The sequence below is a fragment of the Plutella xylostella genome, chromosome 18, assembly GCF_932276165.1.
Source record: "Plutella xylostella chromosome 18, ilPluXylo3.1, whole genome shotgun sequence".
Classification (NCBI taxonomy): domain Eukaryota; kingdom Metazoa; phylum Arthropoda; class Insecta; order Lepidoptera; family Plutellidae; genus Plutella; species Plutella xylostella.
The window spans coordinates 5365553-5583285 of NC_063998.1; the positions used below are offsets into that span (position 1 = coordinate 5365553).

The following is a 217733-nucleotide window of genomic DNA, read 5'->3' on the forward strand; positions in this document are numbered from 1 at the left end:
GATTTACGTTTTTTATGCGTATCGAATATCTATCGATTATTTTGACACATTCTTTAAGGGCCCGTACAGGGTGACGTGCCGCGCCAATTTTGGGTTTTCTATGCTCTTCACACAGCACACGCAGTGATACGCACACATGTAAGTTTGCACAGTGGGTCGATAAACTTTTACTCGCCAACTTTATTGACAATTATGTTCAAGTACATTTTGGGTGATTTTAGGGTAAGTAAGTATAATTCTTACTTACACTGGTAGGCACCAGGAAAGAGTAGAAATTAATAGGGGTGCCACTTTACTCTATACTCGGAACCCGATTAGCTTTCTCAAACAAATGTGGTATTTACTTGTAGAAAGGTAACTACAAGTATTAAAGTGTAGATAATAAGTTTCGGGCATCCTCCAGCCAACTGAACCCCGACGACAAAGCAAAGTAAATACATAGTGTCGCAAAAGGGCTATACTAAGCCAAAAGGGGATGACTCAAGGAGTCATTCTGGACAACTTTTGTTCTACGAGATTTGCAAATTCGCGAAAAAAAATATTCGTTTTCCATGGTAAAAAGACACAGTCATGTCCAACAAAGTTTCTATTTTGATGTATGAGGTATTGTTAGAAGCGTATTGATGGCGCGATGGTTATAGGCTATGTGACGTTCCATTAAAATGTACATAGCGCCCTCTAGAGGACATAACGTGATGATCGAAAAAATAATAATTCAACTTTGCCGTGTAAGGTATCAAATGAAAGGGCTTGATTTTCACATTACAAAAATATGCATATTGAAGGTATTTAAATAACAACACCAAAATTATTGAAATAAAAAATGATCATGAACTACTGACGTAAAATTTCATAAAATAAAAACAACAAAAAAGTTACAAATAAAAAAATACAATTATAAACAAACGAAAAACCCGACTGTACGCTAAAAACATGAAAACAAGTCCCAATGTTAATGGAAAGTATCGCAGGCGGGGAACAACTTGACCGCCACTCGAGGCCGTTTTCTAAGTTACATTCAGCTAAATGGTGAACCCTCTGCTGGTCCCCGCCTACGATACTTTCCATTAACATTGGGACTTGTCAAGAAAACTCAACAGGGGTTTCCATACTAAAGTGAACAGGACTGAAAACCATCACACTTTTTACCTTTAAATTGCGCTAATTTTGTTAGTTTTTCTGTTGAATTTTGCCCACCTTTTCTGATTGTTTTGGCCATATCTTGGTGATACCTAAATCGATTTGATATTGAAATATCTCATTTGAAAGCTTATAAGTTGACAATGTTTTTAAGCTGAAGTGCACAAAAAATTGTTGTATGAAATTCTTTTTTAATTTAACTTATTTCTTTTTAGGTTTTGAATATTTTAAAAAAATGTTTATCTATTTTGAGGTATTGTGTCTAATTTAAGTCAAATAATGCACATTTGATTATTTTAATAAGTTTATTAAGATGTTACTAATTCAAAACAAACAAAAAAAGTATTGAAATATGGCTAGTTTTTTTTTTTTCGGTTTTAAACATGAAATTTTGGCAAAAATTCAAAAAATCTTTAAATATTAAATATCTTAGAAATGGTTAAGTTTCGGATAATGCATTATAGGATATAATCGACTGGAAATGCCTTCCTCTATCACCTCCTGAAAGGATCAGGTCTACTTACCAATAACCCTGTATACCGCTTTTTCAATACCTTTAAGTACATTTTTTGGTAGCAGCATAATATTTTTACTTAATTTTAGGGTTTCGAACGTCAAAAGAAAAAAAGCAACCGTTATAGCATCTCTTTGTTGTCCGTCTGTCTGACTGACTGTCTGTCACCGCCCTTTTTCTCAGAAACGGGTAAAGATATCAAGCTGATATTTCGCATAGATGGGGGGTACCCCAAAAAAATTATTATGGTACTCCCTGTCCCACACAAGTAAATTGGGGCTTATATTTTTTCCAGTTATTTTGATGTGTATCCTTTTTTTTCTTTGTTGTTTTGTATAAGTATGTGTTTCTTTTCTTTAATTCTTATTTTTTTTGTTGTTGCTGTCTATGTGTCGAATAAATGTATCTTTATCTTCAAATCACGCCATCTATCGTTTGTTTTTTTTGTGGCTACTGTCTATAGAAGAAATTCCGTCATTGACAATTTTACGTTACGAATTTATTTTTATTTATTTTATTTTTATTTTTACATTTTCGTGGAGAACCAACAGCATTTTGTTAATAAATAATTATTACTTATGAACACATAACAACTTGATGAAATTAACAGAATGAACTTAGTAAACCCAGTAAACCTAACACATCCAGAGGAAAAAGAAAATCTCTTTCTCTCTCTCTGAAAAACATACTAAATAGCCTAAACTCGATGCTTTTAGCTATTAACATCTTTGAAATAAAATTGAGCCACCACCGTGTTACTGCCCTCATCAGATCCTCACGAGACCATACCTCAACCAGCACCAAGAGACTGTATTTTTGATCCCTAACCTAATGTTCGTGCGTATTGTCATCACTTAGATCCATTCGCTATATTCCTGCTCCTCATCGGACCTTTACGAGACTGTAATGTCACGAGAATATTGCACACTATCTAATTTATTTAATGTATTGAATATACTGGAAGAATTATGCTTCCTCAATTTCAAATCAAATTATGTTGGTGTCATAAAAGTTGAAAAAGTGCAATGAAAACCAATGTGCAGTGATTTTGTATCTGTACACGATAAGATCGCGAGCTGTCAGTGCTGCCTAAACCGACGTGACCCTTCTTTGGAGGCCAGCGGCCAACTGAGTCAAACGTCACTTGTGTTTATGATTTTATAACACAGAAAGCCGCCATAGATATTTGTATGAAGATTTGAGGGAAAAAAATTGCTCAAGTTTGGGATTAATTTACACAAAATAAGTGTGTGTTTATTAAAAAACAAGGTATTTAGCGCCTAGTCCAAGCCTTTCACTTTATAATATGATAAAAATCATATGAAAATTCTTAATAATTACGACAAAGTTGTTACAATACGGGAGTGTGATTTTCTGGTTTTTCGTCATATTCTGAATTTTATTTACAGTTATCCATAATCATTTACTTGAATTCGAATCATTCAGCACCTAGCTAGACTCTTCGGCTACCTGTGTGATTTTTTTCAAGGTTGTAGAGCATCGTTTACTACATAATTCTATGACAATGCCAACCCTCGATTCCCCCTTGCAGACCCTTAAGATAAAACATAGCGGAGAAATGATAAACGAACTTACGAACGAGATAAGCCGTAGTAAAGTGTGTGTTATGCTAAATTGCACTGTTTGAGGTTGGGGTAAACGAGTTATCTAATAAAGAGCATACTGAGCCAAATGCCTATATAATTTTGGAATAAAGAGTTAAATAAGTAAATTAATAATTAGCCGTGGTAGTATCGAAGGTCACAGATAGTGGTATTGTGGCGTTTCTTGGGAAAGAGCTATAACTATCCCTATTGTGTATAATTATTGGACAGCCACAGGGATGATGGAAATCATGTTACAGGGGTATAATTTAATGAAGTTTTAAGAGCATTTCACTTGCAGATTCACCTGTTCAGCTACATATAAATACTTACATATTTAATCTTTCGGCGGCGCAGCCGCAAGCAGAGTTTCGAATCACCTGCCGTAAGTCCGCCGGCCAAACAGGTTGTTGCATAAGTAATTAGTACAATTTTATGTTGCGATTGAAATTTATTTAAATTCATATTCCATACTGTATTCATGTATTGCACTTAAAAGTGACATTGACACCCAATAACGTGGGTTTATTCACAATGAAATTAATGATTTGCTATGATAGAGCTACCTTGTTATTTTTGCAAATGAGTTGCGATTGTGCGAATGGCTTTTTACTCCTTATAATTTAGGTCCGGGCAACCTGGGCAGTCAGTATCTCCGTTCATAACTTAATTTAAACAATCAATAGTGAACATAATACTATACTGTATTGGTGGCTAAGCCAATCATCAATGACAAATTGAATTCGGTATCTTGTTCATTACAAACTGCTAGATGCATTTCCCCATTGAGTAGACCCGAGTCCTCGTTGTTCAGTGCATTTCCCTATTCGGCTAATTCGACAGATTGGCAGATGTGGAAGACAAAAACACTTCAATATGACTTGTGTATGCTACTATGTACTGCTAGTAGATTGTGTATGATCGGCCACGCACGGGCGACAACGCGCGTCAAATCAGGAGGGTCACTCTATAATGACGAAAAACTAACCCTCAAATTCATAGAACGTATTGAAAATTTACAACAAGGTTAAAATGGACTTTGAAACACATGAGTATCGACTCTTTACGTCAATAAAAAAGTTGAAATTCGTATGTCACAACGTCAATTTTAAAACTATTGTAAAGTGTCAAAAAGCTCTATAAATTTAGGGGTTGGTTTCGGAGCGCTACTACGACTCTATCTCGTTGTATCAAACGTTGCTCTCGTTCGTTCGTTTTTCGTCAGTATAGAGTAGAGTAACCCCACTGCGGCGGTCGCAGTATTTGCAATAATTTGCATGAGATTGGCTCGCCATGCGCCGTGCGCATCACAGACATAACGGCGGTTTCATTCTGTCTTCGCTTATTTACATTATTGTGCCCGTCATTATTTGATTAAATCTTTTATGTAAGAACATACATAAGTAATATCTTCCCAAATATTACATTAAAAAGACTTGAAGACTCGAGGCAAAGGTAGAATGAAAAAGAATTGGTGAACCTAGTTGTATGATGTCATTGATACTTAACTCATACAACTATAACTATCGACTAGATCTAAACTTAACACACACACACACATCAAAGTCACAGTGCTAATAGACTTGAACTTTTGTTTTGTGTCAGGCTAGGGGACAGATCCGCGAAAAAAAAACTTAATGTTTGACTGAATTCATGAGAAGAAGACTCATTACGATAGTCTACCTGTAATACCCAACCTTCTATCAAACCTTACACGGATCTCCCTAACAAGGTTAGATCGTCAAAGCCCTGTCAACAGTTAGCTGACCCACGCAGCCTCCTAATGGCGAACATTCTGTGTCATCTTGTTAACTTAAACAGAAAACTGGGTGCTATCGCCCATAAAAATACAATTATGGAGCTGCGGCGAAGTGAAAGTACTTGGGCACAGATTTATTTGTGTGACCAATAGTTTTATTTTGTTTTGTGGTAATTATCGCTTAGAAACGGTCGCTTGTGGTCGGCAATGTTTTCTACAAAACAATATACTTAGTCTTCAAGGAAACTTGTAGGGCTTGTAAGCACAGAGAAAGTAAATCATCACATTGCTGTCATGTAAGCGTACCTATGTACCTATATGAATGATATTAAAAATTATTATTTCTATCAAAGACGCATAGGTTCCTACTTGCTACTTACTAGGCATTATTAGGAAATGTAGAAGAAAACGTAGTTATAATGAAAACTTGGGCGATATCTTACTTTGTTGTTTTTCAATTGGCAATAGAAGCTAAACATAGTGTTTTACTGCGTGTAGGTACAGTAGGTAGATACAAATTACATGTTATGGAGATCTGTAATCATAACATTCTTAATTCGTTAGACGTAAGAGTAACATTTTGTTGCAACTGTTACACATAGGCTGTCTTCCACTGTACTCTACTGCGTATTATGTCCGTATGAGTGCACAAGTGGGTCGAACCGCATTAGCTATTAGCTAAATACTACTAAAGAATTAGGTAACTTCGGTTGTGCGATCGATCTGTAGTACAATACAATACTCTTTATTTGCACGAAAAGGAAATAATACATAAAACACTTAAAAACTAAATACTTACAAAGCAGTACAAAAAGGCGGCCTTATTGCTTAAAGCAATCCCTACATGAGAACCTTTGGATGGAAGAGATAATGGGAACGTATCTGTAGTAATCATTTGGACAGGTATCTCGGTACTAAAATACAGGGATTTGCAGAAAGGGTAGGCATATTAAGCCGAAAGGTTCAAACTCAAAGGGTTATGCTAAACAATAATTTTGAAAATTCACGAAAATATATTATTTATCCTTAAATAGATACTTTGTTGGTCACATGGTCTCGTGACTTTTTACTATGGAGAACTCAATATTTTTTTCGCGAATTCTTATAAGAGTGCCCCCTTCCGGCTTAGTACCTAGGTACTTACCTCTTTTGCAACACTCTGTAAGTATAACAGTTTTCTGGAAAGTTATATTACTTATAGCGAAAACGTACCTAGTTCATAATCAGCGAACATTCCTAAAAGCTTGTTTACGTAGAAATAGTGCGGATGGATTTCGGAAATCTGCTGTACACTCTCATCGGACTACGTCAAAATTTTGTTTCAAAAAAAAATATATAAAAAAAAAAGATCCCGACGAATTGAGAACCTCCTCCTTTTTTTGAAGTCGGTTAAAAAGAGCAAAAAGATCTTTTGCTGCAGTCATTATATATGTCAATGGAGTCATTTTATTTATTTGCCTTATCACAGTATCATCAGGTAGGTAACTAGGTACAAAAACAAAACTAAATTCTATACGTATGTACCGTAATTTACTTATTCAAGGTTATAATATAAATTAACATTTAACTAATGAAGCCTAACCTAATTGTAAATAAAATGATGAAAGCTGAAATAACCGAATCTCTTGGAAAGTGAAATGTTATTTTGTCAAAACGTTTCTTGTGCACCAACACCATTTTGTTCGTTTATTGTTTATGAAAAAGTTCCACGTGTCATTACCGTATCATAATACACTGGAACTTTTTCATGGCTCGAGAGTGTATAATGGGGGTCAAAAAGTGTAAATAGGTACCTAGCTGGCAGATAGGCCACAACACAACCAACATAGGTTGCACTAATCCACCTATTTAAATAAATAAAAAAATAGCATGAAATCCCAAGTAATATGTTTATTTTAAGCAAATTTAAGAGATTTTTTTTTTTCAAAAAAACTGCGGTCTCTAATTTCTAGCTATTATTCTGTCGTTGTAAGTGTTAGGTTAGGTACCATTAGGTCCATCATCATCACTCCAAGCTAAGAAGCTAAGTCAGTACCTACCTATAACGTACTTACGTATTATTATTATAAATTTCGCAGCTAGCGCTATCTGACGGCAAACGCTTACAATAGAGCAAACTGAAGTTACCTCGCCGTCTAATATAATTTTTGATTGCAAACCATTCGTGAAAATCCAATATGTAACATAAATAAAATTATAATTTGAATTCACTTCGTAAATTACGGGAAATTTAAGAAATTAGCTTGGTACAGCACTGGAACAGTCAGCTAGCGATCGATTTAGTTCCGAGTTTGGCCGCTAGATGCGCTGCGGTGCCGCTCGACACAAAACTCAACATGGCGGCCCCATTCGTGTCCGGAATAGGGCGGGGAGAGCAGTCGCCCCATCGAGTTTACAATAACTACGCGTATTTTTGTCGAAACCGACGTGTTTCGTCACACAAACCGGAGTGAAATCGCAAAAATAAACAGTGTTTCAGTTTCCATTTTAATATCTTATGCGATGTTCAGTGATTTATGGTGATTTTGTGGTGAAAAACGTGAACAACTTAGGGTAACAATGTCTAGTGGTTGACATGTTTATCTGTGCCGTGTGTGAAGATTTTCCCTTCGCGTGAGGTGTTGTGTGTGTGCGTGCTGTGAGAGTGTGTGGACTCAAGGATTGTATGATGGATTGCATTTCCATGGATGTATAGGTAAAAATCACTTGATCATTTTGTAATTGAACATTCTTCGATGTGTAAATTGTTTACAGGGATTCGTCGGCGGAGTTTCCAGTTGGATTCCGTCGCAGTGCTTTGTTTCATGAAGGTGTCTTGTGGGAGCGCATGTATTTTGGTGGAAGAATCCTTGAATCGATAGGCCAGCGCGGTTCAGACGTGAATAAGCGAGGAGCTTTACTGTTTTCTAGTTTCCTTATCGCGGGAGATTGAGGTCGTCTGAACCTTGAGCTGTTGTTATGGTGTTTCGAAATGTTTCCTCCTCGTTTCTTCATTGTGTCTGTACGACATTACGATTACTTACAGGTTATTTTTTTACGTATTAGTTTCTTAAAATGTTTGGATATAAGTAGCTACTTACCAATAAAAAACTGAACTTACTACTCACCTTAACTACGGACTCGGTAAAAATTTAACTAATAAATGGAAAATAAGTAAGTAAGTAGGTACCTATTTACAAATCCAATAAGAATTATTATCATTTTCATTTCACATCCTGGCCAACAATTCCTATACTTAACATCATTAAATCTAAAAAAATATTATTATGGTAATGACTAGTAAGATAAAGTAAGATGTCGACACTCGATAGCATTAATAGCATATTCATGATCATCATAGAATTGGTACTTGGGCAATCCGATGTCAATGCCAATTCCCATAATTTTCAATTTGTCGCTTCAATGCACGGGCAATAATATTACTAACGTACTTTATAGATATTTACTAAGAAGTTATATTACTGTTCTACTAATAACACGCCCCTCGAGGTCAAGAACCTAGGGTGCTTTTTTAGTTTCACAATTTTAATGTTAAAATTGGTTAATTTAAAGCACGATTTAGTTAGTCATAATCATTATCGTCAGGACACTCAGGACCACTACTAAGGAGCGCCACCTGTCTTCAGTCTTTCTCAGGTAACCATTAAGTACCGACTACTTGTGTAAGGTCGTCGGTCTGGGTTTAGCGGGCCGGAGGGTTCCCCATGCTAGGTTTGCCTGGTCGTGGTCTTCACTGGAGAACTCGTCTACCCCCACTGTCCTCAACGGTCATCGGTTCTTCGGCAGATATGACCGGATACCTATCTATTGCTACTTCTGATAGCAGATTTCAGGAGCTACTATGACCGTAGGCCCTCAATTTTATGCAAAACCTACTTCATTTCTGATGGAGAAACTCCGAGCATAGCTATTTCGATAGCTCTGTAATGTCCAAATATTGGTAAAAGGATTAGAAATGTAAAGCTGACAGTAACTAGTATAGGAAATACGTAGGTATGCTCAAAAGGTCTAACTGTAGTACCTACTTCAATATCTTGGTAAAGAGTTCAACAAAGAGAGAGCTTTTTCCAGCGAGATTCGCATGCGAAATAAAAAAAGAATGCAACTTGAGCCATTTGAATCCTAATTCATTTCATTAAATTCATACAGACCCGCGAGAATATGGCTCCCCTTGCGTTACTTATCAGCTTACAAAACGTTTCATGCCGTCACTTTCTAACTCGGCCCTAATCATTACACCATCTCGCTCTGGCGCGAATTGCGCGTTTTTCCTTCGCCGAGAGTTGGTGATACCACATGAGATGTTCGGTGGTCCCGGATGCCACAGGGTTGTTATTTTCATAGCTGATTGGTTGTTCCTAATTGATTAAGATGCCTTTGTCCGAGGAGGTGATGCGTGGTGGAGGGCCAGTCTGCGCAGCCCTCGGCGCAGTCGCCCCCCGGACGCCGGCAGGGACGCACGTGCCTCCGACCCACCTCGCGGCTCCTCTCAGAGACAACCCGTTACTTAACAAACAAGTGAAAACTTGTGGCTAGAGCTGGACTCTGAACATCAGTTGCCAGCCACAGCAATGTAAGTTCGATGTGTAGTTTGCAGATCCCTCGGCCAAGGTTTTGGCGACTGTCCTTTATTTTGCGATTCTGTGTAAGGTAGCCGTTAGTTACTCGAGAGGGTATTTTTTTCAAGCTTGGTTTTCTACTCTATTTTTATGAAACTTCCATAAGAAACATAATTTTCCTATGATGTTCTTAAGCTCGCCGCTGTTATTTGGTTTCACTGTTTCAAAAATTTGCGACTGAATAACGCCTACTATCTAAACACACATTTATGTATTGAACCTCTTAAATGACACAGAAACTTAAAAACCTGATCTTTACACTGTTTATTTATCTTACTTTGTATTAGCGAATGTCCCCATAATGTTGTTATTCGCGTCCTTTGCGCATTATGCTGAGCAATATGCTAATGTTATGCGGATGATAACAAATAATGAGTACTCAGAATTACTCTGAATCCTGTTTAAAAGGACAGTATAGAAATGAAACTCACTGAGGAGAAAAAGATAATGGTAAGCTTCTCTGCAGTACTGAATCAACAAAATGTATTCAAGGTAGCGAAAGCAGACTGTCTAAGGACGAAACATTGGTATCACACAAAAATCATAGTAATGATGTTGTATAAAAATGAAATGGTCTGCTTTGTTCATTTGATTTGTAAAGTTGGCAAAACCCTCACGTTACCAACTTAAAAAATCTAATATTATTAATATTCGTAAAAACGAGACATTCTATTGAAAAATTGTACAATAGAATAGTTACAAAAAGTGTCAACACGGCGAATGATTGTAAAAATGAAATAAACATTATGTAAAACTCACTCGGTATGAATAATATCTTAAAAGATCCAAGCGCAGTTGTGGACATTTAAAATAATTTCGTATTCATGCATTCCCGAAATTAAAATGTTAAAAGAGAGTCGACCGTGCGAACGCTCTTAAACATCACAGAAAATTCAGCAAAATTCAACATCCCCAGTGTTGGTAAACCATCTCATTGCTACCGGAATATGCTACTGCTTTATTACAGAATACCAAATTGAAATTCTAAAGCAGTCCCGCTCAGATTCATTTTCAAATTAAACTATGAAATTATTTCCGTAATAATCAAATTGATGATGACACGCGCTGGCTCTGAAACTAAATACCGCAAATTATTACAAAAGCATAGATCTGTTAATAGATTAAACTGCACCCCATCAAGCTAAGTAGCTTAATTATGCTAGTGTTAAAGGGAGAAAACTAATTAAATTTACAATAGGTATCCCCAAACCCCAAATACAGTATAAATTGGTGTCCTATCAAATTAAAATATCAGTATAATATGGAAATAATTACAGAGATGACCCATTTGTAACTTTAGAACGATTTAAGATTTTAATGAAACAGCACTAGAAAATCGTTCTGGATGTCTGATTCTGGGATTCGTGGACTGACTACTACACATCAGAGCCTTGTACCTGGTAAAAATACTATCAAGTAATAAAACATAGAATATACAGGGTGAGTCTTTCGTAGGTGCATATCCGGAACGGAAGTATGTTACAGAGCTCTTCATTCTGAACAACTTTTGCTATAATGACCTTGGGATATAACGAAAAAAAAAGATACTGCCCCATACAAAAATCGGTTGTTTACGTGACACTGTGTATGGGGAGTAGATATTTTTTTTAATGTGTGTGGGGGGAACACCCAAATATTCCGAAAAACTTTTTTCCGAATTTGATAACCCCGAATATGTAATTTACGAAATATTGCAATACCGATTTATTAAAATACCGAATTATAATAATCACGAAAATTATAATTTCGAATATTATAATCACGAATATTGTTATTACGATTGTTAAATATACGAATGTTAAAAAATACGATTACTTTAATATACGAAAAATAAAATACCGATTTATTATAATCACGAAAAAGTTAAATCCCGATCGGAAATATGATAATTCGTGATTTTGACAAAAAAACATAAACGTCTTTAAAACTTTAGAACCAAAACCAAAAGATAGGTGCGACGACGAGCAAAGCGAGGAGGAGCGTGTTAGGTGCACATAGATATCGAAAAACAAAGCGGAGCGCAGCGAAGCGGAGCGCAGCGAAGCGGAGCGGAGCGTTTCAAATATAGAGCAAAACAATTGTTAGGATTTTTATGATGTTTAAACTTAAAAACCTTAGGACCTAAACCTAAAGATAGTTGCGACGACGAGCAAAGCGAGGAGGAGCGTGTTAGGTGCACATAGATATCGAAAAACAAAGCGGAGCGCAGCGAAGCGGAGCGGAGCGTTTCACATAATATAGCTTAAAAAATATTGTTTTTATACGCATTATGCTGCTTATTCATAATAGATAACCATTTCTTGTTAACTAAGAATCATTCGGGAATTTTCGGAATATTAAAACTTCGGGATTCGTAATTTAAATAATTCGATATAATAAAAATCGTACTTTTGAAACATCGAAATAATAATATTCGTAAAATTGACTTTCGTCATTTTAATAAATGTGTTGTTTGAAATTTCGTTTATAAACTATTCGTGATTTTCGTTATTCGGAAACTTAAAATTCGGGATTGTGAATTATTCGGAACTATGAAATTCGAAATTTAAAAAATCGTTATTTTCATATTCGTAAAAAAGTAATTCGGAATTATGTAGTGTACCCGTGTGTGGGTGTATTAATAAAGTTTTATCTTCTTTGGCCACAAAAGATTCTACATGTAAAGAGAACTTACATACAAGTCCATTGTTCAGTAAGCTCGAAGCTACGGGTATCATTCGTCAAAAGCCCTCAATCCGTGAAGGTGTTCAAAGGCTTCCTAGTAACAAAAGATTTTCCTCTGAATAAAATTCCTTCTTTATTCACCATCTGGATTATCCCAGTAAACGTTACAAAGAAAACCCGCGTATGATGTCTTAAATATCCTGGATGTATTTATCACTACACACCTATGAGTAGGTTTAAAAGCGAAGTCGCTTTTCGCGTTTGTCATTCCGCTTAACGGATTTTGATTCGTTTTTATTTTAATAAATAGTGTGATTTAACAAGAAGGCTTAATTTATGTATTTTTAATTATCCCAGAATACCCACAGGAAAACCTAGGTGAAGCGCGAAAAGCTGAGAGGTTATATAAAAACACCTTATTTTCGTTAATAGAAAGTTGTTATGATGTAAATCTACCCATAAATAACTGCTTTGGTAAATAATGGAATTTTTACGTCATTATGATGAAAACAACATTAAAATATAAATTGCAGGTCCACCTGAAATTATTCATAAGTATCTAAATAAGGTTTCATCAGTAAGTTTCCCAACTGTGGCACAATAGTTTCACGTAATATTCAACTGAAACAGTATTCACAAATAAAACTCCTAAGCTCTCTCTTAACAAAGTTGTGTAACATTTTGAGTGTAAATAATATTTGGACGTTCAGTTTGTTTTCTTTGAAGCGTATCCGTAAATATACACTGCCGATAGTACAGTTTACATAAGTTATTTCTGTATGGGCGCTGCCGGCGGCGTGGCTGCACAAAAATGTGAAAGGTAAAAATATGTTTTATGGTGCGCTTTCCCTTTGAGGGTCTTGGAAATTGAATCTGTATGGTTAATGTGTAACCAAAATGGAATTCTAAGTGGACTGTAAGGTCTAGTTATGTAGATTCAAACTGTCATATTGATTGGCTGAAGAATGGATGTACCCCTGGTTTTGTAAATGATCATAACAATAAGATATGGTTTAGCAAAGTTAATTTTTCCGTAGTAAAACATTGAATGATAGGAAAGAGTTATTTTGTAGCCTACTATCGATTTTTCCTGGAAGTTCCCGGTTGAATCACACACACCCCAGAGTATACATTTCATGATCAAACTAAACATATCTTATGAGACACCTGGCCCTGGTAGCACAGGTCGCTGTTAAGACGTGACAAGAGTTCTCCGTCGCGGTCGCTCTTGAGGCTGAGCGATGTGAGTGAGCGCGATGCAAAACTCTTGTCACGTCTTAAATGCGCCCCCTACTAGCCTTTCTGGAAGAAGGAAAGTAGAGTCATTTTAAAAGGCCAGATTTGACCATTCGAAGCAAATAAATAAGTCTCCTTGTACAAAGATCTCTGTGAAAGGCTAGATAAAATAAATTCGTTTTATTTTTGTTAAAATAGACTATTTTATCGGGCAATAAGTCCGATACCTATGAATTGAAAGCAGACTCATACTTCAATACTAGCTTGTGTTTCATATTAATGTGCTCCATTAACTGAAGCCAGTGTGAATTTAATAATTTACGGTCGCTTTAATTATATTACTTGAGTATTCGGCTCTTATTAGCTTAATTCTGATACGTTATTAGGGCCCGGCTTAATAAATTAATCGTTAACGGCCGGGCTTCGCATTTCAAACATTTTATTTGTTTAGGCACGATTCTTAGAAATGTCTTTTGTACCGACGCGACGACGGCACTTTATGAATGACATGATGATTAACGTAATTAGATATGTATACTAATATTTTGAAACAAACTACATACTTTGTTTAAGCGCTTTGTTAGATCAAATGTAATTTTAAAAGAGGTTCTGAAAGTATCGTATGATATTATGTAAAAGTAAATATCATCTTCATCCTTGGTAAAAAGCGATGCTAGAAAACCAAAATATGTTATCAACTTCTGTGCTTTACGGTTATTGTTGAAAAACTGTTCTGTAAAGGTGGAAGCGCAATTTATTCGCTCGTAAAGTCAAAGTGTCGCAAAATTCCAACGAAACTGTGATAGCAAAAAGCTCATAACATTCTCATTTCAATGAAATAAAATGCTCTGTAGGGTCCATGTTTATAAACTTCGTACAATTTAGTCCTTTCAATTCAACTTTGAATATAAATTCTAGAATTCCAACTAGACCTGTAGCTGACGACATTGTTTGTGTAGTTTTGAACTTTTGCTGTGCTCTGTTTGAAATTGAAAAACTATTACGTACGTAATATTACATTAGACATTTAGCTATAAGTACATTTACTTACGTTTAAATCATATGCATTTCTAATGTGTATAAATACAAACATACCTAAATCTAGACAATGTGGAGAGCCCGAAGCACTTAAATCAACTTAGATATTGTACATATTCCGAGGCCTTCAACACTACAACATGTTTTAGCACTGACCTCTGAACTGAAGCAACTACCTACCGCTTTTTCACACAAATATGCGAATTATGCGCCGATGCTGTATTTATTTAAATAATAGAGCCATATTACTACTATACATATTACATACCATGTTTGAGTATAAATGCAAATATTGAAGTTTCCTACTTAATCAACTGTTTCCACGCTTAATTTAGCGGAATTTTATGCAAGTTACATAATATTATGTAAATGTACATGTTTTATGTCATATTTAGTACAGCTAAGAAACTAATGATGACGCGACTGTAAATAAATAATTCAAGAGAACCAAACGCAATTTAATTCTAAAAGAGTGTGACTACTCTAGAACTCCTAGAGTCTAGCTAGACTCTAGAGTTCTAGAGTAAGTGCACGACCATTACAACTACTGTCAATCGTAAACAGACGTCATCGTTTTCCCTATAGGCGTGGCGTTTATGCAGTTGTGACTATACGGCCCACGGCACAAAACTATACAACCACACGGGGTTCTTGAGACCATGTTAATTTCTAATGCATTTCTTATTTATTTACTATTTATTCCTCGGCATTCTTCTCACCGAGTTGACCGTTACGTATGTAGTAGTTAATATGCCTTTAGTATATAAAGAGTACCTATGCCATCATGGGGGCCACAAGGGTACGCCGGACGAACACTATATGATACAGTTGGTACATCACTCAGGGAGGACCTTTTGCGCACCCCTAATAAGCAAGTCATTTATTATCTCTATCTAGCTTTACTGAACTCGTCTATCCACAAAACATGGTTAGGTAGGAAAAGCTCACATTGATCATTCGGTCCGGACTAAATTCGGCGAGTACAGTGTAGATAATTGGGGTTGCTTTAGCCAATGATTAAAGTGAGTGTAGCTCTACTAAGTACCTACGAGCGGTTAGTAGTAACTAGCATATTACCCAACCCCGGCACTCGCTCTGATCAAAAATCAGAGGCTGGCGGCGGCCGTATGACCTGAGTAACTTTTATTTGTTTTGTCGATAAACCGGTTAGTATTTATTTGTAACCCCTGAATGAGAAATAGAGCTGATGTAAGTTTGACATGCTCAGTCTGTGTCTTTCCGTTAACGACCTTTCCTCCTAGTACTAAATGTAAGGGGCTGATTATTTGATCGTTATTATTTTGTAAAACTACGGTTAGTTTTTCTTAACTTGTTCATAAGATCGTGCATTAGCGAAGAATGTAAAAGAATCCGCGTCTGCCAGTGACAAACAGTCTAATACGTTGTAGTTGAGCTGCAGCTAGTTTCTGTTGCTAGAGATAACAACTGTATTCGGTTCTCTAACTCGGAGTCTGTAAACTTTGACGTCGTGCTACCAGCAAGGAGGCTCCTATTCGGATGGTGTAGTGGTTAGTGACCCTGACTGCTATGCCGAAGGTCCCGGGTTCGATTCCCGGCTGGGGCAGATATTTGTTATTAGATATTTGCACTCGGGTCTTGGGTGTTGATATTTATATTTTCTATCTATCTATGTATTGGTGTAGATATATCATCTGTCAGATACCCATATTACAGGCTCTGCCTAGCTTGGGGTAGGATGGCCGTGTGTGAGATGTCCCATATTATTATTTTATTATTATTATATTGAACATTGCTCCAATTTCTCTGCGATTGTAAGACAACACAGCCACTTGAAAGGACACAAAAAATACCAATCCTCTTTTCATTATTGGCAACGTAAAAGCATCAGCTGCATCACTAAATCAAAAAGGAAATTCAAAGTCGAAGCTGGCCATTCTTAAAAATAATTTCCTTTCGTAATTAAAAACTACAAAGTGCTTTCAGGGGCTACATTGAATGTTACAGAAACAAAAGCAACTCAACTCAGTCGCTCGACTCGTCGCGCGCGGGGTGTATTCTCGGCAAACCGCCCCAGTTTTCATTCGACATTCGCCAATGTAGTTTATAAATTCGCAGTGAGTTTTCCGTGGCGCTTCCAGAATTCGCCCCCAGTTAGTCAGCGATATCTTTGTTTTGCTCGCTGCGTCAACCGATCCGAAACAGATTTACACAGAGATTCATCGCGCCTGATGGATCTGCGCTCTGTCGGATTTATGGGATACAATGTGGCAATCTTGTCATTCCGAGTGTCATAATCACGAGCTCATACACAAATCAAATGTCTATGTGGGAATTACATTACAATTTCTGTTCAAAAATAAATAATGTCTTACTTGAACTGCCGGTACATTGTTTCGAGAACATTATTCAATTCATTTTATCCAAACACAAATTTGTATCCACCTTACCTTGACACTAAATAAGAATTTAACTGTAGTTAGAACACCCTCGACACGCTTTATTCATGGCCAAGTAAAGCCTTTTAACTTAAATTTGCAAGGTTCCGCTCAGCAATTTATGAGGTACACTTCGGAAAGTTTAATCGTTGATCAAACTCGAGTCGCCCTCGACTGTGCCCAGATTATCTTCGCTTATATTAATTACTTTGCGCATTATTTGCGTAAATACAGACGTTGGGTTGCTTCATTAGACGATTAATAAATCTCAGGTTATCTTTCTAGCGGTTAAACGAGTTGCTAACAAAATAATCCTTGATTTCCACTGGTTTCCGAGCGTGGAGTGGAATACTAACGACACCGCGAGTGTCATCAAACCGCAGTGAGAAACTGTTAAACTCCACGCGACACTAGGGTTGTGTAACATGTGAATCACCGCCGTTTGTCACTTGAAACCCGTCGTCCGCCATCGACTTGCAATTTATCGACACTTTTAAACGGTCGAGCCAATACTAGGCGATTCATGTAGACTGGCGAGATCGATTAGTTGGCGACGTGGTTTTATTGCGCCGCGCGAGCCGTGCCAACAGTGCAGCACCCCTACGGACCGGCTCACCTGTCAAGCGAGATGTAATAAACGTCTCAATACGTCATACTAGCGCCTCCCGACGTTGAACCATCTTGATACTTCCGACAACTGTTTAAAAGATATCGCGCTCGTACTAACTTGTTGAAGGCTGTTAACGAGTTAACGATAGTTCAATTAAGCTAAATTGCGCTTCAATATTAGTTAAACAGATGGCTTCTCAATGATCTAGTTAAGTGAATGAAATGCTTAAAATCTTCCCCGTTTTGCCTGGAGGTCTCTGAATTTGTTGAATTATGACTGCGAGCGTTCCCGAAATGGGCGACAAATAGTCCCGGCGGCGGCGAAGCTTTTCCTTATTTTCATTGTGAGAGTCGAAGTCGGCAGTCCCAATCAAAAGTTCTCAACTGTATTTAAGCACTTTATACCTTGTAGGAACGAGCGTGGAATGGAACGCTCGACCCGAACTTCGTATTAATTAGCTGACAATCTACAGACACGGGAGGTGTGCTTTTGCTTGCGAATCGTTACTATTTGTCTGCAAGAGTCCTTTTATGTTGTATAAGTGCGAATAAATAAATGTAGTCCAGAAATTTACTATCTGCCGTCATCATTTTGGTTTTTTAGATTTTTAGCGATAGTTAAGCAAGTCTTATTTTATTATTTTAGGATTAAGCAGAAGGATAAAATAAAAATATATATTTTAAGTATTGATGTCTGTTTATTGACTGTCAGTGTCATTTATTATTTCGTTTGTACAGGCCAGTGCTTTACTTGTAAAAAAAAGGAGGTTTTACCTTTTTAACACCCCCCCGCAATGTAAACACCCTGTACATACAAACCAAAAAAATATATAAAAAAAAACTCGTAACTCGTAAGTGAATAAAAAAAAACATCCTATATACACTTAACACAAACACCATAAAAATATCATCCTGTATATACATCTATCACTAACTTTTCACAACATAGAAAACGTACGAAAGAGAAATATACAAAACAGGTAGGTACCTAGGCCAACCCTAAAGCGTTTAAACATCTATTGTGCTTGAGTTTTGGCAAAGGTTTAGTCAAAATATCTGCTACCATGTTCTGTGTAGGTACGTATGATAGTGTTATGTTTTGGTGTGAAAGTGTATCTCGTACGAAATGATGTCGGATGTCAATGTGTTTTGTGCGTGAGTGGTATGCATTGTTGTGGGCGAGTTTTATCGAGCTTTGGTTATCTGTGTGAATGATTATGGAATGAGTGGTGACGAATATTTCGCTGATGAGTGACTGAAGGTAAATAGCCTCCTTGCACGCATCGGCGAGAGCCATGTACTCTGCCTCTGTGGTGGAGAGTGCGACGGTACGCTGCTTGCGCGCTTCCCATGATACAGGCGCACCACTCATTAGAAAGACATAACCAGTAAATGATCGTCGGTCCACAAGATTGTTACCATAGTCTGCATCGACGTATGCATTTGGCAGGAATTCAGCATTGACGGAGAAATTCAATCGGAGGTCTTTAGTACCTTTCAGGTACCGAAGGACTCGCTTGGCGGCCTTCCAGTGTACCTCCCCGTAATGTGCATTAAACTGGGATAGGTAGGAGACGGTATGAGCGATGTCAGGTCTCGTACAGATCGCGATGTACATTAGCGACCCTATGAGTTCCTGGTAAGGTACTTCCGCATTTTCTTCATTTTTGCCAATGACTGTTAACTTTAGGCCAGGTTCCAATGGGGTCAAGACTGGTATTGCCTCAGTCATCCCAAATTTTTCGACTAGTTTTTCAATATATTTGGTCTGGTCTAGTGAAATTTTGTCACCCCTGTGCTCTACTCTCATGCCTAGACAGTCCTTGCACGTACCAAGGTCTTTAACAATGAACGCTTTCTTCAGTTGATCTTTGAAATCGTTCTTCATATTCTCATTGTTACTAACCACAAAGAAGTCGTCAACAAAGACTGCCACTATAAGTAGGTCGGCGCCTTCTCGTTTATAGTAAAGGCAATGCTCATTGGCTGTTTGTTTCAGTGACAGCTTTTGCATCGCTTCACATACTTTTGCGTTCCATTGACGCGGGGCTTGTTTAAGGCCGTAAAGTGCCTTTTTAAGCAGACATACTTTCCCTTTCGGGTCCTTAGAGAAACCTTCAGGTTGCTCCATGTAGATCTCCTCATCCAAGTCTCCATTTAGGAAAGCAGTTTCGACATCACAATGATCAACCTGCAGTCCATGATGAGCAGCATACGCGAATAATAACCTCACCGAAGACAGTCTAGCAACTGGTGAAAAGGTCTCGCCGTAGTCTACTCCTGCTACTTGAGTGAAACCTTTAGCTACCAGTCTGGCTTTGTACTTGGTGATATTTCCACTTGTGTCCTTCTTGATCTTGTAGACCCATTTGCACTTTGTAGTTTTCCTATCCGTTGGTCTATCTACAAGAATCCAGGTTCCATGTTTCTGTAAGGAATCATACTCAGCTTTCATTGCCTCTAACCAATTTTCTTTCTGTGGATGGTCTGTAACTTCCTTGTAAGTTTCGGGCTCGAGATCTGTCGTCATATACAGATTTTCCTCGTATCTTTGAGGGGGGTGCCTGTTCCTACTAGGATATCTCCGTTCAGGTTGAGGAGTTGGTACCACAGACGGCTCAGGTTGCGGAGCTGGCACCATAGATGACGGTTCAGGTATAGAAGCATTCGATGAAACTTCAGGAGTTGCAGATACATCTAAATCTGACGTTTGTTCCGATACTGATGACGTATCAGTACACACAGGTGTACTTGGCTGAGATTGAAACTGTGGCCTAGAAACTGGTTCTTCATGATTAAGATCTATGTGGACTTTTTGTGGTGGAAATTCACTGCTCGGTGAAATGGGCTTGGATGGCACTAGTGGTTTTTCTTCTATGAAGGCAACATCCCTTGCTATAATAATAACTCTAGGGTTCTGGGGGTCTATTAGGCGGTAGCCTTTGCTTTCAGTAGCATAACCTACAAAGATGCAATTTTGCGTTTTAGAATCCAGTTTTAATCGCTTTTCTTTTGGAACTAGAACGTGGGCTTCGCAACCAAATACTCTTAAATGAGAAAGGTTTACCTTTTTCTTCGTCCACAGTTCCTCTGGAATTCGGTTTTGCAGTGCTTGAGTAGGTACACGGTTTTTTAAATAGATAGCCGTATTTACCGCTTCTCCCCAGTACGCCAGTGGTAAGTTGGAGTCTTTCAGCATGGATCTAGCTTTTTCAATTATAGTTCGGTTCGCGCGTTCGGAAACACCATTCTGTTGCGGGTTGTACGGTACTGTGGTTTGATGCACAATACCGTTGTCTTTCAGATATGTTAGCATATCAGTGTTGACATACTCGCGACCGTTATCTGAACGCAGGACTTTGATACGTTCGCCAGTTTGGTTTTCTACCAAGTGTTTAAACTCTAAAAACTTTACAAAAACTTCGGATTTCGCTTTTAAAAGGTATCCAAAAGTTTTGCGACTAAAGTCGTCAGTAAAGGTTAGCAAATAAAGGGCTCCGCCCCACGAGTGTGTACTCATTGGTCCACAAAGGTCTGAGTGTATCAGCTCTAGTACCTTACTCGATTTGCTTTGAGATTTCGGGAATGGTTTCTTAGCAAATTTGCCTTGGAGGCAAGGAATACATTGTTCCGTAAGAGACCCATTGTAATTTATGCCTTTGTTCCTATTTTTAAGGATTTGCATACTATTTGCATTGAGGTGGCCAAGGCGTCTATGCCATAATTTTGCTGATTCTTCGGAGGATGTGTACATGGCATTCGAACTATTGACATCCAATCTGTACATGCCTTTATGGTTTGAGCCTGTTGCAATGACATTTCCTGTCAATTGACATCCACCTGCAAGGGTAATTGACGCACCGTCCGATGTAAACAGAACATCATACCCCTTGTGCACTAAATTACTGACCGATAAAAGGTTTGTAGCTAGCCCAGGGATGTAAAGAACTTCACTTATTCTATTTACACTATCAGACACATGGATATTTACAGTACCTTTTCCATGACTAAGGAGTTGCTCCTTGTTGGCCACTGTTATTGGCACGGCATGCGGCGACACAGTCTCAAACCAGTCTTTCCTATTACTCATGTGCGAGCTTGCGCCAGAATCGAGGTACCAATCCTGTGAACCTGAGGATGAAGGAGTGAGAGAAGATGAAAGTGTAAATTCAGCTATATTTGAATACTCCTTTGCCAACTTATTTTTATATCTACACTGTTCTACAGAGTGCCCTGACTTTTTACAATATACACAGAATTTCTTCTTTTTCTCGTTTGTCAGTAGCGCCGCAGGTGTAGGTTCGGTTGGTATTCCTGTGCGAGCGGCGCCGGCTGCTCGAGAGTCCTCCTTCAGAAGCGCCGACACCACGTTGTCCGATGTTATTTGTGTGTTGGAATGTTCTAGAGTCATCACGAGCGGCTGGTACTGCTCAGGGAGTCCAGTTAGCATAATGATGGCCAGGAATTCATCGTCGACGGAGGCTCCTATGGCCTGGAGCTCTTGCTGAGTAGCTAGTGCGATATTAACATAGTTTTGCATGTTTCCTTCGAAGGTATTCGCTAGCAGCTTCTTCATGAGGTACAGACGTCGCGTGAGGCCGCTATCAGCATACGCCTTCTTTAGACAATTGAACGTTTCGTGAGCCGTTTTTGCTGACCGGATGACTGGGTATACCGACTCCTCGCAGGTAAGGCACAGCTTAGCTCGTGCCCGTTGGTCCTTCCGCTTGGCGTCGACATCATTGGGGTCGACTGCAGCCGTGACGACGTCCCAGAGGTCGAGGTCGATCAGCATGCACTCCACCGCAAATGCCCAGTTATTAAATTTTTTCTTCCCATCCAGCTTTGTTATACACATCGTGGACGAGGGGACAGTAGAAGACATCGTCGACGGTGCCGACTGCTTTAGAGCAGATGTATTTTGAGAATCCATAGCACAGTCGTCTTTTATATAAATTATTTATTCTACCTCTGGGCCCATAACCTATTATTTTAGGATTAAGCAGAAGGATAAAATAAAAATATATATTTTAAGTATTGATGTCTGTTTATTGACTGTCAGTGTCATTTATTATTTCGTTTGTACAGGCCAGTGCTTTACTTGTAAAAAAAAGGAGGTTTTACCTTTTTAACATATTTATATCGTTCCATAGAAATAAGTAGATATGTCAAATATGAAATAATATAAAATACCTATACAATACAATTTGAATTTAAGATACAGATCGAGTGATTGTCTTAATTTTCAAGTAGGTCAATCAAATATATTTATACGTGTACCGCCATTCATCGTGTTGGGTAAAAATAAATGACCCCAAACTTTTTTATCTATCAAGTTGGCAACTCCGACGACACGGCTGACAGAGTACGGCGCCGATCTCCTATAACTGCGATGAAAAGCGATTAAACTTAATTTGATGGATGATAGATGGTTATTTTTTGCAGAATCCACCCGTCAAATTGAAAGCATCAGACGACGAGGCGGCGAAACTTATAAATAAGTTCAAGACATCAATTTTCATTCACGGAATACCGACCGCCTCAGATACGGAATAGGTATAAAGGGTGCCGGGAATCCAAATTAGTGCGATAACAATCTTATTAATTAAACAAACTCGGGTTTAATAAATGCATGCTGTGCAGTTTGGAGTTGGAATACGCGAATGCCTCCTATACTCGTTTACTACATATTTAAAAGTAATGTTTTCCGCAACGAATTCGAATCGCCTTTAGGATTTCCCGTGGGAATTACGGGATGAAAAGAGTCATTTTATGTCTGTACGATGGTTACATATTTGATTGTTTTAAGAGCTACCGAATTAAAATCCAACTAATAATCTAATCTTTCCTCTTTAAGATTACCAGTTACACCTACAATTCATTGAATTTTGATACGCCCTTGATATCTAGCGGAGTCGCTTCGATACGAGTCACCGGCGACCTCACCCCGCTCTCATGTTTATTTATAGACTACAACAGTTTACTACACCACGTGCCGGCTCTATCAACAAACAAACCTACACTCGTATCCAATATATTGTATGTACAACTCTTGGCTAATTGACTTTTTCAACGCGACCACAAATGTTTGTTCCAGTCCTGTTTCTAGCTAAAGCACGCCTATTGAACACGTACAGTATCCCTTTATACTCGTATGTACTAGAGGTACTTATGTAGGTACTATTTAAGTCCACAATGATTGTTTGGTATCCCTCCAAATACCGCGATGGATCGGCGTGGGGTTTCGGATCGTGTTATATTCACACAATTTTGATCATAAACCGGTAAATTAATATTGAATTCATTCATTCCGCTCGTAATAACAATATTTGCTATCTGCATACAGAATCGATTGCTCAGGTCATTGTTCAATTTGGTTCTGTTCTCGGGAGTGGAAGCTACCAGTTTGTACTCGGACCGTAATTAATTTTATTATAATATTTTAATTAATAAAGTTATAGACTTATCTTTTTTAAGTCAACTAAAGCGAACCGTCGGATGTTATTATCATACATTGTATTTAATTGTAGTATCTGTGTGTTTACAGCATCGTAACTTGCAAAAAGGTTAATTCCTTTCCATAATCATACAAATAAATCACAATATGTATGTATACCTATTTCAAATTATTTTTTCCTAGTTACTTAATTGTTTTTATTTAAAAAAACAGTTGCTACGTAGAAATCATTGCTGGTAGAGATATGAATTTTATTAAATTAGGAAAACCAACTGCATATTACATAAATGATTAGATATTTTAAAACAAGTATCTTAAAGCTATGACAAACTATCCGTGGTATCTCAAATTAGAGGCCCATGTCTATAACCCAATTTTCCACCGGTAATAACAATTTGAACTTTATAGAACATCAAACAATTCAAACAAAGAACAAGCGCTCGCAAAACCATTACTGTATGCTCTCCCTCCACCTCGTGGCAGCAGGCGTAATGAAACGTAACGTTATGAGAACGTAATCTCGCGGGGAGCGCGTCCTTGCTCGCATATTAAAGAGGTCACGGCTCCAGATACACTCCTTCACTAGACTACTGCATCTCATCTCCAAACAATTATAGCCGCTAATGCGAAGACATACGATTCACGCGTCCAACCTAAGGGTCTCAGCACATATAAGCGTAACGTAATCACCTTTTATTCTTCTGTCAACCGCGTTCGCGAGCCCGCGTTCTACTGTTTGACAGAAGAAAAGAGGCTATCCCTTAACGTTACGCTTATACAGGCGACCTAAACCTACTCAACGCTCGGCAGATTGCTTGTCAAAGCACTGACATCTTGAGCTTTGCTCTTTGATTGACACACGTAAGCGAAAATCCTTCGCACGGGAAAGCGAAAGATTCTACTTGGAGTGAGGAGCCGATAGAGAAAGTGGCGCGAAGTTGAAAGTGAACGAAAAGGCAAAGTGTCGAAGCGACAAGTTGGGCGTTCAATGCAGTTTAAAACAACAGGGTAATTCCAGAGATGAAACCAGACGATGAAATAAGAGATGAGCTGCTATCTTTGATAGCTGAAATGCAATACAATGCTGCCAATCGCCGGGATAGCAGTCAAATAAATATCTGTTTAAAAACTTTAGTTAAATGTAAACCGAATGCGAATATTACAATCTTATTATCGCATGTAGGACTGTAGGTTCTTAATAATTGTTAAGTACCTATAATTTTCTATAGTTTCATTCACCCGTGAGTCACGTGATGAATGGAATATGACTCCAAGTCATTGTTTGTCAAATATGGAACATTCCACAACTTCGATCTCAGAATACCAGCATGTGCAATGCAATGACAAAACAAGCAATACCTGATATCCAGATCGTGATGGACCTGATCTAGGAGATTCAGTAAAGAAGTACTTTTTACTGATTTTAGATGTGTTTTTTTAAATAACCTTTTATTTTACTGACAATGACGATTGGTTGTGAAGCTGCCAATGATACCAATAAGTCATACTGGTATTTACGAGTCATTCATGCCTAAACACGAGATAGTTGCTATAATATTATGCCGTTCGAGAGTTACCTTTAACCCCTGAAAATGGGAAATAAAACATAGTGGGCTAATCACGAATGTAAACGTCAAAAGAAGGAGTTCTACAAATTTTGACAGTAACGTTTTCATATGAGATTCAACGATGAGCCTGCAATGAGTTTCTTACAGAATTGGGAAGGACCTCTTTAGCCTCACTCCTCTCACTCCATACTCCGTAGTTGACTGCCCTGATTCGATAACCCAACTTATAAAATTTTAAATTTAATGACCATATTATTTACAATTTTTTTTTAAAGATTCACAGTAAAAATCTAATGATCAGATAAATGCATTTAAAATTATGTACAAAATATTATGGTGGTTGAATCGAAAAAAAAACTTCAAAAATAAAAAAAAAAACACTTTTAAAGTTTTGACTGTGTGAAAACGAAACATAATTTTATTACGCTTGTGTCTGTTCAAGGTTAAGTGTTTACGGATACAAATTACATTTATTCGTAGCTTTACGGTCATAAAAACACAGGTTAAAAACACCGTCAGAAATATTTCCAACTTCCAACATCATGAAATCAGCCAAGATAATTTGAGGGCAAATCAATTCCACGTTATGTCCCTATATTCTGCATTCAGTCACAGGGAGCCACAAATTGGGCGAGCGTCCCCACATTCATGATCCAGTTTAAACTTCAGCCAACTATCGACACACAGAATAGCTTAAACACGGCTAGTTATGTTGCTGTATTGACATTTCGGGGAGCAACCACCACCGCGGACCGCTCCGGTGGTAACTTTTAAGCGAGTTTAGTTAATTCGGTTTTAGTCACCGAGACAGATGGTAGAATCTGCCTTCTCTAGTTTTTGTGTTCTGTTTCTTCGTTAACAGTTGCCTGCACCTTATTTTCTTACTAAAGATTGCTATTTTTATATAAGGTTTTGCTTGTTTTTAAGATCGAAGTTATTATTTCACGGTTGTTAACACGTTTGTTGTCACGCGAGTGTCGTAAACGGCTCTAATTAGCCACAAGCCCCCTGCTAACTGCTAAACCAGCATGGCCATAATGTGATTTGCATAAAACAACCATCGTAAAATTGTATAATGCAAGTCAAAGAGCTCTATAAGATACAAAATAAAAACTTGTCGTTTAATGCGCTTCTCGGCGGGAATTAATATTGTTAGTAAATGAGGCGCGCCGCCACTGCCGATGCCGGTCGTGTAAATTGAATATTTTCCATATTGAATATTAATGTTTATCTCTTTTGGGTTATTATTAAATTATGCTTGCTTACTCACTTAAATATAAGCGAGTTCCTATTTCGCTAAATTATGTTGATGTAAATTAAATTATTCATAATAATTGATAATAATCTATACATTTTCAGCGTACCCGTAGGACTAACGTCAGTGCGAATAACCCTATCAGGCGTGTATGCCGTTATTATGTGTCGTAACCGGCCATAACTAATGTCCTTTATCTAAATCTTACCAATGGTCAAACGTCGCTCACCCAGTACGACATCACAAATTTTATCACTGTTTTCTTTCGTGGTAGAGGTTTTAGGCCTTCCACTCCTAGAATCATCTTCAATGCTCTGCAATCAGCTACTGTTTACGTTAAGTAAACAATTATTAATAATGGAGTCGATGAAATAAAAGAAAAACTTACTTCCGCACCTTGAGAAATGTTCACTTGTGATTGTCACAACTACATCACATAAACTATGAGTAGTTCACTCGTCGCCCGTCGCTCGTAGTCTCGTGCACATTTCATCCTGATTATCTGCACACAAAGTCTGACAATCTTCGCAGAACTTCGTTAAAACTCAACGAGTTTCCAAGAGTCCCATACAGCGATGTAAAATGGAGGGAAACTCGGCAGCCGGCATGAAATGTGGCGTGTCGACTGCGAGACAAACACTTGTTTACCGCCGCGACACGCGAAAACAACACCTATTATACGATATTTAGGTTCTAATTACCTGCATTCTCGTACTGGTAAAGTAATCCTTATTGACCGAACTGAAGCTAATTGCTCCGCCATTTTGACAGTGCGGCTACGGAACCTGGCTGTTTAATTGCAATGAAAAATTGCTAAATTTTAGCCGCGCTCCGTGCAAACACAGCCGCAGTGGGCACCGACGATGTTCGCGGACGATCCTAAATAACTAAATCGTTGCTGCGGTTTCACACATCTGTTTGCTGTCGGTTAAGGGTTCCGCTCATCTCGCATAATCTTTATTGACCAAAACTCATTTCGCATAACTCGTATGGTCTAAACTTTTTTGGCCGAACCATCACTTTGCCAAGACTTATGTGGCATAAGGCTCGTTTCGTCTAAAACTCTTTAGGCACAATCTTTTAACACCTAAGTTTCGTTTGCTCAAATTTATGTTCGTCTATACCTATGTATAATCTTGTTTCTCGTAATGTTATCTTAATAAATAATATATTAAGTACGTGGTAAATGTACAAATTGTGGTATTTTTCTCCTACATCCCGAAAATCACGATATTGTATGATCAAAAAATCGAAAGTTAACGACCAATATAATTATTACAAACCCCATGAGATCGAAACCTAAAAATAGGTGCGACGACGAGCAAAGCGAGGAGGAGCGTGTTAGGTGCACATGTTCATCAAAACCAAAGCAGAGCGCAGCGAAGCGGAGCGGAGCGTTTTCCAAACAGCGGAAACAATACAAGGCACCAGTTTGCGCTATGTAGGGAGACGCTCCGTCAAAGTTAAAGCCAAACGAATATTATTACTTTGTATAAACCTAATAAACCTATGCCATAGCATTATTAGGCTATTCAAGATTTGGCCATACCATTATTAGGCTAAACAATGTTATGCGAAATAACTTTATACTAAACGAGATTTATGCCATACGATTTTCGGCGTAACGAGACTTTGACCAAACGTTACTATGCAATACGAGATTAGGCAAATAAATCTTATGCCAAAAAAGGTAGAACCGTCGGTTAAACGACAATTTACATGGAAACTAGCGTTTTTGTGATTGTGTAGCTACCTACCTAGATCTATCATAGATTAAGCTGAAATAAATGTAGGTTATCTTGCAAAAGCTATCGGCTCTTTTGCAGACATAAGACTGCTGAAAATTACGCTCCTTTTTACTATCCATAAAAATATATTAATTCCTGAACATAGGCCTCTCTCAAGGAGCGTTATAGAAGCATTTGAAACTAAATAACTTATTAACTTTAAGTGCTATTTCAAACAGGCATAAAACCATGAATGCAAACAAACTCAACTTCGATGTTTGTATGTGTGTGTGTGTGTACACAAACAAAAAAGAAGAATGCCATCAAAATAAACGTTCCGCTTTTGTCAACAAAGTTTGTTCATAAGTAATTCGAGGAGCCCGCTTGTTAGAAAAGAAACCAACTCGGAGCCTCCAATTGTACCTACAATAAAATAAACTTTATTTCTGCCTTTGTTTCGTAACTAAGTACCTACTCATTTGTTACAACTGAATTATTACAGATACAAACGAAGCAATATTGTTCAATTTAACTTTAACTGTTAGAGCTAAATACTAGATGATATTTTTCTTTAACTTTAACTTTCTCTGAGATTGCATAAATTCTCAGAAAATATTCACTTTTTAACTTCAGCGTTTTTATTTAATCAGCACTGGAATTATAATCTAGCGATGCCGGTCAGGTCTGATGAAGTGGCTAGCATTTTTATTTGCTTAGGCTAAGCTCTGGTAAAAGTAGAGAACAGTTAGACAAATTTAGCGAAGGATACAGGCAATTAGACAGACGAGTGAAACGCAGCATCAGAAGGGACCTAAGAGCATTTAACACCAAACTTGTTGAGATAGCCTTGCTGAAACACAGATCTCTTAGAGCAGCCAAACATGGTAATACTACAGGGAAGTCTTGGATTACAAGTTTGAAGGATAAAGATGGTCGAAAACATACTAACAGGCAGAAGATTGTGGAAATTTGTACAAGTTTCTATAAGGATTTATACGCCGATACAACCAGAGATGCAAACTCAAATGATGAATATACATTCCGTGATAATATTCCGCTCATCACAGGCTATGAAGTTCATGTAGCTCTCAAGAGTATGCAATATGAAAAAAGCCCTGGAGAAGACGGCGTCACAACGGAATCATTAAAAATAGGAGAGCCCACGTTATTACCTCATCTTGCCAACCTTTGCAATGACATATTAGTTTCAGGAAAATTTCCCCTTAAATTCTGTCATTCCAACATCATACTTCTTCATAAGAAAGGCGAAAAATCTGATATCGGAAACTACAGACCCGTTAGCCTGACATCACACATCTACAAATTATTCATAAAAATTATTCACAACCGCATTAGATCTCTGCTGGACCATCATCAACCACCAGAACAAGCCGGTTTCCGACCTGGTTATTCCACCACTGACCACTTACACACGCTCAATCAAATAATAGAGAAGACCAACGAGTTCAACACACCCCTTTACCTTGCGTTTATTGATTACACCAAAGCTTTTGATAGTCTCCACCACCAAGCAATATTTTCCGCTCTTGCAAATCAAAAAATAAACCCGACCTATATTGAACTCGTTGGTGCTATCTACAGGAACAGCACAGCTAACGTGAAACTGGAAAGGCCAGGTCCGGCGTTTCCAATTGAGAAGGGCGTCAAACAGGGCGACCCGCTGTCTCCTAACCTGTTCACAAGTTGCCTTGAGGAAGTCTTTAAGAAGTTGACGCAGTCATGGGAGAATAAGGGCATCGATATCGGAGGCCACAAATTGACAAACCTCCGGTTCGCTGACGATATTGTCCTATTCTCCCACTCAGCACCCGAGCTCCAACAAATGTTGCGAGAGCTATCCACGGCAAGCCTTGAAGTTGGACTGATGATGAACCGGTCGAAGACGAAAGTTATGACCAATAGCACGAAACGTAGGGTTGAGGTAGACGGGCAGGAAATACAATACGTCAATGAGTACATTTACTTGGGCCAGATAGCGTCCTTCGAAAACAGGCAGGACAAGGAAATTGATCGTAGGATTGAAAACGCCTGGAAGAGCTTCTGGTCCATGAAGTCGCTAATGAAGGGCAACCTACCTTTGTCCCTGAAGCGTAAACTCATTGACATGTGTATCCTGCCTGTCCTAACCTACGGTGCTCAAACATGGTCACTGACTGAGTCTCAAAAGTCCAAACTCAAGGTTTGTCAGAGAGCGATGGAGCGCAGTATTTTGGGAGTAAAGCGAACAGATCGCATTCGCAACACCGACCTGCGCTCCAAAACTCAAATAGCTGACGTGGGTGCCAAGACTGCTAAACTGAAGTGGGACTGGGCGGGGCACGTCTGCCGTATGCAGCCGGAGAGGTGGGCAAAAAATGCCACCAAATGGATACCCAACAACGGCCGCCGACGCAGAGGCAGACCAAGAAAGAGATGGCGGGATGACTTGGACAATTTTAACACGGAATGGTGTGAGCAGGCCCAAGAAAGGGATAAGTGGAATGTTCAGGGAGAGACCTTTGCCCAGCAGTGGGACAATAGAGGTTAAGAAAAAAAAAAAAAAAAAAAAAAAGCTCTGGTGTATCTCAGATCTACGCAGATACCTACCAGTGGTAGCGGGACTACACCGGGCTGGCTAGATTTCCACGAGATAAAACCGACTCGAATAAACATCTCGTCTTGTCAGTGTCCATGGACTTTATTTAACTAAATTAGCATATTGAATAATATTGCTTAGGTTAGAACTTGTACTCGTTTAGAGAGTCGTAATAAAAGGTTTGCCGGTTCCGAGGAGCGACGTCCGTGCCTCGTCCGTGCCCGCGCATCATTTATTCAGTGATTGATCCGTGTTTACGTTTACAGACCGACTCTACAATTTAGTAGTGTGTGCACACCAATTACACCACTACCGGGTGACTTTGTCTTTGTGTGCAGTTGGACACGGTGGTGTGGTAACATTAACATCGCGAACTTTTAAGCTTTGAATTCAAAAAATCACAAAAAATAATAACAGAAGTTTTGTTAGTTATCGAATAATATAAATATAAATAAATATAAACACTCACACCTTGTACTAATGTACTCCCTTGCGGGGTAGGCAGAGGTGCATTGCTGCACCCACTTTTCGCCAGTGTTTATGTTAGTAGTCTAATAGCGGGCGGGCCTATTGCCATTTTACAGGCACATCCAAGACCCGAGAACAAATATCTGTGTTTAAACAAATATCTGCCCCAGCCGGGAATCGACCCCGGGACCTTCGGCTCAGTACTTACATACAATCATACATCATATTAAACGGATATGTCCTTTTCATAAAAAATAAGTCGAACGGACGATGGCCGAGGGTCCAGCATTTATCAGCGACTATTTATGACGTGTTCATAACGCTTTCGCGTGGTCGTCGAGGGCAGGATATGACGTCATTACTGCCGGACCAGAGTGACACGTGTCACTGTTCCGACTTCACCGTAACAATCTCGGCGGGACCCCATGCTCACCCGAAACTGACATCTACTGCTATTAAATTAAGGTACACGATGACACTAACACATTATGTTACTATCGCCTCTTCATCTTGGGAGTTACAACATAACAAACTGTCCCCTTCCTTCTTCAAGCGAAAGTGACGCTTATGCAGCAGTAATTTACAGTGGCAAATAACTTTCGGATTTTTTCTCAGAGATTCTTCTCTTACTTACGAAGACATATTTACGTCACCACGATCGTAAATAAATCATGAAGCGCACACTGAAATAATTGTTTTTAAACGGGCTGGGATTAGTGCTGTAAACAAAGCCGAGTTTATTTATGGTTCTTGGATAACGCATCGTTTGTGAGTGCTTAAGTGCATTAATAAAAAGGTTGCAATCCTGAAAACACATAATAGTTACCTTAAATCAGTCGGGTAAGCGCCCGCTTCTCTCGCAAGAGATGCGGGTTCGAATCCCGGCGCTGACATGTACTCAATGAGTTCTTTTAACTTAAGTACAATGAATATCATCGCTATTACGGTGAAGAAAAACTGCGAGAGGAAACCTGCATATCTAGATTTAGAACATCTAGATATGTGAACCCAACCCCAATGGACAAGCGTGGTGGGAAATGGTCCAAGCTTAGGAAGGCAGTTTAGACCTTGGGAATATGCACAAAGGTTCCACTCGAGAGAGCCAGGTGCAGGAACTTATACCCCCACAGAGAATTTATAATAGAATAGAATATAGTAAATCAGTGATGTCGATTCTGAAGGCGGAAATTCTAATTTTATTGCCGCCAAAACCTTAAATTCTTTGTTTAAAATTTGACTCTATGACTGTTCCCTGAAATCTCATTTTATACTAGCATTTTTTTTTTGTTTGACAGCGTTAAAATTAGAATTTCTGCCTTCAGAATCGACATCAAAATCGATCTATTCAAAACGTAATCACATTTGGTATGCAATCAAAACAAAGAAATTATGGCTGCATGTAAATGTCTAAATTAAAAAAGCTATAAATAAAAATATGTTTTCACTGTGTTGTTAACGTGTAATTCCTCGCCACTTATTTCTTTATTCATGCATCGTAAATTGCATTAACGATGTCATTATGTTAATTCATTCAAGAAATATAAAATAATTATCGAATATCTTTGAAGCGATCACATGTGGGACGGACCTTGCATTTTTATTTGTCCTGTGAGGACTTGACCACACCCCACAATATTATAATAAGTACTGTGGTCTGAATTTGGTTGTTATAGATAGAGCAATAGTGATTGTTATGAAGCAAACAGCATTCACCTATTATTATTTAGCGATTATTATTTTCAAAATTTGATTCATTCCTTGATTCCATCCTTGAAACTTGTTTCGTTAAATATTACTACGAATTTATGGGACTGTAATAAAATTATTAGGATAACTGAGTGGTGATGTCCTTCGGTTGCCTACATAGAAAAATGCCGATGGATGATTTTCAGACGGCAATTTTTTCGCTCAAATTACTAAGAGCGTATTAGTTTCCAATAGTTTCCATATCCACCCAAAGTTAGTTAAGTACCCTCTCTCACATTTTTTTAAGTTATATTAATGACACATATTGTTAGGTATACAACATTAGTTATCTTAAGAGCTTGAGATTGCTGTTGCTTTTAATATAAAACATTATAGATGCTGCCAATTCAGAAAATAAGCCAATTTGTTCAGGGCATTTCAAATGAAAAGAAGTTTCTGTAATTTCAGTATTGCGATGTAGATAAAAACATGTTTCATAGTCGGTCGTCTGAATAGTTTCTTAATACATAAAGACTCTTATTACGGCCCTGCTGGTGATCTGTCACTACGGATAATTCCTTGATTTCTTATTCAGACAAGTAGTATAACAAGCTAGAGTAATGATGTTATTTCTTGCAGTTTCTAGAAGAAGATATATTAAATTGTTATTGGACTTATTAGGTATTTCTTATATTATTTTAAAATATGATTAGCCTCAATATAGTATAATTTCAGTGAGAAACTCATGGAAACATCTTTATTATCTATTGAAAATGGAATGCCAAGAAAATGTGTAAACAAAAAATGTATTTTATAAAATTTACTATTGGTTGTCTTTGCTTTAACCCGCTATAATACGTCATCTCGATGAACGGACTATAGTTTGTAGTACATAACATGCCTATGTACCTAAGTAATTATAAAATAATTTCAGTGGGTATAGATATTAGATACCAATATAGGTTACTCATGAAATTTATAGATAATCTCTACGTAACCCAATACAATACTTATCCTATTAGAGGTTAATAAATTACAGCAACCTGTAAACGGATTTATTAGTTAGTACTCGGGGGCGATTACATCTAAATTGAACAATTTCAACTGTTAGCAGAACGATATCCGAGATTTACTTTAGTGGCACACACTTGCTATATTTAAATGATAATAATAATATATGTAATAACTTTAGGCTGAAAAGGAAATTATGAATAAATCCGTGGGGATCATCGTCTAGTTTCCGGACTATGAAGTTTCTTCTGAGCCACCACGACACTATTTCTTACGTTTTTTCACAAACTAGAGTTAACCTTCTAAAACAGATGTTAACAAAAGTATTACAATAACATACTTACATCGGCTACATCCACAGACATACATATATTATTATGTCTTGTGCCTACATCGGTATAATGAACAGTATTTGAACGTTATTCCAATTCAAATCTTTCTACTCCGCTCTCCGCCGCTCTTCTATATTAGTGGATCCGCGACACGCTCACGCATTCAAGTACACCCTGTAACAAGCACCGCGCAAACATCTCACAAGTCAGACATTATTGCTCGGAGCTCATCGATTGCCGCTTTGCCTGCCACCTCCCCCAGGCGTCTTCATAGACACGCCGTAATCTCAATGAAAATGGTGGTAATTGTCGCTCAAGTAGCGTAAAAGTGAATCTCATCGGGCAGATGCCGCGATCGATAGCTCCCCCTGCGCCCGCCGCCCCCTCGCGAGACCAATACTAACTATCGGGGGCACAACTTTGAGGCTTGTTTGCAAGATCTTCAACGGAAAAAAGCGGGTTATTGTTGGGTCAATGTTGTCGATGATTGGTTAAAGGCGGTGGTTAAACTGATGTGTCGTGTTGTGTGGGTGTGAAAAAGTGGATCATACGTTAACTAGGTACAGAACATGGATTTGTAAGAATTAAAGTTTCTGAAAATTATAGGTAGGTTAATTATAAGCAGTTAGTTACACTGTTATTTGATATGAAAATTATAGGTACCTAGGTATAAATAGTTAGTTACACATAGCCCCAGCAGAATACTCAAGAGTTTTTTCCACGAATATTTATCTTCTCTAATTTCAGGCTTGTCCTAATTAGATAAAATTGTAATTGACGTCGGAAAAAAATGTATAAAGATTTTACTACATCTGTATAAAGGAAGAAAGGTAAACTTGTTGGATCTATAGGTTAAATTTAAAATTTACATACGTACCTATACATAGTCCAAATCCTACTACAGTGTCTACGAAATACATAAATTCGCATTTAATAATTTAACCCCTAACAACAAACTTAATTTCAATTATTCCAGAGTTTACTTCGCTCATTTAATTAAATAGTAAGTACTTATTCGATTTAAACCTATCCCTTTATATTCTAATAGAAATATTGAGATAAAGCCGGCGGGCCAGCTTATCGTCAATTAGCAATAATCTAATTGGAAATGGCAGTCCATTTCGAACTGCCCTGAGCGGCCATTATTCCTAAAGGCCAGTTCCCACAATATCTGAGCCGGGACTAAGTGCTACTGCATTGGTATGCACAGCCAGAGTGTAGATGTTTCCTCTTTAGTTGCTTACTAATAAATACTTATTGAAGATTGAGAATTTTCTGAAAGGTTTTTGTGAATTACTTACAGCAAGCTTTCGAGAAGGAATTCTATTAACTAAGCTCACCGAAGTACCTAACTGTATAGAGAATATTATAAGTACTTACGTAGGTTCTTCTATTCTCTGTGGGGGTGTTAGTGCCCGTATAATACATGGCTCTCTTGAATGGAACCTTAAGGTAAAAGGGGTTATATTCGGCCTACCCATACCCACCCAACCAACCAAAATAAGGTGACAACCCTTATAACTTTTACCTAGACTACCTTAGACTCTTAAGGACCGACGCGCTAATAACTTTTCATATCTGCCTCTATAATTATGTCTTTTGTTTTTGCAACCCTGCCACTGATTCCTAGAGAGAGATGTAGAGCTGTATTCACGTGGTTATTGATTGCAATAAATGGAATTGCATATTTCTCAAAGGTGTAATTACTCGAATCCTAGATACCTGTGATACCTAGATGAATCAGATATAGGTTTGTAATTACATCGCAATGATGTCTCCGTGATGGGTCTATTAATGACGTATTTAATTTATATGGACTTCCATATTTACCTAATAGGTTTACACTAAACTTGCTATTCGGGCTTTCGGGACATAAATTATGTAGAATGCTTACTTGCTTAAAATAAACCGTGACTTTAATTCAGCATTCGGTATTCATGACGTAAAATTCAAGCAAGCCATAAAATAACTTTATGGCTATAATCATGACGTACTGCTGGAAGTAAAAAAAATCGTTGAATTAAGAACTAAGTGCGCACTTTCTAATTAAAATTAGAGTGCAACACTAAAATACTCAAGTCAGTATGCAACGCCATGATTGGCTGAAATCTAGTTAAGTTCATGTGTAGATTAATTTACTCAAGTAAGAAACTAGTCCTAGACCCCTACTTGACAGTGGGAAACACTATCGTACATCCTTGCATTTTAAAATGGTTTACTAAAGCCGTCATTCTTTGTTGTATCAAGTAAGTACCTAGTCCAAATAACAAAGACACAAATGCTACACAATATTTTAACTGCTCTAAACGGTTTTTCCATGTGTTTTGTCGAGTAGCCGGGATTTTTCCCGTTTCGTTTGTTTGTGAAGCCGCTCAAAACTTTTATTAGAATAGTTTTGGTTCCGTACAGCGGAGCGCGCTCGCACCTTGCTTTCAATGGATATTGCTTTTTTACGACTTTCCTCTTCATTCTGTTTGCTTTAAGTAATAATTTATGCTCTCTAAATTTGGTATCATCTTTCTCGTGGATTGGCTTAACACGCTATAAAATAATCTTAAACGAAGGTGCCAGAATGAATAAAAATGAATAAATACCGATAAGACCGTATTGAATTTAATATTATAAGAAAAAGTATGTATTCTTTTCCTCTATTTGCAAAATCTTAATCCGTGTCAGTTTAAAAAGTACCCCAATGTAATTTTAAAAAATGCAATATCTTTGAAAAGGGTCATATTTGTATGAAAAAAATGGGGTATCGAATCCTCTTCAATGCGTTCCCTCATTTAGATCGAATCGTGCACATTGCTTTTTAATTAAGACGGCGAAATGTTTCTTATTGATCGTAACTATCACCTGCTCCTAAAAAAACTACCTTCGAAGCCTTTATCTTACCTTGTTTTTTCTTTATAAGCATTAATGACACCGGCGTGGCACGTGGCGGGCAGGTATAAAATTCGGTTAGTTTGGTCCCTTTTTTGTCAAAACACAAACAGAGCTTGATCGTGAGGAAGGAAACATATTAAATCGGCTGCAGATGCAAGCTTTATTGTGGTTGATTTATTGTTCCACTTAGTAATTACTTTACTTCGATGTTTATTTTTACTGCATGTGATAACGACGGAAGCCGTTGATGTTATTTTTAATTCTAAAGTTAGTTTAGTATTCTTGTAATTAAAACGAACATCAGTTTTGTCAATTAGAAAACATAATATAATATTCATTAGATATGTGTATTTAACTGCTTAGGAATAAAAGTATTTAAAACTACATTATTGCCTAACAAAAATAGTACTTACTGAATATGATAATAAATCTCCCGATCACTCTTTTGTTTCAACAGCGACTTATAATGTAATCAGAATAAAATAATCGGTTTATAATACTAACTACTACCTGGCTTTCAATATTACCTTCCTATTTATATTTTTCCATTTGGATGTGAATTTGGATTTGAATGTGAAACGGAACAATAGTGAGTGCCCCATCTGCCGTTTTAGCCTCTTGTCGTGGGGCCAATCACACAAATACACGGTTTTTGTTCACCATTCTGACGGTTACAACCCCCAATAGTGTTAAAAATGGGTTGCAGCCGGCAATTTCAACTAAAATTTTAAATTAGCCTTAAAAAACTTATATTAACATAGTTTTGTTTTTGTTTCAGAATGTGATGTGAGCGGGAGTGAGGGTGAGTCGGTGTCGTGTCGATGACGGTACCACGCGAGTGACAACGGCTGACAATGCGGTCGCAAGGGACCAAACCTTTGCCGAAAAAGGGAGCATTGACAAAAACAACATTCAAACCTAATTCGCCTACAAAACCGGTGAAAAAGAAAGTCGTAACAACTAAGAAAGTAAAGAAACTGGTTAAAAAATCTTTGGTCAAGACCCCTAAAAGAACTGCAGTAAAAGATGATTCTTCAGATACAAAAACTGAAGATGATTCTAGTACTGGGGAAAAATCGGACTCAGACTCCGCTAAATCGGGAACTTCTAACGCACCATCATTACCCCGAAGTGAATCACCGGCCAAAAGAACCAAAAAAGAGTTAAAAGAAAAGAAAAAAACCCCAAGACCAGCCACTGAAAGTGTAAAATTATCTACAAAAAAGATTGTCAACAAAAAAGGCAATATTACATCAAAAGGGATAAAGAAAAAAGAAGACGACAGTGACAAAATCAGGTACAAATTGAATTCAGAAATACGAAAGAAGGCTCCTCCTAAAATGTCAAAATTAAAAACAATACCGAAGAAAGAAACTATAGCACAACAAAAGAAAAAGCCTAAAGTATTGAATAAAAACAACGTATCTGAAACGGATAGCAAAGAAGATAAAAACACAGACAAAAGTGATTCTAAAGGTGATCAAGAAGTTAGTAAAAGTATTTCTGTGGACAAAAAAGAACAATTACCAGGAACCAGTGAAAGTAAATCCGCAAAGATTGATTCTGAAATCGATACCAAATCTGATAATTTGGATCAAAATTTAAATACTTCGACGCAATCGAATTCGAAAACCTCGTCAGCTGAAACATCCAAATCAGAATCTGACAGACCACCAAAATTCTTTACCTCTGCTCGTTCTCCAAGGACAGTAGATATAGATGTTAGGTGCTGTAAAACTTCTAAGGGTAACCTCAGTGTATATGAAAGGTTCATATCTTCTAAAATCGTTGACACAAAAAATCATGAGGTCTCTAAAGAAAAATCTTCATTAAACAATCCTGTATCTCAGGATCCTGAAATTGACGTATACGCTTTTACGGACAAAGCAGACTCACCAAAAAGTATTTTGTCGGATTTCCGTAATCCTATGGACAAAAATACTGAACAAAAAGTGCGGCCAGTTGCAAGAGTCAAAGGGACAGTAATTGACAAAAAAATTGAAATCGAAAAGAAGAAATTTTCTCCACATCGTCCCATAGAAGAAGTTGTCAAGCAACTAAAAGCTAAGAAAGGCTCTGAAGTATTAAAGGTGTGTCAAACTCAAACTAGTCCTGATGTTACATCAAGCGTCGATTCAAGCATCGGATCGGACGAAAAAGATAAGGTTGAGGATCCCAAGCCTATTGTAAGCAAATCATATAAAATGGTGGCTAGAAAATCGAGTATACCTGGAAAGCCTTTTAGTCCTATAAAGTTTCTTGATCAAGATGAAAATTCTCAGGGAAGACCTGGTAGTCAGTCTAAATCACCATTAACAGGGAAGAAAAGTCCTAAATCTAAATCAAAGTCACCAAAGTCTACATTATCAGATGATGAATTAGAGAATTCTAAATTTTCTCTTAATACAAAATCTCAATCCCGTCTTTATTCGTCATCAGATGAAAGTGTAAACGATTCTAATGACGATAATGACACCAAAGAATCTTCCGAATCTGAAAGCAACACTAATAAGAAAACTAAAAAAACTAAAAAGTACAGAAGAATAACCGATGCTGGCAAGAAAAATACTTCTCGAGAGCTTAAAGAACTCTCAAAAGACTCTATAATTGATTTGAAAGACGATACAATACTAGGGAATGAAAAACCCAGTAAGCGACGACTCAAGCTACTATCGATGTGGAGTGGCCCAAAGAAACATCGTATGGCTTCTCTCAATGCTATAGCTAAGGTTCACTGTTTGTATGAAAATGAAAGTCGTACCCATATGGAATTGGGTCTTATGAAAACAGTGGATAGATTAGTAATGCCGACCACCTCTAAACCATCAAACTCAAAGAAAAAGGAGCCTAAACCAAAGGATTCTAGCGATGAAAAACAAGACACTACATCAGAATCCGAGTATGAAAGAAAGGAAAAGAAAGATGAAAGTTCAGAAGACGATACACCGGAACCAAGTACAAGGACACTGCGGGGTGAACCTGGAATAAGAAGTGCTGGAAAGTATTGGGACCCCAAGTCCTGTACCTCATCCAGCGAAGATAGCGAACATGATTCCAAATTTAAAGTTAAAGAGAAGAAGAAAATTACGCCTAAACCATCGAGTTCAAAGCCTGAGCCTGACAAGCCGCCAGCCAAGATGAAGAAGACGGCCGGAGTGCCTGTGAAAAAGAGGCGCATCAGAAATGAAGTCGTGATGGATCTGAAGGACATGGTGGTGCAGAAGCGCATGGCGAGTTTGAACGCTACCGCCATACTAGCGGCGAGCTACGAGAAAAGATCTCCCAAGTCGAGCAAGGACGGGACCACGTCCGATTCGTGCAGCGACGAGTCTTTTTCTCGGAGGCCAAAAAACGGGGCAGGTTCCGGCGTGAAGTCGGAAGCCAAAACTGATGGGGACAAAGCGGACGCTAAGAAAGATACTGAGGAAGTGGCAGGAGATAGGAAGCAGAAGGTGGAGGTGATAGTGAACCAGGACACGGACGTGACCATTACGGGGGTGTATTCTACGCACCACGAGGGGTTCTGCACGGTGTCGGGCCTGCAGTACCGCATCTCCGCCACCAGCCACACGCAGACCACCGCCACCGCCAACTGTGAAAAGGTAAGAGAAAGTTATTCAATTTTATGATATACTTACCTAGGTTCCGACTGGCAAATCCATACTAGCCCGAATATAATATCGCATGAAGGGCAGGCCTCAAGCGATTCTAAGCTTCAAGTTCCCCAATAGTTTAATGTAGGTATTTTATTGACTTTCACAATGAGTAGTCAAAGGCGGACTGATTGCCGATTTAAGTACTCCTGTTTACCTGTCATCACCATCATCAGCCAATAATCGTATTTTAATTGCTAATCTTTTAAACCTGTTAGAATCGCGTTTTCAGCTGATTTATTGTGATTAACTTACAAAATTGGACACGGATTACTGCGTTAAGCCCAGTTTTATAAACAAGGGTAATATCACGCCTTAGGGCGCTTGAACTCCCATTAATACGCAGTATTGACGTAAGTTCTATGTAAACACGCCTGGGACCCCATCGGCGCATTATCCTTTATCGCCTTGCCGCCCGAAAGTTTTCATCGCAAAGTAAGCTTTTTACCGAAGTGACAAAAAGGCATTATCGTGTGAAAGTGTCTGCGCAACAAGGTCGGGCACGGTTCACGGGTGAAAGAGCCAGCCGCGTCACGGCCGTAGATTAGATCGTCTAATACGTTAAACCTTATAAACGTGTTATTTAACATTCAACGGCCGGAAGACTTGATGGGTTTCAATTTGGCGGGTCCGCAGCCCGCGGCGCTTGTAATTATAAAGCAAAGTCAAAACACGACCTCCTACTTGGATTTCTTGGATTTGATCCAAAAATACTTATTATAGTTTCGATGACAACAGTGGGATGACATAGTCAAGTGGTCTCGCAAAGTATTTTTCGTTATCGTGAGGTCGTTATAGTAGAGTCACCTCAACATTCGGTCCTCAGCCTTCCTCATTCAACTATGTAATAAACAACCTACGGGCTATTCCTGCTTAAGATTTGTTTGTTATTGATATAAATCCTCATATTTTCAAGTTGTATTAATGATTTATGGTAAAACGAACCTATTTCACGAATGAGTTTACTTTTTGTGTCACCTTTTCCTTCTGGTTCTAACAGAAGGAAAAGGTGACACAAAAAGTAAACTCATTCGTGAAATAGGTTCGTTTTACCATAAATCATTAATACAACTTGAAAATATGAGGATTTATATCAATAACGATAGGTAATGATAGGTTTTAAGTTATTAAATAAATAAATAAAATAAATAAAATAAATAAAAGATTTTATATTTCTTAGTCCTTCAACCTTGTAGTTGTGACCCAAGCCAGAAGTACTATTTCCCAGCAGTTATCTATCACAGAGTGTCAAGGAAATCTTAATAAGAGGCTTAGGAATATCGGCAGTGGAAAATAAGGGCTGATGGTGGTGTGATGATTTTAATAGTTACTACTAAATTATTTTTCCTGTCAGCGATTCGACCAATTATTATTGCTGCCAAGAAGTTGACGACTGCAATAGCAGCAGTGACAGCTTTTGTTAGCACAGTGGCCATTGGAGTAGGAGTACCATAAATTGTAACGGGGCTCCTCAAATCCCTTCAACTGTAGGAAGTAGGATAAGCACTTCACGAGCAATGAAAAAGTTGCAGCATGCAGATGTGACTGGATATTCATGATTGCTCGTGTACAATATACAATTATACACTATATTTGACAGCTATCAAAATTCTACAATAACCTGTGTCTCTTTCAGGAGGGGTGCGGGCGCGAGGAGGGCGCGCGCTACACGCCGCTGTCTGCGCTGTCCTCCATGCAGCCGCCCGCCGACCATGCGCACGCGCATCCAGGTAAGCACTAGGCACTAAGTTTATTAGTACTTATTAATAAAATGTACCTATACGGCTGTTTGCGTCGCCATGGTGTCCCGGTCAAATAGAACCAATAGAGTTGTTTACATTTAGTTGGTAGCGGGCGACTGGTTGCGCCGCCGCCGCCATGGTGTCCCATACGTGAAATATAATTATGTAGGCAGCCAGGCTGTGGCAGACAGTAAAACATACATATGGCGTTGTGAAGCCACAGGAAGCAACGAATAACGATGGGGATTTATTTTAATTCATAATCTTATAAAGACAATTTAACGTTATAGGTATGGATTTCTGGCCACGACATAAGTAATTACCTATAGTAATAGTTATCGGCACATTCCGTAATTGTTATTTCTTTTTCACTGACAAGGATCCTGTATCACATAATAGGATATATCCTTAATAATTAAACTAACTGTAAGTGATGGTGATGAGCTGAATGAAGAGACTATCTGCTTACGATGTATGGTTATGGGTATACCAAATACCTACATACTATATCAGATGTAAGAGAAGCCAAGCTGAATAAAATTTGTCATAAATTTACAACCAGTATCCAGTTCATTAACTTAACCTCTTCAATAAGTAAGTCAATCAATCAACAAGCCGCATTCCACGCAGCCACAAGCGCGGGCCTGCGATCTGTTTATCAAACATATGAAATGCGAATTTTAATATGTCACGTTTTCCATAGGGACGATGGTCCAACAAGTGACATCATAAATAAATAAAGGACAGTCGGAATTTGAACCGCACAGTTTATCTCGCGCCGCCATTATCGCTGTATTTCACGGCAAATGGCGCATTAACTATAACATCACCAACTTGGAGAGTCGTAAATGACAGAGGAGTTGCTGCGTTTGCGTATACCTATTTAATTTACTGCCTTTGTAACTTATTGTTACGTGTTGAGTGGAGTTTAGGATTATTGTTGTGTTGATACCATCAGTATGGAGTAGAATGCACGTAATAAGCCGATCTAAATCGTTATTAATTAGGTATATTAAATCACATACATACGTAGGTAGAGGTGAAATAACTTTATGATCAAAAAGATAAAAAGTGTATTCAGCTTCGGTTTCAAAACAAAGGACCTCCAAACTAGTTGTAGTAAAAACGTAAATATTTTTTGAAAACAGAGGACATCTCATCAAACTAGTAGAATAAACGTAAATATTTCCATCTATTAAAGTAAAAGCCCCACAGAATTCCTTCTTGCAAGTTTGTGGCTCCCCGCGAGCGACGCGCGAGTGAGATTTCGACAGCGCATCGACCCCGTCCACACTGCGGACAGATGCCTACACATCACTGTCTGAAATGCTTATGAAACCACTAAGTCTCCCGCGATTATAAAGATTCCATAGGCTACAAATGTGGATAATTATAACATTTATGATCATGAGTTAATTAATGGAAGTTAGTAAGTAAGTACTTACATTTATAACTCAATGCTTGCGCTAAGCATTTTCATGTTAGTTCCAATGACACGGGCCATGGCAAAGAAATAATTGCATACGTAATAAACTTGAATCTGTTCATTTGGTTTTAAATTTAATCACGATATCCACTTTAAATTGGCCATCTGATCACACCTACCGAAACCTGAAAAGATAATTGCATTAGCATTCGAAGTCTCTTTATGCTCCTCTTCATACTCCCAGCAACCATTTCGTTTATTTATAGACTTTTTTATCACCTCTTGCTTACCTATAATAGTAAAGTGGGGTAATAATATTCAACATACAGCTCATGCATATGCATGATATTGGCAGGCCGCCAGATGTCATCACAGGATCTTCGCTTCTGCGCCGATTTTTACTGGAAATATCTGCAAAATGTGGCTGTTACGTAGTAATTCATTATTGAAAATACAGCATCGTATACAGGATAAATTGCTGAAGTATGAATATCTAGTAAAGAGATAACACATTATCGGTATCGACAAGCCGTCACAATATACAATGGCGTAAATCTAGACTTCATTGTTCGTCTCGTTTCTAACACATAATAAGATGAAAAGAAAACACGACACCTACTTTACCGAACATGATGATGTATTGAGTAAAATACTAAGCTAATGGACACTAACAAAGAGATTATATTCTAAAGATTCTGAGTAAAAACAAGTAAACAAGACCAAGTTAAAAGCATTGAAAGTTCTCCGAAGCATTGTATGTAGGTAGGTACCTACATTGTACTTCAATATGTTATTGTCACGTTTTCAACACTGTTGGTCGGAAAGATTACATTTTCTCTTCCGTGCCGCACCTAATCTGAAGATTAACCTACATCTTCACAGAATAGTTTTGTGGCTACACGACATGGTTGTTGTAAATGAGTGTTGTTTTACGATAAAACAGAAATTCTGTTTACACATAGGTACATATAAAACGAACTTATGTAGGTACACACTCTGTGACGCGTAGGTTTTGTAGGTATTCTTATTTATTTTGAATTTCGAACCCCTAATTCATAGAGCTTTATGGCACTTTAAAAATTTACGGTCTGATAATAAAAAAATGTATTCAACTTTTGGTCTGACGTAAAGATTCGTGTCTCGTGTGTTTCAAAGTCAATTAAGGCCTGATTTTTCAATGGTCGTATAAATGTTAACTGAGGAATAATTATGATGTATTAGTTGTATTAGACAGTGTCAGCAACAATTTTATTCCTCAAATAACGTTTATCTGACCATTGAAAAATCAGCCCTTAACCTTGTTGTTTTACAATACGGTCTATAAATTTGAAGGCTGAGCAGAATTTTTGCATTGCTTTTTTTATGAATTTTCTTCTTTCTGTTACTCCGTTACTATCATTAAATCATGTCCCTTCATACTTCACGTACAACTCACTTTACTCATGTACAGACGAATTAAACAACACACACTGGCTTGCGTCCCACTGTACCGGCCAGGCCGCGGGCCGCGCTGGCTCGGCTCCAAGTAGCCACCTCAATAACTGCAGATATTAAATAGCGCCACTTATCTGAAAGCTCTGCGCCGTCCGCTCAGCATCTTTACACGGCGTCAGCGCCCCTCGCACATATTAATTCCTTAGTTCGTTGTTCAGGGGGTTACTCTCTACATCGGCGAACGAACGAACGAGAGTTGTAACACAATCGGCATGTATAATAACCGAGATTGAGTCGTGGTTAGCGCTGTAGTTTTTTTCCTAAGCTCTGCGTTTTTCATGACAGTTGCGATTTCGTCGATTTGAGAGTGACCCCCCAGGATCTTCGCGGTTCTACAAGTTCACGGTAGGGGAGGGTGAACATGAGATGTATTGTTTTCTGGTTCAGCTGATAACTAGCCCTGTGGCATTATTGAGCAGACCGAACTTCGAGCTGGTAAAGACCTCTAATATAGTTCGAATACTGTATATTAACAAAAAAAAATTACTTCTCAAAACATGCATGTAAAGTAATTAATGTTGTCTATTACATAGTAGACGTAATAAGTTTAAAATCGCAGGCAGACGTGTAAATTATTCTCAGCCAGGCTTAAATCTGAAACCGACGGCATTTAATAGCATTGGCTTAATGAAATCCTATTTCAGTAATTACCCATCTGGTGGCGTATGGCGAAATGGTATACTGGTTTACGGTTCCTAGAGTATTGTAAAGTAAAGTGGCTACTCTAGGAGAAGTAAACGCCAGGAATTTCTATTCATTTACAAATTTTAAATTATCGTTCTATACCACGGATAAGTAGCCTCTTTCACACCGAACATGCATAAATACCTACTGTATTATAGTATTTAATATACTGTAATTTAAATTTTAAAAAATCTTTGTAAAATAAGGACTATATTGATTTATGACCTTTTCATATCTGAAATAGCATAACTAACTAACTAATAACCTAGTAATATTGTGTTGTATTATGATTTAAGTCACTGATTCCAATGGTAATCTACAAAGGTAGGTAGAATTTGACGTAAAGGGAAAGTTGGGAGTTTTGAAAACTTTTCAGCATTTCCAGGAGACAGGGCTAGAAAACATCGACATTTTAAAAGTTTTTGACCCTCGTTTACATAATTTAAGTTACCGTGGAAATAAACATGCAACTAGAGATTATACATTACAAGTTAAAGACTGAAATACAGTCAGTACCTGTTTCAGTCACTTTTCACGGATAACACTGACGTTATTTATAGTGGTCCTAACACTCCTAAAATTGTCGTTTGTACATAATCGGTACCAAAAAATGCTCGCGGCAAAATGTATTCGACATGTAAAGATTGATTTACAATTATTGGTTAGCGCAATTTAGTCAAATAGACATAAATTTGATCATGTTTTATAATAATTTTCTTAATAATCTTATTGCTTCTACTTGCAAAGTTGCACTAATCAATGAGTAAATTGACGTTAGTAGGCGCCCTGCGGCTGAGGCGGCGACACTTGGTGACACTTGGCGACCGCCGGCGATCAATATACCATTGAGTTGATGATTTTCGCACAAAGGTTTAGTTCTTCATGGCAATATTGGCAATATATGTACTGTGCACTCCTATAGCAGCTTGCATTTTTTTTTAATTGTGTCGGTAGGTTCTCTTTACTAACTTACTATCCCTTGTTTTTTTGCTCTTGCAGGTTTATAAGTTTGTAAGGCCTATGTAACATGTAAGGGTTAATAATTAGATATGTCATCATCATCATCATTATCAGCCCGTATCTGCCCACTGCTGGGTATAAGCCTCTTCCCTATCACGTATTAGATATGTAATCAATAAAAATACACAAAAAAGTATGCAGCGTATTCAATTCAACTATTTTTACACGATAATACACTAATCTGTGATAAAAGAACTATCTAATATCATTAATCATATAACAACTACAAAACAAAGACCACCAACTGGATAACAATAAGCGTCACAATAAATCTCGGTCGGATTCCGAGAATGAACCGAACAGGCGCGCTGGAGATGCTTCTCGTGTAAAGAATACCTTCCGGTGTCCGCACCTGGGGGGTTACTTTAGATTACGAAAAACGAACTAACGAGAGCTGTCATGCAAAGGGTAAACGAAATGCAGTCGTGGTTAGCTCTAAACTGCCTTCTTCTATGCATTGCGGAGCACTGCGCTAATACAGGGTGTTCGTCACATGGACCGACTATTTTTTTTCGGTGATTACCTATCACCGTTTTTTTTGTCGGTCCATTTACCAAACACCCTTTATACTCTTTTTCGTTGTATTGGGACTAGGGTGTACCGATTGCATCACAGCTCTCGTTCGGTATTTTTTTGTTATATGTAGTGACCCTCCGTGAGCGCAAGCCTCCTATTCAACCCGCGGGCATGACGTAGGCACCAGCGAGAAAAACTATGCAGGGCCCGAAGTCTGCTAAATTTTATAGATGCCAATAGCATAGCTATGAAATGACATATAATGGGACCTATCAAACACCCCTCTTCCCAAGCTCAAGAGAAGATGACGACTTTTGATAATTTGTGTTTCAAGTATTTTCTTCTTATTATTTTTGCGTCTTTGTTTTTTTGGCATAGGCCAAAAAAACATAGTTCAATTAGTTCATAGTTCAAATTTCGATTCGCTGCGCTACTTTTAGCGCAGCGAATCGAAATTTATCAGTTAAAACATTCCGAAGTATGGTTTTGTCGGAGTTCAGCATTGTCCACACAAAATATTATCTTATAACAGCTTGTCGAAATTGAGTGTTTGAGCCGTGTGATTGAAATGAAGCACCGAACCTACATTCTGTGTAAAGTAAGTAGGTACCTACGTAGACTCCCAGATTGTTGGTTCTTAGTTCTCAGAACTCCACGGTTTGCCACAACGACGACGAACGGACGTTAACTTCATAAAAGACGGCTTTTCTATTGTTGCCATGATATTATAAAACTTGAACGGTTTCTTCTTATTTCCTGGATCCTGTTGCTTTTAGAATATTTGCTTTAGCTCCGGTGTCAAAGGAAATTGAAAATGTTTAACTTACATTTACAGTTTTTTATTATTACTTTTTCCGATTAGATTCTATTAGCGCATTTACTGGTTATTCCGACCTTAGCGCTATAAATGGAATAACTTAATGCAGTGGGTAATTTAAGGTAAATCATCGTCTGTTTATGGTCATTTCTATTTGAATCCTGCTAGTGGCTCGTCCTCTTTCCTTATCTGTACATTAATTCTAGTAATTGGTACGTACTGTAGGAAAAAGGATCAGAAAGAAAACATAAAATTAAGCTAGACTAGTAATTACCGCCACGCTATCTTTTCACGACTTTAGCGATAAACAAACCGCTTGAGTATATTCTTATTTCTTACTTAGTTGGACTTTAATAAAAACATAGCAGATAATAGTCTCTCCTAACGAAGCACCTGTTAATTTAGGAAAAGTTGTTATTCATGCTTATTTGACTTTTACCGCGATTTCAACGCTTAGGTACTAGCAGGATTTCACACAGTTCTGTTATGCTACTTATACTTAAGCCTAATGTACTTACTAGAAATAAAACTATTATTAAACATTTCGAACATAGCAAACACCTCCATAAAAACTCAAAAGCAAAACCTCGCAACTCCTCCAACCACCACCACCTACCCTCTATTAGAACGGAGGGCGTCCCACGTTCGCCTGTTCCTGTTGCTAACCCACACAATTGTTCCACAGTTCCGGAGCTGGGCGGCCTGGCGCGTCGCGCCGGGTGCTCCAGCGCCTTCTCCGCGCCCTCGCCATCTGCGCATCATGAACCAGGTACGTGGGTGTATTGTTACTAAGTGCTGAGCGAGCTTTGTGATGAAGAGCAGAGAGTATAAAGATACCAGCGAGAATGTTTGCAATTAGAAAGAATAATTGTTACCCTAATAATCATTTTCTGGTGTGTGCAGTTGTGCACTTGATTCCGTTGCATAGAAGGTTGTCAGATAATATTTAAGCAATGAAAATGCTGCTTATCTGTCCGACCTATAGAAGTGATATCAGATTAGACAGACTCTTAGGCAGTGGCAAGTTCGATCGCGTTCTTTGATAGTTTATACGAATCGGGAAAACGACACCTTCGATCGACACTTCGAGCAATACCTAAATCACATCGCGACTACTTAAATAATAATAATAATACTCCAGACTTTATTATTATAATCACCAGTTCTATATGCGTCGCCGAAACCGGCGCGCGGTGGATGCTCAAAGAAGCATAGAGTTCCGTGGCAACGCAACGTACCGTCGAGAGTTGGCGGCAACGTTGCAAGCAACGTTGGAAATCACTTCAGTTTCATGAAGTCGCTGAATTAACTACTTGGAAGGCAGCGCTACTCGCTACTTGCCGCCCCGTTTCTACTTTAATTAATGTTGTGAGGATTTAGAGTTTTATGTGCAGTTTTCAGCTTTTACTTAGTTAGCGTAAGATGTTTCAATTGAAATAGTGGAGATTTTTCACTTACGCTCCTAATGCTTTAAGTGGAAAGTTTTATCTGTCTAGTTTGGACGGTCGGTGGAGTGGATTAATTTCTTTTAGCACCATTCAAACATATGTATTACTAGTATAAATATAATATTCTGTCTAGCTAGAATGATTGTCTCTCAATAGTGTAGGTACCTTCAATCCTGTAGGTCACCAGAACAGTTCTAGTACAACAATACCTCTACAGTCTACACTACATCGTCCGTGGAGTAAACTCAATATGCAAAGCGGCTCTTGTCTAAAAATAAAGCGAAAAGTGCGAGACGCCGGCTGAATAAAAAATAGGCCGGGAAGCACCAGCCTATTATTAACGAGATATCCTTTTATTATGATCGAATTACTTTCGTATTTTCTGTGCGAAAGCCGGAAGCTTCCGTTATGTGGAGTGACTGGAGATTTAGAAGTTTTTCGTCGGAAAATAGAGGTGGTTAAGGATTAGAAGTCCTTTTACCTATGTTATATTATTACGCTTGGGCTCTCTTTCCAATAAATGTTAAGATAACTCATTATTACACTTAATATCCAGAATTGTGACTCTGCTAAATATTATAGAGTTTCATAGAATGTAAACACCACGACATTTGTGTTATAAATTAAACCTCTTTACCTACATATAGCTACACAACATATTTTAGGTACTTACACATTTCAATTGACATCAGAATTCAGAATAAAACAGATGAACAGATCATATCTATCTATTAACGGGTTATTAACAAAATTCATCAGGTGATGTGAAATGCATTTCAATTTGGATTATTGAACATAAAACATTTTCAATAATGTTATATCATACATATCATTGATATTTTCTCATTTAAGTAGGTGCTCAGGACGCGTAAAATCGCATATCACGAGCAGAAAGAAGCCGCACCCTGTTAATAATATAGTTATTTTCGTACATTTTACTGCATACTGTATTTTCATACTGATTGAATTCACTCGATATAATTTACTCACAATATCAAATTGCCGTGAACTGCAAAGCGATTCTGTTTTGATTTCATTTCGTAAATAAGCAAAGTATTTACATTTTGATGCGTTAATATTTTTAAAACTTGAGGTTTCTGTTCGTGAATTTAATTTTATTGTCATTTTATGCATCGTTAATATTCATGCTGTGAAATATCGGTATTGTATAGTAGTGCCTCACTAAAGACGATGGCTACATTATCTTCATAATTTAATCTCAATTCGCATATGCCCGCGACTGTAATTCTCGAAGGGGTAGTGAGAGGTCATTCATCTGAAATTATTTAACAACGAAATCATAAGAAAACTTGCTTAATTATAGCAGAAAAATAAAGTAGGTCGTTATATACTTAGTAGCTTTCCCAGCATAAATTTTATTCATGAACAACTACGATGGTCCTGACGTGACAATTCTAACAAAGAAAAGGCCGTAAGCGTTAACCGTATTGCTACAAATGTTTGCTCGTCGCGGTTCCACGAGGGTTACTCTAGCTTTTCAAAAAATGAACAAACGAGGGATGTTGGAGGTAGGCTGTTCTTACACTACCCTGCATCGCGCGGAGTATTGCGTGAATGTATAAACACGAGTAGATGCGTTTTCTGTATGTGTCTTCTGTACAAACGGAGATAACTTCGTTATTCGTAATGTAGAGTGACCCATTGCCGGCTCTGTGAATGCGAACAGTATAAATATTTGATACGGCGTCCGCAGCCGCCGCCGCTCTCGCGGTAAACCACAAATTTTACTTTATTATGGGTCGTGTTTCTGTTATTTTAGCACGTTTTTTCTACGCTTCTAAGGCTTCTAACTTCCAACAGTTTACAAACGGACTTACTTAAAACCATGCTCTTTAAATATTATGAAAATGTGATTACCACATCATTTATTTGCTTACACAATACATGATGAGTCTCCATGTTTTGTACAATGCATATTTTGTAATTGAAGGTAATCCCAATTTTTGCTTCGTCGTAGTTGAGTAAGTAAAAACTAAACACCAGTCTTGCTAACCACACCTAGTTCGTAATCTTCAGCATCACAAAATATGCATACAAAATAAAACGATTTCCCTTGTTGCGAACTATCTTTGTGTTTATTTAGTAGCTACACGCGGGTTTCTGAACGCTTCTTCTTTCAGGGAACAAAGGCGCGTGTTATTTCAGAACAATAAAGAGTTACAACAAAGAAACGTTATGCAATACACCGTGAGGTATTACTGCTTTAGTCACTTCATTTTAAAATTAATTTAAGACCTGTTTAGGGCTATTTTACTGTAAATGGTATTTATATTTTAAAAATATACTTTACGACTATCAAGGAAGTTTCTAGTCTATAGGAAAGAGCCCAGGACAGAAATGTCTGGAGAAGAACTGTGGAGTGCTATACTCGCTGAGTTGGAGGAATTATAAAAATAATCATTAATCATCATCATGATCACTCGTGCTTATCTAGACTTGCCTTGCCGCGGTGCCAAACATCTGCTATCTATCTTCTTAGTTATCGATTGATAGTCATATTCGATCGATTCTAATGCAGATCTGCTTCTCTATTAGACTCACATAAATATTTCTCTTAAGTAAACCATGGTAATATTTCATCTTTCTGGTAATTTCGAGCGACGGAAGTCGTAAGTACAACATCAATGTTCTGATAAGTGATTAAATTAGAAGTACAAAGAGCTATAATCGTTATCTGTGTCATTTAGGGGGCTGACCGACGCGATGACTCCCTCTCAACCAGCTGAGGGTAAAACATCACCAGTACGGTCTTCGCTATAAACACGATCCTATCTACCTTACCTTGTCAAAATATAAATTCAGTACGTCTAGTACGGGTTTGATATCTTGTCGAAAACTATAAAAGTTTACGTTTTCTCGCATTAATACTAACTTCCAGTTTCAATACTTTATCTATCGATAGCTGACAGTTACTATCATACGACTTTGACACATAAAAAGTTGCATTCAGTCAAAATCGTATGAAAGTAACTGTCAGCTATCGATAGGTAGAGTTATCGAAAGAGTGCAGTTGACAGAAGAAAACTTATTTTTGCGTTTACGTTCATTGCAAAACCCATTTTAAAGTCTCTCAAAACGTAAACGTAAGAAGACGCTGGACTGCAAGGTTTGTCTCCTCAGTGCCCCGCGCGCCGGTCCCTTGACCCAGTTTGAGGGGACGAGGAGGGTGGAAGGACTCCACGCAGACAAATTATGTATAAAGCTGCGACCACACTGGGCCGATCGTCTTTGCTAACAGCGGCCTGTTAGATTGCCGTGGAGCTTTAGGACAGTGTTATGGCGCTTGAACATTACGAATAGGCCAATGGCATTCGTTAAACGTACGGGAAATTTACAGTAATTGTGAGAAGATTTCACGGGTGCATGAAAAGGCAAAAGATAACTATCATTTCACCATGTCACAAACATAAAACTCTACGTATAGTTTTAGTGTTTTTCACTGACACGCTAGAAGAAGAAGTCCAGAGTACTTACCATTATAGTGATACTTAATTTAGAAATTCATTGTACTTCGGCTTAGTGTGTCAACACCCTGTAGGAGGCGACGGGAATATGCCATAGGCCATAACTCGCTAAACGTTGATTCGACTGCCGCTCGTAAAGGATTATAATTTATATAATACAGGGTGATGTCTCGCGCCATTTTCCTCGACTTTGGAGGTTAGGGCCTAATAGAAAAAGTTTGTTTGTGTTTTGTTTTTATGCTAAATTATTGCGTTTGCTTTGTTTCGGCCCCGTGAGACTCATTTAGGTTATTATATTATTTGCTGTGCGTGCTTCCAAAATTTAAACATTGCGTCAGCAATGGCGACTTGCTATTATTTGGTTGGGTATACTTATTTTCATATTGCCATTATAATTGCCGCTATATTAACTTCCAATGATACTACATAATACCTATATTATACAAGTAAAATACCAGCATATACTGAAGTGCCGGTAGACATACGTTCGATAGGGTGCGCTGCCCATGTGCCGGCGCGGCCGTAGTTAATTACTGCATGTTATGGCGAGCTGTCATCCACATTCGTCCATTTACCGGCACCATTACCTCTCCCGATGGCTCCGGGACCACGCTGTTGATGATACAGCTTTTATATTCCGAATAAAATATAGATGTTAAAAGTTTGGCTTGTGTCTGTATGTCGGCCTGTCACTGTGCCTCTGTACCTACACTATAAATATTTAGCCAATGGATTATACTCTAGTTTGGACAGACGGAGATTATAGATATGTAGACAAAATGTGATATAAAATAATATTATTATGTAGGTACCTATATGTATAAACAATTTATATCGGCGATACGGCTCGCGACCTATCACGTGAGTCCAAATGTAAGGAGAAAAGCGGGTGACTCGCTTCGCTTGCGAGACACCTAAGACTACCCCTGTAGGGGATTACAGTCGTGAGCAAAATATAAATGTATTTATTTTCTCGTGTACATATAAAAAATTACCTACAAAGCTAACTTATAAAGCAAACGTTTCCGAAACATCGTTTGATCGGGTGACGCGACAAAAATGCCGCAAAATATTTTCCACGCTCGCGACTGCTTTTTTGCTGTTGTATTGTGAATATTGTGTACATAGACCAACGCTGACTCGGTGAAAGATATAACTGAGATTTTTCACCACATCGCCGAACGTGTTGAAACATCGTATCTGTTGCGAATTATTTTTACACCTGTAGGTCCTTCACTCGTTGGAGATAAAGCTTTTTACTACTTCATAATTTTTACGGTGTTTTTTCTTTACAGGTATGTTGGGTTTATTAACCGCTGGCATCTTATTATAGTGGTAAGTCTTGTGAATTATAGATTGTCCATATGGTCCCAAAACAACTCAAAAAACTTTTCATGAAATCAGTCAACTTTGAGAGGGGTATGCAATTGTATTTCATATTTTTCTCTTTTTATGTTAGAATACCTAGTCACTTATTCCTTTAAAGCGCACTTTAACGCATAGTCACAACTTCAAAGAAGATATAACGTGGTAACTTTTCCATCTTCGCTCTAATCTCACCTTTTCACAAACCCAACTCTACAAGACTGACTTGTGTATAAAAGAAAATTACACATGCATGAAGCTATCTCTCAGTCTTTAAACATAAAGCTCGGATACACCGCACACAAGAATGGGGCTAGCAATATTGTCCTGACTAACTCATGCACAATTTTGTCTTTTGAAGAGGCAAATTATCTTTTTACACGCAGCGAGTCGGTCTTTTATGGCACACTCTGCGTATATTAGGGCCATATCTGTCATCTCGGCCGGGCATAATGGCCATCGTTTTATGTATTCTATATCTAGAATGGATTGTTAAGACATCCTTAGAGTTATTTCCTTAATTTGAAGCGGAATCACCTAGAATTTTACTAAGTGTGATAAAATCTAGTATTATATACGTTATAAATGTATACGTAGTAAATATTATGCTTACTAGTAACGAAATGTGTGGCTCTCTACAGCATGGTACATATACATGCCGAATAGTATTTTTATTTGGTAGTTCTGATTTTTTTTATTTCTAACTAAGTTTGTATTAGAGTATAGTATATTTTTACATAAAGGTAAAATCAAAATTCAATGAGCAGTTAGCAAACAACAAACAGTACCTAAGTATTGCAATGTCGATGACGATGAACTCAATACGTTGGCGTTTGTTATTCGTTCCTGTACTCTATGCTCTATGAGTCTATACTGACAACGTCCCTCCCAGCTACCATTCGCGTCGTCGCCACGGTCTATGCTCGTTGTTTTAGTCACACGGAAGTCGTCGGAGTATTTCAGCACGTGTCGAAAACTAGATAAAAATTGTGAATAAAAACATCAGAACTGAATTCGAGGCAAAGATTGTAATCCTTGACCTGTTGGCCTAAATTCAATTCAATTCAATTTTGTTTACAAACTAAAGTAAGTATTATGAACTCAGATGAGAAATGAATACTTATCTCACAAACCCGAAGTGGAGGATAATCTCAGAAAGTGTTATCTTCCTACGACTTACTTGATTAAGTAAAATTAAAATTCTTACTTAAAACAAAATAGTTAAGTAATTCTAGCGACCGCATCGCCTGAAAGCTGCAATACAGGCAAGGCCTCGTGCAACACAAACTAGTCCTCTAAGCAGGACTCATATTCGGCGGGAGGGCGGCGACTGAAGGAAGCACTTTCTAGAAGCATTTCCCGCCGCCCGGCGCGCATGCCCCGGGCGCCGGGCGCCTCCGCCGGTCCAGCACGCGGCACCGGCAGTGCGCTGCGCCCGCCGCCGCCGGCAGTCGCGCCATGCTGGACACCGCGCCCCGCCCGCCCCGCCGCCCCGCGCCGCCCGCCGTCACTGCGTCATCGCAGGATGCGCAAAATGGTACTATTCATGTTTGTATGACGCTAGAACAGTAAGTACGAAGGACAAAAGAAACGGATGTTTTTGTTTTGATAGCTGAGCGCTGCGGCTAGGTTGACCTTTTGTGACCCTCGGCTTTTGAGTAATCCATTAATGGGATTCCGAGAGTAGCTGCTTAATGTGTCGATTACGAGGATTCTGGTGGTTTACGAAAAATCTGACTTTGTTAATAAGTCGGCTGAAGACGCCTGGTACTGAGCTAACGTTGAAGGATCGCGTGCCGTAAATCTTTCATTATTTCATCACTTCTAGCTACTTGTTGCATCGTATTTAGTAACATCTATTTTTAAAATAACTACCTTGAGTTGAGACTTTCATTTTCTATGAAATTATGTTACCTACTATATTATGCTACATACAAAGTTCAATTATAATAATTGGAAGTAAAGTCAAGGCTTTTCAGAATTCATAGCAATTTGACCTACCTTCACAACCAAAGCTTCAACCATTGGCCGTTATAAGATCAGAAAATTTCATTTTCTTCGCTTTCCTTCTTAAAAAGCATGTTTTCAGGCTTTCACCGACTTTTGTCGACAGCCTACGATCGCATATTAAACATTATATAGGCAGGACATACGTAGAAGTTTACAAAACTTTAATTCAAAATAACAAATAGGTACTTAATCAGCTTTATCGTGTATAGGTACTATTAGGTACTGTGCGTCACAATTCATACATTTTATTAAATTAAGTACCTATATTATTAGCCTCTAGTATTACTGAATGAAACAGAAAGCTTAGACAAAGCAAATTTCACAAATATTGAAAAAAAACCACTCAATTTCGGTCTCAGTGAAACAGGCGGAGGGTCACAGAGGTCGCCGCGACCTCCAGCCGTCTCGCACTTTGTTTACAGACTTACCAAATTACCCGCCTATTGCTCCTTACCCACCTGTCATAAGGTCCACATTCACTTGCGGGTAAACACAGGTATTGTGCTCAAGTTTTTGATGATATATTGACAAGGACGCTACGTGTTAAGTGCCCGGAATCTGTGCGTCTGATGGTAATAAGGAAAGTTTATCTTTGAGCCGCCGTCAGCGGGAATTCTTAGAATGAATCGGGCAAGGGCGTGTGTCACGCACATAAATAGAGTTCTCATTGTCTATTTTTACATTCAATAAAAATCATATGGTGTAGATGACAAACACTTGAGGTATATAATGTAGACTAGGATTTACCTCCATGGTAAAAAGATGGGCAGTCGCTAAGGGGCAGGTGATACCTACACGATTAGGGGAGACTTCTTTCGTGCACCAAAATAAAATAATCATTAGCTCGAATAAGCGAATGCTTACAACGGACAAGAAAGGGTGAAAATGGGAAAAAATGCATTCATACAAAACTAACATAAACCTATAACTTACAAACCTATAGCAGATAGCTATGCCGACATACGCTTTCTATCCGACAACACCTTTGTGTGCGGAACCTTAAAAATGGTTTTCAACTTACTGATTTCCATTACAATTGAACGTCGTCGGATTTTGCTCCTTAGAACTGAAACTTTCCTGAAGATTTGACTTAATGAGGTTTTAGTTACAGAGAGTTTAATTCAATCTTTGAAATTGATGTGATTATTATACAAATTTAGTTCATTGAATTTTGAGATATTTATGACCATTTCCCAAATATTTATAAATACTACCATGTGAGTACAGAGTCGCAGAAAAGTATGTAGGTATACATAATACATACATAGGCCACCCAAGGAGCAAAAAGTATTTGGGCTTCCTTGAGCGGCCTAGTAGATAGTAATGTTAGCTCTAACAGTCACTAACATGATAAAAAATAGTTACCTACATATTTAACTTATTACATCGTCTTACCTAAGTGCTATTATATATTTAAGTAACACTGGAAACTGAGCGCTAAGGGGTGGTAATCTGTTGACCTAGAAACAGTTTTAATACAGTTCCTGTAAATAGGACAGTTCCGATAGAAGTTCAGCAGGAATACCGGCCGCGGTATTACCAGTTTACGAGCATTTTATTTCTGTTTGCATAAACTACTTAAACATTTTTTCATAGCATTGGTCGAGCTTACGGGGTACGCTAGCATTTGTATGATTTTTATAAGTTCATGATTACGTTTTTTTTTTTGTTTACGTAAATATAATATTCATAGATTTAAATCTATACAGGCTTATGCGTAGGTAAATGCTGTTATTTTTTATTAGTAAGTTTTCTATGTCCATAACAATACCTATAAGGTAGCAGGTAGCAGATTCTCATCCGAATTATGAATCAGGTATGATACGGGTTTTTTCGACCAGCTCTATTTGAAATATTAGCTTCTCTTCAATTTAAAATGTACCCTTAAAGGAATTCCAAGATACTAAGTGCATATTCGCTTATAGTTCGCTTATAAATAAATACATCATAATTTATCATAATCACTATACCTAATTGTGCATAGCCAGGTAAACGTTACAACCGGCCATTACAATACTTTCACTATTAGGCGCAAGCACATTATTAAATGACAAGAAACTAATATTTGGGTTTTTGTGTATCAATGTTATTTCAACCCATTAACCACGATATTATATTCAGTTGGTGTAATTAAGCAATTGTGAGCTAAATTGGAGGTAAACATGAACGGAAGTTCCCTATCGCCCCTTCATTAAATAACAATAACTACATAACTAGTTTATGCAATTATTTTAAGATAAATAAGTAATATAATAATAGTAATAATCTAGTTAATTACTTGTAAATGGTCTAACCCTATATGCTTTTATATTATGTGATGCACGAACGGAGCTTAACGTTTCATCTATATTCCAAAATACGTCTGTCGTACACTGCCTGCAGCCGCTACATGGGTTCGTTATCGACGTTGATAAACTCGTTTAATTATTTTATATGTTCTACTAATAGCAGCGCCGTATTTATGGTGAATCGCGATATAGTGACGTTTATCTTCACGATAACGAACCCGTGTAGCGGTAGCTGGGTAGTCAACGAATGTCGCTTGTATGTCTGGCCATTCCATTCACCACGGTGGCAAAACCTACTCTAGTCTTGTGTTTGTCACTGACACGATAAGAAGATTTGCTTTTATAGTTATACCCATTTTTGTCCTAACAGTAAGTCAAACCCTGGACTGGCTCAGTCGTAACAAAAAACCGTAATAAAAAATAGCGCCAGCATCGCGCCATCTGTCGGAACTATTGAGTAAACAAAAACAGCCTTTGTGAATAAAGTTGCCTGTGCATCTGAACAACTTTGTTTCAATGAAATTTCGTGAATATTTTTATTCGCAGTTTACGAACGCCGGTAGTTTCGTGTTTACATTGTAACTTACACCGGAGCTTACTCGCTGTAATAGTCAAGGCAGGCGAGCAAGTCTGTTGATAGAAAACGTAAGTTAAGTCGAAAGGAGATGTCTTAGTGACCGTTCTGAATTACTTTTGCTTTACGGATTTGATAATTATAGGTTTTTAGTTTTAGAAAAAAATACTACTATTTGTTAACGTGATTTCAAAAGTCGTAGAAAAAATACATTGAACAGAATAACGTGCTGAGTTACCCACTTTCAGCTAACCACACAACTTTTGCGACAAATAGTATGAAAAACAATGCATTCAAACTTACATTTGAATACATTAGGGTACTTTACAATAAAAAGTACAAAAGTTAATTTGTGTATTTCTTAACAAGACTGTACTGAATACTGAAAAGTTTTTCCAAGGTTGTTTGAAATGGTTTCAGGATAAACTTTACTCTTGGCAAGTTAGATTAAAAGCATTAGTAAAGCTTCATGGGTTATTTTGTTTTCACAGAGTGTGTGTACCTATGGCTTTACAATTTAGTGCTAACGAAACACATCCCCAATTGTCTATGAAACAAAATGTTGTTAGCTCACTTTAACAAGGCAAATTTAAATCTGAATTTATAAAGTTATCCCTTTAAAATAATTCTTATAAGTGCACAGTACTATTACGGTTTCTTTTAAAGTTAAATACACTAGATTAAAACAATTATAGTGACCTAAAACCCATTGCTTAGTAATTAGATAAAGATAAAGATAAGATAAAGATAAAAATTATTTATTCGGTGACCAGCACTTAATAATTTCCATGTGCTTTCAGGCAGCTAGCAATTACCTCTTGTAGTTACATATTGCTGCACAACATTTCCACTCTGAATACACATAATTGCAGCGATCGAATCACCCCTTCCAACACCAAGTATTAAAATGTCAAAGAGCTACATGAAAGTGCGCATCGCAGTGTAGGCGTTTGATTGGCTGGCGTGGGCGGCGCGCCCTCGCGAGCGTGGGCGCCGCCCTAGCAAACACTTGTGTTGGCGACAGTATCTGCGCATTTTCCATACGTAAACAAACACTAATAGGGTTTAAAAGGTTAAAAATAAATCGAAATAACACTTTAGTATTGTAAAGTTGAATAAATATACATACTCGTGTGCAATATAGTTAAGTAGATATCGTAAAATGCGACTGTGAATGAATATATAATGGACTTGAGTTATGAACGGGGAAGTGAAGAAAGTAGTGCCAAGAGCAACGCAAGCGGAAAATTTGAAATAAATTGTCTCTCTCTGCACCATAAGACTAGGGGCAGTTCTTTTGTATAAGTACTATCATAAATAATATATTAAGTATATGGAGTACGTACAAATTAATGCTTCCAACTTCAGAACTATCAAGTTGTTTAGACCAAACTGTACAAACATGATACAAACATTGTATTGAAATAGTTTGAAATCCTGTTGAATCAACACAAAGTTCAAAATATCAGAGTTCCAAATCGCAGGGTTAATTATTTTTAATACACAAAGTTACGTAATCAAAACCAGAGAGTGTAAATGCATAGAGATTGGCACGGAGTGTGGGTATTGTAGGTAGTACACTGTGCCTTGTTACGCGTAACAAACTTTAGCGTAATCGTAGTAGGCAACTAAACTACCTTTTCAAGCCTATTTTATACGCCGTTTATCACAAAAAAACGGCTAGTTTATATTAATATCACAACAAATTAGGCTCGACACATAATGATTAATAAATAGCTTTTCTTTGTGAGCTTCGCATCGCCTTTAAAGAGTGTTCCGTGGCAAGGACGGGATAAAAATTATTAAAAATAAGCTTTTATTTTTAACATTTTTTAAAATATTTAGCACTGTGTTATACACATTACAAAAAAACCCTCAAAACCAATAATTTTGGTGTATTTGTGAGTTAAAGATGACAGTTTCAAAAAGTATTAGACTAAAATTTTTATTCAACAATCTGAGCTTAATTTACATTAATTAAGTAGGTGTTGCCAGCACAATAAAGTGTACATGCCGGTCGCTGCGATGAAGCTCACGTTTCGTTACGTGGATCGAGGCACTGTCCACAAACGAATGCCATTGTCAGCGATGCACAACTAGCGCCATTGTTTCAGGAGCGTATTTGTTATGCATCTCATACCGTCCGTGCATGTCCTCGGAATATGCGAAAGCTTTTAGAGGCGCCACTGGGCAACTCGGCATCCGGAATTCATATTCAGTGCTGTTCATAATTGAAATTTTGTATGTACCTGTGTTTGTTGTTTAGTTCTGGAACTCCTGGTAGAGCCATTAAATTAGACTCAATTTGTACGTTACTACTTAAAACATATAAATCATGTTTTTTTTCATCATGTACAGTATCATAATATGATAAACGTAACGCTAAACCATGCTATACCTAAACCATGTACGTATTTGAGTTCAAATGTTGAAAATAGATAAATTGAATTCGTAGTTGTAACTTGTAACACATTCAACTTCAGTAGGTCATTAATTAATTCAATTCGGTGCCAATGGTATGAATAGCTAACAATATAGTCCTGAAGACTGCTTTTGTAACTAAATAAATTATTCATCATAACAGTGCTCCTGTGTATTTCGCACACACTTGGGCACTATAATCCAGTCCCGCCCCGATGGCTGATCTCAAACGAGAATGGCAACCGTGGTCGAAATTCGACTAGGAGGACATTATTATAATACTATCAATACCATACCATAATACTCAACTCATCAGACAACATGCCCGACTCCTGTATCCTGTAGTACGCAATATGCCCGTCAGTACACACGCGTGGTCAATCTGTATCAGATTATTTGATTAGCCGCTCGCAGCCGCTCTGCGCCGCGGCCGCGCGATACATAATTCAACGGCTCATTTGTCTCATACAATCACTCCGTAGCTTTATTTATTGACTGTTTACGGAAATTGCAAAGGATGTGTCGTTTACGATAAGGAATTATTGCGATTACGAGGGTAAATGTGTCTTGGGCATAAGATTCTTCGCCTTCTATTAAGTAAGTTTAAGAATAAGTATCTAATATATTTTTTTTGCTAAATTACTTAATACGATAGATTTGTAGGTGTGAAGTCTAAATTATTCTAACCCCCAAATTCATAGAGCTTTTTGACACTTTACAATAGGCTTAAAATTGACATTGTGATATACGAATTTCAACTTTTTGTTTGACGTAAAGAGTCGAAACTCGTGTGTTTCGAAGTAAATTTTAACCTTGTTGTAAATTTACAATTAAATATTTAAACAATATTTTTCAATGTAAAGCAATCGCAATATTTTTTTTACTCTAGTCGCTCCTGCTGTTTGAAGCCGACCCGTTAAATGACGCAAATAATTTAACAAGCTGGCATCGTTGACAAAAAACGTGAACATTTTCCGTTCGCTAAATATCCGAAAGGAAATTTTAACAACATTTATCCGGTAAAAAACTGTTTTGCGAATGCTACAACACTAATCAAATAACAATAACTACCTACTATCCTATGAATTACTAAGCTTTTATACTCGTACCTATGGAGTAGAATGTAAATAGAGCACATTATCGTATAATAGTTGTGTATCAAACTGGGCCCGCCGCCGCCGCGGGGGGTCGATCCTCTGCCAACTTGTCACACTCATTGAAATTATAATGACATGAATGAGTCGTAATGTGGGTGTATTGTTTATTCTAAACTGTTTACGCGTTTTATTAATATTTATTATGTTAGTTTTTGCGGATCCGTAGATTGGTATTTAATTGGTGATGTATTATTATATCTGATTATGTTAGTGTTGCCTCTACGTCATCATCGTTTCATAAAAAAAAATTATAGGTAAATAAAAAAAATCTAAACTATATTCATGTAGTATTAACCTGAACATAGCGGTAATTTTAATAAAATAATTGTCATAATTTTATAGGCTATATTAGGTCTTTAAGGGGCTATAAAATAAATCATAACAGCCTCCTGTATCGTTTCAAAGTGGCTCTGAATTATTCGTTTGAAAATATCAAACTCCAATTTCGGAATCAGCCGCTCAGCAGTCGGCAGCGAGTGACATAAAATCAAATCCCGAGCACATTTCCCGCTAAACACTGCATCGGGCGGGAATCGCGAATCGGCGAAACTCGCGAATTGGTCGAACGAAGTTTCGCAGGTTATTTCCGAGAATAGGCCCCCGCGCACCGCGTACCCCAGTTTCTGGGTCAATCTGGCCGTCAGTAATTTATTTGGAGAGAGCGACCTGAACTCGATACCCCAAAACGAAGCACGATACTCTGTGTACTTGTTCCACCTCCGCCATTACACGGCGACAAATATTTTCGGCTATGTGCTCCGTGTAACCTGGTTTACAAGTTCATTTCCTGAACTATTCACTTTGATGTGGCTTTCGCCAACAATTTGATTTGGAAAGGTCTGTTTACAAACTCAATCCTAAGTCCACTTAATCCGAACCAGCTGAACTCTTGAGGTGCAAAGTTACTGTAAGAACAGTCCGGTTCTTGGAATAAACTTTGTGATATTGTAGCTGACCTATTCATTGGTCAACATTTTATCTATCATCCTCAGCCAATAATATATTACCTACTGCTGGATTTAGGGCTTTCCCAAAAGCATAACAACTATTTATCGTGAGTTCCTCAGTCTTTCTCTTCAGTCTCTTCCTACCTAATCTATCTTACCTCAAGGATATATTTTTCTGTAAATAGATAGACAGTTTTGGAGATTAATACAAGCTATACTATTTGGCTAATCAGTTTAGCGGCAGTCGCTGACTTTCCAGGGTGTGCCGGACATATAGGTATGTTTAAAAGTACTTTTAAGGTACAGTGGAAGTGATACTTACTCGAGGAGGCCCTTGTATTACTGAACTAAAGCTAGAAGGTAAATATTGCAAGGCTTGCCTAGTGCCTGTGTTGCGTAGCTTACGCACCGCTGATCGCCGCTGTCGTGCGGATAACATCTCCGTCTCTCAGGCATCTCTCAATTACCGAGTACTCTGCTGTCACAACTCCACGTAATGAATGCCTCATAAAGTTTATAATCCTTCGGTCTACTTGCACGAGCTTATAGCCGCCCCAACTTTAAGCCACTTCGTGTGAAATGAACACTAACAGCTAAATGGCTGACTGGCCGGAATTAGCACGAATTTATAATGCTACTAGATCTGCATTTCAGCTGAAAGCTGCTTTTTCGGTATTTAACACAGAAATGTAATTATGTATACTTTCTTGTGTTGTGTTTAGGTATGTGTACTGATAATAATGATTCATTATCATTTATCATAGCACATCCATCGTGAATGTTATCCTGCAACTGTAGCATGTGTAATTACTGGCGGTAATCAATATGCCGGGTTATAGGCAATTATGCGCATCCAGGCGTGCTTAGTCAAGTTCAGATCCGGTGCGGGGATAATAGATTATTAACTTGCTACAAACTTAACCACAGATAATAACTAGTCGCCTCAAACTCCCGAGAATTAAAACAATGCGCCACTTTTCTCAAAGAAAAGCCAACAATTACGTCGAAAGGAGAACACTTAACAATTTCCTTTTGCACGTTTCAGTGTTCTATTGACTTTTAAAACAAAACCAAGCCGAGGATTTATTTAAGATCTCGCGCGGCCGGCCCGAGCCAACAAAAAATACACCGCGGGTTACCCCATTACATGGATGACTTTGTATTTAAATTTAACCATTTTTGTGAGCCCAATAAGGGTCAAAGAGTTAAAATAGACCGTGAGAATAGACAAACAGTTGTTATTCTGTTCCGAGTACTGATAACACAAAAAGTGTGCTTTCGGTTGATCGGAAATCGCAACAAATACCTACGAGTTATTTCTATTTAATACGTAAATAATGGGGACTAAGTGTGGAGCATGTGATGGTGAAATATTTGATCTTTTATTTATGGAGTGTACAACTAATAACTGTCACAAGGTGTTTCACGTGAAGTGCCTCGGTAAATCGGTGGAGTCCTTTGAAGCACTGACTGAGGAGAGCAAACTTCAATGGATCTGCCCGGAGTGCACAAGGATGATTCCAAAGCAGGACAACACAAATACACCCATCCGCGGAGGAACAATCATGGATAAGACATTCACACCAACGAACTTCGTGAGTACGGAACGGGGCAGTCGCGGAAAAATACTTATTAGCAAGGTGAATACTAGGCGAGGGGCGGGTGCGAGCACTGCAGCAGACTACATGGAGGTAAAGGAGAACTCACCCTCTCCGGAAAGCGAAAGCATAGCTGTAGTATTGTCCGCTATACAGCAGGAGTTACATACAATTAGAATCCAGAATGAAAGTATTCTACCACTAAAGCAGGAGGTTGAAAGATTAAGTAAGGTAGTTGAAAATATGTCGGAAGCAATCGTTGATTTAAAGCGGATAATACTAGAAAAGAACAACCATATTTTATCACTGGAAGAACGCACTTTACACCGTTCAGAACATAATATTTCGTCGAAGTCATATTCATCCGTGACTGCGAAAAGGACCGCACCGCAGCAAAGCGTCACACGTCCGTCTGATCCAAGCGGTACTCAGCGACTGAGCGCGGGCGCACAGCAGCGGTCACTCGATGAGAGGCAAACAGCACTCCCACCTTCGTCGCCGCAGAGCAAGCGGGATAGCGCTAGTGCCCCCGCACGGAACATGTCTTCGGATGGAGCCAGGAAACTAGCGATAGTGTCGACATTGGAATCAGGGGAAATTACTACCCCTGCTAATAGGAATACGGAAAATGAGTGGAAGGTGGTCCAGAGTAGAAAGAAAAAAGAACTGTTTACGGAAGTTATGAAGGGTGGTAATAATAAAGACGTACCACTTAAAGGAATAGAAAGGAAAAAACACTTGCATATTTGGCGATTGCGAAAGAATACATGCGAGAAAGATATTTTGGATCATGTGGCAGGTGTATGCGGATCACAAAATGAAATAAAGGTCGAGAAGCTAAAAACAAAAACGGAGAGAGACTACGCATCATTTATAGTGGGAGTCCCGGAAAGTATGTATGACAAGATCTGTCAGCCGGAAGTATGGCCAGTAAACGTAGAATTCAGTGAGTGGATTTGGTTTCGTAAAAGATACCCAATTCCCACTAGCGACTCAGAGAAAGCAAATTGAGATTACATACCAAAATGTGAGAGGACTACGGACTAAGTTAGATAGGTTCATGCAAAATTTACAAACTGCGGATTCTGATTTATATGCAGTTACAGAAACTGGTTGCAATGATTCTATTGGAGATGCGGAGATAGTCCCACCCGGGTATAAAATAATTCGTTGCGATAGAACGGACGGACGAAAGCACGGAGGAGCGTTTCTCGTGGCCACACCCCGATACGATCTACGCGCAGTATCGATACCCGGCGATGTCAATATCAACGACCGAGTGTTTGAACTGGTGTGCGCTACTGTCCACCTAAACTATAAATGTTTGTTTTTGGTATGCGTAGTGTATATTCCACCGAATAGTTGTGAAACGGAATATATGTTGCTATTTCGTATAATCGAACAATTGTGTAATAGATATAAGCATATTATAGGAATAGGTGACTTTAATTTGTACTCTAGTCCGGTCAATGTACGTAATTATTACGAGTACTTTGTAAGTTACTGCGAATTCGTCCAGAGTAACAGTGTAACAAATTGCAATGATCACCTGCTGGATCTCGTGTTGAGTTCGGGTGAGCTGGGGTCACAGGTGAGCGTGCGGGCCGGCGAGCCGCTGGTCCCGGTCGACCCGCAGCACCCGCCGCTCGAGGTGACGGTGCTCGCCCCCGGGCCCGCCCCCGCTGCCCCCGCCGCCCCCGCCGCCACCGCCGTCGCTGCCACTAACGATCCCGTACCAACACACAGGGGTTGGAACTTTAATAAGGCTAACTACCCTTTACTATATTCCACGGTAGCTTCGATTGATTGGTCTCCATTGTATGAATTGGATAATATCGAATTGGCATTAAATTATTTTTACGATACTATTTACAAAATTTTCGATGACTGTGTTCCCAAAAAAAATCGGAAGCGTGTAAACTCGAGATACAATTACCCCGAGTGGTACACGCCAGATATAATCCGAAACATTCGAATTAAAGCAAAGCTGCATAAACGTTACAAAGAATCCAAGTTGAGGTGTGATTACGAGGCGTTTTCTGATTATAGGGCCAACGTCAAATCTCTAATAGATACAGCACAAGCGCAGTACCTAGGTAGAATAGAGAACCACTTGATAGAAGATCCCAAATCATTTTGGAATTATGTAAAGTCGAAACGGGGATCACGTAGCACTCAAAATATCCAAAAGAACGGGGTAACACTAACCGAGAATGAGTGCGCCATAGAATTTGCTACATATTTCCAATCCGTGTATAGCAGTGCTGAGCCGGAGCTGGACGTGGAAGCGGCGGTGCGGGGCGCGGGGGGCGGCAACGCGGGCGCGCGCGTGCAGCTGCAGCAGCTGCAGCCGGGCGACGTGCGCGCCGCGCTGCAGCGCTTGCCTCCCAAACGCTCCGCCGGGCCCGATCACATACCCGCCTTCATTTTTAAAGATTGTAGATATGCACTTTTGGATGCACTAGTGTATATTTTTAATTTAAGCCTCAGGGTTAAAGAGTACCCGGAAGTATGGAAGCTCACGCGAGTAATACCGGTTCCGAAAGGAAGTGCGTCTGCTAACGTAGATGGGTACAGGCCGGTTGCTGTGTTATCAACCCCGGCGAAGGTATTTGAGGCAGCTATTCAAAGAAATATGTTTCTCCAGGTACGATCTCAGTTGTCGGATGCGCAGCACGGGTTCCGTCCCGGACACAGCACCAGCAGTAACCTGCTGGCCTACATGGCGGACGTGCTGCCGGCCGTGGACGCGGGCGTGCAGGTCGACGCCGCCTATTTCGACTTCCGTAAGGCGTTTGACGTCGTTGACAACGATGTGCTGCTAATGAAGTTAGCGAGCGTCGGCTGCACCCCACACTTGCTGCAATTCTTTGCGAGCTATATGCGGAACCGTCGGCAGTATGTAGAATACAGAGGACATCAGTCGCAGCCATATAAAACCAGATCAGGGGTGAGCCAAGGAAGCAACCTTGGGCCTCTAGAATTTATCCTAATGATAAACGACTTGCCCAAGGTTGTCCAGAACGCTTCATGTCTCCTGTTTGCAGACGACCTGAAGCTGTACCTGCGGGTGAGCTCGCGCGCAGACTGCGAGAGACTGCAGCAGGACATCGACCGGGTGGTGGAGTGGAGCGAGCGCAACAAGCTACAGTTCAACTCGGCGAAGTGCGTCATCATTTCGTTTAGTCGAGCTCAATCACCACATTGCCACAAGTACCTGGTGGCCGGTACACCTATGGCAAGAGTCTCAGAGGTGAGAGATCTAGGAGTACGATTGACCGCACAGCTTACGTTTCGTGATCACATCACTAATATCTGTAAAAAGGCATTTAGAAATTTGGGCTTCGTACTGCGCCGGGTGCAGGGCTTTAATAACATTAGAACCATTATCGCGCTATATAATGCGTTGGTAAGGAGCCACTTAGAGTTCAATGCAGTCATCTGGGCCCCACATGAGATGAAGTATGGTCTTATGTTGGAGCGAATTCAAAATAAATTTATTCGGTATATATACTTAAGACAGTATGGAGTTTACCCTTTTTATCCCCTGATGTATCCAACACTGTTCGTATTAGGCATGGTGGGCTACAACGAACTACGGGTAAGAAGGGAACTAGCGTTGATGACATATTTATTTAGATTATTAAATGGTAGAACATCAAACTCTGCAATATTGGGTAGGATTAGTTTAAATGTCCCGGACAGGTACGTGGAGCGGCGGCGGCGGCCGCGGCTGTTGGCGGAGCCGGCGGCGAGGACCAACCTGCTGCGGGAGGCCCCCCTCACCCGCGCCCTGCGCGCGCTTAACATTGTAGCGGAGGGGTTGGATTTGTTTCACTGTTCTCTGGTCGAATTCAATAGGAATTGTTTATACGTGCTGTGTTATGTTATAAATAATAAGATATAGGGTTTAATTTTAACTAAAAATTGTTTGCTTGCCTATCGCATTGGAGTAGCTGTAATGATAGGTTTAAGTTATTAAATAAATAAATAAATAAATAAATAAATAAACATCGCACTCACTGGTACGCCTATGCATTCGCATTCGTTTGGGAAACTGAACGCTACGTTTGTGTACTAAGATTTCATTTCGTAGGGCAATGTGTGATGCAGGGAAGAGGCGACTGGTGTCTGGTCACGTCTCAATTAATCGCGAATGAATACCAGCGCTCACGCCGGCTCCCGAGGCCTCGGCAGTCTCAGTCCCCTACTATGTACTATAGTATTCATTCAACGCTTAATTGCATAGCTACTTCAGATAACATAATTTGAATTTGCTATGCAAAGTGCCGTATAAATTGAATTCAGAACCCAGCCGTATTATTACGTAAACCAACAAATACATGAATCACACAAATAAACAAATGACGATGAAATCTTGTTTACGGCTAACAAAACTACATGGAAGATTTAGAATGCAAAGTGCCGGCAAGATTAATGAGTATGCAAGCTGAAGCTTAGAGACAGCGAACAGCGTGAGAGCAGTCGTCACACCGCCGCCGCCGCCGCCGCCGCCGCCGCCGCCGAGTCACACTTCATAAACACATTTCACAATCAACTACAAACTACGTCTGTAAAGGGCAAGATTTCCATCGCTCTAATTGAGATATATTATGCTACGCAGTTTTAATCATAAAACCAGCATCAAAGCTCAGATTATCGTCACTCTCAATAGGTTTACGTAACCATTACGGAATTCGTTAACTGCTCAATATTACTATAGTTGGAATTCAAGTTTCCGATCCTCTACAAATTTACAGAGGAATTTAAATTTCATTTGAATAAAACAAACATTGTGTTGTACAAAGCCGGTAACTGATGACCTTTTGTTCGCGCGTCGCCGGCCACAATTTGCTGCGATCGCCGTCCATTTAGGTCTCTTCTCATTTGGTTTTCAGTTTCCTTTTTATATTCATCCCAATTTACAACATATACAAAATGAAATGTCCTTTGCAATCTGCTGTGCAAGTCTTTTGATCCTGGGAAACCAGATGCCATATCAGATCAGATATCCGTACATTAAACATTATATGCATAGAATACAATAGTTCTCCACCAATCGAAGGTTGGCTGGAATAAATTGATTTTAGCAATAAGCCCGCCATTTTCAATAAATAAACATTGTAACATACATATACCAGGTATATTCTACTTACTAGGTTTTTTCACAAGCACACTCGGGACCTTTTAACTCTAACCTCGGAGAAGTTCCGGCGCACGGAACTAACTAAACTGAGCAAAAACAGTTAATAGTTTCGAAAAGCTTCCTCAAATCGAACCTCTTGCGATCCGGATGTGCTGAGGTATTAAGCTTAGAATAAATAAAAGCTCTAGAAAGAACACAGAAACAAACAAATGCTTAGGTAAAGGTAATATTTATGTGGTTAATTGCTATTCAAATCAGTGGTAAGTTAAACATACTTCCATGTGTTGCTTGCCGCGCCAACAATTAATAAATTTCCTTATGGGTTAAAAAGGCATTTAAAAATAAAACTCATAACCATAAAAAACAAACAACAATAAGTACAATAATATCCCTAAAATTTAGACAAAATCGGCCAAGTGCGAAGAGTGGTGAAAAACTATTTTCCAACGATCGGCTCTTCTGGAGTGGTCCTATACTCCGTGGAGACTGAGTAGCGAGTAACTTGAAAACGTTTGCACATGCGAGTTTGCCAAATCACTTCGATAAGTCTGAGGCCGAGTTGGAGCGAGTGCTGGAACTTTCTTGGACCCTGCCGTAATTCGCTCCCACACTTTATTCGCTTCCTTCCGAGTCCCGTAACTGGGGCAGGAATGTGTGATTTAATTAAATGCTTGCCAAGTGCACGTCTCGACTTGTCTTCTTTCAGTTGCAAAGGCTTCAGTTTATGCGAGCTTTGTCATTGAGTCGAATGACTCCTTCTTGAGTATTTGAATCTTGAGATTCAACTAAGCACATCTGTAAAATAAAACTTTAGTACCTCAGGAAAATTGATGAATATGATATTCCAATAAATACGGGCATTTATACTAAGTTTAAAAGGATGAGACCTGTAGCTCGCAAGACTTATATTTGTAGTGACGGTGCAGCGTTTTACATAGTAGCGTGTGCAGAAAATATAGTTAGACGAGTAAATCAGAGGTACAGACAACACTTCGGAACGGAACAATCAAATAGAATCCAAGTTATCGATAAACTAACATGAAGAGGCTCATAAAACGTGGCACTGTTATCGCGGGGGACACTCCGAACCATTTGTGATAAAGATGTTGTTATCTCGTGTTTACAAGCTCTTTTCAAAAAGACACCAGGCGGTATCTCATGGGAATTACCGTATAGATAAGCATAAAGGATACCAATGCAAATGATGACGGGTGCGTATTGCGACGTATAAAAACGAAATGTATAATTTCACATTAATAACGTTCACAACATATAATGAACGTTACGTATAACAACAAAATCTATATTTTCATAAGGTATAAGATTCAATTGGTATAAAGTACATTTTATATAAAATCAAAATATATAATACTTACGAGGACTAATATCAATTCCTATAACATACATTACGTATATAGTTTAAAATATATACTATCATTTAGTATAAAGTTCATAAAACATACTAACATATAACATAATCTATGTTTAATTACCCAACACCGTCAAACCCCCTAGCACCAAAACCTAAAGATAGGTGCAATGACGCCGACGAGCAAAGCGAGGAGGAGTGTGTTAGGTGCACATGTTCGTCAAAACCAAAGCGGAGCGTATCCCCACATAGCGCCAATAATAATAATAATGTCAAAACCCCTAGTACCAAAACCTAAAGATAGGTGCGACGACGAGCAAAGCGAGGAGGAGCGTGTTAGGTGCACATTTTCGTTGAAACCAAAGCGGAACGCAGCGAAGCGGAGCGGAGCATCTCCCGACATAACGTCAATAATAATGAAAATACGATACGACAATCTTTTATACTTTTTGTGCATTATACATTATGATAGTTATATCCGTTGTAGAATATATGTTATAAACGTTATATATTATGAACGTTATGCATTTTAATCGTTATATCATTTGAAATTATACTTTTTGAACGTCGTTCTTTACGAAATTATGTATTTAGTAATTATGCCTTTCGTTTGTTATGCACAGTGATCGTTATACTTAATAAATTTATATCATATGGGCGTATCCTTGTGAATGTTATACCATTCGTTTTTATACCTCGTATTACTTACCCAATGATGACAACTCGTATGCTTTATTATGTTTAGTGGCGTTCTCTCGTTAGAGAAGTACTTATGTTATGGTCCTAGAGCTTTTACTATACAACTACATTCTCACATTTTTTTATCGTTTCTCAGACTAAATTTACCATACCACTAAAGGGCAAAATAATAGACTATAACGCAAACACGCGATGCTAAGCAATCCGAATAAAACCAATAAGTACCTACTAACACATTCAATCAAAGCCCTCCGGGCATGTCGGAATCTCAACATTTGCCACCGCCCACAAATAGACAGAAATATTATGAATGGGTGTTTCTATATCGCCCTTCTGACAAAAAAACAGTTTCCAAATGATCTCCCAATTACGTAAACATATTTTTTATTTCTATTTTATTTTTGATGTTCTATACAAACTAATGATACGATTTCTTCAGAATATTTTTATTTGATTGGGTATAAAGTGTTTGTTACCAACTCCGTTTTCGCAAAAAGGCTATGTTATTTATTATCCCCAACGAGGGGTGTTATAAGTTATAAGTGTAACGTGGTTTGTATTTGTGTGTCTACCTATATGCCTGGGATACGTTATATTTTAATAAATTTTTGTAAAATAACAATAGCAATAATCTTCTATTTTCTATAACATCCAACTGTATAATACAATACTTACACATAGGGATACATACTCTATAACTACGTGACTATTCACTTCTCATTGCTATACGTACCTAATCCTTTCTGGTTGATCTCTCAGTGATTACACTGATTACATATTATAATAATTTATCACATGTAGACAATAAGTATACTAACAAAATGGCGATAATTCGGAACAATTCGGTAAATTCTTATGATTCCTTTCCCTTAATAGTCGGCCCAAGGTGGTTATAAATAAGCAATTACCGGCACGCCCGCGCGGGCTGCGATTGGTCGTTTTCCTCCCTAGGGACAGCTAATCGCTCAATAAATTATTCTCATTTTGCGAACATCGTGGCCACACAATGTTTTCCTGGCCCACTAACCTGAAAATTAGACATTAATGAAAGTAGATAAAATGGGGTGTATGAAGTATTTAACGACCAATTCGATGGTCTGACTTTAATTTCAAAGTTGTATTTTTGTGTCTAAAATAAGTACATATCGTCACCTTAAATCGTAAACCGCCCAACTCCATGCGAGCAAATTTTTCAGGAGACAAAAAAAACTGATTATTATGTACTTCTAGTTAGGACACCCCCTAATGTGTTTTTATTACTAGACTAAAAAATCGGTTCCGGATTGAATGTGACTATGTAAAATTTGCTATTTTTATTTATTTATACATAAAATGGACTTTCGAGCTTTTCCCAGTCTCTATGTGAATATTTTTATTGGAGATACGTGTTTTTCCTGGAAATACGAGTTTTTCGGACTTCGATTAAGCAAAATATTGTTTTCTTTGATGGACTTAGGCTATTCAAATATAGATAAAATCTCTCTATCTTTTCCTATTACTTGAAATATAGAGTATTGATGTACTTAATAAAAATATGATTGTATGATCAGCAATCATCTTTATAAGCAGTAGTAAACATAAATCAGTACTAGGCAGACTGAGTCCATGGTTCCGCCGTCGCCGATTGTACGTTAAAGCACTAGAGTTCAAATGATAAGATGCTTGATTAATTAATAATAGTTTATTTCACTTCAATATGTTATAACTAGAATGGACTGATGGTGAACAATGATAATTATTGATATGCTGGTGAGCACACGCGGCGTAATTGCTGTCCGAACGTGAACTGATGTCTTTAGGTAAAGTGTCGCCAAGCGGCGGCGGCGCGGCGGGCGCGCACAAGGTGTTAGGTTGCAAATGCACCGAACATGCTCCCGACCGGGAAATGATGCTGGAAGACATTATACAATATTTGATAGTACTTCATGAAAATTATGAATGATGAGATGAATGAAATGCTTACAAGGTGATAAAACAATATTCTTAAATGTTAATGGCGGCGGGCGCACACAAGGTGTTAGGTTGCAAATGCACCGAACATGCTCCCGACCGGGAAATGATGCTGGAAGACATTTTACAATATTTAATAGTACTTAAGGAAAATAATGAGTGATGAGATGAATGAAATGCTTACAAGGTGATAAAACAATATTCTTAAATGTTAATGATAACTAAACTAAAGAATCGTGCACACTAAATACATGATTTTTCATAATTGGGGAGGTGGCTTTATTTTGCCTACCTTTCACTCTTTCACTAACACTACGACCGAAATTACGATTCGGTTTATGCACACTAACACTATTTTCACATGAATCACTTTTTACGGATAAAGAGACCTTTCGCGCACTACACAAATCTGCCATCTCACAAGAAGCGTGGCGGGAGCGCGCGGCAGCCGCGGCCCGGGCGGGGGGGCGCGGCGCGCTCCGGCCGGCGGCCCCTGCGCGCCGGCGGCGTCTCCACAGGAACACTGCTGCTGCCACTATCGCTGCTGACACCAGCACGTACATTATGGAGTACTGGTGTATGTCGTGACTCGATATACTCTCATTCTCGTAGCTGTTCACTACAGTTTTCATTTGTCTGATTTGTTCTCCTAGTCTGCTTAAGGATCCATTAATTTTAGGGTCCATATTTTCATTTAAGTTTGTCTCTATTGGTGTAGAAATATTCAACACATTGTTTATTGATATACTCGGTATGTATACGTCTGCCTCAATGTTTACTACAGACTTCGGGTTCTGCTGACGTGAGTGTATCGTGATATCTCATCCCCTTGCAATTGTTCTCCTTTTCTCCTATTCCAAATATAACGCCGTTGCATGATTGACGTTTTATACCTAGTTGCTGTGCTGCGCGTTCACTTATCAAGGAAATTTGGGAACCCTGATCTATTAAGGCTCGCATAATGTGTTGATTTCCATCCCTTGAAGTCACCTTAATTAATGCTGTAGTTAGTAAAATTTCCGACGCATCACCCTGTGATTGTGACACATGGGAATTATTATTTCTGTTATTTGCTACTCTAGTTACTGGCGGCGGCATTTCCTGGGATTTCTGCTTTGCTAAGGCGTCATGTAGCAACGTGTTATGCTTATTGTTACATGCCCGGCATGTTTTTGTCGAAATGCACTTTTTACCGCGATGGTCATACAAGCAATTTATGCAAAGTTGATGATTGTTCAGTGTCTTTAATTTGATATCATTCGGCATATTCAGAAACCTGTCGCACATGAACAAACCGTGTTCGGCTTCACACAGAGGACATTTGATGCTTGTTGATGCGTGGGAATACTTGTAAAATGGTTTGCCCACGTTTTCGTTGTTGCCGTTCCTGGGAACGAATGCTTTTCTTGGACTTGAAGTTGCCGAAAATTTCTGAGTAGGTACTTGATGAGGAAGTGGCTGTTGTTGAGTGTTGCTGCCTTTTGGTGTGCATTCCTGCCTTCTACGTGCTGATTCCATCGTGATAAATTTGAGTTCCAAGAAATCTAGGAAATCCTGTAGAATTGGTAGTTCTCGCGAGTTGCCTAATGATTCGACGTATTCACCGTACGTAATGCTATCTAGTTTTTGCGATAGGAGATGCACAAGGAGAGGATCCCAAGTACTTATGTCCACGCCTTGATTCTTAATAGCATGGAGGCTTTCTACGGTGATGTCATGTAACTTTTTAATTTGGTTACATGCTGGCGTTTGCATGTTAGGTAAATTCAGAAGAGTGTTGACATGTGAAGTAAAAATTAACTTCTTGTTTTCGAAACGGTGGTCTAAAATTTTCCAACAGATGCTGTAATTTTCTGAGCTGATTGATAAATGCTGAATGAGTCGCTCGGCGTCGCCTTTCACTTTGCTTTTTAAGAACTGCATCTTTTGTGCACTTGATAACGATGGATTTTTATGTATGGTTTCTAAAAATAGATCTCGAAATGACACCCATTGTTGATAACTGCCCGTGAAGACTGGTAATTCTATTGTAGGTGTAGACTTTTCAATGTGTGAAACTGACCACATCTTAGAATTTAGCGCCTTTTTGATACGATTATAGGTTGACTCATGTCTGCTAAACATACTTTCATATGCGTCGTCCTCCTCACCTTCCAATGCGTCGATGATGTCCCAGTGAAGAGAATCAATCACCGTCCACCGGCTGTCCAGAGACTTCAATAAATCCTGAAACTCCCATTTCTCGGAAACCGATTCGATGTTTATAGTATTAACCGTTCTGATAAATGCTTTGAAATTAACTGTCTGCTTACGGAGTAAGTCGTCGAGTTTGCTGTTAGTCCCTCTCGACTTATACTGTACCGCCGGTTGTGCTGCAGGCTCCACTGCCTGCTGCTGCGTGACTGATATCTGCTGCTGTGCTGATGTCCCAGGTTGGGGTTTTCCGGGAGGTTGCTTAGTCTGCTGCTGCTGTGCTGGTTGCTGACCTGCTGCTGTCCTGCCGGCGCTTGTTTTGATCTCACCTTCCAAGTTCTCGATGTATGCTTTGATGTCACGGTAGAGCTTCTTTGTTAATTCGAACTCACCTTTTTGAAAGTATTGATGCTCCATAGACTCATATGGAAGGAGCTTTTTGTTATTGGCGTCATACTCCGACCATAATAAGTCTAACATTTCCATTTTCCGCCTACAGTTGTCGACAGTCCGTCTATCGGCAGGGTCTTTTTTCATATTAGAAAGAAGCTTGGTCATGGCTTCGAAGATGTTCTTTTGACTCTCGTAGAGAGAATCCATTGCTGTATCCATGCTCATGGTTGATAAGGTATAGTAAGGGTAGATCTTACTTGATTACTGCTGCTGCTGATGCTGAGTGCAAGTTTGCGTCACACGCAAAGCCTTGCTATCTGTAGTTGATAAGCGAGGAGTATCCTCACTGAAATCCAATCTGCTAGGTTCACCACCACTTCACTGGTTCACACAAGTCACACGCGAGTCAAAGTTCCGAGTTACCGATACCGACGCGCGTGATCCTCGAGAGGTTTCGAAGGACCAAAAATGTACGTTAAAGCACTAGAGTTCAAATGATAAGATGCTTGATTAATTAATAATAGTTTATTTCACTTCAATATGTTATAACTAGAATGGACTGATGGTGAACAATGATAATTATTGATATGCTGGTGAGCACACGCGGCGTAATTGCTGTCCGAACGTGAACTGATGTCTTTAGGTAAAGTGTCGCCAAGCGGCGGCGGCGCGGCGGGCGCGCACAAGGTGTTAGGTTGCAAATGCACCGAACACCGATGAAACCCTGGTATTAAGCACGCTGTTTCCCATGGACTAGGAACATCATCATCTGACGACCAAGGAGTGACGGATCGAGAGTTGGAACAGAGCGCAAAAGACTGTTCCTTGCCCCAATGGCATACCAGACCGTGTGTGGGTGCTGGCGCTCAGAGCTGGTTTGTACAGACAGTTAATCTGTCTGTTAAACCGCAGCCTGAGTGCCAGTGAGCTCTCCACTGACTGGAAGAGGCCACGTTAAAGCTCATGAAGAAAGAAAGCAGTCCTGGAGATACTTCTTCTGTGTACCGACTCATCTGCCTGCTGTAAGAGGCTGACAAGCTCTTTAAACTAGTGATACCCCTGGTTGAACAGTCTTGACCTTTTGGATTGTCAGTTTGGCTTACGAAATACACAATCGATAGTGGATATAATACGTATAAGTAGAAGTACTTCTGCGTTCGTTCACTGTTGGAGCAGGGTGTGAACCGCGGCCGGGGATAGCTGCGCTGGGTGTTAGTTTAGACATGATGTACGCGTTCAACTCTATCCCTCGGAGAACCTTTAGGGCCACTCTGGAATACCATTCATGGCCTTCCTACCTCCAGCAAATAGTCAGAGGTTCAACTGGTACATTAAGTACCCGATCAGAAAGGGTTTATTTTCGCAGAATGAGGTCAGTTGCGGAGTTTCTCAGGGGTCGGTCTTGGACACCTCTGCAATGGAACTTGGCATACAACCATCACTGTCCTGTAAATCTAGCTCGCAAACGGTTAGCACAATGCATTCTGTTGATGACACACAGAAGGTGGCTGAGAGAGCTTCCTTCGAGGATGACATCCCGAAGATGAAAGTTGCTGTGTTGCATGATTCACCGCCTAGGCCTAAAACAGCGCCCCTCCTTACACCCTACAAACTCCTAATGAGCAGGGAGCCACCAGATCTGTGGGTGCGGGTTAGTGATGATCATATTGCTATAGAACGGCACATGTGCTACCTCAGCCTAGTCGTAGATAGTTACTGGTCATTTGAGGAGCATTTCAAGATGTTAGTTCCCCGGAATCAAAAAGTAGCTGGTGCTCTGCACGCCATGCAGTGCACGGGCTACTTCCAAATCTGGGGGCCCTCGCAAAGGAGTCCATCGCCTCTAAGAGAATGACTGATGGGATCGGTTGGAGGAGCCAAGGATTCGTCAGCAACGGGTTGCAGCAGCCGTCCTGCTTTGTTTGCAAAAAACTTACATTAGTACGTAGTATAGTGCTGACTCCAACCAAAATATACAAAATATTTTGTTTGTGACATACGCGTAACTTTTAATTTTAGAGCATAATATGGCAAAAAAAACAGCAAAATTTAAGTATAAATTGATCAATAAGTACTATGTAGTAATAAAAACAAAGTAAAAAACATAGTTTTATTGCAAAAACTTACGTTCACTCCCACCTACATCGCTCGTTGTATGGGAGTAGGAGGAGTTACGAGGTTTTATTGTTTAAAAATCACGTCTTTGAGTTAGGAGGAAAACGAAAATTTAATTTGCTCAGAGCACAATTTTTTTAGAAATTTACGAGTAATACGATTAGATGCGCCTTGAAAAAACGCTTCTATTGATACCAAAAAGTCATTTTCGCCAAAAAGTGGAGTTAGGCGGTTTACGATTTAAGGTGACGATATATGAATATAAACTCCACTCAGTGCAGAAAACAAACAACATAAATAGGTAGTAAAGTACGTAGTTACAGCAGGGCGGCGTCGATGCAGCCCGCTGCTTTTTAATTTAGCTTAGCCTGAAATATTAAAACCTGCGGAAGCGTTTACTGCGATTTCCGAGAATCAACAATGGATTTTTACACAACAGCCGATTTGACGGCAGCAGGTATGGCTTGTTTTTACCATTTTTATTGAAATCATTTTATCCTGAATGTTTTCCATCATTAAATAAAATCGCATTTGTAGGGGAGACCGGGGCAAGATGACATAGCTAAGACAAAACTCGTTATACAAGGAAAATTAAACTCTTTAGTAACATTCTACAACAAAAGAGATAACCATTATATATTCCTCTCTTATAATTAAACGTTGTAGCATGCAAAATCACAAAACTTTTTTGGGAAAATAATGAAAACAAACACTCGGCAAATTTCCCGTTTTGCCCCATAACTGGGGTAAGATGGGAAACGCTGAGGGGAAAAACGAGTACGCTTTTTATTCAGGTAGAAAAATCTGTGCCTTTTCGTCTTCATCTACTCCAGCACATGAGTTAGGCGCCCAACCGTGGCAGACATCGCAGATGACCCAACCTTCAGTTTAATCTAAGTATAAGTACCCACGATATAAGCAAGCACAGTCATCATCCTCTTCTTGGGATGAACTATCTTCCGATTCTGTTTCTTTTTTGTATCTTTTGGTTTGAGGTTTTTTCTGCAGGTTTTCCTTTTTGTTGTCTTTTTAATCTTCTTTGCAGTATTTTTTCCAGGTTTCTTTATTTGTTTTTTTATTATAGTATGTAAATTAGTATATATAGTAAGGGATAGTATCCCATTATGCCCCGTTCATCTTGCCCCGATCCACAAGTAGGTAAAAAATATGACGCAATTTTATCTTCAAACATGACCGTCGAATAAATCTGGTTTAAATTTAATGTTTTGGACTATTATAATAAGCTCAGGATTAAAATAATACATTCACGCCGGTAATTACATGTTTGCACATCAGTTTTCAAAACAAATATCGCGTAAGAATACTTGCAATATCAGTTTTTTCTCTCTGCAACCCAAAAATGAGTGCTAACTTGTTCCCTCTGCTTGGACGCACTAGCGGAGAGTTAAGTTCGTGCAAATGGCCCTGTCACCGCTCCGAACACGATTACTGTTCACGCACAGAAGCTTACTTCCCGTTCTGCCCCGGACCTCATCTTGCCCCGGTCTCCCCTATTCTGAGTTGGATATGAGCCGGAATTCACTAATTCCACTTTAGCACAGAAGCTTACTTCCCGTTCTGCCCCGGACCTCATCTTGCCCCGGTCTCCCCTATTCTGAGTTGGATATGAGCCGGAATTCACTAATTCCACTTTAGCCACGTATATCATATTTATAAGTGCAAATGCAACCTGCTAGTGTGAAAAATTCGTCCAACAATCCGCATCGGAAACTAATTCTTATTCTTACAATTTTCTTATTGCACATCTTTATTGCCCCAGCTTTTAACGTTATTAATTTTTTTGGTTTTTTTAACTCAGGCGAATCCAAATGTACTTATCACATATTTAAACCTACTGTTTTTTCCTCTGGGATTAAAATGTTAATCTTCATAAAATTACCGAAGTTATCAAAGTGATCGCTACGTTCATAATTATGAATGGCGGACAAACGCAAACATTCAACGAGTACGATAACTTTCACATTTAGTACCGTCCATCCTGCAGCATTGTGACCGCTGACAGCATTAGGGTGATTTTCCACCAGAGATATGCTATGCTACGTTGCTATGGATGCGTTTTAATATCCACCAATCATAGTCATTGTTCCAAATAAGTAGCTGGGAACGGATCTTGTTTACATCATCGCAGCGCAGCATACCTGCATATCAAGTCTCTGGTGGAAAGGCACCCTAAGGCTCACACTCTCCACCAATGCGTGGATGTGTAGAGATGTCCAAAGCCGATACGAGAAGATATGGTCAAAAATGAGGTCTATTGAGGCCGTAATTTAGAGGCCTTCTTAAAACAACCTTCACTTAGATAAACTGTGGTGGGGGCCAGTGACGTCACACCTTCTATTGCTGCTCTTATATATGTCGCAGGCAACTGGTTTAATCTCCTGTTTGATTGAACCACTAGCCCGTTCATTGGATGGCGCTGTTCAGTTGTATGACTAGGCCGAACGTTGATTGTACAAGCGTCACAAAACGTCCAACTAGTTAGCTGACTTAAAATCAGTCAGGTGGTGAATAAAACAAATATGACGCCATATTTGTTTTATTCACCACCTGACTGACAGCTAACAGCTGACACAAATAACACCTATATTGTTAGTTTTTTGCAAATAAATTAGCTTTAAAGTGCGTTATTTGTGTTAAAATAGTGTGACAACATGGATTTACCTATTATTACGCCGCGGGCGGATAGTTTCAAAGAAAAAAAGTGGCGAAACTAGATAATTATGAACAACAATATGAAGGTACGTTTATTGTTATTGTTTAGTTAATTTGTGAGATAAGAGCTTTGTAACATAGTCTTTTTGTTGACTCTTGTCTGGTGATGTTCACCCTAACCAGACATTACAAAGTTGCTATACTATATCCCATTCAACGACTTCGCTGAATGACGTTCAGTCAAGACGTCGAACGTTACAATCAACGACTTGACGAGTTGTCCTTTAGTCATACAACTGAATAGCGCCATCCAATGAACGGGCTAGTGGTTCAATCAAACAGCAGATTAAACCAGTTGCCTGCGACATATACATTCTGATAGAAGGTGTGACGTCTAAAACTATTTCATTCTTTAGTAAACGGAAAAAAGCAAAGTTCAGTTAACCAGCCTATTCTGTTGGAGGTAAAAAAACATCTCCGCTCGTTTCGTCTACTGGTGGAGTGTGGGCATGTGTCCCTCAGCATTGTTTGTCACAATAGCGGTGAAACTGCCAGTCACTGGTCCCCGTGGACTTTCGCTTCTACACATCATTCATAAACTGTGCCTCGTCCATTCTATTCTATGCCTGTAGTATCAAGACCTCGGTGACCTCCACAGACATTTATATGAATAGATGCCACAAATTCTATGAGAACCGGGCGTGCCGATATTTGTACAGGAGTTATTATTTTTGACAGTGATAATGACAGCTGGACGAAACTAAATGTATGAACCAAAAGTTGATCACAATATGATCAACCTTTTGGCACTCGCAGTGACTCTGTGGTGACCTCCTTATAAAGGCCGCTTTTTGTGAAGCTTTCTTCTTTTAGTGTAGAGAGATTATGTGTAGAGCTTTATCTTCAACTAGCTTAAGCTCATTGTGGCGTATAGTGTTTTAAAACATCAATAGACCATTCTTTATATAGTACCATGACAGTAAATAAAATTTGATTTTCAACTAACTGTTAAACCAATATCTACCGTTTAATTATTCCAACACAATCATCAAACACAAGGCTCGATATCATGTACCTACACACGCGGACTCAAATCCAATTGGGTAGGTATTTAACATTAAGAACCCATCCGTATCGAGTTCACTGAAGTATCCTTCGCGGGTCTTTCAAATGCCACTGAATGGCTGTTTGACCGGCTGTTCAGTGGCGAGTGTGTGTCCGATCGTACCCCATTTCCTTTGAATGACTCGCGGGCTACGTTTGAAAACTGCAGCCTGAAGGGTTACTCTACCTATACAAAAAACGAACGATCAAAAGCTGTTATGCCATCGGTTCGTTTAAATCAACGCTTTAGAATCACGGTTAGGTTATCGTAGCAGCGCTCCGAAATTTGGTTTTAGTAAGCTAGAGTGACCTTTTTTGAACCGTGAATCGGTGTTCAGAGGGGAAAAACGTGTGCCTGGTTCTGTGCCGGAAATGCAATCCACTCAGTGGTTAAACCAACGAAATGCCGAATCGGGCGGCAAATTTAACTCGTGAGGGAAATCTTCGCGATAGTTATTGAATTCGTATCGTATCAAACTTTGAGTGGAATCGATAGGTATAGTGGTTGAAATAACATTTATCTGCTGTACATAATATAGGTATTATGTGTAATGTTATTCAACTCTTCGCTACCTCCTTAAACAGAACAATTAACTGAACTGTTTTAAGTGATATAGGTATTAACTATTTACTTAATTGTAAGACAAGCAAGCTATCTTGTGTTTTAGCTTTTATTTATTTTTAAAACATGGGTTCCTTTATACATATTTCTATTAAGTTACTTAGAGGAGGAAACTGAATACGGCACTTCCTCAGCAGAAAACACTCTTGAATCTATCCAATTCCCAGCTTCCTGTTTTTCTTCGTTAGCCCTGAAACTACTCAGCTCTGTCTGCTACCTACTTAGTCAGTTAAGTATCTTCTTTCTCATTCTGACACTCTCTCTTGGAGTTGAAATATAGACTCGCTATCTCTATCATTCATGCCTCACTGTTTCTTACTAACATTTTCTCGCGAGAAAATTAGCAACGCAGATTAAATATCGTGTTTATTTATTACGATAGTAGTTAAGTACCTAGCAGATACAGGTACTTAACATGATAAAACGCATTATTCATGTTTGTTTTGTTTTTTGCTAAGGATAAAAAAGAGTATTCAGGATTATTTCTTAAACGACAGGACATGAAATCCAGTTGCGCCTGGCCAGAAACAGATAAACGGTGGAAGGCTGATAAAAATTAGGAAAGTCAGATGAATGTCAACCCCAAAAAAAATAGAGTGAGACACTAGTTTTTCAATTCACTTATTTTTTACTTTATACAAACCTACATTTTATACTCTGCAGAGTATAAATAGAGCCCTGGCTTAAAAATGGAGAATACAGAACTTTTCCTAAATTAATATAGGTACACGATATTGAACTAGTCAACCATATTACCATGCCAAGTGATCCGATTACATTTAACACGTGCTTACGTTTACCTCTAGATGAGGGCAAAAGCAAGATATATAATAATATACATAATACGTATAACCACCACCTGAAATACTAGTGCGGTGTTATGTTACTCTTGTCTGGTATGGTGGTATAATACCGGCCCTTGATTCCCGTCCGAACCGCTACAATATTTATCACTTCGCTTTTCATTTCACTCAACTCCGCTTTACAATCTGAAAAGTTTGCTTGTACCGTTGTTGTGAATTGAGATTCTATTTCGCCGGAACGGTACTGAATAGCTACGTTTTTATTTCAATAATTTGATATTTGTTGTAAACTTCTAAATCTTATGATGTACCTCATTAAGGTACCTATAGATAGTCTAATTTACGTATTTTATAACGTATAACAGTTCACGATGTATTAGCGTTCTACGGAAATATTTACAACTAATAGTCCTAAGCAATAGACTTGTGTCAATGCTCAATGGCCGCACTAAATCAACATCAAGTTGTCTAGCTATATGATCTGATCTTGACCTCAACCAGGATCGAAACCACACCCACTCCTACACGCAATTAGGCTTATAATCGCTTGGGCGACAACGCTGATAGTGACAAGTGGTATGACGTCAATGACTTCTTTGTTCGCAACTGCAAGCCGGTGACGCAGTTTCCTACGAAATTAACGTTATTTTGGCAGATTAGTGTTTTTGGTCGACAACTGAAATCTAATTAAGTTTGTTTTTTTACCCTTTGAAGCTCAGTAATTTTCTTTTGTTTTAGGTATATCTTGGATAAGAATTCAAAAGTGCATACAGTTATCGACAAATAGGTAGATAGATCATTATGAATTTATATTAGTATATTTTCAGCATTTAAACAAAATCGTGTCATTAAAATAATTAATATCATCCTGAAGAATTCGAACAAGAAAAGAGAGCTTATCCGATATTCCGCACGCAATTAGGGCAGTTTTTCATAAAGCGGTAAAACGTTTAATCACAGTGCTTTTCGCCGTCGAACATCACCCTTATTATTGCTTCCAACAGGAAAATGTTTCCGTTTAGGGAAACGGGCGTGATAAATGACGTACTAAAATAAAATATCTATAGGATATTGTCTACGGTAATAGGATTATGCCATTTTGAGTTTGGTTGTATGTAGGTATTTAGTGTTATTTATTGTACTAGTATTTATTGTAGATTATGTTGAGTAGCTGACGTATTTGTAGATGATTGACGGGATCCGTCATAAAGTCAAAGATAATAGGGAAGAGGAAAGGATACGAAGAAGGAAAGTAGACAAGTAGACGAAGTAGGATAGTAGACATAGGAAAGTATAGACGAGGGCTGTATACGGTGTATCGCTACAATGTTCCAACCATAAAGTTACAAAGTTTGAAAATTTACGGATTTCTACAATTACGCATTACGGCTTAAACGTTACTTTACAGGAGCTCAGGGCTGTAATTAGAACAACAAACAGACGGCAATACGGGGGGGGGTCCATCTATAAAATCATGAAAATAAAGAGTGCCAATTTGCAAATACCTTTTATCGTTTTCAGTTATTCACTTATAGTTAACTAAAATATAGATAAATAATATATTTTTAACAGATTTGGGCTAAAATAAATACATCGATTAAATACCGGCTGCAACAATTAGTTAGGATCTATTTCCGTTTTCATGACTTTACTAACTGTAGTGAAGATCGCAGCGCTTCACAGCTTATTACATAATCAACAAGCGCTCAGCTAATAAATTGTACCTACTTCCTGAGTTTAAGCAATCCGTGACGCAGCGAAGTACTACTCTTGTAGCTACTTTTCTGTGAGGTATGTTGTATGGCGTATACATCAACCCATATTATTACTTATCCAACGCAACGTATTGAATTTTTAAGTTACAGTAATTTCTGCATCTTTGCTTTGCACACAGCTTTGTTTTGTCTACCATTGTCTAAGGTGTAGTTTCAGGACGTATGAAGGTCTATACTTTATTTTATGTATGTGAGTAAGTGTCAATTTCTCCATTGTCGGTTATCTAACCGACAGGGATTGATTTATAAATTAAACGTCATCTCCATATAAAATTAATGACAGATGTGTCAAAAGTTAACCACTACTCCCTGGTTATGCTCTAACCGAGAATGGAGAAATTGGCACTAAGTACTTTATAATTTATGATCGCGACGTTTTTACGGAATAGGAATGACAAACAGCAGTCGGTTTCGGTCAACCTAGAATAAATTATTAACAATTATGTTTCAGTGTACAAATGGTGGACTTAATACTATAAGTTACATAAATTAATAGTAAACGAATAGATTTAGTGAATCCGGCAGGCTAAACACAAATTGTATTTGACTGAAATCGGCCTGTTGAGGTCCACTTACGTCCCTCCAGTAACATATGCAGGATCAGTTCGCTTACGAACACTATGATAATGTCGGATGTAGGATTCAAGATCCCTTCTCGCAAATTGAATTATTACAACGCCGAGCAAACTATCTACTTAGGTAAAACTAACTTTGTTTACTACTTACCTTTGTAACTGCGCAACTTAGCGCTCGCGTAGTGATGTTAAATTGTAATGTTTGAGAATGAGTGTAATTTTAGAAAAAAAAATGTTTTACAAACTATGTACACTTTTAATAACAGCACCTACTACCTACCTATGCCTATCTACCATTACAATGAAAATATAGGTATGTACGTTGCGTAAAATAAAGCCACGTGTTTTATAGTTGGCTTGTTTTGTTTCCGTTAAACTGAGAATGAGAAAATATATTTTATTTTTCCGCGAACACTACGAATAAGAGATTCTCGCGGGCCGCTCTCGGTCGTGATAAGGCACGCTCCCCCCCCGCGCCCCGCACCCCGCACCCCGCGCCCCGCACCCCTCCACCCGTCCTGAATTCGTCCCCCCGTGCTGTAGCAGAAAGCTAACATGATTACGCTTGTTATATAAAATACTAACTTGTTGGTCCGCTAGCTTCGCTCTAATAGGTGTGACTTTTTCACGATAACAGTGCCTTCAGGTCCTGATTTTCAGGCACAGTGACTGAAATACTGAAATACTGGGATGCTACTCGTAATGACGTACATATTTAAACACATGATTCTATCACTCTATGCTATGGACCGCCAATCGCCACTAAATTTCAATACAGGCAGCGAGGCAGCCTCCGGCCAAACAAGAGTATGTTTAAGTAGTATCTTGAAAACCACGCTATATAGCCTAGGAGACTTACATATATAGGCATTGACTGAGAGATAATATTTATACATCCGGGCACCCTGGGAAACAATAATTCCCTATGTTTTTTTTTTTTGTCAACGTGCCATTACAGTGATTCCTTTCGTTTACTTATGAAAACTTATAAAACTACTGAACATTTCGAAGGGGCCCTTCAGCCAACGCCACCTGAATAATCCTTTCATCACCAAGATACAGCCTCAATTAAATTTTAAATTATTAATAATTAGTATTCTATGAAGTCTGACTGCTTGATAGCTGACTGATCCTAGGAAATAGCGCACTGCACTCGCAGCGCCTATTCCTGGATATCTATTTGCAGATCAAATGAAGCTCTATTTATTGGAACAGGAAAATAATATGTAAACGAATCAATCAAAAACACAAAATACTAAGGTCACTACCGAATGTTTAACTAGTTTCAGCTTACGCGGAAGTCGTTGGAATTTGTATGGCTTTGCGTTGATTTGCATATGTATAAGGCCATGTAACAATTTTAGCTATGTAAAGGTCAACAGTGTGCGAATCTAAATTCAAGAACGGCAAGTAAATGTTGGCCGTTTCTGTATGTTTGTTTTAAATGTTGTGTATTGACTTATATTTGTATCACCTATATGCACAGAATAATAACTAGTACTTATATGTATGTGTTATGTACCTACTAGGTATAAAAAATTAGGTGCGAGCGTGGAAATCCATCTGAAAATAATAAAAACTTTCACAGGTTTATTACGTGGAACGATCTGCTATAGGTAAATTTATGAGATCATCCATCCCATTGAGTTACCAATTAATCTGTTTATTAAACCTAGTTGTCTGATTTTAAATGTTTGTTGACCTTACTATTATTAACCGCTAACATTGTTATCACTTTTGTGACTTCTAAATAATAGAGCCCTATCGAAGTTTATTAAAATTTCCATTTGTTAGTCGTATACCTACCTCGAAATCAAAAAATCCTTGTAGCTTTTCACCTATTCGCATTTCACCGTGATAGCGTTTTTTGTTGTAGCGTATAATATCGGTAGTATATTTTTTTACTAGCATATATTTTTAACAGATTTTTACAACAGTAGCAAATTTTGATGTAGCATGTATTATCAATAACTTATTTATTAAGCTGCATATATTTTGAATAGCAAGTAAGTATTTTTTGTCCCATCTTATTTGGGTCGCATATTGTTGTAGTGTAAAAGAAATATCGCGATATGTACCTAATAATGCATTACAAACAAATATCTATCAAGGCGAAAAGCGACTACAGTGAAGACAGGCAGGAAAGTAAATCTTGTATGAATTTTTCAGACAATTGTCAGTAGCGATCAAAAATTATACTACAAGAATAAAAATCTATTCAGAAATTTTGATATCGCGGCGAAATGCGAATAGGTGAAAAGCTATAAGGATTTTTTGATTTCGAGGTATACGGTATACGACTAACAAATGAAATTTCTGATCTGCTACCGTACCCTTACCGATAAGCATCGTCTCTCGCTTGTCAAATCTGACGTAACTTATATGGATCTGACTGATGATTGAGACGATGCTGCGAAGGATTGTTAATTACCAATGTGTCGGTGATAATACGGTAGCTGTGCCGACACGCAACACCTGTAGCATGTAACATGTGGCATGTAACTCAGTATGCTGCCTCGCTGTATCGACACAATACATTACAGTGAAGATGATTTACTAACACAATGCATCAGAGGGCCGGTGCAATGCTACGTCACCCTGTTCCGAATTACGTCACACTCGACACGACTGATGGTGGCCGATGACTAAACACAAGGGACAAATTGATACGCCTGAGCCTTGATAGATGATTCGTTATGATCAGAGATTTAGTTACAGTACAAAAATATAGTAAGTATTGTTGCTTGTCAAAGGAAGGAGTTTTGGTGTTTTCCTAAATGATAGGTAGGTTCTTAAATTTAATTAAGTACATGATCCACCCATTAAACGAAAAAAAAAAAGTTTTTTTTTTCTCGAAAGATCCGGTAGATAAGGCCCAGACATTTTATTTATCCCAGGTGCGGATAACAGTGAAACGGTGGATAATGAAACGTGACCCTGAGACAATGGATGTCTACCAGATGTATGCGATGACGCAAGAATCACTTTTATGATCCATTGAAAAGAAATCACGGTTCTGCGCTTTGATTCGGCAAGATCCCATGAACAGTTTGCTACAACAACAAGATAATCTAATTATCTTTCCAATAGTTTACCATGGGTAAATAATAATTCATAAAATGTATAAGTACTTCAATGGTACTTGTGCATTATAGACATTGGTAAAACAGGCTAAGCTATATCTTACATGATTTATTTGAAAAACTGTAAAATCAGGTATGTTGCATGAGATATGAAATAAAGTAGGAAAGGCTCGATATTATATTATGTGCTAGTGCTATATACTACTCGTAGTATATCTTCTCGGATTGCATAGCTTTGTTTTATCAACTGAGAGTCATAAATGTTATATAGCCGCTATCAAACCCGGACTAGGATTTAAACTAAAGTACTGGCCGATTGAGTATGTAACCAACATTATCTTAAGTAAAAAAACTATCAGTAAATAGGCTATATTACTTAGAGCAGATTTTTCAATAGTCAGATAAGTGTTAAAAGAATTTTATTCTTCAGATAACATTAATCTGACCATTGAAAAATCAGCCCTTAGCTAGATGAGACGATATCCGAAAAGTTTCTGAAAATGACGGGAACCGGATGCAAAGATTGGCCTATGTCCAACAAAGAACCGCGATCGGCAGTCAAAATTAGATTACTCACCGTATATTAATTTAAATGCATACTACGTAGCTAAGTGAGAAGTAGCTTCATTATTTAATGCAATAAATTCAAGTGCATAAAATTTATTCCTGACCCAAATATCCGCATAACAATATTTCAATTCCGGATTTGAAAGCCTGGGGCTTGCAAATTGGGTGAATCAGTGAGCACGACCGGCATTGTGTGAACGCCCGGACTCCGCATCATAAATGCAGTATACGATTGTTGTACGTGTATTATAAATCAGTTCAACAAAAAGCACTGTTCTTAATAATGAAAACTAAGATTAAACTAGCCTGAGCGTACTTATATACTGTTTGTTCTTAGAATATTCATATTATTCACACAATACCTAAATTATTATTTTATTTTATTTATTTAATTATTTATCAAATTATTTTACAAAGTTATTGATTAATTATAACATTGCATCACAAAAATCACAGAGATTTGTCCGTGATGAATCATTCTACGTAATTAGGTAGGTACTTAATAACTAATTATACTTATTTACATTTTATACAATAGACAAACTTATTCAATATTACATGTTAATTAAATAAGTAAAATAGCGGGTAGTTTAATAATAAACCATCAGCCAAACATACAAGACAGTTGGTGCATATTCGAACAGTGTAAGTTAAAGTAATGATATATAGTATGATTTTATTTTGTGTTTGATATTTTTATGAATTAGCATTCAAGCTAATGCCAAATTTTTTGAGCGTTCACGTGAAATCGCAACTTACATAGTCAAACCAGCACCGGACAGACGCTCCTGTCGAGATCAGAACATGAAGTGCTTTCTGCAACAACAGGCAACTGACAAATACCTTGACAGCACCGACGCCGGTTAACAATGTTCCCAGGAGCTCGCATTACACGGCCAATTGTAGGCGACACCGCTTCAATAACAGTCCTTTTCAAGGATTTGCCGTGCCGTTTTGTCGGGTAAACCCAAGATAGGCCACCGAATGCCGCTAAGATTCCGTTTTGTTCCGGTTCAGTCCAGCCAGTTGATCCTATTATGTCATATCGGGCTTGCTCTATTATATTACGTTTTGTTTTGTTTAACACTTTGTCTAGCTCTCTTGTAGCAATAGATTTGTTTGGCGCACATTACATACAATAGTTGTTGTTTTTCACTGGAGTTCGGGTTTCCACAAAACACCAGTGATGCAAGAAATACAGGGATCACAAACAGCCAAACCTACTTCACAAAGAATAAGCTCAAGTGACCGGAAAAAAAACTGTTGGCACTAAAAAAATGGTGACTAATAGAGGTGTAATTTGCCCGCTCCCCGCGCCCCCTGCTCCCCCCGGGGGGCGCTGAGTCACCGCGGAGCACCCCGGGGTCCCTGGTGGTTCCATCGGGGAAATCCATGACGGTCCTGTTTCGGAATAATATCCCCGGCGCATCTACTTGTCTTGATTACCCGATATTTAACACGTATCAGCAAAATAATTTGATTGTTTCTTTCATCATGTTTTACTGAGTTGGCCAAATGATATGCATTTATACATGCACATTTATGTCCTAAAATATTTTCTATTTATGTAATAAGTAGTAGGTAGTCATTTTTACCGATTACAACGCAAAAATATTTAATTTCTAGCTATAACAAATACGTATGACCCCCACCGTGGTGTGAACTCTGGCTAGACCATTATTAGAACTAGTTTTTAGTAAGCCACATCCTTTTCTTATCAAACTATCTTTTCTGTTCATGCTAACCTAAATAACTGCGACATATTCTAAACACGAATTCGATTAAAAATCCCATCATACACGTCCGCTTTCATTATGTCCGCTGTTTCTACACCAGAATTGCGGAAAAACTCATTTTACAAACTCTTATTCAAAAGAAAATACACGCTTGTGAAATATGTCTATTATGGTAAGTTTTATCAATTGGCGATAAAATGTTAGTTTTCTATTACCTGATTTGTCAAACAGGCCATTCAGTTGTCGCGTTGTGGGGCGACTTCGACATTTTGTAGTTGGTATTTGAATGTGTCGGGTCCGTTGGGCGTTTCATAGTGGATATCGACACGCCTCCCGATCGTCTAGTGACTAGTGACCGTGCTCGAGAGTTGCAACATTCTGCCTAGCCGGTTTGTGCTTGCCTATTTAAAACTACGCATTGTTGAATCGTAGACTTAACCGTGGATAAAGGAGTAATATAATTTTATTTCTTAGTTAAAAGTTACATGTTATTACTGCATAATTCTTTCGTTTCATATTAATACTTAATAACAATAATCATACATTACCATTAGCGAGGGGTAACTAGCAAGTGATTATGTATTTAAAAGTCCTACAAAAAACACCAAATATCATTGAAGGTGTTGAAATGTAACACCTACGTCATTCATCATGAGTTAGTAGGTAGGTTTGCCCCAGAAGTCTGCAACATTGTAGGCGACCAACTATGTTCCTACAAGTACACCTAGATCACTCGATACCAAAATAAAATCATGACTCATTTGGCACATGATGTAAAGAACGACGATATACCTACCTATCGTAGAGTAGGGAAATTACAGTGAGCGTTAAATAAGGTTGAACCGCACATTCAAAGACTCTATTCCTATGAGCTATAAACTATATCTAACTATATACTTACTTCCTACACAATAGATATTTCTCTAATAAAAAATACCCTGTGCCGTCTACCTACTCCGCGGCAGTCATAAAACTGTAAGAAACGCACCGATTGTGAGATATCTGCTATTTTATGGTTCTCTGTACTGACAGGACTATAAAAAGTATCTGTAGAGTGTTTTGTCGGATTTTATGTTGTAAGTTGTAACTGGCTGTAATAGACTGAATGTGGAGTTTCAAATCATTCAATTTATTAATATTTATTAAGATATCGGTAGCTTATCGGTATAGTAGAACTCTAGAAGATAACTCTTCTAGGTAATGGTACTCTAGAAGAAAAAACATCTGCCACAAACCATTTAATAAATCTTCAATTAAATAGTTAACTTATATTAAGGGTTATCCACATATGTTCGGGTCAGGGCTATCCGTATTCCGAGTTGTCCGTTTCAGTGTTCAAACTGTACTGACCAAATACTGACGCCTGACACGAAGCTGTGTGAACAAGTTCATACAATTTGTAAGTAACCGATTTTCCCCGTCCCAGACTGAACATGGAGTTCCCGGAAATGTGTGGATAACCCTTTAATCAACTAAAATATACTTACTTCATAAAATCGGTCCACAACTGGCGAAGATATCAATAGACATCATAACGAATTGAGATGCTCCTCATTTTTTCAAATTCGGTAAAAAATAAAATCAACTAGATTTTTTCATCTCAAATGTATTGTAATTTTCCATAAGATGCTCCACGTTTTGCCTCGGTGCTTAAGTACTCAGACAGACATAACATTGGAAATTTCCACCATAGCTTTTCTGTTTTCCTTATAAAATAAGGATTTTACAGGAATTTATTTTATTTTAATGGTAAATTGTTTTGTTTCAGGTAAGATAAAACTCTTTTATGAACAAAATTCAAGCAGCTACACGATACTACGAATATAAGGTAAGTGGAAAATTCCTTTTCTTCAGCAATACTTATACGGAATATTCCTGAAGAGACGGATTAGGTTCACTAATTGTACACTTCATAAAAATGACTTTGATGAGCAGCACGGCAACTCATTTTCATGTCAGTCTATCCGTTTCAGCTACGTCCTTCTATGTACTGATATTATGTATCAGCTACATCAATACACAAATACTGTTACAAGTATATATACGCTACGTAAAACTATAAGACTATTTGGATTTTAAGGTTGTATGTGTAACAATGGAATTTGACTAAAAGCAAACAATACGTTCTTTGTTTTCAATTTCCTTTCTGACCGAAAATGCCCGTGTACAAATTTAATGATCACTTTTTATTGGACCGTCAGTGAGTCACTCATGTCGTCCCCCGCTTCCCACTGGGAGTGTGACACCTTCTGCCTTTGTCCCGTGACTGTGGGACATTGCCCCAGCCGCAATTGGCCACGTGTTTGTAACTTCCATATTTACTAGATGCCAAAACGGTATTGAATCATAATCTCATCTGTAATAGTTAAGTTACCTAACCGTACGTGTTAATATTCAAAGATGGTTAAAGTGTAAGTTCATCGCATCGTTGGGTGGCTGAAACATAGCTTCAGTGTTGAATGGTTTTCAATTCAATGAAAATTGTACAATAGACTTTCATACTCTGATACCCGTATAAGCATCAATAAATTTCCGTTTGGAAGAATATTAAATATTCTGAGCTGCTGAAAAAAAACAGATGAATATCTGATCGGCTTATCTCATATTGTAATTAACTACTTGATATTCGTTTCCTTTTCATCGTTATCGTGTAGGAGTCAGGCATACGAGATTATATTATCGCCCGATACGTTTACATTATTTATGATATAATCTTCATTATCAGGTTGAGGCGCACTTGCTATTGATGTTAGAAAATATAGGTAAGAAGGATTCACATAAATGCAGGAAAGCAAATTAGTTTTCGTATAAATTTGCATTTTGCGGTTTATTATTCTTAAATCTACACTATACTTACCTACTGATCTCAGATAGAGATTACTCTTATCCTACTAGGTCATTAAAACAATACGTTTTGACTGCTACATTTTAGTAAGTATATCCAATCCACAATACTCTTCAGGAACTCTTAATTAATTCATATCGTTTCTAGTTGTAAATTTAGCTGTATCTCTTTCTAATAAGATTAAACTTACATTCTTTTTCCTACCCCTCGGCTCCACAACTTATTAACGTCTTATGTAAGTAATGTATGTTTTATAAAGTGAATGAATAAGCAGTGTTTTTCCAGCGGGTCTCAGAGCATGCCACCCACAAAGGCCCGCGCGCCAGACGCTCCCGGCGCGAAAAAATAATGTTGTAAACAAGCTTACCGCGCGCCTTCACGATCAATTAGCATAATACGTTTAACTTGCCAGCTGATAATAGACTTACCGTACGTACCTAACGCTTTGCTTTCCATTGTATTATCTGAAGTATTATGTTGTTTTTTACTCATAGGTAAGTAAGGACTTGGATCTAAAGATTCGTAATGTACTTAACGGTCTATATAATATTTACATGGGCTAAGCTAAGTTGTTCTGGTCATAAACAACACTCTTTTAGGTACATAATTATGGTGGAGCCGCTAATTTTTCATAATGAACAGAGACAAAATAATTGAAAAATGCATGCAGTTATCATCTTCTTCTTCCTTGCCTTATCCTTATTTAGGGTCGGCTTTGTTCGTCATGTCACGCGAAGTTATCATAAGGTCCATTAAAGACATCATCGTCAAGAGTTTTATCTTTGGTGAGGCTATTATCATATTATTATGGTCAATCATAGATAGTAAGAACACGGGTTCTATTCGAATAATTCTAATGTATTGTAAAGTTAAGACAATACTTTAGCGCGGTGTAAGCTTGCATAATGTGCTATTATACCCCACAGAAAAAAGTCCACTTCTCTGTTGGTTATAACGACTCTTTTGTTTTGAAAAGGTCTAACGTCTCATTCATCTGTTGCTGTTATTGTTAATGTAGCAGTGGCGCCTCAGTATTAGACTATTAGCAAATAATTTGTTTACAACAGGGAGCCTAACTCAGGTCAGGACCATTCCCGTTCGTTCCTCATACAATGTCTGCCTGCATGGATGTGGAAGAAAGTTTTTCCATTGTATCAATAAGCTGTACCTACCACCATCGACTCATATTAGCACTTAGTTAGGCCTTGGTCTCCTATTTACGCCGTAGTTCGCGTCCAGCGTCACGCCGTAGGCCGCGTCACAATGCTCACTATAGAAATGTACTGACGCGGTCTCCCTCACACGCCGACGTTGGCGCGTAGATGTTATGAGTATCGTGACGTGGCCTACGGCGGTGACACTTGACGCGACCTACGGAGTAAATAGGAGACCCGGGCCTTAGCCCTCAACAATATATCCGCAGCTTATCCTCAGTATCGCTTATCTGTCAAACATCTGTCAGATCAACAAAAGAATGATCTATGTCAGACTCAAAATATTTCTATTTGTATTAACATAAAATCTTTCCGATAAAAACAAACAACAGGAAAATCATTAGCCAACAAAACGTGACAGATCATTTGGGAAGCGGCCGCCGCGGGACGAACGATTTCGCAGTAACGGTGCCGCGTCCTAACCGTTAAACTGGTTCCGGCGCCCGAGACGAATACAGACCATTTGTACCTCTCGAGATACCGCCGCCGCGGCCAAACGACCAATTTGTCCACTGCTTTACATAAATACCACCTCTAGTTGCTGCTGCTCTGGTATTCCGAATTGTGAGAGCTAGCTTTAAAACCTTTTCCCGACGGATTGCCGGGTAGAAAAACTAGGTACTTAAATACTTTTAACAGCATTGGTGTGAATCCTTGAATCCGTTTACCGAGTGTTAAGTAATTAAAAGAGAAATCAAGATTTAAGTCATAAACACCATGTAAATACCTAAGAGTTCAAATGCTCTCGTCAGAAGACCGATTACTATAGTATGTGATGATGGCTTTAGAAGATTATGCACTACATATTTCATCCAAAGGTTGTCTGGTAGAGATTGCTTTAAGCAATAAGGCCGCCTTTTTTGTACTATGTTATGTATATAAGTTGTGAATTGTAATGTGTTTTTAATGGTGCAAAATAAAGAGTATTCTATTCTATTCTATTCTACATATTCTTTTCACAAGCGAAGAGTACTTGTACCCTGTGATCTTCCGAGGAGCGTCATTTTGGTGCAGATTACGAAATATATAGTTATAATAGATTCGTAGAAGCCACTTTTTACTTGCTTACCATTTACTTGTCTAAAGTCAACGTGTGCCTACACACCAAATAAAAGATCAATGATTAATATCATGCCTCACCATCATATTACACCGTGTCTTCGAGTGGGAATACTCACCATTAATGTAGTACTTAGTTTACTTAACTTTATTCTACCTAATACATCCTAGCTAACAGTGGCTTTTAATGGCCACAGGTTTACATAATTTTATTTTAACGCGAGCAAAAATTATGGAATGTTCACAAGATAGAACTAACGACCACTCTCAAGCTTATTTTACATAACATTTTCAGTGAGTTTGATACTAAATACGTTTTTCGTAAACTAAGAAACTGTGCACTCTAAAACCGAAAATCTTATAAATTATATCACTTCATCTTTTTGCTTCATTCTAACAAGAAACAAAGTCCAACAGTTTACCTACATAGTAGGTATGTAGTTAGATTTTACCAAGTTCATTAGGTCCCTATACATTTTTGCCTTAATTTGATGTAAGTACATAAGTTATTTATTTTTATTAATCTATTGAAACCTTTTTACCTAATTCAAGTTCAAGAGCTACAATTTATAACGCAAACAGCCTGAATGTAACATTCACGCTCTTCCTTTGTTGTCAGTGAATATAATTAACTCAAACCTTGGTTACAAAATTATCTATTACAGTATAAGTTTATGTGTAATGCTTAACTTACTCAGTTTTGTTTGTCTGTTATGTAAAACAAGTAGACGCAATAATAGTCAAATTGTGTTAACATAAAACAATCTTCTCTGAACAGAAGGGGTCACCGTATCTAACAAGAGCCTTCGTAGTATCATATTAAGATATAATACGCATAACCGGCTGGCAGCCAGGGAAACCCAAAATGTTAACTTCATTGTGTCATAACAATGACAATTTATTAACAATTGGGCGCCCTTTATCCCGCAGTCCGGCGTCATCCGTCGCCCCTTTTACTCACCCATATAAAAATTCACAAGCCACTCCGCCGACAACAAAATTCATTATCAAAGGAACACGGGGTGCTTTGCGGAAGACTGCCGTACTTAACAACTATTATAGTGATTATCTTGATGCAACAGCCAGAGTGGCAGTCGTCTCTTTCCACCATGGACCAAGCCGGTTCTGAAGCAAAGGACAGCAACATGTCGCCGTGATCAATGGATGCAAAAAGGTGTAGTGACGTCGACAGGATGCTCGAGCGCAGCTGGCTGGAACTTTTATATTTTTTCTTCTTCTTTTTCTCAAACAAAAAGAAGTTTCGTTTCGCGCGGTTTCGCTTCGAGCAGCCCGCGCCAGTTTCCTAATGGGAACGGAAAATGTTAATGAAGCATACGTGTCGAATACGTGTAAAATTATATGCCTCTGCGGCAGCAAACCTATAATTTGCTGGGAAGGTTTAAATAAAAGATGATTTAAATGAATTCAATCTAAAGTTTCATACTGAATAGGCTATAGATAGAAATACCAATGCAAATTAATCGCACTATTTGTCATCTCGGCCACAAGTATCCGTAGTGTACTGTCCTTACCGCTGCATAATTGTGGTGTTATTTCCTGTGTGGCATTCCACTGTTATTGATCGATTGATTAATGTTTATTTGTGTTCATTTTGTATTAGGTGAAGATAATAATTCTACTTTATAATATAATTTACCATTATTAATAGCATTTTTCCAAATTGTTACACAGCATAACAAACCATTTTCAATGTTTCTGAAATCCAGAACCATAATTCATTAGGGTTAAAAAGTTAAGATCATGGAAATAACAAACTTGATCGACGGTACCCATACTACACGATATTAAAATATATTTATGAAGTCACGGCACAATTTTTGGAAATAGTTGCAAACGTACTTACCTGCCTAGTTTCTAAAAGTTTTTGAAACAGTTGCTCTGAACTAGCAGCACAAGTCAATAAAATATTGATATAATAATGAAATTGATAAAATTGATGACCTAGATAGGCCAGTAGTGGCTGGATGAGGAAATCCGAAAACAAAGTGTTGTTGAGCTCTTTGGTAGATGCCGATGTTCAGCAGTGGACTATGAGCAGCAGATCTGATGATGATAATGAAAATAGAAATTTCTCATCTCAATTTTAGCGTCTAGTAATTTATGATTAGCGACCGAATGGCGTAGTGGTTAGTGACCCTGACTACTGAGTCGATGGTCCCGGGTTCGATTCCCGGCTGGGGCAGATATTTGTTTAAACACAGATATTTGTTCTCGGGTCTTGGATGTGCCCGTAAAATGGCAATAGGCCCGCCCCCTATTACATTGGGACTAACATAACACTCTGGCGAAAAGTGGGTGCACAATGCACCTCTGCCTACCCCGCAAGGGAGTACATTAGTACAAGGCGTGAAAGCGTGTTTTTTTTTTTTTTTTTTTTTATTTATGATTATTATTTTATATGAATATGTTGCATTGCAGATTGACTGGTAATAAAATTTGTATGGGTATTAGGTGCATTATAAAAATATATCCGTTTACCTTATCTGCTGGGTCAAATTATACACCCAAGATTATTAAGAGAATTAAGTCCTCCTTTGGTGCACTAGGTATTCTGTTATAATCGGACGGTCGAATGGCGTAGTGGTTAGTGGCCCTGACTGCTATGCCGAAGGTCCCGGGTTCGATTCCCGGCTGGGGCAGATATTTGTTTAAAGACAAATATTTGTACTCGGGTCTTGGGTGTTGATATTTATATTTAATATCTATCTATGTATTTGTGTAGATATATCAGCTGTCCGATACCCATAACACAGGCTCTGCCTAGCTTGGGGTCGGATGGCCGTGTGTGAGATGTCTCCACATATTATTGTTATTATATTATAATCATATTTTATATACTTACCTCTAATAACAATAAGAGGAAAGTACAATTCACCCGTATTACCTAGATGTACTTACTCTAAGCTAAGAACAGTTGTAAACCCGGGCGCGTGTTGGACCGGCACACGTGTCGTATCCACGTGTAGTTCAGAACTATCAAACTTTATGTTTCAAACATTTTAATTGTATTGTCCCCTATTATAGAATTGCAAAACCAAAGGTAAGTAAGTACTCGTTACTCCTAACTATAGATTTATCCATATCCATATGATTTTCTCTGAACTTTTTATATCATTTGATTTAAAAAAGCTCTCTTTCAAATTGTGATGTCATTCAATAGTTATATGGCTTATAATAATTATAACATGTAAAATATATTTGAAGCCTTCTTCTTATGTTTTACCCTACTTGATTTGACAATTATTTTTTATATGTTTTTTATACAAATACGTTATCGATAAGAGTGAATGCGGCTGTTCTTTGATTTATCTTGATTACCTCATTATCTTGGCTTAATATAGTTTTACTACCGTAGTGTACCTAGATGCAATGTTCAATCTGAATATGAATGCAAGGAAATGCCTTGTGTCTTGATTTTATGAGCATGCGCATGTAATGACTGAGCATTCGCTTGCAGCATGCAAAAGCTTTACTTGTTGCAGCTAAGGTGAGTATAGTTAGCAGTACCTTTACCTTTCAATATCGCAGAAACAAGCTTACGGTCACACGGTTAGGCGGGCCTAATGAGAAAGTTTATCGAGCGTTTATTGCGTAGTTAGTTCAGCGGGAAGCTCTGCCGCGAGCGAGCGCTCCGCAGGTGTGCCCCCCGCCCCGCGCCCGCCCCGCGCCCGCCCGCGCCGCACTACCGCACTCCGCAGCTTTCAGTCGACAGCCAGCCTTACAAGCGAGCGCACGCTCCGCTCACTCTCTCGGAAACGCAACGCGCAAACTGTAAACACGACGCATTATCTTCCACGCTTCCGTTCCCGACTTAACCTGAATAGAGTGTGCATATCCTGTGACTAGTGTCGTGTTGTGCCAAAACAGTTTGACTTTTGTGTGACGGATGATCGAGTAACTTCCTATACATGTAAATAAATGTCACTAGTGTCTCACGTAGTACCGGTGTAGTGTTTGCCGGCAAAGTTCTGCTTCGGATCGGATCATATCAAGAAAGAAATTGTGGGATTGTGCGAAACAGGTTGTGTCCGGCTAGCAAGGCCGCAGCGGTGGCTGGTTTCTGACTACACGTACTTGGATTAAACGTCAGTTAGCCACTCTATCTGTCACATTACGATCGATATCCTTAAATATATTGAATAAGTACTATAGATGAGTGAGTGGGCTAGTTGGCGTCACGTTCCTGTTTTCGTGGAACATGAGCTGTGATAAAATGTCCGTTGGTCAGCACTATAAGTAGTGTCTGTTTGATCAGCGGTCACCGGCGCGGCGTGCTCTTCCCAGCTCGACAGCAGCTCACTACTGTGACTGTGACCTGGCCCAGAGCAGTCATATCAAACTATAAATAAACAAAATACGTCCTCACAACACTATTAAGCAATAGCATGTTGTTTTGACAGTTGCAAGTATGAAGATTTGGAACCATGGTAAATTACGACTTTATTTGAAGAATGCAGCTTTAATTTTTTGCAATGCTTGTTATAAATGCGTACGCAACCGTTTTTACAGCTGCATGTTATAGCTAACAATGAGTGGCATCTTGAAGAATTCAATATAGGTAGGTATCTAAAGCTTATACAATAATTAATAGATAGAAAGAAGGAAAAACAAATCATAATGATAAGAAGTTACGATAAGAACATTAAAGAAATTATAAAAACAGATAACCCGCCTATCATAAAAACTAAAGCCAAGGAGAATGCAACAGTACTTAATGAAACTATGAAATAATAAGCGTATGTTTGTACCTAATCCAAACAAAACAACAACAATGTTCGAATACTGATTGTAAACACCACCGTCCAAACGGTTTTACTTTAACGAGGCGGGAAATTCCATCATAAAACTCTATCCTTTTAACACAAATAATATCCGCTTGGTGCTTGTCAAAGCGCGGCGTTCATAGTCGTGTGGTATCAATTAATTCCATCGAGCTGCAGCCTGCCCCAGTTTCGAACAAAAGCTGCCCAACTAATAAGATATCACAAAGGAAGATCTGGGACACCTATTGAATATTGATTAGATATAAACGACTGCAACAGCAACATACAGCAAACAATTTTAAAGTCACAATATTAACGTGAAACTGTGGCAATAAATTAAAATTATTGTAGTTATAAATTAATAGAGGTGTGTAATAGCGGACATTTATATATCCTTGCGGTACCTATATATTGCTGGTGGTTTCTCATTTAATTGTTATTGAGTTGGTAGGTAATTGCTGATTGAAATATTCCAATTTGTCATTTATGTCCATTATTGTTTAAGGCCTAAAAATTTAATTTTTAAAGATTGATTCAAGCACCTTCTGGTTTCTTTGTGACCTTTGTAAAAAGTGTGGTTGGAGTTTTAATTTTAACTCTGTGAAGTTCTTCAACTGCTTTCCTAACAAAGTAAGTTTCTGCTATATCTTTTGTTTTCGTTGAAAGTTCACCGAGTACATACACATATTGTAAATTATTAAGTTAGCCATTGTGCTCGAGTTGGCAAGTTTGCGGTCTGCACAGCAACTTCCACCTTTGTTGTCTTCAAACTGCAAGTTAAACTCCTACTTAGCTTGTTTTAATAGCAAAATCCCTAGCCTGTTGAGTCACTGCTTTCGTTGTCAGCCGAGATAATTGTGAAAGGAGGATAAAGAAGCTTGTAATTAAGTCTTTTTTGAACTCCTTCATAAATGCGGTATTTTCTAAACGCGTTAAATCTTTCTCGAGTTGTAAAGAGACTTCGTATAATGTCTTGATCGGATAGATGAAACAAAAGCATCATTGTGTATGATTGTTTAATTTAGTGGCACGACTGTACCAAGTCGGTAGGCAGCCGAGTGAAAGGAACTTTCTCCGGCCCTCCAGCCCTCTGCAATGTACGCGTACAACTCTATTGCAAAATTTCACACTCACCCACAAACGATATTATCTTCTATCGTATTTCGCTGATAAATGATTGTCTAAGAAAGTGTTCGATGCTTTCAAAGAAAGTCCAACTTGAACGTTATTTATTAGAACCAGAGTACTTTGTTTGCTTTCTTGTGTTATAGCTTCCAATTAATCGCAGCGGTTTCTCTCGGGAGGCAGGCTGTGAGCCGACTAGCTGTCCTGACTACAATCGATGTGTTATGTACTTGCCAAGTCAATCCTAGGTTTCATTTCAATCAGTATTAGAGCCGTGCCTGGGTTTACAACAAAGGTCCCATCGGGGGCCACGAATTAGCCCGATTATGCCGGCCCGTTACTCGTCCAACATTGAGAGTTTTTTCCACAGTTCCTTTCTATAGCGTGGCCGATGTATGTGGGTCGGCACGAATCGCTTTGTTTGCCTCGGCTCTGAGTGTTTGATTTATTCGTAGACCTGTTATTAGTCCGCCTCATCTGGGAGGAGCGGCGTCGTATTGAAATCTGGCAAAGTTTGTCTAGCTGCGACAGAAACATAATCGATTTGTCATTTGGCACAGCTTCGGCATACATGAACTTAAAGCTAAGTTACGAGCGGCTCAGAGCCTAAGTGGAGTTTACGCAAGCTGTGCTTATGTAAGTTGCTAGCGGTTGGTGATGCTTGTGAAACCAAGCCGGGCTTTCGTTGCTTGTGTTACATGAGCCAGCCATCGACAAATTGGTAGTATTGAGTGCACGTGATGATGTTACGACAGTTTTACTTCATCTTCAAACTCTATCATAGTTTTATTATCAATCAGAATGATCACGATTCATGGATCCTTCAAATAAATCATGTATTTTACATTTACATTTGAATAAATTGAGCTAAAAGATGTCTCTGAAAAAATCATATCAGATTAATTTTATTCATGCAATTTTCATGATATCGCTGTTACGATAATATGGTAATCGATAAGGATAGATAGACAAATACCTCATTGCGCTGATACTCAAATAATTTCTTTTCAATTCGCAAATAAAATAACTAAATTGTACGCTTAAAGTATTTCATACTACTACCGAGAACTATATAAGTACGTTGTAATGTAACTCAGTGTATATTTTACGAATTATGCGAAGCTTCGCTACAATAATAATTATTTCAATATCGGAGTTGCCTCCGCTCGTGACTAGAAACCGATTAGTTTCCATTATGATGTACCCGCCGTATCATCTAGTATCAGTTAATGCCGCTCCATACTGTACTTGGCATAAATTGGGCAAACGCCAGCATCCGCTGCCAATTACACGAAGGGGGCCATCCAACTGATAAAATCAAACAATTTTAGGTTAGCAAGTTAAATTAAAAAGCATTCTTTTTTTCACTTCATCGAGCAAAGTGAAGTTTTTGTACAATAACAGTTCATTGCATCAGAGGCCGGGACTCTTGAGTGTTTGCCAAGACCATGGAAGCCGGACCCTAGCCAACCGCTCACCATCATGATTTCCGCAGACAGACGACTTAGCGAACTTTAAAACTATAATATTCCACGCCGCATAACTTGGTTATTTCATCAACATTTCGCTGCACTTGATGGCTTCGCGCCTCGGGGATAGTTTCCGACACAGCTCGATATCTAGCTCCCATTCAGACGAGAAACATTAACACGTTATGTTACCTTACCTCGCTATTATCTCCACCAAATATTCAATCCATTCCACCAAATATCACGTTTCCCGAATTTCAGGCAGGATCAAAGAATTCTTCGCGGCGTTCAAGTAAACAGATCGGGATTCCGTTTTATGAGAAGCAGATTTCGCGAATTCCTCGAGCATTTGCGAGGGTCTTATCGGATAGGAGGTCGGCGGCTGTCGGGATTGTTTTATGAATTGGCGGTTAATTGAGTGGGTCCTTGGGGCTTATTTATTGCGGCACATTTTAATCTGTTATGTCAGGGTTGTGTGTTAATCGTCGCGGTGCTGGTCAGGTAGCGGGTGCCTGCGGGGGGCGGCGGGCGCGGGGCGGGGAACAGCTGTCGCGACAGCTGCCTCCTTCCGGCGCACGTGCGACTACACTATTGTTGTCGAGTTTTTGTGCTATGATTTTCCCTAACCTTATTTTGGAAGGATTCTACTTATATCATCGTCTCGATTGTAGCGCTATAGCTCAACGTTTCTTATGTGTTTGGATGGCAAGCCCTTGCAACTTTGTGGGCACCCATGAAAGTGTAAAATATACATTAGTCAGTAGGTGTGGTAGGTACGCTAGGTGCATGCGGCGTGCGGCTGCCCCGCGTGGCGCGACCACGTGACCGCTCAAGGTCGCGGACGATGAGAATTGCGCCGCGACGCTTTCGCCGACCGAACGCTACATTTGTAATGGAATTGGGGAAAAAATAAAAATATTTCTTATCCTGTTAAAATATTTCAGTTTGCATTACAAAAGTAATTACCTACTTATACTTACACAGTTTTCATAAAAGTCATTAGGTCATGTTGTAGGTTAATTATCAGGTAGCATCCTATGTTACCAATCAACTTAATTTTACTTCCAATAAAGTAAATATGCTACATCTGTCTTCTTACGAGCAATTTGATCGATGTTCCAGTTAACCTAAAACAGATGTCAGCCTAATTGACCTTCGATCGGCCAATAAATTTGAAAAAAACTTCCACAAAATGATGTAAAAAGTCTAGTTTCAAATTACAGTCGGTGGTTGTAAACATAAACAAGCGTTTTGTTTATTACGCGTCGCGACGCCAAGGCCGTCTGTGGCTGTCTGCATGTAAACAAATCCCACTGAAAATTACAGCCAACGCTGTAAATGTAAAAAAATATACTTTATGTATCAGTATGTTCATGAGCCATGGCATTAATTCCATGTCCATGATCCTCCCTTTGCGGTCAAGATGCACTACCACCATCGCATCTCCATAAATCAGGACTCGGAAAACTGATAAATACAGTTAGGTAGATAAAATTATTAATTATTGGTCGGTGGTTATTCTCATAGCCAATTTTGATTGCAGAAATTTTAAAATCTCTATATAGACTGCGGCGGCATGGCAGTACGTCTAATATACTGCAGAGTAGTCAGAAGGACTAAACAATGATGGACACCAATAACGCAGCTAGGCTGACGGGGATTAGAAATCCATTGCTTAGATCTCTCACACGAATGAATAATTTATTGGCTTACCTGACGTACAATAGGATCATAATTAGGTATCTAAGTGTAATAAAAAATCACCGCAGTCATAATTAAAACATTAAAATTAAAAAACCCAGGGTGCTACTGTTTACTTAGCCGGCACATGACTTCAGTAGCACAATCCCACTCGGCCTTTTACCTGTATCGGCGCCGCAATGCAGTTCCTAGCCGCTGCCGGCTACCACGACACACCTATTTATTTAGCGACACATGCATAATCGCCTGTACCCCGGACTCGAATAAACACCACGTGACGTCCGCACAGTTACGTAACTTGTTTATTAAGAACGAAAAACTAGCGCAAATGTACTTTAGTTATTCGGGCGGTGCAAACCTACTACATTTAACAGTGTTGTAGTTGGATCAACGATAACAGCGGAGTTAACTTGTTTCTGAATTTGAATTGAGAAGTTTTTCCAATACGACGACCCGACGTCATTGTTGCTGACGCAACCCGCTGCTATTGGTTCAGTCAGGATTATGTATGCAGCCCGCTCCGTGGGATGACATTTCAATGTAGCTAAGGGTCAAAGTGCAACTTATTTATTGACGACTCGTGAACAATTTCAAAGATAAAAAGACGAGAGTATACGAAGCGCGCTAGTTAGGCGATTTTGCATGTGATCGCCGGTTTCCGGGCTGATAACAATCTGTGTTTTCGTTTTAAAATACAATTGATAACAGCATTGAAACCGCTCTCTCGTTCACTCAGATACGGCTCCGATCCTTAGATCTGTGTTTAAACATCGAGCCATCGACAAACAGAACTAAAGACGGGAATCGTGTCAGTGAGCTAATTCTCGGAACGTTTTCAGACCGCTGAATGCCTGTGATAACCCCTGTGATGTGCGAGCAAACCTGTGGATATTTTTCTATGTGATTTACCAGTGCCCAAGTACAAACCGAGTACAAAAAAAAACGGACAGTTTAGTGTGTAAGAGTAAAGATGAAGGAGGAGTGCAAGCTGTGCAGCGCGAGCGGGTGGTGCGGGGCGGCGGCGCCCACGGACTTCTCCATCTCGTCGCTGATGCGGCCCGCCGCGCCCGCCCCCAGCCAGCGCGCGCTGCTGATGCAGCTGCTCAAACTAGGTGACTATCCCCCCTCCCCCCCGCTTCACCACGCCGCCGCCGGTGAGTACCACACGCACGCCCAGAGGCCAGTCTGCCTGCACCCTTATTAACACTTAACTCTTTAACAACAATTAGTGCCCACTATGATTAACCGCGCAGGATGCACTAGTTGCGTTGTTCCGTGCATAATTTGCTTGCCGATTTGTTTTCGAATTTTAGACGCTTCACGCTTCGTTTTTTGTGATGCGTCATCGTAATATTTGATTACAGCGTTTCGCTATAAACAGATAAGATTCGAAACACATGTTTGGCTTTTATATGAACAATTTGATTCTATCTAGTAATAATGACATGGAATAAGTTAGCAGTGAGTGCCAACAAGGCATAACATTAACATTCTTATTATCACGAACTGCTGCTGAACAACGCAGTTAAATTCTACGAGCTCGCTAGTTTCTTTTAATTTTGCAAAACTTGTGCGCGCTGCGTCGTAAACAACACAAATTATTTTTAATTAGTTATTCTTTTTTACCCTATAGTATGCACCATGATAATGATAATAATTAATCTTTAGACATAGAAATAGTTGTTTTCTTTCTGATCAAATGCTAATTTTTTTTATATATAGTGTGTTGTTTTTCGGACCCGACAAACTTTAAGGGTGGATTCTACGAGTAATTTCATCGAGCAAAAACCCCCATATCTGGTCCGAAAAACAACACACTGTATATCCTGAAACTGCTACGAGTCTATTGATAACACTGTTTTAGAATACCGACCGATTATTTGTATCGTTCCTACATAACGAATATATGAAACACGTCCTCACGATATCCGTTCAATTTCCGTCTCAACAAACCTATCAGAAGTTAACTTACTTTAATTTCACTACTTCCCTCATAATGGAAAAGCCGTAAATATTTTATTTCTGTTCACTGTGGTCTCGTGGTTATGCAACTTCATAAATGCACTTTATTTATACAATGATATAGGTACAATCTGTTTTTGCAGTTATGTTATTGTAGTTAAGTTATTTACTAGCTGTTTTGTATGTAGGTATACCGGAATAGGACATTGTTATTAATAAACGAGTGCGGAAACTTAGTCATTATCGTGTTAACGTAGTATTTGCACGTTGTCGAGCATTCGGAAGTTTTGGAACTCAGTACCCATCTTGAAACACAAAAGCCATCCTAGACAAACATTTGTCTGACATATTCGTGCATTTAATGGCTAACAAAGCTCATCTGTATTGGCTTATTCAACTACCATCAGTAGCTAATTAACTACGATAGCTACGTTAAATGGAAACATACCTGATTAACTGTATTCACTGACAAACCGTGATCGGTAACGTAAGTAAAGCTCGGGATCGTATGTTGCAGTCAGTGTGCGTTTTCAGTAAATGCGGAGGCCGCGCGGCGCCCCATTTCCCTGATTGTGAATTCAAGGCGGGTATTATTGGCCCGGTTATGGAGTTCTGCCGTCGATGTGGAAGGTTGCACACAAGTTCTGTGCACACTATACTACATGCAACATCAAATCACTGCTGGTGTTAGAATTCAATCGGATTTAAAAGTTGTGTTTGAATTGTTTACTTTGCTTATGCTTGATATCGCTTTGATGCTTTGAGGGTGATGGTTATGGATTATTGGATCATATTTTTTCTGTTAATTATAAAATAATTAATAACGATTTCACTCAACAACTAGGTACTAGGTACTTGTTACCTATCTTATTTACTTGCTTATAACCTTATGTACTGAAAATGAAGTCATGAGTTCCTGGACATAGTCGTAGAGTCGAGTGTGTAGTCCGCATAATTAAATCCGGAAACAAACGACAGTCGTGCGGCGTCCGGAATCAAGATCTGCACACGGAAGACCGCGGCCGACGACGTGGCCTGTTAGATCAACAACACAATCCAACCTCTATTCCCAAATCCACAAGGCTCAAAAATACGGGCAGTTTTTTCGCAAATCCAGCGATCTTTACCTTAATTTCAAAAGCCACTTAAAACGATGGAGATAATCCAAGCAGTTTGTCATTGAAGTATTTAAAGCTCATTTTTAAACGTTCTTTTGTCTCGGCGGACAAAAAAGGTCAAGTGCAAATTGTATTCTGTCGCCCAAGCGGTTTTTAGGTATGTGGACATTGTAGATTTTGCGACTACTTTAATCTAGATTGGCATTGCCATAACATCATCAAGATCTCTGAACACTCTGAAGGCATGATTCATTTTAATTGTAAACACTTCTAAGTTCACATATTGTCACCGTGTCATTTATCAAGATAGGATTTCAAGTTGTTGAGCTTTGCTTAGGGAGGCTCTGCTCAGTTACACTGTCATCTGTTTAATACTATGACGTCATCTACTCACCCCCGATGACTCACCTAATCCAAACTTCCCTTTATACAGATAGGTACACACACATAGGGCACAAGGGTGGTGAACAATCTAGAACATTAACGTACCAAAATCCCTACGCCTATGTAAAGCACTAAAAAGTCGTAGGTAGAATAGATGGATTACCTAGATAATAATATGGATTAGAAAATTTAAATAATTTACCAAATTTGTATTTTTTGCAATTTGTATTATACCTGGATCTTTAATTCGACGGAATTCTGACATTTCAAAAGTGATGTTACTTAAAAAGCTCTTAACCGAAAAAAGGAAAAATTTGGATCCATTTCTGGGCAATAAAAAAATAAAATGACAGATAATGTATCGAATTCATATTAATTACTTTATTTTATTCTTTAGCTGGCATCACTTCCTACTAAATTCAGGGATAGTAAACCTTTTTAATCGATTTCAAAAAAAGATTCTCTATTCGGTACATACTCGTATGTACCTACTTATGTAAGATTATTGGAACTGCACAACAAACAAATATACTTGCAAAATTTTATAGATGTATGTATGTTTATAATGTTTGTCCACGCATATCTCCGAAACAATTGAACCGACTGCCACTAATTTTTTTTTAATGGCTTACATTGAGCAGTCTAAGTTTCATCATAATCGGTTAGTATTAATAATGATTAGATATTCTATTCTATTCTCTTTGGGGATGTAAGTACCTGCACCTGGCTCTCTCAAGTGGAACCTTTGTGCATATCCCCAAGGTCTAAACGGCCTTCCTAAGCTTGGACCATTTCCCACCACGCTGGTCCACTGCGGGTTGGTGGGTTCACATATTATCTAGATTTGCTAAATCTAGATATGCAGGTTTCCTCACGATGTTTTCCTTCACCTTAAGAGCGATGGTATACATTGTACCTACTTGTTAGATTATTAAACATAAAACCACATATTTTTAAGATTGTTTCATGTATTCACTATCACGACTGAGCTACCACCGCTTTTATTATTATTTAATAATCGATTAGATATTTTAATAAAAAAAATATTTTTTTCTTTATTTATTAATTTATACTTTAAATAAGTATATTATTTTTGTGATGTAAAGGGACGTAATTATTACTCACCGTAGGTAAATCCCCTTTTAATTTGGAGCGACGCACTTAATAAAATGGATATGTCGCAGTCATCTACATTCACTAACAAATAAAATGCATAGAGTAGTTTAGACTTAGATGTTCAGGGGTCAGGGGGGTCACTCTCTAAATCGACGAACGAACGAACAAGAATTGTCACGCAATCGGCACGCTTAATACAACGAGATAGAGCCGAGCTCTTGTTCGTTCGTTCGTTTGATTTTGGTAGTGGCCCTCCAGACTCGTATTGAAAAAAGGGCTCAGCCAAAAAAGGTTTGTGATCTCTGACATGTCAAAAGTAGATAACTGTCAGAATTCCGCCGAATTAAAGATCAAGGTATAGTTAGGTACTAATATAGTACAAATAGAAAAGTAAATAAGAAAAACAATGATTTTAGTACATAGATACTTTGTTACAGAATACACCACATTTAAAAATGAAAAGATTCATACACACACCCGGGCTTTTCCGATCCAAGTTAAGCCGCCTCTTGTTGCGGACAGGCAAGCAGCCCACATTAAGGCCGCCTCTCGGGCACACTCGCAGTATTCGCCGCGAGAACGCTCGAGTGTAGTACGATCCTTCCGAAGCTTCCAGACTTTTCGAGAATAGCCGGGCTGCCTACGTGTTGTTGCAACGTGTTTCTTTTTCCCTTTGTGTTGTAGGCACGTTTATTTAGATGTTTTGTTAGAGAAATTGTACTGAATGGGAGTTATTAAGAAATCTTCGTTGGATTTACTTTGTGGATTTAAAAAATATATGTCTGAGTGAACTGTATTGTTTTTTTTTGTTCTTAACATCTTTTTTTTCTTTCTTTAAAATTTCTTACGTCTTTTAATTCTAGAAATTAGTTTAAGAAAAAAGAAACAAATCATTTATTCAGCACCCTGCAGCGTCGTAGTACCTACTTTGTTCCGTTCTTACTTCTTACAGTCATCTTGATTTGCATGAGTCAAAGTTGCACTATATTGCATTTTATTTCCACTAGGTAAACCCTAGGGTTGCAAAACACGACACTTTACATTACATATTATGTACCGACTTTACTTCGGAAGAGTTTTTGTAAGTATTTTGGCAGGTTTAGAAGAAAGTTTCTACTTTCGGATTAGAAATTTTCAGTCGTATTTAGACCTGTATCTGTATTATTAATATTATATTATTAATCAATATCACGTATATCGTTATGATGACATACATACCTAAACTCCTACAACGTTAGCTTTGCAATTGCAACAGAAAGTTGAGACGGCAAGTGGTACACACATATTATTTATCTACCAAATAAAAGCAAAAATTGCATGGTTGATATAATTACCTACTCCGAAAGTTACGGCAAAATAATAAGTTAAAGGGTAAACAAACAAGTAATTAAGCCTTAGCCGTATAATCCATAATCCACTAAATCCTTATAAAAAGCATTTTATTGATTCAAACCCATCTGAGTTCACTAAATATAGCATGAACCAAACTTTAATTTGAAACTGTGCGGGCCGACAGCCCCTCGACACGTCACTGTAGGAAGGGCTTGGCTATAAAAAAGTTAAGTAAAACAATGATCACTCAGCCGTGGCCCTTACGAAGTCCCCCTTCAAACCATAACAGGCTAAATAAAATACTCACTTGGTGGACTAGTGTGAACACACGCTTACTTTTTGTCCACACACAACATTCAAATGGCTACAAAATGTATTTCCATTCCCTCAGTCATCCGCTTTTATGGATCATTGTAATTTAATTTGAAAGTATAATCTGATAAGTACAACATGCAAGAGTGTCTTTTATAGAAGATATAAAGGCATTAATGCCGTTTTTAATAATGTAATGCCTTCGCGATCGCGAGTATGCGTGGTTTTTATATGCTGAACTTATCATAACAGATCTCAGAAATAGGATTGTGTCGATAAATGTTCTGTAAATATGTATTTTAATTTGCCGTCTTCCTGTGATGTTTCTCCCATCACATCGGGCTCTACCTTGTATTATGCGATGTTCACTCGTAATCTATTCCTGTCGCGGCCTATTTATTCACGTTTACTATACTTTATTATGTCGTTACTACGTATAATATACTAAGTTGAAGTATTAACCTGTAATGTATTGATATTAATGTACACCACAGTTACCCACAACTCTGTTGCTGACTGTAAAATCCATTTAACACTATCTTGTTCTACAAGAACTGTAGAAAGTACTACCTTATACAAATCAGCTTAGGTTTCGCTTGGTTTTGATTTTATAACAAAAATGCAAACGAAAGTAAAGTAAAAAATTTCTTCAAATAAAAAGAGTCGCACACATCCAAATGACTGCAACACAAAGCGGGGCTACCGAAGGAAGCATCCTATGTAATTGACGCGATGACTGCGTCACGCTGCAGAGCTCCACAGGGCACCATTCTGGGACCCAACTTGTTCCACTTACCTCTCGTACATTGTGTTTCGAATTGTACTCGTAAATGCATTACAGTGCGGCCAATTAAACCCTATGTATGCTACCTTTCAAGTGCATCGTTAACCCTCGCCTTTCCGCCTTTAGTGAATAAGGTAGCAATTGATGTAAGTAGGAATTTATTCAGATACTTTTAACTCTTTTACAAGTTAAATTATTCTGTGTTACTGACTGATTTTAAAATGTTTGTACCCATATAAGAACAATGTTCCTAAAATAATACATTAACTTTGAGAACTCCAAAACTTCGCTCAAAACAAGGTATGCGTTAAAGAACCTTAGAAAAATGTATTTGTATGGCTTCAGAAAATGTTTGTTCAACTCTCAACATGTTATTTTAAAGCAAAAACTAGGAAAGTATTTTAAAAATCTGCGAATGGAAGAACAATGTTGAAAGCCGTTTATTTATTCGCCTCGATCGAGTGGGGTTGAGGCTTTGAATTATTTATTGCCGTGACAACCGGCTCGGCGCTGACACCACACGTCACTAAACACGTGCTTTACTCATTTCCAGTTATTCCATTACATGTTATATGCTTAGGATTGAACTAATCGCTTCCAAATTCTTTGATTACTGGTAATAAAAATACATGGCCAACATTGGTATTTTTTTGGATAAATAACCCTTTTATTGGAGTCATACTTATTTCTATTTACATTTTATTATTATCTGTTCCAGGTAAGCCGACGCCATGCACCCTGTGTGACCCCCTGGCTACTGTTTGGCCACATGGTGAGTAACATAAAAATAAAGCTAACAACCGTAAAATACATACATTTCGTATTGATACGGTCTAAAATATGCAAACCTTTTAAGTGCCGACATGAAATTTAGAGCACTAGCTTTGACTTTTGTCCTAGATATTTTCAAAACATTTTTAAACCAGACTACAACAATAATTTTAAGCCCTGTTTAAAGAAATATTTCAGTTTAAACCATGTTAAAACTGCAAAGCCGAGAACATTTTTGACAGGAACTAGGTTTTGTACGCTCGCCGAATTAACGAAAATGGTGGAATGAAAGTCGCTTTGTTTTCGTGAAACTTGTAATTTTAGCTTAGTTTTGTCGGCATTTATTCACGCGTTACGTTCTCCGTAAAAGCGCTTTACTTTTCGACGGTGGAAGGCAGAATTTACTCGTTCACGCTACACCGCCATTTCAAAAGCTTTGCAAACTGTATTATGTGTTGAAAAATTCACAGGTTTTAAGTTTAGAGCTGATATTCAAGTTGAAGTAACATTCTCGATTCTAATTCTATTTGTGCACTCTAGTCTATCGACTTTTCTGATTTATTTCGTGCAGTGAGATTAAGTGCTACACTAGGTACCTACCAACTATTTAATCTGCTAAATATTTTAACTTGTGAATCGGCGAAGTCACGTGACTGATGAAAAATACATTCAAAATTTTTATGATTTTTTAAACGATCTTACGGTTCCCATCGGACCCACTTGTCCGGCCCTTGAGTCCACAACATTGTTTTTCGTGGCCGTCCCATGGCTCGTCGGTGCAGTAATGAGTGAGACTGGGTCAACGGGTCGTTCCGCACGGCTGGCCCGCATCGGGACGTCGGCGTGTCGCTCCCTTCGACCCACATGCTACGGGTAATGGATTTACTATTATGTTAACTAAACTTGGGTTTTTACATACTCTACTTTGATGATTTGCGTCTTAAAGATATATTAATATTTCTCATTATATAAGCTAATTTTGCTTGATAAGGAGGTTTTGTAATGAAAATTTATAATATACCTACATAGGTAATGGAACGTCATAATAACATCGTGTACTTTACATTTTATACTACTTAACTAGTTACTAGACTTTTCAAGTTTGCAGATTTACGTCCATTATTCAAACAATATCTGAATATGGCTGAAGTTCAATTAAACAACAAAATATACAGTAATTATCTATACCCAAATAAGTAACGAAATATCACGTAGGTACTAATCAATTAATGGTGTTTACCAAATTAGAATATAAAAGATTACTGGGCCAACTAAAGTGGTCGAGTCGGTCTCGGCAATCCCAAGTCACCAATGTGTTCCCATATTACATTATTCACATCATTCAACCGCCAAGTAGGGAAGGGTACCATGATGAATAAACGCAAGGGATGCGACGATTATCGTGCGATTAATACTTATATTTTATACGCACTCAGAATTATGTGCTGTTTATTGTGACCTTTTTTGTTATAATACTTAATTGGTTCATTTCTCTATAACGTCATACACTATGAATATTTGTGATACGTACGACGTAGTACCCATTTAAATGATGAAGAATCTATGACTCAAATGACTACTTACATGCAAAAACTATAGTTATCAATTATTCTAGTAATAATAGTTGGTAGGCAATAAGACGCACGAATATGACGCCGGAACAAGATCAGACCTAGTGTTTATCTCAGCGGTGTGACCTACAACACGGCAATCAAGTACGTCACTCTCAATACACTCGGCTTTGTCCTACAAAATCACTGGCACATTCGCTTAAATATTTATGGCAACTTGAATTTAGAATACAGCTGTATTTTTATGAACGCCCTATTTACGATTCCGCGTTCATCGCGACGGATCCTTGTTGTTAGGTGAAAATACGACTATACTAAAAACTCGTTTCTTTGCTTTGACATGAAATGAAGCAGTGTTCATTTGTTACCCGACTGCCGAAGGAGGAGGGTTATGTTTTTTTTTACTTTTTTCTTACACTACTTGGTGTAAAGTTTTATGAATTCTAAATTTACGAAACTACCTAAACTATTTTTAGAAGATCCAAATATCTGTGTCAACCTGTTGACAGAAACAAAGGTTTTACGCAACAAGCCCTATCCCAACCTTTTCATCTCACGTAACCTTACCCCTTAATGATTGACCAAAGGCTTTGATATCAATTAGGCGGCTATCGAACAATAAAGCGGCGGTTGGCCCAGTAATCTTTTATATTCTAATTTGGTAAACACCATTAATTGATTAGTACCTACGTGATATTTCGTTACTTATTTGGGTATAGATAATTACTGTATATTTTGTTGTTTAATTGAACTTCAGCCATATTCAGATATTGTTTGAATAATGGACGTAAATCTGCAAACTTGAAAAGTCTAGTAACTAGTTAAGTAGTATAAAATGTAAAGTACACGATGTTATTATGACGTTCCATTACCTATGTAGGTATATTATAAATTTTCATTACAAAACCTCCTTATCAAGCAAAATTAGCTTATATAATGAGAAATATTAATATATCTTTAAGACGCAAATCATCAAAGTAGAGTATGTAAAAACCCAAGTTTAGTTAACATAATAGTAAATCCATTACCCGTAGCATGTGGGTCGAAGGGAGCGACACGCCGACGTCCCGATGCGGGCCAGCCGTGCGGAACGACCCGTTGACCCAGTCTCACTCATTACTGCACCGACGAGCCATGGGACGGCCACGAAAAACAATGTTGTGGACTCAAGGGCCGGACAAGTGGGTCCGATGGGAACCGTAAGATCGTTTAAAAAATCATAAAAATTTTGAATGTATTTTTCATCAGTCACGTGACTTCGCCGATTCACAAGTTAAAATATTTAGCAGATTTGACTGATAAAGTTGTTAATAAATTACTTTATGTACTAAATTAGTATTTAATTGCATGCGATATACGGCTCTATGACGCAACACGTGTAAACTCACGATTTCCTGAAAATCCCGCCCTCGCGCTACAGCGGTTTGCAGAAATGTAGGGTATTTTCACTTTTCCTGGAATTTTCAGTAACAGCTCTAATAACTATTAGCTTTTATTGGCCTTATACTCAAAAATATTATAATAATATGATTATAATGTTATTATACTGCTATAGTAAGCGAATATGATATGTACATTCTAAACTCTATTTCTTGTGCTTGGGCTATAAATGTGCATTTACTACAAACTCTTGGGTGCCAATAATCAACTACACACATGGCATGCCATCGACACCTTAAATACTCGTAAGCTTTTTAAAATTCAAGTTCGATCTCAGATTCGCCACTTCAAGGCGGGACTAGAATCATAATGTATTTTTTTCTTGCTCGACAAGCTGGTGGAAACTACCTAAGGCTTAAATATTCTGTTGCCAACTGCTTCATACGATAAAGCGCCGATTTATTGATCTTAACTGGAACTTTGAATGTATTTTTCATCAGTCACGTGACTTCGCCGATTCACAAGTTAAAATATTTAGCAGATTTGACTGATAAAGTTGTTAATAAATTACTTTATGTACTAAATTAGTATTTAATTGCATGCGATATACGGCTCTATGACGCAACACGTGTAAACTCACGATTTCCTGAAAATCCCGCCCTCGCGCTACAGCGGTTTGCAGAAATGTAGGGTATTTTCACTTTTCCTGGAATTTTCAGTAACAGCTCTAATAACTATTAGCTTTTATTGGCCTTATACTCAAAAATATTATAATAATATGATTATAATGTTATTATACTGCTATAGTAAGCGAATATGATATGTACATTCTAAACTCTATTTCTTGTGCTTGGGCTATAAATGTGCATTTACTACAAACTCTTGGGTGCCAATAATCAACTACACACATGGCATGCCATCGACACCTTAAATACTCGTAAGCTTTTTAAAATTCAAGTTCGATCTCAGATTTGCCACTTCAAGGCGGGACTAGAATCATAATGTATTTTTTTCTTGCTCGACAAGCTGGTGGAAACTACCTAAGGCTTAAATATTCTGTTGCCAACTGCTTCATACGATAAAGCGCCGATTTATTGATCTTAACTGGATTAGTACACTACTTTAAAAGCCTCACGAAAGTCATGAATATTATGATTCCTACCTTATACCTACATTTCTTAGCTTGTTGTTTAAGCTTCATTCTTAATGACATGATGTGCTATTATCAATTATCAACAGCAACATCAAAATAAAACAGCCGAATTTGGACCGCAAAATATAGGTACAATTATTAAGCCTAGTTATCAATGTTATTATATTTTTTTATTGTGGATTAAATAAATAAATACTTAATCGTTTTTTACCTACTTTATTAAGTATTAAAAATCAAAGAGCATACTTATATTACTTACAATACCTAGATATGTCTGTGGTAGAATACCCAAGATACTTAAAGGGATAATGTAGCATTCCAGTCCAAGGTGGGGCACATTTAATTATGGTCTGATATACAATTATTATTTTCTATCGCACCTATCAAGTTTCCAGCTTAGATCCTAACTTTTTTTGTAAGTATTCTGTATTTATTTCTACTAAATTGAAAAGTAATAAGTAATATTATCTAGAAAATCTCAGCTACTGCAAATCCATATAGCCTTTACATAGGTTTGAAAATATAAATATCGAATACATTGCATGCATTTGTCAGCCTTCCAAAGCAATAATTGAATCAACTTCAATAGCAATGACACGGCGGCGCGGCGACTGTTCATCAAACAAAGCGTCTTTGTTTTAGCTTTATTTCGTTTAATCCAGCTATTCATCGCCAGCGAATAGGATTCAAATTTGGCTGTCGGCGGCCTCAATTCCGACGACACGTTAACACAGATACCTCGATGTTGTTGACAGGGGAATATAGTCTGTAGTGCGCAGTCGAGTACCTATAGTTGAAGTGAATTATTTTGTGGGAATTTTAGTTGGTCCAATTAGGGCATTGTCCCTGACTAACCCAAATTCCTACAGGTTCACTATCTAATCGGAATTACTGTTGGTTTTGCATTCGTTGCTTACAGAAGCTTCTCTATTTCTCCTTCTCAAATAATATCAATTAATATCCGTGACCTATTTATTGCAGTCAATTTAATCCGCTATTAAACTTTCAATTTGTTGGTAGGTACCTACCTACCTATTTCTATCGTTGATCACTTAGCTATGTACAGTAGGTATGTATTATTATTCAGGCAAAAAAACACATTATGACTCCATCTTCGTAATAATCCGAATTCGATGAGCATAACTAAGCATTAAAAATGTTAGCTATTCGATATTAAATTAATATCTCAGCCTTGACCTCATTGCAATGAACACACATTGATAACGCCTAGGTAGGTATCTACATAAATATTGTGGATCTACTCTACTTACTTACAAATCTTGCTGCAATTTACTAACTTACCAATCTTATTTGTTCCAAGAATCCAAATTACTAAAACTCTGCTTTGTTTATTATGTAACATTAAAAAAATTAAAAACCGACTTCAAAAAACCACTAAAACGTAAGAAATAATTTAAGGTTTAGACCAATCCTAGGTCACAGTATAAATATACCTAAGCAGGTACTGTTCTTTTTTGATGTTGGTGCAGTGACAAAGCAGTTAATCTGAAGAAATATGGCACCAACTTCAAAAAAGAACAGTACCTGCTTAGGTATATTTATACTGTGACCTAGGATTGGTCTAAACCTTAAATTATTTCTTACGTTTTAGTGGTTTTTTGAAGTCGGTTTTTAATTTTTTTAAAATTATTATTTTATTTTGTTATTTTTAGTTTATTTGCAATAATTATCAATCAAAAGTAAGATGCAAATGATACCAATATGTCCTACTCGTTAATACGAATCATTCGAGCCCAAACACGAGGTAGTTGCTATATACCGTTGAGGAGTTCCCTTGACTGCCTTCCGTTTCCATCATCAGATCAGCTCAAGGTCACCATCATATCTTTTTGTTATAATAACAATATTTACGTTATAAATTTCATAAGAATCGGTTGATAAGTGCCCAAAATGGAAATTTATACCCCTGTTTTTACCCCTTTACCCACCCTTGGGGGTGGAATAAAATTCTGAAAAAAAAATGGGACCACCCCTGAGCTCAACCCAATACATCAAAAAAAGAATTTTCAAAATCGGTCCATAAATGGCTGAGTAATCGATGAACATACATAAAAAAAAAAAAAAAACATACATACAGACGAATTGAGAACCTCCTCCTTTTTCGAAGTCGGTTAAAAACACCCGCCGCCCCCAGCGCACTAATACGTCACTTAGCAAAATACGACCGCGATTCATAGCACCAACATTCATACATAAATGATAATGATAATATTGCAACGCGGAGTGACGTCAATCTGTGCTTTCATCGGGGCTCCGAGCAACCCTCGCCGCTGCAAGGTCAGTGGGGGAGCACCACTTAGTTCACAATCACAGCACTCGCCCCGTCCCTGTCGTGCCACCAAGGAACAACAGAGATGCAAACAGGATGCGATCATACGTCACGTATCGATTATTCATGAATAAGAGAGCGATTTGTTGTTTTATTTGTACTTCATATCGCGCCTTTATACGAGCGAACCTTCCGCTGAAAGGTCGCAATTGAATACCGCTATAACACACGGCCACTTTTATAGCTCGTTATTAAAACTGTTAATGGATTTATGGAAACCTGCAGGATTCCGTGGCCGTTTTGTTTACACGAGGCCGCGTTTTCAATTACTTACAAAACCAATTTCAATAATATTATATAAAACACCTGCAGGATCTTCTAGAGTACATTTATTAGCAATAAATAAAAGGTAGACGGATGTTACGAGTACCGAGCGCGATCTACGCCGCTCCAAGTTAAGACCGCCTCCGTGTCAGCCGCGTAATAACAAATTCGCTCACGAACCACGGAGACAAATCGAAGCATAAAATCGAACGAACAGACACCGCGTAATTTGTTCCGCTTCTACATTATTTTTTGGAAACACTTCCCGAAATAAGCTAACAAAATTGTTTTTATAATCTACGATTTGTTTAACTCGAGTTTATGACATTCGTTACAGCACGGAGTGAGATGTTTTGACGATCACATCAAACAGTTTTGTACACTCGAATTTATCGCAATTTATCGAGTATTTTTAAAGTAAACATGTGCTCTTTTGCTTGGCCACGTGTCAAATGGGATAATAATAGCGCCGCCCACGGGGTCTCTGTCGTCTAGCTCCAGCTATTAGCTGGTGAAGTTCCTACTTACGGTAACTAAATTGTGTGTTTGAGCAACAACAGCGACCGCGGAGAGGGTAACGCACGCTCACATGAAGAAAAAAAGCGACAAAAACACACCTCGAGCTATTTCATCTAACTCGGGTCGGTGACCGCGAATACAACGCGCCAATTTTTTTCCTACAAAATAATGAACTCTGCCAGAGTATCGCTCGCGGAACTCGCCGGCCGATTATTCAAATAGAAACAAAAACAAGGCGCGAATGTAATTGTTTAATTTATGATCTTTGCATAATCCCGCGGACATATCTTAATGGCTTCATTACTGGATATATTTATTGGACAACGCCAATAAATAAATATTGGATCTACTCGATTGCGTTGTGGTTGTTTTCGGTTGGCCGCCCGTGGGAACGAGTGTCCAGTGGCCGTTATAAAAAAGCAATTACAGTTGACAAAAGCCCGCAGTCCGCCGGCCGAGAGTGCCCGGGCCGAGTGTTCCCGGGTCGGGAGTGCCCGGGTGTTCCCGGAGTAACAGAGGCGGCCGAGGACGCTCGAATCACGAATCTAATCTCACCCACAACCTTTGTTATGCAGACTCCATCTATTTTTGTGTCTTCTTGTTTTTTTGCCAAAATGTAGTTGAGCTCGCCTACTAGCATACCATCTAGGTTTATTTAAATTGGCGCCTCTGTTTTTCCCAAAATAGTGAACATTCTATTGGTATCTACGTGCCAGTATTTCTGGATTTATATCTATTTATTAAACTCAACGGCTTCAATTCTATTTTAGTTTAGTTAATACAGTAAGAAATGCAAGTCACTTACTTTAATATTAAGTTAATTGACTGAATTATTGGTGGAGATCTTTGAACCGAGACATTCCAATCACGAGTCGCGCAACAGCCAGCTACGATTTATCGATCAATTAGGTACTTACAGCGAAATAGTTTGTTAGTTTTAATAGATACCTACCCAGGTAGGTAAATGTAATATAAAGTGACGAAGGGTCCATCTAACAGGATTCCCATCTGCTACCCTTTGTAAAGTATTTACTTGCTCACTGATATTTAGATAGATATAAAAATAGAGCTTCTATAAACCGGATAAATAATAAATTTAAAACAGAGAATTCAAATTCCACTTTACATTCATTCCGATAGGTCCGTTTCATGATTTTATCGCGCGCCGTATCTAACGTTTAGATTCCAATGACCCGGTAAATGATGTTATCATTTATCTAGGTTTAATTCTAATTTATTGTAATTTAATTTGAAATTTAACCAGTAAACGCTTTTGATGTTTATTCATTCATAGTCTGTGTTGGTAATCAAATCAACTAATCATATTAAATTATGTTATTTCATAAGTACCAAAGGATTATTTAACCTTTATATTTGTTTGATGTACTTACCTAGATTAAATTAAGATTAAAGATCTATTTTTCTAGTTCGTTTATGATTATGAAAAAATCTACATTCATTCAATTCAAAAGGATATCCCATGGCTTTTTTTACCTAATATTAATTGTAATTCGTTGGTTGGTGGTCTCTATTGAAAAAAAACTCTATCGCATCGGTTACCGGTAGGTACTTCGGTGTATGGCTTGTTCACTTTGTCTCCGTTTCCGATACAATCCTTATAAATTGTGTGACTTTTATTTTATAGCTATGATCGAAAAGGTTCATATATGCACATAGAGATCGGAACGATTGAGGCTCGCTAAAACGTGCCAAATCTACATAAGTATGTTTCGAATGATTACAGCAGCTGAGTAAATAAGAAATGTGTTTATGCAAATATTAAGACTGATGAAACTGGATACGCGGAATAGAATAGAAAGAAAAGCGAATATATTGTTCAGACGAACTAGTTCATGATTTGCGCGTTTTCTCTGGTCTAGGAATATAGACGCCAGCCGCAGCCGGCCGGCTCGGGGACCTGAAGGGTTACTCTATACTGACGAAAAACGAACTAACGAGAGATGTCATTTAATACAACGAGATAGAATCGTGGCCCGCGGGGCATCGCTCTGAAATTTTATTTTTCGTCATATATAGTGAAGCCCCCCTGACATATAGGACTGTTGTTATTATTACGAGCATGTAGCCCCGCGCTCAGCGATACGTTTGCCAATAGTGGAATAAATGAAACAACTATGGAAGGAAGCACTCCACATTCCCATGTGGCATCATTTCATCTAAAGCCATACAATTATCTCTTCAGTTTGGTACTTACTTACAGTTGACTGGTTTTGATTTAATTATGTAGGTAGTCAATCAATAATTTCATTACTTTTTAGATTGCTCAGCCCTCAAGTATGCTTATATACCATTGTCTGCGCAGTTTGGCTCGCTGCCCGGCCTTTGTTTCAAATTATCACTGAAAATAGGCTGTATCAGCACTAGTTTTATATTACTTAACAGGTCATTGCCTCCTCACAACAGCAATCCGCGGCCGAGATAAATCTGTTCTCATGTTCCGGGTCAACGGTTTTCAGAAAGAGTAATCAATTCAGATGACGAGTTTATTCACGAAATCGGTTCACAGAACGTTCATGAGAGAATACTCCTACGCAACAAAAGGTTCCAGAATCAAAAGCGTTCATTGTAACGTCCGTACATAATAACAATTACGGGTCCCATTCGGTGATTAGTCACAGAAGCGGCGTCTCCCGTGTGGTCTGAGGCGAAGTATGCTTTCCACACGCGAGCGGTATAATGAGCCGGACAAAACATACAGGAGCGTAAAGCTACCGGACTTGTTTTGGCTTATCAAATAATTATTTTAAATTACTTGTTATAAGGTCGTCGTTTTAACCATAATGTTACTTATAATGTTCCTTATGTATTATTAGATTAAACACATTATTAATTTTGATCGCTATTACCGAAAATCCCCGACAGTTTAATCCCGTATCCAGGCAGCAACCCCTATTATTTTTAATTAAACGGCGTCACCTTTATTTGTGGCGCAATACAAACATGCCAGTAAACGGGTTAGGTGGAATGGAGTGGGGTGGGGGTTTATTTTCGTGTTCATGCGCTTTTTGCGGGAACCTAATTGCACGTCCCGAGACTAATTGAACGGTTTCGCCGCATGATCGGTGCAGCACTCAGCACTCGCGATCACTAGAATAGGAACTCACTGTAGCTGCATATTAAATATCTGGACCACAGTTTATTTTTAGACTGCTGAAAACCGCATATCCTTCTTTTGTAGGTTAGGATTCGCCTTTTGATGGAAATCTCAGTCAGCCTACTCTATACAATTGCATTATTATGTAAGTAACGCAGTACATACCTAAGTATATGGCACCAATATGAATACACATAAGAACACAAGCTGTTATTAAAGGCAGCCATTAAAATCGGTAATGTCCATAAAACCTGTTATTATTGTCCAATGTTTAGTGCATGTTCTGTCAATGACGGTGGATTCCGTTCCAAAGGTATTAATTATAAACAAATGTATACTTTCTTTTAACTTTATACTATAAGATTTTTTATAATATCTTTTTACCTTTTTAAATCAAACAGAGGAATTTTTTAATATATTTTATCCATTTATAGTTTACCAATTAAACGTTTACTTTGGTAATGTGGCTATGACTTAAAATAAATGCAAGTAATGTAGTTCAGACTTAAATTGTAGGTACTTAATTTAATTTTTAAGTTGTAATTTTGCATTTTTCTTTTATGCACATAAAGAGCATTTTGTATTGTGTTGAGTAGTTCAGGAAACTGTGACAGTGTGAGGCCGCACTGAAAACAATACGAAGTGTCCCTGATTGAGAGTGACTAATTAGCTCTCGGGGTCGGTTTTTCGATGAATTATTCAACTCGTGTAAATAATTCGTTTTAAAGCGAACTGAAAATCGCCTGCCAACTCGCCGACCCGCATTGGCCACAGTCGGCACTTATTGGTTTTATTTAAAAAAGTTCACTTCAACCGCTCAATCCAATAGTTACCATTATATGAAGATCTTATATCATTAAAATTAATAAAACAAATCACAATATTATGCCATTCGTAGTTCAATATCATTGTACCCACATCAACTTATATAAAGCTCTGGCGGTCGAAAATAATCATAAACAGTCAAAAGATGTAACAAAACAAATGTCTGAATTCTGAATCAAGAAAAGAGTAAAAAAATGTTTTACTACACTGGCAACACCTGCCGGGCAGCTGCCAGCCAAGGTGAACCGCTGCGCCTAAAGAGGATATTATGTTCTGCAACACTATTGGCGGGATTTTTTGTCTAATCTTTTGACGTTTTTAAATTTTATCGGATTTTATTGTGTTTTGTTTAAAAAGTTTAATTTAAGTTGAGCACTGTTATCCATAAACATAAAGTGGCGCGGCGAGTATATGTATAGATATTAAGGCATCGATTCAAATTAATATTTTAGCTTACCTTGATTGAAATTAAAACTTATATATATACTTTGCAAATACGCTCCTATCTACCTACCTTGTTAATGGGTATGGGTACGAAGTTACAAGTTTATTACGGTTAAATACAAGTGAGTAAGTAAGTACCTAGGTATTCCTAACCTACTTTTACCACTAACTTACGACTGAATGTTTTAGTTAGACATTACCTAGGCGCAACGCTAGTCGACCCATATTCAACAAAGAGTTTACGCCGATTACACCACCGGCTATGTAATTAATTTGCTAATGTATTTTCCACTTTAATACACTTACTTGCGGACCTTGGCTTGTTATTGTTGCCTATCGATCTTGTGTGTTGTTTCGACCTTTGTAGGGCCCGCCCTTTGCATAGGTTCTTAGAACTGCCTTGACAAGGATGCCAGACTACTTATTAGTGCAGTGTTGGTACTAAATAGGTGCTGAATTAATTACTAATTAGTGTCTGCAGTCTATAAGCTTAGTAAAGTTAGGAATTTAGATTGTGTGCATATATAAGCTTCTTAGATAATTTGTGGCCACTTTTAAACTAAAAACATGGTGGTTATTTCAAGGAATTGTCAATACTTACGTGTTTTTAAAATTCAAGTTATTTTTATAAACATTTATTAGCAATGTCGAACGGTTTTTAAACAGTCAAATTATTCTCAGTCACTCACGTCGCGAGGCGTAACAACTGCAAACCTAAGCAAATAAAGAGTAGATAAAATGAACAAAACAACACCAAAAAAAGAATAAACTTGAGCTCCACTAGCTCCAATTAGCAACGAGATATTATAAACAGGCACTCGCCAGTTCCCAAGATCTCATTAACCGAGTACAACCACCGACAAAGATACAGAAATACTCCAGAAAAAGTTATACGATATAATAAAGAAGAGGTTTTATTTGCAACGGAACAGAAAATTACTGGGCAACTTATGAAGAAGAGTCGTCAATTTGGTACGTGCTAGCTGTGCGGGGGTGTATTGTAGGTACTACCTGTACCTACCTATATATCTACCTATAGTTAGTGCTACCGGCATTGAGGAGTTTACCGGTAATTATGTTGGCATCAAGCGTAAGACAAAACTAGAAACGCTGAAATGAGTAACAACGCCCTTTGTCAAATTAATGGATGTTAGTTTTTACAGCTCGTAATTTTATTTTATTTTACTCTAAAGCGGTGTTGGTTATGAAAACTTTCATTTTTACAAACTTACGCCTCAATTAGTTCTGCCCTTTGCACGGTTTAATTTGCCACAATTTATAGTTTTATAAGATTACAACGTTGCCAATTGCCGTGCCAGAAGCTATACGCAAATATTATTATGACTATTTTATGACATTTATATAGTTTGGTTTAAAATATAACTGTACTTACCTGCCTACATAGATTAGGCTCGGATTAAGCTAAGAACGGAAATGATGATACCTACGCGTATAACAATATAAGTACCCTACTTTACTTAACTGAAATAATGTTAACTAGGTACCAAGAAAGCAACATTAATGATACAACCTGCGTCAAAATTCTCATACTTACCTTAGATCACCGACTTTGTCACATTACGGCGTAACAGCAAAGTGAGTCGGACTCCGACTCCAGTTTAAGGCCGCCTCTCCGCCCACGTCGCGCGCGGTAGCTACAAGTAACGGTACTCGCGCCGCCGCCAGCGCCGCGCGGCCAATTTACGAACTAATTCAAATGTCACGGCTAATCTAAAAAATACTGGAGTTTTTGTACGCTTTTTACTGTGCTCCTGATTGATAAGGTGGTATTCAAACGTTTGCTGAGCTAAAAAATTAACAAAAGCCTGAATGTGTTTACTTTCAAATCCGGGTTGGTAAAAATAGATGTATCTAGCTAACCTAAATTAATTAGAAACCTAGATACCTACTCGCATTTTCAAATTAGGTTTATTAAACCACATTCCAAAATACTTAATCTGTATAATATTTAAAGGAATCAGTAAGCCGCAGAAATGAAGATTAAAAATATTTTACGCCACAGGCGTTTTTCCGGAAAACGATAATTAAATCGGCTTCAACTTTCTGAAGGTTTACAGATGAAACATTCTGAGTATGTACCGAGGTATTGCGTTGAATTAAATGGCGGTGTTTATCGGTTTAATTTTAATCTCACTGTATGTTTGGAGTTCTTTTACGTTTAAACTTTGTATCTTATTTTTAAATGACTGATATTGACAATTGAAAAATATAATATGTAAGCATTCACATTACTTAATGAATACGTAGGTAGGTACACAATGGGTAGCAAATTTAAAGCAGCAACCGAAATTAGAACCAAAACTTATTATTTTGCACAATAGGAAGTGGCGATGAACCGCCGACTCTATCTTCTATCTCCAACCACATCCGCTACAGCCGTTGTCCTCATTAGTCTCTACTTTCTGTGCTTTTGTGGGTCTTAGTATGATTCTATCACACTTTAGTTACATATTTCTTGTTCTTGATTACTATGAAACAAAATATATTGTATCTGAGTGCCGCACTCGATTTTATTACTTTTAAAAAATTATTATTACCATGTAGATCTGAACATTTTAGTAGACATTGCATTCACATTTTCAATATCATCAGCATCGCAACCAACTGCTATCATCTACCGGACGACACAATACTCTACTTCTTAATCCAACCACTAAGAGCCCCTATGCCATAGGGCATAAAACAACTTTTACTCGGTTGTCTATGTAAAACAACTGTATGGCACTACACCCAACGTTTTCCTGTTCGAGGCCAAATTCGCACCACCGCATTCCCCACCTATTTTCAACCACATACACTTACAACCATATCGTTCTTTATTAACCTGCTTCCTATCTGTTGTCTCCAGGCTACTACCAGCCGGCGGGGCCGCTGATCAAGGAGGCCGGCGCGGACGCGGACCGCGCGCTCGCACGCTACCACCCGCCGCATTACCATCCGCCGCATCCACCGGTAATTACATACACCCTGTAGAATTACTCTAAAATCATCCTGAACGGTGCGTCGCAAGACGTGACAAAACGACGCGACGTGCGCGTCATGCGCCCCATGCGCCTTCTGTAGAGCTTAAGCTACAAACTTTAGGTTAGGAAACATAACCTAACCTAAAAGATAAGTAGAACTTAAGCTACACCCTAGGCTGCATTTCTTCTAAGCGTGGAGGTGTCAGACACTCGAGCTGGAGCTATAGCTAGTCAGGTGACTGTCGATGCAGGGTATGCCGGACGAATAAACAGACAAAGAGTTGGTCAATCCAGCAGGCTCCTTTCATGCAGGCTGCGACATGGCATGGGACACGGGACGCAATAAGATAGACATAAATCGTATGACCAGGAGGATTTACTTCGTTTTCGTCAATTATAATTATAGTAACCCACCTTGACTCGATCTTTAAGACCAGTTTCTATCAGTTGCCATCCTCATATCCATTCCAAAAAGATTTGTCAGTAAAACAATAGATTTGGTAAACTACACCTAATAAAGCTTCTTACTAGCCACCTTCACATCATCAGTAACTGACTCATTACATCTATTTCACATCGTACTTCAACTGCTCCCCAGGTGCTGCCGCAGTATGGCCCGTACTACCCGTCGGAGCTGTGCTACGGGCGCTACTACCGGCCGCCCGCGCCCGCCTACCACGTGCCGGCGCCGCAGCCTGACGCCCCGGTAAATAATTCTTATTGACTAGATAATAATGCTTATGTAAAGCAAAAAAGAACATTCTCCATAATAAAAAAAATATGATTTTATTTCCGGGCTTAGATATAACATGTTGCACACGTAGGTTGTTGGCCCGCTGAAAGCGATGAATTCCGGTTAATAAGGAGAAACTGAATACCATGCATGCTTGTTGTACAAAGTCTCCAATGTACAATAGAGCTGGCAGAGCCATCTACTAGTGGCTTTAATGAAGCACATTATTTTCTCAATGTGCTCGCTATATTGCCAGCCCAAGATATCCACTCTGATCTCATCCCACAAAGAGAGTTTTTTGTCTAGCACATCAAAATACATATATCTTTTTTTTAAAGAACGTTCTTTTGAATGAACCAATCTACGGTTGTGTGTCACACTTCTACTATAGGTATAATATCGCCACCATAACGCCATCTATGTTTTCCAATAGTACCTACTCACCTCTATGTTGTTCTCAGATGGTGGGCGTGGCCGGCGACCCGTACCCGCCGCCGCAGTACTACGGCGCGCCGCCCTGCTACCAGCACCCGCCGCCCAGGGTCGGATACTTAGGTAACAACCACACTATACTGTAATAGTTATTTATAGAAAAGGGGAGGGCACCAGTGCCCATTCGCCACTGCTACCTAAAAGATCTATTGTGACTCCCCTTGCCGAGTTAAATCTCACTCTCTAGGCCCAGATCTTTTATAAACCTGATGATCTTAGCGGGAGGGAGAGACCTGACATCTATCAGGGCTAATTTGTAGCCGCCCAAGATTCATTTTCTCTTGTGTATGATGGCCTCTCATTATACAGATAATTTCTATACTGTTGGTATAAGATTGGATTGGAAGTTATTTGATAGAGCATAGGTTATGCGCGTGAGTGGCTGTGATGAAAATTTAGTAGATGGATCTCTATGGGGCTTGAATCCTTGTTATCGTTGCTAATTTTTTTTTAATATTTAACTAAATTGTAAATTTTATGAATAAAGAATTTAATAATTATAATTTATTCTTGTGTATAATACCAAGTTTAATCAATCGTCCTCTCCATTCCAGAATACCGGGGATGCCCGTGTCCAATGAACGCGTGTCCAAAAAACGTCCATATTGGGCCCGCTACTGGTAAAGCCCCAGCCAGTGGCGGCCCCGCCGACGCACCCGCCCCCGCGCCGCCCGGGGCGCCCCTCAGGCCGAGGGGGCGGGCGCGCGCCGCCTCCCCCGCCGTGGCGCACGGCAGCGGGAAGGTAAGCCTCAAATAACAACAATTTGAACATGGTACATTGGCCAAAGGTGAATGGCATGGCAATGGCAGGAATGAAGGTGCCATGACCCGCCAGAGCAGCCATTGATGAAACATATACTGATGTGTAGCCCATGACTACAGTATATCCTGGTGTAAACTTTATTATTATGAGGCATAGGAGAACGAAGATATAGGTGCTGAAAGATCAAATCTTTGTACTGTACTAGATGTTTCCCTTGAACTAAAAAGTATAATTTTTAAAAGTGGTTTAATTTTTTTTTTTAATTTTCCCTCATAAAGAACACCTTTACATACATACATCTTGACGTCCCTCAGCAGGGACAAAGGGCTTTGAGACAAAGAACACCTTTATCTCTGAATAAAAATAGGTTAGGTTAGTGCTGGTTAGATTTGGCCATTCGCTTTTATCTATTATGACGGTACTAAGATGCATTATATTTTTAGGATCCTCCGTTAGAGCCGGAGCCGCCGGCCGCGGCGGACGCGCCCCGGCCGTGCCCGCTGCCGGCCATCGGCGGCGCGTCGCCCAAGCGCGAGCTATACGCGGGGCGGGCGCGGCGCGCGGGGGGCGCGGGGGAGGGGCCGCCGTCACCCGCGCGGGGGTCCGCCGGGGCCTGCGCCCCCCAGCCCCCGCCCGCGCCCCCGCGCCGCGCGCGCCTCGGCAAGGCCATGGCGCGACGGTCCCTCGCCGGCGACGACACCACCGTGCTGTCCCCGCCGCCCCCCGACGACGACGTGCTGGCCGTGTCGCCGCCCGCCGCCGCGCCCGTCGACCTCTCCTCCTCGGACGAGACGCCGCTGCTCGAAGTCAAGAAGGAGAACGAGCCGCCGGCACCCTCCCCCCCGCACCCCGCTCCCGCACCCCCGCGCCCCGCCAAGCGCCGCCACTCGCGCCCCAAGCTGGAGATCGAGCTGGGCGACCTGCCGCTGGACGACGGGTGCCGCACCAACGGCATCGGCGAACACGTCAAACTGCAGAAGAGGAGGAAGGTCTCCAGCGAACAAAACGACGCCGCCAACCGGACGGAAACCATCACGTCGAAGGATGTAAAAAAGAAATCCTCGCCGAAGCCCAAAAGATCACCTAAAACGCCACCCGCTGAAAAGAAAACTCTTAAGAGGAAAGGTGACAGTGAAACGGAGAACGGCGTGGCTAAGAAATTGAATGTAGGAAAACCAGAAGTCGAGGACGTTCGACTCACTAACGTAGCCGCTTTACCCCAGGAACAATCCGCGACCAAACCAAAAAATAAAAGTGCCCTTCTTCTTGACAATTTAATAAGAAAAAATAGTATAGACAGAGCCGATCCTATAGACGTGGAGATAAATCCCGCAGAATTATTTTTATCCCCGAGGGGCAATAGTCCTCTCAACTGTACAAAGAAAACTTTAAATATAAATAATAATGTTGTTGAGAACAGCACTCCAATCAATGGAGTTCAGCCCAAGACCATAGCAGCCGTTAGTCAACTGATTGAACGGAAATTGGCTGCCTCGAAAAATGCGCTCAAAACGCCAGTAGTTGATACAAATGTTACGCAAAGTTTGAAACCTGTGAAATCAGTATTAAAACCACAAAATGCAGAGGTGGTAAACCAAATGCTAGGAACAGAAGAAAGTGGTAAACCAAATAATGATGTATCACAATGTGAACCAGTAATTGAAAAAGACAATGCAGAAAAGACAAATGATATCATTATACCCAAGGACACTAGTGAAAGTGCAAATGTGCCCAGTGCAGCAGTGGTGGACAATGTTACAACAACACCAATCAAAATAGCTGAGAAGCCAAAACTACCCGAGTGCAATGCTGTCCAAAGCAAAGATCTTTCGCCTGTCTCTAACGGACCGGCTCAGCCTACAGAACCAATCCACTCAGAACCATCAGCCCCAAAACCTCAAGACCCAGTGAAACCACCCAAACCCAACGACTCCAACAAACCAGAAAAAGTCACCGCGAAACGATCCAAACTCTCCATTGAAAAAGAGCCTAAGAAAGGCGACAAAGCGGCTCACGAGAAAGTGGTCAAACTTATGGTGTTTAAGAAATCCGTGATTAAAGCTGATGAAGCTGCCTCAGTAGTTGAAGAAGCTTGTGCGTCGCCGCTGACGGTGCGTCCTTCAGTTGTTCGTCGCCGCCGGCGCCGCAGCGGGCTCAAGAGGCATCGGCGCCCGCCCGCCCTGCTGCCGCCGCCGCTCGCTGATAGGGAGCCGCGGTGGAGCAACGGCTGGCACTGGGACGGCGAGTGCCATGTGTCCAAAGTTTATCTTAATGTGAGTATTGTTATAAATTTCTCTTCCAGATTAACACCCTTAGGGCTGATTTTTCAATAGTCAGATAACTGTTATCTGTCGAATAAAATTGTTGCTGTCACTGTCTAATACAAACATTCAGACGCGACAGTATCAGTATTATTCCCCAGATAACTTTTATGCGGCTATTGAAAAATCAGCCCTTATTAATTTTTATTGTTGTTGACTATTTTTTAACAAACGAATAACTTAGCTCTTGCACATTTCCGATATTGACAGAGTGAGATAGTTCATTGTTAGGACCAATAGCATGGTCCATGCAACCAGTAGCAACGGAGTAAAACAATTTCAGTACTCGTTTGTTAAAAACAATAGACTATAGGTTAATAAAGAAGCTTATTTACCTATTTAGTGGAGTAAAGAGCTTTGCTAAATGAAACCCTCAGATTTTTCCTTCGAGCCGTCGAATATAGCTGTTCAAAACCAACTGACTGACTCTACCCATCCCCCTCTACCCCCGCAGAACGACATGCGTCAAGACAGGACGGCGCGCTGCTACATATTATGTAAACCTGACAACTAACTGATTCTCTACATCTATCTCCCTCTACCCCCACAGAACGACATGCGTCAAGACAGGACGGCGCGCTGCTACTCGCGCATGCTGCACGACAACGGGGACCTGATCTCTCGCGGCGACTGTGTGTTGTTGCGAGCGGCCCCGGCTAAAGCGCAGCCGTTTGTGGCCAAGGTGGCTCGACTGTGGGAGAACCCGGATGATGGTGAGATACTGTTGTAATAACTATTGTCTAGTGGAAGAATCTGGTTTTCAAAAGTAGGCCTAGGTTCAAATGTCCTCCAATAATTGTTTATGATAATTATGATGATATCAAGGAACGATAAAGCACGATGCACCAGATTCAGTCCGAATTATTTGTAAGAGTAGGTTTCATGACATACTTTTTCTTTTCGTGCAATTTTTTGTAGGTTGCCGTGCCATCTACCTACTCGAAAAAGTGCCAATATCCTAGGTATTATTATGACTGTGGTTAAACCGTTTTTATCCCTTCAAATCAGACACAATAGAATCCAGCGTCTTCACGCGTGATATCATGACTTCGGAACCCAAAGGTCAATTCACCATGCTGTAAGCATTGCATTTGCGCATGTATTGAGCTGTACCAACAGCCGCTACCACCGCTTAAACCACCTACCTATACCTATGACATGTATTAATGTTCTCACTCATCTACCACCCCCAGGAGAAATGATGGTCTCCCTAGTCTGGTACTACCGGCCCGAGCACACGGAGCTAGGGCGGACGGCGGACGACGCGCCGGACGAGGTGTTCGCGAGCCGCCACCGCGACGCCAACTCCGTGGCCTGTATTGAGGACAAGTGCTACGTGCTCACGTTCAATGAGTACTGTCGGTGAGTCGAGCGGGCGTTCGTACCATGAAGCCGAATGTTCACTGCCGGCTGAACTAAGTTAGTTCGCATAGTTGAGCCAGATTTTCATACATATATAGTGCAGGCTTAACTATGTGAACTAACTTAATTTTGCCGGCAGTAGACATTCGGCTTAAGTATGTAGGTCTAGGGAGCTCCGCTTCGCCTTAAAAGGAATACAGGTTTAAAATAGCCTATGTGATAATCCAGGGTGTCAGCTTACTAGGTACATGCTATCTCATAGAACTTGGTCAAACTGAGGAAATTGGAGAAACAAAACAACTTATACTTATAATAATAATTATATTACTTGCATGATAAAGAAAACAAACACAAGCAACCCCAACCGTGCCCCAATAACACCCCAGTCAAAGCATCTCGTATGCATACGGGACCCATTTTTTGCGAAAGTTTCACAATAATGTCCGCTGGGGGCGCCACATAGTATCCGAAAAATCGTTTAAAAACTTGACCCTGACTTCGTAATAAATACCTGACTAACCATAACCCTTAAACCAACAGGTACAGGAAACGGCTAAAAGCGGCCGAGGAGGGCATCCCCATCGCGCCCTCCATCGTGCCCCCGATGCCTGCGGGGGAGGTGTTCCCCGCAGTGGACACCACAGACTCCAAGCTCACGCCCGCCGTGTCGCCCGACCTGGTGCTCTTCTGCCGCAAGATCTACGACTTCCGCTCCAAGAAGATACAGATGCCCAACAAGTGAATCAAAGATGGAAAGAGAAAGATTATTAGTTACACAACCATAGTTGAAACAACACCAAAGTTTTGTTTGATGTACCTATTTAATACTTTTATAAATGGACTCGGACAAAAAGGACTGGACTTGAGTGTGTAGGTGTATTCCATCGCTTGGGACTCGCTAAATCTTTATATCGTAGTGTCTCAGATCTTACCCTATTTAGTACAAAGAAATTTGTTCCCATGCGACTTTCAAAGAGTAGTGCTTGATGCGTCGGCATTTTATGTGAAAAATGCTGATTTTTTACGTTTTTGTTGCATCAATAATGATCGCGGTTTTAAATTTAACGTCAATGGACAAGAAATTATGCCTTTTAGAAGTAGTATTAAGCGTGGATTTATATGGAAATCATGATTAGTTATTATATCTTTTGCTTCTATATGAGCAACTTTATTATATTTAGATAAGTACCTATGAGTAGGTATTTACTTCGAAATTTTGCTATGTGTATAAGTAATTTATAAATGTTTCAACTCATTGACCATGGCATTTATATTCATTTTAATTTAAATCGTTGTTGTGCTGTTGTCTAATAAATTATTCATTATTTTGTAAGGGATCAACATTGTAAGGTTTTATACATCAGTGTTGCCTAACCATCGTTTTATACATCCTGTTATACTACAATATTTGGTAATATTTCTGTGATAATCGATCAGAAATCACAGGTACATACATGAACTGTAAGTCCAAACACAAAGCACAAATTATAGTTATACATGAGTTCTACCTATAGTTAGTTTTTCTAACACAACATCAGCATTCAAAGGAATTGATAAAAACAGGTTTGGACATTTAAAAAACTAAAGTAACCAATAAACGATTAATAGTTAAAATACCTATATTTAAAGGTACTTTTGTCATACAAAATTAAGAATTTATTTTAAATGTTTAGACGACTCCAAAATCAAGTTGTACCAATTTTAGGTAGCGAGATTTTTAAGTTTTATCCGTGAAGACTGATTTTGTGGAAGTAAAATTCTATAATTTCCGTACAACCTGTAGTCAGAGTTTTGTTTCAGTTAGCGCTTCAGGTAAAACCGGAAACTTTTTCACATAACGTGTCAGCCAATGTAACTGATGTATCAACAAGTGGGAACATTGTAACATATTTTTAAACGTAATATTAGAACATAGAATATAAACGATGAAACATCTGCTATGTTTGAAGGAAAGAGATATATTTAAACCTAATAACTGTAGGTAAATTAGAAATCTCTTTTATCGTATATAGTAGAGTAATTATTAGTTGTGTGGTAGGTATTTACGTTACATACAAAAGTATATTTAATGTTATATTTCCCACGTGGAAAAATGTAAAGGGCATTTATATGTTTGCAAATTGTCTACTGCTGCCTTCGTCTTTTCTACCACTGTCTATCATTTAACTTCTCTTGTATCTGTCGTTCGGTTAATGTTAATTTTGTTGTAAATATTCTTTTGTTACTTATTTCTATTGATAAGACTTGTGAAGAATTTGGTATTCTTTAACTTGTTATTTATTCTACCTATTCTGTGTGAATGTTGTATGGAAAATTACATAAGTAGGCAGGTATTACCCAAGTTAAATAAGCTAACCGTCGGAGTGGTTCTCTATATAAGTTACAACTAAAGGCTGGGTGTACATTTGCCACCTACAACAGGTGGTTGTGGTATCTACTCGAGTCGATCCATACAACAGTTTACATCAGATGTCTTTCCAAAGCTTAGGTTCTCTTTGTCTCTTCTTTATCGCTTAATGCCAAAAAATTAGCTGCAATCGTTCTCATATTCTGTAATTGTAATACCAATTCCCTTCTCTTTAGGTTACGTAAATGCTAGCGGAATCTTAGCGTTCTTTAATAACGCACGTCATTAAATCAAAATCAAACATAGTGAAAGTAGTGCGGTCAATAACCTACCAGCACTGGCTGATACCTACAATAAATTATTATATTACATGACTGTTTGCTGTTACAGCTATGCTCTAAACTACATACGGATCTTAGTGAAGCTGCGTAGGTATAATATTAATACAGAAATGTAGAGAAGTGCTGAGCACATACCTACCTAAAATACTCTTCATACTTGCGCATTCTTAACTTAAATGAACCGTTGTTTTGAAACTTGAAGTTGACGTTAAGATATCACTAACATTTAACTCATTATAATTAATTGATTATAGATTTAATGAGTAAAATTCCATAATAATACTATAACTACTATAAGTGAGCTCCCTTGCTTGTAGAAGGTTTGTTTTGATAAATGTTACCTGGAATTTCGCAAACGCAAACCCTATTATAGTCAGTTTAGAACTAGGTTTTTATTGTACTAATACGAAAAATGATTGTTTTTATTTAATTTATTTGTGTTTGAATGAAAATTATATAGGTATATTTTTATTATTGTACCCTAGTTATGTTGGCTGTAATTTAATATTGATGTAATTAATATATGTATTTTTATTTCAACCTGTGTTTTATTTAAAATGTATGTTTATTTTTACCTTCCCGTCCGTGCGTCGTCATCTTATTACTTAGTAGGTACCTAGGTTAAAATACACACCAATTTAGATGTCTAAACAGAAAATAGCCTACAACACTCAGGCATTCCTTAAAATATATTACGAAAAAACAGGGGGTAGTATGTAAAACAAGTCCTGCAAATAAAGATTTCTATTTTAGTTTATCGAAATGAAAAAGATTTAACGGTAAATATCGATTATGTATTATCAACACACACCTAAGCAGTATATAATATTGCCGTAACTATAAATGACACGACAGTCAAAGTTTCCATCACATTATATGAACATTCAGAATTTACAACATTTATATTTACACCATTTATTTAAACATGTGTTCCACAATCAGTTACTACAGTTTTCAGACAGTTAATAGGTACTATAACGTTAAGCTTTCTACAAACAATCTATGGGCATAATTACATGATTATAATATGGCTACGAATGTTGTGAATTTGAAAAATAATATCAAACATGCTCAGAATTAGTCAGAGTCCTGTAAAACCTTAAATCTGAATGTGCCAGCAGTATTTCATACAAGAATGTCCAGAAAATATCTGCAAAGATATTGAATTTTCAACAAGGTATGCATATGTAATTAAGAATTAACATACAGTCTTTCTTGAATAACTTCAATTTAACAAATATCATAAATAATAGAAGATTCTCAAACAGTATACATTTGATAAGGAGCCTTAATAAATATCCAGCTATTATTGTGATGTAATTGTAACCCCACTAGTTCTTAGGCCTTTGTAAAAGAATAACTTGTTAAACATAAAAAATTATGTAATTTTTTTGGATAGAAATATAAAATTAACTAACATAAAATAATTAAAAGTATTAAGATGCAAGAAGTGTATTTCAAGAGATGTTTCATAGTAACACATAGTAATCTCCATAAAAAGGGAGATTAGAGTGAAGCAATCTAGCCTTCCCTATGCTACTATAATTAACACCAAAATATTGCTAATACTTTTTCAAAATACACCACATCTCATGAAATTATCATCTTGAATACCTGCTGAAACAATCTGAAGCTGAAGCCTTCTGAATATTGTCAACACAGTACATACATTGACACATAAACATTAAAATACCTAGTAATTATGGCGTAATCAAATCATGTAAAGCACAAATCTCTCAGAAGTTGCAGCAACTGTTAGTTTTCTTGGCTGTCTTGTAGAAGGCCTTGCTGTGCATTGACAGGCTGTCGGACTTGGCCACTAGGTCGTCCAGCTTCTCCCCGCGCTCCAGGACAGCCTTTATGGTATCATGAAGAATTATCTTTGTCTCATCAAGGTCTTCCTGGATTCTTGTTAGTGCATCTGCCTCTTTCGGGTTCTGGAATTTTGCTAAGTACTGAGGCAGACTTGGAAAGTCTATTGTATTCTCATTTCCTGATGGCCAGTTGGCGGCCGGCACTTTAATTGTGAACTCATCCAGTATCTTTGTGACCAGTGTGTGTGCTACCCGACTAGGGTACTCATGATCAGTAATCATTATGCCGGCCAAATTATCAGCTCTCACATAGACTTGTAACATGTATTCACCTTCTTTTACAGACTGTCTTGAAGCGGGCTGCGTCCTCTCTACCATAGTTTTGCTGACAAAAGTCATGAATTCCTGCACAGAGCCCCTTTGGAAAAAACTGAAGCTCTGTAAGTCATATGCAGCTTTAAGTATTGTGGCATTGTTAACTCCCTTATAGGCCACTCCTAGTGCGTAGGCCTTCACCATTGTGCTTGTATTTTATTATATATCTGTAAAAAATAAAATAGGAAATCAATAATAGCTAAAAAAGTCATTTGGGAGTTCGACAAAATAAATAGGTAATGAGAAACTATAAAATTTAAGAAATTACCAAACAATCTTTGAGCTGCGAATATTATAGAACATCACAAATAGTCATAAATTGTGCATTTATGCTTTTTTAAACACAATACTCGAAATATATTGAAAAAAGAGAAAGAAATCAAAATTTATTGAATTTCAAAGCACAATCAATTTGCTTACGTCAAAATGTCAAACAGTCAAGTTACATACGTCAGTCAAAATGTGAGACTGTGTGCTGAGGGTTCTCTGTGTGTATAATACTCCGCACAAAAGACCCGACCACCGACCATCACAATCATCACGTTACAGTGCGACAAACTTATTTGTTCCGGTGAGAGAGAGCGAACTTAATTGATCCATATCTCATTACTTACTAATGAATTGTATATTGTAAAAAAATAGATGGGTTTATCTATATTTACCGCAAAAGCGAATTAACAATACGAGCAAACTTAAAATCTTATAGAATTAAGAAATATTAAACATTTATGTGAGCTGTCACCGGAACAGATAAGTTTGTGGCACTGTACATAGTAACGAATACTATATGTGTGGTCTACAACTCTACATCATACATTTACGATTCTATAACTCTCTAACGAACGAGAAGGATACAATACAACATACCACCAAGGATTTTTTAGTCAAGGTATCTAGTCCTAGGTATATAAAAAGTCTTTGATACAATCTAGTAGTAGGTCTATGGATACAATCTTTTTATCTTCTAGTTTTTTTTATTTATTTTTTTATATTTTATTTATTTATTTTTAATTAAAAAAGTACAATTACTGCATATAATAACTTAAGCCTAATAATAAATAAATCTTCTAGTTAGAGAAATACTTATACAACTACAACGAATAGGCTTCTCTAAGGAAACAAAGAGAGAGAAGATAGAGCAAAGAAGAACATTGGGGCATGCCCAGCCCCCGTATTATGTAACTGCATGCCTAAACAGTAAACACTCTTTCTAGGAGATTAAATAATAATAATAAATTAATGCTAATATTCTAGTCTATGCGCGAATGGACACAGACCACAGGCAAAATTATCATGCATGGTAGGAGCAGCCCCCGTATTTTGTAACTTTTTGAGAGTTGGCAACCGGTGATAATTGGTATCAACTTAGAGACTTATTAACCGAAAACACCAAAAATCTTAGTGAAAGAAATATGCAAGAAGCCTAACAATATATCCTTACATTCAACATAAACGTTTGTGAAATCAGATAAGTCAGTAAAAGTTATTAATTAATAATGCTCTAAGTTGTCAGCCATTTTATACCAACCAACCCCACTCGGAGTTACATAATACGGGGGCAGGTTTGAAGTTTTGACATTGACATAACATCATAACATAACTGACAAATTGACAATATTGACATGGCTGTGCTGTGCTCGAGTTGCTCGACAGCCCGACATGTTTTGGTTTTCTTGTTGTTTCGTGCTAAACTTTTACTTTGATTAAGCGGCTCAGTGTAATATTTTTCTTCAGCTAAAACGAATATAATAATGGCTGAGAGTACAGAAAAAGTAGAAAGCGGCCCAGATGCTCGGAGAAGGATCTTAAACATAGCTGTTTCAACTGTATTACTGGAGTCAGGATTTGACGCTGCTGATAAACTTTCCTTGGAAACCCTTACAGAATTACTCCAGTGCTGTAAGTAATTACCACGACTTGGGTTTCTATACATATACCTTCACAGTAAAAACTATTTTCCATTTATTTACAAAAAGTGTTTGTGGGTCATTGGATATCTACTTTTCATTTTAGTTTTTTACTACCCTGTGAATCCTAGTTTACTCTTTAGTGTGGTAATAATCTGGCAAAAATTCTCCGGATTAGCAAGATCCTACTGCATTTAATGACATTCCCATATTGACCCTTGTAAATGTGACACCCTGTATTTAAGTACTTACCTTATTTGTTACAGTCCTCACTGAAGTTGGAAATTCAGCAAGAGGCTACTGTGAAGTTGCTGGAAGAGTTGAGCCTGTCTTATCAGATGTGGTCATGGCACTCATAAATATGGGTAAGTAGAGAGAAATACCTACTAAAATTGTACTACTCTGAGGAGGTGATCAATACCATAGAATAACATCAATACTAACACAATGATGCTGACAGCTTTATTTTATTCTTTCTAGAGCACAGCTAGGAAAAATTATATTAGGTCCTTACATATGAAATTGGCGTTTTCTATAAGAGGAACATAAAGTCGTTTTTTAGGGTTCCGTAGCCAAAATGGCAAAAACGGAACCCTTATAGTTTCGTCATGTCCGTCTGTCCGTCTGTCCGTCTGTCACAGCCGATTTACTCGGAAACTATAAGTACTACAGTGATGAAATTTGATGGGAATATGTGTTGTATGAACCGCTACAAAAATATGACACTAAATAGTAAAAAAAAGAATTGGGGGTGGGGCCCCCCATACATGTAACTGAGGGATGAAATTTTTTTTTTCGATGTACATACCCGTGTGGGGTATCAATGGAAAGGTCTTTTAAAATGATATAAAGTTTTCTAAAAAACAATTTTCTTAAAGTGAACGGTTTTTGAGATATCAGCTCTCAAAGTCGTAAAAAGTATGTCCCCCCCCCTCTATTTTTATAACTACGGGGTATAAAATTCTAAAAAAAATAGAGGTGATGCATGCTAATTAACTCTTTCAACGATTTTTGGTTTGATCAAAGTATCTCTTATAGTTTTTGAGATAGGTTGATTTAACTGTAATTTTGCTGCTACGGAACCCTTTGTGCGCGAGCCCGACTCGCACTTGGCCGGTTTTTTTAAATGAAATATATTAAATTAATCAAAGTATGTACCATTGCTATGTATGCACTTTTGCCATCTCATTGGTAGTTCATTGATCCCCTTACTAAAAAAAACATTCGGGTGGGAATCAATAAAATCTTTGAAGGCGGTTTGGACTGCCCCATCGGAGTTGAATTTTTTTCCTTGCAAGTAGTTATCCAAATTGCGAAAAAAATGGTAATCTGTTGGAGCAATGTCCGGAGAGTACAGTGGTGGATGTCTAAAACATTCTAATTGAAGCTCCTCTGATTTGGTAGCCATCTGTTGTGCAGTGTGTGGTCTAGCATTGTCCTGAAGCAGCAGTGGCCTAGAGCGATTGACCAGCCTCGGTTGTTTAGCAGCTAGCTTTTCCATCATGGTTTGCAGTTGCTGACAATAGATATCTGCCATAATCGTCTGGCCAGATTTAAGAAAGCTGTAGTGAACGACACCGGCACTAGTCCACCAAACACTTACAAGCAACTTTTTTTTAGTCAATTTTCGCTTAGGGCAGGATTTGGCTGGTTCGCCAGGGTTTAGCCATTGCGATGAGCGCTTCCGATTATCGTAGAGGATCCACTTTTCATCACAGGTAATGATTCGATTTAAAATTCCTTCATTATTGTGCCGTTGAGTAACGTAACGCAGCAGTCGACGCGCGTTTGTCGGTTTGCTTCACTCAATTCATGAGGTACCCACCTTTCAAGCTTTTTCACCTTCCCAATTTGCTTCAAGTGGATTAGAATAGTTTTATCACTAACACCGGAGCCTGCAGCTTCCACAATAGCCTTCAATTCTTCATTATCAACTTTGGTCTCCGGCCGTCCACGAGGCTTGTTCTGCAGGTCGAAATTTCCAGAACGAAAACGTTGGAACCAAAAACGCACTGTGTTTTCTTTTGCGACACCGTCACCATACACATCATTAATCCTTCGAGCCGTTTCTGCAGCACTGGTGCCACGGTGGAACTCATACTCGTAAATAACGCGATATTTCAAGTTTTCCATTTTGTAAACAAAGTGACACAAAGAAAAAAACAAAACAAGAAAAAACAAATGAATTAAGTGGTTTGAAACACAAATGCATGAGTAAATAGCTATATGAATTTGAATTTGGAATTCCTAACCATAAAGGTAATATTTGAGATCAAAGTGGCCAGTACGACAAAACGCCAATTTCATAATATGTCTGACTTAGTATCCTATGTCCCCTGGATGGGGCAGAGGGCGTCCACAGTGACTCTCCATCGCAACCTGTCTTGAGCTTCGCCTTTGATTTCACTCCAAGACTTCCCGATCTTTTTCGCTTCGTCCACTACCGTGCGTCGCCAGGTCTGCTTGGGACGGCCACGCTTTCTCTTTCCTTGCGGATTCCAATCCATCGCCTGTTTGGGTATGTGGTCAGAATTTCTTCGGAGGGTGTGGCCAATCCAGTTCCACTTGCGTCGCTTGATCTGCTGGTCGATCAGGGTATCGTGGCACCGTTCTCTCAGTTGGTCGTTGGAGATTTTATTGGGCCAGTATATTCGGAGTATGCGTCGAAGGCATCGGTTCACGAAGACTTGAAGCTGGTGCGAGATGGGTTTGGTTACCTTCCACGTTTCGCAACCATATAGCAACACGGACTTAACGTTTGACCTGAATATTTTCAGTTTGACTCTTCTGGTTAACTTTTGTGATTGCCATATTGGTCGCAACTGCGCGAAAGTAGCTCGGGCTTTGGCAATCCGCGAAATGACGTCCTCTTCTGTACCTCCTGTTTCTGAGACAACGCTGCCGAGGTAGGTAAATTTGTGAACGCGTTCCACTGCCTCACCACCGATCTGCAGCGGGGTCATATTCTGCACACCTGTTCGCATCTCTTGGGTCTTCCGGATGTTAATTTTCAGGCCTATTTTCGCCGCCTCTTGGCTGAGAGCATCGAGCTTGGCTTGCATGTGTGCATGTGTGTGGCTTAGCAGGCAAAGGTCGTCGGCGTAGTCTAAATCCTCCAATACACTGAAGGTTCCCCATTCAATTCCACGTCGACTGTTGCTGCTTACTCTCTGCATGATTCCGTCTAGCGCTATTAGGAAGAGCAAGGGCGACAAAAGACAGCCCTGACGGACCCCAGCGTGCACGGCGATATCCTCCGAGATTAGGCCAGTATGTGTCACTTTACAGGAGTAATTCTTGTAAATGGCCTTTATGAGATGTATGAGGGGTGGCGATCGTTAGGAGAGGCCTATGTCCAACAGTGGACTACGGAAGGCTGAGAGAGAGAGATGTATTATCTTACTCGGGACACCCACGGATAGTAAGCGGGACCACAAATAATAATAATATGTAAGGACCTAATATTTTTAATAGGCCCAAACCCAAATGGTGAATCATATAATTTATATACATTTTTGACTGAGCCCCTACTGATTATTTTTTTCTTATTTTTCCAGGTATTAGTACACAAAACATAGAGCAATATGCTGCCAGACCCAACAGGCATGTGATCCAGACTCCGCAGCAGGCACCAGCACCGCGGACACCGGCCATGCTGTCGGCCGGCTCCAAGGCCAAGCCACCTCCGCACATACCTTACCACTTACCTCCACTGCCTGACCCTCATGCGTATATTAGGACACCTGTGAGTATATTTTTATAATTATTTGAACTTTAATAAAAATAATTGTTTTTCTTATGAAAGGGCATAGGGAAAATTAGCATGACATGATAAAGCCTAAATAAGGCTAGGGAGAAGAAGAACACTCTTATGTCTTACAAGAATGTACCTACATACTCCTCTTTGTAGGGTAGGCATTGTTCACATTTCATACAAGCAAAAGTGGCTCTATTTAATATGAAAAATAACAATCACTTCCACAGACTCACAAGCAACCAGTAACCGAGTATGAAGCTATAAGAGAGAAGGCAGCCAATCAGAAGAGAGATATTGAGAAAGCCCTCACCAAGTTCCTGGCCAAGACCAGTGAGACACACAACCTGTTCAACACTGATGATCAGGTTTTCCCGTGTAAGTTGCATTTTAAACCTTATCTTGCCGAGCATTATTAAAAATTATTTTGGCATAAAGCAAAAAAGAGCAGCTCCACACTTTCAACAAACAATACCAATATAAACTTGATTTTCGATCCAATAACAATTCAAAGGTCAAACTTTGTGGCTTATTAAATTAATTTGTGACCTAACAGGAGGATGTAACTTGAGTTAAGTACTACTTCCAAAAGCTAATAAATGTGATTCCCTTCTTGACTACAAACACTAATTTATTTTCATGTTTCATAAAAAAACTTTCTAATACCTTTTCAGTGATAGCCTGCAAGCCAACATTCCCAGCATACCTACCATGCCTATTGCCGACTGACCAGGTGTTTGACTTCGACGAGCTGGAGTACCACTTCCAAGTGGCCAACAGGACTGAAGATATGCCAGCTGATAAGAAAGGTACATTTAAGACGTCTATTGTTATTTACAGAATTTCATGTTTTCATCTTCTTCCTTTCTCTGGCGTGACATGAGGCACAAAGCCGACGCCAACGATGATAAGCAAGGAACTAAGTACTTCTGTAAGTGCGAGGTCCCATTAGTGCGTTGCGCTGCGACGCGTCGCCCCATAGGAAAGATCGTCCAACCGTCCCAAAATGTATGGTAGTGACGACGCAACGTACTAATGGTGCGTCGCTCAAACGAAAGGATGATAATACATATAACATTCATCATCAATATTTAGGGTCGACTTTGTGCCATACACATTTGTTTTCATGGTATTTGAATAATGTGCTATTCATTTTATTATGAGTTAAATTTATTTATTAATACCAACATCACACTTCCTGTGTGCAAAGTACCACATATGTAGCTATGGACTACTTATTCTTGCAGAATCAGACAACGAAGGCGAGGGTGGTGATGAAAACGCCAACAACTCTCAGTCAGAGAACCCCAACAATGACAGCCAGCCGCCGTCCAGCCCGGACCGGAATAAATCTGGTGGTTAATCCTCTAGTGCTATGTACTCAGTGGTGGTAAATTTAGAATAAAGAAGTTTATGGATTCATCATTAAAATATTATTCGTACTTGTGTTGTACTTTTTCATACTTTAGCAAAAAATAAATTTTGTTTTGCTGAATCAAAACTGCCACTGCATGAAACTACACACACTTGAGTTAAATACTATGAAATTGTTACCAGCCCCTCAGTTTCCTTTGTGCCTAGTACTTATTTAACTATTCTGTAGTTCTATAAGTATGGCTGCTAAACATTCTGTCTAGTTTTACATCCATGTATGACTACTAGGATTGTGTTGTAGAATACTTTATTTTAATTCAGACCCATGGTAAGGGTACACACCAGAGCCTTATTGGTATTTGATTTATCAGAATAAACTGCAGTGAAACACATGAATACGAAATTAACATACTTTATTAAATTTAATACAAAAATTACTTCATGGATGCAGAGTTAATAATGGGCATAGCCTTGATTCCATCTCGGGTCACAACAGTGACTTGGAAGTTCGGCAAACTGACAAACAGACGCCGGTGCACCTCTGCCACACACTTCTGGAGGATTTCGTAAGCTTGCTCTTCAGTCAGATCTGTGAACAAATAAATTTTCAGATGAGCTTGTATGAGTTGTTGAAGCACAATACTTCTTTAAGTATGTGTGTGAAATATGTAAGGTAAAATTGTGTGTGAGTTCTCATGGATTTGATAGCGAGCAATTCTTTCAAATGTTGATTCATTATATAAATTGTTTCAGAGTTAATAAATTAAGGCCTGAACACAGACATATTTAATAGAACTTTATGCTGGAACTGGATTTTCGAACTAAATATGTGCAATAAAAAAGGGCCATGACTGAAGTGAAACTGTATAAATACATACATATCTTTCTTTCAGGCCAATAACAGGCACACTAGTCAGTAATAATTTGCATTGAATTTTGCCAAATACATTGTTTTTTACTGACCAAATTGAATGTTTAAGTAGTTTAACAGTTAGAGCAACCTATAAAAAAAATTCACTCACCTTTCTTGTGGTATCGATCCATGATGCTCAAACTGAGGTAACCACCAAATCCGTGAGCAGCAAAAGGCACTTTCACACTGGACGCTAGGTAGTCCATGAAGTATAGCTCGGGACCATTTTCCTTGTCATAACCACCCATCAGCACATTGACAAAGTATGGGGACTGAAAATTGCAAGAATAACATACTTATTAAAATGTTGGTAAGTGCCACTGTAAAGACATCCTGGTTTCTGGAAGGATGTTGAACAGTGATAAAGTTGTAAAACATACAAGCTAGAAAGTGGTTATTTAGTTAGCCCATAGTAGTCTACTGCCATTTAAACAATGAATACCTAGAGGTAGCTCTTAAAAAAACTGGTCTTTATTATTGTCCAGATAAGACTTACAAATTTGTTCATTCATAAACTACTTACACTGCTTCTCAAGTACTCGGCAAGGTTCTTGCGAGTGAACGTGGCGGCGGCGGTGGGGCCAAGCTCATAGCCATTGCGCATCTTGTACAGTTGGATGTTCTTCGCGATATATTCAGCAAACTGATTGGTGTCTCCAGAGTCACCCACCACGGCCATGACTAGTCTATCAGATATTTTGTGGATCTTTTCTTCATCTGTAATGTAAAGCATAGTTGTTAAAATGTTAATTATTGAAGTATTATTATAGAAACAAGTCAAAGGAAAGAATCACAACTTACCATCTTTCATGATCATAATACTGTGGCTAGCTGATTGATCCGCTGCTATCATGACAAAATCATTGCATTGTAATCCTAACAGGCACTGGAAATTGATATTCGACATGTTTTTGCAAGTAATTCGTAAATAACTTCGATTCAAAAATCCGCTAACCTCTTGTGAAAAATGTCAATTCACCGCTTATGTTCACAGACAAAAAAAATTGCTGAACATTAGCTGACTCATCTATCTAATCTGTGGTCATATTCTCCTTCCACATTCTCGCCAAAATAATGCAGTGGACCTTGGGTTTCATGTTCCTTGGCCTTAAGATATCAGATAAAACATCTGAGTTTGCTCATCACGCTCACCATTTGATCACGAAAAGGAGAGCACGAGCAGTGAAACTTATTATTCTGAGTCTATTATTTTTTCGAACGTCAAAGTGACAATTTGTGAGCCTTCCTCACAGAGTACGTTTATGTTATGACTTTCCTTTCCTAACCTAAAAATAACTTGCCTATTTGTTTTGGTTTTATTTAATAACATTTTAAGCAGTATAAATAATGAAACATGTTCAAACGGATAGCTGTTGGGATTTCCGGTGGCGTAGACAGTGCGGTATCGGCTCTTCTATTGAAACGAGCAGGTAAATTAACTTAAAATTCATATCTATTAAACCTCTGTAAATACTGATGAATGTTGATGGTATACGAATATTTTCTCATATTTCAGGTTACCAAGTAGAAGGTGTATTTATGAGAAACTGGGACAGTAATTACGAAGCAGGCTACTGCAATGATGAAAGAGATTTAGAGGATGCCACTTTCGTTTGCCGTAAGCTCGAGATTCCATTGCACAGAGTTCATTTCATAAAGCAGTACTGGAACGAAGTATTCACCGTTTTGTTAAATGAATATGAAAATGGACTGACGCCAAACCCGGACATCTTGTGCAATAGATACATTAAATTTGATAGCTTTTTTGAACATTGCAGGAATAATTTAGGAGTAGATGCCATTGCTACTGGCCATTATGCTAGCACATCTTTTGGACCATTCTTAAAAAAGTACAATGAAAATGAAGGTAATTTAGTATAAATCACTGGAAACTATAACTAACTTTATATGATTTAATGTACAAGTAAAAATAATATTTTTGTTTTAACTTGTAGGTACTTATTATTTATATTTATTTCCAGGAGTTCACCTACTTCAACCAGCAGATAAACATAAAGACCAGACATTTTTTCTGTCCCAAGTGAAGCAATTTTCATTGAGAAAATGTATGTTCCCTATTGCTAATTTGCTCAAGTCTGAAGTGAGAGAAATTGCAAAAAAAGAAGGCTTACTGAATGTAGCTGAAAAAAGGGATAGTACAGGAATATGTTTTATTGGGAAAAGAAGGTTTCAGGATTTCATTGCTGAAGTAAGTATTATATGGGATGTAAAAAATGTAGTTTAATTCAGTAAAAGTGCTATCTGATTGATTCTAATTGTTTATGTTATTATCATTTTCAGTACATTCAAGTAAAGAAAGGTCTTCTAATAGACATAGACACTGGGCAAGTTGTTGGTGAACACAATGGATTCCACAACTGGACCATAGGACAGAGGTGCTGCCTGGAAAATTACAAAGATGCATACTTTATTTTCAAGAAAGATCTAGAATCTAACAATATTTTTGTGGTAAGATATTTGCTGTTCTAGTTCCAAATTTTTACAGGATTCCAGAATAAGTAGAGTTTGTTTTAGGAAGGTACAGAGATTTTATCAATTGTTTCCTCTTATTTTTCAGGTAGCGGGCACCAAGCATCCGGTTCTATGGAATAATCTAGTATTCACTGGTGAACCTCATTGGATACACAGTGAACCAAGCAAGCTGAGAAACAATGATGTCTTGAAATGTTTCTTCCGATTTCAACACACGATGCACTTGGTTCCTTGCAAAATTGTAAAAAACTCTGAAGGACTAACAATAATGCTAGAATACAACCTAAGAGCACTAACTGAAGGCCAATTTGCAGTTTTATATGCAAATGGGGAATGTCTTGGAAGTGCTAAAATAAAAGATGTTAGCCATAACTTAATAACTACTCATGTACAATCAGATTCCTAGCATAGTTACCTATTATGTGGATAAAAACTGTTGTTGTTACAATAATATTAAATATTGTTACTTATATACTTTATTTTTTTATATATATTTTCTTAGCTAAATACTAGCACAGCTAGAAGGTCCTCTAGTATAATGTACTTATAATCGCAGTTCCTACCTACGCTACAATAGTCTGTTTAGTATGGCACTTGTAGGTAGGTACTATGAGGCCTAGCGCGCATTGCGATGCGGCGAGTTGCGGCTGCGGTTTTACAACCGGCACGGCGGTTAAACCGTAAATAATCTGTAGTAAGTCACAGATTATTGTGCGGCTGTTCCGCTGCATCTGCATGTGGTTGAACTTCTGAAGTGCGCATACCTCCACTGTGGTTCATACATCACAGATTTTTGTGGGAGCCAGCAACGATGAACGAGAAACGAGTAGAACTAGAAACTATCAGCGGGAAGCGAGTGTAGTTTTGTCGCCGGGTTGTAAGCGAGTGCGTTATTGGCATCGCACATCTACTTTCAATGCCGCACTGTATAGAAATGATGAAGCGGGCGAGTATCACTGAACGAGTTTATTTTTGAAAGCTCGTCGCTTAGCGATAAAACTAGCAATGCGAGTCGTCTCCGGCAGTGTGAACTGTCAGCGATTGTAGTTACTGTAACATTTTAGAAGTAAATTTTAATATTATGGAATATTATGAATTATCGAATCAAATTTCGTTACTGATAAATCAATTATCTCTTTTAGAACCAATTACATAATTCTACTAAAATTTAATGAAGAAAATGCACTTAACCACTCTAAATACATAATAGTTTTCTAACGCTCGGGAATACGACCGTTGCCGAACAATGACGAAGATTTCTATGTGCATTATCAATTTTGGGGAACTGTATTTGTATACGAATCTCTTTTATTTATTAACACGGAATGATATATCTATTATACGTTTCTTGAGCGAGAAAATAGTCGATAGTTAATCGTTTTCTAGCCGTTGGTGGGATCACTGCCTTATGCGCGCTAGCCCTAATAAATAGCAATATAAATTCCGCCAATATCATGTGTTGAGATAGGAAAAGTAGGGCAAATCAAAATCAACTTCAGTTTGATGACAGAAGGCGGTGGTCTGACATTGACAATTATTGACACTACTTGACACTGTCATGTCAACTATGTCAAGTTGACTTGACACTTGACACCTTGACAGTTGATGTATGTGTTTTTGGTGCAATGCAGAATGCATGCAATGTTTGTTTTGTCGACCGATTTTTACTAATTTATTACGAACAATATGTATAAATAAAACAAAGCTAACTTAAAAAATAGTTGTATAATGTCTCATCCAGTTGATTATAGTGTACCACCTCCATTATTGAATGTTAAGCCACCAATGACTCCGTTGCCGCTTGGTTCTATTCCAGCGACTGCATCGACGGCAACCCCGCCGCCGCCGCTGGCGCCGCCGCCGTACTCAGTGCCGCCTCCACCCCTTGCGGTTCCGTTGCCTCCACTGAACCAACCACCGCCATGCTTCCCTCCATTAAATCTTCCACCACCCATTATCACCAGCTTTCCTCCGCCTCCAATCGAGACTGCGCCAAACACGTTCACAGCTCCTTCGGAATACTCTTATCCTGCAAGATTGATGATAAAACAGGAACTGAACATAAAACGAGAAACTCCATTCAAAGTTGAAAGAGGGTCACCAGATTGCTACAGTCAGATCTCCGAGAGAAGCAGCTCATCATACCGACACAGCAGTGTCGCGTCTGACCGCCTCAGTGTCGTGTCTGATCGTTCTTCCTACACTCACATAGACAGAGCACATATTCCATCAACTTCTAGAGAGAGGTCAGACAGACCTTCTCACAGTAGACATGAGGAGTATATTAGGGAGAAAGAGAGAGAAAGGGAACTTTATCATAGAGCCAAAGAGAGGTATTACAGAGAAAGGCATGAAAGAAGGAGCCCAAGCCGCAGCAGCAGAGCCTATAGCCGCAGCCCATCACGGCTCAGTGAGAGGGAAAGATACTACAGGGAAAAAGATAGACACCACTCTGACAGATATTCTCATGAAAGAAGGAAGTATGAATATGAGAGATCAAGAAGACATGAATATGATAGAAGATATGATCATGAGCACCGCAGGCATGAGAGTAGACGTCCTGACTATGATCGAAGGGCAAGTCCTCCACACCATCGTGATTACAGGAGTCATAGTCGAAGTGTATATGAGGATAGGCGACTGAGGTCTCCCATCCGAGATCGTCGTTCACTGAGCCGGGAGTCACGTCGTGTCAGAAGCCGAAGTCGTACAAGAGCACGTTCTCCAAGATCCAGACATGACCTGGAACCTAAAAAGCCATTGTCTGACAGGGAAAAAATATTAGAAGAATTCAGGTACCCAATTTTATTATCACTTTTATTATAATTATATTTCTTCATGAATAGTATACTAATCCTTCCCTTTATGCTTGCTTTTCTATTCAGGAAAAACTACTGCCAAACTTCAGAAGATTTTGTGGAAAAAATGGAGCAGTGGTCCAAAGAACATAAAGAAGATGAAGAGGCAAGTTTTATGCTCAGTAATATAGTTTTTTAATCAGATAACACTTCATCCTTTTGAATGTTTTATTTTATTTTATTTATTTATTAGGTTCACCAACATCAGTTACATTACACAATCGCTGTTTTAAAACTAGACTTAAAACTAAATGCACTGATAATTAAAGGTGTACACTACATGTAAAATTAAGGCTTATTCTAAACTGACATACTTAAATGTGAGTTTGGTGAAATGCCGCACGTCTGACCTGGCCCTCAGGGTGGTCTCTTCATTAATCTTTTAGTTGGCAAGACTAGATTCTAGTACACACTATAAAAATATCTATCACTCTCAAGACACATTGCAACAGAGGACCTAGACCTAGACAAAAGAATTTTGACTCAAAATCAATATCTTTAAACACCTATCCCAAAGTCAACATCCAAGTTCTCCAAACAAAAACAGTTTCCCTCAATAGAGGTTGATGCAAAGGTTGTCTGGCAGAGATTGCTATAAGCACTTTTTTGTACTGTTTTTATTTTAAGATACATTTTTGATATTTTTTCGGTTTTGGTGCAAATAAACAAGAGATTTGTATTGTATTGTAACAGAACCAGAAGATGTGGTACCGCAGTTCCCCGGCCGAGCTCTACTACAAGCCTCTGGAGGGCGGCGCCGGCGTGCAGCAGTCGCCGAAACTGGAGAAGCTCTGTGAGAGCGTGCAGAGGAGCCTCATAGACCGCGGGAGGCAGGCGCGCCCGGAGGTCGATGAACTGCCTCCGCTGAAGCCGCCTAGGGCTAAGATGTGCAAGCATAAAAGTAAGTGGTTGTTTTACTGGTTGCGCTCTTAAGACGATGACCACATATTATACCGGAAATTGGGTCTATTTGATTTTTGTTGAGGATTGAGTGAAAGATGTCTCTGCTGAAGCCGCCTAGGGTTAGACCCCCCGCAGACTGCAGACTTTTAGTCAGCCGATAGTTTGTCGGGCTCTTAATCAGTATGGAGTATCGGCCGATACATAATCGTTGAGTGTGCGCACTACCATACATCTCCATACTGATTAAGAGCCCGACCAAACTATCTGCCGACTAAAAGTCTGCAGTCTGCGGGTGGTCTTAAGATGTGCATTTGTGCATAAAAGTAAGTTGCTATAGTCAACATGCAACTTTCAAGTTTCTTGATGTGATAGCTTATGGTTATATTAAACCGATTACATGTTGGCAAAATAAATATGAACAAAAAAAAATGATGTGATACGAAACAAGACATTGGGTGACGTCACCCGATTGCCTTGCCTGCCATCTTTGCAATGCTTTCGACATAATTTTATCTTCTTGTGGGTACCTAGATTTATTTAATTTTTCGACTATAACTTTAGGATCAGCTTCGCACGGGTACAATGCTAATGCTAAATACACTACAGAAAAATTGTGATGTTATTATTAAAATATACAAAAACCTTCTTCTTATTCTATTCAAAAAACCGCATCAAAATCCGTTGTGTCCCAAGTAGCAAAAATATGTGCAATAAAGGTAACGGCCACGTTCCTGTTTTGCTAATATGTGCTGTAAAAGTCCCGTAATTAGTCGAATAATGGTCACGGCAGCGCTGTCTCGAAAATTACTTTTTCCCCACTATTTAGCTGAATTTTAGTCACACTGTTGCAGAAAAATATATGGAAGAAAATCTGTGGATTATTGTGACTGATCTATCGTAATGACTGATTACAAAAGCATAAAGGTAAGTAAGTCTCCATTAATAACTAAATGAGTTATTACTAGTGCAATTTCTATTGTTGCATTTTACACATTCGTATACGAAAAATCTTAGGCGCATTTAACTTTATCGATAAAGTAATAGGAATTCTTTAACATATGTTTAAGGGCTACGTTAAATCTTTCTTAAAAAATAGTAAATATGGTCAAAATTAATTAAATAAATTATAAAAATAAAATAATAGCCATGTTTGTTCGTATATCGCTATTACAGCACTATTAATCGATTTTTGATGCAATAATAGTTACAATGTTGCACTAATAGCAAAACAAGCAGCCATCATTAAATAAATTTAGGGTTCCTCAATGCAAAATCCTTAGCTTGACTAACCCGAGTTGGGGTGAATGTCATTTGATGTATTTTATTAAATGTAATTAATTAACGATTGGTTCATATTTGCTTCATTTCATACTTAATGATAAATTAGCAACTATATAATTATAAAAAAAACTTCATTTTCTTCACACGATGAAAAATTTATTACATTGATTTTCAGAATAGAATATAGCAAACATTTAAAAGTGATTGATTGATTGCAAAGCAAGCAAGTATACAACTTGAATAAAGCAGAAAAGATACTAATCACGCTTTTTTTCCAGAATGGTTTTCAAGATTGTGCAGACAATTGAGAAGGGAGGATATGTTTTATGGACCGAGACACCAGGCCCACGATTTCTTCAGTTGTTTTCTGTGGAACAACGGAACCACTTGACGTTTCGGCCATCGCACTTGACGAATTTTGAGACAAATAATTTGTTTGAACCTTAGTTTGAATTTTTCCGTATCTTTGTTTTAATTTTCTTTTTTAATTTCCATGACTTGTAATCCATTTTATCACGTAATAAAAAATGAATGTGCAATGGAATTATTTATTTGCTTGTCACATTAAAATACTATAAACTGTATAAACGTAACCAAAATGCTGTTACTGAATTATTTATCGAATTAATGTGCCATAAGAGCATTTCAAATAGTATGTGAGCTATTACAGTTATTTGAAAGCTTTTATTCGAAATGTCGATTAATGAAGCTATGAGAGTTACAATGATGCAGTATAGTAAAATAAAATCTTTTATTCAGCAAATTAGATCCAAATAATACAATGATGAGTAATAGTTCTATAATAGCAACCTGAACAATCAATAAGCGAATTAATAACTCTTACAGCTCTCTTTCAGCACTAATGTGTGCGTTAAATAAAATAAAGCAGCTTTTATAGAAATGTCGAATAAACGGGCTATATAGGTCGAATATAGGTCGAGTAGATGTGTATTCGACATTGTTACAGCGCAAATTAGATAAAAGCGCTTATTAATAGCTGTACCACTTTTATGGCACAATCTAGTAAAATTTCAGCCATTAATCAATACTTATTCGATTTTAAGTGCTATAAATGGGCCCTTATTCGACCATTTTGCTTGTTGGGGTAGTTTTAAAGATTTTAGCATAAAAAGGGACAAAGAAAGTGACTTTGTTTTATGCTATGTAGTGACAGTGACGAGGCGTTTTATTAATTTGACAGAGATGTCTGTTGATGCTGTGGCGACATCTATAATGAATACGCGCAAGCATAGAAGTCAAGATATAGATCCAGCAAAGAGATAACAAGGACGACCAACAGATGGCATGGAAGAGTGAAAGCAAAAATACCAAATCCTACATCGCGGTATCTAAGAATTACAGCTACTCAGTATATATACAGAATCCCGACATGTAACCGTCGGGCAGTTGCCCACCAAGCTAAACCGCCCAGCTTGGTCGGAGGATCCTCCCTTTTCAATGGAGGAGTGGCAACACCTTCGCTCCTCCATATTGGTGACCCCTACAACCTGAACACGACCTGATGATGACCATGCAGAACAGCAGCAGCAGAACATCTTCCACCATGTCGATGACCTCACAGACGATCAGCAGACCTTCCAGCAGCTACAAGATGAAGTCCAGCAGTACCATCACCCCCACAGCATCCTTCAGCAGCCACCCGAGTCAACCAGCTTGCAGATTCCATGGGCACCGTGACCACCAGCTTGCAGCGGAAATGCGCGAGCCTGGTCACACCCTCGAGCAGACAGACTGCAGCGACCTTGCAGTGCACTTCGGCCAGCCGTAGCAGCGTCGGTCCAGGGTCCACCTCTCCTGGTCGAAGAAGCATTGGGGCAACGCACCGGAACAGTCGTAGCAGAGCGATCCTTGCAGTCCACTTCAAGCCGGTACGATCGAGCGGCAACTCTCCCGATTGAAGCTGGATTGGGGACATCGCCACGCGCCTAACCATGCACTACTCTTCAAGCCGGTACGATCGAGCGTCAACTCTCCCGGTTGAAGACGAAGTGGGGTTACGGCGAATGAAGACCGCAGATAGTCCTGAAAGGTGGACTAGCGGCAATCTGGCCTGGTGAACAAGACGTATCAGAAGCACTGAAGAATATCGACCTATGGTCTCGGGGGGGAGTGATGTGGCGACATCTATAATGAATACGCGCAAGCATAGAAGTCAAGATATAGATCCAGCAAAGAGATAACAAGGACGACCAACAGATGGCATGGAAGAGTGAAAGCAAAAATACCAAATCCTACATCGCGGTATCTAAGAATTACAGCTACTCAGTATATATACAGAATCCCGACATGTAACCGTCGGGCAGTTGCCCACCAAGCTAAACCGCCCAGCTTGGTCGGAGGATCCTCCCTTTTCAATGGAGGAGTGGCAACACCTTCGCTCCTCCATAATGCCATACCATACCATAATATTATAACTATAATTTTCCCGCATCTAAACCACTACCCACCTTCCAGCTGACGACAACAGCTCATCCGAGTCGTCCTCATCCGAAGTGGACGAGTGCCTGGACGAGGACGGGCTGCAGGGCTACACGGACCGCATCATGCTGGAGCTGCAGCGCAAGCAGAGCCACCCGAGGAGGCTGCATCCGGAGATGTGGTGAGTTGTAGGCTCTGTGGTGGGGGGAATAGGGAGGGTTTTGGAGGGATAACTTGGTGGAGGGTGATTTAGTTTTGACTATGGTTAGATGGTTTATTAATGAGGTACCCGATAGTCGTTGCATGACAAACACCAAGGAGAAAAGCTTCACGGGGAGTCCTTTGTCCAGCCATGGCTAATAATGATATAATCCATAAGGGCTTACCAACTGCAGTGCTAGCGTACCCACGGCTGTAATCTCCTAAAGGAGTTGACTAGTTCATGCCACTTTTCGCAGTACAATTCTACAAACATAGATTGCGACCTCTATAGTCCTTTTGAAATGTGTACAATGTAGGAACACATCTAGAACCTAGATATGCCGGTTTCTAGCTTTCCCTCTAAATCGCTTCAGCTCATGAACATAACATTGTATTTCTCACATACCTACTTTTCTATTGTCTTTCTAAACTTCTGTATTTTCTCCCAGGTTCAACCTAACCGGTGAGATGAACGGCGGCCCGCTCTGCCGCTGCAGCGCGCGCGCGCGGCGACACGGCATGAGACACGGGGTTTATGCCGGCGAGCAGGCCTTCCCGAGATGCACGCCCACTACTAGCAACATAGACAAGCTGTATCATTACCGGTGAGTCAGGGAAGCGAGAGATCCTACTAATACCTACACTCGCTAGGAAATTAAAAAGGTCCAGTGACATATGGAACGGCCATGGCAGAAAGGGGAAAGATTTTGAGTAGCTATGGATGTTTCTTACTTTTTCACGGGAAAACGACTGGAGGGATTTTGATGAAATTTGGTATGTAGGACGATGACTAGGCTAGGCATAGAATTCCAATGGGAAAGCTAAGGCGACACGGCTTGCGACACTACTAGCAATATCGACAAGCTGTATCATTACCGGTGAGTGGCCTTCCCGCGCTGCACGCCCACTACTAGCAACATAGACAAGCTGTATCATTACCGGTGAGTCAAATTCAACAAAAAATACGTCCTTTTTTAAAATTAGGTATAAGGAAATGAGTCCTCACCTCACTAATCGTATAGGTAAGTATGAAGGGAAGCAAGAGATTCTACTCATATTATAAGCTGAAAGATTGTGAGTATGGATGTTTGTTACTTTAACGTGAAAGCGCTGGAGGGATTTTAATGAAATTTGGTACGTAGGAAGCTACCAGTCTATAATATGTTACTCCATAACATAGTATAGTCTACTTTGTATCCTGACATTCCTAATGGAAAACTATCTACTTTATATTGTAATGCAGCGTTCAAATGCTGGCTGTGACTAGGCTTTTATCACTAACGTCAGTGTTTTATTATTATTAGCAAGCAACTCGCAGTTTTTATGCACTTTTCTTTCACTCCATCAGTAAGAATAATTTAATTATTTGTAGGTAGTTATAGAAATACTTTCAAATAATGAAATTTTCTAAATACATAATAATTTGTTCACAGAATCACAGTGTCTCCTCCGACAAACTTCCTCATAAAAGCTCCGACCATTATCGGCCATGATGAGCACGAGTTCCTGTTCTCTGGATTCTCTATGTTCTCACACTACAAGTTGGCCAAACTACCCACTTGCAAGGTGATAAGGTTCAATATTGAATACACCATCCTGTACGAAGAAGAACCGGCGCCGCAAAACTTTACTATTCAAGAGCTGGATCTATTTGGTAAGGTGTTTTCACATTATTACACTCACGGGCAATGAAAAGGTTCCACTGAGAAAAGCAATAAAATTACTCCTAAACGGAAAAGGCTAGCTTAATGACGCCTTCTGCAACATTGAAGTATACATTTAGTAGAGCATCAGGATATTACCAGCTAACAAAGATAATATTTTGTTAAAATTTTAAATGAAAGGTTTGATAAGTTGGGGTCGTTTGGTGTCGGCATTTTGTGAGTGGAACTTTTTAATTACCCGTGAGTGTATATAAATTTGTTGCAAATTAAGCTCCATATTGTTAACCGAAAGTCTATTTTCAGAGGAATACCTTTTCTACGAGTTGCTGGAGTTGGTAGACTTGGATCTGGGCAAGGCGACCGGGGACAACTGTTCGCAGTTCCATTTCATGCCGCGGTTTGTGAGGTTCTTACCGGAAGGCGGGTGTGAAGTAAGTTGACAAAAAGCATAGAAATCGCATAAAACCATAGAAAGTGGGATGGCTTCAAACGAACCCTTATCTGTCCACTACCCGCGAGCTCGCCTTCGCTTGTAATGTCTTTTCCAAATATTAAAACATTATTATGTAACCATTATGGAATCTATCAGTAATCTGTGTCTTCTATCGCAACATTCGTAAAAAAACTACATATGTATCATATTCACCACATTTTGTAACAGAGGTGAGTCATAGTGAAAGGTTATTATTTTTTTGTAGGTGCTGTCAATGTGCGAAGTCCTCAAATACTTACTGGACGAGAGTGGTCTGCTGATTCCGCCAGAAATGCTGGAAGAAGTTCATGAAATGGACCATTACACCTGGCAGAAATTTGTAGACGGAATCAAAGGTAATCTTAAAATGCCTGTATCTTTTTTTACGTAAACCTAGAAGGATGTTTTTTCACATCTTTAATTACCGGGATACACAAGAAACAAACATACATTTCTACTAAGTAGCGTACTAACACTAGCTTGCTCTGATGCTCTCCGAGCTTAAAAAAATAAACTCGGTCATAAGGGACCATAGATTTATGCCTCACATTTCACCGCATTCTCAAGATCTTTGGGTCTTGACAGGCAGACGTGGTTTACTTGTCTAAGAGGTAGACAGAAGGACAACAAAGTGTTCCTATTTTTCTTTTGAGCAGGGATATTTCAACCACTGAAGCTTTTAAGGTATGGAACCCTAAAAACAAACAACAACAACCAAACTCTCTCCCCAGGCATGATAGTAACCTACCCGGGCAAGAAGCCCTGCTCCGTCCGAGTGGACCAACTGGACCGCAGCCCGCCGCCCGGCGCGGCGCCGCGGCCGCGCGGCTACTACCCGGAGATCGTGCACTTCGGCATCCGCCCGCCGCAGCTCAGCTACGCTGGGAACCCTGAGTGAGTTGACGTAATGTTTAAGCTGAGCTGAGCGTTTTCTGGGCAATACTTTACTGGGAAGTGACGGTTCATCAACATTCGTTTGCCCAACGAACTTTTCGTCCGCACAGTTTGTTTTTTGTGGGTGGTAAAAAAAACTGTAGTCTAGCAGTTTACCCCAGATTAACCGTTTCAGACACGTATTATAAAATGACACTGGATGCTGATATTGGTTTTTAGGACACCATTCTGTGCCAGTCACTTTTTTTATCTTTGGCATACCGAAGCCTAAACACAGTTTACGCAAGACTACCCTACACTGTTACATTATCGAAATATATATTTAAATACTCATTAATTGCATTTCAGATATCAAAAGGCGTGGCGTTACTACGTGAAATACCGTCATTTGATTGCAAACATGGCGAAACCCACTCTGAAAGAGCGTCAGAAGTTAGCGGCGAAAGAGGCGAAACTTCAAGAGATGAGAACGCAGAGTAAAATGAAGCGAGATGTCACCGTCGCCATATCTTCTGAAGGGTTCCACACTACCGGCCTAATGTGTGACCTTGTACAGGTGAGAAACAAAATTATTTAAAAATATATATAGTTCCAGTTATAGTAAGTATTGAAACAATTATATGTATAAATACAACAATAACTAATATTGATAGTAAACAATGCGTATTCAACATATATTTTATCTTTTAGAAACCCCATCAGTCGGTATTAACTTAAAACCTCTTTCACTATTGGTCTTTTACTACGATTGCAAATAAAATCTAAAAGGTTTATAAATCTACCGTCTTTCTTTCAACAGCACGCCATGCTGATCCCAGTTCTAGTCCGCCACCTGCGCTTCCACAAATCCCTGGACAGTCTAGAGAAGAACGTCGGCTACGTATTCAAACAACGGGCCTTACTACAGACGGCCCTAACTCACCCGTCCTATAGAGAGAACTTCGGGACCAATCCCGACCATGCGAGGAACAGCTTGACTAATTGCGGTATCAGGCAGCCTCAGTACGGAGACAGAAGGATTCATTATACCAGGAAGAAGGGTGAGTTGTATTTTTATATTTTTATCGACGCGACTTTTGAAAAATATAAATGAGATGCACGTTCCACCAATCATAGTGACATACGAGGGCGGGTCAATAAGTCCGTGACTTTTTGAAGAAAATACTGGTTTTTGGATAATTTTATTTTTTATTATTCAACGTAGTCTCCTTTGAGCTCTATACACCTTGTCCAAAGTTTCAGCAATTATTTTATCCCTTCCAAAAAATAAGATTTCACGAGGTCATCAAAATACCCACCTTGGCCTTCTTTGGCGCCGATTCACCCCGAGAAACCCACTGTTTAGACTGCTGTTTGGTCTCTGGTGTGTTGTGGTGGATCCACGTTTCGTCCACGGTTACAAAACGGCGCAAAAACTCGTCCGAATTTCGGTTGAACAACGCCAAACACTCCTGCGAAGTTTTGTCATTCGATTGCGTTTGTGAGCAAACGCGGCACCCATCTTGCGGAAAGCTTTTTCATACCCAAGTGATCATTCAAAATTGAAACCACTGATTCACGTGATATCCCTGTGGCTTCCACTATCCCTCTCACTTTCAATCTCCGATCGGCCAACACCATGTCGTGAATTTTTTCAATCATTTCAGGTGTAGAGACCTCAACTGGGTGCCATGGACGTCCGGCATCTTCCGTACTTGTACGGCCAGAACGGAATTCAGTAAATCCCTTTTTACCATAGATATTGATGGTGCAGAGTCCCCATAATCTTTATCAAGCTTAGCCTTGGTTTCAGTGATGGTTTTTTTCCGCAAAAAATCATGCTTAGTGAGCACACGAAATTCAGGTTTTTCCATTATGTTTTTAAATCACGCGGTAGTTGCTAAGAACGGGTGTAAAACACAAACCAAGTGACGTAACTGGTCCAAATTTTGACAGATGTCAGTTGACAGTTGCCTGTTGACAGGAGCAATGTTGTTCTTTCAGTTAAGTGGCGGGAAATTATAAAAGTCACGGACTTATTGACCCGCCCTCGTATTATCGCAGTCGAGACAGAGCACCCAGCATCGCATCTTTATCTATTCCTAATACATAAATAACGTTGCTACGGTCGCTAAAAGGCTAGTCGCTAAGAGGCTAGTAGTAGCAAAGCATCGGATGTAGTGATGCCGTGGGCTTGGCATTACCTATCTTTGAGGAAAAGTTTGCACAACACGCCACTATAATCTAATACGGATCTTTTTAGCTAAACCAATAATTATACCCTCAACAACCTCCCATTACTCACCCAAACCCCCAATCTTTCCAGGAATCGTGACCCTCATAAACATAATGTCCCGCTTCGGCAAGCACAGCGAGACCGAGTCCGCTATCAAACACAACGAGCGGCTGGAGTTCCTCGGCGATGCCGTGGTCGAGTTCCTGTCGTCTATACACCTGTTCAAGATGTTCCCCGGGTTAGCGGAAGGGGGTCTAGCCACGTATAGAGCGGCTATTGTGCAGAACCAGCATTTGGCGCAGTTGGCTAAGGTATTTATAATCTCTGAAAATTCGACCGATATATTAAAATTGCGTGATATTTGTCAAAGGTACCGACATAGCTCTTAAAATCTGCAAGTGGAAGTTGCTGTGGGGGAGACAATATTGTATGCTGAAGATTCCATGTAAACGAGTTCTCCAGTGGAGGCCAAGAACAGGCAAGTGTGCCTGTACGCTGGATGAGGAAGGCTGAGAACATAGTCTTATGGCGCTCCTTGGGAGGGGAATGTCCAGCTGAAAACTATTACCGAATGGTGATGATCATAAAAGGGAAAGCAATTGATGTGAAACCGATTAAAAGTGTATTTCTGTGTCTGAAGCCATGGCTCTCTGACGTTTATTTTGAAAGTTTGTGGCCATGTTTCATATAAATTTATTAATCGTAATTCTACTGAACAAATATATTTGTCAATGGTATACAAACATCTCCTCACCTTTCCACGCGAAACACAACCACCTTCTATCATACAGCATCTATAGGACTTAATTTCCCTATACCCTCACCACCCCCCAAGCCACACTAATCTCACCCTTACCCCACAGAACATAGGTCTGGAAGCGTACATGCTCTACGCGCACGGCTCTGACCTCTGTCGGGATGTCGTCATGCGGCACGCGATGGCCAACTGCATCGAGGCCTTCATGGGGGCGCTGTTCTTGGACGGAGGGGTTGAGGTAACGTTAGTTATCTTATTAGTGACTAAGCTATTCATTAATGAAACAGAGCGGCTAGGACGGGGCGCAATTCGGTATGTTAAGTAATTTTATGGTGATTGTTTTTATAATTTTAAATTGAAGTATGTTGGAATTTAAGACACTAATTTGAATATTTTTTATTTTACTGCTTTCGTTAATTTAATATAAAATAATTAAAGATTTTTATTTATTTTTATTTATTTATTTATTTATTAACTACTTATATTATCTTACAGGATAAACCTAACACAATAATAAAGAAAAATAACAAACACAACAAAAAACTTTCTTAAAAAGACACAAACAACTAAAAATAAAAAAACAATAAACTAATCAACACATAACATATGAAACATAACCTTTGCGAACTCACCCAAAGAACATGTGAGAATGTCAGTCCTCTCAGATGCCTTGTTGATTAGCCTAATAGCCCTAGTGAGTGGAGCGTCATGTAGCAGGTTGGTGCGGGCGGTGGGCACCGCGAGCAGCCGGCCCGCGCGCCGCCGCAGCCCGCGCCCGCCCGCCGGCACCGCGAGCCCGATGCTCTCCAGCACAGTGGGATTGCACAACCATCCTCTAAACACCATAAATACCATTTTGGTCAAAGCCAGGTCTCTCCTAACTTCAATCTTGCTGTATCCAACCATACCTAGTATAAATAAAGATGGGTACAGCAAAGGATAGCCCGGATACACCCCGTACATTTTTAGGTAAAGATACCTTAAAAATTTATTTTGAATACGCTCCAACATGAGATTATATTTAATTTCATGCGGAGCCCAGATGACTGCGTTGCTTTCTAATTTACTCCTAACTAGCGCATTATACAGGGCTTTCACAGTACGTATGTCTGTAAAGCCCTGGCAGCTACGGAGCACAAAACCTAAAGTTTTAAAAGCACCTTTACATATATTCACAATGTGATCACTAAATGACAGAGTGGAGGTGAACTTGACGCCCAGGTCCCGCACGGAGCTGACCCGCGCCAGCGCGCCGCCGCCCAGCGTGTACTGGTGTCGCAGCGGCTCGCGCGCTCTGCTGAACGTCATCTGCACGCACTTCGAACCATTAAACTCCAGCTTATTGTCGCAACCCCATGCTACGACCCTGTCAATATCCTGCTGCAGCCTAATCGCGTCTTCTTCATTTCTAATTTCTAAAAACAGTTTGAGGTCATCTGCAAACAACAGACAAGTAGCGTCCATCAGGATTTCGGGAAGGTCATTGATCATTATAATAAATTCTAATGGTCCCATGTTGCTACCCTGATTTACTCCTGAGTATGTTGAAAAAGGTTCTGAGTATCTGTTTCCAAAGTCCACGTATTGCTGTCTATTATGCAAGTAATTCCTGAAGAAGGTCAGCGAATGTGTCGTGCAGCCGATAGCTGCCAATTTGGTTAGAAGGATGTCGTTGTCAACCGTGTCAAATGCTTTTTTAAAGTCGAAATAGGCAGCATCGACTTGCACTCCAGCATCCACTGACGGAACCACACGAGACATGAAGCTGAGGAGATTACTGTTGGTACTTCGTCCTGGCCGAAAACCATGTTGGCAGTCGGACAGTTGACTACTTACCTCATTGTATATCATTTTCTGCAATGCTGATTCAAAAACCTTCGCGAATACCGACAGAACTGCTACCGGCCTGTATCCGTTTACATCTGACCCCAAACTGCCCTTAGGAACTGGAATAACCCTAGTGATTTTCCATAGTTTTGGGTATAACGCACTTTCTAGGCAACAGTTATATATATGCAGCAGTGGATCGAGGAGCAGCATGCGGCAGTCCTTCACCAGGTAAGCAGGCACGCCGTCGGGACCGGCGGAGGTCTTGGGCGCGAGGCGGGCCAGCGCGGCGGACACGTGGCCGGCGCTGAGCGCGGCGAGGTGCACGCGCGCCGCGCCCCCCGCGCCCCCCGCCCGCGCCGCCTCCTCCACACTCAGCCGCGGCGGCTGTGCGCTGTACACCGAGTGGAAGTACTCAGCAAAGTAATCGGCGCTCTCTTGCTCGTTCAACTCCGTTCCATCTCGCGTTATAATAATTTTATTTCTTGCTGACCTTTTTGACTTAATGAAGCTCCAAAAGGATTTAGGATCTCTAGCTAGTTGTTTTTGAATCCGGTCATTGTAACTTTTTTCTGCGAGTTGAATACCAATTTTTACTTTTGTCCTGTATTTCGAAAATTCCTCATAATCACACTGCGATCGCGTAAGTTTGTAGGTTTTATGTAAAGATGCTTTTAAGGTAATGTCGCGAATTAATTCAGCCGTGTACCATTCAGGATAATAGTATCTTGAAGTTACAGGCTTTCGCATCTTTTTGGGAACACAATCATCAATAATTTCTCTTAAAATTGTATAAAAAGACTGTAAAACTGTATCAGGATCCTTTTCTTCATATAACTTAGTCCAATTTGTTTCAGCTAATTTAGTATATAACAAGGGAAAATTAGCCTTACTGAAATTCCATTGTTGAGCAATCCCAGTACCAAAGAAATCATCAGCACAGGATGCGGGCGAGGCGGGCGGGGGCGGCGGCGGCGCGCGCGCGGCCCGCGGGGCGCCCGTCCACTCCACCAGCAGCGGCGGGTGGTATTCGTCCACTTTGACTACAGGTTCGCTGGAAAGACTGACATTCACTGTTTCCAGACTGTTATTAGTTAAAACCAAGTCTAAGCATCTATCATTTTTATTTATTACTGTGTTCATTTGGGTGAATTCGCAAAAGGTTATGAAATATTCGTAGTAATTTCTTATATCTACAGAACTTGAGATCAAATTAAAATCACCTAAAACTAAAATATTTTTGTACTTTGCACACATAAACTCTAAAACACTAAACAACGTTAAGTAATCCTGATCTGAAGATTTAGGAGGAATGTACACTACACACACACGAAACAACAGTTTATTAGAGCGATAGACTCCCGCACACACTATCTCACTGACGGCACTGTCGACGTCGACGTGCGGCGGCAGCGCGACGCGCCGCAGCTGCAGGCGCGGGCCGGCCGCCAGCAGCGCGCCGCCCTGCTTGCGCCCGTCCGCGCGGTCGCAGCGCAGCACGGAGTAGCCCGCCGGCACCAACTCTCCATCAAATATTGAATCGTTGCAGCCCGTCTCAGTGATAGCAAAGATTTCAGCATTTGCTGCCAATAAGCTGTTTTGAAATTCAACCAACTTCGTCCTCAATCCTCTAACATTTTGGTAAAAGATGCTTACAGACTTACGCTTTTGTATTTTGTCCTTGTTCTCGAAATGGAGAGGAACGAAACCACGTCCATTCGCTGTATTCCACATCTAGGGGCCATATCTGTGGGTTAACTAGTTGGTCAAATTTACATTCCGGGACGCCAACCTTGAAGGAGGCGTAGCGTCTAGGTATTTTTGGTTTAAGTTTTAGAACTTGTACCTTTATGTCATTTCCTAAAGCATTTTTCAGAAACTCAGTCATATTCTCTTCAGTAATATTTTGTTCAAGTCTCCACACATGTAAATACTTCATTCTCTCAATAGCCTTCAAAACCGTTGAACCATTTTTACCTCTGTTTACTGGGTTGAACCTCTTCTTCTTGACTTCAGTCCATGCGTTCTGTTGACCTTCCCCAACCACCGCGGCGTAGCTGATTACCGGCTGTGGGGCAGACATCGGGGCCATGGCAGAAGGTGCCGGGGGCGCAGGCAGCGCCGGGGGCGCAGGCAGCGCCGGGGGCGCAGACAGCGCCGGGTGCGCAGAAAGCGCCGGGGGCGCAGACAGCGCCGGGGGCGCAGACAGCGCCGGGTGCGCAGGCAGCGCCGGGGGCGCAGGCAGCGCCGGGGGCGCAGACAGCGCCGGGGGCGCAGACAGCGCCGGGGGCGCAGACAGCGCCGGGGGCGCAGACAGCGCCGGGGGCGCAGACAGCGCCGGGGGCGCAGACAGCGCCGGGGGCGCAGACAGCGCCGGGGGCGCAGACAGCGCCGGGGGCGCAGACAGCGCCGGGGGCGCAGAAAGCGCCGGGGGCGCAGAAAGCGCCGGGGGCGCAGAAAGCGCCGGGGGCGCAGAAAGCGCCGGGGGCGCAGGCAGAGCCGGGGGCGCAGACAACGCCGGCGGTGAAACCGTCAAGGGCTGGGCACCGCGTCGGCCACCGCCGCCGCCGCCGCCGCCGCCGCCGCTCCTTCCGCCGCCGCTGGTTGCTGCATCCAACATCATTTTCGTGGCGGTACTCTTTGACGACTTCCCCTTTTTAGAGTTAGTTGCAGTTGGTGCGGCTGCTGATTGATTGCCTGGGGAAGTGCCTGTGAAACTGTTGTTAGTCCCTTCTATATTTTTCCCCGTCATAAACTTTATTTCCGTAAGTAGTTTGATATTCTCAGTTTTAAGTTCAGATATCAATTTCCCGTGCTCTTGACATATTGCCTGCTTAATTTCATCCGATAATTCCCTTTTTAATACAGCAATCGTTTTCTCCATTTCTGCTGCAAACGTTTTCTTGATTTCTGCTATCAGATCATTTTTAGATTCAGCAAAATGATTTTTAAATAGCTTATCTATTCTGGTGGTTGAAGTATGACAGTTTTTAGAAGGACTGTCATCTCCAAGAAATATTATTTCCTCGTCAACTGTGCAAACGGGTTCAGACGGTACAACCTTAGCTCTTAGGGTAACGTTATTACAATTTTCTACATTTTCTTCAGGGTTTAATTTCGGACTCTGTTTAGCCGGTAAAGTATTTTTTTGTTGGCGTAACGGAGTATTAAGGTTTCCATTTTTCGGCCTTTTGCAAAAACATGTATCACATATCCATGTTTTCTTATGTTCCGTCGACATAGTGTTACAAAACCTTTGAAAAGATACGTTAGCACAATCTAAGTCATATTTTTCATGACAAGTGGCACAAGTTAGGTACTGCCTACCAGGTATAGGTTGCAAGCAACCCGCACAACAGTTATCCACCTTATCCATATTTCATACCAGTAGTGACCTCTATACGTCAGACTATGTATTATTACAGCCTCAGGTGTTATGAGAAGTGGCTTTAATTGTAGTTGTATCTATATCCTTCAGATGGCGCTGTTAAATCAATTCATCGATAATCATCATAAAAAAAATTAAAGTTTATATAAAATCGTGATTCAATGAAAAAAACTCTCCATACTAGCTTTATTAAACACTTTTAAAGACACATAAGTTCAGTTTATGGTAAAACATACCTTTATAGGTTCTTATTTTTAAATTTGGTCCCTTTAACGGCCGTATGAATAATGTGTAATTTTAGCCACAATAGCTCACAGATTCAGTAGATAACACTAGCACTTCATTATTGCACTTGTTGTTAACTGGATATAATGAAATATTGGTCAAAAATCACTTAAAACTTTAAATTTTCAATATTTATACGGAGCTCCATATTTACGTGACCGTGGCGCCACCTCTACGGCTAGATCGGCTCTTCGACGATTTTATGACGTCATTCGCTACCATGCAGCCGCTGACGTCATCAAGATCGTAACTCTGTGAATATTTACACTTTAGATTGACAGAAGTGACATTTAACAATTGAACATTTTTATTCTCTTTGGTTGAAACTTTAACCTTGCGCAGCGTCTTGAAGGACAAATTATATTTTAATTTTTGATAAAATAATCGGAATCCTTGAATATTTTATATTTTTAAGAATGAGACACTTATTAAGAAAATAATATCTCGAAACGGTTTTGGAATTAGCATCAAAATTTTTTACTTAACATACCGAATTAAGACGTGGCAAAAATTTTCATCGCGCACACTCACATCACGCAGCCTCAAGAGCGAGCGCGATGGAGAACTTTTATCACCGTGCTAGCCCTTCAGGGTGTCTAAATTGGCCAATACGCAGCAGATATTTAGGTCTCTTGAGGTGCGGTGTGAGTGCGGGCGAAGTCCTTAAAAACCGACCGACGCTATTGGTTAGCTCGAGCTTATGCCGTTCGATTTCTTTTCGTCTATTATGGCTATGACAATGGCACAATCCGATTGCTTATCATTCGTTATTCATTGCACATGCAAAGACAGCAGCAATTTTGGTATCCTCTCCTCTCGTGAACAGAACTGTAAATTTTCATACGAGTAATGAAACATAAAACAAACTTTTTACAGGTGGCAGACCGTGTGTTTTCCCTTGCTCTCTGGTACAACGAGCCTGAACTCCTGGAGGTCTGGTCCAAGGAGCGAGGGCATCCGTTACAGGAGCAAGAGCCGTTGGGGGACAGGAAGTACATCAAGGACTTTGAGTTCTTGCAGCGGCTCACGGAATTTGAGGAGTCTATAGGTGAGTTTATGTTGTGTTTTCATTTTCATTTCATTTATTTATTCAAGAACAATATACATTGTATGTGAATATACCTATAAAATAAAATAATTTAACATAATCATTATAATTATAAAAATAGCGTGCAAAAACAAATTAAATACAAAGTCAAAAGAATAATAATAAAATCAAATAATTAAGTAGGTACATATTATGTCATAATGTGTATATTTTTATCGATATTTTGCTTTTGTTGAATGAATTGACTGAAAGAAGAAAACAACGTATAATGAAGTGCTAATAATCAATGATTGATTGTTTATATTATTGAACGACCAGATGGTACAGTGGTTTAGTAAGCCAGAGTAAGCCTTACTGAAGTGCCGGGTGAGGGCCCCGGATTCTTATCTGGATCGGGGAGATATATTTGTTTAAAATCAGATATTTGCTCGCGTGTCTTGGATATTAGATGTTTGCAATGTGTGAGGTATCCAATCCGACATCCATGCGCGGAGGCGGACAGTATGTGAATAACCCGTCTCTTCTCCTCTCGTCTCTTCTCGTGCAGTGAAGGTGAAAGTGAAGTTTTATTAAATGTAAAAATCTCCAATCCCCATTCCAGGCGTCCAATTCAAGCACATCCGTCTCCTAGCCCGTTCCTTCACGGACCGCTCGGTCGGGTTCACTCACCTGACGCTCGGCTCCAACCAGCGCCTCGAGTTCCTCGGAGACACCGTGCTGCAGCTGCTGGTGTCCGACCGGCTGTACCGGCACTTCCCCGACCACCACGAGGGGCACCTGTCTGTGAGTTATACTAAGCGGGCGGAAAGTTAGTCATAACAGTTATGTATATGGCATGTAGGTACTCAGGAATGAAATCTCTGAAGGAAGTCAGAGGGTTATCGAACGGTTACGGTTACCGTGGGCTACCCACTTTTTGTATTACATTAAAGGAGAACGGCAGTGGGCGTACCGCCTTTTTTTGGAGCGTTTCAGAACCATGTTTTCACCATTTATTAATACAGTGTAGATAAGGTATTTTCAGTAATTACAATATTTTTAGAAGTCGGGGGAAAAGAAAAAATTATAAATGAAGAATATTATAATATATAAAGCTGGATTACCACTGACTGACTGACTGACATAGTAGTTCTCCCAGAAGGAGCCATTTTTTGATATGAAAATGTTTTAGGGATATGTACAGGGTGCTCGGGTGAGTAGAGAAAAACCTCGACTTTTTAAAAAAAGTTGTAAAAAAAAAAATTTTTTTTGCTCCTCTTTTTTGGTGACCATACATTTTTTCATATTTCGAGGGTGTATTTAGAGTGTCTGACAGATTATAAAAAAAATATAAAAAAATAAAAAAACAAAATGGCGGCCGAGTTGCAGTCAAGTAAAGTTTAGGGTGTGTCAGACCCGACTTGAGGTGAATTGATCTCCCGGAAGGGGGGGAGGTGGGGGGATTCTGTTTTTTGTAAACGGTGGGGCACATGATGAAATTTATGAGAAAATTCCAAAAAAATATTTTTTTTTAATTGCGGGTGGAGGGGAGTTTTTTTTATAAAAACGTGTTTTTTCGGGGATTTTCAAAGCATTTTTTTATTGTGTTCGAGGCATTTGACAGGTTTGACTTGTATGGAGCGGTTGTGTAGTTTGACGAGTAGAGTTGCCATGTGAAAAATTTTTCCCCATTTTCAGGGTAAATTTCGAGATTTTCCCCAAAAACATGAAAAGTAGAAATGGCCACTTTTGATTTTAAAATTTGATGCAGTTTTGTCGGAAAGACCCGTACTAATGACATTTGACCATTTTTATTACTTTCGACTGGCAACCCTGCGCGATAGGCGAGATTATATTTTTTCGGATTTTTTTACGTCGACCCAACTTGAGGTGAATTGATCTCCCAGAAGGGAGGCAGGTGGGGTGATGATTCTTTTTGTACACGGTCTGATGTATGGTGCAGTTTATGGGAAAATTCCGAAAAGTTGAAAAAACAAAATGGCGGACTGCTTTGGCGGCCATTTTGTAAAAGTGACTTTTTTTCACGATTTTTTATTGGATTTTTTACCTATTTAGAGTCGTTGGGGAGATTTGTCTTGTATAGCGCATTTGTGTAGTTTGTTGGGTAGACTATACCAGTAAAATAAAATTTCCCCATTTTTAGGGAAAATTTCGAGATTTTCCCCAAAAACCTGAAAAATAGAAATAACCGTTTTGGATTTTAAAAAATGATGCAGTTTAGTCAGAAAGGCTCATACTAATGACATTTGACTATTTTTATTACTTTCGGCTGGCAACCCTGAGAAATACGGGAGATTATATTTTTGAAAAAGTTCGACGTCGATTCAAGTTGAGGTGAATTGATCTCCCAGAAGGGGGGGAGGTGGGGTGATATTTTTCTTTGAACATGGTTGGATATATGGTGAAATTCATGGGAAAATTCCGAAAACTGCAAAAATCAAAATGGCGGATGAAGTGGTAGCCATTTTGTAAAAGAGAAATTTTACATGTTTTAAGGCTATTTCACCTGTATTGAGTGGTCTGACAGTTTTGACTTGTAGAGCGCGTTTGTGTAGGTGGATGCATTTAGTTTTCTTATGAAATAAAAACTCCCCATTTTCAGGGAAAAAAACAAAATTTCCCTAGAAACATGAGAAATTATACATAAATATGCAATTTTATCGTTTTGTGATGGTCTGAGGAGATTCGAATGTATGGCGCGTTTGTGTAGAAAAATGCATAGATTTTTAATTAATAATAGAAAACTCCCCACTTAAAGAAAAAAAAACAAAATTTCTCTAAAAACATGGGAAAATTTACATAAATATACAATTTTGTCGTTTTGTGATGGTCTGAGGAGATTCGAATGTATGGCCCGTTTGTGTAGTTAAATGCATAGATTTTTAATTAATAATAAAAACTCCACACTTATGGGGAAAAAAATCAAATTTTCCCTAAAAACGGAGAAAAAATTACCAACATTAGCAATTTCACCCCGTTGAAGTGGTCAGACAGATTTATGGTATATGGCGCATTTGTGTAGATAAATACAAACAATAATTATTTTAAAATAAAAACTCCCCACTTGTAGGGAAAAAATCAAAATTTCCCTAAAAACGTAAAAAAAATTACCAACATTAGCAATTTCACCCCTTTGAAGTGGTCAGACAGATTTGTGGTATATGGCGCATTTGTGTAGATAAATACAAACAATAATTATTTAAAATAAAAACTCCCCACTTTTAGGGGAAAAAATATTTTCCCTAAAAACATACAAAATGTAAATCAACTTTACCACAGATTAGGTGCCGAGCTCAGCGAGGCCATAGTCCTCCTACAAGCTATACCAGAATGGACAACATTTCAAAAAACTAAAGCTGCTATAAATCGAAAACCATTTCGAGATTTAGCTCTAAAGGCCACAAAAAAAATGTTTTTGTATTTTTTGGATGTATCATTTTCGAGAAAATCATAAAATAGTAAAAAAGTGCTGATGACGTCATGGATCAGGTGCGATGCATTTTGACAATCAAAGCCTGTAGATTTAAAAACAAAGTAACTGTCACTTTCATTTTTGATTGACGTTGACGTTTTATCGTGATGTTGTTGTTTATTTGGGTCATTTTCACAAATTCTGTTCTGACACTTTCTGACTATTTTTTTTATTTATCATATAAAATGGTTAGTACGTATTAAGATATGACCTCTATATAATATGTCCCAGAGCATGCCACCGCCTACACAGCTGAAAAAATGCTTCTGCTTATTTTTTTCATGATAAGTAGGTACTTTGTATCATCAGAAATATCAATGTCATTTGAAAATGACCCATTTGTTGGTTGGCATGTAAACAAAGTTTAAATGTCACTTGTCAGTGTCATTTATGTTTTTTTCGAGACTAAGGCAATAGACAAAAATAAAAATTAAGCCTAATATGTGACGACACTTCCGGTTTTAAAATAATTAACTTTAAAGTTAAAAATAACATGCAAAAATTAATGTATATACAAAATAAAAAAATACGGGTCCTCTAATTTTTTATAAACTTTACGAATAGCTAATAAAAATATAGGGTAAAGAAAATGAAATGTTGTCCATTAAACCAGCCGAGCGCAGCGAGGCATCCGATCGACAAGTAACCCTGCCATAAAGAAAAGAAATCCGAGCGAAGCGAGGCATTACGTATCATAATTATTCTTATCAATAAAGAAAAACTACGGGAAAAGTCCCGTTTAAGAAGTGGAAAGCCGAGCGAAGCGAGGCAAAACAACCTAAACCATCAATTCAAAACCTAGAGAGCCGAGCGGAGCGAGGCAAAAATACTGAAATCAACATCCGGAAACCCGATGAGCCGAGCGAAGCGAGGCTAAAGCGCAATAAACAGCAAGTGCCTATGTAACTGCAAAGCCGAACGAAGCGAGGAAAATCAACCGAAATTATCATTCCGAGACCTAGAGAGGAGCCGAGCGAAGCGAGGCTAAACTACTTTAATCACTAACTGCCTGTTTGACTGGAGAGCCGAGCGCAGCGAGGCAAAACAATCCAAACCATCATACCTCAAACCTTGGTGAGCCGAGCGCAGCGAGGCAAAACATTTCAAAACATCATACCACAACCACTGAAGAGCCGAGCGCAGCGAGGCAATACAATTACAACTTAAGTATAACCTTACCGTAAAAGAGGAGCCAAGCGAAGCGAGGCAAAACAAGGCGAACCACCATACTTCAAACCCTGGAGAGCCGAGCGAAGCGAGTCAACACTACTCAAACCCTCGTCAACACAACTATATAACCTGAGAGCCGATTGTGGCTAAGAAATATCTTGAATGAATAAAAAAGAAAGACAAAGTGTTACTCGTAGTTTGGGCGCGTTTATAGTTCCATACGTGTGCAACCAATTATGGATTAAATTTAAGTTAAGCATTATTCTATAATGTTAAAAAACGCTCTTTATCCTACTTACTTACTGTGTCTTAAACAGCAAACCCACATAAGAAATTAATGTAAGTATCAAAAAAGCCTGTAAATTTCATTGCTATGAAAAAGTTTCTCTTCAGGACAGAGTAAACTAATAATCGAGAAGCTAGAAAAACGCGCAAATGGAGGTGACTCAGATTTTTTATGAGGTGTTAAAGAACCCAATATTTCTACACAAAACTATGTCGGTAAGTTAACGAAAGTAAGTAAGAAAAGTTTACGAAACCATAAAATGTCAATTTAGATCAGTTTCTCTACCGTATTTGTGTGAAACAATCCGTAATTCACCATGAAAATAGTTTTCAAGGCAAATGTTAACATTCCTGTGGAGTTTTTTTTTTGTGTAAAGCCAAATGCCAGAGAAATATCCGTTGTATTATGGTAAAGTCAATACCCATCTGTTACCAAATCTCATACTGAAATATTTTTACAGCTACGTTAAATGCTTCCATATCTATCTATACATTATACCTAAATATATTCATACTGAAATTAGATTTGAAGGGAAAACGTTATGGTCAATTTAATAACCGTATCTTACAAAAATTCATACTGAAAACTTTATCCCACCTGAAACAAAATCATCAGGTACCCCTTTTAAAACGAAATTTATACTGAAAAAACGAAAAACCGGCCAAGTGCGAGTCGGGCTCGCGCACAAAGGGTTCCGTAGCAGCAAAATTACAGTTAAATCAACCTATCTCAAAAACTATAAGAGATACTTTGATCAAACCAAAAATCGTTGAAAGAGTTAATTAGCATGCATCACCTCTATTTTTTTTAGAATTTTATACCCCGTAGTTATAAAAATAGAGGGGGGGGGACATACTTTTTACGACTTTGAGAGCTGATATCTCAAAAACCGTTCACTTTAAGAAAAATGTTTTTTAGAAAACTTTATATCATTTTAAAAGACCTTTCCATTGATACCCCACACGGGTATGTACATCGAAAAAAAAAAATTCATCCCTCAGTTACATGTATGGGGGGCCCCACCCCCAATTCTTTTTTTTACTATTTAGTGTCATATTTTTGTAGCGGTTCATACAACACATATTCCCATCAAATTTCATCACTGTAGTACTTATAGTTTCCGAGTAAATCGGCTGTGACAGACGGACAGACGGACAGACGGACAGACGGACAGACGGACAGACGGACATGACGAAACTATAAGGGTTCCGTTTTTGCCATTTTGGCTACGGAACCCTAAAAACGGTTTTTAATCCAAAACAAAACACAACAAAGACTTGCTACGGTTTTTTCAAGTCAATACCCTGCTGAAACCAAAATTCATACTGAAAACGTATAACTACCTAAAACAAAATCATACCCCTTTAATATAGAAATTCATATTGAAAACAGTTTTGAAAGCATAACAAAACGCAAGAAAGATTTGCTACGGTATGTTCAAGTCAATACCCTGCTGAAACTGAAATTCATACTGAAAACTGTTTCCCACGTCAAACAAAATCGTTAGTACCCCTTTAATTAAAAAAAAATCATAGTGAACACAGTTTTAAGGCCTATCAAAACGCAAGAATGATTTGCTACGGTATATTCAAGCCAATACCCTGCTGAAACTGAAATTCATACTGAAAACTGTCTCCCACCTAAACCAAAAGCATCAAAGCACCGCGCGGCTGCTTGCAGCCCGCGCCACAACGCAACCTCTAGTTTAAATCTAAGGATAATGGAACGTAAAAACAAAACATATAGAGAACGGAACGTAACAACAGTGGTGCCAGCCCTCGGAATATTACCAGCAAATCCGAGCAAAAAAGTAATCGAATAGAAATATCGATACATTCTTAAAAACAAAAGATATTTTATTTATCAATAAATTACATGTTCTGGTACTATTTGTGCTAAAACTAGTACATTTGGTTTATAAAATATCATTATATTTAAGTCTTGAGGACTTTTATCCATAGTAAACCAATTTCCTTTTCTCTTTATTCGATTCACTATAATCGATATTTTTTGAATATTTAAATCTAATAACACTGAATCTTGCTTGTCAATCTTGTCATAGTAGTTGTTATTTCATTTTCCATTACCTAACCTAATTATTTAATATTTTGAATACCGCTGAAACTGCTGAAGATATAGAACAAATGTGACAAAGGGGAGAACCAGACCCGGTTCCTGTTCCACCTCTCCGGCAGGCTCCCGTCCCACTTCTTCATCAGGAACCTGCAGAAGCAGCAAAACAAGAACACGCAAAATCCTGACAATATTTTCTATGAACCATAGGATGATAAATACCTAAGTCAAATATGAGAAGAGCAACTGCGTTCTGCAGTTCGAATCCCGGCGCTGACATATACCAATGTGTTCTTTGAATTTAATTAAAATGTATACCATCACACTTACAGTGAAGGAAACCTGCATACCTATCTAGATTTAGCACATCTAGAGAGCCAGGTGCAGGTACTTACACCCCAACAGAGAATAGAATAGAGTAGGTAATAGGAACATAAAATTCCTAAAGTTGATTCCAGGCAAATTATGTTATGTAAATAAAACAATGATCTTTTTAACAGTATATTTTATTTCATAACATTACTCGCCAAATGCATACCCATATAGTAGAACCTTTACGTATAGCATTTAGAAATGGCATAGCAGATTCCTGTTGCGGAATGGCAATTTAAAACTTCAGAAGTTGGATAAGTATAACATTATTCCATGATCTAGTCGATAATATTAATAAAATCATTATATTTATTATGTACGTTGCACGTCCCGTATTTATTTAAACGGAAACATATAATTTGATATACCTAACATACTATTATCAAATTATTATTCACGTTGTTCGTCTTGTGTTGTTCAAGGGTTGACATGGTGTTGACGTTTAGTTGTTGACATGACACATTTTTTTATCATTTCAATTTTTCTGCTCTGGTTTGTCAATTTTTATCATTATGCTGAGATCCAACCTAGACATTTATGACGTAAATCACAGAGTACTTGGCATAAACATTACTTCACTTGACGTTCCATTCTCCCTGTATTAATGTTTACGTTCCATTACGACTACTTTTTAAACATTATTTTTCTTCATTTTTCTCATTTCGCCCAGCTTCTAAAAATGTAGTAATTTATTTATTTGTGTACCTATACAGTGACTCTCTAAACATGGTACTTTCATTACGGAACCCGTCATTTTCATAGGGGTACCAAACGTCCTTAGAACTCTGCCATTGTCCTTTGTACGTGAACCATATTACAATATTATAATGAGTACGCTATAAACTAGTGTAAACAATGCATGGTACACTCCTATAATAATATAGACTTTAGATTTGTAGTTTATCAGTGATCTAACTATTTCACGAGACCTAGACGGGACTCATACCACTTGTTTCGGTTTATACACCCATAGTGTTATAGAACTAAATATTCAAATTTCAAACCTAATGTTCTTTTTCCAGCTCCTCCGCTCATCGCTAGTCAACAACCGCACTCAAGCCATGGTGTGCGACGACCTCAACATGTCAACATACGCCATCTACAACAATCCCAAGGCCAAGCCGACTACGAAGAAACACAAAGCGGATCTGTTGGAGGCGTTCCTTGGAGCACTGTATATTGATAAGGTGGGTTTTTGTTGAGTATAGGCCGTGCTAGTGATTTATAATGGCGGCACTAAATTAATATCCTTTACTTCCATACGCTATATTGTACTCAAAATAAATTGATATGTGTCTATGACATTACAGCCCCGAAACGGATAAACCAATACTTATACGAATCTTATTAATGAAACGGAATCGTTTGTTTACTACTTACATATCTTATTATGGCAATAAAATCAGACCATAAGCAACTATCACATGCATTTTTCTTTCTTGAAAAGAAAAGCTTGTCCGACTAATATTTCTACCAATCCCTTCCAGAACCTAGAATACTGCCAAGCCTTCTGCAACGCGTGCCTATTCCCGCGTCTTCAAGAGTTCATCATGAACCAGGACTGGAACGACCCCAAGTCGAAGCTGCAGCAGTGTTGCCTCACGCTGCGCTCCATGGAGGGAGGCGAGCCCGACATACCGCTCTACAAGTAAGATATACAGGATGTCTTGTATTCTTAATCTTCTTGACGATTGTGTCCTCCACGACGTGTCCGTCGACGGCGACACCTCGTCAGTTCCTGGCATGTGCTCGTATGTGGCTTGCGAAGCCGAACTTGGTCTTGAACGTGCGGCTACAGATGTTGCACTAGGTAGGTATCAACTGGCCAGTCCATAGAGGCTTGGTATTATACCTTCATTATGTATCTCACGGTTACGGTCTTTCTTCACATAGCCATTACCCCGTTACTTTCGAAGATATTAGGTACCTATGTTGTGGAAGTTATGCCAACTACTGGATTCTGCATTCGGTTCAATGAGTCTGGCAGATTGACGGTGTTGGCCATCTTTTATCATTACCACAACGATTATATTTACTAGATTTTATCATAGAATTTCCAAACCTCTTGTTCTGAAGTTGTCCCGCTATTATCAGAAATATTATTTGAATGCCTGTGTATAACATTGTTGTACAATTCCAGGGTGATCGAGTGTCTCGGCCCCACCAACACGCGCGTGTACACGGTGGCCGTGTACTTCCGCGGGGCGCGCCTCGCCGCCGCGCGCGGCCACTCCATACAGGAGGCCGAGATGAACGCCGCCGAGGAGGCTCTCAACGCGGCTCACGGTGAGTTTACAGGGTGTTGTGAAAGTGGTATAGGAGGGCGAACGAACAAGAACACTTAATATATGACCTCCTCGCATATTTTGTAAAGCAAAGTTGTTCAGGCTGTTGCTCTACAAGTCTACAACATATGCGAACCATATGAGAAATGGGGTGTCTCACACTCTATAAAATATAAGTTACCTGATTTTCCTTACATACGACTATACGACATTCCTTTATTTTTTTAAAGGGACAAAAATTGCATTTCTTATATTGCGTTTTATTAATGTCATTTACTTATTTTAATTACAGAACTCTTCCCCCAACTCGACCACCAGAAGCGTGTGATAGCCAAAAGCTTGAAGCACAAGAAGGGCAAATCTTCAGGCGACCGGCGCGGCGACTCACCCGAGAGGTCACTCAAGAACAAGCGACTCGAAGACCGAGTCCCCAAAGCGTACCGCCTCGGGAAACACAAAGACAAATACCTGAGTTCGGATGAAAGCGATATGCACCAGACCACTGATGAAGAAATTGATAACCGAAGTGAGTTAGGAGATAAGTCTGAAGACGATTCTGGACTGGATTCGGATGGAGAGTCCGTTGCGATGGATAAACTACAACATGTTGAGGTGAGCAGCTTGTTAACAGATATGGAGAAGATAAAGAAAGATCTCATCCAACGCAACCAGTATGATAAGCTGAAAGAGAAGAAAAGTTTGTCGGAATCAGACGATGAATGAAGTAGCGAGGTAAGAGAAAGTGTAATGTGTTATTTATGAAATCAAAGTGAGGAGTAATCTGTGGTATTATAGTCATTTTTTATTTGTATTAGGCAACCAATTTAATTAGGCTTATAGAGGGTGTCGCAAAAAGGAAATGGCTGGTTCGCACTAACCAACGATAACTTGACGTAAAACCTTGTCTTGAATATATTTTCCAAATATTGCTATTCTATGGATATTTTAAGTCTTTTGCAACACCCTAAATATTAAGGACTCGCAATGAAATCTAACTGCATTTATAGGAACGGATTTAAAGGAATAAAACAATCGAATCAAATTAAAAGCTTTTATTTGTAACATCATAAAACGTTCGTAACATAGTAAAACTAATTAGGTATGGTTATTTGATTGTCAGCATTGATTGCTTAAGCTCCTTTAATTGGGCGTAGGCGCTTATTTATTAGGATTATGTCATACATAACTATTGGATTGGATACTCTTACGCATATACAACTATCATATCGTATTATCTTTATATTTTCATATGTTTATACATAAACGTATTTATATTTTTAAGAAAATACAATACAACAGAGACTAAACGCTAGTGGTCCCTTCATTTTGTTGGCTCGTAACGTCAGCCATTGCTTCTGGTTGGGAACATACATTTCTGCCGGCATCAACTGTTCTGGGGCGTCGTTTTCTGAAAAACATAAAATATTTTGATTACTGATTTGACATAATATTGCATAATATTTAGTAACTCGGATTAGAAGATATTAAGATGGATAAGCTGATTAATAGAGTTCATAACTACGAGAAGATTCATAAATCATTAGTAGTAGACTTTATCAATTATTTATCCATTGAATTATTTATTGCATCTCAATCACAGAATTAAAGTAATAATAAAAAATAATAATAAAAATTCGTTTATTTGAAAACCAACAAAGACACATACAAATTGTTGAAACCTTGGTCCTCAAACTAGGATTCCCTGTGCTATGAGGACCAGGACCCGTCGTTGATTATTTATCTAATTTAAAAGTGCCTATTAGAAGCATATATAAATTACAAAAGTTAGATGCTTACTTGCTAATTAGGGATATACTTTAGATCTGATGAGATTACATCTGGTAGGTACATACTTAATTAATAAATAAAAAAAAAAAAAACAGTTATTGAACATTTAACTTTGTAGGTACATTTTATGAAAGTAGAATATAAAAAGTTAAAAAATAAAAAAAACCAAATCATGTATGATAGTGAGTGTTGTGTGTGAGCTGTGTGTATTTGTGTGAGCTGTGTGTATGTGTGTCAGGTGTGTGTATGTTTGTGTGTGTGTGTGTGTGTGTGTGTGTGTGTGTGTGTGTGTGTGTGTGTGTGTGTGTGTGTGTGATTGTGTGTGTGTATGTTTTCACATTAGAGCCCACTTAGCCCTGCGACTAAGTCTTGGGATCGAGGGACCATAATTAAGGTATCACTAAGTGGGCATATTATATACTTACATATTGTTGAAAACAGCAAATTATTTATTTATTTACTTTAATGACTTTTTCAGTGTCGTCGTAATTAAGTGTGAGTAACCAGGAGTTAATAATTTTTTTACAGACAAAGCGTGTTTTTTTAAATATGCAATGAGATTGCTCCACTTTAGTATAGACAAAAGGAGCCAGAAAGTTGTAGAAACGCTTGTAAAATTCTGTATTTGTTTTAGGCGTTAGCCACTTTTTCAATCTTGCATTTTCTTTAGAGTAAATAGTTTGAAGAGATTTCCGATGAAAGTATAATATAAGTGATTTGAGAAATTGTTGCCTTACTGTTAAAAGTTTCGTCTCTTCATAGAGTTGTGTTGTTGGAAAACGGAATCTTTTGCAATACATCACTTTGATTACAGCTCTTTGTGCTCTTTCTAGTGATATAAGGGTGGTTTTTGGGGCCCCGCCCCATGCTATTATGCAATAAGACACAACTGACTGACATAGGGCAAGGTATATTGATTTTAGTAAGTCTCGTGTGGCAACCTTCCGAAGACACCTAAAGGTATACATCAGCCTACGCACCCTTTTTGAGAGTACCTCAATATGGGGTTTCCAAGACAATTTGTGGTCCAACATCACTCCAAGATATTTTATTTTGTCTGTGCGTTCGATGGACGTACAATCACAGGCATCCGGGTTGATGTTGGGGGGATTAGCGTATTTGCCACAGGTATGTATGGTTAGATGGTCTTGTGTTGGTTCTGTTTTTTTTGTGATGTGAAAACCAAGAAATTTTGTTTTACCAACATTTAGGGTTAATAAGTTGCTATTTAGCCAGTCAGCTACCTCTGCCATCCCTTTTTCAGCTTTCTGGTACGCATCTTTCCAAGTATTGCCATTAAAGACAATAGCTGTATCGTCAGCAAATGTAAATATTTTAGAGTTCTCCAGATGGAGTTTTCCAAGGGTGCTAATGTAAATTAAAAATAGTGTTGGCCCCAGCACACTGCCCTGGGGGACACCAAAATTAATAGCTGAGCATTCACTTTTTGTTACATCCTCGGAAATTTTAACATACTGTCTTCTGTCTGAGAGGTAACTTTTGAACCATGCCCATGGTAAACCTCTTACCCCTATATGATTTAATTTACTTAAAAGTATTGGTATTGAAACAGTATCGAACGCCTTGGCTAAATCAAGAAAGACGCCAATGCACTTCTGTTTTTTATCCATGCTCTCAGCTATGTGGTTTACCAAATAGTTCACGGCGTCCTCCGTGGATCTTCCAGCTCGAAAACCGTACTGATTGTCAGGCAAAATTTGATTTTTTTCCAAGTAACTGACTAAACGTGAATTAATTATCTTTTCTAGGAGTTTGGCTATGACACTCAGTAAAGAGATGGGTCTATAGTTAGATACTTCCTCAGGATCGCCGCCTTTGTGTATGGGACATATGCAAGACTTTTTTAGGGCCATCGGGACGCTGCCATTTTTAATACTGAGGTTGAAAATATACTCAAGTGGTTTTAAAATTAGTGTTTTAGTATTTTTTAGTATTTCAGGCGTTATGTTATCCCAACCCGAGGAACTATCAGTTTTAAGGTTATCTATAAGTTTCGCAATTTCATATGAGTTGGTCGGTCTTAAAAAGAATGACTGCAAAACGGCCTCACCTTCACAAGCTTCTGCTAAACGCTGCTCCGTTTGATGATTTTTTTGCAGTAGGGTGTTAGCCAGATTACGTCCTACAGAGGTAAAGTAATTATTTACTAAGTTTAATGAATCTTTTTTAGACTCTTTGTTAAGGTAAAGCAGCTTATTACTGCTACTTTTATTCTCAGTGATATGACATATATTTTTTATGATACTCCATTGTTTTTTTGGATTACTACTGTTTGATACAAGTTTTTCGCTATTATAAGTGTTTTTTAGATTTTGTAGTAAGTTGTTGCAGTAATTACGGTAGTTATAATAAGTTTGCTTTAGAGTATTGTCTTTAGGTCTTTTTTTACATTTTTGGTGCAATCTATCTCGTTTTCGAATACATCTGAGGAGATTGGGTGTAATCCACGGTTGTTGGAACTGTTTCCTATGCGGGATATTCACAGTAACAGTACAGCTATCGACGGTGTCAGTTATTTTTTGTATAAAATTATTAGTTGCAATATCTATGTTATCCTCGGATACTACATTAGTCCATTCTTCGCCACTGAGAATAGCATACAATTTGTCGTAATCAACTCGCTTCATATATTTTTTCATATTTCTTACATTATTTTGTAGCCTACAATCCAACGTTAGTATAACACTGTCATGATCAGTAATTTTTGATGAACAAACAATTGTTTCGGGTTTACACTGTGATTTAATCAGAGTGTGGTCGATGCAATTGTTTTCGTGTGTTGGATAAGTATGTGTAGGGTAGAATCCATGCATTGTTATTAAATTTAGGTAGGAGTCAGAACGACTGTCTTTATTGAATGGCTTAATATCAATATTAATGTCACCCAGAATTATAGTGTGTGTTGACTTTGTATTTGAGATAACACTATCCAATGAAGTTAAAAAATTATCAATATTGTACATAGATGGGGATCTGTATATAGATATTAATGTAATTATGTTCTCAATGTTCACCATTAAACAACTGGCATCTAGAAAATCCGGTTCCTGTATCGTAATATTCAGCTGTATCTTAGAGTATATTATAATGCCATCATTTTGGTTTAAGTATTTTTTCGAGCAATTAAACTTATATCCATCTAGCTGTATAGGGATCATATCTTCTACCAACCAACATTCCGTAAGAACTATTAGGTCTGGGGTAAAGTTAAGTCGTGATAGAACGAGTAACAGTGAATCGAAATTGCGTGAACATCTTACACTACGTATATTTTGCATAAATATAGAAAATTTTTGTGAATTATTACACGTAAATTGTTTCACCTCATCGACGGAATTCACATAGTGGCTCAATGAAATGTTTTCGTCAAGTTCGGTACTTATTTCAAGTAAATTATTCACTATAGATAAATTTATTCCAATATTGCAGCATGGGGGTAGACACAATTTTACCAGCTGATTTAGCTGGCAAACAAAGGCGGACGTGTTTTGGTAAGTAGCGGTCTCCACTCTGCGAGGTGTAATCATAGACACCAGCGTAAGGTCGAGCAGTTCTGCTGTTTTGTATTAAGGAGTAGTTTAGTTGTGATGTATGTATTTTATAGGAGTGTAGTATTAATATGTAGGTATATAGTGTTGTGTAGTGTGTTATTAGTATTGTGTTGTGTGTTTGCGCTGTGTTTGTTGCAATGAGATGTGTTTTAGCATGATAAGATAGTAATAGGAAGATACATGAAAGCAATAGATAATACTGTATTTGGAAAGAGTAATATAAAAGTAGAATTAACTTAGCTAGTCATTCTTGGGTTTCGGTAATCTCTCGAAGTTGCAATTCACTTTTCAGGCAAATATACGGTGATCCTTCTTCTTTACGTAGAAAGACTCGGCCGTGGTTTGTCCAGCAGAACTTGAAGATTTTTTGTTTAGTTAGTTCCCTGCCATGGAAGAACAGTTTTTTAGCCAGCGGTGTTAGGTATTCGGATACATATATTTTGTTGTGTCCTGACAGCGATGACGCAATTGGCTTGCTTCCACCCATCGCCTTTTTCCAACATTTAATGAAGTTGTCGCGTTGTTTACTAGATGCAAACTCTGCAATTATTGGCCGTATCTTACCACCTCTGGCAGGAACACGAAAAACATCGCAAATAGTTGTGGGACCATATTCACATCCTATCTCTCCATGCAGTTTCTCAGTAATTTGCATTAGGTTTTCGTTCGGTATCTCGGGAAGATTTCTAATTTCAATTTTCTTGCAGCCCATGTGTCTCTGAACTTCTTCAAACTTTGATTCCAGATTCCCAATTAGCAGAATATTACCTTTTCGCTCTTTCTCCAATTTTTCAACTTTTATTTTCAGGTCATCGTATTCGGCTGAGAAGAATTTGATCGATTTCTCTAAATCCTCGTATTTTTTAATTATTGATACGTTTTGTGCCTTTACCTCCGATAAGTCTTTCTGGATATTTTTTATGATAGGAGCTTGTTCTTCTTTCCATGAGTTTAACATGCCCAATATCTCCGTTTTAAATATCTGTAGTTCCTGTGTCATTTCTTCTCTTGAATCACGCCTTTTTCTTTTATGAAAAATCTCGCCTTGCTTCGCCGATACAACTGATACATCTTTAGGGTATAAAGAGGTGGCTATGGGGTTGATGGTAAATGAAGAATGCAGGATTTCTTGAGGCCAAACTATTTACTGATTTTACCAATTACATTTTACAAGTATGTTGTCTAAGTGACGGGCGCGAGACGACTAGCGTCTGCGCATTGTTCGCTACTGGAAGTTACTAGAAAGCTGACATTGCAAAACGTGACTATAACATGTGTCGCTACATCACTTCCCCCGTTTTTCAAAATTTTTCTCAAAAATTTTCAAGTACAATACGTAATACCTATGTTACAAAAGCCTCTCTTACGGAGCTTTAAACTTGAAACATACAATATCAAACAAAACAGAAATCACTAAATTACATTTCAATACTGATACAAAATTAACAAATCAAACTTATAAATCACACAATAAACCACTTGGTAAAACTACGTAGCACTATGTTCACTCGCGACGCGCTTATCACATTCCGCTGACCGTGCAAGATGAACGCTGCTACCTCGGTTCTGCGAATCCGACCTCGTGTGTGATTGAACCATGTGGGAATTTCCGATCTAAAAATAGCTTCTTTCGTAGCACTTCTCATCCATCCTGGCGGGAACTTCCATGAGGACCCTCGAGTGAGCCTCCGCGTGGGGGACCAGTCCACTATGCTCCAGCTCGGCAGCCTCGCAGCGAGGAAACCGCCCAAAACTCGCTAACTCCAGAAGCGCCGATTACCGCCCGTTGACCTTCCGTCGTGAACGCGCAATCGTACCTTCTATGTGTGTTCCACTCGTCCAGGTCCTGACTTGAGATGCTTCGATACGCTAATTACTTCTGCGTTGCGTTACAAAAATTAGTGAAGGGGTGATGCACTTCCAGTAGGTGATGATTATAATTTCTTCATGTGTTGTCGCCTGTTACCCCATGGCCCTGCTGGGGGAGCCGTCTCGTCCACGCCGTTCCATGCTGCGCCGCGTCATCGCCGTGCTGACTCCATCGTTTCTTCCGAATGTTGCGTGTTCAGTTTGTCGGAGGTCACCAATTTAGGGTTAAATGTGGGTGACTACGGGTTGTGGTAAATGACGAATGCAGGATTTCTTGAGGCCAAACTATTTACTGATTTTACCAATTACATTTTACAAGTATGTTGTCTAAGTGACGGGCGCGAGACGACTAGCGTCTGCGCATTGTTCGCTACTGGAAGTTACTAGAAAGCTGACATTGCAAAACGTGACTATAACATGTGTCGCTACACATCTGTTAAATTCGGCACCGATGAAGCATGCTCCATTTCAGCCTTTGAAGGAGTCCTCAACATTTTCTATCAGATAGGTACTGTTTGTTGTGGCAGTAACTTACTCTGTCGCAGCCAGACGGTTCGTGTATGTACAGACCACGCGCGTTTGCAATGCGAACTGGTTTCTCCGACGAGACACTAGAAAGTTCACGGTATCTGTACGCGCACTTTGACTCGAGTAACAGGAGGCGACTGATTAGTTCGGACTCAAACGACGGAAAGAGACAAAACTTGAAGTAACTACACACGATTGTGATTTCAAGTAGGGTATAAAGTTATTTAGGGTATTCTCTACGCTGTAGGATTGTAGCGTTTTTTAAACATCAACAACTATTTAAATGAGCTTGCCCTTCTCTACAAAAACATGCAAAATACATCTAAATCAAGGTAAGTTCGTACCGTCCTTCCTGAGTTGCTGCGCGGACTGCATGGTGGAGTCCTGCATGGAGATGAGGTCGCCCGGCGCGTGTAGCAGCAGTCTACCTACGCCCTCGCATCTCCTGGAAATATTAGATAGATAGATAGATAGATAAGTTATTTATTTACTTAACACAACACATTACATACTATGTAGTAAGTATAAAGATTCCGGTAAACACGTTTAGTTACATTCTATAATAATAATAATATAATAATATGTGGGGACAGCTTCACACACGGCCATCCGACCCCAAGCTAGGCAGAGCCTGTGTTATGGGTATCGGACAGCTGATATATCTACACAAATACATAGATAGATACATATTAAATATAAATATCAACACCCAAGACCCGAGTACAAATATTTGTCTTTAAAGAAATATCTGCCCCAGCCGGGAATCGAACCCGGGACCTTCGGCTCAGTAGTCAGGGTCACTAACCACTGCGCCATTCGGTCGTCGTAGAGCAGTATTTAAGTAATGTAGAGCAGAAACTAACTAATGTAGAGACGTATTCGAGCAATGTACAGCAGAACCTAAGTAATGTATAGCAGTATTTAAGTAATGTAGAGCAGAAACTAACTAATGTAGAAACGCTTCTGAGTAATGTAGAGCAGAAACTAACTAATGTAGAGACGCATCTGTGAAATGTAGAGCAGAAACTAGCTAATGTAGAGCAGCATGTTTGTAATAGAGCGGATACGAACGAACGAATTAGCTAACCCGACGAATAATCGGCGCGCAAAAACGCTAAAAGTGTATGCAGAGCCGTGCTTTACGGAGAACACTAAACACGTATTCAAATACCGAACCTCAACACTTCGTTCTGAAGCATTTGTTTCTTAGCAGCCGGCGTGAGGTGCTTGCAGGCGGTCAGCCAGTTGCGCACTTCGTTGAAGTCTGCCAGCAGTTGCACCGCCGCGTCTTTACTGCAAATAACAATTTATCACATCTAACAGACAAATTATAAGGACGCCAACTTAATCAGCCCGTGATCTCTCCCAAGGAATGAGAGCACTCTGTACTCGGCCTCTCTCATCCAGCCACTACCGGCCCCCTGTCGTCGGCTCAGCAGAGGGCGTCCCACTCTTCGTCTACAAAAAGGGTATAGTGAGCCGAAAGCTACGCTACGCTATTTTGAAATTCTGATTTCATTTTCGGGTTTAGATATACAATGCTGCACATGTAGCTTTCGGATTAGTATACCCTTTTTGCAACACCCTGTATAACTAGTTTGTCGAACATACAACAGCCAAGCTTATTCATTCACTAGCGTTTGTGTGGGAGATATGGGATCGCCATAAAAATATGCTGGATATCAGGATAAACAGTAAAGTTTATAACTCTACCATTTAAGGAAATATCACGTACCTGAATTTAACTTTAGCGACGTAGATGTGATGTAGCCAGGACTCTCCCATTATTCTCAATATCATGTTGAGCGTTGTCAAGTCACTTGTGGCTTTTGTTACTGGCAGCAACATGGTGTCTACAAACAATACAATCAAATTATATAAATTTTTCCTAGTCTACCCTACCACTGAGATCCGATAGCCGCGGCGCAGATCTCAACGTAGTATTCACTCTATGCCAGCACTTATTGAACTAAAATGTCAGATAGTATCTGTCATATAGCAAGGTTAGTTCCCAATGTGGCCGTAAGACTTTAGTGGTGGCGCGGACTCTATATCATCGGTAAACTAACAGGTGCAATGGGCCAATCACAAGAGCTTTTACTGCATTACCTGAGTGGCTCCGCTCTACAACCCCCTTATATGTAGATGTCGCTGTTGTAACAATACTAAAGAGGCATTTACACGCTTTAGGAACCAATGCTCGGCCTTTGCTCGTTTGTATGAAAATATAGCATGATTCTATTCCGCAGATAAGACTACCGATATCCGAGCGCCCTCGGATTTGTACACATTACCAAACAAAGCTGGCGACCCTTATACTTATTCTTCCATAATGTAGAGGTATTATTTTCCGTCTGTCACTCAATCCGTTCCTACTCTTATCATATAAATGTCACATTACCTAAGAACTCGTGCACATAGCTGGAGAACACTGCATCAGGCGGGCGGGTCACTTGCCGCCACTCGTAGTTGGTCGGAAACATCATGGTGAGGTGGGCGAGGCTCGTGGTGGCGCAGACTGATGCTAGCACGGCGGTTATTTCTTCTGTCGCTTCCTGAAAATTTAATAGATATATTAGATACTATGCATAGGTATATAATAGATAGATAGAATATTATTTATTTGTACACACACATAAAAGAAACTTACATAACTTAAATACTAACAAATATGTACAAAAATGGCGGTCTTATCGCTTAAAGCGATTTTATAATAAGAATAGATATATTAGGTATAGCTGTCGCATTCGCTCTCTACATAATGCGTTTCAAATGCTATTACAGACATTGGTTGCATACTCTATTGCTATGTACCAACCTTTAGTTTTAGTATGTTAGCTTTTACTTCAGATACTAACTTCTCTCTCATTTTTGCGCACACGTTTTCATGTACTCCTATTTTGCCTGTAAAAATATATTGTTAACTATGAATATGTAGTAGGTATTTTGGATACATTGACGAGCCTTCTGGTCGTTCACTTACTAAATTCTACCCTTTAAAAAACAGTTAACTGTAAGTTTATCACATTTACCTGACTCAATAGTGACAGTATGATCTGCAAAGCGCAGATTGATCAGCTGTTCCATGCAGGCTTGCATGTCATTGTGGTTTATCCTGAAGAAGTCGTCCATTTGCCAAGTGTTAGCCAACCTTCGCGTTTCAGCCAAACACCACAGTCTGTACGTATGTACCGAGTGATCTAAAAAAGTAAAACATGAAAAATACAATTTCAATGGTTTTTATCTCTGTATATTAAAATCTGGATGAAATTATTCAATGGTTTCCCAGTTGTGTAAATATTAAAATCTGGATGAAATTATTCAATGGTTTCCCAGTTGTGTAAACCAAACGAATTCAAAATATAATTATTACGTAAAGAGCGGAACGAGGTAGGTATCTAGTAGACCCAGATCCCATGGTTGCATTTCGCTTATCAATACCCTAATCTTTATAAATTGCCCAGTTAAGTAACCGTCGCGTGTGCCAGCGACATTTTTCATAGAACGTTATTATCTGGGCTTACCTAATCTATGCAGGATGGGTATTTGTTCCACAATCGGCAAATCTTCGAGCGGGGCCCCTAAAATGTACTCCCAAGTCACTTCGCACTGGTTACTGAGTGTTACCAGCTCGTGTAGCATGAGCGCGAAATTAGCGCCCGAGCCCGTACACTGAAAATATTACCATGTTTCAATTAAGTATAATAAAGGAAAAATATTGTTCAGACACATTTAGATTTACTTAATAATCATCATTCTAATGAATTAAAGTTATTCGGCAGTGAAGTTTATGTTTTCAGTCATTAGTATTAAAAGTTATTATAAACCTAAAGTTAGTAGAGTACCTATAATATAGCATTTCTTGTGGACAGTTACCTACTCACTTCTGTTATGTAAATGGAAAGTTCTGGATGTGTTTTCAATGACATCGGTTTCAGGTTTGTTGTTAGGGTGGCTCTGTAAAGTATACGTTTCATTTATTTTTATTTATTTATATTTGGAAAAGCAACCAGCAAAATACAAGTTTATGTTACATAGGGGTTATATGACATTTCAAGCGAATAACAGGTTTTCACATTTTTCTAATTTAGGCACTTAATTTTAACTAAGATGAAACAGTAACTTAATGACATTGTAAAACTGAAAATTATACAACTTTATAGTCGGAAGAAAAAAAAAACAAGCAAAAAGAAGTAAGTTGAAGACTATCCCCCAAATTCATAGTGATTTTAGATACTATAAAGTAAGTTTAAAATTAACGTTGTGATATACGAGATTTAACTTTTTGACTGACGTAAAGAGTCGAAACTAGTCGACACCAGTACAGTTCTCCCATATTAATAATGCGCATGCAAATCTTCGCAAACTGTCGTATTCCCGGAAACCCCGAATCATTGAATCGTAAGAGCACTTGCATTTTGATCCTTGTTCGAAAGAAATAGTAGTCAATATCATGTGACACATAATCGAAAACAATTTGGGCGGTCGGTGGCTGTTACCGATCAGTCAAGGGTCTCAAGGTCAAGATCAATATTACTTTTGTGGAATTATAAAGAGCTGCAATTACACATCGTTCTTGTTATTTTTTTCAAATGTGAATTTAATTTCAACTTTAATTATTTTTGACGATGCCATATTATGAGGCACATTTAAGAATAAAATATACGTCACATTGATAGACTTCACTTTGCCAATAAAGCCACAGCCAAAAGACCAAGTTTGTAATTGTAATATTATTGTGAATGATCAGCGCTGTAAATACTTTTGAACTGAGATTTAAAAAAATTAATATAAACCTGTGTTTGAAATCCATTTCTCCTTATAATATAAACCTTGTGTTATTCAAACCTTCTTTCATCCATCTTTACATCAGCTTCAGTAAGACACTTGACAGTTTATGGCACAGTGTGGGCGCAGCACGGCGGCAGCGTAGGCACTGAAAGCCTTTTACAGCCGCGTGAGGCACTCGGGGCCGCTGAAAACACGAACCGCTTATGCGTGTGAAGTACCCCGGGTGACCTTGGTTCACAGCTGCCGGCCGTGCACTTGCCATAGTTTTAGTTTTTAGTTTTTATTTATAGTCAGTGGCATCATAAAGGGAAGCGGCTGAAAATCAGCGCGGTAGTAGGTAATATATTATCTTCTACCGCCTTAGCTGAGCCGCCGTCCGTTTCGGTGCCAGACAACGCACACATATCCTCTCATCTATTTCTTTTGTTTAGTCATAAGGTCTTTGTGTTCATTTATTACTGTTTTTCATTATGTTTTCTTTTTTTTTCTGTGTGTGTGCGAAGGCACGGAATAAACGTTTTTATTATTATTATTATTATTATGTTGTGTCTTTACCATCACGGGACCATGGGGTCCCGGGCATTTGGAAGGCGTGCATGGGGCCGAAGCCAACATGTAGAGGCCCGTTTGACAACATTAATCTATATGAAATGTGACACCAACCGACGATTTTCCCTGTGTAAACTATGGAGTAAACCCAAGGAAAATCCCCGGTTAGTGCAGGGCTATTGTAGGATATGGAGAAAACTAATACAGGGTTATGGAAGGGGGTGCTAAATGGACTGGGTAACTGGGACTATGGAAGGACTATGGCCCCTGCCTGGACCTATATGTTTCACACACGGATAAAAAGGCAGGGGGTGACTCGCACACACAGTAAATGGGCCCCCCAAAACAGTCGCTAGCACATAACAGTGACGTAGCAACAAGGGGGCAACATGGCATGAGGTGCTAAGGATGGAGAGGTATTCCATGGCTCTCAGGACAATCGCGTTATCGGTCAAGATCCCTACAAGCACCTTACTGGGTAATACATCCTTCCTCGAGCATTGCTGCTCTAGCGGTACACCACTCAAGCCAGCCAATGAAGGCAAGCAAGAGGTGGGAGATCCTGTTCCTCGTCAGTGTTCACTCTGGCCAACCAATGAAGGCAAGCCAGAGATGAGGAACAGGGGTTCTCCCCGGCATCGGGTGGGTGGGGTCGCTAATGCCCAACAGCTCGCCACAAGCTGCCCTGCCGCCTTATTATTATTATTATTAAAAGTACCTACTGTAACATTTTCGAAGTAAATTTTAATATTATGGAATATTATGAATTATCGAATCAAATTTCGTTACTGATAAATCAATTATCTCTTATAGCACCAATTACATAATTCTACTAAAATTTCATGAAGAAAATGCACTTAACCACTCTAAATACATAATAGATTTCTAACGCTCGGGAATACGACCGTTGCCGAACAATGACGAAGATTTCTATGTGCATTATCAATTTTGGGGAACTGTACGATTCAAGGTACTTAAATTTAAACCTTGTTGTAAATTTACAATAGTGTCTATGAATTTGAGGGTAAAATATGTAAAATCTTACTTATGTAAAACCATAAAACAAGCAGTATTATTTAAATTCTTACGTTTCAAATTAAAATGATTATTACTCCTGAGTGACATCCGGTTACTGTGTAACTGTGGTTGATATAATCAGCAATTTTGAATATCTTCGCTCCTATCGTCTGTATCTACCGATATCCGGTGTTTAGGACATAGGTCCATAAATGATCGTACATACCCAAAGTGTTTATCCCACGATGTGGAAGTAACATGACAACCCAAAGCATCAGCTAGAATCCGTAGGGCTGCTAAAATTAACTCTGGGGTGTCTGAAAGATAAAAACAATTATATTTTTTATGTATAATTACAACTTTTACAAAAGCATTTTAGGAAACTCTTAGGAAATTCATACTTACTGTTAACGTTGAACGTTAGAAACAACCACTCCCGAAGATTCTGACTTGTGTTTGGAGATCTGCAATAAAAATCTATTAGATTATAGTTACTTTAATAATTATTTAGAATAACTTTGTATATTTTATATGAGATTTCTTTAAAATTTATAAAAGGAGACACAAAATGAAAGTTTAATAAACAGCGCCTCTATTGGACATTCCGTTAAACTTTTATTTTGTGTCCTCTTTTGTTTTTAAAGGCGGAAACAACAAGTTAATACTTAAATTTAACAAAGCTCTAGGGCAGAAGCCAGAATGATAAGATACCTGGTAGCCAGAGGGCAGGTGGACCACCACAGCACGATGTGTTCGAGACACGTCCCCACGTCGCCCCACAATACATTCTGATAGTATTCTGTCACCTTCTTTGCGGCTTTTTTACTTGCGTGTACTCTGCCTGAAATACCAGAAATAATGGTGAGAAAAGTCTAATATTAAGATAGATAACTACAGATTTTGTCAACAGCCGGGTCTTATTCTTTGTGCAAAAAAAATTGTTTAGTTTTTTTAACCTGATTTTAGTTTCTTCACACCATTGGTTCCTAAGAGCTTCGGTGCCATGTTTGAAACTGTATCTAGAAGTATTTCGATGTACATCTCTTCACTTTGAAGGATACCGTTTACATTTTCTGTAAAAGAGTTAAAAGGTTTATTTTAGTTACTCATTTTATTATTTTATGCATGAACATGTCACATCTGTTCTGAAATTGTGAAGCTGCTATTGAAAGCAATATTTGATAGAGGTAGGAAACGTTTCTGGAAACAAAGGTTAAGGCAAAATAGTAACTTAAAGAAAGAGTTGAATTAAATTCGCTAACATACCTTCACTGCTATATTTCTCCATAATACACTCATTCTGCAATAGCGACGTATAATCCACTTCACAATCAGAGTTCTGTAGACACATCAATTCGCTCAACTTCTTGTTTTGTTCATTCTTCTTCTCTACGAGACTTTGTGCTTGTTTCATTTTCGCCTTTTTGTTCTCCATAAATGCTTCTCTACGTTTTTCTGTCGTCATTTGTCTTGATACAGTCGACGTTGGCGGTGTTATGTGCTTTGTTAGTGTGCTGAAATAAATATCAGATGATAAGTAACCTAGTTCCTACCTACCTGAATAGCGCTCAAGAGATGATTGCCTGCATTGAAAATAGCTGCAGCGGTATTCATAAAAATAGCCTAGGTATTCATAAAATAGAGATTGCTAGATTGGCCAGACAATTTACAACATAGGTCTACCTCTAAGCCCAGCACATGTTATGGGTTATGTGAAGTATACAGGTGTTGCAAAAGTCCTATCTAAGTATACAGGGTGTTCCACTCACTGGTAGATCTCGAGGCTCTCGGAGGTGGTGGTGGAGGAGGCGTCGTCGCCGTGCTCCTCCGGCTGGTAGATCTTGATCAGGCAGTTGATGAGGCGGTGGCAGTTGATCTCCACGCGACTCTTTGCTAGAATCTGTGAAATACATGATAATGATAAACTCCCTATTAGGTAAAGTGAGTCATTTGATGTGTAGGTACTTTTAAAATTCTGCATAGCCAATAACAGCAATAATGTGAATAGTCATACGTCTAACGAAGAAGTCGCAAATCAAATCCGGAGTTTCGGTGACATAAAAGTAAGTAAGTAGACATATAAAACTCATATCACTCCTTATTTCCGTCACGGGTATAATAGATGGCTTACCTAATTACCAAACCTGGATTGATGCAACTGAATCAGATGGAACCTAAATGGACTATGGTGGGGGTAGATGGATACTTACTTGAACAATTTTCGTCAGTGTTATTGGTTTTATTTCCGATATAATGGTTGGATATGTGTTACTGCAAATGCTGAACTTCGCTGCGAATTTCTTATAGCTCAGTCCGATCATCTGGTTGTAGAGACCTATAAGGCTGAAAAAAAAAAACTAGATTTAAAAAAAACCATTTGTTATCCAATTTTCAGTAAAGAAAACGTCCTTGTGGGTACATTTAATAAATTCGTCATATTTTTTTACCTCAGAGCCGACTCAATCATTTTCCTAGTATCTTCTCGATGCAGGCAGTTGTTCAATATGGTCTCAATCAGTCCTTTTATAGCCTGTAGCATGATGAACCTCGTGCTACATAGCTTATCAAACATGTGCTCCTGTTTGCTGTGAATAAGACCATTATCCTTCTTGAGTCTTGCTAGTCGCGGGTTCAACTTGTACAAAGATTTCACTACCTTCGCTAGATACTCTATTATTTGATCCAAAACCTGTGAAACAAAAGTGCAAATGATACGGGTTGTGTTATGAATTATGTACCTATGTGTAGTGAAAAATAAACCTCACCTGAATGTTAACAAGGCCCATAATGTAGCCGCGGTTAGACAGACTCACGTTGTGACTGGAGTTAGACCCTTTCCATTTGTTGTCGGCGTCTATGATGACTCTCGTGACGGCGTAGCACACGCGGTCCATCTCCACACAATACTGGAACAACTCCAGTTCTTCCGCCGTCTCCTCGCTGATCCATTTCTTGCTCACAATTTTAGTTGCCGTCATAATACCGAGGATATTAAATACATAGTTTAACTAGATGCTGGTTGGCTACCTTCCGCTTCGCATCCCTGGGGTATGACTGAGTATTCTAAACAACTGCATAGTTTTGGGTGAATTAAATCGATATCTGGCGTGGCCGGCGCCTGGCACCGCCGCCTCGGTGCCGCTCGCAAGCACTTGTACAACAACTTACAAATTGCTATCATAAAAGTTTTTACTGTTGTTTAGCCTCAACCTTGGATTTATGAGCGGGGGTTGGAGGCCACTGAAAACGAGTCCAAGTGGTTCTATGCGGAAAATGGATAAGTTGGTAGGTACCTCTACCAATAGTGAGTCCAAAGATCTTTTCATCTTTATATTACAAAATGTGTTTATACGAAGGATTCATTTGTCATTAATTTATGCAAACAGTTGCTTGTTAGTTTGACAAGGTTCATAAGTGTAGGTGCTTTTGAAGTTGACCGTACTATCAAGTCGCTTTTCCTACATAAAAAATATCTTGTAGGTAATTTATATTACTTTGTTACGAACAAATCTAAGTAAAACCATATCCACCTATAACTACAACCGTAAACCATAACCAATAGGCATGAACATCCATTTGTTTTGTGCGGGTCAAGGGAATTCCACTGGCGCAGTTCACCGCAATCAGAAAATACGCTATCTGCAGTGTTCTAGCTTATTTTAGCAAACGAAAAAAGGGCTAAAGAATACAAATATTTTAAGGTAAAATAGCCTATATTTCGAAGAAATTAATCCTAAATTAAATAAATAATAAAGTTTGCAATAAAGAAGAATCTTTCAACAAAAGGTTTTACTTTTTCTTCAAGTTCTAATCCATTATCAAGAAAAGCTCTATCACAGTTTTATTTCATAAAATTACGTATACTTACACAAAAGTAGGGTTCAATATGATATTTCCATTTTCGACTAAAAGCATAAATATAGTTCTTCAGTAATAAATAAATAAAATTGAGGAAATAAATCAGCCGTGTACCGCGACACATATCACACGCATCATTATATCCTCAACACACGCCTGAATTTCTTTTCTAAGCACATACGTTTTATGGCACCGTTTAGTCACGAAAGGTATTTATTTCCACGTAGGTACAATATTTCGCATTATGTTTCCTAATATTGTCATAGACACGCCTAATGTCGCCTTTCGCAATTATTCATTTATGAATACGGTATTAAATTATTTTCACGAATTTTAAGTAAATATTAAAAAATTAATGACACCTACTTTGCTTAAATTGCTTGTTTACAAATCTCGAATTAATAATATAGATAGGTACTACACAGTCGATGAAAGTTTTTTAAATTTACTACATGTTTAAATGTATAATTTATTATTTGTGTAGTAGAAACAGTAACGTTCAAATTTATCTAACATTTAGTCGAATAGTTTAAGATTCTCTTCACCAGATATAATATGATTATAGGCAAATCATATTTAATACTTAAGAATAACATACATTAAAACCACCATCTACCTACGTAAGTGATTGCTTCTCTTGATATGACTTCATACATTTGACTAAATACCTAAAGTTATAATATTCCCAACAAGATGTTGCGCCTCTATTTAAATTAAAACTTTAACTAAAATAAGCCCCGAAACAGACTTCACGCCATTTTAAAATAAAACATAAAACTAACTATAACTAGCGTCAAATAATAGCTTGTATACAATGTAACATCATGAAATATAAACACAACCATAGCAATATAACAGACCTACATTTGCATATAGTAATAATCGTTATTACATAAAGTATATTTCTTACGGAAGATAGAAGTCCACCGTCTCCACAGCTAACACCGAAAATCCACCGAAATTTCGCTAAAAATTACACTATTACATGGACAATGGACAACAATAAAAAAGTAAATTCGGCTTTGATTTTCAAAGTACTTAAACTTAGGCTACACATTGAAAACATCTTAACTACAAGACATCAAACTTAACGATAATATTGCTCCATAGTATCATATAAGCCAACTATTTACATAACTACAGAATTTCTAACAACGACTGAACACAGAGCGGCCCCATTTGACCACTATCAAGATAAGCAGAGTCCAAACCGTGTATTCCCAAAAATCTTGCAGTAATTTTAGATCAAATTTCATGAGTGCAATATATGCAGCAACAACAATCAATAGTTTAAAATCTTTAAAACTCTGACATCCTACGTCTGGTTGGGGGCCCGCAAGAAAGCACCTTATAGTTGGTTCCGCTCTTCAATCCGGCATGTCTATGCTCACAATAGGCACAACTGGCTTCAATAGCTCGTTTTTCTTCTGGTTTTTGAGTGACTTTTTGGTTTCTTTCACTCTTTTCTGTGTGTCGTCATCTCTGTAGGGCTCCTGGTTGACCGGGGGGTCATTGACCCGAGGCGGCGGCGCGCGGTTCCCATCGTTATTGTTGTACGCTATATTCGCGTATTCTTGCAAAAGTGGGAACACCGATAGAAGGAATTGACAGAAGTCCTTTCTGATGCCGAACCACCCTGTGAATAGTAGAATAACATTAAGATTTTTAAACATTAGGCCAATATTTGTATCTATACAAATTGCAAAAATTACAATTAGTGGATTAGAAATAAATCAAACTTACATTTATTGCCTCCTTTGGAGCTGAAGGACATAAGAATGAGAGTCGCGTAGCTCACAAACAGCGGGCTTACTACTATCGTATACGTCAGCGCCAGGCCATCGTCCAACTTATTCGTTAAAAGGACCTGAAAGTGTTCAAAAGAATTAATAAATGCACCTCGTTTAAGAAACCCCGTTTTTCACTTCTAATTTTAAGTGAAAAGTGTAATAACTGAAGTTATGGATTAATGATACCATATCTAACTAACTCATTTTGATTACGATTACAACTACATAGTTATAGTTTATTATTATTACAAAATAAAGTATTAGAAAAAAGCCTAAACTGAATTGTAATATCATTCAATACTGACACTCTAGGTTTTGTCCTAGCTTTATTGGTTGATATTCCAAACGAAGCCTTTCTATAGCTTGCTATTGTGTATACGCATATACGCACCTGGAACACCAGAATGGGCACCACAGTGAAGGTGTATGCGAGCGCGGAGTTGAAGCTGGTGCGTCGCTGCTGCAGGTTCACCTCCGGCGTGCGCAGCAGGATGCCCGCGAATATTATACTGTACAGCACCCCTGAGAAATAAGATACATGATGATAAAGACAAGGTTGGTTGTAAGAGATCCCCGCCGCCTATTACAGGTACATTTATCTAGTCTGTTAGTGTTATATATTTATAAGGGAAATTTATGTGGTGCATAATAAAGTTATATTGTATTCTATTCTATTTTATGGTAAGTTCTATAGAAGGCAAGGAAATTTAAATGAGAAGTGATTTTTTAGCGCGTCAGTGATTAACTTTGGTGTAAAGGTTGGCCAGTCAGATTAGCGTTAGCCATTGCCTATCTTTTGCTGTAGGCTTTATTTTTCTCTTTCTTCATATACATAAATACGTATAACAACGATAAATGTTTCAGCGCCATTCTTTTTAATGGCTGTTACACCCTAAAGGTTAAAATAAATACATGTATCACATTAAGATAAAATAATATAATGCGGAATTTGTAATAAACAATTTACACATAAATGTTGATACTTATTAAAAGCAAATTAACTAACTACACATAATTAGCTATAATATGAATGAATATTCTTCTCGGACGGAGAATTTGCCGGAGGCCTGCTCGCTTGTGGTCCATTATTAATGTTGATTAAAAATTTACCATACATACATGCTATACAAATATAAACATGCAACAACAAAATCAAACTACAGCGGGTTAGTAATAAGCAAACACATAGTACAACAATGTTAATAAAGAGTCGGTACATACACACACCTACTAAACTGAGGCACATGAGTATCCAGAGCGGCACGAACACCACCTCCCACGACCAGTTGATGAAGTCATCCAGCTTCAGCGCGAGGAAGATGAACTGCAGGATGTTCACTGCGCAGAACAGCTCCAACTGCAAGTGCAAACAATAGATTAGAGTGCCAATGAGATACAAAGTACATAGCATACCTTAGTTAAGGTTTGAATATAATATTTTAAGTTGTATAAATAACATATACCTTTACATTGTATATTGGTAAAACTGCTTTTTGACAATAAAGGTAAATAGGTTTTTTAATTAAAATACCATAGGGAGCTCAGATAGCTCTAACAGTAACTAACTAATCAGTCAGTTATTGTTTTTAAACACATGATAAATCTGCTTTATATGTATAGTGTATATAAACACATAAATGTGGGAACACACCACATCCAACATTTACAACCTAGAAAGGAAGGTTATTTCTATTACCTCATAATTCCTGTCATGTTTCACTGACCAAATACAGATGGCAATTGAGATTATGCTTATAAATATAAGTGGAATGAAGACAAGAATCCACACATGGCGGCCCGTGGTCAACTGGTCACATACGAGGAGCTCAAACATGAGCAATATCAGGTGTATGGCCAGGCTTATCAACATTGCTTTGTAGTGAATGTAGGCTTCCCCTTCTAGCCTGAAATAAAATAAATTAATAATTCTATATTTTATGAAAACTTGTCATATAACTGTACAGTTTTAGTATTATTTAGAGTAAAAAAACTTATTTATTAATTTAAATAGCGTGGCCTGAACTTCTAATCCTTATAAACACAATATAAGTACTTTCTATTTACATACCTGAAATGAGGGTACTGCCACCACACATAAGTTCCTATGGTAGCTCCAAGAACTACCAAGAATTTCCACACCCATATTGGAGTGAACACTGCCCAGTATGACCATGATATGGCGTTATCTAGCTTCAAGGCTAGAAGCGCAGTGAAGATCAGTAAACAAGTGTGTACAACGAATTTACTGAAATGAAAGTAAAAAGTTTGCCTTAACATATTTTTCAATATAGGTCACTAGTAAGGGTATTTTGGAAGAAGTGTGTGTTATTATTAAGTAGAGGAAATGTAAAGGATATAAATACCTAGGATTAAAATCCTGGAAAAGTGTCTGTAAATTCATTTCCATACACATTTATTACAGCAAATTGTCAGCTAGCATTTCACTTGAACACTGTGGTTATTACAACTATAAAGTTTCACAACTAATTTAAGGACTCTAAAGTTATGTAAATTATTGCTAACAATTAGCATTTATTTGAAAAATCGATTTAGCAATGCCAAATAAAAATAATTTCGCAAAAATCATCACAAAAATACAGAATTGATTGACGTAAGAATAAATGTTGCCACAGCAAATTATATTTCTATGCGATGACTAGTCCGTCCCTACACCTTCCAACATGTCGGGGGAAACGGGATACAGAATAATATGAGTGTGCAGTGAGTGACAGCTGTCAAATTAAATTAAATATCTGTTCTGTGGAATGCCGGAAAAAAGCCGCTATTCGATTCGTTTGCCTATTTATTTTGAAGAGTTTCAGATTTCAGAAAGAATTACTAGATACTATATCAAATACCACATAACATAAATCATCTCATCATGGCGTCCCCGTCCCCGAAGTCACCAGAACAGACAGAGAAGAACAAACAGTACGACAGGCAGCTTCGGCTGTGGGGTGATCATGGTCAGTCTGCTCTTGAGAAGAGTCACATCTGTCTGATAAACGCAAACGCCCTAGGAACAGAGATACTGAAATCAATCGTACTGCCTGGTATCGGTGCCGTGACTATAGTTGACGAACATATAGTTAGTGAGGAAGACATAGGCAGTAATTTCTTCTTAGAAACCACTAGTATAGGCCTGAATAGAGGGTCAGAGACGCTGCGTCTTCTTCTGGAGCTGAACTCTGCCGTCCAAGGCCACGCCGTGCAGGAACCGACAGACCAAATCCTCAAGGAAAATCCAGATTTCTTTAAAAGCTTCAGTGTAGTTGTGGCTACAGCATTATCAGAAAAGATAATTCAAGATCTGTCAGAGCATCTCTGGGAAAACAATGTTCCATTTATTTTGTGCCGGTCAGTTGGGTTCCTTGGATCATTCAGGATTCAGGTGAGGGAACATGCTGTGATTGAAACTCACCCTGACAATGAGCAGCCAGACTTGCGCCTTGATGTTCCATTCCCTGCTCTGGCTGAATATCTTGCTGACATTGATATTGATGCAGTTGATCTCAAAGACCATGGCCACATCCCATGGATTGTGATTTTATACAAAGCTGTTCAAAAGTGGCAGCAAGTTAATGCAAATAGATGGCCCATGAGCAGAAAAGAGAAGAATGAAGTTAAAGAAATTATCAGTGGATTCATCAGAAAGGATGAAAATGATGTGCCAATTAGTGAGGAAAATTTTGAAGAGGCACTGCGAGCAGTGAACACAGGCTTAGTGCCTACATTTCTGCCAGTGAAGATTCAGGACCTTATATACAGCAGTGCAGCAATTAACTTGAATAGTGAAAGTTCACCATTCTGGATTATGTGCTCAGCTCTCAGAGGATTTGTAGAAGCTGAAGGGAAGGGCAAGCTGCCGGTGAGAGGAGTGCTACCGGACATGACTGCTTCCACTGAGCACTATGTGAAGCTGCAGAATATGTACCGCAACCAGGCTGCAATGGATGCTGAGGCAGTCTACAGGAAAGTGCAGCAGATAGTAACTCAACTGCACAGAGACAGCATCAGTGAAGCTGAGGTGAAGCTGTTCTGCAGACACGCACATGATCTGCACTTGATCAAGGGCTCTAGCATAGCACAGGAGTATCAGCTCAACAGCCCTACAGCTACTTATATTGCTAAACATCTGGAAGAGCCAGATGTCATGATGGTCCACTACATTCTACTTCGAGCCTCTGAAAGATTCCAGTCTGAGCATTGCAGGGCCCCTGGTGACTGGGAGCCAGAGGGAGACATTGCTCAACTCAAGACCTGTGTCTCCAAGCTGCTCAGTGATATTTCCTGTTCACCATTCCCTAAGGATGATCACATCCATGAGATGTGTCGCTATGGAGGCGCAGAGATCCACAGTGTGTCAGCATTTTTAGGAGGCTGTGTGGCACATGAGGCCATTAAACTTGTAACAAAGCAGTACAAGCCTGTAAATAACACATTCATATATGATGGAGCCTCAACTAACACTGCTACTTTTACTTTGTGATTTTATTTATTATAAACTGTGAGGAATGATATAAACTATGTTTTATTTTCATTGTTCATCTTGGGACATGATGATTTCAGGATAGTGATCAAGGAGATATGAAAAACAATTATTCTTCAAAGTTGTGTATTTTAAAGTTTAGATAGGTATTTATGTAGAACCTTTATATTAAAGGATAGGTATGAAATTGGGACATAATATATTATTTAAAAAAATCCAACACATAAATAAGATAAAACATATCACATGAGTAAAAAGAATAACTGAAACAAACTATACATTTGGCTATAATGCACATAGCAGGTTGATAAAAGGTTATACCTATATCATATCTTTAACAGTAGAAAACCGATTTATACTAGAGATCGCTTGGTGCCATACAAGCCTCCTTGATGTATAGGACACAACATTGAGAACATCCCATTAGTTATCTACTTATTTCACCTTAACCATAACTTTAATCGCAATGCATCAACTCCATTTAAGTAATATCTGAATAGTCGCTTGTCCCGAACAAAGCCAAGATTCTCGTAGAGCTTCAGTGCGGGCTTATTTGTGATTTCTGTTTCTAGTACAACTTCATCAGCATTGTCATTTATCATAGCCTGGAACATACAAATCAATTTAGCAAACCATAATACTTAGTATCACCTAAATTAGATAATTAAGTTATGTATTGATTGAGATTATAGAGATTGTGAACATTAAAAAAAGTAGGTGTGGATGAGAAACATAATTTTGCCCCTTTTAAATAAAATTTTAAGTTACCTGTATTGCTTTCTGTACCAGTCTTGAGCCAATTTTTTTCTTCCTGTAGTTTTCATCTACAGCTAACATAGCAATGTATCCCCTCTTAACTACATTGCGGTGCATATCTAACTTACAAACAATAGCTCCAATACATTTCTCTTCAAAGGTGGCCAAAAAGCAGAGTTTAGGCCAATTATGTATAAAATATCTGTAAGTATAGATTGAATATGGTTCTGAAAGATCTTTTTGAATAAGTCTCATGATTTCAGGCATTTGAAGTTCAGACTCGTAGGAAATTATTTCTATTTCATCATTTGGTTTCTCCTGCATACTGAGAGCATTTTCAAGGTTTTCGAGAGCTTCTTCAACAAGGTTCCTTACAATGTGCATCTGGCCGGAGCTGGTCTGTGGCTCCGCAGTGCCGTCCCCAGCAGCTTCACTACAATGTACATTATTTACATGACTGTTGGCTTCACTTAGAGCTACATCGCGCGGTAGGCTGTCTTCGGGGCTGGCTGGACTGCCACTCCCTTGCAAGTGGTCACTGGTGCCATTGGTTATGTTACTGTTCAACTTATTCAAATGAAGTGTATTAGCTAATGACTCGGTTAGGGTTTCTTGATTCAATATAGCTACGTCGTCAGTCGGCTCCGTGGGGTCTTTGGCCTTTTTATTTTTCATTTTTAATATAATTTCTTGACTGTTCTGTATCTGATTTTGTAAATCGGGTTCGGATTCTTGATTCATAATGGGACCGATTCTATCTATCAACTATATTTACACATTAACACGCCATAAAGCTCATAGGAATAAGAAAATTTGTGAACTTCACAAATCGACAAGCTTCTCTTCATTGCCAAAACTGTGGACTATCACCGACATCTTGGTACAAAATTGTCGAAGTCTAACCAAAGCACTTGTAAACGTTTACACTGTTTATATAATATTTTATTTACTAACTTATTAGAATTGAATTAGAATATACTGATTATAATCTAGAGAATTGTGAAAAAATTACGATATTTGAGCTAGCCATCCACAAGATCACATTGCAAAAAAGGTAGTGTAGGGATAAGTATCTAAAGAAAGTTTATCGACATCGAACGCAATCGTTATTCCTTATTGCATTTATCCAAGTAATTTAGCTCCAAAAAATTCGTAACTCGATAAAATTGTAATCATGCTTTCGAAAAAATAAAAATTTAGAGGAATTATGCGGCTAACTATACAATAAAACAGTAAAACTGCAAGACGATAATTATTAAAACTATCGATACACTATGGTGTCAGAAGTCACGGTGGCACGTCACTCATTGATATTTTTATTTTTAAATTAATGTTGCCATACTTCAAAAATATTTTTAAGTAAGGCTTTCTACACACATAATATCGACGGTGGAAAGGCAAAATGGTTTAAGCGCCATGACATAAAATGTTCACCAGAGCGATTTAAAGTTTGAAATTTTCGAAAAAAAATCATATCTCTGTAATTATTCTAGCTATGGCTTTGAAAATTAAAATACGTTAAATTGAAATAGTTTTCTATGTTATTCTGTATATAAAATGAATGTACATATTCTATTTACTGAAATAAGGGACATAAGACATAGGCATCTGAAATCTCAGTCAGGTAAAATTGGCTTAAACGACATTAACATTTTAATTAAATACAAGTAAAAACAATTTAAACACCAAGGAGATTTAACCATCACACCAGGATAATGTTTTATAATAATTTATGTTACTTTAAACATTCCATAAGAATGAATTAACCGCCAGACTAAGGCAATTTATATCTAAGATGAATGACTTAAAGAATAAATGAACTTATAATTGGACCTCAGAACTCGAGAACGGTTGAACCGATTTTGGTCTAGAAACATTTGTGGAAGTCCAGGGAAGGTATAAAAGGTAAGAAGGGTAGGGTAGGGTAGGGTAGGGTAGGGTAGGGTAGGGTAGGGTAGGGTAGGGTAGGGTAGGGTAGGGTAGGATAGGGTAGGGTAGGGTAAGAAGCGGTACCTGCGGGCCAGCTAGATTGAAAACAAAAAATTCATAATATCTCACCAAGTCGAGCAAAGAAGCGGCATGGCCGTACCTTTTCTCGAAGCATTATTTTATTATAAACTTTATTAACATATTGTTCACCGCGAAATCACTTTGAGATTGAGATCCAAGTGATCAGCAGGTTTACTTATTCATTAATTAATAATCATAATCCAACCGACATTTCTTCGTCCGTCTCTATGCCACCATTCTGTCACCGCCTTTGTCCACCTTCCGTCCTGCCTTCGAGCCAAGTTTCCTGCCAACTCCCATTTCAGTTCCGTGACCTGCATACCGACGTCGAAGACTTTTGTCTTTTGGTGATTTACCACGCTGGGAATACGGTCTGTAAGCGAAATTCTTAACATGGATCGCTCCATAGCTCTCTGTGCAACTGTGATTCGGTGCACAGTTTCCTTGGTCAGCGTCCATGTATCGGCACCGTATGTTAGTGTGGGCAAGACACATAAGCAATTATCAATCCATAAGCAGCGTCGCTCGCTTTAAACTATCTGCCAGATTCATACAAGATACGCTAGATTTGATAAGCAAGCGACGATGCTTTAGGATTGTTAATGGCTAAGTTTTAGTGGTGGTAACCCCAAAGGACTATCACAATGTGAGTTGGGTCTCACCCGACAGCCGGACCGAGAACCAAATCGACCGACGATTAGTCGAAAATGGAGACACTTCTGGATGTTAGGAATAAGAGGGTTGCTGATGTCAATAGTGATCACCACTTAGTCGATGGAAAAATGTGCTTGAAGATAGCGGGAGTTTAGGAGCAGGCCACAAGATCTGCCAAAGGTGTCGTGTAAATAAGCTGCAGGACCCACAAGTTAGAAGAAAACTTAGTATCCAGATCGGCAACAACTGGCATCAAAGACGTGTTGTTAAAAATTTGCGAAGAAATAACACAAGGCACACTTAAAGAATGAATGGATGTCTAAAGAAACATGGGATATGATCAACCATCAAGGAAGACTTAACGTCGAACTAGACGACCATTCTAAAGAAGCACTTGCGTACGAGTATTTTCTTTGTGAACTTAATATCAAACGAAATTTATAAAAGGACAAACGCTGCTAGGGGTAACCGTATATCCAGCGATGGTCTCATCGGCTGCCATAGGAAACATGAAGGATCTATACAAAGCATCTTGAAGAACATTGCAACAAAACCCAGGATATCTCCTTGTTACTATGAAAGATTGACTTTCAAGATGGTATGGCCACATTGCCGAAGTTTTTAATGATCCTAACCACCACCTGGGGAGTTGGATGCAGATGCAAATATACCAGGAGCATCTTGTATCTTGATGCATAATCGTAATCATTATGATTAATAAAATCGGCAGGTCTTACAGGCTAGTCAGAGGCCCTCGGGTGGCTTGAAAACGTCTGACAGTTGGGTAGCCCACTTACCCGAAAACTCTCTCAGCACAAGATTGCTTGTGTTGGGGCCCAATAACCCGCGCTAGGCCAACGTGGTAGACTAGGCCTAAACCATTCCTTCATTGGAAGGAGACCCGTGCCCCAGGAGTGGGGACGTAATGGTTCGTGATGAGATTTATGACTATCCTGCATCTTGACAGAAATTTAAATATCCAACCCCCGAATAAGACGAATTGATACGGACCATACGATCGCTGAAGAGTGGCAAAGTACCAGGGAACGATGGATTTCCTACGGTGGCATAAAAAGCAGGATAGATGGAATATACCAGATATTGCACTCTTCAGCGATGGAGGATGATGAAGTGAAGTTAGAGAAAAGTTAATTTAATTCATGTCCAACTTTTTCCTATAAGGTTTGCTTTTCGTTGAAATACTTTATTCTAAAAAATTATGGGATACAAACAGGTCGTGGTACTCGTGGTCACTGGTCTTCTATTTCGTATAATTACCTAACAATTATCAAAATCGGTTAAGTTGATCCAGAGATTTGCGCTTGGGAACACATTTTCGGTTAGATTTTTATATAGATAAGAAATCCTGTTTCTGACTAGATTTCGATATAAATTATTTATGAATAAGTTTATTTATGATATATAATTATTATTTTGTATAAAAAGTAATGTCATGTTAATACAATACAAATATTTTACATTAAGAACCATATTGTCATAGAAAAAATATTTTATAAAAAATAAATATTTGGTTGGATCCTTTTAGAGAAACGTTAAAATTCCCTACTTGCATAGAAACAGCAATTTAGGCGAAAGGATCCAAGTGCATATTTATAACTCAATAAATATTAATTATAGCAACACTATTATTTAGAACCTGTGTAAAGAGTAATATAATAGATATCATAATTTAATGTAGTTATCGGTGATATAATCAAAAAATATTTACAGTTTTATACTGGCGAACGAATCTGAGTTTGTACCTACGTAATTACGCTGCGCACGCGGCGCCAACTGTCGCATAGACGCACGTCCTCTCCCTTTCCAACCGGTCCTATTTATATTATTGGCATTTTCACACAATATCCTTCTGGATATAATAATAATATAACAGCTTAAACACCATAGACCGCTTCATTGCGATTCTTTTGAATTGTTTTATATCACTTATATCAATTATATACAAATCGCAAAAAGCTGCTTAAGTGCCAATTGTACCACTAAACAGATTTAGGTAAAGTTGTATTAACCGCCAAACGCCGCGAGTAAGGCTGACTGGTAAAATGGTTTAAGTGCCAGTATGGCTTCAAATTACAAAATTGTAAAATGTATTAAGTGATTTTATGTTATTTTTGACCAGAAGGCATTTTGTTTTATATCAATTACGCAATCAGGTAGGTCGCTTAAGTAACTAATGATACAAATTCACATTAGTTCAAAATGAATTAAGTCACAATGTTTTACTGTTTTAGTGAGGGTACAATGTTTTATATAACTTTAGTTTTGATCAAGTATGTTTGAACATACAAATGACTAAAAAAGTGGCTCTTAATACAAGAAAAAAATATTAAGATTTCCAAAATCACCGTTGTCTTATGCGCCAAAAAGTGCTCAGATCGAAACGAGACCCGCACCATTCGAAAGAGAAAAATCAGGCGATTCCAACGGTATATATAACTCATATTCGCCAAAAGTGGCGGATAATACATTTTGCCTTTCCACCGTCGATATGTAATATTACGAAATCAGAATAATATGCAGTATAATGTAATAACAGAGATAATATATATAGCGCGGCAAACGGCAGCGGTCTCTTTTTATGAGTTAAAAAAAATAATACATATACCTCGGCTTTTGTGGTTAGTCGATCAGATACAGATCTAGAGCCTCGGCTGCTCCTTTTTTAAGTCGGTTATAAAGAAAAAAATATTAGTTAGTCCATTGAAATAAAAGGGTATACCTAAGTACTTTTAATGCAAGCGAAGCGAGCCGCTCGCATTTCGCTGTACTTACATTTTGTGTGATATGTCGTGAGCCGTATCGGTGTTTTTATTGAGTATAATAATGCCATTAATGCTAGATCTAATCTAGATGTGCTAGTTTCCTCACAAAGGTTTCCTTCTCCGTAAGAGTATGTACTTAATTTCCTTATTTCTAACGAATTAATTGGTACATGGCAGGTTTTGAACCCACGGCCTCACAAATGAGAGCTAGATAGGCATTGGGCATACCTTATCCGTTACGCCGCCATGACAACTTTTCTACTCTTTTGAGTTAACTATAGGTACGGTCAGCTGCATAAGTAGCTATACACTTACTTACGTACCTTGTCAAACTGACTACATAACAAACCGTCAATATTTGAATAGGCAGTTTGTGAGTTTGACAAGGTACTAAAGTGTACAGCTACTCTCTGATTTTTAATTGGAAAGAATTCTGACATTTTATAAGTGATGCTACTAAAAAAGTTCTTTACCGAAAAAAGGAAAAATTGCGATCCATTTCTGGGCAATAATTTTTTCTTAATATTTTTATACGAAAAGATAAATCCAAAATATAAACTTGCTCAAGTAAACTAATACAAAAATAGCAAATATTTCAATATAATAGCTGTTCCCGCGAGCTTCGCTTCGCCTTAATAAGTTTTCCCGTGGGAATTCCGCGATAAAAAGTAACATATGTGTTAATCCAGGGTGTCAGCTAACTCCATTCCAAATTTCATTAAAATCGGTTCAGCCGTTTTGACGTGAAGAAATAACAAACATACACACATACATACATACATACATACACACATACACTTACAAACTTTCGCATTTATAATATGAAGTAGGATCACGACTCACGACCAATGTATCGAATTAATTTTAATTGCTTTATTTTATTCTTTAGCATGGCATCACTTCCTACTAAATTCAGGGATAATAAACCTTTTTAATCAATTTCAAAAAAAGATTGTCTATTCGGTAAGTACATATATGTTCGGTATGTATGTAAGATTATTGGAACTGCACCATATTGACATATGACAATATATTAGGGCTAATAAACAAATATTCAAAATTTTATAAATGTTTATGTACCTATGTATGTTTATATGCTTGTTGGTATGTATGTATGTTTGTCCACGCATATCTCCGAAACTATTGATCCGATTGTCACTATTCTTTTTGAGGGTTCCGTACCTCAAAAGGAAAAAAAGGAACCCTTATAGGATCACACTTTGTTGTCACCACCTTTTTTCTCGGAAACGGGTAAAGATATCAAGCTGATATTTCGTATAGATGTACATAATTATGATGAAATTAAAAGGAAAACTACCTCAGGTAATTAAGTAGACTTGTACGGAACACTCAGTGCGCGAGTCCAACTGGCTCAGTCGGGTAAGCGCCCGCTTCTCAAACAAGAGATGCGGGTTCGAATCTCGGCGCTGACATGTAGGTAACAATGAGTTCTTTGAATTTAAGTACAATGTATACCAGGGTGATTCTCAAATGACGCGATTTAGGTATGTCCAAGCCATAAAATACATGAAATTGATAGTTTTATACCAGGATGTATTTTTTTTTGAATAATGGATATTGTGACCGTTTTTATACATTAGTAATGTAATGCATAAATTTATAAAGAAAGCGACAATGATTTTTTAAAACTCAATATCATAAGTTCTTTGGCGCGTCCTTCACTTGATTTTATTTTTAGGTCAAGAAAAAATCACTTTTTAAAGTAAAATAAACTTATGATTTATATGTTATCATTATAACAGATACTTATGGTAACTGTAAATTAGGTTTCTATTCACTCTTAGGTTTAGTTTTCAAAAATATAACGCATTCAATTTTGTCCGAGAAAAAAAACTAACTTCTTTGGCGTAACGATACCGTCGTCGTACTCTGCGTTTAAACGATCACCGGACATAATCACCATGCGTCCCTCACCCTTCAGTCCCCCACTATCTTCGACCAGGAGTAGAGGAGCGTAAGTTTACGGAGTATGAAGAAAATTTTTTTTTTTTGCGCCATAACGGGTTTTGGTCAGGTAAGTGCCTAATTTCTTCGATTGTTACTTTCATGCTATTATTTGTTTTTGTTGCATACATATTTTTGTCCACGTATGTCTATTTAAACAGTATGCACGTGTCACTAAGAGGTTCCAATTGTACATCAGCTTTCTGTTAAAATAATTTTTAAGTGATGATTTCTAATTTCGTTGGCAATAATTTCTTTGGATTTCTTTGGCATTCTGCGCCAACGAAATTAGTTTTGATACAAAGAAATTAGTATTGAGTATGAAACACCATTAATAACGCTAACTTTATGCATTCAATGTCTATTATGGTTAATTCTCTCATCATCATCATCAGCCAATAATCATCCAATGGACATAGGCCTCTCCCAAGGAGCGCCACAACACTCGGTTCTCGGCCTTCCTCATCCAACTACTACCGGCTACCCGCCTAAGGTCGTCAGTCCAGCGGGCAGGAGGGCGTCCCATGCTGCGGTTTCATATTTTGACAGCTATGTTGGTAACCTTAGTCCTCTGACGGATAACCTAATTTCTGATACGATCCATCAGGTTTCTATGGAGAGCCATAGCACGCTGAGCGGCTTTAAATCGGTGGACCAGTCCTACCGTCAGTTTCCACGTCTCAGCACCATACGTCATCACTAGCTTCCAGCTAGCTAGTCTTCAGGCTCTGAGGAATGGACGAGGAGAATATGTGACGAAGTTTCCCGAATGCAGCCCAACCCAGTTGGATGCGCCTTGCAGCCTCCTTGTCCAAGTTGCTTCTGCCTAGCCGAATAGTCTGCCCAAGGTAGACATATTCATGCACAACTTCGATTGTTGCCTCACCAACGACGACCGGCTCCGGTTTCATGTGAGCATTGTACATGACTTTCGTCTTGTCCAAGTTCATACCGAGGCCTACACGTCGGGAAGCAGCATTTATGCCACTTAGCATCCAGCTAAGTTCCTGCAGAGATTCTGCCATAATAACGATATCGTCCGCGAAGCGGAGGTGTGACATGTACTCGCCATTTATACATATGCCATGTCATTTCCGGTCCAACGTCTTAAAGACATCCAGTGAATTGGTGAACAGTTTCGGAGATATCACATCCCCCTGTCTCACTCCATGTTTCAGTTGGATAGGTCGTGTCTTGTGGTCCTGTACTTGGACAGTCATAGTAGCGGCATTGTACAGAAACCTCAACACCTCGATATAGCGCCAGTCAATTTGGCATCTCTGCAAGGATTCCAAAACTGCTTAGGTCTCGATGTAGTCGAAGGCTTTTTCATAGTCCACAAAGGCTAGATACAGAGGCTGATTATACTCTTCGGTCTTCTTCTGTATAATCTACCTTACTGTGTGGATGTGGTCTATTGTACTAAAGCCTTTTTGAAACCCAGCCTGCTCCGGGTGCTGAAACTCGTCTAACTTTTGGGCAAGACCATTCGTGATAACCCTTGAGAACAGCTTGTATACATGGGTTAAAAGCGAGATCGGTCTATAGTTCTTGTTTATAGTTATAGTTCTTCGGTTTGGTCACCCTTCTGAAGAACTGTAGTTCTCTCTAGAAGGTGGTGTTGACAGCTCCAATTTGGTGCAGTGTAGGACGTAGGGTCGACTTCACCAGACATCTCTTCTCCAGCTTGAAGTTGATATTCAAAGTGCCTCGGAGAAGTTGGTGATCACTCCCAGTTTTAAACCTATTGATCACTGGGACATCTCTGAATATGTGCCGCTTGTCAGTCATAATGAAGTCTTTTTCGTTTTTCGTCCTACCATCGGGGCTTGCCCATGTCCACTTCCTCTAGGGCCGATTCTCAAAGAAAGAATTAATCAGAAAGAAAGCCCCTCCCTTTCCACGAAGTCTACAAGCATTTGGCCTCTCTGGTTTCTGATACCAAAGCCATGATGTCCTACCCTCGATTCGTCGCATTCTTGTACTCCCACTTTGGCGTTGAAGTCCCCCATCACAACGGTGTATTGGGTCCTAGCAGTATTGTATTGTATTGTATTTATTATTCATAATATTCATTACATGTCAGGGAAAAAATAAATAAAATAATAATAATATAAAAAATTAAGTCATACCTAAATTAAAATGAAATACTAAAATAACATTTAAATGTACGTAGTAGTACAAAAATTCAAATACGTTAGTCAATGGTAAATTATACAATAATAAAATGTCAAGAATAAAAAATTTAAAAGAATATACATGTCAGTAGTTATAATAAAGAATTAAAAAATAATAATAATAATAATAATAGACGCATTTTTCCTGAAATAAAAATGACATATTATGTATCTAGTACACGTCCATCCAGTACACGTGATGCCCTAGAGATATACTCGTATATTACTTCGACTTCTGTGTCAGAGTGTCCCGAGGTTGGTGCATACACCTGTACGACCTTCAAGGAATATATACCTCTCGGTTAGTTTAAGTACTAGGTACGCTACCCGATTTGACACACTGCTGATCTCCACTACGTTGTTGACAAGGGTCTTGTTGACGAGGAATCCTACGCCACCTTGGGACAGTTGGTCGCCCTCCTGATGGTAGAACATGTGGCCGGACTCCAGGGTTATCGTGTCCTCGTCCTCTTTACACTTTTTCATACCGGTGACGCTGCTGCCCATCGCCGGCCTATGGGATTTGGTGTAGCTGTTTTTGGATGGTTATACCACCATCATCCGGTCGCCAGAGCCTCATCTGTTATTTAGCAGAGTGCACCACGGGCAGGTGAGGTTGGCAATTGGTTCATTCGGATGTTGAGAACCCTTGCACCCTTACGTGATCAGGTAATTATGTTAAAAACAAATAAAGATATGCGTGATTTTTAGTTTTGTTGTGTATTATTTGCAATCTACGTATAAAACTAATTTCTTTAAAGTAATTTCTAATTTCTTTGTTCTTAAAACTAACTTCTTTGGGACCTTTTATAATTTCTTTGGTGTGTTTTCTAATTTCATTGGAGCCAATCTAATTTCATTGGCCCAAAATTGTTTAAAATCGCTGTAACTTTGAATCGGCTCGATAGATTTCAGGGCCAATAAGAGATAACTAAAGAGGTCTAAAGCCTCTACAATATGTGGGGTATAATATTCAAACAACATGAAAAAAAAAATGCGCCAAAGAAATTATGCTTTTGGAGCCGCTTTTGGAGAATCACCCACCATCGCTCTTACGGAGAAGGAAAACATCTAGATATGTGAACACACCAACACAGCAGTGGACCAGCGTGGTGGGAAATGGTCCAAGCTTAGGAAGGCAGTATGGAGACGCTGGAGGCGCTTCCCCATGGCAAAGGGAGGATCCTCCGACCGTAGGAACCAAGTGTAGGTTTCATCAAAATCGGTTAGTGAGTTTTCAAGATATGGACGTGGAAGTGCTATGATGTGATACTTTATGGTGATAGCTATCACCAAAGAGGTTTATGAGATATATTTTTTCTGAGGTCAATGACTGTCACGATGCATCTGTCACATTGACTGATTTTCATTCGACTTCTTTGAATGCTCGAATGCGCTCATATGTTCTCAGTCTCAGTGTAATTTGCTTCTATTTCTTGTCTACATCTTGTTATATTTGTTAAGTTTCTGTTAGGTTTTTCCTTGTTGACTTTTCGCGTTGTGATCGTTTGTTGATTTTTATAAACGTTATGGAGCCACAACCTGGCCCTTCCCGGGAAACAGCCCCAACTGACAGAGCACAAGAGTCAGACTTTCTCTCTCCCAGAAAAAAGCGTCCTCATGGTTCTTTTGCGCCAAACGAAAAGACCTTAATTCCAACATCGGCCTGACATCGGCGTACTACGGCTACCGTTTCAAAAAGAATTACTAGTTGTTTTTAGATATTTTCTACGACAGCGATAATTATATAAGATAATTAAGATTATCTTTAATTGTATTTTTCACTGTTTGTGATATATTTAGGTACGGTAATTATTTCTCACCGTAGGTAAATCCCCTTTTGATTTGGAGCGCCGCACTTAATAAAATGGATACAGGGATTAAAAAATATATATTATAGTCTCAGATGTCCAGACTCGTATTGAAAAAGTGCCCAGCCCAAAAAGGTTTGTGATCTCTGATTTGTCTAAAATTGATAACTGTCAGAATTCCGTAAGATTACTAATTACAGAGTAGTTACTTAGAAAGAAAGAAAGAAACATTTATTTTACACACTGAACATAAACACAGAAACAAAAAAGAAAGAAAAGAATACTAAGTGCAAAAAATATATATGAAAAAAAAAACAGAAAACAATACAAACAAACAAGGCTGCTGTCCAGAGCGTCAAAAAGGCACCAGCTCAGCGTGTGCTGTGGCCAGAGAATCCACAGCGCTGGTTTTCAGCTGGCCCTTAGTGTTATGACCTCAGTCACGAACGCGAGGTAGGTATATTAATTAGGATGGGTTGTGTTGTGTTGTGTGCAGCTGACTGTACCTACTGGGGGTTGCAAAAGTGGTAAGAATCATAATAATAATGTATACTTATGTCATTGGGTATAATATGGTTCTACCTTTTTTGACCTAAGATTTATTTGCCTAATCTCGTGTTGCATAGTACCGTTTGGTCAAAGTCTCGTTTCGCCGAAAATTATATGGCATAAATCTTGTTTAGTAAAAAGTTATTTCGCATAATCTTGTTTAGCCTAATAATGGTATGGTCAAATCTTAAATAGCCTAATAATGCTATGGCATATGTAAGACAAAATAATAATATTCGTTTTGCTTTAACTATCACGGAGCGTTTTCCTACATAGCGCAAACTGG

The 217733-nt window shown here is 38.7% G+C and overlaps 10 protein-coding genes across 14 annotated transcripts; 5 read left to right on the plus strand and 5 right to left on the minus strand.

Annotated features, from left to right (window-relative positions):
- Positions 1-7369: 7369 nt before the first annotated feature.
- On the plus strand, positions 7370-138511 carry LOC105385703. Of its 4 annotated transcripts, none has more exons than XM_048627275.1 (13): positions 7370-7712; positions 38362-41185; positions 42873-42966; positions 49621-49704; positions 114955-115008; positions 129498-129601; positions 130211-130318; positions 130807-130900; positions 131392-131579; positions 132044-133873; positions 134472-134634; positions 135115-135283; positions 135824-138511. In XM_048627275.1, exons 2-13 carry the CDS (start codon positions 38438-38440, stop codon positions 136023-136025), a joined length of 5838 nt encoding a protein of 1945 aa, XP_048483232.1. In that variant the 5' UTR covers positions 7370-7712; positions 38362-38437; the 3' UTR covers positions 136026-138511. The 4 variants fall into 4 exon arrangements, with proteins under 4 accessions (XP_048483232.1, XP_048483235.1, XP_048483233.1 ...); XM_048627276.1 differs by lacking the exon at positions 7370-7712 and adding an exon at positions 9054-9590; XM_048627277.1 differs by lacking the exon at positions 7370-7712 and adding an exon at positions 35541-35551.
- A 232-nt stretch (positions 138512-138743) lies between these two features.
- Positions 138744-140594, minus strand: LOC105388256 (synaptobrevin homolog YKT6). The gene is made up of 2 exons (XM_011559135.3): positions 140429-140594; positions 138744-140327 (listed from the first exon to the last, which is right to left on the minus strand). Exon 2 carries the CDS (start codon positions 140302-140304, stop codon positions 139708-139710), a length of 597 nt encoding a protein of 198 aa, XP_011557437.2. The 5' UTR covers positions 140305-140327; positions 140429-140594; the 3' UTR covers positions 138744-139707.
- A 1188-nt stretch (positions 140595-141782) lies between these two features.
- LOC105388255 (transcription initiation factor TFIID subunit 8) lies at positions 141783-148771 on the plus strand. Its single transcript, XM_011559134.3, has 6 exons — positions 141783-142059; positions 142334-142432; positions 145625-145812; positions 146052-146199; positions 146496-146630; positions 147069-148771. The coding sequence occupies exons 1-6, from the start codon at positions 141912-141914 to the stop codon at positions 147182-147184; spliced, it is 834 nt and encodes a 277-aa protein (XP_011557436.3). The 5' UTR covers positions 141783-141911; the 3' UTR covers positions 147185-148771.
- On the minus strand, positions 147592-149102 carry LOC105388254 (proteasome subunit beta type-2). The gene is made up of 4 exons (XM_038114133.2): positions 148910-149102; positions 148632-148825; positions 148218-148380; positions 147592-147784 (listed from the first exon to the last, which is right to left on the minus strand). Exons 1-4 carry the CDS (start codon positions 149013-149015, stop codon positions 147630-147632), a joined length of 618 nt encoding a protein of 205 aa, XP_037970061.1. The 5' UTR covers positions 149016-149102; the 3' UTR covers positions 147592-147629.
- A 254-nt stretch (positions 149103-149356) lies between these two features.
- On the plus strand, positions 149357-151073 carry LOC105385683 (mitochondrial tRNA-specific 2-thiouridylase 1). The gene is made up of 5 exons (XM_011556103.3): positions 149357-149538; positions 149625-149975; positions 150091-150317; positions 150410-150577; positions 150687-151073. Exons 1-5 carry the CDS (start codon positions 149463-149465, stop codon positions 151005-151007), a joined length of 1143 nt encoding a protein of 380 aa, XP_011554405.3. The 5' UTR covers positions 149357-149462; the 3' UTR covers positions 151008-151073.
- A 1137-nt stretch (positions 151074-152210) lies between these two features.
- Positions 152211-181512, plus strand: LOC105388252 (ribonuclease 3). The gene is made up of 19 exons (XM_048627321.1): positions 152211-153396; positions 153487-153565; positions 154153-154360; positions 158119-158263; positions 158733-158888; positions 159717-159937; positions 160251-160378; positions 160646-160775; positions 161151-161313; positions 161662-161869; positions 162113-162353; positions 163619-163839; positions 164392-164523; positions 170662-170833; positions 171435-171616; positions 179229-179393; positions 179694-179854; positions 180347-180492; positions 180784-181512. The coding sequence occupies exons 1-19, from the start codon at positions 152330-152332 to the stop codon at positions 181212-181214; spliced, it is 4356 nt and encodes a 1451-aa protein (XP_048483278.1). The 5' UTR covers positions 152211-152329; the 3' UTR covers positions 181215-181512.
- Positions 181513-181568: 56 nt separating this feature from the next.
- Positions 181569-198146, minus strand: LOC105388251. Its single transcript, XM_048627322.1, has 18 exons — positions 197371-198146; positions 197053-197294; positions 196816-196948; positions 196375-196505; positions 195872-196119; positions 195562-195678; positions 195317-195446; positions 195011-195069; positions 194832-194922; positions 192133-192205; positions 191773-191920; positions 191281-191448; positions 191067-191152; positions 190650-190803; positions 189984-190101; positions 189425-189541; positions 188593-188693; positions 181569-181899 (listed from the first exon to the last, which is right to left on the minus strand). The coding sequence occupies exons 1-18, from the start codon at positions 197581-197583 to the stop codon at positions 181769-181771; spliced, it is 2460 nt and encodes an 819-aa protein (XP_048483279.1). The 5' UTR covers positions 197584-198146; the 3' UTR covers positions 181569-181768.
- Positions 198147-198299: 153 nt separating this feature from the next.
- Positions 198300-202859, minus strand: LOC105388249 (transmembrane protein 185A). Of its 2 annotated transcripts, none has more exons than XM_011559127.3 (7): positions 202617-202859; positions 202322-202498; positions 201950-202157; positions 201475-201610; positions 200645-200775; positions 200207-200330; positions 198300-200099 (listed from the first exon to the last, which is right to left on the minus strand). In XM_011559127.3, exons 1-7 carry the CDS (start codon positions 202664-202666, stop codon positions 199831-199833), a joined length of 1095 nt encoding a protein of 364 aa, XP_011557429.3. In that variant the 5' UTR covers positions 202667-202859; the 3' UTR covers positions 198300-199830. The 2 variants fall into 2 exon arrangements, with proteins under 2 accessions (XP_011557429.3, XP_011557430.3); XM_011559128.3 differs by having other exon boundaries at positions 201481-201610; positions 202617-202858.
- Positions 202860-203017: 158 nt separating this feature from the next.
- Positions 203018-204771, plus strand: LOC105388247 (NEDD8-activating enzyme E1 regulatory subunit). Its single transcript, XM_011559125.3, has one exon. The coding sequence runs from the start codon at positions 203135-203137 to the stop codon at positions 204740-204742; it is 1608 nt and encodes a 535-aa protein (XP_011557427.3). The 5' UTR covers positions 203018-203134; the 3' UTR covers positions 204743-204771.
- An 83-nt stretch (positions 204772-204854) lies between these two features.
- On the minus strand, positions 204855-206565 carry LOC105388248 (N-alpha-acetyltransferase 30). The gene is made up of 2 exons (XM_011559126.3): positions 205511-206565; positions 204855-205347 (listed from the first exon to the last, which is right to left on the minus strand). The coding sequence occupies exons 1-2, from the start codon at positions 206237-206239 to the stop codon at positions 205183-205185; spliced, it is 894 nt and encodes a 297-aa protein (XP_011557428.2). The 5' UTR covers positions 206240-206565; the 3' UTR covers positions 204855-205182.
- Positions 206566-217733: the final 11168 nt, after the last annotated feature.

Bases quoted from the DNA above. Each gene is read 5' to 3' on its own strand.
- LOC105388248 (XM_011559126.3), bottom strand. From the start codon at position 206,239: ATGAATCAAGAATCCGAACCCGATTTACAAAATCAGATACAGAACAGT. The intron at 205,348-205,510 runs GTAACTTAAAAT...TGTATGTTCCAG, and splicing joins TGGTACAGAAAGCAATACAG to GCTATGATAAATGACAATGC.
- LOC105388254 (XM_038114133.2), bottom strand. From the start codon at position 149,015: ATGTCGAATATCAATTTCCAGTGCCTGTTAGGATTACAATGCAATGAT. The intron at 148,826-148,909 runs GTAAGTTGTGAT...TTTACATTACAG, and splicing joins TATTATGATCATGAAAGATG to ATGAAGAAAAGATCCACAAA. The intron at 147,785-148,217 runs GTGAGTGAATTT...ATTTGTTCACAG, and splicing joins GGATCGATACCACAAGAAAG to ATCTGACTGAAGAGCAAGCT.
- LOC105388251 (XM_048627322.1), bottom strand. From the start codon at position 197,583: ATGACGGCAACTAAAATTGTGAGCAAGAAATGGATCAGCGAGGAGACG. The intron at 195,070-195,316 runs GTATCTTATCAT...TTTTTATTGCAG, and splicing joins ACCTGCCCTCTGGCTACCAG to ATCTCCAAACACAAGTCAGA. The intron at 188,694-189,424 runs GTTCGGTATTTG...TAATATTTCCAG, and splicing joins CTTCAGAACGAAGTGTTGAG to GAGATGCGAGGGCGTAGGTA.
- LOC105388255 (XM_011559134.3), top strand. From the start codon at position 141,912: ATGGCTGAGAGTACAGAAAAAGTAGAAAGCGGCCCAGATGCTCGGAGA. The intron at 145,813-146,051 runs GTGAGTATATTT...TCACTTCCACAG, and splicing joins ATGCGTATATTAGGACACCT to ACTCACAAGCAACCAGTAAC. The intron at 146,200-146,495 runs GTAAGTTGCATT...ATACCTTTTCAG, and splicing joins TGATGATCAGGTTTTCCCGT to TGATAGCCTGCAAGCCAACA.
- LOC105388249 (XM_011559127.3), bottom strand. From the start codon at position 202,666: ATGTGTATGGAAATGAATTTACAGACACTTTTCCAGGATTTTAATCCT. The intron at 201,611-201,949 runs GTAATAGAAATA...TTGCACTTGCAG, and splicing joins AACATGACAGGAATTATGAG to TTGGAGCTGTTCTGCGCAGT. The intron at 200,331-200,644 runs GTGCGTATATGC...GAACACTTTCAG, and splicing joins TGCCCATTCTGGTGTTCCAG to GTCCTTTTAACGAATAAGTT.
- LOC105388247 (XM_011559125.3), top strand. From the start codon at position 203,135: ATGGCGTCCCCGTCCCCGAAGTCACCAGAACAGACAGAGAAGAACAAA.
- LOC105388252 (XM_048627321.1), top strand. From the start codon at position 152,330: ATGTCTCATCCAGTTGATTATAGTGTACCACCTCCATTATTGAATGTT. The intron at 160,776-161,150 runs GTAATCTTAAAA...CTCTCTCCCCAG, and splicing joins ATTTGTAGACGGAATCAAAG to GCATGATAGTAACCTACCCG. The intron at 180,493-180,783 runs GTGAGTTTACAG...TTTTAATTACAG, and splicing joins GGCTCTCAACGCGGCTCACG to AACTCTTCCCCCAACTCGAC.
- LOC105388256 (XM_011559135.3), bottom strand. From the start codon at position 140,304: ATGGTGAAGGCCTACGCACTAGGAGTGGCCTATAAGGGAGTTAACAAT.
- LOC105385703 (XM_048627275.1), top strand. From the start codon at position 38,438: ATGCGGTCGCAAGGGACCAAACCTTTGCCGAAAAAGGGAGCATTGACA. The intron at 42,967-49,620 runs GTAAGCACTAGG...ATTGTTCCACAG, and splicing joins CCATGCGCACGCGCATCCAG to TTCCGGAGCTGGGCGGCCTG. The intron at 130,901-131,391 runs GTAACAACCACA...TCTCCATTCCAG, and splicing joins GCCCAGGGTCGGATACTTAG to AATACCGGGGATGCCCGTGT.
- LOC105385683 (XM_011556103.3), top strand. From the start codon at position 149,463: ATGTTCAAACGGATAGCTGTTGGGATTTCCGGTGGCGTAGACAGTGCG. The intron at 149,976-150,090 runs GTAATTTAGTAT...ATTTATTTCCAG, and splicing joins AAAGTACAATGAAAATGAAG to GAGTTCACCTACTTCAACCA. The intron at 150,578-150,686 runs GTAAGATATTTG...CTTATTTTTCAG, and splicing joins AATCTAACAATATTTTTGTG to GTAGCGGGCACCAAGCATCC.